At 40.7% G+C, this 288,358-nt stretch overlaps 3 protein-coding genes, 1 long non-coding RNA gene and 2 pseudogenes across 4 annotated transcripts; 4 read left to right on the top strand and 2 right to left on the bottom strand.

Annotated features, from left to right (window-relative positions):
* Nucleotides 1-47,616: 47,616 nt before the first annotated feature.
* On the bottom strand, nt 47,617-56,981 carry LOC118847940. The gene is made up of 3 exons (XR_005010230.1): nt 56,937-56,981; nt 48,593-48,727; nt 47,617-48,243 (listed from the first exon to the last, which is right to left on the bottom strand). It is a non-coding gene; the product is annotated as an uncharacterized LOC118847940 (long non-coding RNA).
* A 114-nt stretch (nt 56,982-57,095) lies between these two features.
* Nucleotides 57,096-184,264, top strand: LOC118846254 (rho guanine nucleotide exchange factor 26-like). Its single transcript, XM_036754580.1, has 15 exons — nt 57,096-57,201; nt 57,616-58,796; nt 61,796-61,835; nt 66,948-67,093; nt 79,670-79,726; nt 82,277-82,437; nt 128,393-128,545; nt 132,489-132,618; nt 137,518-137,592; nt 141,232-141,321; nt 144,754-144,908; nt 169,638-169,847; nt 179,263-179,330; nt 179,790-179,894; nt 183,972-184,264. The coding sequence occupies exons 2-15, from the start codon at nt 57,699-57,701 to the stop codon at nt 184,112-184,114; spliced, it is 2,631 nt and encodes an 876-aa protein (XP_036610475.1). The 5' UTR covers nt 57,096-57,201; nt 57,616-57,698; the 3' UTR covers nt 184,115-184,264.
* Nucleotides 184,265-187,677: 3,413 nt separating this feature from the next.
* LOC118847377 (dynein heavy chain 9, axonemal-like) lies at nt 187,678-248,961 on the top strand. The gene is given in 9 exon segments (XM_036755824.1): nt 187,678-187,739; nt 196,912-197,007; nt 197,009-197,171; nt 199,818-200,009; nt 204,388-204,632; nt 207,680-207,734; nt 218,331-218,513; nt 239,565-239,954; nt 248,100-248,961. Coding segments are annotated over 9 exon segments (1,614 nt in total). The 3' UTR covers nt 248,328-248,961.
* LOC118848386 (RNA-binding protein 42-like) lies at nt 245,448-246,741 on the top strand. Its single transcript, XM_036757250.1, is given in 2 exon segments — nt 245,448-245,712; nt 245,715-246,741. Coding segments are annotated over 2 exon segments (1,254 nt in total). The 3' UTR covers nt 246,704-246,741.
* A 132-nt stretch (nt 248,962-249,093) lies between the features above and the next one.
* On the bottom strand, nt 249,094-274,699 carry LOC118848390 (annotated as a pseudogene).
* LOC118848387 lies at nt 264,592-265,570 on the top strand (annotated as a pseudogene).
* Nucleotides 274,700-288,358: the final 13,659 nt, after the last annotated feature.

Here is a 288,358-nt window from a genome sequence, read left to right as displayed (position 1 = left end):
GAAGGAAGAGTAATAGTAAGGGGAAGGGGAAGGAAGGGGAGGTCCCAGTGCGGTTATAAGCTTGGATCCGTTTCCATTCCTTATTTTACATTGGGAATACAGCCCTTCTCTCCATGCGAAATGTTGCCTCCTTAAAGGGGAGGATTTTGCCAAAACATGGAGACCAAAGCAGAATTCTGAAATGAGGCACAAGGGAAGATCTTGCCAGAAATATTTTTCCCAAACTCCAGATGTGTAATTGTGAATGGAGCCTTTTTAGTTAAGTTACTAAATAAGTCATTCATTTAGTCTGAGCATGTTTTAGGTTGGGTAGAAAATCTAGAACTGTGTGTCCACAAGTCACATGTATGAATGTCTTACAAATCAGTCATCTTTCTGTCTGCCTGACATCCTTTTCCCAAAAGGACATACTATTTTTTGATGCACAACTTTATGAAAGACACAGATGGTTAATCTTGTATCAGTCCTTGACTTCATAACCAGGACACACACACACACACACACACACACACACACACACACGCACGCACACAAGCACACACACACACCTGCTACTTCACAAAATCATTTTCTATCCGACAATTAAAGGAGTCTCAATGGCCATGACTGCAGTAGGTTTTCTACTGAAAATTTAAAAAAGAATTATTTGAGGCAGAACACTTACTGCAAATGCAATCTTCTGAGTCCTTCAAGGGTTTTTTGTTTGTTTGTTTGCTTTAAATTCAAACAGGATTTTCTATGTGAGAAGACCTTGCATTCACACTCTTAGAAACAGGCAGTTGAATAGAGTGGCCCAAATGTGAAGAACAAATGTGTCTGTAGCCTTGAAGAAGAAAAATAGCTTTGAAAGGAGAATGGTGAGGCTTTTTTGAAAGCAGATTCAAAAGACAATAGTGAGTCCTTTGGTGGCATATATATATATATATGTATGTGTATACATATATATATATATATATATATATATATGTATGTATATATATATGTATGTATATATATACACATAGAGTTATTTAGGTATACATATATGCATATATGTATGTGTATGTATATATTTCATAATCTACTTTCGAATCTTATATATATGTGTGTGTGTCTATGCATATGTGTGTGTGTGTGTGTGTACACACTATATATATGGAGAAAAAAACAGAGGAGAGGAGACACACAGAGAAATATTCAGAGAGAGACAGATATATAGATATATATAGATATAGATATATATATATATATATATAGAGAGAGAGAGAGAGAGAGAGAGATGGAAGGAGAGACAGAGAAGGAGAATGGCCTTTGCTTTGACATAGCCTTAAAAGCTCTCCAGGCCACATTCCACATCACACTGTGAAGTTTGTCTTTGAAGTCACCAAAAGCTTCTATGAATGTAGGGAGATGTTCCTCTGCTGCTCTCTCTGTCTTTATGCCTCAGAAAAGCATCATATGATTTGAAAATCTGAGGTATTTCCATGCAGACATTTTACCCAGCTTAGAAAGAAAAAGGTTCATTTGAATTAGAGAAGGTAGTGAAAGACAGGACTAGGGGTTTTCATTTTTTAAATTCTATTAGCTTAGCTGTATTTAAAATTTTGAAAATTAGGTGTCCTTGTTCAAATCTTGTTAATTTTATGTCAATTTGAGTCAAACACTGTCCACAAAATGACTTTCTCCATATAAAAATAAATGTGAATCCATCAACACAACTTTAAATCACTGATGAAATTAAGATTAGAACTTCACCTAATCTGTCTGATGTTCGGTTAAACAATAAAAGCAATACCTATTAAGTGCCTACCATATACCCAGAGCTATACTGGGAGTTAGAGACAAAAGGACAAAGATGAAATGAGCCCTGATCTCAAATGGCTTTTATTCTACTGGGAAGACAGAACAAATAGAAAGAGAGAATAAATATAAAATATATGCAAATGGATGCTGGGGAAATTATTTTGCCTGAATAATCAGAGTGTTTTATTTTTCTTTTTTTTTCCCCAAAGGTGAGAGAAAAAATAGATTTTCATTAATAGAAACACAATCTATTTTTTTTAATTAATGCAAAGTAATTTCAAAAGGAAAAGAACTCTATGGACTGGGTGGGGTGAAGAAAGGACTCATGGAGAAGGCAGTAGATGAGCTGGGCTTCCACATAAGCTAGAGATGAGAGAACTGAAAGTCACAAAGGAATTCAGAGCAGTTCCCACCACCACTACCACGGCTGGGTCAGGGAAGTTTCTGCTTTGTGATAAATCATTGGCCATGGTATCATTTGTAAGGGAGATTTTCAGCCTAAGAGAACGGGATAAAAATCAAGCTAGGTAAGAAAAGCTTGGGTTGTTTGTTTGTTTGTTTGTTTGTTTGTTTGTTTGAAAATAGAGAGAGGGTATGTAAGCAATCCTCATCAGCAGAGACTGTGCCATCTTGACAGATACATCTGAGCCTCCTGATGACTGTCAGGGAGTAGCAGGACCATTCCACAGGTGACATGCATCATTCCTCCATGAATTAATACACAAGTCTGGGGGTTTTTTATTGACAAATTACAACAAGGCTTGTTTTTTATTATTTTTTTTATTTTAAAGACCAAAAACACAGAATCCAGCTTCTCAGAGATGCAAAGGACCACCAGGGTCATCTAGTACCAACCATGCCTGGAAAAACAATTCTCTGCAGACAATGCCCAACGAAGGGTCACAGAGTCTCTACTCAAGACCATTAGTGAGGGAGACTCTAATGCCTCTTAAGATAGCCTGTGCCATGCGGGGATGGTTCCAGTTGTTCCAAAGTTTTTTCCCTACATTGAGCCCAAATTTTCCTTCGATAGGTTAGTGTAAAACTCACTGATGTGATGCATCACCAATGTTTGTTATCTAGCAGATTCTGTATGATAATCTCAGTCATGGAAGGGGGATGGGCAGGGAAAGAGGAATGGGTTCTGCTCTTAATTCTCACTTAGTGCAAACTTTTTGAGAGAAGATTGTTGTTTTATTGTTCAGTCGTTTTAATCATGTTCTACTCTTCATGACCCCATTTGGGGTTGTCTTGGTAAAGATACTGGAGCGCTTTGCCATTTCCTTCTCCAGCCCATTTTAAGATGAGGAAATTGAGGCAACCAGGGTGAAGTGACTTGCCCAGGGTCACACAGCTAGGAAATTCAAATCTGAAACTAGATTTGAACTCAGGAAGACGAATCTTCCTCATTCCAGGCCCAGTGCTCATTCCACTATGGCACCACCTGGCTGCCCTAGGGAGCACAGTAGTCACTAAATAAATGCTTGCCAATTGTCTGATCAGCAGGGCTTTGCACCTTTGATTTCCATTGGCTCACTGGGGACATGAAGAAGACACAGTAGACATAGGGCCTCTGTGATATAAACAATTCTCAAAATTCCTCCGGAGCAAAATCACTGGCTACCATGCTATCCCAATGGATGTTGTATTGGGTCTAACTGCAAAGATTATGCAATTTCTTAAATATCTGTCAAACATCTTTTCCACAAAACAGAGATAAAAACAGCTAAGGCCTGTCGAAGAGAGCCAAGGAGAGAGTTTGTTTATTTGCATAAAGAATTCTTGTCATGACACAAATACAGAAATGAACTTGATTCCTTGTGCATCCAAATTATGTGCCTATGTACTCTCAGGCTGGATGGCACTGGGAGAAGGGGGAGCATAAATCTCTGCATCTTTTTCCCCCCATAACAGAATGTAAGATCCCTCGGCAGGGGGCAAGGGGGGGGGAGGAGATTAGCAGACAATGCTTCATTTTTATCATTTTATCCCCAGCAGCTAGCACAGTGTCTGACATACAGTAGGTGCTTAATAAATCCATGTTGCTCAATTATTCATTCTACAAATCTGGTGATATTGTTAGGCAGAGCTTCTGGCCTGTAGGTATCAAGATAATATTTCTGGGAAGAATGGGAAAGATTATGTTTGAAAAGATGGGTAGACAGAAGGAAAGAAGGTTCTTCAACAGGAAACCACAGCTGGCAAGGAAGCTAATGTTCAGAGATAAACATCTTCTGCTCCCCATAAGCAACTAGAAAATTACCCTAAGAGGGTTTAAAATAATAGAGCTGGATCTCGGGTGACTTGCTGTTACTGATCCTGAATCAGAACATACTTTCGATGTGATGCCACACTTATCCACTCCTCCAAAGATGAAATATGGGTTCTTTGCAGTGTAATGGAAAAGTCCTGGCTTTGGAGTCGAAGGCTAGAAGTGTGAAGTCGGCCTGAGTGCCTTGGGGCAAACTTTGGCTTTTCTGGGCCTCAATTTCCTCAACTCTAAAATGAATGAGTTAGATTTGAGCATTCCTCAGGTCACTAACACTCTGTGACTGTTCCTGGTTGGCTTCAAGGGGCCAGTGTGGGATGTAAAAGGAGCCATCGTGAAGCTGCTCTTCCATGACAATGCCTGAGAAGCCGGAGGAAATGTTTTTTTTTTTTCCTTAGAACTTTTGTCGGTGTTGAGTTGATGAGCAGCCAAAGAATCCTAGAAGTTGAAGAGGAAATGGGGATTAATTACCATTTGAGCTTCACCATTGGTCACCCGTGTGACCTAGGCTAAGTCACTCCTCTCTGTGAGCCTCTAAAATGAAGGGTTTGATATAAAATGCATTTAAGCTAGTGTCAATCTTCAATTCAAGTGCAAGCACCATAGCCCTACTGAGTTTTCTCTTAGCAAGTGGAGAACTGTATCCTGGCACTGGTCCTAGACGCTGTTGTTGTTGGTCATTGTTCAGTCATGTCCAACTCTTAGTGACCCCATTTGGGGTTTTCTTGGTTTGCCATTTCCTTCTCCAGTTCATTTTACAGATGGTGGAACTGAATCAAAAAGTCAAGTGACTAGCCCAGGGTCACATGGCTAGTAGGTGTCTGAGGTTGGATTTGAACCCAGGGAGAAGAGTCTTCCTGACTTCAGATCCAGCAGTCTCTCCACTGTACTACCTACCTAGCTGCCCCTTAGGTCCTGAAGTTTCTTGTAATTCTCAACATCTATGATTATGCATTATAACAGCATACATCTTTAGAGCCAGATGGGACTATTCCAACACTTTCATTTTTATAGATAAGTAAACTGAGACCCAGAAAGGTTAGGTGACTTGACTAACATACCGGTAAAAAAAAAGCGGCAAAGCTAGGACTCTTACGATCCTATCCTACAATCCTGTTCATGACATACCAGCAGGAAAAAACTGACATTGGTGATAAAATACCATCCTACTAGCCGAGTCATTCCTCTCACTGGCTTATGGCCAGAGTAAGGGCAGCTACATGGAACCCTGGATGGAGCATTGGGCTTGGAATCAGGAAGACTCATTTTCATGAGTTCAAATCCTGAATCAGACACTTAATAGTTGTGTGACCCTGGACAAGTCACTTCACCCTCTTTGCGTTGGTTTCCTCATTTATAAAATGAACTGGAGAAGGAAATAGCAAACCACCCCCCTATCTTTGTCAAGGAAACCTCAAAATAGGGTCACTAAATAGGGTTTCAGTTAGACACAACTGAAACAATTCAGTAACAAAAAAACAAAGTAAGGGAAATAAATGTGTGATATTAAATAAGGAAGTCCTTCAGTTCCAGCCCATGGCTTAGACACGGACTCTTGCTGTAACTCCTGGAGTCAAACCTTGAAAATCAGTCTGAAGGTCCAAGGCGGCCAATGAACATGAAGTAAAATCTGACCTCTTCCTCCTTTTCCCTTTAGTACTAGGCACCTACATGATCCCATATTCATTATCCAGTATGAGGTCAGAATGATAGTCTGTGGTCCCTGGGTCTCTTCCACTGAAGAAAACAAGCAAGGTAAGGCCAGGTGATAGGCAGATGTTTTTTTCAAGAATTTGTTTGATCAATGGTCAAAGGATATGAACAAGCAGTTTTCAGAGGAAGAAATTAAAGATATCTATAGTCATATGAAAAATGCTCTAAATCACTACTGATTAGAGAAATGCAAATCAAAACAACTCTAAGGTTCCACATCTCTCCTGTCAGATTGGCCAACATGACAAAGCAGGAAAATCATAAATGCTGGAGAGGATGTGGGAAAATTGCAACATTGTTACATTGTTGATGGAGTTGTGAACGGATCCAGCCATTCTGGAGAGCAATTTGGAACTATGCCCAAAGGGTTATAAAAATGTGCATACCCTTTAACCCAGCAATACTACTATTTCTAGGGCTGTATCCCAAAGAGATCATAGAAGTGGGAAAGGGACTGTATGTATGAAAATATTTATAGCAGCTCTTTTTGTGGTGGTAAAGAATTAGAAATCAAGGGGATGCCCATCGATTGGGGAATGGCTAAACAAGTTGTGGTATATGAAGGTAATGGAATGCTACTGTGCTATAAGAAATGGGGAAGACACGGACTTCATAATAACCTGGAAAGACCTATGTGATCTGATACTGAGTAAGGGGAGCAGAACCAGGAGAACATTATACATGATTACAGACACACGGTATCTGTGATGACTAACTTTGATAGACTTGGCTCTTCTCAGCAATACAAGGTTCAAAGACAGCTCGAAAAGACTCACTATGGAAAAAGCTATCCATATCCAGAGAAAGAATTATGGAGTCTCAATGCAGAGTGAGGCAAACTATTTGCTCTCTTTTTCTCTCTTCTTTTTTGGTTTTGTTTCTTCTTTCTCATGATTCATTACACTGGTTATAATTCTTCTTTAAAACTTGACTATTGTGTAAATAAGTTTAATGTGAAGGTATATGTAGAATCTATATCGGATTACACGCCATCTTGGGGGGAGGAGGAGGGGAGGAAGGGGGAGAAATTTTGGAACTCAAAAACTTGTGGAACTGAATGTTGTAAAATCAAAAATACAAAATAAATTGAAAATTGAAAAAAAAGAATTTATTTCATCTATAAGGGTTGGGTTGAGACTTGGGTTTGAGTCTCAAATTTCTCCCATGTATAAGCATGGAAAATAATTCTGACAACAGCTGATACTTTTTACATATAACATCTCCCTGGGCTTCATGCCTATCCTGAGATGTTGCTACTACAGGTATTTTACTCCTATTTTAGAAATGGAAACTGAGGCTTCAGGCAATTAGGTGACTCGCCCAGTCACACAGCATGGAAGTGTCAGAAGCTGGATAGGAACCCGGGTCTCTCCAGAATACAAGTTCTGGACATCATCCCCTGCCTGGTTCCTCTTCTCTAAAATGGGGGCAAAGAAAGTTGTTACCTACTTCAAAAGGCCATTGTAAAGAAAATGCTTAGTAAACAATAAAGTGCCAGGAACCTGTGGAAGAGAGTTTCACCCTTTTTTGCTTGGCCCCTGAGGGGCAGGGTTGGAAGTCAGGGGTGAAAGCTGAAAAGAGGCAAATACAGACAGATAACAGGAAAAGCTTTCTAACAAGGAGAGCTCAGGGGTGGGGGGAGTTGCTTTGTTGTAAGGGCTATTTGACTTCTTGACTTAGAATATCAGTTCTCCTTCACTGGAAATCTTTGACCCAAGGCTGGACAAATAATAACGGTCAGGAGGGTTATAGAAGGGATTCTTGTTCAGAGGTGGGTTAGCTTTTCAATCCATCACCAAGCATTTATTGAATGCCTTCTATGTGGCAGACACTGCATTGGAGACAGGAAGAAATGGAAAAACAAAATGGTCCTTGCCCTCAGGAAGTGGAGGAGAGAGCAACCTAGGCAGCAGGTGAGAGGGACTGAACTAAGCTGGTGACTGTGTCTGTGGAGAGAATGGAGTCGAATACTAGAGATGTTACAAAGATTAAAATGGAAAAACTTAATGACTGGTTGGTTATGAGGAGTGAGTTGAAGATTATACTAAAATTAATATCCTGGATGACTGGAAGGATGATGGCCTCCATAGAAGCAGGAAAGTGTGGAAAAGGGATGGGTTTGGGGGAAAAGATGATGAGCTCTGTTTTGGAAATGTTTAGTTTGAGATATTTATGAGACATGTGACTGAAAATATCCAATAGGCAGTTTGGGATGCAGTATTGGTGCTTAGGAGAGACACTAGGGCTAGATATGCAGATCTGCATAATGATGATACTTAAACCCATAAGAAAAGCAAGGAGAAATGTGGAGAGAAGATAAAGCCATTGGGCATGCTCATAGAGGGCACATAATGTAGATAATAATACAAGGGAAAATAATAGAGGGTTGTCAGAGAGGTAGGAGGAAAGTCAAGAGTCATGAAAACTCAAACTAGAGGAAAGATCCAGGAGAAGAGGGAGGTCAGTAGTAGCAAATGCTTCAGAGAGGTGAAGAAGAATCAAAACAGAGAAAAGGCCATTGGATTTGCCTGATAGGGCTAGAAGGCTTCTTATGTCACTTCTAGCTCTGACATTCTGTGATACTTGAAATCAACTCATTATTCTGAGTAGAAATACTTGGTCATTACTGTGAAACTATATTTTACTATATCCATAGAGGAATGGCCCATTGGATCAGTTATTGGTGTGTATTTATTGCCCTTCATATGAAACGTAACTGTGCTGCAGAAATCCAATCCATCAGGTTTTGCAGTTTTGAGAGATGACGCCCTAGATTTATAGTGTATCCCTCTTAGCCAATATCCCAGGAAGTAATTCCAGTTAATTACTGGCAGGGTCTTCAGATTTTTGACAACATTTCTATTTCAGTAAGGAAACTCAAGCTCAGAATAGACAGCACAACAGAAAAAAAAAAAAGGTATCTTAAAATAGATTAGTAAAAGAAACCATTGAGAGTCAACTGTCTACATGGGAGTTGTGTCTTTGGCATGAACCTAACTGTCTATGAATATCAAAAAGCCAGAAAATCAAACCATGTCATTTATTGGCAATAACTACTCATGGGGCAGAGCACTTCAATTATTACACCTCCATCTTCTTTGCCCCCGTAGGATTTTTATGATTGAAAGATTCCATAGAAGATAATTTAGGAGAATCTTCACAAAGGTCCCCTCTACCCCCTCCAAAAAAAGCAAAATTTCCACAAATAGTGCCGATTGTGTCTTATAAGTGTAATTCACCAACATTGCCATTGTTTTTCCCTTTGCTGTCTCTCCTTCCACATTTTCTAGAATTTGTTTTATCATCTGGCCAGTTCTTCAGACTCATTTACACATTTTTTTTTCTATTCCAGTTTTCACCTCCCTGATCCTAATCTTTGTTCTCCTTCTTTTCACTTTTCAGAAAGCCCTTCTTCCGCCCAAAGCTCATTCTCATTGGCTGCGTTTTGCTCACTACCCTCAAACCTCCCACCTCGATCTTGAGTCAAAAATCTTCCATAGATGCTTCTCTTGAAGAAATATTGTCTCTGATCCTGGAACTTTATAATGGCTTCAGTCAACGTACCACACAGCTTTGTTATGACCTAGTTTCCTTCTTTCTTGCATCTTGTTAAATGTCTTGTCAACTTTCTCATCCTCAACTCCATCGATGGATTACTTTATAGGTTCAGATTGCTTTTGGTGATAGTTTTGTTTAATGCATTCTTGGACTATATTGCACTCTATCATCTTGGAGCCCCTTCACATATTGTTTCCATTTCCATTTTTTTCTTTGACAAAGGAATAATGGTGAAAAAAATTAGTTGTGATTAAAGCTAAGGAACCAGGGCTTAGCCCTAGGGCCACTGAAATTTTGAGGGTACCAAGAAGATCATCCCAAGACATGCTTCCTCTCCCTCTTACCCCGCTGTTCCTGCATATCAGACCCTCTAAACCTTTCTGCCTCTACAGCATCAGCCATTCACTAAGAAGCATAGAAACCTCGAGGTATACCAAGGAGGACACTCTTCTCTTGGTAGCCACCTCTCAGAGGAATGAATGAATGCGTATTTATTAAGATTTGCCTTATGCCAAGCATCGTACTAAATACTAGGGATAGAAAGACAAAAGCAAATATAGGTCTTTGCCTCAAAAAGCTTCCATTCTAATAGGGGAGACAACACACATAGGGAGTCATAAGCAAGGAGGAGGACTTTGGACCTGCATATTATAGAAATGTTGACAAGAGCTATAGGTGAGTAAATTGACACACCCCATCCAGGAACAAAGAAAGAATTGATTTAATCATACTCATAATTCCATGACTGCAATAGGAGACAGAAGAAAGGGAAGTTGTCAAGTCAGTGGAGGAGATGGTCAAAGAAGAGGAAGTGACCCATAACTGGGACTTTAGCAAAGTGGTAGTCCAGGAAAATAAGTCAACAGTAAAAAGAGCTTCTCTCCCCACCCCCGCCCCCCACCCTCCTCTGCTCCATTCTACCTAGGTCAAATAAAATTTAGCTATAACTCTGAGAAAGAGTGGTGACTCTAAAGTCAGACCACTTGAAATTGAGTCTCAGCATGCTACTTACTCTCTATGTGATGTTGGGCAGATCACTTGATTTCATTGGATTTCCTTTTCCTCACATGTAAAATGAAAGGGCTGGAAGAGATCATCTCACTGATGGGAAAAGCTGCTGGATTTGGAAACAGAGAAGTTTTGGCACCACTGTGTCAACTGCTTTCTATATGCATGGCCTTGGGCAAGCCAGTTAAAGAAAGTGAAGTCCAGAAAAGTAAACTAGAATGAAAGGTTCAGACAAGATGTTCTATTACCATAGTCTCTTCCAATTCTAAATGGTATGACACCAGTGCTGAGCACAGTGCCTAGCACATAGTAGGTGTTTAACAAATCTTTATTGACTGACTGACATGAGGTACCATCTTCTTTCTCACCAGCCCTTTAACGTGTGCAGATGGAATTTGAAGCTTATTATTTTCTGCCTTCTTAATATGAAAATGCAAACACATTAAAATAAGTGGACACTGATCATATGCCATCAAGAGCAGTCTTCATGCCATGTTTGCCTTGTCTTTTCATAGGAAAATTTAAAAAAAAACCATAAAGAGGAGTTTCCCTTTAATGGGACACAGTTCCACAGTTCCCAGTGGCAGAAAATATCCACAACTAAAATGTAAAGACATCGGCAGCAGAATTTCTCAGCCTTTCCTTGTTCTCCAATAGTAACTTCCAAGTGCCCTATACTGTCACTTGCTTTTCTGTCTCCTTCACTTTCACTTCCAATTATTTTCTGAATCTTTGTCGCCTCTAAACCATAAGCCAAGAATTCTCACTAAGTCATATTTTTTTTTTTACTTTCAGTGTTCTCCAATTTCTTCTTTTCTCCCATAACTATGTCAGTGGGCTGCCAATAGATGAGACACCTTCCACTAGCAGAGATGTGTTTGCATGCATACATGTTGAAAAGAGGGAGTGGGCTTCAAAGACCGTCAAGGAGCCATATGCAGGCATAAGAATAGGAATTAGATTCTAAAAGAGACGGAAAATCCTGACAGCTTCAGACATCTGAGTCCTCACAAATCCATTACTTACTCTAGTGTCTCACCTAGCCCAAACTGGTGCTGCTTGATTCTTCCAGGGACAAGACTTGGAAGAATCACAGAACAGAGGAGTTGGAAGGAATGTAAGTAGTCATATAGTCCAACAAATATACCAAAGGACTCTTCACTACTATATGCCTGACAAATAGGCATCCAGACTTCTTGAAGACGTCTGAGGAGAGCAAATGTTCCACTTGTCCTGACCATCCATTCCGGCCAAGGCAACAGGGGAATTGAGAAAGATCAAAGCTTATCTCTCTCTACATTTACATGAAATGCCAGAGACAGTTTTTATGATTTCTGCAGCTTTGTATTATGTTCCTTTCCTGTGTTATTTTAAATCCCTGAATGTTGCCCTATAGTCATTATCAGTAAAACAATAATAATAAACCAAAAAAAAAAAAATGTTGGTTGTGGATCTCAAAAGGAGAAAGGGAAGGAAAATGATAGAACCTGCCATCTCTAGGCCAGGAAAAGATATTGATAGCAAAACTTAAAAAAAGATGCAGTGGAAGAGGGTCCATGAGCCAGCCTTTGAGGCTGCTGGTGGAATGAAATGAGGGATCAGGCATTAGAATCAGTCTCTCCTCTGGAAAAATCTCACTTTCTTTCTTTCCATTTCTTTGCAATTTAAGTTTAGTAACAGTTCACATCTTTTGTTGTGGTGTTGTTCTCAAAAAAAAAAAAAAAGCCTTTCCAAGTTGGCTATGGGTAACTTCCAACTATTTTTGTATCAGGTCAAGGAAAAACGTTTTTTCCCTTTTCCTTTAAAAAAAAAAAAAACAGCCTATGGCAGGCCTATCCAGCCAGTTGTTTGAAGTGTTCTAATCATCATACTAGTCTCTTTAATGGAGATGCATGATTATCTTCCAATAGTTACCCTCCTAAATGCCATTTTCTCCTAGCCTTTTCCCTCAGTATAACATGTGATTCTTTGAAATAATATTTATTAAAAAGTCATTTCAATTTTCTCTTAAACAACTGTTCTTAACTGAACAAAAAGGAGTCTTAGGAATTTACTCATTTTGCCTCTTATGATCCAAGTGTGCTATCTCTTGTCTTTGGCTTTCCTTCTCACTACTTATTGGAAACCCCTCCATTAAAGGTCTCCAACGAACTCCTAGTTGCTGTTCTCTTGAGGGTCACTCCTCAGTAGATAGCAAGATGGTAGATGGAGAACAGAGAATAGGTTAGCCCAGTTCCTTTTCCTCCCTAGTTTTAGTCTTACAATCTCCCAGGGTTCTGTTGCTTGATGGCCATTTCTTTCCATTTCCATTTTACATTCTGGTTCTAGAATATCAGGGCAGTTTTCCTTGTTAATGTCTTGAAAGATGGTGTCCAGGTGCTTTTTCTGATCATAGCTTTCAGGAAGTCCAATAATTTTTAAATTATCTCTCCTGGATCTATTTTCCAGGTCAGTTGTTTTTCCAATGAGATATTTCACATTGTCTTCACTTTTTTTCATTCTTTTCATTTTGTTTTATTGCTTCTTGATTTCTCATAATCATTAGCTTCCATATTTGTTCAATTCTAATTTTTAAGGAACTGTTTTCTTCAATGAACTTTGGTTTGATGACTGTTTACCAAAACTTGCTTCCCCTGACTCTCCTGGTTTACCTCCTGTCCCATCAAATGGCCTACGGGACTAAAAAGGACCAACTACTGTCCTGCTATCCCGTTAAGCTATCCTTTTTCCCTGATTATCATCTGTTTTCCTTCTATATCCACATTGGGTAAGTGTTATTTCCCTGAGGGCCAGAGCAGGGTCTGAGTCTTTCCCAAAGCAATACAGAAAATCCAACCCCAAGGATCAGTGGCTATTCCAAGAAGGACTGTACAAAAGTGGAATAGGGCACTTCAAAAAGTAGTGTCTTCTCTTTCCTGGAGGTCTTCTAGCAAAGACTGGGTGGCCACTTGCTGTGTACTGACAAGGACATTCTTTGTCCTCTCCTGGTTGGACTGGATGACCTCTGATTTCCATTCTTCAGATTTGGGGATTCTGTAAACATTAGATTTAATCCCTGTGTAAACAGAGATGACAGGCAGAACTGACAGGGAGAGAGCATGAGACAGGTGAGAAGGAAGTTAAAAAAAGATACTTCCATGAACCTACTGTGTAATTAAGAGGGCTGACCAAACAATTTGAGAGAAGACCACAGGCAATTTTAATCACTCTCTCTGGCCTTGCTATTCACACTAATTACAGGCCAGGAAATAATAGAGCAGACCAAGTAGAGACTCCTGGATTAGACAATCCACTCTCACTAGCACAAGAGTGTGACAGCTGTGTGTTCACTAGCCAAGGCCCACTGGGCTCCTTTCTCTCCTTTCCCTGCCGGCCTTCTGTAATGGCCCATTGCCTAACTTATATCACTGGTCCTTCCCTCAATGCACACCATTTTATATGTGATTAGATTTATAAGAAAGCATCATTACTCTAGTCTATCATTTGTCTTAGTGTGGGGGGATGGCAGAGACCCCAAAGATGAACTAGAACTGACCAGGTAGAACCCATCATTTAAAAAAAGTCAGAATCTGACAATGAATAGAATTTTCTCTTATGATAGTAGAGGTAGTAATGATGATGGTGGTGGTCATGGTAACCAACAGATTAAAAGAGAACAGCAGAAATGGGACACAGGATAGGGAAGGCATCAAAAAGAAATGTCCCTAATGTCACAATACCCTAAAACCTACCCCACATCTTGTACTTTTGTAAAGGGGATAAGAACATTATTGGGCACAGCTTACAACCCTCCCTTCATGTTTCTAGTACCTTCTTGAGGCTTATCAAAGCTTCAAGGCAATTGGCATGGCCAAGCCTGAATAACCAGAAGGAATGATGGGGATTGAAAGGGCAAATGAAAAGTGTTACATGTGTTTGTTTTTAAATTCAGAAAGACTCAGTAGGAGGCGGTGGATACAGCAAGGGAAAAAGAACATACATGTATCTGAAGATAGAGAAGAGGTGAAAGAAATTCATTTTCCTTAACTCAGAAGACTAGTAACCTTCCAATTACAGGTGTGAGAGAGAGTCTTTCTGTTGCCTTAGTGGGTGTTTTTGTGCTGAAGCTGGGACAGAGCTGCGAGGTTTACTATAAAAGCCAAAATGTGTTGATTAGCCCAAAAACGGGATATTCTTCATGATGGATGCAACAGAAGAGATATAGGAGCTGGGGACACAATGAAAGTGAACTGGAAGCAGCTTCATGGGTGGAGACTAGCAGGTAAGGGTGAAGAGAGCACCAGCAGATGGCAGCTACTGAGGAAGCGTCAAGCAGCAAGTGCTGGAGCCACAGGAGATGGCCCCGACATGAGCTTCAAGACACAGACAGGTTTCTGGGAGATGTTGCTTAGAGAATTCCCAGAAGCAATGCAAACAAGACAGCCTGAAAACTCAGCTCTTAGCCTAAGTGTTCTGGGTAATTGATCCCTTTTGCACAGGAATATAAGGCTGGATCCATTTCTGCATGGAGTCTAAGAGGCTCTTATTTCTCAATGTTTCCTGTTTATTTTGCTATATATTCCACTACAATTTCTTCATCTAAAAAACTAGAATAGCCACTTCACAAAGCTGTTGTGAGGGTGAAATGAGATAATCTATGTGTTTTACACTTTCCAAACCTTAAAACAGTGTTATTCTTTCTCTAATGAAATTCTTTGCTAAATGACACGCAGCTTCCACTAGCTACAGTAAGCACTGGGTGCAAGCTTGATTGAGCCATTTTTCTCCCCTTGGACAAATCCTAGTAGCATATAGATCCAGAGGTGAGGGGGATACCTGTGTAATGATCTGCCCTATGGAGACTTGCCAACTGAGACACTCAAATTAGACAGACATTAAGTGTAGAGGGAAAGACCTCTCAGACTGGGGGGGGGGGGCGGGGGGGCGTGGAGCATTCCACGTCTTAGCGAGTTCTGGCTTGAATAGATCAATTTCACATGAAGAGAGCAGCTAGAAGATAATTCAATTCTAAGGAACTGACTGCATGGTCTGGTTCCTAGCCAGTCATCTTCCCAAGACACCAAAGGCAGTCTGAGAAGTTTAACTGATTGAATCGGGACTGCACAACAAAAGCAAAGGTGTGGTCCCTCACTAAGGGAAACTGTTCCAAACCTAGAAGGATTGCCCAATATCTGAGGGTAGAACTCTCCCACCCCTTGCCTGCGGGCCACAAACCCCAGAGCTAAGGCTAAGAATAGCTAGCATTTACATAATGCTCTAAGGTTTGCAAAGTACTTTATAAATATTACCTCATTTGATCTCCACCACCACCCTGGATGGTAAGTGCTATTATCATCTCCATTTTTCAGAGGAGGAAACTGAGACAAGCAGGGGTTAAATGACTTATCCAGGCTCACCCAGCTGGTAAGTATTCGAGGTGAGATTTGAACTCAGTTTTTCCTAATTCCAGGTTCAGCAAAACTCCACCTAGGGAGAGTTGTTATGGACAAAAAATAATTTCGCTTGAAGGCAACCTGGTGATGAATCTCCTCAGACTTAGCTGGGCAGATCCTCCAACAACAGGCTATCGCTAGAGGCCCCTATGAAACCTTTCCAACCGCCTAAAACCTGCCAAACCTTGTTCTGTATTGACATAGCTTTTAAGAACCCGCGAAAACTTCATCAATGCTGCAGTAGAGTAGGACCCTGGAGTGCTGACTCTGTACAGAAGATATTCCAGCCTGAGATTCTGCCCCACCCACCCCTACCTCTGGGTGGGTTTACAAAATGAAGAGCAGCAGTCCAGGGTGCCTCAGGGTTATACTGGGTGATCTGTTCCTTTACAAAGTCCTATTCTTGTGGCATTTGCCTTAGCTGTCAGTCAAATTCAGTGACTAGCAAGCATGGGCTCTTGGATCTGAGATACAGGTAAGGGGTGGGGGGAGGGAGGTGGTGAAGGGGGAGTAGTCAAACTGGTTTGGCTGTCTTGCTTTTGCTAAGCACTCTAGTTTCAGAAGAAACTCACTTTACATCTTGACAAAGATGAAATCATTGACTGCACCTTTCTTCCCACTTCCCAAATGTGCCAGGTAAACAGCCAATCCACTCAAAATAGTCACCAGAATGATCCATTAAAGAGCCTTACTCTGCGCCATCTCCCTACCTCAGACATAAACAAGTCCAGTTTGGAAACGAGCTTCAAAATCAAGCTTGTCCCCGTTCCTCTGCTTTGGGTCTGGACTCCTCCTTGTCATATGGGACCCACTGGAAAGAAAGCTCCCAGTGAAGAATATCTGGGAAGCTCCCAGACACATGTGGTATCCAAGGCAGGGTGAGGGACAGAATTATCAGCACAAATGGTGCCTCCTGAGATAGAAATCAGTGGTTGTTTTTTCATGTCAAACGAGAGACTAAATGTTAGCTTTCCCAACAGGTTCAGATAGTTTCCCTTCCCCCACCCCCAACCATATTTAATGTTTCCTTAAAACCCTGGAAACTTTAATGGAATAACAATGAGCTTCTTTCAGACCTTCCCACCCTACTGCTGCTGTCTTCAGAGGCCTCTTGTATAGATAGGCTGTGCACACCATGCATACAAAGATTGAGGGAAAGAAAGGACAGTCCCAGGAAATGACATTTCTCAATGCCCTGACAATGCTAAAGTTCAGACTGTACCTTGTAGGCTTCTAAACTTGTCCCTGTTTCCATTGGCAACTGGAGAAAGCACCCTGGACGACCAGCAGGGTTGCTCACTTCATCTGCTTTGGCTGCTCAGTTACATAATTAAATCACAAGTGCTTTATCTCTCTTCTTGCAATCTCTAGTTCCCTCCAAATGTCAACTTAAGTACAAGGAGATTTTCCTGATTCCCACTTGTCAGGGCTCCTCTCACTAGAATTACTTGGAATAGATTTGTTTTGGGTGTCTGTGGACAAATTCCTATCCCCTAGCAGAAAAATAAGTTCCTTGAGGGCAGGACTTACTTCATTTTTGTCCTTGAATTCCCAGGACCTCATTGAGTGCCTGACTCATAATGGATGTTAATAAATTCTAGCTGAATTAAATTGAAACATATTAAAGTCAGGGACCCTCACTTTCTAAATTTTTTACACTTCAATCCTTTGTATAATTCTCTGTACTTGGTATATATTCAATTAAAATGGATTTCTTTATTAGAAATGTTATCTCTAGTTTAAATCAAGTAGTCTTGGCTGTCCAACGGCCCCATGGAAACACAGAATATTTAAAGAGACCAGGGGAGGGCAGCACCATACCAGGAATACACCATTTCCAGATTCTATCGATAAGGGCATCTGGAAAATCTGCTGGTTTAGGTATTGGCTATACTGGGGCTCTAGGGACTGTAGGGCCATCCTGTGACTCCAAGGTCAGACTCAGGGAGATTGAAGCCTGAGGAAAACCACATTGTGGGACTCCCTCACCTCCCTACTCCTCGCTGACTCATGCCAGCATTTTTAATACAGGTAAAACCAGGTTAAAAATGAAAATCAAGGGCAGCCTGGAAAGTGGAAAGATGGGGAGATGTAACAAAATGGTTTAAAGAACGTTAAGGAAGGACTGTGTGTGAACAAGAGCAGAGAAGTGGTGCTAACTACCCTAGTGACCACGGGGAAGGGAGTTCCAAGCTGTGCCTTAAAAAAAAAAATGTATCCGAGGTACACATAAAGATAAATACATTTGTATACATTTCCTTAGATTCCTCTGTCTTGGTTTGGACCTATGCTTTCACTCATTTGGAGAAATTCCAAGTTGGCAATTCAGCGTCTAACAGAGTTTAAGAGAGTCACCTAAGGAACTGAGAGATGACTTGGCCGAGGTCACATAAAGAGAATGAATCAGAGGCAGAATTTGAGCCCAGGCTTTTCTGAAGCCAAGGCTTGCTGAAAGCCTCCTCTACCACACTGTCTCTCACTTATACAAAACTATTTTACATATGCATATGCACATGCACGTACATGTGTGTATATATGCATATATAGCCTATATATAGATAATATATCAGTTAACCTACTCATATTTCATTTGGCTTCTACAGAGGAATAATTACTGAGAAAGTATGTCTCAAGCACAGAAGTATAGAAGTATCCCTCCAAACTCCCCCTCCTCTTTATCCACTCCGTTCTTGGGAGCACACTTACAAGTTTCACTAATGCATTTCTCCCGACGGGGCTCACCATCACCACTGGATGAGTCACTTCCTCACCTTTAGGACACAATGCCTCAGCTGCCAGGTTCCTCCACCACCAGGCTTCGGGGCTGGCACCTCACCGTCCTCAGCTGCCACAGCTATCAGCAGGCTGCCAGGAAATCCAGTCGCTAGATTTCTGCTGACTCTTGTCACCTCCAAAGCTTACAATCTAGTCAGTTCTATCTCTGGTACTCATTCATCTAAGATCAGAAGAAAAAAAATAGATACAACTGAGACTACAGAAACTGAAGCGGTCATGAGTTCGTGGCTGGAGAAATAAGATAGCCCCTGCTACCCCTTCGCCACCCCCAGGCTTACAGTCATTCTTGCCTCACACATCACCAGGTAAACAGAGACATTTTGTCCCTTCAGGTATTTTGTACACACACTCACTTATGGTATAGCGGCCCAATGGAAGACTTTTCATCACCACTGAATAAGCCGAAAGAATACCCGTTCATTCTCTGAACTGGAGGCAGAGCTCTCAGAAGCAGGCTCCTGAAAACATCCACATGGGGTGATAGAAGACCAAGAACACTGGGCATACTCTAAAGGCTTGACCTTCATTGCCCAGTCTCTCATTATCCACAGAGACTTACGCATTTGTGATCAAAGATCCAGAGTTGGAAGGGACCTCAGAGGCGAGCTAGGCCATCCTCTTCGTTTTCAAGGGAGGAGCCTGAGGCTCGAGAAGGTTGAAGGATTTGACCAAAGCAGGACAGGTATAGTCAATACCATGGGAAGACTTGAGATCTAAAGCCAGATTCCCTGGCCCCAGTCAGGGTTTTTAGCACTATATCTCACTGCCCCACCATCTACATACACAAACACATAATAATATGTATATACCTGTGTACACCTGTCTGGATGTACATACATACATACCTGCATATGGACACATGCCTACCTACATGTACATACACATATATGCCTAAATACCTACATGTACCTACATACATATGTCCATGCACCTGAATGCATATACATATACATGCATGCACCTGTATACATACAAACATACACACCTACAAATGGATAGACACACGCTTATATACACACGTGCATGCATGCATACCACTGCTTTATCCTCCCCTATTCCACTACCCAGCTAAGTCTTACCTAGGAATGTCTATACCAAGAACAGACATGAAAAGCATGAAAATCAACCTCGGTTGAGGTGAGGACAGGGGCAAGACCTAGAACCCATCATGCCACTTGAGGCTGCTGGGTGGGAGCTGCTTATCACCCCTTCCAAGGAAAATGACTCTTTAGTAGTTCTCGTAACCTTGGACAAGTTGCTGAAGCTACGAGAACCCCAGGCAACTCTCTGACACTCTAATGTGCAGAAGATTTATAGATCTCCATTGGTAAAGGGAGCTTCCTCACAGAATTCTTTACAATAATGAAATAGCAAGTATGTATGTATATGTATATATATATATATATATATATATATATAATGCATAAAATATAATATTACATAGTTTATCATACACATGAGTGATTACACAATAGATTTATGTATATATTGATGATACGGTATATAATATTCATATGTTACTATAATACGTATATTTCTCTCCGCTATGTACAACCAAGATATATGTGCATGGATGGATATACGTACATACACAGAGAGAGACATGCGCATGTGTGTGTTGAAAGATAGATCATACAGAGCTGTTTATATGTTGTCTCCCCCATTAGACTGTGAGCTCCTTGAAGGCACATCACACTTCCAGTAATCAAGCCTTTGCATAACAAATATAGAGAAACAACTGACCTTAGCAAATTCCTGTAGATAGATACATAAATACATAGATAGATACCTTGATGCATAGATACATACATACATGTGTGTATATACATATATACACGCATAGATACATACATGTGTGTATATACATATATACACTCATACATACATACATGTGTATACATGTAGATACATGTGTGTGTGTATACACACATTCATATATATGTATAGATGTTGATTTTTAAAACCCTAAAACATTATGTTAAAGCTGAAAAGGATATTAGAAACCACCTTTTCCAAGCCTCTTATTTTACGGAGGGGGAAACAATATCCAGAATTACTGTCAAAGCAAGGACCAGATCCCAGTTTTCTTGAATCTCACTTAAAAGCTCTGTTAGCCCAGTTGTTTAAATTTGGACTAGAGGCAGACGGAGTGATCCTTCCAGAGCACTGTTTCCTAGTTTGAGCACAGGGGAGCAACTCAACAAGGAAGAAGCCCTTTGGTCCTGCCAAGTGCACCCCAATTCCCAAGCTCACCCCATCTCTACCCCCTCTTCTTTCCCATGGTGAGCTCATTATCTCCCATGGATTTAAATATCACCTCCACAGATCTATATGTTCCTGATTTAGGTGGCCCTCTTGAACAACAGTCATGCATGGTTAACCGCCTACAGGGCATCTCTACCTAGAAGTTACATCATCTCCTGAAATGGAAACTTCACATTTCCCAAATGGAATTCATCTTCTCCCCTAAAACTATCTATCTTTCAAACTTTCTTCTTTCCCAAAACTATTGTCCTCCCATTGATCTCCTTTCAGAAGCATGGCCTCATCTTTGATTCCTGTCCCCTTCTGTAACTCTGCTTCTTCACAAGAGCTAATTGATCGCCGCCTCCTGACAGTTCTACCTCTGTGACATCTGTCCCTTTTTCTCTGTTCCAACATGGCCACAACCCTAGTTTAGGCCCTTATATCCTTTTGGCCAGACTACAGCAGCTTTCTAATTGAACATAATTTCCTTCTCCAATCCATTGTCTCCACAAGCCACCAAAACAAATTGAGCAAAGCATGGGTTTGACCACAATACTACAAGCTCATAAACCCTCTCTGGCCCTCCACTACTTCTTGGATAAAACAAATACTCCTTAGTCTGACATACAAGACTCTCTGCCTTTTCTATTTTGGCAATATCCGTATGTTCATTAGACGCATGTGCGTGACAAAAGTACTGGGGAATCCAATAAGTAGAAAATTAGTCAAAACTATCATTTGGCTTCATGTAGGCAAAAATCCCTCATAGCTTGAGTAATGAGTCAACAAACATTTATGAAGTACCTGCTATGTGCCAGACTCAGCGATCACAGTTTTTCATTGTTCCCTTAGACACAGCTATAAAAAGACTAAACTTGCCCACCCAAATGTTACATCTCAGAGTACCTTATATGGTCATTAAATGAAAATCAATTCAGTTGCCTTAGCTGCCAATGTGAAGGCACATATCCCAGATGTTGTATCTAAATAAAGGCTCTTTGAAGCTCTTTTTATTTGACTAAGGATCTTGGAAGTGCCTAATAGAAAGAGAAGTAGTGGATAAAATCATTTTATAGAGATGGATGAAGAAATGTGCAGACCTATTACATCAAAAGAGCAAACAAAGATGGATTAACTCTATTGCAAAGTATTTATCTCATTTTGTTTTTCTTCCCCAGCTTATGAGGCCAGGGAAAAAAATATTTTGCATTGTCTTAAAAAAAAAAGATGTCATCATGGCATGGCATAATCATTATAAGGATAAAGTGCATGGTACAAATAACATTTAAACCAACTTTAAGAAGGTGTCCACATGCCAAAGATGAAATGAAGCAGCCCCTGGCCCCCATACAGTTGCTCATCCCCTACTCCCTATGCACATTCACTCAAAATGCTTTGATGTCCCTAATAAACTCCTTTGTCCAGCAGCTGCCTTCCCAGGACAGACTCAGCCTCTCCAACAAATTCAACTTATAGAGTGAGCCTGCAATTTTATCAGCCGTACAAAAGTTGCATCACTTCTTTTCCTAGAATAGAGATAAAGAGACACCTTTCTCCCCAGCTCTCTAGATTCATTTCATAGAAGGCTTTGGATCATCTTGAAAACTCTTTCTTTCTATAAGCAAGGCACCAGATAGAATTTTCTGGTTCAGGTATTATTTAGTATTCACATGACTAGATTGGCAAAGAACATTAATACTCCCCAAGAAATAACATCTTCTCCCACATTTTTATGTCATGTAATCAGAACACAAAAGCAGGCTCATTTCACTTATCAGAAAACATACTGTCTATAAAGACGTCAATTCATTTTTTCCCTTTTGAAGCCACATAAAACTGAAGATTTATTTGGACTGGAATATGTTGGCCCTAACTGGAAATATAAATCATAGGACATAAAATTCAAACTAGAAGTTAGTTTAAACATCATCATATCCACTCCTTTATTTTACAGATGAGAAAACTGAGTCCCAGAAAAGTTAAATGACTTGCCCAAGGTCGCATAGGTGGTAGAGTAGAAAAAACAGGAGTCTATTTCCCTATCCTTTGACTCCTGTGGCAGGCAAAAGATGAATGATTGAGGAAACAAAGGTTTGTTTATCTGAGCCTATTGATTTATTAAGCAATGCGTGCCAGTTGCCTAACAAAGCAGAACCAGACCTCCTCAGCTTAGGCCCAGGCCCCAAACATGAAGGGAAAGACTTTTATACATTAAGAAAACAATCAAGTAAGACCAACTAATTAAAAGGAAACAGTACAACATTAAGTAATATAATTTCTAATTGAATGAAAGGTTAGGGACTTTCCAAGTTGGGAGAAGAGAAAAGAAGATGTCCTACTTCCCCCCACCTACAAGTGTTTCTGAAAATCAAAGGAATATGGACACAGTCGTTGGTTGATCAGTACAGGGCCAGTTTTCAGACAAGACATATGGGTTCCTTGAAATGTACAATTGTGAGAAAGCTATTTGTGTCAATCTTTGGATTTGATTGGGTTTCTAGTCAGCATAACCTAGGTCTTTAGTGAAGGGTCTCTAAACAGAAGGTAGGTGGTCCAGTTTCCCAGCAATGCAGGGCTAGGTTTGAACAATGCAATAAGGTTTCCTCCCATTCCCACAACTGAACAAACTTTTTCACAAGACAGTATTTGGACTAGACCCTTAATTAAATAGAAAAGAAACTGAGCTGGCTCCAGAAATGTCACAAGAAAGAATTCACTCAGTTCCTACAATTAACTGCTTGCTGCCCTAATTCCGTCAATTTTCTCATTCTTAATCCAATGTTCCTTCCAAGGTATCACATCTCTTTAGGAAGAAAGCAAATATTATAAAAAGAGAAAAGTCTGAAAAACTTCATAATACTATTCAAAGTAAATTACAAATATTTTTTTAAATGCTAATTGAGAAAACTGTCACCAAAGCAGATCTTTTAATTGAACATAAATTAGGCTTTGAGAAAGAAATGTAGTCTTGTTGCTCTCAGATGTATAAAAGTAAATTTAACTTTATGTTAGTGATGGTTAAGGGACCCACTTTGAGGAACGGATTTTTAAATGATTTGTAAATTGCTCCTTGACTCAAACAAATGCGTAATGGGGGACTGGCCAATAAGGATTCAGGCCTGGGAGCGTGTGCTTTTGGGGAACTCGGTTGGGGAAGTGCCTGCTGATGCAGAATGGAGGTCCCTAACTCTCCACTTAGAACACATGCACACATTCTTTAAATGTTTTCTATTTGCATACTAAATGGTGAAGAAAAAGTCTTTTCATTAGTTGCTAAGTTAGAATTGAGAGTGCTGACCAGTTAAACCACCTCTCTCTCTCTCTCTCTCTCTCTCTCTCTCTCTCTCTCTCTCTCTCTCTCTCTCTCTCTCTCCCTCTCTCTCTCTCTCCCAGTGATGAATATGGCTGGGTCTGGGCTTAAGTATAGTGCCTAGCACAGAGAAGGTACTTAACAAATGCTTGTTGACTGGCTGCCTGCCTACCCGAAGCCTCTGAGTGAGGATAGCCCAAGTCCCAGTGAGGGCAGCAACCTCCTGTTGCCAGCTGTCAATCTGCACATCCAAGCCACCCATTGGTTATGAGTACATAGTCATCATGATTGTTATCTCTTTGGCTTTGCTCTTGACTACTCAAGGAATATTGGACATAGAATGAGGTTAGATTTCCCAGAGTTCATAAGGAGTAACGAATGATTGCCTTGAAAACACTTGGGAATAATTTGCTTTTTTGGTCACTGAAATATTCTATTAACAATCTTATTTATACTATTAATAGGCTTAGATGTTTTTACCTCTGTTGAATGATCACAAATGATGTCCTGGTGGGAGCTAGGACTAAGGAGATTCTAATATTCTGGAAACTGGCTCTTGATGCCAGAATTATTGAAGAAGATGACCCATAGCTAGTTTCCTGGTCATTTAAATTCAATCTTTCTATCAAGATAAAATCAGCCAATTAAGAATTCCCTTTTAACATGTCAAGCTTAGAAACAAACAAATGTTATATATCGTTTTCTCATATGTTGCAAGAGTAGTCCATTAGTCCTTTAAAAGAGCTTGCTAGGTCAATGTGCCTTTATCTGTTTGGAAAACTCAGTTGTTTCCATTTCAATTAACTAAGGAACTAGACAAAATCATTCTTCTGGACCATGAGCTATCAGTTGTGGTTGTGATTTACAAGATTTTATTCCATCCCTTTCTTTCCAGACCATCACCCAATTCACTGAGGTCACTTTCCTCCCCTCTGAAGCTCGACCCAGTGGTCAGCCATTTCAAAAATGGGTTTGCTGCCATGCTAGAATCCCTGAATACTTTGCCAGCCCTGCTGTAATGATGAGGGAGCTACTTCCTTTCCCACTGTGTATAATCCACCATGTGTTGGGGCTAAGGAGTAGAATCCAAAGGACTAGAGAAAGGCCAGGCTAGATGGTGGAATCTGCAGCCTGATTATCAGCAGACTCCCACTTGTCTTGCTTTTAATTCTTTTCTCCATAGATGAATTCTGACTGATGTTCACTGCCAGAGGATCTTCCCTCTCCACTTATCAGAACCAGCCCAAGAACACAAAAAACACATACAAATGGAGAATTAGAAAGGCAGATATGTAAAACTTGGGTGAGGGAAGATTCCCCCCACATCCCTGTCTTGAAGTGAATGTAACTTGTCGGGAGCACACAACAAAGTCCTTCCTGGCATAACAGAGTGATCTTACTTCTATCCAAGGGACACCAGAGTATACCTTCCTCTGCTACCGGCTAGCAATTGAAAGTGGGAAATGAAATGCTAAAGGCTGCACCTTCCATGGTATTTCTATACACACACACACACACAAACACACACACACACACACACACAATACCATCATTGTAGCATCTAGTGCCTTGAGTAGATGCTTAATATATAGATAGATAGATAGATAGATTGAGTTATATTCAAAGAACCTCTGCAATTAAGAGTTTTCAGAATGAGTTTCCTTCTCAAATGTTTAGATTGACAGGATGGAGCACAAAACCTTGTTCCTTTCTTAAATGGGCAAGCATAATCTCATTGCTGACATGTTCACATAAAACAATTGTCTCTAAGAGATTAAATCTGCATTTTGTCAAAAAAAAGGATATAATCCTTTTTATGGGCAGAATGAAGCTGACACCATTTTCGAGGTCTGGGAAACTAATGAGGGAACACATTTTGAATTCCACTTAGTGTCTGCTGAGCTAGCATCACTGTTTCTCTCAAATAGCTTTTGCTGTCAGATATGATGGTTATCTCTTAAGGAAAACAAAATATTTCATAACTTAGCAAACGTTTCTGTGCTTCAACCTCAAATGGAAATGCATTGGATTTTTTTTCCAGAACGCAAAACTGAATAGACGTCTTGTATTTCTGTGGGGTTTGAACATGGTAGCTAATGTTTAATGCAAATATTGAACAAATACTGGCACAGGAGAGAAAGTCTGGTATAGTAGAGAGAGCATAGTACAATAGAGTCAGGAACCTAGGTTCAGATTGACACTCTGCTCCTTACCCATGTTGACAAATCGATTAGCACTGCAGAAGTTCAATTTCCTTGTTGGTAAAATGAGTGGGCTGGAACACATTAGTACACAGCTATACTCAAGCCAGCTCAATCTGGTAAAAAGAGCTGATCGCTAAGGAGATCAATTGGCACTACAAATCAGGGTCTGCCTTATTGTTTTGTTGAATGTCAAACTTGAGGAGGTGATAGAGGAAATAATAATGACGATTAAAATAGAAAGTGTGTTGTAAATACATTGTTTTCCAGATGATAGCCTTTACCACCACACCCTTGAATCTAGATAACCATGCCACCATGATGCAGGAGGAACAGGTGAGGGCAGCTGATATCAATGCAATCAGTGACTTTACTGTCATGATACTGAGCCAAAGAAAGGGCAGCTCTGAAATGAAAGACCTGAGTTCAAATCCAGCCTCAGACACTTACTAGCTATATGACTCTGGGAAAGTCGCTTTACCTCTCTTTGCCTCCATTTCCTCAACCATAAAATGGGGATAATAACAGTGCTTTACTTATAATAGTAAAAGAGTTGTGGTGGGGCTCAAATGAGACAATATTTACAAACTCCTCAGAAGCAGTGCCTGGCGCATGGCAGCCATGGTGTAAATGCTTAGTCCCTCCGCGCCCTTTCGAGCTGTAAAGGCTTATCCACATTTCTCATTTTAAAAATGAGTAAAGCAAGCTCCAGTAACTTGTTTAGGGTCAAACAGAGAAAAGTTTGTTGTCTCTCAGAGTTCAAGAAATCTTCTCTTCCTGTTGGCTCCCAGCTATCTCATTTCCGCAAGTGCTGCTTCTGTTCTTCCTGTATCCCAGGTTGGGCACCTTGCAATCATGGAATAATAGACAGTTAAGAGGTGGAAGAAACCATAAATGTCATTTCCTTCAACTTTTTCATTCTCCAAATGGAGAAACTGAGGTTCATTGAACTCTTAAGTGACAGAGCCAAAAGTCAACATTTTAAAAATCTCAAACACTCAAACACTTAAAGTTCTATATAAATGTGAGTGAATATTATTAATATTTATATTTCTTTATATAATTTAAATTTCTAAACCAAAGAAGTAAAAATGGTACTTTCTCTCCCTCTGTTACATTAAGAGTTGGTTAACTGTGAAAGATGGCATCGTCAGGGGTAGGTAAAATAGACAATGTCAACCTTAACTAGTATGCCCAGGTAGCATAATAACACATCAGCAGAAATGTTCTCAGATAATTGATATTACTTTTTGCTTCTCCTTCTAGCTTCTGTTGGAGAAAGTTGTGGAGAAGAGATGATTTCAGCCAAATAAAGAGAAGCCAACTGTGTAGGTTACTTGGAGAGGTTAGAATTCTGATAGTTCAAACGGTGTATTTGAGAGGAAGAAGTCTGGCAGAATTTGGAAGAAATTTTAAAAATTGGAAAACCATTTCTAAGGTCAGATGTGGGTCCTGACTGAGTTTCCCTGCTGAAAGAAAAGAATTTTGAAAGGATTAAAGAAAATAACTTGATTAGGCAGTAGAACCTAAAGAGATACACAAGAAAGAAAAGAAGGGAGAGGGAGAGAGAAAGAGGGAGAGAGACAGAGACAGAGAGACAGAGACAGAGAGGGAGACAGAGACAGGGAGGGAGGGGGAGAGAGAGACAGAGAGAGAGAGAGACAAAGACAGAGAGAGAGAGAGAGAGAGAGAGAGAGAGAGAGAGAGAGAGAGAGAGAGAGAGAGAGAGAGGAGAGTGAGACAGGAGAGTGAGGCAGAGACAGAATTGACAGACACATAAAGCATTTCATTAAGTGCTTTGTTGATTGTTGTCTCCCTCATTAGAATGTGAGCTCCTTGAGGGTAGGATTGCTATTTTTTGCATTCATTTGTTCAGCACAGTGCCTGGCACCTAGTAAGTGTTTAAATGTTTACTGACTGACTGACTAACTGAAACTCGTTTGCAGGATATAGTCCTGGTCCATCAGTATATATCCCAGGAAGGTAAACTATAATGAGCTGGTGTCCCAGGGCCAGAACTGACCAGGAGGCTGAATCTGGGTGGCGCAGTAGATAGATTAGTACAGCTCGAAAGAGGAAGACCTGAATTCAAATGTAGTCTCAGACATTTAATAGCTATGTGACCCTCGATATGTTAATTAGCCTATCTCTGCCTCAGTTTCCTCATCTGTAAAATGATGATAATAATAGCCCCTGTACCCTGCCCCCCTCGGGTTGTTGTGAGGGTCAAATGAGATAATATATGTAAAGTGGTTTGCATACTTTAAAGTGCTAATAAATGCTACCTATTTGTGTTATTATTAAAAGGCACAGTAGAAAAAGTAGTGGGCTTGGAGTAAACAAAGCTTGAGTTCCAATCCTGCCTTAGACACTCAGCTGTGTGATGCCGGTCTATTCACTTTTTCTCTCAGCCTCAGTTTCCTCGTCTGTAAGATGAGGGAGTTGGATCTGATGACCATTACGGTTCCTTCTATCTTTAAATTTTTGATCCTATGAATGTCTTCAATTGGCTTTGAGGATTTCTGTCCTGGTTTTAATAACCCTACCTTCTCCATGAAAAAAAAATCTTTTTGACAATACACTTCTAGTAATGCTACATGGGCGGCATGTGCTTTGGGTTATGGAATAGCATAGTCTCCAAAGCGTTAAAGTCCAAAGTGGCCCAGAGAGCAGTGGGGAGGCACATGGTATGTACGGGTATGCTGCAGCCATTACCAGTGAAGACTTACACAGGAGAAGCTACAAAAAGGAAGCTCTATGTCCAAAGAAGATAGGTTGGTCATAGAGTGAGGACAAGGGATGCCCAATGGACAGAGACCTAGAAGAAATCCTCAGCAAGTTCAGTGGCTCTTCTTCCTACAGAGTATTTATGGAAAGATATGGCCAGGAGTCACACAGGATAAAAAGGAGCATATGAGCTGTCAAATGCCATCTTGGAGGGAGCATCTATGTTGATAAGTATTGAAAGTCATAGGTTCATTCAAGTACAGAGGCAACCCTAAGGAAAACTCAGAGTTCACATTTTAGCCCCCTTGCTTATTTAGCTGTTTCTTCACTGATTTATTCATTTAAATAAAATAGTGAACATTTACATTGGCTTTAAGCACTTTGAAAATCTTATCTCATTTGATCCTCACAACACAACCATGCTACTAGTAGGTGTTACTAATATCCACATTTTAAAAACAAGAAAACCAAAGAAAACAGAGGTTAAGTGACTTACCCACAATCACACAACTAGTAAGCTCCTGATGTTGGATTTGAACTCAGGTCTTCCTGACTTTAGGTCCAGCTCTCTATTCACTCTACTGCCTAGCTGCTTTTTCAAAGACCAGGTCTCCTTATCTCACCCAGGCTGGAAATGCAGGTGCTGCTCATGGCCTGGTTCTGCCCCATGGACTTAGGAGCTTTGAACTGCTATTTTCTAGCCTGGGGCAGTTCATGACTCCAAGAGATCTGTTAGCCTCAGCCTCTCTGGTAGCTGGGATTACAGTGCCATTCATGTTTATGACTCTCCCTCCCCATTCCTTTCTTCATCGTCTTTTTTTTTCTCTATCAAGATATCTAAACTACAGAATCTGACTACTATACATCCTTGAAAATGTCTGCCCCTGTTTTCAGAAGCCCAGACAGAAAGAAAAACAAAGAAACAAACAAAAAAAACTCTAACGTAAGAGTTGTTTTTCTGAGGGTCACCTGAGCCTCTCAGTTACCTCCTGGTTTTTCCTTCACCACCATAACACTAGAATGAAGGCTTGTCTGGCAAGAATGCTTCTTTGGGAATGGGTTGCTAGACAGTTTAGAGATTATGGTGGTTCCATTCCACAGTACATGTTAATTCCATGAGAGAAGGATGAGCTCTTCTGCCAGAAGATGACTTTCTATCCTTCATTTTCATTAGAGACCCTAGCAGTTGGTGAGTCAGAGGTGATAATGTTTTTTGGTTTTTTTGTTTCATCTGTGAAATGAACAAATCAATACCAAACCAAAGTGGAGTGTGTGGGTGTATTTATGTATGTATGTATGCATACACAAAATATGATAATATGTTGCAATAGAATTATATTTTTAATTATAATTTAGGTGACACAAAATCAATTTATAAATATCTGAGTTCTATATTTAAGCATTAATTTGAAAATGTAAGGATTTATTGTGTTGCACAAGAATTCAACTGGTTAAAATAACTTATTAAATATCTCTAACATAATCCTATTACAATGTGATTATAAAGAATAAGCTACAAGTACTATTGATATCCATCCATATACTATCAATCAATCAACAAATTTTTCTGTAGTCATTTCAGTAGTGACCCTTCATGATTCCATTTGGTGTTTCTTTGGCAGAGACTTGGGAGTGGTTTGTCATTTCCTTCTCCAATGGATCCATTTTACGAGGCAATCAGAGGTTAAGTGACTTGCTCAGGGTCACACAGCTGAACTTGGATTTGAACTCAGGTCTTCCTGATTCTGACTCCAGGACCAGTATTCTATCCACTGAGCCACCAGCTGCCTCTAAAAAAAATATTCATTAAATGTTCAACATGTGCCAGGTTCTGTGCTAAGCACTAGAGATAGGAGTACAAATAACGAAACAATAGCTTCTTTTAATCACTTCACCTTTTGAAGAGGGAGAGAACAAGGTTATATAAAAACAATATAGAGAGCATAAAGATAATAAGTACAAATAATGATAGCAGCTAACTTTTATAAAGCACTTACTATGTGCCAGGCAATCATTACCTCATTTGAGCCTCACAACAGCCCTGGGAAGTAGGTGCTAGTATTAACCCCATCTGAGGCAGATAGGGGTTAAGTGAGTTGTCCAGGGCCACGTAGCTAGTAAGTGCTGGAGGCTGGATGTGAAAGCAGGTCTTTCTGACTCTAGGCCCAGTGTTCATTCTTCCAGGTGGCTTGGAATGGAGGGTACTAGCAGCTGAGCTGAGGGGGAATCGGGATAGGCTTCCTGTAGAAAATGTTGCCTGAGCTGCATTTTATGGGAAAAGAAGAATTCTACAAGATGGAAGCAAGGAGGAAGCCATGATGTGTAATTCTAAGTAATTCAGAATTTTTAAAAAATGTAAATTCAATGCTTCATTGAGCGTTTATTTCCAAAGTTTACTTCACTAAAAGTAAGCTAGTTACTTTGTTGATGGAAAGCAGTTGGAGTAAGGAGCTGATTTCCAAAACTTTCTAAATTCTAATGCTCCATGTCCTTATGGTTCTTTGTATCTCTCTAGGGGAAGAAGCATGGCGGGCATGAGCGTGCCACAGCATAGAACTAACAAAAAAATCCATGTAATCACTGCCTCACAGATACCATCAAAGAGATGTAATAGACCTCTCTCTCCTCAATTTATCAGGTTCATTCCTTTTCACCTCTGATATTCTACTTTGTATTAAATGTATTTGCATCCATGCCCACATCTCCTGCTGAGATTGTAAACTGCTTTAGGGGTTGGGATTGTCATCTTTCATTTTGTATCTCAAGCATCCAGCCCTTGGCAGGCATGTTGTAGGTCCTTAATAAGTGCTGGTTAAATCACGTTGAGTAAAAGATGAACTTAGAGACAGGGGGAATGAAAACAGTGAATGAAGGCGAGAAGCAAACAGTGTTATCAGCCAAGTTCACTTAGAAGTGAAAGTCTTTCTGTGGTGATTCGTCCAGATCAGATAACCTTTAAATTGTTCAGCCCGAGTCTGATACAATACACTGTACATAATAGGCACTTAATAAAATGATTGTTGGTTAAATAACGTTCGCTCCTTTAATGCTTTCCTTACAATTCTGTGAGGAAGATAAGCTAAGTATTATTATCCCCATTTTGCAGAGGGAATTGAGGTTTGGAGAAGCTGGGTAGCTTGCCCAAGGGCATACAGCTAAGAAGTGTTGGAAGCTGGAAGATCTTATCTTTAGAAAACGAATCACACTTATCTCAATGTAATATGATTTTGATTAGAACTCTTAATTGCATTCCATTACTCATGTAATGGTTCAGGCTTCCATTACTTAACAGCTTTTAAGTGTTTAATTTTCTTTGAAGTCAATTTTAAGTCAATAAAGTCCATGGCTAAATGGACCTATATACAGGGACTGATGATGGGAAAACAGAGGAAAAACAGACCCATTCATACAGTGGGACAGTTTCAACTGACTAATAAATTGACCTGCCCCCACCCTGCCTAATCTACACTAGAGGATTATTTTATCTCTTGAGAAAAATTGTTTCAGTAACAACGTATGAGTTACAAAATGTACTGATAAGAAAGCATTTTTAAATCAGCTAGGAAAAAAAGAAGATATGTTCCTTTTTTAATAAACAGACACTCCTCAAGCTTTCAGCTGTTGAACATGAAAACACACACACACACACACACACACACACACACACGCAAGATCAGTGCCATTTATTAGCTCAGACACTTAGTAGCCTATGAAACTAGGCAAGTCAATTAACCTCTCTCAGTTTCCAGTTCCCCATCTGCAAAATAAGGGGCTTGGACTCAGCCTCTAAGGTCCCTTCCAGCTCTCGATTTATGGTCTTATGATTCTAATTAAGGGACAGATATATGATTAGGAAAGACTTAGAAAGAGGGGAAGGGAGGAACAGTGAGAAAAAAAAATGGTGCAAAGCTAAAGAGGAATAGGGAGTAGGAGAGAAACGCAGCCAGAGGGAGATGGTCAATTCTGAGTATAGGATGCTGCAACAGAGAAAGTTAATGGGTCATACATGTAAGGTAGTGATGAAAATGACCACTTTGCAAGATGAGAGCCTGGGGCAGCAAAAAGTTACAAGATGGGGGCAGCTAGGTGGTGCAGTGAGTAGAGAACCGGCTCTGGAATCGGGAGAATCTGAGTTCAAATCTGGCCTCAGACACCTGACACCCTTACTAGCTACGCGACTTTGGGCAGGTCACTTAACCCCAATGGCCCTGCCTTCCCCCCTCCAAAAATAAAAATTTAAAAAAAAATTTAAAAAAGAAAAGTTACAAGATGCTAGGATCAGGGGAGAGGTTCAAATATAGTTAAAATTCCCTTAAGTGAGAAAGGCAGCACACACACACACACACACACACACACACACACACACACACACATATGAATTCAGAAGGAAGTGGTCACCTTAATGGCCAAGGAAGATACAGAAGTGTGGAGCAACAGGAAGGGGAATGGCTGGGGATTGTGGGGAGGAGGGGGGAGCAACAAGGGTTAGTAAAGAACACTTAACAGTATCATTACTCAAGAAACCTGAGATCAACCGAGGAATCAATATATTACCAAGGAGGTTAAAGTCAGAATCAGGGTCAAGGTGCAAATGTAAGATAAAACCTAAATCCCAGTGTGTCAGGATGAGGTCTCTAGAACAAGATCAGTTGACAAATTGTTTCTGCAAATGCTGGATGGGCTCTCTGTCCCTTTGCCTTGGAGGCAGCAATTTAGTCATTCTACTCAGCAAGCATTCAAAGCACCCTTCATCTGGACTGAATGCCACATGGGTTCCAAAAAAGCTTAAGGGAAGGAAGATTAGGAGGAATGGCTTAGGAGGTTGATGACAATCCATTTTTACCTGAAGAAATAAAATGGCATAGTTGAAGGAGCACTGGACTTGAGGTCAAGAGACCTAGGATAAGAACTCAGGAAACGTAACCTTGGGCAAAGCAATTAATCTCTCCTGAGCCACAATTTCCTCATCCATAAATTAGGTGATCATAATACTTTCATTCGCTCTCTCCCAGGGTTGTTACGGCAGAGTGCTTTGTAAATACAGAAATGTAGAGTATTGTCTCCAGCGTGATGACCACCATCATCATTGTTCTACAATTATACTAAATGGTTTGGTACATTTTATAGTTCTTTTACTGCTCTTCAATTATCTAATGGTCCATAAGAGCCATATTTTCTGGGGTAGAAGAAGGTAGAGCAATAGTCATTCATTCCACAAATATCTAGTAAATACCTATTACTTGAAACACACAGTAAGTTCAAGAGATAACTTAGTAATAAAGTAGATGGAATCAGGAAGACCCAAGTTTAAATTCAGCCTCAGGCACTCACTTGCTGTGTAACCCTGAGTAAGTCACTTCAACTCTGCTTGCCTCAGTTTCCTGAACTTTAAAGTAGGTGATAGTAACACCTACATTCCAGGGTCAGTGTAAAGATCAGATGAGATAATATTTGTAAAGCACTTCGCCAACCTTAAAGTGCTATTTAAATGCTAGTGGGGCAGCTAGGTAGTGGACAGAGTTCCAACCTCGGAATCAAAAAGACCTAAGTTCAAATCCAGCCTCAGACACTCAGTAGCTATGTGACCCTGAGCAAATCACTGTAATATTAATTAACGTGGGACCTTTTACTGTTTTCTATTTTGGAGCACTTATTTAATCAAGTGCCCTTTTTTGATTAAATTAGAAGTCTTTGATGACCTCCTTGCCTCAAGGGAAAGCCTTGTTTGCATGGGTTTGAGTGACATATTTGTGATGCCAGAGATTTTTAGGCCACGTGGGTTTGAGTTCCAGGTTTGTGAAGCTTTTAGGTCACATGAGTTTGGGTTGAACATTGTGACGCCCTTAGACCCTGAACAAGATATATAAACCCAAAGTTTGGCGTTCTCCCTCGGGGCTCTCAGTCACTGGAAAAGTGGTGTGGGACTGTGGGCAAGCCATTGTAACTGCCTCCTGGCTCTGCTAACCCAGATGTTGGTTTGTATTTGGTCTGTTTATAATATACGTTTGTAATTTGTTTGTATTTGCTCTGAAGTTCAGGGTGCTGGCTTTTCCTCCTGAACTAAGCGAATTATATTTGTATGTTGGATTGAAGTGAGATTGTTAACCCCTTAAAGCTACTTTCCTTAGTAAAGCAGATCAAAGAATCTATGCTGGCAGCTTTTGTTGCTGGTCTTGTTGGGTCTTACACCTCAACAACAGCTGCTAGCTGAATTGTTGCTACAATCACTTAACCCTATTTGCCTCAGTTTCCTCATCTGCAAAATAAGCTGGAGAAGGAAATGGCAAACCCCTCCAGTATCTCTGCAGAGAAAACCCCAAATGGGATCACTAAGAGGCAGACCCAACTGAAATGACTGAACAACAACAATAAACACCCTATAGAGGATATGAAGGTATGTTCAAGTAGCTCCTATTCTACGAGGCAAGATAAAGGACATGTATAAATATCTACATCCTTTGGTTAAGTGAAATTACTTAAGAACGGGATCCATGGCATGGAGAGATCATGCAAATTTTTTTTTTATCTTTTTATGCCATTTTCCATTAAAGTCCTCCTCCGGTGCTTCTATGTAACACAGAGGTAACGGAGGGTCTTCAATGGTTGTACCAATGGAATGCAGGATTGAGTGTGTCCTCCTAGTCTGAAAAGATTTCAGGCACAGATCTGTCATCCAAGAAATAGGCTAGCTTGGAATGGAGATACTCATCACCAGAAGACTGGCATCAGAGTGATGAAGGATTTTAGCGGTAGCAATTCATAAGACCCTCTTAAACAAATATACTTTAGGAAGTAAGCAAACCAATGAAGTCATGACTCTTTGAAATAGTGTTTGAAATAGTGTAAAAGTGTGTTCCATAGGACTTTGAAGAGATTCACACACACACACACACACACACAGCATGCACGCACACACGCACGCATCAAGTAAAGTCTATGAAGAATCTTCAAATGAAAAATTATAAACTATCACCAACTATATGAAAACATGAGCCAAATAATTATGGAAAAGAGAAATGCAAAGTAAAACAGCTTTGAGCCTTCACCTTGTACCTTATAAATGGGTGAAGGTGACAATATGAAAATGTTGACAGTCAGTGTCAGAGGGACTTTGGAAAGTCATTGTTGGTGAGGTTGTGAATTGGTTCAATCATTCTGGATGATGATTCGTAATTGTGAGGAGAAAGGGAACTAAACTATTCATAACCCTTGGCCTCATGACCCTACTGTTTACTGGGCATTTACCTCAAGTAGGTCAAAGACAGAAACAAAACACCAATAAGTACCAAAATATTCACAACAGCCATTTTTGTAGAGGCAAAGAACTGGAAATCAAGAGGGTGCCCATCAAGTGGGGAAGGATAAAACAAAGTTTAATATATGAATGAACAGGAATATGATTGTACAGTGACAAATATGAAGAAATCAGAAATATGGAATTTTATATATATATATGAACTGGTACAAAGTGAAATCAGAAGAAACAGAGTAACAATATTTGCTGCAACAATGTTAATGAAAGAGCACCAAAAAACAAGTTAAATACTGACTTAAAAAAAAAGTCCTACTAATCAGGTAGAATAGAAAATTAAACATAGTGCCCTTACTGTCTGATGTAGTTTTTGATTTTTCCTTATTTGCTTTTCTTTATAATAAAGGAAGGTTCAGTCTGAGTGTTGAAGGTAAACAGGTAGAAAAGAGGTAGACATAGAAATTATGCAATCCTATTTCTGCTATTATAAACTATTATATGACATACGTGATTGTATAACATTCCATAAACTACCATATAGCCATTTTCTGCTTGCTGCTTCTGAATCTGCACATGATGGTGGCTGATAGAAGTGTTGTGCCCCACTCCCCCAACTCAGAACATACACTGGGATCCTGAGTGTTTCTTAACAGCTTAATGTATGGTGGTGGAGACATTTTACTTGACTGCTTAGGCAGTACTGCCTGGTAGCATGAATAGATACAACCTCTTGTTCTCTAACCATTGTGAGAAATAATAAAAAAGTTTAAGCTTCCACCAATCACCATGTGGCATTGAATGCATGACATCTTGTTTCTTCTGATTTTGGTCTGTTTATTCTCTCCTGATCCTAAGCAAGTGAGTACTGGAGATGGAATAACTTTTGAACTTCAAAAGGTCAGGAGAATCATCAGAGGTTCAGCAACAGGTCAATAGTCAGTCAATAAACATTTATTAACTGCTTTCCGTATGCCAGACACAGTACTAAGCACTGGAGAAAGAAAGGGGGGGAGGGAGGGAGGAAGGAAGGAAGGAAAGAAGGAAGGAGGGAAGAGGGCGGGAGAAAGAAAGGAAGAGAGGAAGAAAGGAAGGAAGGAAGAAAGAAAGAAAGAAAGGAAGGAAGGAAGGAAGGAAGGAAGAAAAAGGAAGGAAAAAAAAAGAAAGAAAGAAGAAAAAAGAAAAAGAAAGAAAAAAGAAAGAAGAAAGAAAGAAAGAAAAAAAAAGAAAGAAAGGAGGGAGGAAGGAAAGAAGAAGGAAGGAGGGAAGGAAGGAAAGAAAGAAGGGAGGGAGGGAGGAAGGAAGGAAGGAAGAAAGGGAAGGAAGTAAGGAAGTAAGGAAGAAAGAAAGAAAGAAAAAAAATAAGAAAGAAATAAAAAAAAAAAGAAAGAAAGGAGGGAGGAAGGAAGGAAAGAAGGAAGGAGGGAAGGAAGGAAGGAAAGAAAGAAGGGAGGGAGGGAGGGAGGAAGGAAGGAAGGAAGGAAGAAAGAAAGGAAGGAAGGAAGGAAGGAAGGAAGGAAGGAAGGAAGGAAGGAAGGAAAGAAGGAAGGAAGGAAGGAAGGAAAAAGAAGAAAGTTTGGTTGGATATCAAGTAAACATTGTCTAGGTGTTCTTAGACTTTTAACTAGAATATTAGAATGAGATAATCACTAGAGGGCATAGCTGAGTTTTTCTCCGGTGTGTTTATACAAAGAGACTTTTCTGATTTTATGTCTGAAATCGATTCAGTTAAAAAATTATTTCATGCTTGAAACCATGTACTCTGTGTATTCATTCCCAAGAAGTTCAAATGTTTTATTTCTATAGACAGTATAGAGACCAGCATCTGTCAGCACTCAGACACCTTTATCATCTGGGGTTTTAAATATTAACTAAACTTTCCAGTTTCCCACACCATACAAATTAAGGCACTATATAAGGCTTGACAACTTCTTTAAAGAAAGAAAATGTGGTGTGTCTTGTCTATTTTGGAACCCTATTCATAGTAAGACCGCATCTCAGTCTGGGGAACTGTAGTTTTGTTTCTCATGACAGGCATCAATCATCAGCACAGAGATTTCCTTCCTGGTACCTTTTTCTTTCTTTCTTTGTTTCTTTTTTAATCTTCAGGTTCTTTTTCATTGGCATCAACCTTAAAGAATTGTCCCTATTCTTTGATAGGCTGTCCCCTGTCACCTGTGAAGCTGTAAAGTACTATCCAATCTTGTTTGAGAAATGATGATTCTTGAGCTTTTCCCACGTAGATTTCTGTTCTGTTCTCTCTTCTATATTAATGACCTTAGGTGGATAAGTGTCATTGGGGGAAGGGGGAGGAACAGATATCTGTCTAACAATCAACAACCATAAATATACTTACTGTATGCCTTTTAAAAGGTTTGGAAAATGTGTGTCTAAGATTCCAACCAGGAACAGTTGTCACTGGCAATATGTCTTTGACATTAGGACTTTGTCCATCCTAATCAATACATCACTAAATATCTGTTGAACACAGGAGATACCAAGCTAAGGAAGGTGCACTGCCAGCTTGAAAGGGCTTTTTTTTTTTTTGGAGAGGGGAAGGGAGGGCAATTGGGGTTAAGTGACTTGCCCAAGGTCACACAGGTAGTCTGTCAAGTGTCTGAGGCCGGATTTGAACTCAGGTCCTGCTGACTCCAGGGCCGGTGCTCTACTCACTGCGCCACCGAGCTGCCCCTTTGAAAGGGCATCTAAACTAGTGGGAAAGGTGGGCTAGAGGTTGGGCTGGGGGAAGGGAAAAAGCATTTCTTATGTGCAAGACACTGTATAGAAATCATCTCATTTGATATACTATTGTGAAAAGTCACCACATAAAAAAGGAACTTGATGTTTTCGTTAAAAGATCCAGGTCTGAATTCTGATTCTGCTGGTTGCTACTTGTGATCCTTTGGGCAAGGCACTGAGCCTTTCTGGGTCTCAGTTTCCTCATCTGCAAAATCAGGGAGTTGGACAAGCTGCGTTTTAAGGTCAATTTCCTGCTCTAAATCGATGATCAAATGATACTCTGAAGTTTCCTGCTCTATTCTCTCCCATGCTCTCCAGCCAGATGCTTCCACTTAACCATGCTTATAAACCTCAGGCTAACCAAGATTAAAGATAGGCTCCTCCCTTCCTGCAGAGCACAGACAGATTCCTGACCTTTTAAGCCTGGGGAACATAGGATCAGACACTATTAGAACCTGAACAGTAATCCCAACGGCATCGCCATCCCACAGATCGTAAATGATGAGGTTTACAAGTCCCTTACTCAGAACCGTCCTGCCAGGCAAACATTTCAAGTCTTATCTCCATTTTACAGATGACAAGACTGATGTACGGTGCGATCCACCCCATGGTCACACAGCTGGGGAGAGTCACAGATGAGATTTGATCCTAGATCACCTACTCCAGCTCACTCTTTACATCATACCTGGAGGATCATCTCATCTAATTCCCCAAGTCTACAAATGAAGAAATTGAGGTCTGATCAATTGTGTGACTTGCTCAAGGTCACATAGCTGGTAAGCAGCATACTAGCTTTACTTAAGCACAACCCTTGATTAGGGTTTTCTGACTTCAAACTCAGGTATCTTATCAGTGCGCTCCCTGCAGTTGTCGGAGCCAAGAAAATTAAGGAAGATTAAGACATCATATTCGTAGAAAGGTAATCAATATGATTATTCATGTCCCTAAGATGGATAACAATGAAAAAGACATTATGAGCCATGAGAGGGCTCCCATAAACCCTTAATAAATCTTTCTCTTTCTCTGTCTCTCTGTGTCCCTGTCTCTGTCTGTCTGTCTGTCTCTCTCCAAAAGTTGTGACTCAACAATTAGTTCAGAAGATGACAGCAACAAAGACAGAGAAAGGGTAACATCTATGAATTGCATGAATCTAAAAAAAAAAATCAAAGATCGCTGAAGGATGACGGTAGCAAGCAAAATGGTGGCCGCTGAGAATGTCAGAGAAGTAAGTCTGGGAAAACATAAGGCAAAGGACAGCCTTTTGAAAAGTTTGAAAAGATTGAAAAGTTTGAGGGGTTTGGACAGTTTGTTGGCAATAGAGTAGAAGTCTCAGAAAGCACAGTAAAATGGGACAGGGAGCAGGGACAAAGAAGTGAATGAGCACTTATTAAGCACCTACTACGTGCCAAGGTGACAGTAAGATGGTTCAGTGAATAGAGCACTGGGCCTAGAGTCAGGAAAGCCTGAGTTCAAATCTGGTCTCAGACTTTACCAGCTGTGTGATCATGACCAAGTCACTTAATTCTGTTTTCCTTAATCCACTGGAGTAGGAAATGGCAAACCACTCCTGAATCTGTTGGGAAAACCCCTAGATGGTATCACCCATGGGACCATGGGTGAGACATGACTGCACAACTGAACAACAACCATGTGCCAAATGGGTGCCAATTGAGTAGAGATTTGCAGGGGGCAGGGGGGGGAATCAAAAAAGCTATGGCATATGGATGTAATGGAATATTTTTGAATGAAAAGAAATGATGAATATGAAGAACTCAGAGAAACAAAGGATAAAGAAAACAGAATCTGGGAAAATGTTCTACTCAAGGATTTCCCTAATGCAAATGAAAAAGCACTGAAAAGCAGCTGAACTCAGATTAAAAGCAATGATGGGTATTTGTCCCAGAAAATAAATGATGAATGGCAGCTAGGTGGTGCAGTGGATAGAGTGCCAGGCCTGGAGAAAGGAAGACCTGAATTCAAATCTAGCTTCAGACACTAACTAGTAATGTGATCCTGGGCAAGTCCCTTACTCCTGTTTGCCTCAGTTTCCTCATCTGTAAAATGAGCTGGAGAAGGAAATAGCAAACCACTCTGGCATCTTTGTCAAGAAAACCCCAAATGGAGCCATAAAAGGTTGGACGAGACTGAACAGCAACAACAAAACTGATGTGAAACCACACCATCTCCTCTTAGCAGAAAGGAGGTAGACCAGCAGTTCAGAATGTTGCATGCATGCATGTATGCATGCATTCATGCATAAATACATACATGCATATGTATGTATGCTATTAGACATAGTGACTTTCAGGTTTGCTTGACCTTTTTAATTTTATTACAAGGGAGTGTTCTACCCTTGATCCTCTGGGTAAATGACTGGTATAAAGAGCAAAAGTCATCCATAACACTTTTTTTTAATGGGGGTAAGTATTTGGGAGGAGGTAATATATTCATGTCACTAATACCTAAGGTGGACAGACTGGATGATCAAGATTGAGGAGCTAGTGAAATAGGAGGCAGCCTCTCATGACAGGCTTGGCAGGCAGACATTCACCAGGAAAGAATTTGTTTAATTCATCTGGCCCAGAATTCAGAATAGAATTTGGATATTGGTATTTGGATATGTCACTTCCTTTTTCTTACTGGAAAGAGGGAATTTTCTGGTCTCAAGGAAGAATGGGAAAGCTAAGCTTGATATAGGGGGGGCCTCTCCAGGTAGGCAGTACCAAGGTATCATTTAGCCACTGCTTTGATCATTTTTTCCTTTGTCCAGTTCCAGGGCACACTGTGTGGGGACTCTGGAGTAGCATGAGTATGGGCCTCAGTCTATCATTTTACAGATACCGCTGAATTCCCCAGCCGCCATAATTAAGATGCATTAGGAAGCACAAGGCCAAATATCATGGTTGCCATACATCTCCTAATCTCAACTAGTCTCTTCCCTGAGCCCTCTTAACACATACTCTGGATACCGCCATGTCCTCTCACAATGTCAAGAATAAACATTAGGATTTTCCATATACATCAGTCCCTTTCCTGTCATCTGGTACCCCTAGAAAATCCAGCAGAAGTGCCAACGTTCTCCACTTCTAACCATTTTAATTATTTCCTGCTTCTATACCCCCATGGGATTTACATGTTGAAAAACATTATATTAGTTATACAAAAGGAAAAGCAAGTAGAACAGAAAGAAGGTTCATTTTTTTTTCCTTACAAGAAAAAAGTTCAAGAGGAGTGCTACCCCTCCCCAAAAATAAAAAAAACAATTTCGGGCACCTGAGAAAGTCCAATCTCTGACTTGTGCAGCAGCCCTAGTGTTCCTATGATCCTGGCCTAGTCAATTGAGTCCCACATTTTGTCAAGGAAATTAAGACCCAGAGAATTGAAGTAACTTTCTCAAAGCAGCAGAACCACAATGAGAATGTAATTCTTGTGAGCCCTAATCTTCTTCTAGGTATGTTCTTAGAATTCAAGAGCCCAATTCCATGGAAAGACTTCTAAGCTTGAAGGAGCAACGATACAACTTGGGCCTCGCGTCACCCGTCTGTCATGGAAGGGAAGGTTGGACCTCACTAGACAGAGTCATCCACAAGCATTCAGAAATGCTAGTCTGCAAACAGTAGTGGAGCTAGTGGCTTTGACTTGGTCCGAAGGACCTTGCCAAGCAGGTGGGAAGAAAAAAATAAAGTTAATCAATTAACAGTAATATTGATACTTTACATTATATAATATTATATAAGATAATAAAAATGAGATCTATCAAGTATAATATATTATGCATTTTATAATATAACTTGATGCAACATTAAATGCAATATTATACGTGTAATATTCTATAAGTAATTTGATAGGAGTAATGTGGCATAATGGTGAGAAAACTGACCTTAGAACCCTGGGTTTGAGTGTATCTCAACCACATTTAGGTTGTGTGACCATGGGCAAATCCTCTCAGTGCTCTAGGCGATTCTCAAAAATTATCCATTGCAGAGAAGGTATCATCTTATATTGGGAGAGGGAGTTTCCTCACCTCCAGCAATGAAATCACAGGTCTGCTCCCTATCCCTTTAATGTTTACAAAGTGCTTACTTCACAACAAACCTATAAGGTAATAATTCCAAGTATCATTACTTCCATTTCACAGTTTAGGAAACTGAGGTTTAGATAGGTGAAGTGAATTACCTATAATAATCAAAGGGCTGGCAAATTATAATGACTTAGGACTCAAATTCAGGCCAGGGACTACATGATACTCTCTGCAGCAATAGATAGACCTAAATAATTAGGGGAAAAATTGCTCCCAGGTAGATAAAGCCAATATAATAATAATAATAATAATAATAATAAAAATGTCAGTACTAGATAAATATTTATTCAGTGATATTCCAAAGTCCCAGAGGAATATTTTAGGAACTAGAAAAAAATAACTAAATTTGTACAGAGGAACAAAAGGTCAAAAATGAAAAAAAAAAGTAGGAAGAAAGGAGTTCCATCAATACCAAATCTCAAACTGTACTACAAAGCAGTAATCATTAAAATAATTGGTTGGTTGGTACCAAGGACAAGGTTCTACATGTCAGAGAGAGAGAGAGAGAGACAGACAGACAGACAGACAAAGTACACAACATTCAGGAACAAACACAGTAGCATAATGTTAAATAAACTTGAAGATCCCAGTAACTGAGCAATAGACTTATTGATTAAGAAAGACTGCTGGGAAAACTGTACAGTAGTTTGGCAGAAATTAGGTTTAGACCAACATCTCACACTACACACCAAACCACAGATGGGTACATAGCCTAGACATAAAAGGTCACATCATAAACAAATTAGAAAGCAAGGAACCTTTCAAATCTAGGAGATGGGAGAGAAGAAGGGTTCACAATTAACTATGTACTAGAGAAAACCACACAATATGAAATGAATGATTTTGATTATATCAAATTTTAAAGGTTTTGAACAAAAAAATCAAATATAGCAAAAAATAGATGGAAAAAAGGCTAAATTGGTGAAAAAAATCTTTGCTGAAAATTTCTCTGATAAAGATCTCACATTCAAGATGTATAAACTATTCAAAGTTATGAAACCAAGAGCCATTTTTCCAGTAGATAAAGGGTCAAGGGTTATGAACAGACCATTTTCAAAGCAAAACATTCAAGCTATTAACAACCATATGAAAATGCTATAAACTATGGTTGTTCTTTGTCCTTCATTTTCAGAGAGGACGAATGACATCACCAGGTGAGGCAGAGTTGCACAATCATCAGCACCACTCTCTCTTCCAGTCATTGAAGTTCAGTGGCAAGACAAAAATCAAGATGACTGGTGATGGCCTGGGATCCCGTAGATGACCTTGGCATCTTCAGTGTCTGACCCACCTCTAAGCACTCCACACTGCCTGCTTCAGCTGTCTTCATGGCCATTGGAAGAAATTGTTCTCATCTACCCATTCTATTGAGGGGAAGTCTCCACATGTTTGGGGTAGACATCCCCTTAAACTCACTGAAGGGTTTGAGACCTGTTGGCTACCCTCAACCTGGTTTAGCCCATCTGCAAGACAATTTTACCAGGGTGTGCCTGCTGAGCATGCCACAGCTTCTTGGAGCACAGGTGAGAGTTGGGTGATGGGTGGACAGCAAAGGTGGATAAGCAGCCCTGAAAATGGCCCAACAAGTCCCCACACCAGAGGTGCTAGTCTTCCCTGAATATCATTACTAATTAAAGAGATGCAAATTAAAAGTTCCTCCTCAAACCTACCTATCAGACTGGCAAACATGACAAAACAGGAAAATTACAAATATTGGAGGAGCTGAAAGGCATGAAAGTTACACTTTTTCAAAATGCACCTTTGGCGAGGTTGTGCATTGGTCTAGTCATTCTAAAAATGATTTGCAACCACATACGGAAACTTACTGAAATGTATGTACCCAGTGACCTAGCTATACCACTTTTGGGCTTATATGCCCACAGAAATCAATGAAAGAGGAAAGGACCTATAAGCACAAAAATATTTATAGAACCTCTTTTCATGGTAACTAAACATTGAAAACCAAGGTGATGTCTTCCTAATGGCAAATGGCTAAACAAAACTGTAGCATATAGATGTGATAGAATATTCTTGTACCATAAAAAATGATGAAATGGACTATTTCAGAGGGAACTGGAAGGGCCTCCATGAAGCAATATAGAGCAAATTGAATATAACTAGAGTAATTTATACAATGATAATATTAATGAGAAAAACAACTTTGAAAAATGTTAGAAGTCTTTCAATGCAATGACAAACCATGAGCACAAAAGATGGAAGACAAAACAGGTCACTCACCTCCTGGCAGAGGAAGAGATGATAAACTTAGAATACAGAGAGACAGACATTTTCACACGTTGCCAATGTGGGGATTTGTTTTGCTGGACTATGAAGCTGTGCATTGTGAATTTCATTTTTAAAATCTTTTTGGGGTTGGGGGAAAGGGTGGATGATGGAAGGAACAGATTAAGAAAATAAAAAGGAGATTTGTTTTTATGATACACACATTTATTTCAGAACAATCCATTATATGGTGGTGTTGCTCTGAATTCAAACTTCAGGCAATAACCACTCTCCCAAAAAAGAATGATAAAAGTACAGTGTATCACCTGGCTACTAAAAGAAAAAGAACATTTCAATGGGCTGCCTTAGTGAGGTGGGACTGTTACTGATGGTACAATTTTGGACAATAAAGGGAAAGTGTTTATTGGGGGCAAAATGGATTAAGTGCATAGGATTTAAAGGGGCAACATTTTTTTAAAGCACTGTAGAGTCTATATGATAAAATAAAAATTTAAAAAATTCAGGTGTCCAGACTTTAAATCCAGCACCTTTTCCTCTGCAGTATACTTACTCTTACTGCCTGAACACAATAAAAAGTTAACAATAATACAAGAATTAAACATGGAGGTACGAAAAGAAAGATCTAAAAAGCGGCATGTGCTGGCATTCGAAATGAAGATTCCAAAGTCAAAAGGCTCTTGGTTCAGAAGCAGGAGAGGTCGTCATGTACTACAGTGGACAAGAGGGTCCACAGAGGATTTGGGAGATATAGAAAGATTTGGGGGACAGAGCCAGGCAGGCAAAGTGAGATGAACTTGAAGTCCCAGGATCAGAATTAAAATCCCAACTCTGCCACTTAGTACCTGTGTGACCTTGAGAAAGTCATTTCAAGTCTTTGGAGTCTCAGTTTCCTCACCTGTAAAAAAAGGGGGTTGGACGATGCCCCTTCCAACCCCAGAGCTGGGAGCATAGACCACCAGACCTAAAATCAGGAAGGCGCCTCTTCCTGAATTCAAATCTCACCTCAGACACTTACTAGGTGTGTGACCTTGGGAAAGTCACTCGACACTATTTGTCTCAAATTTCCCAACCGTAAAATGAGCTGGAGATGGAAATGGCAAACCACTCCATTATCTCTGCCAAGAAAACACCCAACAGGGTCATGAAGAATTGGATGTGACTGAAAAAGACAATGAGCCCAGAGCTATGATCTTATCAATTGGTGCTTCGATGGATCCATCCACAAGCTTACCGATGTGAGCCTTCCCTCTAAGAATACATATCAGAAACCCTCCATCCCTCTCTTCTTATGTCACTCTCATCCATATCCTTCTGTATATCCTCCACAGGGGGTGCATGGAGCATCCTGGGGACCTAACTTTTAATCTCTTGCTGGGACTAGAGTCAAGAAGAACCTGCTTCCAATCTAGCCTCAGGCGCTTATTAGCCATGTAACCCTGAGCAAATTTTTTAACCTGCTTCATCATCTATAAAACGGGGCTAATGATAGCACCTGCCTTGCAGGGCTCTTGTGAGATTTAAAATCAAAATGATCTAATAATTTCAAAGCACTTAGCACAGTGCCTGGAGCACAGTCATCGCCTTATAAATGGGGTGGTGGTGGTTGTCATTACTAATATCATGTGGCACCAGTGAGTCGGTACACCTAGGCACTAGTCTTTTATCCTTGCTTCTTCCCATATGGCCAATGTGCTCCCTCATCTAGTCATTCATCCTGTGAATTATATCTTTTACGCTATCTTATAACGTTTTACAGTGTTTTGTGTCTTTTACTATTTGTCTTTCCATAACCTTTGGGTGACCTGCAGTTTTCATCCCTCAGAGAATGGGACATTCTGTGATTCATAGCCAACTAGCATCACTAGAAGAAAAGTGGGGTGGAAAGGCAGACACTTTTTCAGAGAGGTCTTAAGGTCACTGAAAGTATTGTACAATTCCCCAAATGTAACATGGCCTGTTTTCTTTCTTCTATTCAGTTCTGGGGTCAAACCATTTTCCCTCTGCAGTGTCTCTCCAAGATATTTGTACTGCAAGACCAGCTCTGTGGGCTGCCCAGCTAAACGGAGATCAGAATCTGGCCTCTTCTTCCATTTAGGATTCCCTATGTGGATAATTCAAAAGATTTGGGATCTCATACAGGAGTCTCTGTAGCATTCTGGGGGCTGATGCCATCAGTACAATGTCATTCACAAACAAGAACATCTGAGAACCCCTCCATTGATAGAGAATTCTTTTTTTTTTAAGATCTGAAGCCAAATGTGGGCCCTCCACAATGGTGGCAAACATGTTGAAGGGGAACAGGTTGCTAGGATTTAGGCTTTATTTGATATTCATAATCACAGAGTCACCAAACAAAGTCTTCTCTGTTGTTCCATTGTTCAAGGGAGCTCACAGAAGTATAGAAAAGGCATGGGGTTTGCCTTGTTACAGGACAGCCCTTAAGACTACACTCAACTCTTCCAAATGAAATCCTATTTAATGGTCAATAAACAAGCATGGTGAGATCTTGTGTTCCCTGTATATTTTAATCAGTTGTATTAGTCAGTCCTTAAGTATTTATTAAACACTCTGTTCCATGCACATATGCTAAATGCTTGAAATACAAAGAAACATAAATTCATTCCTTTCCCATGAGGGACTTCCAATTAAAAGGAGGAGAGAACATGCAAATAATTATGAACACGCAAGATGTATATCATGTAAATATAAGATAATCTCAGAGGGAAGGCCCTAGAGAGCGAGAGCTTGGGGGAAGTGAAAGGAGAGGGCTTTTGTGGAAGTTAAGATGTCATGAGGGAGGCCAGAAGGTGGAGGTGAGGAGAGGCACATTTCCGTGTGTTTGTCTAAAGATGTGATGTTCTCTTGTCATATTCTCAACAAGTCCATCCTAAATAAAATGGAAAACAATTGTCATCGAGATTTTGTAGAGATGAGAAAGTAGAATTACTAATTAGTAGTTATCAGTATGCACTAGATGGCTTTTCTCCTGCTTTTAGTGTTTGTGGGGAATTTTTCCTAATGCTTTGGTATCTTCCCCTCTTTCAGCTATATTGAGACTCTCCTTCAGTGCTCTCAAAATTATGGTGCTCCCAACATGGCCTTTATCTGTGAATATTGTTCTGGTCCAGTTGTTCTTCCTTGCCTTTACTTACTTTAGTTGGCATCTCTGCTTCTTCATAGACTCTATGACTAAAGTAACAGTAATTGAAATAAGGTACACCATGGAGTATTCTCACCTCTGTTATTGTGGTAGTCTTGTAAAGATGGGGCTGAAAGCACTCACTTCATTTTGTCTCTGGTGCCTTGACAAGGTGAGAACCCTTTTCAATGGAATCAAACAGAACTGAGGATGAACACAGCCTAGATACCTCCTGGAATGGAACAAAGCCATAGTGTGAGAGACTGGGTCACTCTCTAAGCAATTGGTAGGAGTTATCCTAGAACCAGAGGGAGAGACTGAGTTTCTGGATTTGGGAAGTTGGAGTAAACATTCCCAACATGCCTTTGAGAAGCAAAGGGAGAATGGAACTGTGACAGTGAAGGAGGTATCAATCACACACTCTATATTGACTGATATGAGCATCTTGGAGCACAGGACCCAGATTGAGAGAAGTTCCAAGAAAGATCATATTTTTCCCCCAATTTCTCTTCCTGATTATTGTCTATCCACAGAAACCATAATATAATATGCTATTTCACTATCCAAACATTTCTGGTAAGTGAATTTTGCTTTAATCACAAAGAAACCAGAGGTTCACTAGAGATAGATATAAATGTAAGGTTAGGCTGAGAGGCCAATTTTCCTTATTAGGGGCTAAGGGCAATTTTGACAGATCTCAGAACATTTCAGCTGAAATAAACTTCCCCAAACTGAAGAGGTGGGAACTATTATAGTGATCCCTAAGCTTAAAATGAGCTAATTATTATAACAAGGTATTACATTTCTAACTGTTCTCTTTAGCTCATCTTCCCCTCTTTAATCCACTTTAATCCACACCACTACCAGAACAATTCTCTTAATCACTGCTTTCATGTCCCTATCCTTTACACACCATCAGGCGAGTCTCCTTTTCAAAATCTCAAAGCACCTGAACATTAAAGACCTTAACAATCCCATCCCAAACTCCCCCCCACCCCCACCTTATCTTATCTCCAAGATCCCATGTGAACCCTTTACTCAAGCCAAAATAAATGACTCACTCTTTCATAAGCACACCTCAGTTGTCCTGACCTCTGTACCCTTTGATTAGGTTGTACCCTCTCCTTGGAATGCCCCCCCCTCCCCATTCCCTTTCACAGAACTGAAATCACAGAATTTCAGAATTAGAGGAAACACTAGTGGACACCTCATCCAACTCAGACACCGAAAAAGAATTCCCACTAAAACATAAAAGATCACATGGCTTCTGATTGAAGACCTCCAGTCCAGTCTAGTAGAACATTCCACCCCCCACCCTCCTACCCCATCCCCAAAACCCCAGCAGGCTATCCCAATTCGGGAAGGCACTACTTCCTAGAAAAAATAATTTTTTTCTTGACTCTGTGCCTAAATCTGTCTCTTTTCAACCTCCTAGACATTGCTTGTGATTCTTTCACCAGAACAAAACAGAACAAGTCTAGACCCTGCTCCAGAAGACAGTCCTTCCCTTCAACACTCAAGTTCTATCTCACTAGTGAAAGCTTTACTTCATCCTATGTTCCATAGTTTGTCTTGTGATATCCCTTAACTCTTCCATGCGCCTGTCCTAGCTCACCATTTGATTGCAAGCTCCTTCAGAGCCCAGACTTAGTTACCTTGTCCTTGTCTTATATTACCTGAAGGGAGGTCTACAAAAACACTCATTGAAAGAATGAATCATTGGCTCATTAAAAAAAAAAAATCTTTGAGTGATCACATGACCTCTCAGTATTGCCATCTGAAATGCTGTGACATCATACCATTCTACATCACAGGGAAGTTTAATGGATTCACTGTGGTCACATAAAATTTTTGACAATATAATTGTCTATATGTAGGTAATAAGTAGTAACATTTGTTTAGAAATGAATATAAGTTATTCTTCTTCCTCCTTCAGGAAATAAACGATTGACTTCTTTTTTCCATTTTAAAAGATCTATCTAAATCTTCAGTGTTGAGTTTTTATAGACACACGGAAGAAATTTGACCCTCTAGAACACTGAAGACCTATACTTTTGGCCAAGGGATGTTATTGATGTTAATGTAATTGACAATTTACATTTTAATCTAACGTAAATGACATTTTACATTGTAATAAACAATCATTGATTTCAGTTGAGAAGTTTTTACACAGTGAACTAAATGGTCAGTTGGCAGGCTTCTGTACAACATGGAGCAACCGCCATTCCCCAACCATTTAATGAGTTTTTGCTTAAAAATACAGTTGATTCATTATTTTAATGACTCATATTGAAACAAAGAAGCCAACATTTTAAACACACGGAGCCAGATTCTCTTGTTGATGAAGGACCCATCCAAAGAAGTTTGATCCCAATTAATTAAGTTTAAATTAACCTCCTGTGATCCATATTTCTATACAAATAATTTAAACATCAGAGATTTTTCACTGCTCCTCTCCAAGGCAGTTTGAAAACAGTTTTGTGTTTTTCTTTCTTTCTTCCCTTCTGCCCACTTTCTAGTCAAAGTTAAACAAGTCACAGACTCGCCCGGTCTTTTCCCCAAGAACAATATTCTAATCATTCATTCAGTGTCTGTAGCAGATGCCCAGTACAACAGCCTACTCGCCTTCAGACGTTCAGCTTTTTTTTTTAGCCTGTCAGTGAATCTTGGGCATGTAGAAATGGTTGCTAAGTGTCTGTTCTCAAGTTGGGAAAGCATTTTCTAAAGTGTGTTACTACCATATCGGGTGGTGTAACTTGGGAGTTAGCTTAAATTCGTGGGGGCAAAGCTGAATTCTGCTGCCCCTTTTGGGGAAAAAAATTTGTGGCAAATTTCAGCCCAAATTATAACAAGAACATTATCTTTTTAGCCAATTGCAAGACCAGCTAGATGTACACACACAAAACCAAGTGATCACTGGCTGTTCTGATGGAGGTCTGTATATTTCAAAATTAATTTGTCAGAGGCAAAGTATCAAATCAGCAGGCATGAGACATGGAGTAAGAAAGGATCAACTTCAGATCTCTCCTCTGACACATACTGGCTATGTGACCTAGGGCAATTCACTGAACATGTCCTCCCATTCCAGTCTCAGGATAATCGAGGATAATAAGAGGATAATAGTTGGATCACAAACTTCACAGGGTTGTTTTGAGGCTTAAAACAAATAATAAACAGATACTTTTTTCAAAGTTTAAAAATACATCTTGAAAAAACATTCCATATTCTTACTTGATGTTTAAATCCACCTGATCTGTACAGAAGAAAACTTTAAAGTGCAAATGAGGACCATGTACTATGGCACTAACTTCTGCTTTCTCAAAAACCTGAGAGCAAATAACAGAATTTCTTTTTATTGCTAGAGAAACATTAACTAGCTACCCAAAGGTAATGCCAGATCATTACTAAATTATTTGTTCAAATCTCTGAAACAGGAGATAGAAGTCCATAGACTTTTCCTCTTTTTTTCAATAAAGGTACGATTAAGTTTTGCCACACACTTAGAGAAAGGAGAAAGATAAAAGAAGTTGAGGTTCATGAGGTTGTGCCTACAATTCCGAGCCTGGCACCAGGAAGATCTGGGTTCAGATTTTGTCTTGATAGTTGCTAGCTCTACGACCATGGTCATGTCATTGAAACTTCCTCAGACTCAGTTTCCCCATCTGCTAAATGATAGATATAACATAAACTTCATAGGGTTTTATAAGCTTCAAATATTCAGCGCTTCCCCCCCCCCCATTGAGGGGAGGCAGTCTCAACCTGTTTTTTTCATCAGTGCACATGAGGAGCTTCCCTGCAACTAATAGTCTTAGAGTTTAGTCTCAAGGTCACATGCATCAGAGACCTAACTTGAAACTTCCTCTATCTAAGTCTTGATCTCTACTCATAACTCCCTGCTCTCTCACTTACTGATCATTTTTCAGAACAACCCAAATAAAATATCAAAGGGACACAACATCATTATGGCACTATTCCCTAAGCAGCACCTTCCATGCACATCGCCAGTCCTTATTCTGTGCTTCTCTACGTTTTCCACTTTAGGTTCTCCAACAATTTGTTCCAATAGCCATGAAGGCGGCTGAAGCAGGCACTGTGGACTGCTTAGAGCTTGGTCAGGCTTGGAAGACACCAAGGTCATCCACTACATCCTGGACTGTCACCAGTCCTCTTGACTTTTGTCCAGCCCACTGGACTTCGATGACTCTGAACAAGAGAGTGAGGCTGATAACTTTGTGCAATTCTGCCTCCCTTAAATCCAATTTACATGCAAGTCAAAGATCACCCCATGATGTCATTGGTCCTCTTTGAAAATGAAGGACAAAGTTCTCCATAGTGCTGGGATTGTTTGATCCCTAAGCCAGGATGCCTAATAGAGTCTTCCAAGGTGAGCCTTCCACCCATATGACATTTAAAGACTTAAAATTTTAGAACTTGAAAAGACCTGAGACTGTTTGGTCCATCCCCATCATTTGGCAGATGTAGACATACAGGCTATACGACACACTGGATGTAGCACTAGCTCCAAAGCAGGAACACTCAGGCTCAATTCTTGACATTGCCATTTTCTCTCATAGGCCTCAACTTCATCTCCCATAATTATAGTTGCGATCAATGCGGATGTAGTACTTTGAGGTTTGCAAAGTGCTTTGCACATATCACCTCATTTAAACCTCTCAACATCCTCATTGTATAAAAATATATCACAATATATACCTTGTAGGTATAAAAGGTAGTATCAGATTATCCCCATTTTACAGATAAAGAAACTGAGACTGAGAAAGATTAAGTTCCTTGTCCAGGGTCACAAAGCTAGTAAGTGTCTGACTCAGGTCTTCCTGACTCCAGACCTGGCATTCTATTCACTGTACCATCCAGCTGCACTGCTTCCAGCATAATAGTATTCATTATACTTTTGTGCCATAATTGATTCAGTCATTTCCCAATTGATGGGCACCCCTATAAGTCTGGTGAACATTAAGTTTTGTTTGTCTCTGATTTTTGCTGAGAACAACAACTACCCTCTATCTGTCTCTGAGGAGTTAACACCTACCTATGATCTTTTTCATTCATGTCTAACTATTGAGTCCTACTCTCCTTAACCATGCCCCTTACCCCCTTTTCAGGGAGTAAAACAATGCTAAGTGGCCAGGTTTGATATTGTGCATTTGTTCTTCCAGAAATAAAAGGAGAATCTTCTGGAAATAAGCATTCGTGTAAATCTTTGGCCAGTTTCTGCAAAGCCTGAATCTACCTCCACACATTCCACACCTTATCTGCTGGTGTCTCCCAACCATGGGGGGAGGGGGAGGGAACAGCGGGACAGGAGATGGCAAGGGAGAGTCTTGGCAATGGAAGGAACATCTGCTTTAAAGGCTAAAGGACTAGGGGCAATGCCACTTACTACCCGTGTGACCCTGGGCAAGTTATTCAGCTTCTCTTGGCTTGTTCATCCTGGTGGGAAAAACAAAACAAAACGAAGAGACCAAAAAAAAAAAAAAAAGCCTGAGTTAATTAGACCAGATGAGCTCTAAGGCCCTTCCAATTCTAGGGCTCAAAAGATGGTGTGGAAGATGTACAAATGAGGAAGCATCTAACCAGAGCAAGACACTGTCCAACGTCTTGTCTCCCCTTCCATACCTCCCCATATTATCCACTACATCTCTTTATGAGGGAAGCACAGTGTAAGCTGGAGCCAGATCATGAGAGATTAATTTCCAGTGTGAACATTTACACCTTGGAAACTGGGAAATGCTACAAATCAGGGCTTAATTTATTATTTTACTGATTCCTAGACTGAAGGAAATGAGGGAGAAAAAGTTAATAATGCAAATTAAACTTAAACATGTCATGCATGATTTTTTTTTCTTGGAGAGTCAGTTAACATTTACCAGCACACCCTTGGAAGTTTCTTTAATCTATTAGCATGTTAAGTCATTTCACTTATTTTTTTTTTTTGGAGTTCAGTGACTTGCCCAAGGTCACACAGCTAGTAAGTGTCTAAGGCCATATTTGAACTCAGGTCCTTCTGACTCCAGGGCTATTCTGACACCTAGCTGCCCCATTTCACTTACTTCTTTAGCACCCTCTTGACAACCTCCAGATGTTGGTCGTCTAGATGTGACTATCTTAGCACAGTGCCTTGGGAATGAGCACTCAATAAATACTGGTTGTAGTCAACAAGCTCTTATTAAGCACCTCTGGTGTACCAGGCTTTATTCTGGATACTGGTGATACAAAGACAAAGAACATTAAATAGGGCCTCCTTACAAGAAGCTTAGGGTCCATAAGGACAGATAACTAGAGCTGAAATGTATTAAAAAAAAAAAAAAAGGAGATGGCCAGTGGTGGGTTGAGGGAAGGATTCAGCACCTCCTGAATGATTGGAAAAGGCTTTCTGCGGGACAAAGTGTTTGAACTGAATTTTGAAGAAAATTGGGGCTTGTCTAAGGCAGAGATGAAGAGGAGGTGAATTCCAGACATGGGGGTGGTGTCTGCAAAGGGACAGAGACTGGCACCATGGATGGAGTATCTTACAAGAGGAACAGCAGGAAGACAAATTTGGTGGATGGAAGAGAGTATAAATAAATGGAGCTAATTTATAAAGACAGAAAGGTTGGTTGGTCAGGTTGTAAGAAATTTAAATACCAAAAAGAGGAGTTAGTATTTGATCCCGGAGGAAATAGTGACCCACTGGACTGTGGTGGCCAGAGGAGCTTTAGGAATAAAATTGGCACTTGTTTCGAAGATTGCCTAGAGAGGAGAGAGGCTTGAGGTAAGGATGTCAAGTAGGGCCATTGCAATGGTCCAGCTAAAAGCAATGAGAGGTCAAGCTAGGCTCACGAGATTTGTGGACAGAAGGGAGCAGATAGGTGCAAGAGACTCTGTGAGGTAGAATCAATGAGAGTAGAAGACTGATTGAACATGTGGGGACAGGAAGAGGGAGGCGTGGAGGTGAAGATTGTGAATCTTAACTGGAATTTTTCCGTGGTGCCTTCACTCGAGAGCAAGGAAAGTCTGGAAATCCTCTTCCCTCGTCGGATCTTTTTCCCCACCCCCAGTCCCAGCTCCCTTCTCTTTTAATCAGTTTTTCTCGGCGCGCGCGCGTGTGTGTGTGTGTGTGTGTGTGTGTGTGTGTGTACTGGACTCCTTTGGCAAGCTGGGGAAGCCCATGGATCTCTCCTCAGAATGTTTTAACATACATAAAATTCATACGATTATAAGGATATGGATTATAATGAAATTATAATAAATAGTTATGAAACCATAAAAACACCCAGATTAAGAGAAATAGTCTTAAAATCTGAAAACCCAAGTTCAAGATTCGTATCTAATATTGGGCGAGTCACAATTTATGGAAAGTTGGAGATGATGGATTACGAAGGCCATTTCCAATTCCAAAGCTATACAAATGGTTCATTTCGTCCCTGCGCGTTACAACGCCCGGCAAAATGCAGGCATTTATTAGATGGCTGGTAAAAAGCTTTCTTATGAATTTTGGTAAAAGCCCAGCACCACCATTGCCATGCACACACTCACACAGATGCACACACACGCCACGTGCACACACACTCACGTGCACACACAAGCATACACGTACACACACACACATACACACGCACAGACATATACTTCTTGGTCAGTAACTAAAGCCGCCCGGAAATAAGCCTTTTCTCTTCCGCGACGTCTTCTAAGTCAGGATCCTGATGGTCCCACCCGTCCACTTCCCCTAACTGGGCCTCAGTTTCCACATCTGTAAGACCAGGGGGTTGACCTAGCTGTCCCTTCTAGTTGTCAATCTGTGATTCGAAAGGGAAGTCCAGGAAGCTATTAGCCTCGAGGCCCGGGAAGGAAGATTACCCATCCCTGGGCGACTTCGCCTGCCTCGGTTTCCTCAGGCCGCCCAACCCAGGGAGCTGAGGTTTCAAAAATCTTGCTCTTTTCCGGCAGCCAAACAATCTGTGGTGAAACAAAGTTGCTTCTGTGTATCATTCGCGAAGGGTCCTTCCTGTTTGTTCGTCTCTGTCTCTATCTCTCGGAATTTCTAGGTCTCTCTGTTTCCCGCGTCTCAGTCTCGGTTTCTCTGGGTCTCTGGGTCAGTGTCTCTCCGTCCCTATCCGCCTAGGTCTCTTTCCGTCTCGTTTCTCTGCGAGTCTCCCTCTCCCTCTGCCCCTCCCTGCCTCCTCCCTCCCCCACAACCATACCACTCCCTCAAGCCAGCTCTGCACCGGACCTCTTTGGGTGATCTTGAGGCACCCCCGGGGGCACAGAATAAACCCCTCTCCCTCCCCTGGCGGCCACACCCAAACCTCCTTAGGACTGTCTGCGGGTTGTTACCCTACTTCTCCTTACTTAAGGGAGGTCTCAGACTTTTCCCCCTCGCCCTTGCCTCCGGCGGGCCGGGCCCCAGGTACACCCTCCCAGTCCCGCCCCTCCCTGCTCACTTGTTATCCCGGTGGAATGAAAGCCCCCTCCTCGGGGCAGGGCCCAGGCCGGGCTGGTCAGGGGTAGGGGCGGGGCTGGGGCGGGATCCAGCCCTCAGGGGCGGATCGCGGGCGGGTCCACTGCACGGGGGCCGGGCCGAGGCTCTGGGACGGCTCTTTGCTCCCGCCGTAGTCTCAGCCTACGCCTGGGCTGCAGTCCGGGACCCGGGCCACCCACCCGGCAGACGGTGTTGCCGGGACTCTGGGCTTTGAAGCCTCTTGGAGGGTAGGTGCTATCGCTCCTGCGAAGGTCTTCTAAAGGGGGAGGGGCGGAGAGGTAGTCTCCCCTTTAGTGGGTGAGTGGGGCTCGCGCTCGGGAGAGTTTCCCCGGAAAGTGTGAGGTCCTCTCCTGGGGTGGGTCCCTGGAGCCTCGGCGCCCCCTCCCCCTCCCAGGGCTCAAAGATGGGGGCGAGGCTGGGGGGAGGGAAGAGGGGGCCTGCGGAACTGCTTCCCTGCTTGCCCCCCCGCCCCCAGCTCCTGTGAGGCCGCTGCTCCCGTTTGGCCACCCGGGGATGGCGGTAAAGTGAAGCAGCCAGCCCTCCCCTTGCCCTCCCCCACGGATGAAGGGGGTGGGGGCGGGGGGCGCTGGTCTGCTTCCCTCATGCGATGGCTACTTCGCTGACTTCTGCCTTCTCTTTAGGAGAGGAAAGCCCGGCCCGGCTGCGGGGTCCCCTTCCCTAGCCCTGTCTCCCCGCTCTTTCGGGGCTCCCACTGGGGTCCGCGATGGACCGTGGCGGTGAGAGCGAAGTGGACTTTTCGAGTCACAACATTACCCCTTTATGGAGGAGGCGATCCACCCCGCAGCCCCAGCGGCTGGTCCGGAGCAAGCCCAGACCCCAGTCCTACCAGAGCCCCACGGGGCTGCTGATCACGGATTTCCCTGTGGAGGACAGAGGGATGTTCACTGGGAAGGAGCCTTCCCACAGTGGGAGCATTTCTTCGGCTTCACCTTCTCCATCTCCGTCGCCAGATCGCAGGATGCTCAAAAGGAGCCCCGTGCTGTGGTGCCCTAATAGAGGGTCTGTGGCCAATGGGAAGGCTCTCCCTTTGGATTTCAGAGCTGTCTCCCAGAGGCCGCCGGCCGAAAAGTCACCCGGGGGCCATAGGATGGTGGCCAGCCCTTCTGTGAGCTACCCAGGTACAATCGCATCCCCAGAGACTCAAGTAGGGCACCCCTTGAGGATTCCCAATGCTTCGATCCCAAGAAACCCGGACGAGGAACTAGTGGGATTGGATGTCAGGACAGGGTCTTCATTCAGCGCATCTGTGCCTTCTCTTAACGACAACTCTACCACTCTCCCACAATCACCACCCAGCCAGAATGCCAAGGACCCAGAGAGGGCGCCTTTGGAACTCTCACCCTGCCCACAGAGGACTCCCCCTGAACAAAAACTGTCTCCCCAGCGTCTGCCTTCCAACCCAGAAAAGCCTGTGGTCATTCTGAGTACGAACAGCCCAGCTGCCCTCAAAGTAGGGAAACAACAAATTATCCCGAAGGGCTTGGCCTCTGAGATTAAAATCAGCAAATCCAGCAGTCAAAACTCCGAGCCCCATAAGAGGGTCTTAAAGGTCCGAAGCATGGTGGATTCCATTAGTGCCCCACTGGTCCCTGCAAGTGGGGAAGGAGAAGCTGAAAGTGACTTAGACAGCCCTGGGTCCCTGAGGAGAGGCTTGAGGTCGACTTCCTACCGCAGGGCTGTTGTTAGCGGCTTTGATTTTGACAGTCCCACCAACTCCAAGAAGAAAAACAGAATGTCCCAGCCAAATCTTAAAGTGGTCATGGAAGACAAGGAGAAGATCTCTAGCTTAGGAAGGATTAAGGTGAGTAAATTATTAGGAAGTGTGCACATACCCGAAGTCAGTGAGAGTGAGTGAGTGTGTGTGTGTTGGGGGTGGGGAATCCGATTTATTTGTCTTCAGCAGATGATTATTTGGGCCCGAATTCAGAAGGCCTGCTTTTATCACATACCACCCTGGGCCCTGCCACCTCTCCCCACTCCTAACCACACACCTCTGATTTCAGCCCTGACTGGTACCACTAGAGGAGATCATACAATTTTAGATAAATTACTTCAGGCAAAATGTTTGCAGCAGAAAATGAAAAACTAATGTCTAATTCCATTTGTTAGCTCATCTGCAGAGTTGGGTTCTCCCAGCTGCCAGTGTGGGATTCCTAAAGCAAAGGCTTGCCTATATCACCCTTCCCCCAATCAATTCTAGTGGCCCCTTGCTACCTTTAGGAGCAAATACAAACTCCACTATTTGGCATTTCAAACCCTTCGAAGGCTGGCTCCAGCCTCCCTCCAAACTCCTCTTTTTAGGCCCCTTGCAGGTAACCTTCCTGTCTCTATCTTTACCTGCTGTAATTCCTGAACCACACTCTGTCCTCCCCTCTGACCTTAGAATCTCCATTTCCTTCAGAGCTCAGCTCCAACACCACATGCCACCCAAGGCTTTTCCTGATTACCTTCCCTTGTTTACCTTGTATTTATTTTTACATATTTATATGTTTATGTTTTCTTTTTCCTTCCTCTCTATTTTGATGCCCCTAGGACAGTTAGTGGGACTGCTTCATAAAAGCTTTTCAGACCTTGTGTTGGGGATCTCCAGGCACACAGGGATGCAGAAACAGACCCTCCTCCCAAAGTGCTTCCATTCTAATAGGGAAACAGAGCATGTGTGTGTACACACACACGCAAACAAAAACACATACACATATAAGCACATACATATACATGTAGGTACACATATATACATACATATATAAAGTATATGCTGTATAGATAATTATATAACTGTGTGTGTGTGTGTGTGTGTGTATACACACATGATACCTTTTAGAGGGGAAGGTACTCACCACTGGAGGGCCCAGGAAAGACCTCCTGCAGAAAAGTTGGGCTTTAGTGGAATCTTGAAGAAAGCAGAGAGAAAAGGGGGTGGGATTAATTCTGAGATGAGGTTTGGCAAGGTGTGAATGGCAATCCTCCAAGGAGAAGCAGTGTCTTGGGGGAAGGGAGGGAGAATTAAATCTGCCAGAAGAAGGAAGGAATATGAAAGAATGAAGTCTAAAATGCAAGAACATTTGTTAATTAGAGAGCAGGAATTCCCAAGGATACACTGCCTGAATCATTGTCCTCACCTTTGCCCCCTAGAATCCCCAGGCTCCCTCCAAGCTTAGTTTACTTCAAGTGCCATTTCCTACCAAAGGTATCTCTTGATCCCCCCTCCCTGCTTCCTCCACTCCCCATCCCACCAAGTTAATGTCTATTTCTTTTCTATGTGCCTATTTACATATAAGTTGTCTCTTCCTATAGAATGTTCCTTGAGGGTAGGCACTGTTTCAGTTTTCATTTTGTAGCCTCAATGCCTGGCATCTAGTAACAGCTTAATACATCCCTGCTGTTTCATGGATCAGAGCCGTTCACCCCTGGCCATTGGAGAGTTGGGTGTGTGTGCCATGTGTACAGGTACCAGTGGCCAAGTAGTATTCACTGTCCCACCCCTAGTGAAATGTTAATTCAGTGTGTGGTGACTTCCTTCTGCCTGCTTTTCAGTGTCTTTTTAATCACTGAATTGTGTAATTATCATTCAGAGATTATTCACTTCATTCCCCACAAGTAAAATGTAAAGACGAGTTGCAATCTGTCCAGGATCCCAACACTTTGACTGTGACTGCTGCCACATTTGTGGTATTTTCTTGGACTTTTCCTGGCATTTCATCTCATCTCTGACACTTATCTGTGTGACTGTAGGAAGCCATTTAAATCAGATCCTCAATTTTCCTCATCTATAAAATAGAAATAATAAACCCTGTAATGCCTTCCCGGGTTGTGATGAGAATGAAATGAGATAATGGAAGTAAAGTGTTTCACAAGACTTAAAGTCCATGTAAATGTCAGCCATTTATTTAAATGTCAGTAAATGTAGCCATGACTTCTACCTTGGTGGACAGAACAAAAAAAAAGCAGTAAAGGAAGGAAAGAGGGAAGGAAGGAAGGAAGGACTTGAAGGAGGGAGAAAGGGCCTGATGGAGGGAGGGAAGAAGGTAGGGAAGGAAGGAGGGAAGGGAGAGATGGAGGGAAGGAGCAAGGAAGGGAAGGAAGGGAAGAAGGGAGAGAAGGAGGAGAGGAAGGAAGGGAGCGAAGAGAGTGAGAGAAGGAAGGAGAAAAGGGAGGAAGAGAAGAAAAGGAAGGGAAGAAAGGGAGGGAGGGAAGGCAGAGAGAGAAAGAAAGGGAGGGAGGAGAGAAAGAAGGAGAAGAAGGAAGAAAAAGGGAAGGAAGGGAGAGAAGGAAAGTAGATGTGTTACTAAGTCCACTTTTTCCAGAACAAGACAATCTCTCCAATAAGTCAGAAACTTATTTTAGCTTGCATCCAGCTAACATTTTTTGGCAGCCACATCTTTTCTTGATTAATCGGTGAACTGTAACTCATCTATATAAATGTCATGTATTTAGTGCACATGAAAGTCTGTTTTATTTTAGAGGGTTATGGTCTTTCAGAAAGGAGCTTACATAATATTTTGTGTTTAAAAATTTTTTTTTACTCTGATAGGAGAAGAAAGTTTAGTTCCGAAGTCCTGTTGTGAGGTTGCTAGATCAGAAGTGACCTTAGGTGGAAGTTGTTGCTACGTTGTAGGGTGAGCCTTTGTCCTCACTGTTTTTAGGGCATCATCCTTACATGCATGGCCTACACTTAGCAGAGATAATATATTCAGAATTTTTAAAAACATAAGACAGTTTGTGGATTTTGAAGAATCATGCTCAGTCACACTGTCTCATATGTGGTTTGCTCTCTTTCTTTCTACTTTTCATATTTCATAGAAGAAAATGCTGAAAGGCCAAGGAACGTTTGATGGGGAAGGTAAGCATTCAGTTTTCCAGAGAGATCAATTTCTTTTCTGCTGTTTCAATATGAAAACAAAATTATAAGAATGCAAGAAAAATGACAGAATATAAGCACCTTGAGGGCAAGGATTTAAACCAAGGAAACAAACAAAATTGATTTTTTAAAAAATGCCCAAAGTATCCCCCTCTTACTGTATTATGTATTTCAAAGTTCTTAGTTAAAATATTATCTAGTAATATAAGCCACAAGTGAGGAAACAATATGATGCCATGGGATGGAACACTGGATTGGATCCAGAGGATCCAGGTTCAACAATCTAGCTCTGACACTTATTTTCTATATGACTGTGGACAAGTCATTTCTCTTACATGACCCTCTGTTTTCTCATTTGAAAAATGAGATTATTCCTAAGGGCTCTTCAACTCAGTCTAAATGACCATAAGATTTCATTACTGCTCATAGTCAAATATTTAATCTACCAAAAATGAATAGATTTTTCCATTACATCTATTGTTTCAGTATGGGGAAAAAATGTTCTTTAAAAATTTTTTTCACAGATTTTCATTGGCTTTTTCACAGACATTCTTTTTCCCCATTGCAATAGCGTTGCTCATTTTAGACTCTGTGACTTGGGAAGTGGAATCCTGTATGAGGCAAGAAGCCTTTTTCCTCCATTTGGGAATCTGACCCACTTTCTGTGACCTTCAGCCATCCTTGCCAGGTGCTCAACGGCCTAATCCAATTAGTGCATTTCATCTTTAAAAGTCTGACCAAGAATCTGGCGCCTCAGAAAAAATGACTGAAGTAGTAGCCGAGGCTGCCCAGAGGAGAGGTCAGTGTCAGCCCCAGAGTGTGTACATCAGATTTCAGAGGATGATCAGTGAGGAAACTCCTCGTGGAGATTGGTGTGTGCTCTGGGAATTATAAGCTTAGAAGTCTTTGTGGCAGCACCGAGTGATTTTCTAATTTTAAAAATATAAGAAAGTGGGAAAAGAGCTCAGAGACCCTCTCATCCTATTCCAGCCCAGGGAGCTTCTGTAGCTGACTCAGCATCTCAGAGAGCTAGAGGTGGAGGGGAATTCAAAGACCATCTAATCCCGCTTCATCATTTTACAGGTAAAGGAAATGAGGCCCCAGGTGTGTCGAGTGACTTGCCCAAGGCCACACATGGTATCAGTAATAGGTTTGAGCTGCGGGCTTTTCACTTCCAGCTGCTGTTCTTTCCATTGAACACAGAGATATCCTCATCTAAACATGGCTGGCATATGACATCTAAATTGATAAGACAGATGTAAAAGGGGTAATGATTTGTTTTACCAAAAATTTCTATCCAAGGTTACTCTAAGTGGCAGATTTTGGTGTTGCATTAAGCCCGTGTTTTAGGTTTTGAAAATTGAATTTTTGTGTTCTTAAGAAAGCACGTGCTGAGGGAAGTCCTCTGGACTTAGTGAATCATGTGTATGACCTCTATGATAATCCTGCCTTTCCATCCTCTTCTGCCACCTCTGACCTGGACTCAGAGTTCTCAGAGACTCTGCCAGTGGCACTTAGGTTCATGCAGATATTACTTAACTGGAAGGACAGGGTGATAGTTTTTTATGCCATCCCAGGAACTCTTGTACACCATCAACTAAATACACAGCTGGAGGTGCAGTGGACGCAGTTTGTTGGACCTGGAGTTGAGGAAGGCCGGAGCTCAAACCAGGCCTCGGATACTTTCTAGCTATGTGAGCCTGTGCTGGGTCCCTTACTGTCTCTTTACCTCAGTTTCCTCAACTGTAAAGAGAGGATAATTAGTACCAGAACCTGCCTCCCAGGGTTGCTACGAAGATAAAAGGAGATCCTATTTGTAAAGCACTTTGCAAACCTTAAAGCCCCATAGAAATGCTAATTGCTGTTGTTAATTATTGTTATTATCTAAGTTAAAGAAGATTTATGATGTGTGGTGGGAGAATGAGTTCTTACGGAACCATGAGTCCTTGAAGAATTGACATATTTAACATAGCTCATGTTCAGGAGACATTTTGAAGTTTACCGAGTGTATGTGTCACAGGCAGGTAGTTTTAAAAATCTCGTTTGACGGATGAAGAAACTGAGGCCCAGAGGGCCCAGTGCCTTACTCTAGGGTATATAGTCTGGGAGGACTGGAGCCTGGATTCCGAGCCTGTTTTCCTTCCTCCCAGGCTGGGGTTTTTTCCATTGCCTCATGAAGCTTTTATGAAGGAGATTTGTATCTTCAATGGATTTTACAGAACCATAGCCCTGTAAGGAAGCTGGGAAGTCAGTCGTCCAGCCCTCCCATTTTCTGGGTGATGGTAGAGGACCCAAGAGCCTCAGAGATATGGCAGAGATCTGCTTGTGTGAGAGGCAGGGACAGAATAAGAGTCTATTCTCCTGATTTCTAGGATGCTTCCCACCACCCGTCAGTTCTAGCACTCGGCAAACCTCCTAGAAACTCTTCCTCAGAGGTTGAAAAGCCTTTGGTTTTTTAAAGGAATGGAATCCTGGCCTTTGGCACAGTGTGCAGTCTAGTTTGCTTTCAAAATGCTGCTTCTGGGTGTCTGTCCATTCCCATCTCTTATCATTCCCTATAGTCCTTTGGCTTCTGTTTCATTCCCATCCTTCCAGGACATCCTGGAGACTTTATGTGGGAGGGTCAAGAGAAGAATGGGGATAAGAACTCTCACTCTAAAAACCTCACATTTGTGGGGAAACCCCATTTGCCAACTTTAATGTAATGTAGAAATATGAATTGTTACTCTGGCATGGAGTCTTGGCCTTGACCCAAACCTGGTCAATGGAAACAGAAGGATTTCTCCTTTATTTTTTTTTATTTTTTTGCTTTTTGACTGGGCAATTGGGGTTAAGTGACTTGCCCAAGGTCACATGGCTAGTACATGTGTCAAGTGTCTGAGGCCGGATTTGAACTCAGGTCCTCTTGACTCCAGGGCCGGTGCTCTACTCACTGCGCCACCTAGCTGCCCCGGATTTCTCCTTTATAAGAAGCAGAAAAGGGGATATTTCTAATGCTCAAATTTCTCCAGTTTCCAAGTATTTTAAATTCTATGATTAATCCCAATTCAAAGCTAATGAATATATTCATCATCTACTCTGTGCCCAGCACATAAATCCCTGCTTTCTGCTTAAGAGGAGATAACACCTGTATGTGAGTTTCAATGATATTCTGTACCCAATGTGAGCAACCTCCCCCCACCTATGAAAGCAGCACCTTCTCTGCCACAAATGGTCTTAAAGAGCTTCCTGAGATCCACTGAGGTTTACTTAGGGGTTAAGTGACCTGCCCAGGGTCATATAGACAGCAGCTATCTGAGCTGGGACATAAACCTTCAACCCCATGGCACCGAGGCCAGATTCCTAGTTGATATGCCTCAAACACCAGCTGCCTGTGTCATCTACTCATTCATTCTCCACCTCCTTTCTCACTCAAAAATTTTCAGTGGCTATTCAATACAAAATTTTTGGCCTGACATTTGAGTCCCTGTTCCCACCCACCCCCATCTGACTCGCCAGTCTCATTTCTTTGGATTTTCCATCCTGTGCCCTCTGTTCCAGTTGATCTTTCCCACCCATGTGGCTTTAGCCAGGTGGTGGAATGTACACCCTCCTCACCTCTGCCTTATGGAATCAAAGCATAGCTCAGGGGCCACCTCCCACAGGAAGCTCTCCCTGATTTTCTTTCCTTATCCCACCATTATTAATGCCGTGAAGTTACTTTGTATAGCTTAGATTTATTGATCTTCATACATGAATTCTTCACCGGCTATTTGCTTCCGTTGTCTTTGTATCTCTAGTTGTCCAGTATCTGCACATGAGGGATCAAATTGGGTGATAAAGATGTAAAACCTCATGGAATAAAGAGCCGGGTTGTGTGATATAAAACATTAGGCATTTAGAAGAATTCTGCCCAGGAGAAATCAATTCATAATAATAGTTGGGAAAGAGTGCAAAGAATGTGAAATCAATTCACATAAAAACAGATGTTTTCTAGAACTTACCGCCCCTCATGGGTGGCGAAAAGGAAATTAAACCATTTGTTTTAGCAGGGATACATGTACTTAATCAATGAAATCTAGTGCTGCGCTGGGTTAAAAACAAGCTCTTTTTTTCTTCTAAGTTAGATAGGAAAACATAGATTTAGGTAAAAAAGATTTTACATAACCACTCAAATCCCATGTCAGTGTTCATTTGTCTCTTCTTCATAAAGGATATATGTTCCTTCGAGACGTGGCATTGCTTAAAAGAATGACTGAAAAGAAAGTTAATGTGGCCTTGGCACAGCGGCTTCCAGGAATCAGGAGGTGATGGTCTTCCAGCCCTCCCCTGGGCAGACCACTTCCACAGGATCATGTCTAGTTCTGGTGCCACATTTTTGGCAGGATTTTGATGAACTGGAGAGTGTAATCAGAGCTGCAAGGACCCAGTTCATGACACGTGAAGAATGATTCAGGAACTGGCAATAGTTAGTGGGGAGAAGAGAAGACGTGGTAACTGCCTTCAGGTGTTCAAAGGGCTGTTGCCTGGAAGGGGAATTGGATCTAGAGGCCAGAACTTGGAGTGAGAGGTGGAAGGTGTCCAAAGTCCATTTTGAACTTCATGTAAGGAGCCGCTCCCTAACAATGAGTGGTTTCCTAAAGTGAAGTGGACTGCCTTGCAAGAGAGTCAGGTCACCCTTCTTGGGAGTGTCATGTGAAAAGTGAATGAGTTTCTGTTGGGTAGGTGAAGCATTCTTGGCCAAAGGTGAGTTGGACCACATGACCTCTGAGACCTCTCCCGCTCTCAGTCCTGCAGTTCTGTGAACCAGGAAAATGTGTCTGGAGCTCCTCTGGAAACAAATAAAGAAGGGGGACCAGCCTAGTCATTTCAATGACGTGGGGAAACTCCTTCCCTCAGTGCAGATTGACAACATTCCTTGCAATTTACAGTCTTAAAGAGTGGTCTAGAACACTGAGAGGTTAAATAACATGCCCAGGGTTACCCACCAGATGTGTCAGAGGGAAGAGCTGAACCCAGGGCCTCCTGGCTTTTATTATATCATATTGTCTTTAATTGTAAATAGCATAGTTTGGGAACAATTAATTACAAGTTCATGGCTTGTTCTTATTGCAGAAAATGCTGTGTTGTATCAGAACTACAAAGAAAAAGCTCTCGATATTGACTCTGACGAAGATTCAGAGCCTAAAGAACGAAAACCAGATGAAAAAATTGTAGTTCACTACAAGCCGCCGAGGTCTACATGGAGCCAGCTTTCTGCAGTGAGTATCGATCTGTTTTCTTTCTCTTCAGGGAAGAAAAGTAGAATGTAGGAATTGTGTATGTGTATGTGTGTGTGTGTTTTGTCAACAAGCCAATCACCTTAGGGATAAATAACCAGCTTTTCAAAGTAGGAAATTTTTCTTAAGCATCTGTGGGCAGTGAGCTGAACTTTCATTATGGGGCTTTGAAACTTTCTGATGAGAGAAATTAAGATTTGGTGGAATAAGTGCCTCCAGACGGATGGATCCATAGTACTTCTCATATGGTGAATGCATAGTGGGTGTGTAGCTGGATTTAGGATATAAATGTATACATATCCTAAATGCAGCTGTTCTGTTTAGGCTCTTTGTTTAGTGTCTAAAACATTCTCAGTTGAAAGAATATCCCCATGTAGAAAGTCAGACATACTCTGTAATGGGCGAGCACTTTTAAGAAAAGAACAGCATTGTGAGCATCTGAGAAGTGAAAGTGGGACTGAAAGCTTTCCGGCTGTGCAAGAAGACCCGATGCTCCTTAACCATCGAGAGGAGGGGATCACAAATACAAGGGGAAGTCGTTAGGATACTGAGCAATAAGAAGAAGAATAAGAATATGAGGAGGAGGGGGATAATGATAATGATGATGCCTACTGTGTGCCATGCACTGTGCTAAGCATTTCCCAAATCTTATTTGAACCTCACAAATCAGGTATTTCTCAGCCACACAGACAGAGTCTTAAGAATATATGTATATTATAGTTGTGAGGGTGGGGGGCAATTAAAAAGAATAAATCCCCACAGTTTGCTTATTATCTTTCCATTTTCATGATCAGTAGAGATCCTGAGATCGATTGACTGTGGGACCAGATAGTCTCCAGTGGTTACCTGAGGGTGATGTTCAGAGTAAGAGTTTACATAGACAAATTTTAAAAGGCAGAGATGCTGAGACTACATTTTTGCATAAAGAGCCAAGATATTAGATTTTTGAAAAAAGGGACCACCTTAATGTCCTATATAAACTATTTCTTCAGTAGCTACTGGGATTCCTTCAGAGAGAGTAAGAGAGAGAGGGAGGGAGGGAGGGAGGGAAAGAAGGAGGGAGAGAGAGAGACAGAGAGAGAGAGAGAGACAGAGAGACAGAGAGAGAGATATGCAGATATATACAGACATAAGTATGTGTCAATGAAGTATTGCAGCAGGTCATAAACGTGTGTGTGTGTGTGTGTGTATATATATATCCATGCACATATACATATATACACATGTATGTTTATACATATATACATGCACATATATCTTCTGCTGTAATACTTCATTCTTGAGTTGGTTAAGTGCAGGTGATCCTGGGCTCCAGATTGTGCCAGGATGAAAGGGCCTTGAGAGATATAGGCTGTATATTTCCCCTCTCAGAAGGGGAAGTCCTGACAGGCTTCTCACCAGTGTGACACAAAACCCAACACCTTTTTTAGGAGTTTAGGGAAGCAAAGTCTAATAATTTTAATTTCAATTCGATGTAGAAACCAAAGGTAGGAAGGAACGCTGTTCTGATGAATTGTTATTAAAGCAAATAAACCCTCTGCTTTTCTGCCTTAGTTTGTCCCTTAGTCCTTCTCCCAAAAGGCCGGAATCCTGTTTGTGAGCAGGCTCCCAAATAAAGCTTTGAGATTTGGGCCATCCAGATAGATAGGCAGTTCCAGCTTATTGGGTTTTTGATACCTGGCTGTATTAGGAGTCAAAGTAGTTTGGGTGGCTCATCATCTGGGCCAGTGTGTGCTCATGGTTTGGGAGAGCCTGTTGCTGGAGAGAAGTCAGCATAAGGAGTTTCCTAGCAATGAGGCAATACTACCTGGGTCTCCTACTAAAAGACTGTGTGTGTGTGTGTGTGTGTGTGTGTGTGTGTGTATTTATGTGTGTGAGGGAAGATACAATTCTGTGTGGTATATGTATATGACTGTGTGAGAATGTATATATGTGAGTGTATATGTGTGTGTGAATTTGTGTATGAGTGTGTGTGTGATATGTATGTATGAGTATATGTGTCAGTGTGTGTGGTATGTATGTAAGAGGTGTATGTGAGTGTATGAAGCTGTGCATGAGTGTATGTGAATGTATGATTGTGTTGTGTTTGTGAGTACATGTGTGTAGGTGTATGTATGTGTGTGTGGTATGTGTATATGAATGTGTGAGTATGTGGATGTGTGTACTATATGCTTAATTTTCATATTTCCCAAGAACGTCTTATCATTGCTTTGCTAATACCTGCCGCCTCTTAGGTTGATGGGACTTGTTTTATCAGTAGATAACAAGAAGCCAAAGGAGCTTTTGCAGAGGAGTAATTTGAAGTAATTTATAGTTATTATACAATATAACACGTTTAAATGTTCTGCACAGAGTCTCCTTTGTCCAAGCTTGTTTCCTCATTATGCACTCATTCAGTTTCCTCACGCTGGGGAAGCCAAATCTGGACTTTGGCAGAGCTGGGGGAGGGGCTGGGGTGCTTGTCTGGCATTTTGTATGTGCAGGTCTGCTTTTCACCAAAAAGCTTTGTGTTCCTTACTCAGGGAGCATCATTTAAGACTGTTTGACCCTCTCCCACAAGTGTTTAAAATGGCCCTTTATGCCCAGGGAAGCAGTTGTTCGGTGGAAATTGTGTGAGATTGGGATCCACCTGATCTCAGATCTGGATTGGAACCCTTGGTTTACCACTAACTACTTGTATAACTTTAGGACAGTCATTTACTCTCCCCGTGTCTCAGTTTACTCATCTGTAAAATGATAGGTTGGGTTAAATGACTTTGAGCACTTTCCCACTCAAAATCAATGATCCTAAGGCAAGCTATCAATTAGGAAACCAAATCCCTGAGCTTCCAGTCTCATCTGTAAAGTACAGAGGCTACCATAGCTTCAGGAGAACCTAGGAATGGGAAAGAAAGAAGATTTGGCAAAGGGGAACCTACTGTAAGCATACTTACATTTAAAAAAGAGTTTCAGTACATAATAGCAAGTCTAAACAATTGAATTTAAGATAACTAATTTTTTTATTAATATCTTATGAAAAATATTACCCATATATTCCAACGTATCCCTCCATGTTCTCCCTCCAAGAAAATTATCCCTTGTATCAAAGAATAAAAAAAGTGGGGGAAAACAAATACATCAAAATTGTTTGACATTATTTGCAGTGTTCCACACCCAGTCCCCCACCCCTGTAAAAAAGTGGAGCCAAGTCTTTGGCACTAAGCTTCCTTATTATAATCTCACTGCATTTGGTTTCATTTGTTTTGCTGTCCTTTTTATTTACCTTGGTGTAGTCATTGTGTATATTGCTTTCCTGGTTCTTCTTACTTCACTTTGAATCAGTTCCTCTAAGTCTTTCATGATGTTCATCATTTCTTACTACATAGTAATATTGCATTAGGATCATGTAGAATTTTTTGTTTAGCTATGCAATCAGTCAATCAACTAGCATTTATTAAGCACTGTGCCAGACACTGTGCAAAGATTTGGGGATACAAAGAAATCCACCCCCGCCCCCCCCAAAAGTCAAAGAACTTACAGTCTAATGGGGGGATGGTATGCAGGTGTCTTGTGCAGGGGAGTAGCAAGGCATAAGAAGACTAGAGAGATAGGAAGGGACCAGGTTCTGAAGAGCTTTAAAAGACAAGCAGAAGATTTGGTAGAAGTTAAAACTAAATGGCCCCCAAGGACCCTTCTACTGCTGAGATTCTGAGATCAGAAAAAGCTCTGGAGTTAGGTAGGCTCTCCATATGGTGAATGGAAATGGGTTGCCCAGTAGAATTTGCTTTTTGGAGAGAAGTGTAAGGATTCCTGCAGCTCTCCATTTTGGCCCCAGGGAATGGGTTATCATTATCCTCTCCTATCCTTAGACTAGACTGAGGAGCTTTCCCTCCCATTCCTTCTAGCTCCCAGGTAGTCAGAAGCCAAGGTCAGATGTGTAAAGATTTGTCAGGACTGGGAGGCCTCAGCAGAAATCAACATAATGTACTTTCTATTCTTGACCTTGGGATTTAGGAAAATAGCACTTGGCCCCTAGAATTTTATGTTCCTCTATAATTCTGAGCCTTTGGGGATTAAATGTAAATTAGTTAGGTCTGTCAGTTGGTGGGCCATGACCCAAAGGGTCTTGGATTGGAATCCAACTAGGGTAGAACTGCTGGAGTTTTGCTGCCAGAATTCTGGTTGCATTTCACCTGTGTTAAGATCTCCAGTTGTTGGAATTCCCTCCACTAATGCAAACTGTGAATTGATTCATACAGCTAAGAGGCATTGGAGATGTCAACTCAGATCTTTTAAATTTTCAGCCTAGTATTCTTTCTACTACTTTCCACCATGTTGTCATTCCTTAGATAGAAAATTATTGTATTTCTACTCCTAATTCCATATACTGTTATAGGAAAATCATTTTAATTCACCACAACCTAGAGTGAGGGAAGAGAGAATGAGGGATGATATAGAGGAGATCTGAGACATAAAATTGGAAAGAAAATGTTCATAGTGCATGGCCTAGTGAGTTGACATAAAGGGTGATTTGAGGTCCTCTTGCTCTGAGGGAAGAGATGATGGCGTCAGTGTCTGGAAGAGTATTGCATGAAAAGATTATTTCATTCTTTGTACTTGTATTCCCACTGAGCCCAGCACTGCCTAGCATGTGCTTGATACATAGTGGGTACTTAACTTGATTGATTGATGTCAAATGGAAAGGATGGGGAGTACACTAAAGAGTTGATCAGGGGAAGGGTAAAAGGAATGATGAGCAACAGTGACCCCCCAGCTAAGAACAGATAACATACATTTATTGTGGACCCAATCAGGAAGGTGATAGCTTTCCTTCAGCATTGTTCAGATGCATACAAAGGGAGTAGGGTAGGTGAATGGGGGAGGTAACCCAGGATAGAGGTTTGGAAAGGAATAAACAATAAGATAGGATAAGGGATCAAGGAATCTGAGAGTGGAAGATAGCATAGAGTTGAACTGGGTAACTACAGTGACCCTACTGCAAAGAGAGGAAGATTAGGCCAGAGCAAGGGAAATAGGCTGTTTCAGGCAAAGGGTGACCAGGTCAGTCTCCAGGTAGATCAGGTTTGGAGATTGGAATGAAATGAGACCCTCATGGTCAGTCTCATGGTTAAACAAAAGGACATCTCCTAAACCACTGCAGGGGAGGTTTTTCATGAGGAAGTGTGTCAATTCAGCAGGACCAAAGCAACTCTGACTCGGATTTGCTCATGGTGGGTGACCAGTCAGGCATCAGGGAGGAAATGGAGCTCTTCGTGGCTTTTTGTAATCAGGTAACCAGAAATCAGTCAATAGCCTGAGCCTTAGTCATCTGAGGCAATTAAATCTTGAAGATGTTTTCAGTAGCTTTTAAGGAAATGAACTAGCCTTGCCTTCATGGAGAGGGATTTGGGTAGGTAATCCTCAACTGAAATAGGAAAGCAAGGAAGATAAGAATAACTGGGGTTACAATGAGGTGAAAAAAATTGATTAAAAATATTAATTGGAGGAGGTTTTGTTTGCATGGCCTGCTTAATGGGACACTAGAATGGAAGCCAAGAGATCTGGGTTCTAATGCTGGCATCACCACTTAAGAGTTATGTAAATGATCAGGCCGTGCCACTTCTAGTCAGGAGTTTCTTCTATAAAATAGGGTTAATATTTACAGTACCTACATGATAGGGTTGCAAGGGAAGCGCTTTTTCAACTTTGCAACCCTTGGAACTTTTGGAACCCTTTGGAAGTGTGAACTGCTCTTACTGCCTGAGTTGGGCCTTGGAGGAAGTGGAGACAGGATTGGGCAGGTCAGTGTAAGAAGTAGTGATGGGGGCAGGGAGAGAGCGGAGACAGAGGCAAGAGTGAGCCGGATGGATGCAAAGAGGATTGGGAATTGACTGTATTCATAATTCCTTGTATATTTGAATGGAATGTTGACATCCATCGCTGGGATTTAAACCCAGGTCCCATAACTACACAGTTACTAGGGAAGTTTGCACATACTGCCACTGTTGCTTTCTGCTGCATGGCTGTCCTTCACCAGTGAAGAGACCATCTAGAGACCGGATTTCCCTCTGTCCCCCAGGCTGGAAGTGCTGGGGGTTAGGCTCTATCCCAATGCTGATCAGCATGGGAGTTTGACCCGCTTTATTTCTGACTGTGGCTGGTTCACCCACGGTTAGGGAGCCCAGTGGCCCTGGCTCTCAGGGCTCACCGTATTGGTGCTGAACTTCACACAGACATGCTGTTAACCCTAGTCTACTGCAGCCTCCACCTCCACAGAAGCAGGGATTACCAGCATGTCCCACCACACCTGGCGCAAGGTGCTTGATGTCTATTATTTTATTTGATCTTTTAATACCAACCTACCTATCCGCTTAGGCTTTACAGAATAAAACAAAAACAACCTGGAACATTGTTGTCGATTTTATTAACAGGTGCATTTCTCTTGGGCAACAGGAGTACCTTAAACCTGTTTCATTTTCTGATCCTTTTCTTGACTCATGCTTTTGGTTTCTGTAAATGATGTCATCATGACCCTGATTTTCTTCTTCTTTCTTATCTCTCATAAATACATATCCTCCTGTCATCACCTCCTACTTAGCAATACCTAAGGAAATTTTTGCCTACACTGAGCCTTGGCTGGAATTATCATTGCCTTCAACCCCAGCCCTTAACACAGTGCTTGGCACATAGTAGGAACTTTAAAAATGCTTCTTGTCTTGACTTTGACCTTAACTTCTCTGTCTTTTCTCAACCACCACCAAATCTGCTCTCTCAAATGTGCTTTCTTGTAGTGTAGCCATCAACCCTGTCTTTGAGCCCTCCTAATGGCCCATTTTAAAATAATGCACTTCATCTTATCTTATTAAATAATTTCATATCATTGTTCTAGGCTTTTCCATTCATTTTAATTTTTCCCCATTCTCTCGATTTTTGCATCATGTTTTTGAAAATTCTAATAGAATTGCATATTTTCTCTTAAATTCAAAAGGATGAATTAAAGATATGACTCTGACTCATCTAAAGAGAAACAGAATGGTTTTGAGCTACCAGGAACCTAGACTCCCAAACCTAGAAACATTTGGAGCAAGGGTCTCCAAATTCTTTTGATCCTAGTTGCCTATCCTCAGAGTTTTTTTTGGCATGAACTATAGACACATATAGTTAATTAATTATTAATAGTAGCAATTATTAAATACTATTGATAGTTATCTATTAATTATCTATTTGCTATTTCCTTCTCTAGCTCATTTTGCAGATGAGGAAACTGAGACAAAAAGGATTAAGTGACTTTTCTAGGGTCACACAGCTAGTATCTGAGAAAGATGCTGGAGTTGTTTGTCATTTCCTTCCCCAGTGGATTAAGGCAAACAGAAGCTAAGTGACTTCCCAGTGTCTGAGGATGAATTTGAACTTAGGTCTTCCTGACTCTGTCCACTGAGCCACCTAGCTGCCTCCAGTAGATACATACATACATACATACATCCACACATACATAAATCCATATGCATATATACACAAATGTATGTACGTATATATGTTTTCCCTATAAGGAAGTATAGGTGAGGTGAAGAGAGATAATTTTGTGTGTATATGAGGGTTTTCTTTGATTTTCTCTCTGAAAAAACTCATTGTCTCTCCCTCAAGAGGTGGGAGGTTAAGTTTTATTATCAGGATCATAGTTTTAGAGATTTTTAAGAGTTGTTTCTTCTCGTGTTGATATTATGGTCATCATATCAACTGTTCTCCTCACTTGGTTCATTTGCCTTTGCATCTGTTCGTACGACATGTCCTGTCTATAGTTTCCTATGGCTCAGATGAGGGCTGAGTATCCAGAAGCGTTGGCACTGGTCACATCCGGCTCTTGGCATCTGTGCTTCAGTTCCTTCTGTAGGACATTCTGCAGATGAAATCTGTTACCATATCATAATGTAAACATTCAGGGAGCAAGGAGGTGTCTGTGTGAGTTCAGGGCACAGAGTTACGTGGGTGGAGCAAGGTTCACTTTGGTCTTCTCTTTGCCAGAGTCAGCATACTAACCGAGTTTCCAGTGCTCAATATGCTTGCCACGTTGCTATCAAAAGGAAGTAGTAGTCCCACTTGAATTTCCTTTATTTCTAGAGAGAAAAGCAGCAAACTTAGAGGCTTATGAAGTTCATTCATTCAGAGAGGAAGGTTAGGACTACCTAGTGTAATCCATCTGCTGCATTCCTTTACAGTTCTTCCCAGGAAATATGTACACAGCAAAAATGTCCTCTCTCCCCTTGGTATAATGATGAGCATGGGAATGTGTGAGGGCTGATTGCTTGTTAATTGAGGGCTTTGGGGTGCCTTGAGGCCAAGCTGTTGTTTTGTTTAGGTTTATTGATCACTTGACTAATTTTAACTTGGAAAATCCCAAAAGCTTATAGTTCATGGGCACCATTCAAAGTTGGTGCACACTCTTGTCTGATGCCTTCTCATCCTTTCTCTTTGACTCCTTGGGTGCTGTTAATTTTGTTCTCCTTTTTGGCTCTTCATTTCATTTCTGTCTCCTGTATTTCTGCCAGTTTCTTTTTTCCTGTGGTTTTTGAGACTTTTCTTCTTTTTTACATACATTGAATTTCCCCCTCTAACCTTGAAATGATCACTTTTCTATCTCCCCCTAATCCTAGCTCATAGGATCATAGCTAGTAAGAGCTGTTAAGGACCTGAGAGGTCATCTAGTATGTTCTTTTTATTTTGCACATGGAGAAAGTAAGGCAGTCTCCCATATCCCACTCTGATTTTGCTCATTGAACTTAAATGTGACCATCTAGTTCCAGACTTTGAGAGTTGTAAGAGACCTCAGAGACCATCTGTGGCCTCAAGGCCACAGGTTCTCCACTCCTGATCTAGACTAACCCTTGGGAGCTGACCAGGAATCCTCACCACAGAATCTCCAAGACGTGGTCATCCAATCTCTACTTCAACACTCCTAGGGAGCGCCAACCCCTGCTCTTCCCAGCCAAGCCCTCCCTGCTTTTGCATTGCTCAAGTTTCCAGGGAATTCTTCCTTCACTTAAATCTATACCTGCCCCTGTGCTGTCCCTCCATCCCTCTTAGCTCTGTTCTCTGGGGCCAAGCAGAGTCAATCAAATCTTTCTTCCACATGACCATTCCACTAGTATGTAAAGATAGCTCTCATCTTCTTCTCCCACCCCCTACATGTTCGCCTCCCACCCCGCCATGTCTCCACTGCCCTAGTGCCTCTCACTGGACCAGTGTTGCTGATTCGGGTCATTCCTTCCTCCCTTGGCCAGGAGTGAAATCTTGAGAGTGAATTTTTCTCACTCCCTCAGGGTGTGGCAGAGCTGAGGTCTGAGGTATGCCCTGAAGAAGGAGAACAACCAGTGGGAGGACGAGACTGGTGGAAGGCTGGGGCTTGGCAGCCAGCCACGCTGAACTTGTTTGACTTAACTCTTAAGTCTGGACCTTTAAGATCCCCTATGTCCCATATTTTGAGTTTTTACACCAATTATCCACGTGTGCTTCCTGGAATTATTTGAAAGCCAAAAAACCCTTGTGTGTATGTGAGGGTGGGGGAGTGGGGTCAGGGGCCACGCACAGGACCTTATTTCTTATTCACGAGATTATTTTTATATTTTTAAGTGTATTGCTATTTCTTTTTTTTTTTAAATATATCACCTTAATTTCTCATGCCTTCCCCTTTTCTTATCCAGAAGGTCATTCCTGACAAGAAAGAATAAAAATGAAAGAGGGTAAAAATGCAATTTAGTGAAAATAATCAACACATCAGTTGTCAGACTGTGTTCCACATCCATAGCCCCTCCACCTCCAAAAAAAAAAAGATGGGGGGAAATTCGAGGACAAGTTTGAGGTGACATTTTTAAAGGGGCATTTATACAAATTTATGATGAACCTACTTCTTCCTGTTAATGGACTCCGTATTCATTATGGAGTTTGTTGAGGGAGGAAATCATCATGAAGATAGGGCCCACGTCTCCATCACCACCAGCAATAATTGCTGACTAAATGCCACCAATAGGCAGGTAGGCCCAAGAATCCTGGGAGTGGGAGTGCCCCCCACCCCCACCCCCAGCCCAGCTCCTACAGCCATCATCCAGGACAATAACTCCCATGAAGAAGGGACCAGCTGTCCTCACTGCCTGCCACTTACAATGTCCACTCTCAGGGCAGGAAGGCTAGACTAGCTTCAGCATCAGGTCAGCCAGAGAGAGAGAGAGAGAGACAGAAGCCAGCGTATGTCTAGCAGGGCAAATACCAACCACCCTTTCAACGCCATCCTGATGGAGATAGCTAGGTCCTGAACCCAAGAGTCTTAGGAATAGTAAGATTTCCAGTCCAGTGCCCTTGGCCATCATCCTGGGAAGCAACTGTAGCCTGGCAGCTGCCCCTGCAGGCTCTGCATGGATAACCGCCCACACCTCGGAGAAAAGGAAGCTCTTCCCCCAAAGTTCTTGGTCTTGTGGAATGGTTCAGCGTCAGAAATGTATATGATCTTGTCAGTGGAAATGCCATGGAAGAAGAGGTGTTACTCTCTACTTTGCCCCTGTATCCTAAGGACTGTCTGATTTGCAGCTGAGACCTTCCCATGTGTCAGCTTCCCTCTAGAGCGAGGACATCCGATTCTTCCATTTGTATCCCTAGGGTCTTGCACATTGTAGGTACTCAACAAATGTTTTATTCCTTTATTCATATCCAAATACCTTCTGTCCTTCCTTCCCTTCCTCCCCACTCCCTCCCAAATGATAGTAACCAATTTTGTTGAAAATTATTATTATTCATAGCAATAAGCAGGTGGTTCTTTAGTGGCAGTGGAGTGTACTGGAAAGATTCTTGGATTCGAAGTAAGGGTACTGTCTCGGGCCCTCTTCTCTGCTCTCTGTACTATCTCACTTGGTCATCTCAGCTCCCATGGATTTAATTACCAACTCTATACTGACAATTCTCAAATCTTCCTGTCTTTGCCTAAAACTCTCTGGCTGACCTCCAACTGCCTTCCAGACATCTCAAACTGGATGTCCAGTAAACATCTTAAATTCAACATGTCCAAAACTGAGCTTGTGATCTTTTCCCCAAACGCTCCCCTCCTACCTTCCCTGTTAGTATAGAGGGCACCACCATCCCCCAGTCCCCCAAGCTCAAAACCTAGAAGACATGCGGGATTCCTCACTATCTCAAACGCCCTTTAGCCAAGCTGCTGATTGCATCTTTGCAATCTCCCTTGAATTGCGCCCCCTCCTCTTCTCTGACACTGCCACCCCTCTAGGGCCGACGTCCTCACCTCATGCTTGGACTGCAACAATAGTTGATGGCGAGTCTGCCTTCCTCAAGTTTCCCCCACAATCCATTCTCCATTCAGCCACTAAAGTGATTCCCCAAAAGTTGCTGGTCTGACTGCCGCCACCCCTGCTTTTCACCAGTTATTCCCTGACCAAAAGGATGGCACTATCTAGCCCATCAGTTTACTCCATCACAAATTAATTCCAATGTATGAATGGCTCCAGCCAGGCACAACAATGTCTGTATTTGTTTAAGACAAAAACAAAAGTTTTCAATATTATTATGATCTTTATTGAAGACAGGTTTATATGGTCTCTCCTCTGTGTTAATGGTGGATTTTGTTGTGTTCTGTCTCCTCCATCTTAGGCTTTTCTTTAGAAGTTTACAATGCCCAGCCTCACCCATTTACTATCTGTGGCCTTATTACCCAAGCCAAGAATAAATATGGTCTAAGAGGAATTATTTTAAAAGGCCTCCACCCTTGGTTCAGAAATCTAATCCAGTGTAATGCAAGCTGAAGCGAATAGATAAAAATGCATTGTAAATGGAATCAAACTACAATAGTACAAATGAAAGTGCACAAAGATCAGCTCAAAGGAAAATATTCCAATTATTTTTCTGATTTAATGACTTCTCAAGGGAATTCCTGGGCACCATGTCCACATATCAACTTCTTATCCACCGAAAAGGATTCTGTTTGGGTTTGTTTGGGGGAATTGTTTTGGTCTTTATGACATTTGAAAGAAATATCTAAGGTTTTTATTGGGTATTTCTTGCAGAATCCACATTTTAATGTTCTTTTTACAGCTTTGGGATAATATGAACCTGAAAAGGAACTTAACAAAGTTATGGCCATTTCTACTTTTTTTTCTTTTTAGTCTTTTAGATGCATGCTATTTATTGTTAATGTTTTTTTGGATCTCCAACGAGAAATTAAGTTGATGTATTAATAATAATTTAAACCTAGAATGGAACAGGATATGAACCTTCCTGCCATTTCAGATCAAGTCAGCAAGAAAGTATTAAGTGCTTAGCATGGAGATTTTTGCAACAGTTGTCTATAGAGCTGGTTTCTTTTTTTTTTTTATCAGATTTGCTGTTGGGTCCACTTTCTGTTGGGATCATATCTCCTCTCGGGCCTCTGTTAGATAGGAGATACATGGAGGTCAATGTTTTTCATGATTTTCTTTCATTCATCGCTTGCTGCAAGGGCTTGCAGGCATCCATCTCTATGAATAAAGACATCGTTGCCGCAAGAATGGATGTACTGAATTTCATTTTTTATTTTTCATTTAGGTGAAAAGGAATGGATTATCCCAAACTATTAGCCAGGAGGAAAGAAAAAGGCAAGAGGTATGCTTTTGACAAAGGGAATGCTGTTTTATGACAATAAATTGTATGTATGTGTATCGCATATCTCTAATTTTTTAGTTTTGTCCCAGTTAAGTGAGATTTAACCATAGGAATCTCCAACCTTCTATCAGGCCACCGTCACATCCTGAGATTTCCGAAACAAAATTAATTTGAATCAATTAAATAATGGTAGGATGTTGTAACTCATAAAGATTAGTAATTTCTTTCTTAGCAAACCTTAGCTATTGATATTTGTTTAATAAAATCTCTCAAAGATATCAAACCAATTACCTATTATTTCATTCAGTTACCAAAAGAAATTTCCAAAATTGTTGAGATTACAGCAAAAAGTTTTCAAACAGGATAATTCCTAATGCCTTACAACTGCAGTTTCACTTAGGTATATACAGGATCTCACGTAGATATCTGTTTTTCTCTTAATAGATATGAATTTAAACAGATTACATTTCATTTGTTTCCACTGAATTGAAATTTTCAGAATTTGAAAAATTCAGAATTTGAATATATAATTCTAAAAAATAGGCCTGAATCTTCCCAAATTCTTCTGTGCCCTGTTTTTCTTCCCTTTGAAGATAATGTCTTTTTCCTTTTGCTCCTTACATATTTAGCTTTCCTAGTAAGTTTTCAAGTCTTTTATCTTGATTTTAACAATTGGGGAGGATTCCATGGATATCTGAACTTTTAATTGATTATGCTTCTTTTCATATGCTGTTTATACTGTGTCATCATGTATATGGCCAAGGTAGGGGGATACTGTACAAGCAATGTCGCAGTCAGTCAGAAGAACACTGGCTTCCAGCCCTGACTCTGACACTTCCTGGCTGTCTAACCTTAAACCTTCCCTCTCTGGGCTTCAGGTTTTTTTTTTTCTACATAAAATAAAGGGTCAGGAAATACTGTTTTTAACATCCTTTCTTGCTCTAAAGAGCCTGCCCAGCATTCATTTCAGGGATTTTGGTTGTAAAAGATGTTGGTTCTTGTCTTTTAAAGTCATTTGAAGATGCTGTGGTTGAAGGCCAAAGCCCACCAGCAATATTCAATAAGGTTTCGGGAAAAGAAGGACTTTTGTTTTTCCAAATTTAGATTTTTCTGGGTATATTTTGTGTTGGTAAAGTGTACTTCTCCTTTATTGCTGTGAAGCGTTACTTCAAAAAGCAAGTATCCGAGGTTAGGGCGTTGCTTGGATAGGTGAGACTATGTTGTCATGCTCCCACTAACAAAGGTTTTTCATCCTTATAAAAGATATTTTTAAGTACCTTTGTGTGCATGTGTGCACACATGAACATGTAGTCAGTAAATATATATATATATATATATATATATATATATATATATATATATATATAGAGAGAGAGAGAGAGAGAGAGAGAGAGAGAGAGAGAGAGAGAGAGTGCCTATATGTCTTAGGCACTATGCTAAGGGTTAGGGATGCCAAGAAAAGCAAAAGACAGTCCCTGCCCTCAAGGAGCTTCCAGTCTCACGGGGTCATGTACCCTCACATGTACACAGCATCCCTAGGAGTTGCTAGAAGATCCTCATTGTCTTTTTGAAGTCTTGAGAGGAGGAACGAGAGTTGCTAATGGCATGAGTAGTGTGACGTGCTTAGGTACAGGCTTGCCGAGAACACTTGTTTCCCCCTTTGGAATATGAGCTCCTTGAAGGCAGGGACTGTGTTCTGGCCAGTGTCTTTGCAGAATGCTTGACACAAACTAAGTGCATAAGAAACGCTCACTTGACTGACACCCCATGGAATGTGATGTGGATCTTTAAACGACTTGGCTACAGCAGAGTGTGATTAAGTCGGCACAAATTAGGAAGAGAGTTGTCGTTGCTTGTGAGGAGACAGGGGCACTGATAGGCTAGGAGGAGGGAAGGTATCTGTCATAGGTGGGGATAATGCCCTTTGAGCCCTGGAGTCACTGTGAAGATCACAGTTCGGATTCTGAAAGAATTTTGCTCTAAGGCAGAGGATGTTGCCCTGCACATAGCTTTTGACATCATCTGGGCCATCCTCCTTATCTTACAGATTAGGAGACCGGGGCCCAGAAAATGGGAAAGCGATTTGCTTCAAATCACCCAGGTGGTGAGGAGCCAGAGCCCCAGCTCCTCTGACTCCAGCTCTGGTTCTTTTCCACTAGGCTGCCTTCGTACCATCCCATCATCCCTCTAGGTGTTCTCCCAGTTGTCAAGGGCATGTTAGAATCCGTAGACATTGTTACCCTTCTCCCAAATCATTGCCATCACATTCCCATGTCCATCAACCAGTGAGCATTTATGAAGCCCCCTACGTGCCAGGCACTGGGCTAGACACTGTAGATACAAAGGCAAAGAATGAAACACTCCCTCCCCTCAGGGAGCTCACTTCCGGTTCCAGTCTTCTCACCATGATTTTTGGCAATTTCTTGGAAACCACAGCAATAAATCGTATGTGCCACATACAAGATGACACTAACTTTGTCCAAATTTCATACTGTGTATTTGGTATTTATATTATGCAAAAGGTTAACAACAAATCTTTCCTACTCCTAGGCTATGTTTGAAATAATATCCTCTGAACACTCCTACTTGCTCAGCTTGGAGATCCTGATCCGTATGTTTAAAAATTCTAAAGAACTGAGTGATACCATGACCAAAACTGAGAGCCACCATCTTTTCTCCAACATCGCTGATGTCTGTGAGGCAAGCAAAAAGTGAGTGTGTCAGGAAGTTCTAAAGCTATGTGATGGGACAGGCTGGGGTAGAGCGTGCTCATGTAATTCCTGGGAGTATGCGGCTGTTCCCTTACCTTCCCTGCCTTTCTTCAGAATTCTAAACTCTTCTGGGCAGGACCCAAGGTCATAATTGGATTAATCTACTTTTCCAACTCCTTCTTGTTATTTCTGCCTATCATCTACTCTCTTTTCTGTAGAGCAGAGGTGTCAAAATACATGCCTTTGAGCAGCATTGGCAACATCCCGAGGGCAGTCAAAACCAGATTAAAATGTAATTAGGAAATATTTAACAAAATAAATAAAACACAATAAAACATAGATAAATGTTAATACTTGGTTTGCTAAGTCAATATACTCTTTGGGAGGGATTTTCTGTATAATGTAGTCCCCTCCCCACCATTTCTATTTGAGTTTGACACCTCTAGAGTAAATGTCTTGATGAGCAAATAAGTTTTGTGTTGTTTTGTTTTAAAGACAAGACTGAATTTTTATATATGTATAGGGTAGTGTGTTACATGTGGAGTTAGAGATGCCCCTGTGGTCATTTGTAGCATCTCCAGGCTTCAGACTCTGAGTTTTCCTGGCTCTAGCTTATCTTTCCAAGTTGGTTACACTGTGTTCCCCCTCACCCATTCTGTGTTCCAGCTAAGATGACTTCCTTAATGTTCTCTGTCCATGATATTTGATTTCCCGCCTTTGACCCTTTGTCCATACCTAGAATGTTGACTTTCTCATCTACTCTTCTTAGAACTTCTCACTGGCCCAGTTCTCTGGGTGACTCAGATGATAGCATCTCTCCACCTCCACGGAGAGGACTTTTCCTAGTCCTAGTTTCCCTCAGTTGTTTGTCACCCCTCTTCAAATACCTTTTTTTTTTTTTGGCCCTTGCTTGTGGACATATCACATCTCCCCCAGTTAAATATAAGTTTCTTGAGGAAAGGGATTGGTCCATTTTTGTCTTTGCATTCCCAGGGTTTGGCACAGAGGGCCAAATGAAGGCTTTCTGGTTAAATGTTTCTCCAAGAATGAGAGAACAGCAGGTGTGAGAGAGCATGCTGAGTTTGGAGATTCTGACCCATGTCGTCTAGAAAAGGAGACTGATTGTGGGGAAGGAGCTTCTGACCTTTGGTAACGCTCATACCCATGTTATCATATAAGACTTTATGACAGGCTCACCTACAGTGATAACTCATCAACAATCCCCTGAATGGTAACATTGATGAAGTAATTCCCTGAGAGATACGTGTTTGCTGAAAGTATTTACCAGGGTCATGGAAAACTGCAGGTGTAAAGTCCAAACAAAAGGAGGATTTCCTTTGAATGGAGAGGTTTTGTTTCTGTTTGCCAATGGCATTGTCCTAATTTCATTAAACTCCAGAATTCTACAAAGTCTTCTCAATGCAATCCACTGTAATACCAACCCTCACCTAAACCTTTCCCTCTTTCAGACTTTGCTATTTCTGTCCAAGGCACAAGCACCATTCCAGGGTCCCAGGTCTGTAACCCTGACTCCCCACCCTCTCTTAGCCCACCTATCCCATCAGCTGCCAAATCGTACCATTTGTACCTTTACACCATGACTCAAATCCAAGCCCTTTTATCCACTGACACAACTCTCAGCTTAGTTCATTCTTCCATCACCTGTGACCTAGATTATTTCAGCAGCCTCCTAATTGGTCTTCCTGCCTCAAGTAGAGATACCACTCCACTCCCATTCCCAGATCCTGCCCCAGGTGCCAAAGCACAGATCTGAACATGGAGCTCCACTACTCACTTAGTGGTTTCCTAGTTCCTCAACGATAAAATATAAACTTTTATGTTGCGCTTTTAAAGCCCTTTACAACCTAGTACCAACCTATCATTCCAGCCTAACTGCACATTACTCCCCCTCAATAACTGTATGATCCTATCAAACTGGCCTCCTCTCTGTACCTGAGTCATGATACTCCATCTCCTTCTCCATTCTTTGGCATTAGCCATTTGCCATGCCTGGGAATGTGCTTTCTCTTTACTTCTACTTCTTTTTTTCCCCATATTTTATTATTTAATATTTTTAGTTTTCAACATTGATTTCCACAAGAGTTTGAGTTACAAATTTTCTCCCCATTTCAACCCTCCCCCCCACTCTGAGATGGCATATATTCTGGTTGCCCCATTCCCCAGTCATCTCTCACTTCTGTCACCCCACTCCCTGCCCCCCATCCCCTTTCCCCTTACTTTCTTGTAGGGCAAGATAGATTTCTATACCGCATTGCCTGTATATCTTATTTCCCAGTTGAATGCAAAAACATCTTTTGTTTTTTTGAGCATCCGCTTTTAGAACTTTGAGTTCCAAATTCTCCCCCCTCTTCCCCCCACCCACCCACCCTACCTAAGAAGGCAAGCAATTCAACATAGGCCATACATGTGTCATTATGCAAAACACTTCCATAAGAGTCAAGTTGTGAAAGACTAACCATATTTCCCTCCATCCTATCCTGTCCCCCTTTATTCAGTTTTCTCCCTTGACCTTGTCTCTTTTCAAAAGTATTTGCTTTTGATTACCTCCTACCCCTATCTGCCCTCCCTTCCATCATCCCACCTTTCTTATCCCCTTCCCCCTACTTTCCTGTGGGGTAAGATACCCAATTGAATGTGTATGTTATTCCCTCCTCAAGTCAAATTCGATGAGAGCAAGATTCATTCATTCCCCCTCACCTGCCCCCTCTTCCCTTCCAACAGAACTGCTTTTTCTTGCCACTTTTATGTGAGATAACTTACCCCAATCTATCTCTCCTTTTCTCCCTCCCTCAGTATATTCCTCTCTCCCCCCTTTATTTTATTTTTGAGATATCATCCTTTCGTATTCAACTTATATTCCCTTCAACTACCCTAATATTGAGAAAGGTCTCATGAATTACAAACATCTTTCCATGTAGGAATGTAAACAAAACAATTCAACTTTAGTAAGTCCCTTATGATTTCTCTTTTTTGTTTACCTTTTCATGCTTCTCTTGATTCTTGTGTTTGAAAGTCAAATTTTCTATTCAACTCTGGTCTTTTCACTGAGAAAGCTTGAAAGTTCTCTATTTTATTGAAAATCTATATTTTGCCTTGGAGCATGATACTCAGTTTTGCTGGGTAGGTGATTCTTGGTTTTAATCCTAGCTCCTTTGACCTCTGGAATATCATATTCCAAGCCCTTCAACCCCTTAATGTAGAAGCTGCTAGATCTTGTATTACCCTGATTATGTTTCCACAATTTTGAAATTGTTTCTTTCTGGCTGCTTGCAGTATTTTCTCCTTGACCTGGGAACTCTGGAATTCGGTGACAATATTCCTAGGAGTTTTCTTTTTGGGATCTTTTTCCAGAGGCTATCATTAGATTCTTTCAACTTCTGTTTTACCCTCTGGTTCTAGAATATCAGGGCAGTTTTCCTTGATAATTTCTTTAAAGATGATATCTAAGCTCTTTTTTTGATCATGGCTTTTAGGTAGTCCAATAATTTTAAAATTATCTCTCCTGGATCTATTCTCCAGGTCGGTGGTTTTCCAATGAGATATTTCACATTGTCTTCTATTTTTTCATTCCTTTGGTTCTGTTTTATAATTTCTTGATTTCTTATCAAGTCACTAGCCTCCTCTTGCTCTAATCTACTTTTTAAGGTATTATTTTCTTCAGTAGTTGTTGCAGCAATTCGGCTAGCAGCCACTGTGGGGGTGAAAGACCAACACAAGGTCAACAACAAGAACGCTGCCAGCACAGGCTCTTTTGATCTGCTTTACTAAGGAAAGCAACGTTAAGAGGTTAACAATCTTATTTCAATCCAACATACAAATATTATTCACTTAGTTCAGGGGAAAAAGCCAGCATCCTCAACTTCATAGCAAATACAAGCAAATTATAAACATACATTATAAACAGACCAAGAACAATTCATAGTTACCAAGAAAACATCAACATCTGAGTTCAGGAGCCGGGTAGCTCATAACAACATCTGGCCCAGAGTCACTCACCACTCCTCCTGTGACTCAGAGCCCAAGGGAGAACGCCAGCCTCTGGGTTTATATATCTTTTTCAGGGTCAAAGGTGAGCCACACATGCGACTTACCCACATGACCTAAAGGCATCCAAAAAATGCGACTTAGACCCATGTGGTCTAAAAGCCTCTGGTGTCACAAACATGTCACTCAAACCCATGTAAACTAGGCTTTCCCTTGAGGCAAGGAGGTCATCAAGGACTCCTAATTTAATCAAAGAAACAAAGGCCAAACTCTGCAAGGGCACTTGATTGAATAAGTGTTAAAAACCCATCTTAGTTACCAAAACAGTGGTCTTTTGGACCTTTTTCCATTTGGCTAATTCTGCCTTTCAAGGCATTCTTCTCATTGGCTTTTTGGAGCTCTTTGGCCATTTGGGTTAGTCTATTTTTTAAGGGGTTATTTTCTTCAGTATTTTTTTGGATCTCCTTTAGCAATGTGTTGACCTGTTTTTCATGATTTTCTTGCATCACTCTCATTTCTCTTCCCAATTTTTCCTCCACTTCTCTTACTTGCTTTTCCAGATCCTTTTTGAGCTCTTCCATGGCCTGAGACCAATTCATATTTTCCTTGGAGGCTTTCGTTGTAGACTCTTTGCCTTTGATGACTTCTTCTGGCTGTATGTTTTGATCTTCTTTGTCACCAAAGAAAGATTCTGTAGTCCGAGTCTGAGTCTGAGTCCTTTTGAACTGCCTGGTCATGTTCTCAGCCAACTACTTGACCCTTGAGCTCTTTGTCAGGGTATGACTGCTTGTAGAGTAGAGAGTATTTTGTACCAAGCTTTAGGGGCTGTTTTCAGAATGACTTCTACTCCACAGTCACTGCAAGCAAGCTCTGCCACAGCAGCACTCTTCCTCCCCCAAGAACCACCAACCAGGACTGCGACCCAGATCCAAGCAGGGCAAAGCAAGAGAATCTGCCTCTGCGCCAGCGAAGCACTCCCTCTACTCCTGCTCTGATCTGCTGCTTGATTCTTCCTATCACATGGGCCAGGGATTCTGGAAGCAGCTGATACTGGAGCTCTGGAAGCAGCTGCAGGAGCTTCCTGCTGCTGCCTCCGCCATTGCTGCAACACCTCCGCCACCCTCAGGGCTGGGGCCAGACCTCGTACTTCTCTCCCCCGATCCAGAAGTTTTCCAACTAACCTGCTGCATTGTCTTTGGTGTTTGTGAGTTGAGAAGTCTGGTAACTACCACAGCTCAGTGATTGATGGCCCTAAGGCCTGCTCTGCCCAACTCCCTGTCTGTTTGGTCCTTGAACAGCCTATGCTGGGCTGCACTCCACTCAAAGCAATGTGTGATAGACTCTTCCCAGCAACCATCCAGGCTGTCCTGCACTGGAGACCTGCTTCCCTCTGCTATTTCGTGGGTTCTGCAGCTCTAGAATTTGTTCAGAGCCATCTTTTACAGGTGTTTGGAGGGACCTGGGGGAGAGCTTAAGCAAGTCCCTGCTTTCCAGTCACCATCTTGGCCTGCCTCCCTTCCCCTCGGCTCTTCTTTACTTTTACTTCATGAAATCCCTGGCTTCCTCAATGCACAACTCAGATACCACTTCCTATTCTGATTCCCCTCAGTCTCTAGTACTATATCCCCTGCCCCATCTCCACCCCACTGTCATTCCTCCCTAAGCAATTACTTTGAATCTACTTTTCAAATATTTTTGTATATGATTTTCTGGGAAGGTATTATTTTTCTTCAGAAGAATATTCCTCTGGAGTAGGGGATGCTTTGTGTTTGTCATTGTATCCCCAGGCCCTAGGTCAGTACCTGCCTGTAGTAGGTGTTTAATAAATGCTGTTTGTTGTTGTTGGAAAGAGGGCCCATACATATCTATCAAAATGTAGGCCAACCTCAGCAGATAAAAAGGTCAGGCCTGTCTGAATGCCAGACTTGGATTTTTTTGTCCAACTTTTATGCAATTGCATACTTTGAGCAAGAATTCCTTAAGAGTCCTTCCTTTTTGAAGTCAATGTTTCTCTGTTGAAGGATGGAAGTAAAAGAAAAAACACACAAACAAGCAACAACAACAAAAAAACTTTCAGTCTGGGAAGGAAGAGGGAAAGTGATCAGAGATTATAAATAGTGAAGAGTGTAGATATGGCCTTGTTCACCAAATCTTGGGCTGCTTCAATTAAAAGGAGCAGTCTTATTTAAGATAAAAGGAAACTCTGTGAACTTGAGAATTGCTTCATGGTTGGAAAAAAAAATTCTTAGAAGATATAAGATGAATTCAAAGGTACAGATCAAAGCAGACTTTTTCCACTTTATTTTTCTTACTTTTCTTTTCCTTCCTTCCTTCCTTCCTTCCTTCCTTCCTTCCTTCCTTCCTTCCTTCTTTCCTTCCTTCCTGTCTTTCTTTCTTTCTTTCTTTCTTTCTTTCTTTCTTTCTTTCTTTCTTTCTCTCTTCCTTCCTTCCCTCCTTCCTTCCTTCCTCCCTCTCTCCCTCCCTCTCTTTCTTTCTTTCTCTCAATTTGGTTAGTATGGAAATGTTTTGCATGGCTTCGTAATTGATATATCACTTGCCTTCTCAGTGAATGGTGGAGGGACTAAAGGAAGGGAGAGAATTTAGAACTCAAAATTTTAAAAAATGAACACTAAAAATAAATACTGCATACATATACACATGCATATACACATACACACATACATATATGTGTCTATATACACTTATGTACACATATATACGTGCATAGGCATACATGAGTACATATGCACATATACGTACTTATACATTTACATAAATAGATGTACACATGGAGTATATATGATGAATTTATGGGTGATCAAACCAGGCTTATGCAATGGGCAGAATGCTGCCCTCTTAGCACTGAACTTGCAGCCAGGGGGTCCAGAATTAGAGTCCCAGCTCTCTATTTAACACCCTGTGTGACCTTGGACAGCTGCCTGGTCTCTCTGGGCCCTAGATCCTCCTCATCTGTAAATGGCAAAGTTGAACTGAAGGACCTCTGAGTTCCCTTTCAACCCTGGATCAATGATTCTGATCCCACAAAGAATAATGAGCAAATCCTGGCAGATGCCATTAATATGCAGTTAGAACTTCATCTAAGATCTTATTTAGAAAGTTTTCCAGTTTAATTTTTTGGGTATTTGTTCTAGAAATACTATTTCTATTTTGTTATTTCACTGTTAGATGCTAGTTTATTGTTTAAACAATAAAACAATAACTTCCCCATCCAGTTGGGAAGAGTAGAATAGTTTTCCTGGTTTTTTGTTTTTTTTTGTCTTTTATTTGCCTTTCACTGCTTCAGATTTGAATGGCTGCCCAAAGGATACTTGATTTGTTGTGTTCATCAAAGAAAGAACTTTATATTTTATACAACAATTCTGTATCTTTGTACTATATTCTAGAAGCCCCATATATGTGTCTGTACACACACACTGCTTAAGAGCATCACATGTATTCATCTCAAAAGTTTACTTACTTCAGTTCAAAATCTTTTTTTGGATCTGGTGTAAACATTGAGGTCGTATTTCACTTCTAGGTCCATTTTACTGGAAAATGCCTCCTTGTTGAATCTACACTGTTTGGCTTTCTTGAATGAAATCACAAAATGATAACAGAAGTGTTGATGTATGAGAGTTTCTCAGAGCTCAGCATTCTAAGAGGAAGCTTTGTAGTGATGCAAATTATCAGCCACAAAGTTGGACAGTGCACATTAAGAAAGAAGTCGATTTCTTAAGTAACTTAATCAGGGTTATCTTTCAGGATTTTATTTTTAGCTAATGGAAAATGGTGACCCCCGGTGAGGGGTGGTTTAGCTTTTGGCATCTGAGGCTACAGGGGGAGCAGAGTTTGTTGTTTCTGATCAGTCCTTTGTGCCCATTTTACCGATCTAGACTGGTGATTTGCCCTTGACTCCTTTAGGAACACTGCATAATTTTTGTTCAAATACGTTGCTGTGCTTACTAATACATAACAAGGGAACAATTCAGCATTGGGATGGATGGTTACTTTATGAATTAAGAGGGTGTCCCTGGCAGAGTATTTTGAAAGAGGGATAGATAACAGCAAGAGACCCTGTAACTGTAGTTAGTTATCTATAATCGTTAACATACCTTCAATTCATGCAACTGTTTAGGTTTCCTTCTTGTACAAAATCTACATTACCAGTTTGTTTCTTAGAAAGCAGGTCTATGAGTTGTATTTTTTCTGGGAGCACTGACTGCTGAACAGTGCAGGCCAGGCAGACCTTGGAAGCAGGCTCAGGGCCTTGGGCCATACCATAGATAATACGAGCTATGGAAGGATTTTAAATACCAAAAAAGTGTTTCTCAGTGTCATCATATCTATCCTCCTCCCCCTTCTCTCCTCCACAAGATGACCACCTGTCTTCTTGCCCTTAATCCTGGATCTGCTGTGTGAGACTTTTAAAAAATACCACTTTTCCCTTTCAATATCTAAATTTTTCAAGGGACTTATACACTCCAGGCTCTGCAAAACATCAGTCATTAAGCATTTCTTAAGTGCTTGCTGTGTACAAGACACTGTGCTAAGTGGTAGGGATAAAAAGAAAGACAAAACAGTCCCTGAGCTCAAGAAGCTCATAGTTTAATGGCATAGAAAGCATCCCAATAACTCTGTACAGCAGGGTATATACAGGGTAAATTGGAGATCATGTAAGGGGCAAGGCATCAGCCATGGGGATAGGGAGTGGGGAGAGGCCTTCTGAGAAAGACCTCTTCCAGAAATTGGAGCTGAGTCTTGAAGGAAGCCAGGGAAGGCAGGAGATGATGGTGAGCAAAGAGCGCAGAAGAATGCTCCAGGCATGAGGGGACAGCCAGTCAAACAGTTTGAAGTCAGGAGACGGAGGACCTTGCTGGAGGAACAGAAAGAAGGCTAGAGTCACTGGAAAGAGTATGTGGAGGGGAGTAAAGTCTGAGAGCCTGGAAAATTAAGCATGTCAGGAAGAGCCAGCTCATGAAGAGCTCCTGGAGGTTACTGGGAGCCACTGGAGTTCATTGGATAAGGGCACAATGACAGGGTTAGAGCTATAATTAGGAAGATAACTTTCACAGTTGAGTGGAAAATTGTTCACTTTGCTTAATAAATCCTAGTGGCTCCCTTTTTCCTCTAGAATAAACCTAGAGGAATTCCTGATCTTGGCCCTTTCCACCCTGGCTCCAACTTACCTTTCCCAATTTCTCATACATTACTTCCCTTCGTGCTCTCTTCCATCTAGCCACATTGGCTGTTCCTCACCAGTGACACCACATTTCCAGTCTCCATAAACTTAGCACAGACTATCTTCCATATTCACCTCTTCCTCTTAGAATCCCTAATTTCTTTCCCGGTCTTGCTCACCCTTTCTTGATCTGTGCAAACGTAGCTCCTAGTACCCCACCAAAATTAATTACCTTGTATATAATTTTATTATGTATAACATATTATTAGGTATTATGTATAATAAATATGTATATTATGTATAATTTTGCTATGTATAATATGTTTTATTTTATTATGTATAATATATGTGTTCCTTATATATTTATATATGAATCTATGTCTCCCCCCAAAGAATGTAACCTGCTTGAGGGCAGGGACTGTTTCATTTTTGTCTGTGTATCTCTCATGCCCAGCATCATACTTGTGCTTAATTGTAGGCATTTAGTAAATGCTTGTGGAATGATTGATTTGATGTTAGCACCTCATACTCCTTCACCGTTTCCTACTTGATCTGGCCCCCAAACAATACAAAGACAAAAGACATTCCGCTCAAATCAATAAATATTTATTAAACTTACCCTATGTGCTGGGTACGCAACTACATTTGGAAGAAAGCAATACTAAAACAGACCTTGCCCTCAGGGTGCTTCCATTCTATTGATGTGATCATGTACACATACAGAGAAATATAGTTCATGGCTGAGCACTAGGAGGCAAAGAGCACCAGCTGTGTTTGAGGAAGGAAAGAAACCTGATGGCTGGGGACGGGGGAGGAGAGCCAAGGAGGCTTTGTGGAGGAAGGAGATAGCCTTAGAGCTGAGCCTTGAAGAAAGGTGGACTGGTAGCAAGTAAATTTTAAGCTTGGGGTGGGGGAGGGGGTGGCACAATTTGTGGGGATTCATGCAGACAGGAAATAGCAGATTGGACGAATGGAACATAGATGTATTAAAGGGTAGTAACACTACCTGAGGATACAGAAGGAGATCGGAGCCAGGTTTGGGAGTCCTTGAATGACAAGCTAGGGCGTTTGTTTTGTCCTAGAGGCAATACAAATATTGCTGGGTTTTGAGTGAGAGGATGAGAGTGAGATCTGTGCCTTGGGGAGATGCATTTTCAGCTCTATGAGAGGTGGATTGGAGAGGGCATAGACAAGAAGCTGCCATTTGGGAGGCTTTTACAGTGGTGCTAGAGAGAGGTGGTGGTACCAGGTGGCCACAAGACAGGTGAGGGATGTTAATAATGGCAGTTGTCCCATTGATGCTCTGATGTTGAGCGTTTTGATCAACAAGCGCTAATTAATAACTTGCTCCAGACCAGGGACACTGGGGAATGCAAAACATAAGCAAAAGTAGTCCCTGTCCTCAGGGAGCTTCCATTGTAATGGATGGGACAACATACACAAAAATTGATCCGTATATACCCAATACGGAGTAGATAGAAGGTAGCATTAGCAGCTAGGAAGACTTATTCTTCTAGAAGATGGCATTCAAGCTTAACAGAAGCCGGGGAGTCTAAGACATGGGAGTGAGAAAAGAGAATCTTCTGGACCTGGGTGGTGGGGACAGCCCGTGTGCAGAGATGCGGAAATGGAGCATTGAGGGTGAAGAGCAGCCAGGGCACCATTGTGGCTGGACCTTAGAATGCGTGGAGGGGAGTGATGTGTTCACTGGAAGGAAGGAAGGAACAAATTTGGAAGCACTGTAAATGCCAAATGAAGATGATCAGAGGCAGTAGGGACCTGGTGTAGTTTGTTGAGCCAATGCATGGTAAGACCTATGACTTTGTCAGCTTTTGTGGCTGTGGTGCTCAGTGATGTATGATCATACGTGTCAATAGCTATTCCTAATGTCTTACCCGAAAGTCTCCCCCTACAAGAGTAAATGAGAGTGTTGTAGACTTAAAAAAAAATAAATAATCATTGTAGTGGTGGAAAGTGTTGCTGGACTTAGGATGAGAAGATAAACTCAGGAAACAGTGTGGTGTGGTGGGTGGTGCAGTAACGCTGGAGACAGTTCAAATCTCGCATCTAAAGCTTGCTCCCTGTGACCCTTTGGCAAACCATCCAGCATCCCAGAGCTTTGGTTTCTTTATCTTCAAAATGAGAGAGCTGGACCACATGACCTCCAAGAGCCCTTTACACTCTCAAATCTGTGATTTTATGAAGTTGTAATGTCTGGTGTTTGCTAGCTATGTGATTTGAATTGTTCTGTTTCACCTTTCTCTCTCCCTGTGCCACTCTAAAATTAGGGCTTTGGACTAGATGACCTCAAGTCCCTTTCAGGCCTAGATGTATTATTTTAGTAAGTCTTATAGTAAGGTTGACATTTGCTAGCAAATGATATTGGACAAGTTACTGATGTTTCTGGGCCTCAGTTTACTAAACTTGTTAAATGAGCTGGTTAGACTCTGCCTCTAGGAGCATTTCCAGATCAAAATCTGTGATCTAGGGATACCAGGGTTAAGGTGGTTTTGTATCTCATTGTTCAATTCCCCTTCTCCTCTCGTAATAGAATACACCGTTAACAGCCTAGGTGGGAGCATCGTTCCAATCAGAGCAGGCCCCCAGTTCCCAATCCAGTGTTCATTCTGCCAAACTACACTTACTGCTGTTAGCCTTTAATAAATCAGCCTCATAATAAAGAGAGAATCTTTAAAGAAAAACCATGTACAGAGCAAAAATATTGCCTGCTTCATCTGGGAAGCAATTTGAATCTCAAACTGTGCACGTCTTCTCTTTTTCTGGGTAGAAAAAATGTGCATCACTAAAGCATGCTTTTGTGTCCCAAGGAGCTGAACTAGTGCCCAGCATATAATGAGCAGCTAATGCCAGCTCCCCTCCTTCCTGCTTTATGGAGCACAGCAGACTATACTAATGATAAACATGCTATAGTCTGTTTATACAGCATTCCCCTTTCCAGATGAACAGATCCTATTACAATTAAAATCTTCTGGGATTAATTGTTTTTTAAAGGAAAAGTGTCTAGTTGGAAAATTACTTCACTTTTAAAAGACAGTTAGGAAGACAATAAGGAATGGATATTTATTCTTAAATACCAGCACAATTATAATAGTAGGCATTGTGAAATTTTTGTTAATGTACCTATTGGCTTATCAAACTAAACACTAACAAAATAATTAGTCAACTTTAAACCTCTGAAAGACTTAAAATACCAACACTGTTATTTTACTCTTTGTGAGAAATTTTTTAAATTACCTTTAGAAAAACCCCACAACTCACTATTTTTTTTTTTTTGCATATTTGTTTTTCCACTCAGCTGGGCAAGAGAGGACCAAAGTCTCAGAAAGCCAGAACGTGTTGAACTTTTGGCCAGAGTTGATCGTTCATGCTGATGTTTCCAGTTAGCATATTTGCTTTCTCTTACACAATATATACAGGATATAGCGTTCCATCTTCATTAGAACTTTTGGTCAATAAGCTAGGAACTATTTTTTCCCCGTAATAGAGCATAGTTTTATTTTTTCTAATGGCTGAACGCTTTCACCTAAAGCAGCAGTGCTCTGAAAATGTGGTCCAGGAATCCCTGGGAGTCTCGAAGACCTTTTCAGGAGGTCTGTAGGGACAAAACTATTTTCAAAATAGTATTAAGATTTCTTTAACTTCTAATACAATAAATATCAATAGATGTAACCCATATAAATTAAAGGTTTTTTAGCGGGGGTCCTCAATAATTTTTAAGAGTATAAAGCCATCTTGAGACCTCAGATTTAGAGGTATTGACATTTAGGAACTATTTGGATTTCTTTGTATATTTATTGGTTTGTATTGTGGTCAGATAGTGAAGCTGTGGCTTAAATATTTTGACCGCATGATGAGAAGAAGGGACTCATTGGAAAAGACCGCACTGTTGGGAAAGATTGAGGCAGAAGGAAAGGGGGATGGCAGAGGATGAAATGGATAGATGGTGTCATGGAAACAGTGAACATGAGCTTGGACAGACCTCTCTGTCCCTGTGCCTCTGTCTGTCTGTCTGTTTCTATGTCTCCGTCTGTCTCTCTCTCTGTCTCTCTGTCTCTCCCTGGTTTCTACCAAGTCTCAGCTCCAGTCTCTCCTTTTGCAGGAGGCTTTTCCTAATTCCTTCAGCTCCTAGTGCCTTCCCTCCCTCTGAGGTGACTTTTCAGCCACTCTGTATGTGTCTTGCATGCACCTCTGTCTCGATCTCTCTGTCTCTCCATCTCTCTCTGTCTCTGTCTGTCTGTCTGTCTCTCTCAGCAGCAGAGCAATTTTGTGTACAATCTCATCTGTTCTGCCTCCTGCTCTGTTCAGTTTTGTTGAATGGGAATCGCCTTTCTTGGGGGGAAGGCGGGAGAGCCTTTCCATTTCTCTTCTGCACAGTACCATTCTACTTAAGCTAGATTACTCCTAATGCAAACCTGTTACAGGTACATTGAAAGCACATGAAAATCTTGATGATCTCTTTAAATTGTAATGGTTTCTCTTAGAAATAATGAGTAAAAGTTTGAGAACTGCTCCCAAAGCTAACTCCATTGTTATTCCAGCTTGGTCTTCTGTCTTGACATCTGACCACGGTATCCACAGACTTGTTGAGTAACCACTTGCATGTCTTGGTAGACATCATGCCCATATTTCCTAGATGTGTTATTTCATTGGCTTTCTCTTCTTGCAGTGGGACACAACACCTACTGTGCCTTAATATATGGTCTTCATTAGTTACTGTGGCTAAAAATAAATCATCGCTTGGTGGCCATCTTTCTGATAATGAGCCTCTGAATCTAGCCAGGCTGACTCTCAGACAACAGATTTATTTTTTTCCCCATGGTTGACATTGTCCTTGAAGTCATGACCACCTAGCGTGACACTCCAGCACTTGTACTGTGCCAGTGTAGCTTTGGAGTACTCATCATCTTCGTGCCATGGAGAGGCATCACAGGAGGATCTCAGGATGGAGGCTCTCATCCACAAATTTGAACCCTTTGGGCATCTAACTATATTATGATGTCCACTTCAGTGGCTAAGTACCTCAAGTCAGTCTCCAAGAGTCAGACTAGTATCAGAGAAAAATATTTCCTGGAGGCTCCAATGTCTGACTTTGTCAAGCAGTGTCTCCACCTCCATGTGAACTCAGTGTGGAAGATAACTCCAGCTTTGCAGGTTTCTCCAGTGGGATAAGTACTGTGGGTCCAGATGAGAGAGGGCTTTGAATGCCAGGGTGAGTTTGCATTCTTTCTCATCCCCTCCCATCTCTTGGGGTTAAGCAAGTATTATAATTTACTTCCTGCTCAGTGGAGCATTTTCATTTATTCCAAAGTTTCTTCTCTCAAGTTTCAAAGGGTGCCTGGTATACTGAAATTAGCTGAGGAAATAAGTGTTTGCTATACTTATATTCTTTATGATTAACCATGTTGTTTTCTCAAAATTTTCCTTAGATCCAAAGTAAAAAAAAAGTGGGAAGGTATAACGACACGTTAAGCAGACAGAACAAACAGTGTTGATGTTTAAAGTCTGTAGCCAACAATTAGCCTTTACTTTAGTGGATGTAACTAGTTCCAGTTTCAGTGTATTGTGGTGGGGCAGGAATCTCATAAGGTTCCATTTTAACATTTTATAAAAAAAAAGAAATCAGTTTTAAGAGGTAGAGTTCCTTTTAAACAGTAGTCTGGGTTGCGAGTTGGCTGGATTCAAGTAATTCTATAACAACAGCATGGGAGGGGACGAGATTGACTCGATTGACAAAGGTCTGGGAGTGTCTTTTGTCCACCAACTGGGTTTGTTTTCTAGTATGATACAACTGCTATAAAAGGAAAAGCAGAGATCCCAGAAGATAAAAGGGACAACTTTGAATGTATACAGTTAAAAAAAAACACTTGTACAAATAAACCAAGGAGCATGGAAGAGAAAGAAGAGAATGCAAAAGAAAAATTTACATGAAATGTCATCACTAAAAGTCTGACAACCATAGCGCATACAGGAAATTCACACAAATATAGTACACTGAGCCATTCTTCAAAAGCTAAGTGATTAAAGGATACAAGCACAGTTGTGTTTCTTTAAATAATGTTTTATTTTTTCCCAATTATATGTAAAAACAATTTTTAACATTCTTTTTTTTAAAGTTTTGAGTTCCCAATTCTATCCCTCTCTCCTTACCCCATCCACACTCTCTGAGACAGCAAGCAATCTGCTATAGGTTATACATGGAACACTGATTTCATAAGAAATTGTAAACTACAAATGACCACATTAAAAAAAAATTCTCCAGATCATTAATAAGAAAGGATGTGCAAATGAAAATAATGGAGATTGTACCCTATGCCATGCAAGCTGGGAAAGATATCAGAAGGATGGGTATAGTCAACATTGCACGGTTTCTGTCCAGATACAGAGGGGTTAGGAGGTTAGCAGTTCCACCGTTCTTTGTGCTGATTAGTCCATGTTTAGAATATAGTGTCATATGTAGTTCTGTATACCATACTATGAAGAAAATTGAAGAAAATCAGAGGAGCTGAGTAGTCTGAAAATCACTTCCAATAAGGGACAAGTGAGGGGCAAAGAAAATGTCCATACAATTTGGTGAGATGATTTTTATTTTTAAACTACACCTATTATTTCACTGCTATATGGAACTCCTGGTATGGAAACCCGTTCTCCCATTGTAGATCTACAATTTAGAGACTTGGAGATTTGCTAGTGGCAATGAAAAATTAAGTGACTTGCCCAGAGTCATACTGTTGGAACTTGAACCTAGATCTTCCCATTTCCAAGGCTGGCCCCTCCACTACACTGGGCTGTCTCTAGATGAAATGACAGCCATGTTTAAACATGTAAAGGGTTGTCATGTTGAAAAGAGAATGTATTTATTCTGTTGATTTTTTCTTCATGTTTAATAAATATTTGTCAAAGTAAGTTGTGTTAAATAGAATCCAGAAGGTAAAACTAACACTCTTACATAGATGTTAAAGGGAGGCAGATTTTAGATTAGAAAGAACTCTAGAACAATTAGACTCGTTCAAAGTTGGAAGGGCTGCTTTGAAAAATTCTATAGTTATGAGAGATGGAAACTTGTATCTAAGATCCCACAGGTGTATGGACCATACATGGAAAAATTAAGGAAATTACCTCTTCTAGTATAAGATGGGCCCTTCTCTTCACCTTCCAGTCTTAGAGAGTTGCCCAGAGAGTACTGAGAAGTGCAGGACTGCTTACAGGCACACTGTACTACAGATCAGAAGTGGGACTGGAACCTAGGTCTTGTTGGTTCCTAAGGGCACTTCTCTAGCCTCTGTGTCAGGTTGCCTCTCAGCCTCCTACTTTTCCTTCTACTTCTTAGTTTTAACTAGGATAAAAGAATGAGAAATCAAGTCAAAATCATCAAATTTATCATACTCCAAGGTGTGAAGAATTCTTCTAGAGAGCAAAAAGGGAACAGAGGGAGCTAAGACTAACTTATTTTTAAACACCGTCTATAGAAATTAATGTAATTGATGGTCTCCTCCTTTCATGATCTTTCTCCAGTGATTGTTGAGTCAAAACATTACTCTAGGAAGTGGCCCTTTGAATCCCTGTCTTCCTTTAGGCCTCAGCTCAAACACCATCTCCCCTAAGAGGTCTTTCCTGGTCCATCCAGGTGAGAGATCTTCCCTTCAAAGGTTCTGTCTTATATGTGCTGGATTTATGGATGTACTCCTTCCCTGTTGGAACGTAAACTCCTTGAGGGCAAAGAATACTTTTTTTTTCTTTATTGTGAGTGTTTAGTTCAGTGCCTACAACACAGCAGGTGTTTAATAAACATTTCTTGACTAATCGATATTTATAGTTATTCTTACTCTGAATAAAACCAGAAAATGAACACACCTAAAACTAAAACCAAATGAAGGACAAATTGAGAGGACACCTTAGGAGTAGAGGAGGGAGAAAATAAAGAAATTGGTTTCATTGTCCATGCAAACCCAACAAGGCACATCATTTCAAGGCCTCCTTGCCCATCTTCTCCCTCTGCATGTGTGCATCCAGGCCACAATGAAGCCAATTACAGCTTATGCACAGTCTTCCAAAACAACCCAACATATACTTTGTTATGTAGTCACTTCACTGGAAAAGCGGGAATGGGAGGCAAACAGCCAAAAAAGTGATAAATATGATTCAGAATTAAGAAATGAAAGAAGCCAAAGACTTGGAGACTCCTCAGGGCCTCGTATTTGTATGTCATGAATACTTTCTTTAAGAAGACTCAGGACATTCTAAATGTGGTGTGTCAAACAGAGCTCCCCCCTCCCTCCAATAATGACTAGCTTGGCAGAGACAGCTGGCTGTGAATGTGGGTGTCATTTCAAAATCTGTTATCTGTATATAAGCCCATTGACTGGGTAAAATAAAGGCCAAGATCAATCCCAAATTGACTTCAAAATGGGATTTAGATGAAAGTAGAAGAAAAGGACACAATCGCCATTACCCAGAGAAGGTGGACCAGAGCAAGGAGGCAACAACAACCTCCTGAGCGGTCCCAGCCCACAAACGCTTGAATCTCCTTGCCAAGCAGAGTCTGACAACAGAGGTGTAGACCAATGGGGGGTACAAGCTCATGTGCAAAACCTTCTTATGAAGGAAGATGACAGAAGAAAATGAGCACTGTTGCTAAGAGCAAAAACAAAACAAAACACTTTTTTTTTTGGTGAAAATTATGAAGAATTTTGTGATTGTGAAAAGACACCTTGGGGGGAGGGAGGAAGCCTGAGACTCCTTCTGCCCCGTCATCTTAGCTGGATTTATAGATGAGATTGGAAGGGGAAGTTTAGCACAGGCCGTTTGTTGGTATTTCTACAATGATGTCTTCTCATCAGCAATGATGGCATAACTCCCACTTAAAAAGATGACCAGGAATCCATCAGTGACTACCAACATATATGAGTACTTTCTCATCTCCGTGAAGCTTTTACTTTTTAAATAAGGTTTATGGATGTCTTCTGTTTTTTTACATCATTGTAGTTTTCCCCAGTATCCCTCTCCCTGTCTCCCTGAGAGTCCCCCAGAGAGTCATCCCATGTGACAAATAATATATTTAAAAAAAGAACAACACAACAAAGAAGAAAATGAGGAGGGACAAACCAGCACAACCAATCAATACTTTGAAAAACTCTGAAAACGTGTGTAATTTGCAGCATCTGAGAACCTCCCACCTGGTGGAGGCAAGGCTTGGTGGGGCTCCTCTCATATCTCTTAGTTCAAGTCACGTTTGTTCTTTACGATTTTGCCACATGCTCTTGACGTGTGTCTGTGTGAGTGGACACATGGTTTTTCTTTCTATTTAGATCATGGTAGTCATTTTGTTTATTATTTCCTTGGCTTTGCTTATTGTAAAGATTTTATGAGGTTGATGTGTGCCCAGACCGAAAGTATTCATGGTTCACATATGAAATGGCAGAAGTAACTCTTTTAAAAATCACAATCTTTTGTTTTTATGTCTCTTCATTGTCAGATATATCCCTTCCCCTCTCCCTTACCTCGGGAGTTATTTTCTTGTAAGCAAGAGTAAGAATTAGTGAGAGGCAGTGTGGAGGAGTGAGTGAAGGCCACAACTTAGAGACAGGAAGGCATGGATCCAAATCCCATTTTAGGCACTTAACTTTGTGATCTAGGCCAGGTGACTTAATCTCTCTGTGCCTCAGCTTCCTTAACTGCAAAATGAGGGCTTGAACTCACCAACTTCTAGGGACCCTTCAAGCTTTAAGTCTACGATACTGTGAAAACTAAGAAACACATTCAGCCATTCTGAGAGTGTCAAGTAGGAACAAGAAGACTTTCACAGACTTTTTTTTTAATTTTTCTATAGCTGGTTACATCTTCACAGTTACACAACTAACTGTGAGAAACAGAAGAACAGAAGATTCCATTGTTGTTTGTTACCAAAAAAAAATGCTTTCAGTTCAATAAATGTTTATTGAAAAGAAATACATGATGGAAAAGGAGGTGGCAGGCAACAAGCTTTCTTAAGCCCTATGTGCCAGGCACCGTGCTGGAGACACAAATACACAAGCAAAAAGAAAGACCCTGCCCTCATGAAGCTGAAAACAACACAAGAAGGAAGCTGAGAAGAGGAGGTAGAAATGGTGGGGAAGCAGAGCTGGAAAGAGAGAGAAGGATGACCGGCCTGGCCCCCTCCCCAAAGTGGAGGCCCAAGACGAACTCACCAGTGGGAGAAAGGGGCCAAGTGAGAATGGAAAGACAATGAGAACGAAGTGCTGGACAGCTTGCATGGGGGTGGGATTGCTCAAATGGACCTGTGATCCCCTCGATGAGGTTGTATTGTTCGGCAGCTCAGACCCCAACCCTATCCAGTCCGTCCATCTTGTGCTACTTTTGTCTATATCTGCCCAGAAGTTTGCCCCAATGGCGCCAACCCATTCTGCAAACTTGAACTTAACTCTTGGTCCTCTAAATGCTGTAATTCTATCCAAAAAATTCTCAATCAGAAGAAACGTCAAGGAGATGCTTCCAGATCTTCTCTAGAAGATTTTCCAGAGGAACAAGATTCCTGTAAAATAAGGATACATGGATGATTTGTGATCTGCACCATAGAGGCAACACCTACCCCAAGAGAAGGGTTTCCTTGAAGCTTCTGCGTTGTTGGGAAATTCAGCTTTCTGCCATATGATGGGCCATTTCGGGGTTCCGTTGTGATAGCTGGGGTGTAAACTGAAGTATTTCCAGAATAGTGATCATGAAAAATGAGGACATGAAGAGTTTTGTTTTTAATTCTCTTGTTTTGTGATCAGTAATTTTATTTCCTGCTAAACAGTCTTTACATGTTTCTCACTTCTCTTCTCACTAAATTTTGATTTGCTGGAGACAGAAAAACAATAATGGCTCCTCTGCCTCTTCATCAATCCACTGGTACCTATTTCTAGTTTAAGCAGTTAACCTCACCCTTTCTGTAGCATTGGACTGACTGATGGTTGGCTACCTTTGCGTTCTCTCCATGCTTTTATCACTCTTGGGTTGGTCAGGGTGTGGATTCCTCTAGCACAAAGACAAGCACCAATGAATGCTTGAGAGATCAGGCCCAGACAGGTTAGATGGCTTGTTCTAATTAGTTAGAAGCAAGTGTGAGACTAGTGCCCTAGCTCCTGAATTTCGCTCTCCACTGTTGCCTCTCTGATTCTCTCTTAATGGTGTACTTGAGACTGAGTGTAAACTATGTAGGCATTCATGTGGCATGGTAGGTGGAGCAGTGGGCTCAGAATCAGGAAGACCATATTCAAATCCTGCTTGAAATGCCAACTAGATGTGTGACCCTGGGCAAGTCACTTAGCCTACCTTCAGTTTCTTCATCCATAAAATGAGGGATATGGACTTGACACAGTCTAAAGTCCCTTCCTGCTTTAATTCAAGGAACTTTTGAGCAAATGCTTCAAGATAGTATGAAGTTGGCCTTCATCCACAAACTGGACGCATTGGCTTTGTGTCTGTGATTATACATGCCGATTCCCATTTGGGTAATAACAGAGAGTCAGAAAGACCAAAGCTATACCTGGCTCAGCCATTTGCCTTTATCAGTCTCAGACTACGATGGCGTCGACAATAATAACAACTGACTGTTTCTGAGTTGTGCTTAGTCTAGACTCTTTGCTTAGTCCCCAAGATGAGCTTTGAAACTATGTCCATTATAAGCTCTTGGCCATTGTCAGCTCTGATGGCACGACCAGGACCACACTGATTCCCTAATTGAGGAAGATTTAAAATGTAAACGTCGACTTTGCCAAGCTAAATCCAGATGTAGGCAATGCTTAAGGTCAAGGAAGACTGTGGATGAAGTAAGTTGACAGCAACCATTTCATAGGTTTTATAGTTTCTGGTTTGTAGCCTCTTGTCTGTAGTTGCTTCATATTTAGCAACTCAAACTATTTCTTTTCAGATGGCCTTAACAGTATTACCACAAAAAAAGGGGAGAAGTACAGTACTGAAAAGTGCCAGCTGAATTCAAATGATCCTTTTACATTTCTTGGTCTGGAAAATCCAAAGGATAAAATGTCTGTAAGCCCTTTGCTAAGATTTAAATGAAAGAATTCTTCATTCCCATTAAGCCATAGTGAAACCTAGTTCTTTTGAAAGTACCAGCTCTTATATCAAGCCCCCAGAACATAATTTGCAGAATTAACCTTCCTGAAGTTCCATTTTTTGGTGTGCCTAGGAGGTGGTGAGGCTAGTTTTGAGTTACAAAGTTTGGCACTGCCTTGCTCCCACACCTTGGGGAAAAAGGCAGCTCTGTGAGGGCATTGATGGATATTATGTGATTCTCAGCAATTTAGAACTGCCTCCGACTACGTTTATAGCAACATAACTTGAGAAAAATGCACAGACCCAAATATATAGAATGAATGGTATTTGTCAAAGAATTTAACAGATAATTTATCCACATGATATTTTCTCTGGGTGTCAACAAGGTTTGGAGAAATATTTTGAACATTGAGAGGAAAAAGTGATGGAAAGGTTCTGAAGCAATGTCAAGATTGGGTAGGAATGACCTCGCCATTCTGTGGGGTATCCAAACAAAGCTCCTTTGTAATTGGTAGAATACAGACACAAAAAACTGACTCTGTATCGGGAGTTCATTGGAATTCCTTTTCTAGCTGAGAAGAGTGAGATGAATAACCAGAGTTGGGGACAATGTGACCGTTTGTGTTTATCTGCTGAAGTCGTTTTTATCATGCAGCTCCCACCAACTGGCCTTTCTTTGGAATTGTCTATATCTCATACACAGCTTCCGTATCAGCTGTTTAGAATAGTTTGTGAATTCAGGTGGAGGTTCCTTTGGGTGAGTACTATGTAAACTAATCCTTTGAATGTTTTAGATAATTGTCCTCAGAAATTTATACAAATTAATGCAATCAACCAATTATCTGTTAAGCATCTATCATACACTAGGCGCTGTGCTGGGCATTGGGAGGCACAGGAAACAGACCCATTTTTATTTCTGTGAAAATAATTGATCTGCCCTCCTCAAGTAACATAAACCTATAGGCAGCTAGGTAATAAAGTGGCTAGAATCCAGTGTGGTTTAGATCCAGAGCGCTACAACAGCTAGCTGAATTTTGAACACGGGGTCTCCTGCAGTCTGGTTAACATTGGGTAGAATCCATTCTCTTAAGTGCCTGGAGTTAATTACCACAGAGCTTAGAGTGGCTGCATTATAATTAATTCCTGTACCTTAGGATTTAGCAAATCAGTCAAATTCCTTATACTGTTAAAAGCTCCTAGCCATGGGGTACAACAACTGCCCACTTCTTCTCCAAGCCTTCAGATCACAAGATAAAGATCACTATTAGTATTAAACACTAGTGCCACATTGTGGAGATTTGGCTCAACTCCAGGGACCAAGGGCTTACGAGTGAGCTGTGGCCATAGAGTCTTAGCATCCTAGAGTGTTGTAGCCAGAAGGGAGGTCAGAGATCATCTGTTACCTCATCCAGCCTTCTCATTTTACAGATCATAAATACTGAACTAGGAGGGAACTTGGTGGCCACCTCGTCTCCCTCCTTTTAAAAGAAACTGAGGCCCAAGGCGATTAATTGGTTTGCCCCTGTTCACATGGAGAGTAACTGGCAGAGAGAGGATGAAGACAACGAGGCCCAAAGGGATTGGGTAATTTGCTTACACATCTACCATTTCACTGTTTAAAGAGAGAAAAATGGCATATTAGCTCATTTAATCTGTAAATCATTTCTAAATAGCAATTTAATCACTGTTAATCATTTTCATTTGGAGCATCATTTATTCTGGCCCATTTATCATTCAACAAGTGGCTTAGTAACAGTAACCACACTTGTGGAAAATGCAGGCTTTGTAAGCATTGCTTCTATCACCCACATGCCCAGGAAATAATCTTGGCCTTTGCTGCCTCGCTTTAAATTGAGGAAGGACCGCAGGAGGGAACATCAAGCATGTCACAGAAAATGACAGAAGAAGTTTCTTCATTACAGTAGCTGTGCCTGGGGATCTTGATCCATAGATAATCAATTTTCAGAATCTAGGTGGTCCAGAAGTGGCTAGCTTGCTGAACTCAAACTTGTAAAACATAGATTTTGTCAGCGACCATACAATCATAAAAGTAACCTTAAAAAAAATGAATTCATCTCAAGGCTCCTAGCGTATATAACATGATTTCATCTCATATAAATGTGAATTTTAGTAATACATCTGTTATGGCAAGCAGAACACAGCCAGCTATAGAGCCAAGCTACTGACTTCCAAGAGAAGGACTCTGCAGAGCTAGAAGTGGTTTGATTTAAAACAATTCCTACAATTTCACAGTTTAGTCTTTGTCTAAGGTAAGAGTTTTTTCAGACCACACTAGTAGGTATGAGCACAGTCTGCATGCCCTTGGGTTACATTGTCTTCAATTGAGCGCTATGCCTAGCTCTTTACTATCTCAAAATTGTCTTTGCAAAAGAGAATTCAGTAGCCAGGTTGTCATGGATACCCTTTTCCCCTCCTCTTTATCATTACTATGCCACTTTGAATTTCTGCCAGAATTCTGTTAATCATCGGACTTGAGCTCCTGAATAGGGGCTTGTATGCAGAGATTGTGAAGGCAGGTTGACAAGAATTTTTTGTTGATCTCAATCCAGCATGATTACTTAAAGGTGATGAAAACATGGCTGGGTATAGATTCCTTCCATTTATTGGGCAACATAATGTCCTGATTAATGGCAGAACTTGGGGATTTATCAATCATTGTCAACTTCAAAGTGGGCAGACTTTGCTTTGGAAGGAGAAGAGCTTGTTTACATCTGTTTACACATCTATTAAATTGTAGTAGAAATGTGGCAGTTCTTGGCTTCTTAAAATTTTAGATAAAATGATCAAAGGAAGAAAAGACTTGCATTAGTTCGTTATGTGAAATTATAGCAAATTTGCCCAAGAGACTCAGAAGTGGGGAGAGAGGGATAAGTTTCTCACATTTATTAAAATGTTGCTATTAATCAGCTTGCTGCTTTGCCTGTGAATTGAGCAAAAAATGAGATGCTCCATTTTTCTAAGACTTAATATTCTGGAGTTCATTCTGGAGTTGTGGGTAAGCAAGTTCCCAACATATGGAAGCAGAAATATTGGAATGTTTCAAGCCTCTAATTATTTAATTTGCTTCTAATACTTTGCACATTCCAGCCTGGATTCCACTAGGTTGGTTGTATAAATAAATCTGTGGCATGAAGAAAACTGGCAAACCATTTCCTAAACCTGTTTGGGTTGTATGGAAATGAACACATCTAACAACACCGAGCATTCGGAGAATGCCTTCTGTGTTGTTGCATTTTGACACTGGCATTTCTTGACTGCTGTAAAAGGTTTATAATCTGTCACCCAAAGACGGTGTCTGCACACAAACGGTTTCAGCATTTTGTCCGAGTTGACTTCTTACGATTGATTGATGGTTCTTGCAGATGTTAAGAAGTCTGCCCTCTCTGAAACCTCATATAAAGCCAGAGTCAATGAAGTTATTCTTTGCCTATTCGGACAGATCTGAAGCTATGCAGAATGATGAGAATCTAGTCAATTGAGTGGAAAGAAGATGGGGTGGAGGGCATCAATAGGTAGCAAGGAGTTATGGGACCATTAAAGAAGTATAAAACAGAGACAACGTTATCGAGCATGGTATGATAGATGGCGTGTTGGACTTGGGAAAACATGAGTTCAAACCCCAATGGTGACACGTACCAGCAGGGTAACCATGGGCAATTCAGTTTGTTCATCTGTAAAGTGGACCTGGAGTCAGGAAGACCCGACTTCAAATCTAGCTTCAGACACTTACTAGCAGTGCGACCGTAGGTGATTTACTTAACCCTGTTTGCCTCAGTTTCCTCATCTGTGTAATGATCTAGAGAAGGAAACGGTGAGCCACTGCACTGTCTTTGCCAAGAAAACCTCACATGGGATCGCAGAAAGTCAGACAGGACAGAAGTGACTGAATAACAACAACAAAGGGGGTATAATAAAACCTGTCGTACCTTCCTCACAGGGTTATGATGAGACTCAAATAATGAATGAAATATAATGAAGATATAAATATAATGAATGTAATGAAAATCTTAAGAAACCTTAGATAATGTCCGTTGTTACCAGGAGATTAAACTAGTATGTTTATCATAGCTTTGGAACTAGAGGATACCTCAGTGGTTTTCTAGTTTAATCTCATCATTGGGTAAGTGAGCTGTATAACTCACAAAGGTAGTAAAGGTCAGATTTGAACCCGGGCCCTCTGACTCCAGAGAGCGTATTCTGTTATCAGCTCTACCCTGCTGCCTCTCTCAGAGCAATCACAGAAATTTATAAGAGACTGATTACGTAAGTAAGTGCCAAATTGTAGCTATGGACCTATTAAACGTCAAAGAGATGGGCATCCAGGAGAGGTGGAATAGAAGGAAGGTTTGTGGGACTTTAGTGCTCGGGCAGGTCTTGGAGGATGGGGAGAATGGAAAAACAAGTCTCCCTATTTATAAACAATGAGAACCCGAGGACCATCTAGAGAAAGGAACAGCAATTACTTTCTGTGATGCCCATCTCTATAACAAGATGGTGTCATTTTCAAGATGCCAGTTTTTTAGCCAGTGAATATTGGGTGAAAGGAAGGAAACCAGCTGTAAAAACCATAGGGGCACCTGGAATATGAAGGTGTCTAAGGGTGATATGTTTTCTTTAGGTGCTGTATCCAAGCCAAAGCTCTGAAAGTCCCTCCCCGTAGTGAAGATAGGCTATTCGCCCCAGGACTTCTCTGCCTTGCCTTTCTGTGCTTTCTGGGCTTTAGCCTCTATATGTGAGAGCATAGACAATGCAAAACCAAACAAACCTGATAGCATTAACTATCAACTTATCTAACTACTATAAACACTATATAAAAATACTATTACGTAATAAGGCATATTATATACATATAACATTATATATAGTAACACTGTTAACTATACATTTATCTAATTAACCACAAACACAACTAACTATATATAAATATTTTTAACTATAAACTTAGCTAATTAACATCCACATACCTGCAGCTAAGCTCATGTAAGCCTTAACATGCTATGTAAACAGTCATGGAGCCACAAAGATCCAGGTTCAAATCCTGCTTCTTTCATGTGTTAGGTGGGTGACCGTGGGCAAGTGCCTTAATCTTTATGGGTTTACTCATCCCATCTGTAAAATGGGATGATGTTAGTACCAGTTCAGATGACTCACAGGTGACCTGCATGAATCCCAGTTCCAGACCTGGGATTCTTATCCATAGCCTCAGCCTCCAGCTTCAGCAGACTCTTTCCATTAGCCTACATTGCCAGCTCCAATTGCTGGTACTTAATTTACCATTATTTGGGGAAGGGAGAGGGGAACATTGGCGGTGATTTGTAGCCTGGATTTCAGATATACATTTATTTTCCATATCAGTACACCTAAGCTGTGCAAGGATTTTTGTGATCTATCTTGAAAATTGACCTTTTCAGAAAGGGTTTGTTGTTGGGAAGAGAAGTATGTGTTTTCTCAGAAACTTGGAAGCACATAAAAACCAAAATACAAAATGTCAGCGTTCTGCTTAGTGGTCCATTGGCTGGTCTCAATATCTGAGGATTGTTGGAGGTAATTTGGCCTTAAGTAGAAGCTGCAAAATTTGTTTCTGACTCAATATGCCCTCCTGGGTCATCAACTCTCATTAGACCTTGACATTATTTTAATCCTTTGTTATAATTCCCCTAATTTGTGTTACTCAACACTGAGTAATAAAGAATCCCGAAATGACATCTTTGTCTTAAAGAGGACTTTTCTTGGAACAAGTCCACTGTGGCTTGCACAAAGTAGGCATTTAATAAATATTGGCTGAATTAAATTGAAGTGTAGCTTTGTGCCCAGTTGCCAAAGAAAGCAAAACAAAGGAGTCTGTTTACCATGATACTGCTGTAATTAGGCTCTCACCCCAGGAAAAACCTGTGGGAAAGACATCACAATGACAGAATGTGAGTACTTCCCTGTGGAAGTCACTGAGGGGACGCGTTGGGCCAGGTGCAGCAGGGGCTTGTCTGTCACCTCCCCCTCCTCCCATTCTGCAGCTGCCCCAGCCTGAGCAGTAAGAGAAATTCCATGGCCAGAACTGTCCATGCAAATGACTCCATCACCTTTGCCCTCTATTAAGTATATTCACCCATTTCTTTTTTTCCTTTGGAGAATATAGTAATAGTCATACATATCAGTGTGGTTCTTTAAAAGGTCCAGGGACGGCTTACCCCAGGCACAACTGAGAAAGAAAATTGGAAGCAGGCTTCACCCTATCACCGGAGTGCCCGTGAAGGACTGTGTTAGTTCAGTGTGCATGGCCACAGTGACAGTTTGGCCCAGGACTTGGTTAGCATAGACATACAAGAAGAGCTAGGTTGGCAAAATGTTCTTGAGACTTGACAGTTCATGTTTGGCAGTTTTTGTCCATCTGGAAAAGGATGCCTAAGAAATCATATGATTATGTATTTAATAAATAATGCATGAACTATTTGACAAGAACAGACTGAACAAATCCAGAAGTCTTTTTGTTACTTCTGTAAGAGCTGAAAGATTGCTTGAGTTGGGATTGGGAAAAGAGTAACAGCTAAGGCAGAAGCATTCTTTGCAATGAGCTTTAAGCTCATGTCCAGAAACAGAAAAGCTTAGCAATGGCAAAGGACATTTCCGAAGGTTTTTAACCTTGGTCTCCTCAGTTCAAAGGATCATTGATTCAGAGCCAAAAAAGATTGCTAGGATTATCTAAACTGACACCTTCATTTTAAAGAGTAGGGCACTGAGGCACAGAAAAGTTGAGGGGGCTTGCCTGATACCACACTCACCAACTGAGCTGGAGTATGGAAAGGGTCATGGTGTGGAGGAATCTTCCAGGGGGAGAAGGCTGTATGTAGATGCACCTCAGAGAGGACAGCAGAGTCAGGATTAAGTGTCCATGAAACAGATGCTTAGAGAACAAATGAATAAAATGTTTCCAAGTTGGATGGCCCCTTAGAGGACATCCAGTCCAAGGCCCTCACAGATGAGGAGGTAAAGGGACTTGACCAGGGTCATACAATAATAAGTAGCAGAGCCTGTATTCCAGCCCGAGTCCTTGACCCCTGGAACTTTCCACCTGGGCAACTCATATAATAGGAGACTCTGGACCCCCAGGGACCAGCATAAGGACACTGGGTACTATATGAAGAGACATAGGTGGAGGAGGAAGGGGAGAGGCTTTGCAAAGGAAGATGAGGTCTTGCCTCAGGCCGGTCCCTGGCTTCCCTGGCTTTTTGCCAGTAAGGTGAGGCAAGCCTTCTTCCTTATTGCAATCAGGTTCATGAGGCCAAGAACAGCTTTGCATTTTAAAAACACCTCCATGCTCTCACTATTGGAAAGAATTGTTAAATCTGCCTTTCTGGTTGTATGGGATCCGCACTTCAGGACCTATCACTAGGCAGACCTGTAATTTTTGGCAGGTTGGGAATGTGAGTTACACTGACTAAAATCCATTTAAAAATGCAAATGCTCTTTTTATGTTGATTTTAAGAATTCTCTGTGCATTGGTGTCTTGAAACACCAGCTTTATATGACAGTGTTTGGCCTTAGGGTTACTCAGTTTCCTCCTGAGAGCTCAGAATGCTGCCATTGAACTTTGTATCATGGACTAAATAAGGAAAGAAAGCCCAGTTGTCATTGCCTGAAGGGAGGCAGCTTGGTACAGTAAGACATGTGCTGGACTTGCAGTCAGAGGACCCGGCGTCAGTTCCTCACTCTGCCTCTGTGACTTCTGACAAGTCTCCGGCTTCTCTTTGCTTCTCTGTAAAATGAGGAGACGTGGCCCGATGTAGATGGAGAACTGAATTCGGAGTCAGGAAGACCTAAGTTTGAATTCCACCTTAGGCATGCACAGGCTGTGTGACTCTAGGCAAGTGTCTTTTCGTCTCTGGGCCTCAGATCCTTGTCTATGAAATGAGGGGTTTGGACTTGTTGGCTCCTAAGGTCCCTTATAATACTAAATTTATGGGCCTATGAAAGTCATGTGAGAGAAAAGAGAGAGAAGGACGAGGAGGAGGAAGGAGAAAACCCAGCCTGAGACATTGTTACTTGCCCAGTGTGGGAAACAGCATAGGCTTAATGTGAGGGAAGCTCTAACAAGCCACTTAACCTCTGTCTGCCTCAATTTCCCCATCTATAAATTCCACTTCAGGTGGAAATGAAAGCAGGTGTACGCATAGGTCAGGAATATATTGAATGATTATTGACTGATGGAATCGGTCTTGCTTAAAGAAGGAGTGTTTAATTTCTCAGCTAGTAAATGGCTATCTCATAAAATGAGAGTGTCAGAGATTAAATACCCGTTTGTCACCCTCGACTCCCTCGCCCCACTTTTATGTGGTTATTATCCAATGAGAAAAAGGGAGGATGAGAGTACACTGCGTTCTCTAAATTAGGCTGTAAGAATTTGTAGTAAAACGTTCCAACACCAGCCTCCTTAGAATGGTGGGCACGGGCCAGGGTTAGGGGTGGGAGGAAGAGAAAGGGGAGTAAGGCAGCTAATGGTGGGTGAATAGAGAGGGCAGCGTTGGTTCAATGAGTCCCTCAGCTCTGGGCTTTGCCTCTCCACGTGAGATGGTCTCTCACCCAACAATAGCTCCAATCCAGGGAGAATTTTCTTCCAAGTTCAATGGCGATTTCCACAGCCAGGAAAAATATAAATGTTCAGGTGGGAGTGTGGACTCTGGGTTCACTGGAGTTGGAGAAAGAGGGCCTGTGTTCAAATCCCACCTTTGCTTCTTGCTAACTGTGTCTTCTTGGGTAGGTCCCTTAACTATGGGGCCGGTGTTTCCTTATTTGTAAAACTGTTCCTTTGTGCGGTGTTGTACTGGAAGAGCTCCAAGCACCATTCTAGTTTTAAATCCTTGATTTAGTGATCCTGGAACCTCAGTGCTGCACAAAGGCTATACGGGGGAACGCTGGAGCAGAGAAAGGCACAACGTTGTTGTTCATCTTGTGACCTCATGTGGGGTTCTCTTGGCAGAGATACTGGAATGGTTTGCCATTTCTCCAGCTCTGAGGACACTGAGGCAAATGGGGTGAAGTGACTTGTCCAGGGTCACACAGCTATAAGTGTCTGAATCCAGATTTGAACTCAGGAAGATAAGTCTTCCTGGCTCCAGGCGCTCTGTGCTCTATGGCCTCGCCTAGCTGCCCAAGGCACAAGGTGCAGTCTTTTTATCCTAAGTCCTTTTCTCCCTGTTCAGTGTTAGCTTGTTGCCAAAATGAGCACATGGGAAAGAATCTCTTCTGACGATATTTCAAGACCTTTTCTGTCTAAGTAACAATGCTTAAGCATCATTAATTTAATTTCTACAACTTCTCTGTTTTTCCTTAGCAAATATAAGCAAAACAAAGGCTCACAATAAAGAAGAAATGTGTCTTCTCCCAATGCAATTTCAATAAATTTCAACAAAATAACCAAGGGCTGGGATTTTAAAGGAAGCCAAAGAAGTCAGCTTCCGCAACCACAGGAACTTGAAAATGTATTTGTCTGACCTGGAGAGATTAAAAAAAAAACCCTCACCCAGACATTATTAGGGTATTTTTCAAACTCACCCCCATGTTAAGGGAATTCTTTTTGTTAACATGACCATAAAGGTGTTAAGAACAAATAGCCATTGGTTTACCTCTGCATTTTCCATTCCAAACACCACCCCACCCTACTCCCTATCAATTTTGTCACTGACTTCAGCGGTTATTTTCCCTGTCAAGCGATTTTCCATGTTATTTTTTAGCTTACACTTTTCTACATGGTCATTAACATGTGTTGGTAGACAGAGCAGCAGACTGGGAACACTGTGGTAAACCGAGTTCTCCTTGGATTTCTGCTCTGAGCTTAACGAACCTCTAGCCTAAGTTAGAGTTGAAATCTTGTATCTTCATTTGTAAAGCGTTTGCCCAGAAGAAGGAAGGCCTGGTCAAACACTGAATTCAATCTTGGAGGGCAGTCATCTTGAGGAAAAACATTCGTGATGGATTAGAAATAGGTTACCATGATATTAAAGAATGAAGGTTTTCATTCTACCCCATAATCAGCCAATGGCTGGAAGTAGGTGCATGCTGGGAGGGAAGCGGCTGTTGACTTTTTAATCAGACTCTCCCAAAATGTAGAATTGTCCCAGACATCATCGTCTTTCTCCTCAAGCCTCCTGCAACACCAGAAGGAAACATCCTTCTCTTTGCCAAGGCCAACTGTTCTAAAGCCTCGGTTTGGGTTTTTGGCTTTGGTTTTTGAACTGCTTGTTTATGTTGTCACCTCAACCTCAAACACCTGGTCAAAACTTGAGTTTCACTGCTTAAGAACATGACAACCCCATTTGCTCTCCTCCCATTAGTCTCTCCTGCAGCCAGCCCTGCCTCCCCTCACGCTCCTATCTGTTCCAGTGTTGGGTTTCCCCCGCCGATCTCTCTATTTTCTTTACTCTCTAATTGTTCAATTTCCCCTTTCTTACCTTGCCTTGTCTTTCCAACTATCTTCTCCTTCTTCTTCTCCTTCAGGCTGCCTCTACTCCCTAATCGTACTTGACTCCTTTAGATCTTTCTTAATTGATCTTGCCCCTCTTTTAACTAGACATAAGATCTGAACCAGTGTCAGAACCTTGAAATATTTTCTATTGGTCGTTTGAGTCCTATCCTATCAGGGGAAAATTAGAATATGAATGAATGCATCCAAGTGTGGTAGAAACAAAGGCTTAGGACACATATGTGTCTGTTGTGGGTGGAGGCCCTCGATTCATCCACTTTATTGTTGTGAGCAAAATTTAGAAGACTTTTTATTTGAATTCACCTTTAAACTCTTCCCATGCACATTACTCCTTCAAAGGTTCATTAGCTCCATGGCGTTTTTAACATTTTTGTAAAAATAAGAGACAATGTTGTGTGGTGGTTAGAGTGATGGACTTGGAATTATGAATCATGCCTCAGTTACTTACTAGTGGTCTGACCTTGGTTTTCAATTAACCTTTCTGATCCTCAGTTTCACCATTTTTAAAAGGAGAGGGTTGGACTCGCTGACCCCTGTAGTCCTTTGCAGCTCTGAATCTGATTATACATACACACACATATATGCATATACACACACACACACACACACACACACATATATATATATATACACACACACATTGAGAGCAGTCTATATGCATATAGGTCTAGATAGATACATGTATATATATGTATGTGTGTGTATATATATGCATATATATATATATATATATATATACACATATGTGTAAATGATCTGTTAAAAAGAGGATTGAATTAGCATGTTGCTTTTGATGGAGAAGCACTGAAGAGCTGGGGTTCTGGTCTCTTCCTTTCCCAGCACTGCCAAGCTGATAAGTCTTTCCTATATAGTGCTCTACAGTGCTTTTCACTGCTCAAAAAACAAGGGCCCCTCGTTGCATACTATCAGGGTTGAGAAAGGATTGCGGTATAATATCCATGAAATACCCTCAACTTGAACCTTTTCTCTCTGCCCGTTTTTTTGCTGTATGTCCATACATGTGTATATGCGTATGTACATAGTTATATGTATATATGAGAGGAGGCATGGTATGGTGGCTACCGGACTGACCTTGGAGCCAGAATGATGAGGATTCAACTGTTGTTGCTGACACTTACTAGGTCTGTGAACACGGCCAGATCACTTAACCTCTCCGTGTTTCTGGCAGCAGCATCTCTCTTAAACTAAGTGGTAGCCAAGCTGCTGAGCTGCCTCAGTGGAGCAAACTTCCTTGCTGGGAGTTCTCACCCTGTCAAAGTGGTCCATCTGGATGCAGAAGTCTGCTGGAAAATGGTTAACAACGAATTCTCCAGAAATACAGGACACACTTTTAAGTCTAATCTGTATTTTTAGCATTAGTAACTCCATCACTTTCTTCAGTCTAGAAAATCCAGAAAACAATAAGTCGAGTCCTGGTTTGTAGCATTGGCTAATTTCTGAAGTATAAATGCTTAGGCTGAAAATCAAACAATTGAGTCATTGCAGGCTGGCTTCAACACCCCTTGTGTGAATCCCTCTCAACCCCCTACTCCTCCGAAAGTATATGTGTGCCAACAAATTCTGACTCCAAAACATCTGAGAGGAAAATAACTTCTCATTGAAACCATCTAAACATGTTTATGGTAAGTATCAGCATAGGAGGAGAAGACCACCAAAATGGTCCTTTTTTTAAAAGTGAGTTTGCAGCTGCCATAATATTCACCCTCCCAGTTGCCTGGACATAGCTGCTTCCCAGAGGCCTCCTTGTTTCTTCTCTTTTCTTTCTAACACTCTTGACATTCTCAATAGCCACAGCATTAAAAAAAAAAAAAAATTGAAGCCAAAATGGAGAATGAAAAGGGTTGGGCTGGGGGGTTAGGGTGGGTAGGAAGCCAATAAATTTTTGTTGCGTTTTGGGTGCTGTGAATTATAGGTACGAAATAGCAATTAAATATATATACATATATATTTTTTTTGTGCAAACCTGTTTCACGTTAGCCTTCCTCCACTGGCTTGAAAGAAATGGATGCCATTCTTTAGTGCCAATGTAACTACTTAAAAAAAAATAGCATCAACCCGTGGTAGACTGGAACTCATTTTGGTAGAGTACAGAATGTCCCTTTCTTTGGTGTTCTCATAGGAAAGTATTTTCCCCCTGAGTGGCACATAGTTTTTGGGTGCTTATCTGAAATATTCCTTTGTTTATTAAAGATATAATTTATCCTATAATAGCAATGAAGCCATTTGAAACTAGCTGGCCCAGCTCAATGCTTCTTACCAAAGTGAACGTACGTGACCTGCTCTGGCAGGCATCCATAACCACTTGCATTGGCAGTTCATTTGAGTGAGGAAGAAATCCAAAAATGGTCTAGCTTTGCTTTAGACAGACCGGTATTAGTGAAGGAGAAATTCTGTGACATGGGGGAGGCGGGGCTGCTCTTGGAAAAGGTGCAGCTTGGACTGGTTCTGCCAAGTGTTGATTATAACCAGAGCTCTGATTCTCTCATTGTGGAAGCTGAGCTCTGGGCTCACAATCTGCCGTCGGGAGGGCAAGGGCAGGGCTGGCCCAACTGGTTCTGCAGACAAGGCGGCTGGCACCGCCCCTGCGTGGAACATGGCTGGCTAATGTGACAGGGGGTGCGTTCTCTCTTTCCATATCCTCAAAGCCTGGCTTAATACAGCATGGAGCATGCAGTAGGGCCTCCATCAATGCTTGGGAACCATTTGGTATGTCAGAATCGACAACTATATAACAGTTCTTAGACTGGGGTGGCAGAATAAAGTCTGGGTTCACATACTAGGATGCTTATTATGGTTGCAACCTTAGAATATAGGTAATATATAGATGGGAGAGGGGATAGAGCACGGGGCTTAGAATCAGGAATTCAAATCTAGCCTCGTGACCCTGGGCAAGTCACTTAACCCTGCTTGCCTCAGTTTCCTCATCTATACACAACTCCATCTATATACAACTCCAGTGTCTTTGCCAAGAAAACCTCGTACGGGGTCACAAAGAGTCGGACACGACTGAACGACGGAACAGCAGCGGTGTGGAAAAGTGAGTCGATTCCTGGAAAACCTGGCTTCCAATCTTGCCTTGGATGTTCCCTGGTTGTGAGGCCCTGAAAAAGTTACTAACTCCCCTGAAACCTCCCTCAGTTTACTCCTCTGTGAAGCAAAGATAACAGTAGCACCTGCCTCCTAGGGTTGTTATGAAAATTAAATAAACCATCATAATTATCACTAGCATTTCTATAGTGCCTACTGTGTGCCAGGCACTGTGCTAAGTGCTAACCAACGTGATCTCCTTTGATCATACTCACTGCGTGAGATAGCCTCAGACGTGCATGATAACCTCTCTTTGATAGCTCTCCAGTGGCCTTGACCTATCCACCAGCATGGATGCCATCTCACCTCATCCTTTGCTAGTCTTGGTCATATCCTTCCATGCTTTCTCCATAGAAGAACCTCTCCACATGCCAGAGGCCATCCTGTGGGTCTTGCAGGACTTTCTGGATATCAGAGCAGCATGTGGGCTGCCCTCCCTTATGCTTAGTAATTGTGTGAACCTGGACAAGTCATTTACCTATTCTCAGCCTCAGTTTCCCAATCTGTAAAATGGAGAAGACAATTACACCTACCTCACTTGATGAAAATATGAGAAACATTTACAAATGATTCTCTGCAGCAAACATCTTATCAATCACACAGTTCATTGAAAGACATAGACAATACTAAATACCACTGTTGAATGCATAACAAAACCTTTTATTTATTCTAACAAAACATGGTCTTAAAAGCTCTTCTCCACCAATGCATTCCTCTAAACAATGCCTACTATGCCTATGGTAGGATCATGTGATATTCCTTAAGAAATAAAACTACAGTGGTAACTTTGTTTAGTGATCTTCTGACTATCAGCAAAGTGAGGGAGACACTTGTTTTCTTTACCATCATGGACGATGATGACCTGGGCAAAGTCCCAATGGAAGATGAAGTACCCAGAGCTGGTGAGATTGTCCAGGTATCCTATATTTGGGAAAGACATTATATTGAAAGCATTATGAAATCCTAGAAAAATAAAGAGCCTCTTCAATGAAAATGATGCTTCACAGGAGACTGGCCCAATATTCCACCCAAGAAAAGCTAAATAGACACAGAATGACAAACAGTCATTTTCCAAAAACAGACCTTATCACTTAAAAATTTAATGTTACTTTTCTGCTTAAAATCAAGCCAGTTTCCCATGCTTCTTAAAGCCCAAGATCCTTCTCTAAAAACACTTTCATGGTGGGATCTTGATGATTACATGCTCCTGGTGAGCCTTGCTATTTTCTTTAACTCTTCTTCAAAAGCCCTTATTTTCTTGAGCTATTTGCTTTAAATAGGTTTAATTTACTTGCTAAAATCATCTTGGCCTTCTTCCTCTTTTCTGGTCCAAGTTTTAGTCTTTTTGTTGGCGCTCAGGCTGAGTGAGGTCAGACCTTCTGGATGGCTATCCTCTGTGAAACAGCAGTGGAGGAGGAAGCTGCCTGAGGCCAGGAAGCCCATTTTTTTGGTAAGCACACAGAACACACAGTAAACAGGGGAGCTAGGTGGTGCCCTAGTGCCTAGACAGCACAGGCATGGAGTCAGGAAGACTCATCTTCCTGAGTTCAAATGTGGCTGATGCTTACTAGCTGTGTGACCCTGGGCAAGTCACTCAACATGTTTGCCTTAGTTCTTCATCTATAAAACAAGCTGGAGAAGGAAATAGCAAACCACTGTAGTACCTTTGCTGAGAAAACCTCAAATAGGTCACAAATAGTTGGGCATGGCTGAACAAGAATATATACTCACTGGATCAGAATTTTTTCTTTTCTTCTCTCTCTCCCTCTCTCTGTCTCTCTCTCTGTCTCTCTCTCTCTCTCTCTCTCTCTCTCTCTCTCTCTCCCCCCTCCCTCCTCTCTCTCTGTGTCTCTGTCTCTGTCTCTCTCTCTCTGATTGACTAATTGAAGCTGTTTGTTCTCTTGCCAAAGTAGAATTCACTGTCCCTCCCCGCCAATCAATCAATCAGTCATTCTTTGTACACCTCATATGTGCCAGGCAATGTGTCAGGGGTAGTATTGGGTTATGACCAGACATGAAATTGTTTAGGAATTCCTTTTGGATATTGGTTGGAAAATTCATTTCTGAAATAACTGTGAATTACATAATCAGCAGATTCCCTGAGCAGGTATGATGATACTGGTACATTTGCAGATCAGCTGGAGTTGAACTTTAAAAAAAAAAAATTCTGTAAGAGAATGTCTTATCTATGCAAAGTTTATAGTTAATTGCTTAGAGAAACATGGAGACTGTTACAGCTTGGTTTTCTTTCTGTCAAAGGGGAGCAATCTAATGAAGGACAGACACTGAGTAATTTGCATATTTGATTCTAAGACTTGAATATAATAACAGATTTTTAATTTGCTAGTTTACTCCTAAGGTTTTTATATGTCTGGGCTAATTTTAAGATAATTATAGCCTTGAGTGACCATGCCTAATCAGACCTGTAGAAAGTCCAGATGCAATATGGTACTGGGAAAAGACACCAGATTCAGTCATAGGATCATAGACCCATTTAATCCATTGTGAGCATTTATTAGGCACCAATTATGAATCAGACACTAGGTTAAGCACTGGGGACAAAAGTAAAACAGACCCTGTGCTCAGGGAGTGTTCCTTCTCTCTAGACAACATATACACATAATTATATGCAAAATAAATGTTAAGTCATTTTGTCAAGGGGGAAAAATCAGGAAAGGCTTTCTGTAGGCGTTGGTGTCTCTTAAAAAGATTTGTTTCCTTTATTCAAGAGTAGGAAACAAGCTAAAAGAAAGCCCAAACCTGTCTATTCTTCAGTTGTCCTTCGCGGAAAAGGCTAAAATGCTTGGCTCAGAGTATATCCGTGTTTAAATAATCATGGATTCACGGACCTATGTATCTTGAGGTGGAATCCTAAAATCAGAGGTTGAGAGTTGGAAGGAATTTTAGAGGTCATTGAGACCAACGCCCTTATTTCACTGCTGAGGAAACTGAGACTCGGAAATGTAAGTGAGTTTCCCAGGGTCACTTTGCTACTTCTAATATGGAATTAGAAGAAGACTTGGTCTTGGGGAGTAGAATGATTTTCTAGGGCCCAAGAACAAATTTAATATCAAAGGTTCAAAGCCTGAGCAGTTAGAGAACTTGGATGTCATCTACTTCAACCTTTTCCTTTTATAGATGGGAAAAAGGCCCAGAAAGAGAAGATAGTCTTACGTGGCGTGGGTAATTTGACTTGCTTAAGGCTGTTTAGAGCCTGAGTAGTGGAGCATAGCTAATTACCTGGGATTGAATTTCTGTCTTATCGCTATTTCATGCCTGCAGGTATTGCATTCTCTTTTTATTAAATAGGTAGTTGAAAATTGACTGTAAATATGTTGTTAAGTCCATTGGTAGCCAGGTAGGTGGTGCAGTGGATAGGACGCTGGGTCTGGAGTCAGGAAGATTCTTCTTCCTGAACTCAAATCTGTCTCAGACTCTTATTGGCTATGTGACCCTGGGCAAGTCATTCAACCTTGTTTGCCTCGGCTTCCCCATCTGTAAAATGAGCTGGAGAAGGAAATGGCAAACTGCTCCAGTATCCCTGCCAAGAAAGCCCCAGACGGGGTCATGAAGAGTCGGACATGACTGAAATGACTCATCGACAAGTCTGTGTATCATTAGTACAGGATCAGATGAGACCAAAGCATTATGACTGGAAAGGCCCTGAGCAATCACTGATCTATCTCATCAAATCCCCTCATCCCCAGAGATGAGGAAACTGAGACCCAGACGAGGGATTGTCAGAATAGAATCAAAACTTAAATCCAGTTCCTCCAACTCCAAATTCAGGGCTCTTTCCACTGCAGTGGAATTATTTGGTCAAATAAACTCAAATACCAGATAACTTCATGTTAGCCTCTGAAGGCATTTTATTGGTTTAAAGTGAATTTGTCGTGATGGAAAGGTATAGATAGATAGATAGATAGATAGATAGATAGATAGATGGAAAGGCTGGGTAGATAGATTGATAGATGAATGGGTGGATAGATGGATAGATAGGTAGATAGATAGATAGATAGATAGATAGATAGATAGATAGATAGATAGATAGATGGAAAGGATGGGTGGATAGATTGATAGATGATGGGTGGATAGTTGGATTAATAGATAGATTGGTGGATGGGTAGATAGATAGTTGGATGGATAGAAAGGATGGGTGAAAAGATTGATTGATAGATGAATGGGTGTATAGATAGATACACAGACAGACACACAGATAGATGGATAGATAGATAGATAGATAGATAGATAGATAGATAGATAAAGTAGGTAGGTAAAGTAGGTAGGTAAGTAGGTAAGTAATAAAATAATAAAATGACCATTTATTAAATACTTACTATTTGCCAGGCACTGTGCTGGAGATACAAATATAAGCAAATAGCGGAGATTCAGATGCAAGCAAGAAAGTTCTTGCCTTCCATGAACTTACATTCTAAAGGGGAAGACAACACATTAAAGGGAGCGGAGAGGGAGACAGGGCTACTCGGACTGTGGTATGGCTTAGAGCTGGTGGCTAGGAAGGGAGGAGGAGGCCGTGGTGTTCTAGAACCATCTTGTCCCAGCTTGCCAGCAGAATGTTAAATTTTCATGAACATTTACACCTTGGAAATCTCTAAATGCTGCAAATCAAGGCTGATTTGTTGTTTTGTTGATTATTTAGATGTAAGAAGATGATGGAGAAAAAGTTAATAATGTGGACTGAACTTAAAAATATGCCCTGCAATGCATTTTTTTTCCCCTGGAGAGCTAGTTGTTAACATTTACCAGCACACTACTGGGCGGAGGTCTATCGATGGGCAGTATGAGGGGTTCACCTATCAGAGCTCAGGGTGGTTGGGAGGTAGGGGAGTCCAAGATTTCTGTGGGGAGGAAGTGAGGATAATTACGACTTCTAGTTTTGAGGTGGTCATCATTTTTTGAGGGAATTTCCAATAGCCCTTTTATAAAATATAATATTTATTTTAGTTTATTTTTAATTTCTGGAATAAAGCAAGCATTTCCATAACACAATACAATAAAAAAGATGATTGTACATGAAACTGCAAATTCACTATGAATAACTAGCTATTCTGTTCAAACATACAACAAAACTATCAGGTAAATTTATTTTTTTCTTCCCCCCCCCCCACCACCACCCAGAAATCGCTACCATTAGACACAAATAGGTACAGATGTAAGGTTATTCAATACATACTTCTATTTATCAGTTCTTTCTCTGGATGTAGTTTCTTCATATGTCACTTACAATTTGTTCCATAACATTATAATAAAAAAGATGATAGCACATGAAACTACAAATCTACTATGCACAACTTAATATTTTAAATATGCCACAAAATTATCATGTAAATTCTTTTTTTTCTTCCCAGATATAATATTTCTTATGGCATGGAGGTAAAGGGGCAGGGGGTGATGGTGAGAGTTAGATTGAAACAGACCTGTTGGATGCTTTGGACAGGGATATGTAGACTATGTATATATATTTCTTCTAAATAAATGTCACTAATAATGTGATTTTACAGAAAGTAAAATTTTACTTTTTACCTAGAATTTATCTTTAATCATTCTAAGGTATAAAAATTAGAGTTTTCTGATGTGCTCAATTAGGAAAATTAGTCTAGAAATTTTATTTTTAAAAATTTCCTTGGGAAGCTTGTTTTAGCGCTCTTCTAGAAAAGCAACTGTGTTTTGTTTGTTTTCAAAGAAAGATTCTTCAATGTAGCCTAAGTGGAGAGGATGTTGCATCTGAGTTGTACAAGCTCCTAATGACAAAGTAAACAAGGAATCTCTTAAACGCTCTCCAAAGCCCTATACAGGTGCCTTTTGAGGTCTCGTTAATGGGAGGAAAATGAAAATGAGGCTGCAGAGATGAAGTAGAGATGGTGGTGGTGGTGTTTTTTCTGTTTTGGTAGAGGAAGACATAAAACTGCTAACCCCTCCCCCCCGCCACAATAATATTCTGGTATTCTGATTCAAACTATTAGGCATAAATTATATATAAAGTGAGAAGTGAATTAACCAATCAATCAATGTTTATTAAGACTTTCTGAGTGTTGGGAGCTCATACATGGTGCACAAAGACAAAAAAAAAATCAAATTTCCGGCCTTCAAAAAGCTTACAGTCTATTGGAGGAGACAACAGAAGATCTATATTTGTACACCTAGAAGCATATGCCAGATAACTAGCTGCAAGAGTTCCTGATTTTATCAGTGTGGGCCCTGACCCACATTACAAATCCCCCACCCCTTTGCACTATACAGTGCTTTCCATTCAATTCAATGGTGTTTGTTAAATGTCTGCTACATGCAAGGCACAGTGTTTAGGTGCTGGGGATACTAAGACCAGAAACAAAGCAGTCCCTCCTAAACTGGTCTCATTGACCTATTATCAGAGTGTGGAGCCCTGAGGCCAATCCAGTGATGATGCTCTTGGAAGTTTGCTAGGCTGGTTCTCAGACGATAAACATGGTGTCCATTAGCACACCGGTGTCATTGTTCTCTACAGAATGGTAGGACCCATCAGAGCTTGAGCTTCTCTGGCCAAATCTTTGAGACCTGGAGGCTCCCTTCTTGCCCCATGGTATTGGAGGTTCTTGGAGATTGGACTATCAAGGGAATACAGTAAGGAATTTGTAGCCACTAGGGCAGGAAATCCAACAGGCTACCATAAGAGTGATTGTTTGTTGCTCCTACATAGATTTGTTTTATGAAGTTTTAAGGCCCTATCCTTTATGGGTGGAGAATCATCTGCTGGTTATTGGTTGGTTGTTGAGTTTGGGTTTTGGGGGGTTTTTTTTGCTTATTTGTTTTTCCAAAAAGCCAAAGGCTTTTACAAATTAACTTAGATTTTATCTGCAGGCCCCTACTTCTTCAAGTGAGTGGATAATAGACTCTGGACTAAATCTCCACCATTCCTGGTTTCCAAAATAATAATACTTCCTCTTGCCAGCAGTACTCTTTCTGTCATCATACAGAACATGTGATAATATGAATTTGTTGATGTGTCTAGAGTCTTTCAGCATCAAGATTTTTTTTTCACTGCAGTGTTTCAAATGAAGTAGAATAGGATTGGTTTGGTTTATATTTTAATTACATAAGTAGCGGAAAATATTTATTTCATTGATGCTTGATTTCTATTTCATACTCTGGCAAACTTTTTGTACTAGTAAATGAAATTTCCTTTTACAAAAAGAAAAGCCAAGTTACTGTTGTTTTTGGTGTGGTAGCTGCATTCTTTCTGGTTATTGGTAGTGAGCTAGAGACAAGTACTTAAAATTCCTTTAGCAGGAGAGCTTGGCCACTAAGATATGTATTTGTAATATTCATAACTGAAAATTTTACATATAAAAAGAGTTGATGACTAAATAATTATCTCCTATTTCATTCCTCTAAGGGTTTATCTTTAAAACCACATGAAGCTTAATAATAACGTTTATAGCTATTCTGCATATGTCTGAAAACCAAAAGAATCAAAATTAGTTTGTTCCTTGGAATCATGAAGCACTTACTATTTAAGAGATATATAAAGATATGGAATTGCCCATGGCAACAAGGAAGACAGCAGGAGGCCTGTGGTGCCTTGTTAGGAAGCAGGGGCTGGGGCTTCCATTTGGTGGCTAATGGAAAGCCAAGCCTAGGGCAATGACATCCTCACACCAGCAAAGAATATATATTTAGAAGAGAACTGTTACATCTTTTCCACTGGTACTACATGGGTCTTTTCTGGTTTACGTTCATAAAACCATATTTTCTCTTTACTGTGTAAATAAAAAGACATCAACACAGAGTAGTTCTAGGGTAATCTCTAGGAAAGGATTTTCTAGTCACCTCCAATCTTCCAATGCAACTTTCAATCTCTTGCCTCACATCACCTGTAAATATCCTCCCTAGCACCAGCGAACAGTAACTGCATATATAGTCAAGCACACTTATTGTGTGCCAGGCATTTTGCTAGGCCCTAGGGATACAAAGATGTCATTGAAACAGTCCCTGCCTTTAAGGAGCTTACATTTAGGGGGAGATATTATATTCATGTATCAATAATATGTACAAAATCTGTAAATAAATGCAAGGTAATTTGGGGGAAGAAGACACCAACAGCAGGTTCAGATAGAAGATGGCATTTGAGCTAAGCTTTGTAGGAAATTAAGTTTTCTAAGAGCTTAAGGTGAGGAAGAAATGCATTCCAGGTATGAGTGACAGCTTCTACAAAAGGAAGCAGTCAAGAGATGGAAATGTCATGCATGAGTAAAAGCAAGAAGGAACCACTGCTTCTGTCTGCCTCTGTTCTTGCTCCCATGACTATTGTTTAGCAGAGGGAGTAGGAGAGTGTTGATACATGTGGGAGTGGGAGAGAGACATGGTTTGGGAGTAGACAGAGGTGTGGAGAAAACCAGAAGCAAACAAGGGTTGACTTTGTATGGACAGCCCTGAAGTGTTAAGCATTGGGTTTGTAGTTTAGAGCAAGAAGACTAGAGTTGAAAAATAGATGACATGTTTGACTTTTTTTTAAATCAAGGGCTAAATCTTTTGTGCATTGACTGGTACCCTATGTCTGACCATGTAGACCATCAGTAGTGGAAAGGATCTTTGAAACAGGCTGGTAGAGCAAGCTGATGGGAGCTCGGGAATGACCAGATGTCTCTTTCTGACTGAAGGTCAACCTTGAGTGTGAGGAACCCTTTGATTTGATAACCTGACCTTTAAATGACTACCACCACAAACAAACTCCACCTGGCCTTCAAGCCAAAGATGGCTGGAAGGGTAAAGGCATACCATTGGGTTGAGATCAGCGTCCATCACTTTGGATGATACAATCTTGAAAATGGAGACAAATTCTAGTGTTATGCCCATTCTAAAGAGTCCTGGTAGGCTGCCATGATTATTTAGAAAAGAAGCCAGCAAACTATGGTCTATGGGCCAAAGCTAAGAAAGTTTTTTTTACAATTTAATATTTTATTTATTTTTAATACTTTGTTTAAAAATGTAAAGACCATTCTTAGCTTCTAAGCTATCCAGAAACAAGTAGCAGACTGGATTTAACCTACAGGCCATCATCTGCCAACCCCTGATAGAGTTTTGATAGGAAAAATAAAAATCACTCCAAGGATTATGGATTCACCATCAATGGCAATTATGCGTGAATCATGGCACTGTGCTAGGTCATTGGAAGTTACAAAGCTTCACATACTCCCAGTCTTCCAAAACCTCACAGTAGAAGAGAGGGAGTGATAAACATCCATAATGATAGAAGCACAGGTATTGACATTTAGTCAATCAGCAAACATTTATTAATCACATACCATATGCCATGCACTCCACTAAGTTCTGAAGATGTAAAAAGAGGCAAAAGATACCCCCTGCTCTCAAGGAAATTACACTCTAATGGGGAAGATAACATGCAAACAAATATCTACAAACTATATAGATAATAAGCAGAGAACGATTAACGGAGGGAAAGCACTGGAACTAAGAGCAGTTGGGGAAGGCTTCCTGGAGAAGGTGGGATTTTGGTTGGGACTTAAAGGAAGCCAGGGAGGAGGGAGGGCACTAGTCAGAGTGGAGAAGGGAGAGTTTTCCAGGCAGGGGGACAGCCAGAGAAAATGCCCATAGCTGAGAGATGGAGAGTCTTGTTTGTGGGACGGCCAGGATGCCAGTGTCACTGAAGAGAAGAGCACATGCTGTGTAGGAGCGTATGAGGGGCTTTGAATGCCAAGCTGAGCTTTTTGTATTTGGTCCGGGAGGCTATATGTATCATTATCATAAGGTACATAAGGGTAACTAACCCAATTGATAAATACGATTTCTTATACATAATGAAATTGGTTCTGTTCCTATGTGTATGTGCCATAATGAGAGGCAGGCTGGCCTACTGTTCAGAGATTCCCTCCATCTTCCTTCTCTGTGTCTTTGTGGTGGACTTCCTCCAAGCCTGGCATGCTCTTCTTTCTCATTTTTTACCTTTTACCTTCCCTGAGTTCCCTTCGTTTCTCCTGAAAACTCCCCTTGAAGTTTTATTCAAGACTTAGGTCGAACACCACCTACTATAGCAGGTCTGTTGCAGAACCTCCGCAGCTGCTAGTGCCTTCCCCTCTGAGATCACTTTCCATCTGCTCTATATGTGTCTTGTATGCATGAGATTTATTTCCACATTCATCTCTTTTTACATCAGAAAGTGAACTCCTTGATGACAGGGATCCTTTTTGCCTTTCTCTGTGCGATGCTCCGAATTTAGCATTGTCCTGGACACACAGTAAACACTTAGGTATTTATTGGCTGACTAGAGAATCAGCCCGGCCATCAGGTCGACCTGCATTCAAGACCTGCCCTTGATACCTCCTGGCTGTGTGATCCTAGCCTGTCCGTTTAGCTCTCAATACCCTGAGCAATTCTCTAAGCCTCAGTTTTGGGACAGATGCCCACGTTCCATTGCCAAGAAGGGAGAGAGGTAGACTTTCTCACCTCTTGTTCTGGACTAAGCTTGGCTGTTTTAATTACACAATATTCAGTTTGTTTCTTTTGTTCTTTCCATTTGCATGTCTTTGGGTATTTTATTTTGTATATAAGCTTTTGCTTTGTGTATATTATTTTCCTGGTTCTACTTCCATCACTCAGCATCAGTTTATACTAATTTTCTCATGCGTTTTTCTCTGAATTCTTCATATTCATAATTTCTTAAAACACCATAATATTCTGTTATATTCATGCACCAGAGTTAGCTTAGCCTTAGTCAAGGACACCTACATTTTTCTAATTATTTTCTACCACAGTGAACAGGGCTGCTAGGAATACTTTTGATGCATATGGTGGTGCCTCCTCTGTCCTTGACTTCCTCACAATATAGGCCTAGAATTGGTAATTCATTTTTGACATTGCCCTAAATTCTGTATTTTTTAATGCTAGTCAGAAGTCCCATATTGTCTGTTGACTCACCTTTCAGAAACTCTCCATGCTTTCCCAGTCCTATAGATTTCTTTTGTCAAATACACCCAAGATATCATAAGAAGAAACTTTCAGTTTCTATAAAAAGCATATTATCATTTCTCAAATATACCAAGTAAAACAAAGTAAAATGTAAATGCTTTTATTTTTCACAGATTCTTTAAGGAATTAGAAGAAAGACACCAAAATAATATCTTCCTAGATGATATAAGTGACATTGTAGAGAAACATACAACATCCACATTTGATCCATATATAAAATACTGTACAAATGAAGTCTACCAGCAACGGACTCTACAAAAATTAATGTAAGTAACGTTTGTTGTATTTGCAAAACAGTGATCTCGTTTTAAAAGTCTAAAGTGAGTGAGGGGAACTACACTGGTTTTAGAATTGTCTATTTTGGAATCCACCTCTTGGTGTGAAACATGAATGAATAGATGAATGGAAAATCATTGATTAAATCCTGATTATGTGCCAAAGGCTGTGCTAACTAAAGGGGATACAGTACCAAAAGCGAAAACAGTCCATGATCTAGGAGTTTATATTCTCCTGGGGGAGATAAAGCACAGTGACCGAACGAGGCACTTTTGTCTGAAAAGCCATAGGAATGGGAAGTGGGGCTTTGGGGGAGTAAAGTAGCACACCCCATCCAGGAACAATGAAGTCGATTAGGTCATGGTTCATGGTCCCAGAACTTGGGGGAACAGGGTAGAAGAAAAGGTATTCCCATGAGGACAAAGGAGGGGGAGATGGCCAGAGTCAAAAATAAGGGGAAACTTAGCTGGAACTCTTCCTTGATATCTTGGTTTGAGGTGAGCATGAATCTAGATTAGGAGTTTCTCTAGAGCAGGAAGGTAGTTGTGAGATGACAAGAGAGTAAGGAGAAGGTGTCCCAGTAGGAGATCTAGAGAGGAAGGAGCATAGCTTCTAATAATATATTATGGAATCACAGAGAGGAGGACATCCTGGAAATCATTCAGTCTGCTCCACTCATTCTGCAACTGAAAAATGAAGACCACAAGAGTGGAACAAAACAATTCTGACTAGTACTAGGCAGGATGACACCCCTGATGTTCTGACTCCTGGTCCCCCGTTCCTTCTGCTGTGGGACCTCGAGGGCCATGTAGTTTAATCCATCCTTTCTACACCTTTTGGATGAGTTGTCATGCAGTCTGCTCTGGTAAGGGGGAGCCCATTCATTACCTCTCAAGGCTTCCAGTGCATTTTTAGATGGCTCTAATTTTCACAATTCCTTATTATAGGCTAATAGATTAGAGCTGGCAGGGCTCTTAAGAGATCACTAAGGCCAACCCCCTCATTTTACAGCTAAGGAAATCCAAATCCAGATACTCTAAATGACTTGCCCAATGTCACACAAAGGCAAATGGCCAGTCAGAATTTGAATTCAGAGCTCTGACCCCCATATTTTTTTTTATTCCATCATACTGCTTCTCTCCTATACCTGTTGCTTTAGGGGCAAGAAGAATATATCAATCACCTAATAGATTATATTCAACTGCATGGGCTTAGGGGAAGTATTGTTTCAATTCAGTTGACTTGAATGGGAGGCAACGGGGGAAAATGAAACACTTCTTGATTTTCAAAAAACTCTGTTATCCCGAGGAAGTGCTGCATACGATTCAGTTGTGCATTCGTGCACGTGTAAACAGATGACTCCCCCTAGCCCAGCTAATGAGAGCTCTGGCTTTGCCCTCCCTCCTGGTCTCCCTCGTCATTCTTTAGCAAAGGTTTTTATCATGTTATTCTCAGGGGCCTGGTGATGATTGCACAAGGAAACGTTGCCACACTTTGGCTTCTGTCCCTTGACTTGAATCTCAGATGCGCATGCCTCCAGCCCCATTTTTGGGAGAGTGCTACCAGGACTAATCTGTCGGCATGCTCTCTCCCAGGATCCTGGGCATTTGATTCCCACAGCACAGGGTTCTGGCAAGCTTCCATGCAGACCAGGTGTGTGCGGTGGGTGGGTATGAGGATTATCTTGCAGGGGCCCTACATGGAGATAAAGGAGCCCCTTTTGGTAGGGAGGGCTGGCTGTGGCCCTTCGTATGCAGGAAGCTGTCCTTGGGGAGGGGGAGGGCTGGAATCAGCCCCAAACCACCACCATACTCAAAGAAGGAGATTTCTCCCAAAATCATTGCAAAGTTCTGCATGGAAAATCAATTGCTATGCTTCCTGACCTTAATTCTAATGACTTGTCTAAATGCCGCTCCCCTCTCCTAACCCTCCCCCCACCATGTCTCATTGAAGCTAGTACAAAAGAGAGAGCTTAAAATCTCATAGAAATATTGGAAATTTGAGGAAAAATTGGATATTTTTTTTATGTGTCAGAGCAAGCTTTTAAACCCAGGCCTCTGGACTACAAGTCCTTCTTTCATTATGATAACATGTCTCTTTTCCTCTGCTGAATATGGTTTATATTTTTGAATCCTTTTAAAAAAATTAAAAATAGTTGATGCTTCATCCAATAAAGTAAAAATGATTTTTTTTAATCCCATAGTTAGAGTTTTTTGTTTCTTTGTATAAATGCATTATTCCAGCTCAAAGCAGATCAAACAAAATGAAGTTTTACTTTAAAAAAAAATAATGGTACTTAAGGAAAATATCACCTTTATTTGAGAGTATATCTGCCTGTCCTCTCCCGAGAGAGCCACCCCTTGGAAGAATGAAAAATGAAAGAGAATGACGACAGGGAAGGGAAGGAAGTTTAGCAAGTGACCGAATAGGGAGAAGGGAAGGAGATGCATTTTCTCCTCTTTCCTTTGGGGCTCAGCTTCAGTATTATAGTTAGAAAGCTTCCATCTGGAAACTTTGCATTTAGTTTTGTTTAATCTACGATGCCAGAAATTTCTCACTTTAATTTTTAATAGACTTTAACAAGGAATATCATTGTTCTTTTTTGTTTTTTCAAAGAGGGAATTCCCACAATCAGCATTCCCCCCACTTCCCGACTCTCCCACCCTCCTCACCGGGTCATAAGAAGAAGACTAGGAAATCTGCTGTCTTGTGCGTTGTCAGACCCGATGTTTGGGATCATAGATTCAGAGATTGAGAATTGGAAGAAACCTTAGAGGTCATCAGATCTAACCGCCTCATTTTACAGATGAGGAAACTGAGGCCCATAAAATGTAAGTGACTTGCCCAGGGTCACATAACTTCCAAGTTCAACACTCTAGCCACTCTAAAAGGCTTCCTGTTGAGTCTTGTTTTCTCTTGGCCTCAATTTATTCATCTGTAAAGCAGAGATAGTAATATCATCTAACTCACAGAGTTTTTATGAGGATCAAAGAATGTAGTGTATGCTGAGAAATCTTAAAGCATGAGTTATTAGTACTCATTCATTCATTGAGCAAACATTTATACAAAGAGAATTAATGCATGTGTCTGTGCCTTCAAGTAGCTTGTGGTTTGTTCAATGTGATAGTAGGGTTCTCATCCTCTGCTTTTCTCCCGGTCTCTTTCACCAGTTGTAGGACAGACTGGTGAGCCAGTTAATAAGCATTTATTAGGCACCTACTATGTGTCGGGCACTGTGCTTAGCTCTGGAGATACACAGAATTAGAAGAAAGACCTCTGAGAGCATCCCAGTCTTTGAAATGTTATCATGGGGATGGTAGGGGGATCAGAAGCCTACTGGCTCCCTGAGGCTCTTCTTCCATATGTTGGGAGTCTATCAGGCCATCTTCTTTCTTCACATATGTTGGTTCTCTGGAGCAGGAGCGAAACTGTGGATTGAAATATTATATCAGTGCAAATACAAATTTGGGAGGAGTTGCTTCAAAAAAAAGTTATTCTTCCCGGTATAAATGGAATTCACCTCTAGGTAGGGACCAGTTAGGAAATGGGCCTGGCCGGTGCTAATTTAGAATAAGTGGGGGAGGGGAAGTGTTTACATTGAGCACAGTGCTAATCTCCATGGGTATCTTCAAAGGTACCACTCTGCTGACTGTTTACGTTTCGTTTCGTGGTCAGCTTTGGCGTTCCCTAGACTTATAGCCTATGAAAGCTTCCGTAAAATCATGTTCTGTGCTATTCTGTTTTGAGAGTCTTAATATTAACCACTTTGGCATTGTGGGGATTTTAGATTTTAAAATTCATCATGAATGAGAAACTGTTTCACTTTGTCACATATGTATTCCTATTTGGCTATTTATTTAAGGAGATAAAGTAAAAATGGATAGCAAATAATCTTCTAAAATGTTTTTTGTTTTTCTTTTTCTCCCTTCTCAGAACAACTAATCCATCTTTTAAGGAAGTATTATCTCGGATTGAATCCCAAGAAGAGTGTGGGAATTTACCCATGTTCTCTTTCCTCATTCTCCCCATGCAGAGGGTTACACGGTTTCCTTTGCTGATGGATGTAAGAAACTCATTTTAATTTAATTTAATTTTTTAAATTTCACTCTTTGTATTATAAAGGAAGAGATTTTACCATTTGGATTTAGGGAGTGTGCTTCCTAGACACGTTTGTGAACATGATAATAGATATTTGTCCTTATTCAGTGAGAAGCTGCCGGATGGAAGGAAAATCTTAATCTGTACTGAGCTTTCTCTGGATATCATCTTCAATGCAAACAGTATCATGGAATCATGGTCTTTGAGATTTGGAAAGGACCTTGATGACCATCTCACCTAGCCCATCCATGAAAGGAATCTTCACTCTAACATTCCCAACACATGGTCATCTATCCTCTACTTGAAGAACTCCATGGAGGGGTAACCCATCACCTTCACAGGCATCTCATTCCATTTGGGGACTACTAAAGTATGAAGAAGTTGTTCCTGACATGGAGCCTCAATCAACCTCTTTACCATTTCAGCCCCTTGTTCTTGCTTCTGCCCTCTAGTACCAAATGGAACAAGTCTATTCTTTCCTTCATATTACAACCCCTCAAATACCTGAAGACAACTATCTCTAACTAAAGCTGTAATTAACTCTACCTGCTCCTGCTAGTCTTCTCCTCTTGGAGACTCATACCGACTTATATGACAAATATGTGGAAACATAGTTCCCTCTGGGGACTTTCAGTTCCTTCCTTTTTTCCATCCTTCCTTCCTTCCTTCCTTCCTTCCTTCCTTCCTTCATTCATTCAACTACTCACATATTGATTCAATTTCTGTATCCAGGAAACACTCAAGGGTCTCTCACATACAAGGTATCATGAATTCTTTGAAGTGGAAAGGGCAGTGGCCTCGGAGTCATAACACTTGGGTTTGAGCTCTGGCTTCCGTGCAGTCAAACTGTGAAACCTCAGTTAAGTCACTTCTTTGGTCCCTAGTTTCCTCATTAGTAAAAAGAGAGGAATGCTTAGATTGTCTTCAAGGACTTGTCCAGTTCAAATATTCTTTGCTTCAAAGGTGCTAGTAGTAGGGGCTCTGGTACTAAGGAGATAATATCGAGAATAACTGATTATTCCTCAATTGTAGAAAAAATAGGCATTAAATACTAAAATGTTAAATGGTTGATAAACAAATGTGAAAAATCAGAAGCAGAGGTAAAAGAAATACCATTCCTTTTTTAGGGTGCTGTCTTGGAAAAACTGAGCATGAAACTGCCTTTCGAATGAAGAAAAGAATATAGCTTGGTGAAAGCAGGAGAATGGACCAGGGAATTTATAAGCATTGGCTTGCCTTATTGGGTCAGAGATTGTCAGAAAAAATGGGCAGAGCAAGTAAGGATAGGAAAAACTGGTCCAGACCTGATCAGAGCTGGAAGCTGGTTTTCTTCTTGTTAATTATTCTTGTTTTCCCAAGTGAAATAGTTTATTGCTCTTCGTAATTCATCTTGATGGCAAATTCCCACAGTAAGCAAACATCATTTAGGGCACATTCACTTTTTAAATTTCAAGATCTGGCACAGAGAATTTTATAGAAAATACTGAAGTAGAGATATTCCTTGCTTCGGGCAATGTATCTGTTCCACCAGAGTTGGCTCTAAAATGAACCCTATTTTCCCATGGACTGTCAGCCCTGACATAACATCCAGTGACCATTTGTTGAGTCATCATTAAGTGTGAAGCATGGTGCCAAGCACCGTGGATGGTTGTATAGGCCTGATTTTTATTGTCAGTTAAGATTTCTTCCAAAGAGAAATGAATCATAAAAGCTAAAGCTGGAGATGAAATCTTTGGAGTCTTTGAAAGGCAGTGTTGTAGGTAGGAATTGTAAAGAGGTACATCTGGGCTTAATGTAAGGAAAAAAGCTGGGAAATAGGACTCAACTTGAAACTTCCCTAGGATTAGGAATTTCTAGGTGAGGAATGATCCTTAACTAATGCTGGTTCTCATCTTATCTTAAACTTACAGTCTTGGGAGTTGCTTAGACTATTGAAGGCTTAAATGACTTACCTAGGGTAGTGTGTGTGTGTGTGTGTAAGACAGACCTTGAATCCATATCTTCAAGGGTGTGAAGCTACTATGCTAATAATTACATCTATCCAAAATGGAACGGAAATGCTTCAGGCCACATTGAGCTTCCCATAACTGAAGGCTTCCCAAACAAGGCTAGAAAAGCACTTGCCCAGAGTATCAGAGAACACTAGTCCAGTACATATTAGACTAGGTGGTCACTGAGGTCCCCACTGACTCTGAGATTCCATGAAAAGAAAACGTGTACTTTACACTGAATGAATAGATTGATTCTAAATATCGATTTTGTACTCTTACAAAATGGCTTTCTGTTGACATGTAATAGTTATATTTTCATTTTCTAGGATTCTGTTCCTAGATGACAAATTTGTATCTGTTTACCTTTTTTCTTAATGTTACACTTCTGAATAATATCATTCAAGCTATCAGTAAGCATTTATTAAGCACCTACTATGTGCCTGGTACCAGGTACTAGAGATACCAGAAAAAAGAAAACAAAAATCTTTACTTGATAGGACCTTAGTGTGCATTTTTTAAAAATCTTTCTTGTTCATCAATACTTTTTACTGAATGTATTTCCCAAGACAAAACCCAACTTTTCTTCTTTAACCCCATGTTTATTCGGAGTTTAACTATTCTGTGACTGAACCAGCATTAGAATCGTAGTCTCCTGGAGTTTGCACACTGGAGAGGACCATGAGGCCATCCATCTAGGGCAGATAAGAAAAAGGAGGGTCTTCTGACTCTTTAAACCAGGGGCTCTTGATCTTTTATTTTTGTCTCATGGGCCCCAATGGTGTTAGTCTGACAAATTCATCTAGAATAATTTTTTTAAATTCATAAAATAAAATATGTAGTGTTACAAAGAAAATGTTGACATACAGTTATCTGAAAGTTAAAAGACTGCTGCACATATGATATTTAGTCTGCATTTCTCCCCTTGCCTCAGAACAAGCCAAAGCAGTCTTCAGCGAGGATTATGCCAGTAAAGGAAAGAGGGCTGCATATTTTGGAAAGTGTTCTTCCTCCAGGATCTTCATCTTTGTACCTAGGATAGTGGGCACACAGCTGGCCTGTGCTTTCTCTAGCCCCTATCTTATCTCCTCATTACTGACCCAGGAATTATTGGAACAAACCTCAGTCTTGAGGAATGCCTTTTTTGAGAACATGTGGCATTCTGGCTCAAAAAGTGCTATTGTTACATGGAAAGGTGCCATATTTGAACAGAATTAGAAAATAGATTTTTATCCTTAATGTATATCCCTAATTCATACAATCTGGGAACCTCCCATCCAAATCCTTAGCTCAGGTAAGAGAGTCTGATGTCAGTTCATACTCCATTAGTCAGTTGTCTCTTGGCTCCCTCTCTTACTCAACAGCTCATTTCATTCCTACTCTCCCACCACCTAATTCTGAGACCTCACTTAGAAATCTGGCAATGCTAGGGAGGCAACTACATGTCTCAATGGACAGAGTACTGAGCCTGGAGTCAGGAAGACCTGAGTTCAAATCTAGCCTTGGGCACTCACTAGCTGTGTAACCCTAGGCAAGTCTTGCTTTAAATCACTGGAGAAGGAAACAGTAAACCGTCTAGTATCTTTGCCAAGAAAAACCCTATGGACAGCATGGTCCATGGAGTCAAAAACAGTTGGACGTGACTAAATAACTGAACAAACAAATAAAATGTTAGGAAAGTCACAATTTGCCCATATATTTTCACTTTGCTTTTATTTAATTTAGGAATTTAGCTAAAATTGCCAAATAAAGTACAAGGATGTATTGTAACAGTTTAATAACCTTAGTGTTTTTTGTTTGAGTTGGATTTGGAAGGGGTGCTGTCCTTACAAGATGGGAATGTACAAATAATTGAGGTCTAGTCCCCTTGACCTGAACCAGCCCCCTTTGAAACCCAAGCACGAATCATGGGGTGCAGCATAAATGTGCCAAAAACCATCTCACCTGCTTTCTTTCAAATTTTCCTGCTCATCATATATTTTATTACCTTTATCACCATCCTGTGCTTAAAGATATTCAAAATACCAAATAGAATTTTGTTTGAGTGTTATTTTCATATTTACTACAACCCTTTTTAAACCACTTGAGTCAATGGATATTTACCCTGCCCCTCCCATATACAGAGCTGAGAGAATGGGGTGGGGTAGGAGGCAAAGGGAGGGATGGAGATCAGAAAGGTGAGATGAACTACAGTCCTCGTGATGAGACCCAAATACTGATCACTGTGATAACTGTAATGGATGGTGAGCCACATGACAGGTGCATTAGTCAGGGCCTAGTCTTGACTACCCAAGACCAATGTTACCACATCACTTCTTTCTCTAAGTGTAGAGTGAAGCATAGGTTTACGGGCACGGTCGCCATATTGATTCATCATTCTTGGCTGACCTTATTTGTTACAATATTCTATCATAATATCATAAGAAAGAATCACTAGAAATGAGAATGGGAATGTTGTGCTGAAAGAGAGGGGTTGGATTCACCATTCATAACGGAACCTATTTTTCCAGCTATGACCAATAGAGAAATTTGTCTTGCTTAATGACATATATTTGCTTAAAAAAGAGTTTTTTTTTTTTTATTTTTACTGTTGGTGGGAAGAGAGAGAAAATCAGTTTCTGTTCATTTTTAAAAAAGGAAACTTTTTTTTAATAGTGATGTTGGAAAAAAAAGAAAAATATATATCAATCCAACATTTACAGAAAGGGAAAAGTGCAGCATGGTACAGGGTACTTTGCTAGAGAAGGGCAGCACAAAGCGAAGAGGGGAGATCCTTGAAGGCTCAAATTTGGCATTCAGGGCTTCCTCTGGATTGGCATTGCTGCTGTTTAATGTATTAAAACCAATTAACATTACTGACTTATGATTCATTCCAGACCATCTGTCAGAAAACACCGAAAGATTCACCAAAGTATGAAGTTTGCAAACGGGCTTTGAAAGAAGTCAGCAAGGTGGGATACCGAAAACTTTACAAAGCGGTCCATGGTTCAAGTACTTTAGTGGGAAGGGAAGGGAACAAACATTTATTCAACATCTACGAGGTGCCAGGCACTGTGCTCAGCGCTTTGTAAAGAGGATCTCATTTTTGCAGTTGTTGGTGGCTGTTGTGTTAGCTTGCTGCTTTTTGAGGGCCTGCTACTTTCTCTTTTTTAATGGAATCTCCCAGAGCTACTATCAGGCACCATCACTACACAGGCATTTAGTAAGCATTTACATTGCATCATTTCACTGAAATGAAGCAATCCTTGCTCTGAAGGAGCTCACATCCCATTGGGGAGACAAGTGTAGATACATAAAGATGTGTGTGTAATATAGGCATGCATAGATTATAACAGTGTGAGATACAAGCACAGTAGATCGATTACCGTGGGAGTAGGTGGTGAGGAGGGGGCACTGGTAGATTGCGGGATTAGGAAAGGCCTCATGCAGAAGGTGGGATTTGAACTCAGTCTTGAAGAAAACCAGGGATTCTGGAGGTGGAGGAGAAGAAGGAGGGCATTCCAGGCATGGGCGACAGCCATGAAATAATGCATGTAAATTACCCTGCAGACCTAAAATCTGTTTGTAAACATTAGCTACTGGTGTTATCAGTATTATTACTTTATTGTCAATTATTCTCAATATTACTATAATCATCATTAATATTGCCAAGTATGCTTTCCTATGGAACTTCAGGGACAGCTGCCAGAAAGCCCATCTAGGTCACTGAAATCCAATGAGTCAAGGATCTGTGCCCAGGAGCCAACTTTGATGGATTGCTAGCTGACACAACCAGATGCTGCCCTAAGCCCTTTCTGAGAGCTCATTGGAGCCTGGCTATTTGTCCTTGGGAAATGTCCTTTTTTCTCCTTCCTTCTCTCGATTCCTTCAATCGGCAGATCAACAAACATTTAATTAGCACCTACTGTATACTAAGCACTACACTAAGAGTAGCAGATACAAAGACAGAAATGAAGCTACCCCCGCCCTCAAGGGACTTACATTCTGTTGGGGGATACAGCATGTTCACATATAAGTAAACACAAATATATACACATTAAATAGAAGTTAATTCTCGGGAAGAGAAGGAAGTACTAGCAGGCAAATGCCGGTTGTCTTGACTTGAGTCCATAATGTGGTACTTATTTAAGCCAGAAGACATACTTGCTGCAGGAGAAATTAGAGAAAGCCTGAAAAAATCTTGAGCATTTGAATTGATTCTCTTCCTACCAAACATCTCAAAATAACTCTGCTTAATAAAAATTAAGATTGTTTTGGTATCTATTAGAAATCAATTTTAAAAGGTTTTATCCTGTAGATTTTTTTTTACCCATGACTTGAAGTGGGAGGGAAAAAGAGAAACTTCTGTGGAATCTTAGCATTCCCTCAGAAAATTAGGATTCCAGATTTGTGAGGCTGGGAGGGACCAGAAGAGATCAATTGATCTGGCTGACTGTCTTCTGTCAGATGAATGTCAAAACCAGTTAAGACAGATATTTGCTGTCCATGTTCTTTTAGAGGAATTCCAGAGACCTCTGGCTGCTCTATTCACCACATTCTAGTGTTTTGTCTGCCTGAGAGCAGCTTATGGGTTTGGAAGCAATCTCAGAGGACATTAGTACCAGCCTGTAGCTGCCTTAGGACCCCCTCTTCAGTATCCCTCCGCCCCAAATTGGCATCTCACCTCTGGGAAGGAGAAACCCGCTGTCTTCCAAGTAGCCCCTTTCTCTTTAGGAGAGCTATAATTATCGAGACATCTTTTCTTAAATCAAATATAAATCTGCCTCTCTGAAACTTCTATCCAGTGCTCATAATTCTGTTCTTTACAGCGAAGAGGCAGCATATTATGATGGAAGAAAAGAATGCCGGTTGTTGAATTTTAATAGGCCGATTTAGAGAAGTCATTGTGATATAGTTTTATTCTGGAGGCCAAAAAATTCCACTTGCTATCATTGTTCTTCAAAGGCTGTGAGCCCACATGTTTTAATCATGAACAAGCATTTATTAAGCACCTACTGTTAGGCACTGTGCTATACACTGGGAGATACAGAAACAGAAAGACAGTCCTTGGCCTCAAGGAGCTTCCATTCCACTTTGATAGACAACAAGTACTGGAGTGTGAATCATACTTCCTTGGAATCTCTTTAATGTCTACATGCCCCTTTTGTAAAGTATGATGCATGACACTTTAATAGGAACAAAGGAAGGAAATAAGCACTTATTAGGCTCTTACTATGTGCCAGGCATTGTGCTAAGTACCAGGAAGACAATCCCTGCCCTCCAGGAGCATACATTCTAGTGAGAGAAGATAAGATACAAAAGGAAAAGGAAAAGAGAGGTGTAATGGGGATTGTTTAAAGTCCAAGTTAAGATCCAGTACCCTCCGTGGTGACTTATCTCCCTATATATCATGAGAGCACATTTGATCTTTGGACACAGGCAAAGTTCATTTGGAGTCAGGTCTGATGGACTCATTAGGTGATGCAGTATTACAATGTTCTCTTTTGCTGAATCATCTCGAATCGATAATTGGTAAGACTTTAAAGCAAGGGAACAGGCTTTCCTTTCTGACTTAGTTTGTGAGTTTGGAATGGCTGTGAAATCAATTCTAAAGGGAAATCCTAAACATGCTTAGTGTAACACTCCATTATGGGGCCAAGCATATGCCGCCCAAGCCCCATCCGCACTCCCAAATATAGCACTCTCATAGGCAAATGAATTCTGGTATGCAGTGGTCAGATTTCTTTCTGGCCCTTGCATGTTCCTTTTAAACAGATCCCAGTATCATGTTTGATTTCCAACCTCCCCTCCCCCAGTTCTATGGCATCAAATTGCCAGGTTCTAATCAGCAAAAGTCTTCCTGAGATCCTAGCCATCTGTATACATTACTAAAAGTCTGCTTTATCCCTGAATACCACCCCCTGGCCAATCAGTCAGGCCTTCACATTTTAATTATGATCAGGCAGCTGGTCACAATTGCCCTCGTTATCTAAGATGTGAGGAGGGAGCTTTCTTACTAAAAGATGCAATATAATACTTTTGGATTTGAAGTCAGACAATCTGAATTTTGAACGTTGGTTCTGCTACTTCAAACTGTGTGACCTTGGGCAGTCCATTTCTACCTGTCTGTCTCAGTTTTCTCCTCTATAAAATAAGAATAATGAGAGATGGGCTAGCATCCTTGGGGATACAAAGGAAGACAAAATCATCCCAGAACTCCATGTGCAGTAGCAGCAGGAGGAGGAGGAGGAGGAGGAGGGAGAGGAAGAGGAACAGGAGGAACAGCAGCAGCAGAAGCAGCAGTAGTAGCAGCAGCAGCAGAAATGGCAGAGATAAGCAGTTTGAGTAATTTGTAGATGTGAGAGTTAAGGAGAAAAAGAATGGTTCTGTTGTCCAGAATAAGTCCATTTTTTTAATCTAGGAACTCTCATTTTTGTTTCATGAACAGAAACATCCCTGATAGCCCTGATAACACGTGTGTTCTTCTGTAGTGAGAAAGAGTTTCATAAAGAGAGAGCTTCCCAAAAGAAGTTTGTATATAAAAGAGAAAATGAGCCTTCTTGCTTAATACAGTTAATACTTAATGACTGATTGTTTCCTCTTTCCTCTAGTTGGTTCGTTTGTGTAACGAAGGAGCACGGAAAATGGAACGGACTGAAATGATGTACACAATTAATTCCCAGCTGGAATTCAAAATAAAGGTACCCTGATTTCTATCTGTAGTTTAATATATTGCCATGGTAAATGATGGAAAATGGGCTTCGCTTTTTCTCAGTACTGGCAATACTTAAGAATTGGTTGAAATGTATGAGGTTACCTGAAAATAACAGAAATAATGAGATTTTTATATTGATAGCATTTGAGGAACGGAAAATTTACTTTTCAGAGAAAGGGCTATAAATGATTACCCAGAAATCACCTGGAAAGTCATAACATAATAGATGCGATGACATCTGACTAGTGACACTCAGTGGCAGGATTCTTGCTCCGGAAATGGATAGAAAAGAGTATTTCCAGAAAGGTTTTTTTGTAGAGAAGATGCCAAGTTTGGGGCAAAAAATTGAGAATGATAGAATTTTAGAACTGAAAGTAACCTTTGAGATCATCTAATTCAGCCCTTCATTGGATAGATGAGAAAACAGAGGCTGAGAAAAATCAAGTGACTTGTCCAAGAGAACTCAGCTAATGAATGGCAGTGCTGGGACTAGAATCTGGAACCACCTGATCCCCCCTGCCACTTAACTTTACATTAATCACCACTGTCCTTTTTTTTTTTTTTACTGTTCTTTACCACAAATAGGAACAGGGTCATGACAAGATTTTTAGAATTCTAAATAAACATTTGCCAATAAAGCTTTTTGTCTACTTCAGATAAAAAACCAAAAACAAGCAAACCACCTTTCCTAACTTGTGCCTATACACTGTTTATCTTCTATTAGGTATATTGATTTTTTTAAAGGAAATGATTCTGAAACCTAACATTTTGCACTCTTTTCCCTTTCAGAACTGTCAGTTACAATCCTTTCACCCCTCCTTCTTCTTCCCTAAAAACAAAATCCACCTTCAGATACCACCAGCTTCTTTGACAGGACCCAGAGCTAGATCATGGGGTAATGGCAGATCAGAAAGGCTCTACTATTTTGCCTTAATTCTACATAATGAACCGCATTTGGGTCGGAGTGTCTCTTCAGGCGTTTGCATAAGGTTCTCCGTGGAGGTGTTGCAGTTGTTTGGGCTCTGTTTAAATAGCAACAGTAGAAGACTTTAAGGCTTGGGAAAACTTTGGATCTTTCTTTGCTACAGTTGAGTATCCCATGTTGCTTCACTCTCCCACAAAATGCATTATTTCTTGCCTAAATTACTTCTTTACTGTGTGAAACAAACAGGAAAGAAAATCATTTGAAGAAAGCTATTGTTATGTCTAGACCCCTTTCCTCATTCCAGAAGGAGTTATTTAATCATATTTAGTCTAATTTCAATTCACACATTTCTTTGGTCACACTTGAAAAGACTCAATGAAGCAAAAGTTCTAGGGTCCAGTTATAACTCTCCCACAAACTACTTAAGTGACCTGGAGTAAGTCGTATCATCTCCCAGTGCCTCTGTCTCAATTGCAAATTGGTGGGCTGGACTGGATAATCACTCATAAATTAAGATATTCCAAACTCTCCCTCTGTGTCTCTGCCTCTTTCTCTCATAGTAGTTTGTTACCTAAGTTGTAACTGGTCACTGTTGATCAGCTTTAGTACTAATTTTTTATCTCTATCTATCTGTCTGTCTGTCTATTGCTTAGCAAATACTAAGTATTTGATGAATGCTTTTCATTCATCATCTTTTTATACATAAAAGCTATATTTGGGCTTTTAGATAATAAAATCTTTTTCTTTTTCATTTTGAAGTTACCCTCTCATTTTCTGGGTTCGTAAATTTCATGTCTACATTAGCAAACTTTAAGGGAAGTTATTTATAATCAAGTAGAGATTCCCCCTGCCCAAGTAATAGTAGAGAAATGATGAAGCTTATTTTCCCCTTAGTTTGTACATTAAAATGCATTTTTTTGTAAATAGAGAGTCATTTCAAATTTTTTTTAAATGATGTTTTGGTTTTGTCTGTCCTCCAAACCATACTGGGGTTGCATGCTCGTATAGATAAGACAGCTATCATGGAGTCCTTCTAGTAACTTACTGCTCTGAGCTGGTCTAAACTCCACCAAGAGTTCTGCCTTAGGCTTTGGTGTACATGAGGTAGTGGAGACCTTGAGATTATCTGATTCATCTCTTTTTATCCAGTCCTTCAGGAGTGATAGAATATAACTGACTCGTTACCCTCTGGTCAAAACTTTTCATGTATTTTGTCTGTCCTATAGAACCATCCCTTAGCCTTCTCTTTTCTAAGCTAAACAGTTACAATTCTTCTAAGCTTCCCTCCTTGGCCACCATGTCTGTCAAGCAGCTCTGCAGAGTGACGTTTGCTTCTAAGATGATCCATATTTTGTTGGTCTAAGCCTTAGGCTCTAAACGTTCTTGCTTCTCTAAAGAAAATTGTTATTTTTTTTTCCTCAATTCCTTCCCATCAGTTTCTTTTGGCAGTGTACCTTTTGTATGTTTTAAGAAATAAGCTCTTGGTTGTCGGAATTTTCCTGTGGTTTGAATTTTCCAATTTTTTGAATTATCAGTATGTAATTCCCTGGCTCTGGCCTATCTTATATGAATAGAGTGGTTTATTCTAGAAGAAAAAAAAAGTTTGGCTTCTGAAGCCAGGAGAGGCCATGCTACATTAAAGAATTGAGGTCCCATGGGGAAAACTACAATTAAATTTTAAGAACAAGAGTTCCCAATAACATAACCAAATGGATATGTGACATAGGCAGAATAGAAAGGGATATATTCTTTTATATTGCTCATTAGTAAAAAGAATTGCATCTGGCTTTCCAGCATACAAAATAACAGCATACTGTCGTTATAGTGCAGTGGTTCTTACCCTGGTTTGTGCCATGAATACCTTTGGCAATCTGGTGGAGCCTATGAAACCCTTCTCAGAGTTATGTTTTTAAATGCGTAAGACAGAATATATAAAATTACAAATGTTTTCAGTAATATTGAGTTACAACATTTAAAAAAAAGTTTATGGAACTCAAGAATCCCTGTTCTAATTTTTTATGTATCAATTCTTTTATTAACTAATTTATTTCATTTTCCTCCAGTGTGCCTGATTTGAGATATTCAAATTTTTATTAGAATTTTGCTTATTATTAGAATTATTAGCATTTGATTGCTACAGTGACAACAAGGGTAGGTTAGGTGGCTTATCTTTTTTTATTTTTTTTCCCATCATTGGTTAACAGTTGGGTCATATTTTACTTGACTGACATTTCCTCAATGGCTCTTGGTTGTACTAGAAAATGCTTCATAGCTTGTGCCTTGTTTTCCTCCTTCTCCTCTCAGAAGACAGACTGTGCTGGCCACATTTTATTACAGTGTTATCATCACAATCCCCTTCCTGAAACACTCGTGTAGCTGATACTTACCAAGAACATTCTTCTTGTAATCTTAATATGCATCTCTGGCTCTCGTATTGTAGAAAGCACTAAGATGGGACCCGCATACCGATGTTCTTGTTCATTTTTGTCCTAGCCATTCCCTTTAGTATCCTCTTCTCGCTGGCTGGTCAAAAGGGGAGAATTGACTGCCTACGTAGAAGACACTGTGCTGTTCTCCAGAAGGACTTCCAAACAGCAAGTCTACTTCTTCCTCTTCAATGATGTTCTCATCATCACAAAGAAGAAGAGGTAAGGGATGATTCTTTGGGCAGAAAATTCATTTTACCAACAGGCAATTCTTAGACACTCATGGACTGATTGATTGGCTGCTCTTCAGGTAGCTAGTGGCCATGCCACTAGTTTTGTCCTTGTGGTTTTTCTATAGATTAATTTGAAAGAAAAATAAGTTTTAAAATTTTGCTTGGAATATGTGACCCATAGGCTCAATCCTAAGCATCTTTCTTTCTTTCTTTCTTCCTTTCTTTCTTTCTTTCTTTCTTCCTTTCTTTCTTCCTTTCTTTTTCCTTCTTTCTTTCTCTTCTTTTCTTTCTATTTTTTTTTATTCATGGAATAACGTAACTTCTAATACTAACTCCTGAGCTTCAACTTTTTTTCTTTTTCAAATTTAAGCCATCCTAAAATTTGAAACCAAATTATATCGAAGACCAATTCAAACCAATGGTGATATTACTTGAGCCTAATTTTCTCCTTCTGAATTTGGACCCAGTATCAGTAATTCTTGTGGTTGGAAAGAAGAGAAACCAGTAGGCTTACCATGTAGTTACATTTCTAGCTTCCTGTTTGAGTGCTGTGAATATTCAGCGTTCCAAGGGCAGGGTTGTTACCCTGAAAGACTATGTCACACTTGCCATAAAGAGCTTCACACTCACTAATTCCTGTATCCGTTCAGTATGGCCTGTTTCAGGGTCTAAGAAACAATATTGCACACCTCTGTAGAGAGATAGCTATGCCTTGTGTATCACCTTGCCTTGAAAACCCTAGAAAAAGATGCTGCCCCAAGAAAGGCACAGTTGAAATGACGCGTCATGCTTTCTTTTGTACTGGAAGCGGGAGGATTGGTATCATTATATTGGCTCTTCCATCACTTATTCCTCAAATGTGGTATTACAGAAGGATCATACAACATGTGTACAGTCTTTTTAATTTACATGTGAACAAATTTAAGGGGGGGGGGGCTAAGGGGCTGGGGAAAAGAAGTTAAAATGATAATTTGATAATTACCCTCAAGGAGTTCACATTCTGCTAGGAAGATACAAAGTAGCCTGGGGGAGGTATTAACAACTGCATCAGGATGTGGAGTTATCAGGGAAGGCTTCATAGAAGGGGGATCATCTGAGCTGACCAAAGATGAAGTCCTGGAATCTAAGATCTTGAAAGGAACATTAGGGATTATCTAGTCCAACTGCCTAATTTAATAGTCAAGGAAACAGGTCTGTAGAGCTGAGATAGCTCAATCCAAGTCCTAAAGTGCTTGACCAAAGGAAGATCACTTCTTACACGCTCCCTCCTGCTGGGTGATGATGTAACGTTCTTCTCAAATGAGACCCAGAGCATCATAGAATCATAGATGCAGAGATGTAGGACACCTCAGAGAATTGGTCCAATGTCCTTGCTTTATAGAAGAGGAAATGGGTTGGACAGTTGATTCGTGATTTGTCCGTGGTCATACGGGGGAGTAGAGATCTGAACTCAGGTCCCATAACTCTAACTTCAGTTCTCTTTCCACAGCCCCAGACTTTATGGGCCAGTATGGTATATGTTAACTCAAACGTATTTTTAATACATCACCTTGTCATTAAATTTCTCTTTAAATGGCATTTTGCATCTTCATTGTCATGACTTCCTAGATTGAAAACAAGAACAAAAATTATTTAAAATTTTTCTTTTGCCTTCTCTTTTGTGGTTATTATAGAAATTAATTTTAGGTAGTTGACTGCCCCATTGGAATTTTAAAAAAAAGCTAAATTAAATTTGATCTGCTCCAAAATACCCTAATGTGACAATGATAAACATTGAAATCACTGGTAAATTGTTTTTCTTACTTAAGAAAATGTAACTAAACTGTCTCCAAGGAGACATTATTTCTTTTATCAGGGGATTTTAAATAGCTTTAGTAGCTAAGTAAGAGTTATAAACAAAGATTAGAAAAGAATGATACATTTTATGGTTCCAAGTTATTTGTTGGTTCCCTATGAGATATTGTGATTCCCTGGCTCTGTGGAGAGGGATTTATTCAGGGGGTGGGGATGTAATTACATGTGTCTCGGCAAAAGTCAAGAGTCCACCATCCTGATGTGTTCCAGCTGTTAAACTGTTAAGACGTTGGTTGTGTACCAAAGGGGCAAGTTCGTTTTGTTCTTCAGTCATTTCAGTCATGTCCGACTCTTCGTGCCCCATTTGGGGTCTTCTTGGCAGAGAGGCTGGAGTGGTTTGCCATTTCCTCCTCCAGCCTGTTTTATAGATGAGGAAACTGAGACAAACAATGTTAAAGTGATTGTCCAAGGTCACACAGCTAGTCATTATCTGGGGTCAGATTTGAACTCAGGGAGAAGAGTCCTCCTGATCCTAGGCCAACACTCTATCCACTGAGCCAGCCACCTAACTTCCCAGGTTAGTTCAAAAATACTGTTTTAACTTAAAAAGGTTAGTTTTAGTCTAACTAAAAAAAAAATGATAAAATCTTACATAGATAGCACAAATGTAGGGTTTTAAACAACTAGTATGGACTACTTTTTTTTCCCACCAGTGTCCTACCTACGGTACAGGGATAATGCAGAGTTCTCTAAATCTGGACCTAAGGAGAACATGTTCTAGTAGGTTTTCCAAGTTACCTTGGCAAATACTGCCTGGCCCTGATGGAGACAGACCAGAACCCTGAGCCCAAGAGCCGTGGGAATAGCAAGGCTTCCAGCCTAGCGCTCCTACAGAGATGCACCCTGGGCTGGTTCCTGCAGGGGCTACAGCCACATCTATGGAAGACCCAGGAAAGGAAGCTCCTGTGTCCAATGGGTCACCATCAGAAAGGAAGGAGATTTTATTTTCAGAAACAACATCAATGAAGAGAGATTGCCATCTACTTTCCTCCTGCCCTGATGGCCATGGGGCCTTTCCATCTGGCTTGCAGCTAGAATATGTTCTCTCTCTGATTGGAATGTGAGCTCCCTGAGAACAGGAACTGTCTCACTTTCCTATTTACATCGAGTTTTCTATTCAACTAGACTCTTCTCTCTGTGGTTAGCACAGTGCTTTGTATGCCATAAGCACTTAATAAATCCTTTATTCATTTACTGACTTCAAGAAAGGTTGAGACCTTCATTGATAGATGGAGCATCCATGATGGCAAAGGGACATGTTGTCTGTTGGTCAACAAACATTTATTGAGCACTTAGCAAGCACCGTGCTAAGTAAGCACTGGAAAGCTGGGGAAACTGAGGCAAAGGCATGGTCCTTCCCCTCAAGGAGCTTACATTCAAATGCAGGAGGCAGAGGAGAGGGGGGAGAGCATTCCAGAATGAGGGACAGACAGGAAAGGGTGTGGAATGTGGAGAGAGAATGCCATGGACAAGGAGCAGCCAGAATGCCAGTGCTGGGGATCATGGAGTACATGGAAGGGAGTCAAGACCATATCAGCACCACCGCCATGATCCACCCTCACCTACTCAGTAATCTCCTGTGGCTCCCTGTCAGCTCCAGGATCAAATACAGAATCCTCTATTTGGCATTCAAAACCTTTCTTAACCTGCCCCCTTCTACCTTTCCAGTATTCTTACACCTTACTCCCCTCCATGTACTCTTGGATCCAGTGACTCCGGCCTTCTGGCTATTCCATGAACAAGACCCTTCATCTCTCAGCTCCCGGCATGTTCTCTGGCTGTGCGTCCTTCATGCTTGAATGCCCTCCTTCCTTGTCTCTACCCACTGGCTTCCCTAGATGGCTTTAAATCCCAGCCTGAATCCTACCTTTGACAGGAAGCCTAGCCAGCCCCTCCTAAGCCTAGTGCCTGCCCTCTCAGAATTAGTTTCTAGTTACCCTGTGTATAGCTTGTTTGTATGTGTTTGTTTACTTGTTTTCTTCCTCATTAGATGGTGAGCTTCTCCCTAACAGTGACTATTTTTTGGCCTCTTTTTGTACCCCCAGCACTTGGTAGAGTGCCTGGCACATAGTAGGAGCTTAATAAATGTTTATTGGCTGACTAATGAGAATATTTAAATCATCTGCAACTGTTATTCTAGAAATAATTGGACAGAAATGTCCATATTTAACCTGTTTTAAAATTGGCTTTCTGTTTAGATTTTGAGGTATCCTATTCTGTTATGCCTACCAGCATTGTTCTTTAAGTGGTGTTATATCCTTGTATCTACAGTTGTGCATTCAATTATTTTGGGCTGAGACCAGAAGGTTTAAATTTGAATTGGGAAACTTCCCACAGGGTCACAAAGACCCTTTAACTGGGTTGCTGCTGGCTTCTTTTATTTTAAGCTAGAACTGGAATTTACTTACCTTTGATGAGTAGTTTGCCATATTTCTCAGATAAGTATGTTGAGGCCGAAGTTGTTGAAGGCTTGGATGTGTGCTCCTGGCGAAAGTAGCCTGTAGATGCCAGATAAGGGGAAGAGCCTGAAAAATGTGGGACATTCATAATGGTGTTTACCTGAGCACTTAGGAAGGCATTTGCAAATGCTTTGCATGCCTTAAGCATCATTGAAAGAGATAACAGTGGTTAAGATACCCAGGGTGACTTAGCTTTGACCATGAAGGGAAGCTGAAAAGGGCAAGGTGAAATTCATTAGTCAGTGTGCTGGCATGCTTCTGTCCAGTTGTGTCCCCAGACAGTTTGAGGTCTCCTGCAAAAATGTAATGAAGGAGCCATAAGTATTTGGGAAAGGTTTTTTTTTTCCATCCCCCAAAGAATAAATATGGGGGTTATTGTAGTAATAGTCATACTAGTAATGGCCAGTGTTTATAAAGTGCCTAGTATGTGCAGGGCACTGTAGTAAATGCTTTACAAATATTGTTTCATTAGATACTCACAACCACCCAGGAAGGGAGGTCCTGTTATTATCCTAAGTTTACAGTTGAGAAAACTGAGGCAAACAGAAGTTAAGTGACTTGCCCCAGGGTCACAAAGCTCGTAAGTATCTGAGGCCAAATTTGAACTCAGCCTTTCCTGACTTTGGGCTAGTGGGGCCATCTCTAGTAGTCCTGATCTGTGTCTTGCCACTAGACCCAGATGACTCCAGGGGAGAGAGTGAGGCTGGTGACCTTGCACAGCCCTGCCTCACTTAAATCCAATTCAGTTGCAAGTCATGGCATTACCTTCCTTGTTTCACAGTCCTCTTCTAGAATGAAGTACAAACAACACCTCAGTGCCCCTTTCTGACTCATAAACCAAATAACCTCCATCACAGTCCTCCAAGGCATCCTGGAATATGAGAAGGGAGTGAATTTATCATCTTAGGAATTGGATCAAATATTGCCAAGTCCTATTAAGGCAATCTCATTGTGTAGAGGAGCAAGAAACCCAGCACCAAAATATGTTATTCAAATGCAGAAGTTGTAGCAGCTTTTATCTGGATGGTGAGAGAGAAGGGAGGTGTGTCAGATCAGGGCTTTGCTACTAGCCTGTTTACCATTCTCTTTGCCGTACTCTCCATGCAAACCAGGGCCATGTGACTAATTTTAAGCTCTTTGAGGCCAGGGACTGTCTCACTTTTGTATTTGTACATCCAATGCCTGACAGTGCCTGGCACATTTTAGGCATCTAATAAATTATTTTTGACTCATTGATTTACTGCCCTGTTAGATCTGGCTGTCTTGGGTCTGCCCCTAACTTTGTGCAACTGACTTCCCCTCGGTGGGTCTGTTTCTATAAATTTCATCTATAAAATAAGGGGAAGGGGTGTCTTGAATGATCTAAGGTCTCTTAGAGTCTATGGTTGTGAATTAAGTGACTGCCCTGTAGGAAAGAGGTAAGTTACAAGTTTAGAGGAATAATTAGTACTCAGTAAATGTTTCTAAATCGAAATTAGAACTTCTTTTGATTTGATTTTTGGGGCTCTCTTTAGCCCTGGGTCACCAGTGTCTAAAGAAGCTAGTTAGATAGATGTGCTTGCCAATATTTTGATTTACTAATATTTTGTCAGTTGAGTCTCTGCAAGTGGGACATAAGTTCATAACATGGGGGTTGTGTCATTTTTCTGACTCTGTGAACTAATCACAGTTATCAGTACCTAGTCCTGTGATACTTTCTCCTGTCCTCCTCAAATTTAATGTCCCTTTATCTGTTCCCATAATGCATAAATATTTTTGTAATTTTTTTTTTAGAAACCTGTTTTGGCTCTTTTTTTTTAAGTAAGAGAAAGAAAGGAAGGAAGTAGGGAGAGAGGGGAGAAGGAAAAAGAGAAAGACAAAAGGAAAGAAAGTAAAAAGAAAAAAGAATCAATGAAAAAACATGCTGAGAGAAAGGAGGAAGGAAGGAAAGAAAGAAGGAATGAAAGAAGAAAGACCCACAGACATTTGGAGAAAAAGGAGAAAGAAAAAGAAAGAAAGAAAGAAGGAAAGAAAAAAAAGAAAGAAGAAAGGGAAAGAAAGAAAGATGGGAGAGAAAAGAAAGAAGGAAGGGGAAAAAAGAGAAAGAGAACCCACAAACATACTTTGTGTTGCCATTCTCTGTATTTATATCCATTCCTTTTTGCTGTTCTGCTACTTTTTATGACGCTATCATATGTTTACCATTCTTTGTAACCAATCATTGGGCTATCAGACATCTTTTTATGTATTGGAAGCTTCATCAATGTTCCTGAGTGATTGGTGCTGACTGGATAGCCTTACCTATGGAAATGCCATTGAAGCCATGATCTTTTGGCCTCCCTCCCATCTCTTCTTCTCTATTATTTTTTTCCCTCTTTGCCTGCTCTGCCCCTCTCACAAGAAAGTGAACGCCAGCCCCTCCAGCTTCCGCCACCCACTGCCTGAATGTAATTCCAGGCTTTAGTTGAGCTCAGCTGCCATGTGTCTTCAATAGTTTCCAACTGTCAGGGAGATTTTTATGGCTCCTGGGAAGAGTTTCTTGGAGGAAAAATTCTTACTCTTCCAAGAAGAGTAAGCTTTATAGTGACCAAGGCCTCCCTGAAAGAGAAATAGGACTTGCATGTGGCTACCTGGGCTCTCTGGGGAAGGAACTGTCTCTAATGTTTGCCAAGTGAAAGAAATATTAAATGGTTATAGAAATGTGAACTCCAGGATCATATGAAAGAGTCTGGAGTGCAAGCTGCTTCCCTGAGTCAGAAGCAGATGATATCCTGTGGAAAGGCCTTATTTAACAGAACTTAATTGGACCCAGATTTCATAATACTATTCTAGTCCCTTAAAAATGCAGTATCAGAGGGCTTAGAGTTGGAAAAAAATGGGTTCAAATCCCAGACGTGACACTTAACTGTGATCAGGGGCAAAAGCCTCATCCACTCTGAGCTTCTGTTTTCTTTTATGCAGCATTCCACCTGATTCTGTGTCCTGGCAAGTTAGTAGGTCTTAAACCTTACAATATTTATTATGGTGGGGAGACCACTGGGTGTCTATCTTTTTCTCCATATGTGGCTTAGAAGAATTGGTTCACCCTTTATGAAATATGTGCAAAAACATAACCAGATTTTCAAAATATGTTAAGTGGATATAGTGATAAACTAGAAATAAATGGCTGTAAGTATAGATAGTTTTTAGCTGTTTTATTGTTTTTTAAAATTTCTTACTAATACCCCTATCTCCTGGGAGTTACTTTTATCCCTTCCATTCTGGTGGAAAATAGCAACCCTTGCAATAGACAAGATTTCTTTGTTAGTAAATGAGAGAATCAAGTCAAATCAAGAAGTATTTGAGTGTTTTTTTTCTTAATGTTCAGTCATGTCAGACTCTTCATGACCCCACTTGGAGTTTTCTTGGCAGAGATACTGGAGTGGTTTGCCATTTCCTTCTCCAGCTCTTTTTACAGGTGAGGAAACAGAGGCAAACTGGGTGAAGTGACTTATCAAAATGTCTTACAGCTAGTAAATGTCAGAGCTGGACTTTGAACTCGGGTCTTCCTGACCTAGCGCTCTCCAAAGTGCTACGCATTTAAGTATTTACTGTGCTAAGCTTTGGGAATACAAACCCGAGCAGAGACAGTCCCTGCCCTCAATGAACTTGCATTTTAATGGTGGAAAGATAACACAGAAAAGGAGGATGGGAAGGAACTCAGTGCATCAGGCCTCAGGGAGAAGAACAGAGTAGGAAAGGAAAGGAGTGAGCATGGGACTGCTTGAGGGATTTCCTCAAAATGGAGGCTCCAAGAGGATCTCACCAATCAGAAGACAGGACCACCGAGGCAGAGTTAGCTTCCAGAGCACATATACAAGATCTCTAACTAGCTAAAACAACTGCTTGCTTGATGGAGGACAGCCTCAGATCTTGGAGGAAAATGAATGAACCAAAGCCTCAGTGGAGAAGAGGACCATGTAATGTGAAGAGTGAGGCGTTAAGCAAACAAAACAACAACAAAACTCCTCATGAAAGAGAGTTGTGCTGGAAATGGGTGACCAGGTCCCCTAGAGCCCTAGGACTGTGAGGTGAGGCACTGGGATAGTGATTGCCAAGATGAAGAAGTGGGGAGACCAGTGGCATCCTCTCAGGCACCCACACGACATGTCTGCACCCTGAAGCAAAACCCCCTTCGCCCCATGCTCATTATGGCTCTGGGAGTACATATGACTCCAATTTCTCCAGGATCCTTTCCAGCCTCCCTTTCCAGCCTCGGACCAGCCTTAGACTATGATCATGAAATACATAATGCTCACTTTTGCAAGAAATAGGCGTACAAGTTCGGCCATTTGGCATATGAATATTCAGTAAATCATGCTAAGGTTTTGCAAGTTGTTATTATCTATAAGGGAAAATTGGAAACTGCTACTAAGCATATTTGCCAATCTATATTTGGCCTCCACTTAGGAGGGTAGGGAAGCCATTAAATTCCATTTTGCGAAGTTTCCTTCCTGCAGAAATCTAAGAAAGAAGATTTTTTCACTTCCTGACAACTGGCATGACGTAAATATTCCACAAATAGGGGGCTGACTTGAGCCCGAGGGCATGACAGGTTTCCATGTTGAAAGTATATTATTTTCTTTTTTATTGCATCTAAGACATGAGATTAGAAGTTTCGGAAACATAAGTTAAAACTTGTACTCAAAGGTAAAGAGGGTCCAAGTTGCTAGAAGGGTCTTGGTGTGGAGCACTAAAAAGGCTGGGCCTGGGCTGGAAGCCAGGACCCTGAATGTCTGTTCCTAATCCAGCCCCTCATGCCCTGTGTTCAGATCTCTGGGTCTGCGTCTCTTTGGCCATAAACTTGACCAAATAAAACTAGCCAACATGCAGAGTGGCTTGGCTTCAGACTCTCTGATTCATTGTGATTCTTCTTGTCTGGGGGCAAAGCTGTGGGAACTTTGCCAAAAGTTATATAGACACAGAAAGTCAAAAGGCTTATGCCCAGGGCTTGGCAGAAAATAAGTAATTAATAAATGGGGGTTATCAGTCTTGACCTAGTTAAGAGACTTTCAGCCATTATCTTTGTAGAATCGTAGAATTGGAGTTGACTTTGGAGGTAGTAGGACCAGAGGATTATGGTGTTAGGGTTTAGAGGCCATTAAGTCAGAGGAAACTGAGAGTAAGAAAAAGGTTAAGTCATTTGCTCAGGTCACACAGCTCCTAAGAGTCTGAGGTAGGATCTGAACTCAGGACCTCTTAAATCTGAGCCCAGCCCTCATTCAATTCTGCCACCTGGCTGGTCCAACCTGTGCCTACAGCATCAATTTCATTTACCACATCCCTAATAGGTGGTCATTCAACTCCTCCTTAAATACCTTCAGTGCTAATGAGCTCCTTCCCCTTACTCCAGGAGACAGTTCATTCATGTTTTAATGGCTCTAACCATTATGAATTTTTTTTTCTTATGGTGAGCTAAAAGGAAGCTTTAAATTATAACTCGTAAAACTCCATCAATTGCTCTTAGTCCTAACCTCAGGACCTAAGCAGAATAAATTTGTTTTTTTCTTCTGTATGTCAAGTATTTATGACAGTTACCATGTGTTTTTATTTTGTTCAGATCTATGATGTTTTTTATCAGTCAATCAATCAAACATTTATTAAGTGCCTTCTATGTGCCAGGCACACTGCTAAGCACTTGTTATGGGAATTCCCAATGAGAAGAATGGGTACCATTGGCAACTTATCGTCTTAGAAAGTTTCAGGGGGGCATTGAGAGGTTAAGTGATTGACCTATGGTCAGACAGAAATGGGACACAGACCCAGAGGTATGAGGCTATTAGCCCACACTGCCTCTTACTTTGTAATCCTTAAACCCCACTCTCTACACATGAAATGGGGTTTTTAGAATGAAGCCTGCTCTTCCCCAGTTCTTTGCAGCTGTGACTTCTCTATTAGAGCTGAATGGAGCTGTCCTTCTCAGAACAAATGACTTCCTCATGAGGGTAACTTGAAGTAATCTCTTAAGTTGATAATGTCCAAGTTCAGATTTTCTGAGAAGATTCCTCCAGCCAAAGGATTTTGAAATTCAAGGCAGTGAGATTGGACAAAATATGGGGAGAGGAAAAGGAGAAAAATAGAGCATCTAATTTCCTGATTTCCCTTCCTTTTCATGAAGTCTCTTGACCAATCTTTTTCTGATATTGATGAAAATAATGAAGACCCCACTTTATTTTTTTTTTAAATCATGTGTATGTTGAATGAACAAAAAAGACAGATTTTTATAGACTGGAGACAGCTATCACTGGCCTGGGAATCAGGAATTTTTACTGTGGCACTTAGCAGGTGTGTAACCTTGGGAAAGTCACCTAACCAGCAAGGTTTATTAGAAAGGGCTAGAAATCTAGAGGCAGAGAGCCTAGGTTCACATACTGCTTCTGACGCTTCCTACCTAGAAGACTTTGGCCTATGTTGCTTCACATTTAACCCCAGCCTCAGTTCCCAAATGTGAAATGAGGGACTTGACCAAATGATCCCCAGGTGCCTTCCAGCTCTAGAGCTGTGAAGCTGTGCTTTACTGTGAGTGTCGATCAACCCATCTAGAGTCGTTACACTATGTACCTCAGGCACTTAGTCAGCAAGTGTTTAAACAGTGCTTACTTCATGCTGGCCTCTGTGCTAAGCTCCAGGATGAGAGAGAGAGAGAGAGACAGAGACAGAGAGATACAGAGAGACAGAAGGACACAGAGAGACAGAAAGACAGAGAGAGACAGAGACACACAGAGAGAGAGAGACAGAGAGACAGAGACAGAGAGATACAGAGAGACAGAAAGACACAGAGAGACAGAGACACACAGAGAGAGAGACAGAGACAGAGAGAATCAGTCCCCGTCCTCAAAGAGCTTACATTCTAATGGAAGAGAAAACATTTGCCTATATAAGCATTATAGAGGATGGGGGCGGTGGGGGGGGGGGGGGGGGGGAGTGGGGGGTGGGAAGGAAGTCATTGGGAGGGAGAGCATGAGGCTCAGCACTAGGAGGACCATGAAAAGCTTCCTGTACAAGAAGGTGAAGCTTGAGCTGAGTTTTGAAAGAAAGTAGGAATTCCAGAAAGGGTAGGATATTCCAGCCAGCGGCGCAGCCTGCAAAGGCTGGGAGTTGGAAGATGCAGGGTCTCCTGCAGGGGACAAGAAGTAGCCAGTATGGCTTGACCGGAGAGTGTATAGGAGGAAAGAATGCGTATGAAGAAGGGAAAGGCAAGATGGAGCCCCAGGGCATGGTGTGGAAAATGATCTCTAAGCCTTGAAGCCCTTATAATGTGAGAGATTGTTAAATGGGAGCTCTTAAGAAGACTTAAAAGATATATCAAATACCTGCAGATTTGGACGTCAAAAGTAAACATCCAAAATTAATCTGACTCATTTAACGAGATGCATGATTGTTGGTAAATGGGTCTCAATGGTAAACCATTCACATCAATTAAGATAACGCCAACTGGCAAAGACTCACACTCCTCTAGTGGGTTCAAGTTTACTAAGAGCTTTCCTCACAATAGCCAGGTGAGGAAGATGCAGCCAAGTCAACATTTCCTGAGGCAGCTACTAAATGGGATGATTCGGGACCGATTGTAGAGGGAAAGAGAGGGAGATTGAAAGACTTTGTGCCACTGCTGAGCCCTCCCCAGATGCAGTAGATAGAGCTCTGGGCCTGGCATCAAGAAGACCTGAGTTCAAATTTTACTTCAGACACTTACTGGACAAGTCACCCAATTTGTGTCTGCCTCAGTTTCCTCAACTGCAAAATGTTGGATGATAATAATAGCATCTGCCTCTTAAGGCTGTTGTGAGGAGCAAGTAAGATATTTGTAAAGAGCTTAGCACAGTTCCTGGTGCATAATAGGTGTTGAATAAATGCTTTTTCCTTCTTTCCTTCCTTTCTTCCTTCCTTCCTTCCTTCCTTCCTTCCTTCCTTCCTTCCTTCCTTCTTTCCTTCCTCTGCATCATCCGGAGCATAGGTTCAGGGTTCTAGCTCCTTGTAGATGAGGACTATGGAGGTTTAGGGCCAGAAGGACAACCTTGTCATAGCTAAAGCTGACATCTAGTCACAGAAACATAAATTTAGAGGTCTGAGGAGAATTCAGAGGTGGAATTTGACTGTAACCTGGGGATTCTTGACATTTTTTTTTTGTTTCAGGGCTCCCTTTGGCAGAATGGCGATACCTATAAAACCCTTTCTGAGAATCATGTTTTTAAATATATAAAATGAAATATATGATTACTAAGAAAACCAATTATATTTAAATACACACACATGAAACAAGTTCATGGACCCAAATTAAGAACCCTTTGGTCTAAAGTTAGTGCTTTGGGGAAACAGACATACAGGTGGTAAGAGGGGTAGGGGAGGGAGGGAGAAGTTTTGAATCCCTGCCTTTTGGCTAATCTAATGTTCTTTCCACTACCCTAATCTATGACATTTTTCCCCCAATGAAGTGTTTCAGGCAGCTGCCCACTTTGTCTACAAAGCCTTGGAGAGGACTCTCTTTATTGCCATGAATGTATCTGAGAGAAAAATTCAGTGAGGTGCTACCAGCTAATATTAGATCTCTCTAGAAGCTCCCCCCCCCATAATTCCCGTTTGTCTCTTTCTTATTGAGGAGGGCATATTCTTGGGTGGTTGGCTTATAGAAGCAGCTGTAACAGTAAAAGCTTGGGTCCTGGTTGGAACAAGGCCTGGGGGCAGCACCCAGGGCCTGTTTGAACCCATGATTCAGGAGAGTTTCTGTAGAGATGTAGTTTCTTGTCAGGAATCTCTTTCCTCAAAATGGACCACAAAGAACTGCTTACCCTATGAGTGAGTCTTATTCAGTATTTGTTCCATTTCTTGCAATGCAACACCCTTGCTTTGGTAAGCTTTTATCATGGTGGTGGTTCTGAGAAGGTAAGGAAGCCTGAAATGAGATATAATTGTTTGTCTTTGCCAAACCATGGAGAGCCTCTTAAGAATGAAATGACAGTGTGTGAAATTCAAAATGAGGTCATTCATTTTATTGCTGGATTTTTTTGTTGCCTTCCTAGGGGCTGAGAGAGAGACAGACAGACAGACAATACTGGATGGATGGATGGATGGATGGATGGATGGATGGATGGATGGATGGAAGGACAGACAGAAAGCTAGCATTTAGGAAGGACTCACTCTTCCACAGCCTGTGCTAAGTCTTCACCTTAAAGGAGTTAGTAAAAGGGAGTGGGGAAATGGAAGGATGGGAGTGTGCATAGTATCAAGATGGCCAGCAAGGAAGCCTAAGTCTTGGCCAGAAGAAGTGAAAGCTCATTAGGCTCCAGTCTCCCAAGGTTAGGAGTGGAATGGAAATAAGGATGTGCCTGGTGTTGAAGAAGAGGCAAAGATGGGTGGGATAGCTCACAGATGAGAAGATGGCATCCAGTTTCCAAAACTCTCTAGATCCCAGAACACTGATAAATCTGATTCACTGATCTGACTCATTCACTCTGAATGAGCCATTGTGCTTTTAACAGAATGTTAGCCACTTTAAGGACACAGTATTCTTTCTATTGGGCTTCTGAGAAATGTCTTCCCATGCCTTCCCCGATCATCTTCACAGATTCAACATGGGAAAGACACAGCAGCGTGTCTAAAAACGACTCCCCTATTCTAACTCCAGTAGCTCCCTATCAGCTCTAGGATCAGATGTAAAGTCCTGTGTTTGGCATTGAGTCTTCCTAACCTGCCCCTCCTACTGTTCCAGTTTCTTACAGCTTACTCCCCACCCTCACCTGCCTTTCCCCCGACACATACTCCGGGAACCAGTGACATTGGACTTCTTGTTATCTTCCCTTTAAAATACACCTTTCATTTTCCTTTTTGGGGAAGTTTCACTGGCCTGTCCCCCCATGCCTGGAAAACTCTGCTTCCTTATCTCCTTATCTTGTCCTCCTGACTTCCTTCAGCTAAAAAATCCCACTTTCTACAGGAAGCCTTTCTTTAGTGCCAGTGCCTTCCTTCTGATGATTATCTTCAATTTACTCTATATGTCTTGTTTGTATATAGTTATTTTCATGTTGTTCCCCTTTAACTGTGAGCTCCATGAGAGCAAAGACTGTTTTTTTTTTTGTTGTTTTTTTTTTTACTTAATATTCCCAGCCCTTAGCACAGTAGGTGCTTAATACATGTTTATTGTCTGACTGGAGGTTTTCATAAATTGCAGGTTCAGCGTCTCAATAAGTATTTATTAAGTGCTTGCTCTGTGCCAGGCACTATACTAAAGGTTGGGGAAATGAATACAAGCAAAAAGTAAGATGGTCCCTGCCCTCAAGAAGCCCCCATTCTTATGAAGGAAGACAACATATGAGGAAAAGAAAAAAAGCATTTCTGTAGAGCCCACTATGTGCCTGGCACTGTGCTAAGTGCTTTTCTAACTATTCTCTCATTCGAGAAGGGAGGTAAGTTCTATTGTTACCCCCACTTTATAACTGTGGAATGACGGCTGAGGCAGACAAAGATGAAATGACTTTCCTGTGGTCTAGAGTCTAGACACAGCTAGGAAGCACCTGAGGCTGAATTTGAACTCTCGTCTTCCTAAGTCTAGGCCCAGCGCTGTATCCTCTGTACCACCAGCTGCCTGAAAGGGGCAGGTGAGACATGAGTTAATAGTGTGACCAGGATTAGGTAGGTTCTATAGCCACCATACTCTGTCCTAGTCAACCACATGCTTTAAAAAGGATGTTGATAAATCAAAGGGATGAGCCAAAGATGGAAATGAGGAGGGTGAAGGGTCCCAAGATCATCTTATATGAGAATCACTTGAAGGAAGTGGGAATATTTATCCTGGAGAAGGTGTAGACAAGACATATATGCCAGTATTTGAGCAGTCCCTGTCTAGTGTGGTGATTAAAAAGGTTTGGGAGACATAATTTCTGAGTAATTTAATCATTTCATTAATAGGGCCAGCATGTTATTAATCAAAGGATGGTCATTTGGTCCTCTCTCTTAGACCAAAGACAATCATGGTGGTAGGCTCATAGTCCATATACCCTCCAAAGAGTAGGTGTTCCTGAGGGGTGGCAGTCAACTCAGATTAGTTAAGATGATGGGTGGTGGGCTATGTTAAAATGATGGGCCACCAGTCATCTTTTGACAGACTATCTCTATACCCAGCCTTGGGCAGTTTATTCAAAGAATTTATACCTTATCCAAGCCTTAGCAGAGCACCATAGCTATCCTACCAAGGTGGAGTCTTAGTATAATCTCATTATCAGCAAAGTCCTTCAAGAGAAGGAACTCTTAAAATCCAGACTTTAGAAAAAATGTGGGGGAGGACTCTGGATATCCCCAAACCATTGGTTGTTAACAGTCATTTCTCTCACTAGAAAGGGGGAATAGGTTTAATCCCCTTGGCCCTAGAGGATGAAATAGATCTAGGTTCTATGTAAGGAAAGCCCTCCTAGAAACCTCACAGGTGTCAAAGTACAGTGGGCTGCCTTAGCATACAGTGGGCTGCCTCAGTGTCTAGGGGGGACCCCATAGTTGGAATTGTTCAAGCAAAAGCCTGGATGACCAGGTGGTTGTCAAGGGGATCCTTCCCCAGATCCTGCTTGGATAAGACAGAGGTATGGGGCCCTTCCCATTTGGAGGGTTGGCAAAGTTGGATAGTTGGACCAGGTGGTCTCCAAGGTTCCTTTGTACTGTCACAGGGTTCTTTGTTTGGCATTTCTGAATTCACAGAAAATCCATCCCAAGCCTTAAATTGACTGCGGTTATTTGCTTTTTCATGTCCCTTGACCCTTTGTGCTTTTTGTAAATTGTTGCCCATTTTAAGTACATGGTGTTCTGTTGGGATTCCAAGGAATGTCTGACTGCCCAGGTGATTGCTCGTGACTCAAACCCTGTGAAAAACCAAATGTTCAGAGTTCTTGGTCTTAAACTTATGAACTCGAAGAATCCACGTAGTCTCCTTTCTGAGCTCCCCGGAAGGGAAGATCACCCATATGGTCACAGGGTGACCAAGGACGGGGGTCATAGATTCAGAGGCTCATAGCTTTAGAGCTGGAAGGAAGCTGTGGGGCTATCCATTTAACAGATGAGGAAATCAATGTAGAGAGAGATTAAGTGACTTGGCCAGGGTCATCTAGGTAGTGAGTGATACAGGTAATAATGAAGACAGGACTTGCACCAAGGTCATCTTGACTCCTCTAAGTCTTGTGCTCTCTGCAGCAGAGGTCTGAGGAATCATAGCCATGGTGGCAATTTGATGACTATAACCAGAGACAGGTGGAGGGTGTGGGTAGGCAGATTTCAAGAGGACCTGGCTGGAAGGCTGGATGGTTTGAAGGTATGTGAAGGTGGAGCGTGGTCTGGTTTCTAGTTCTAGCTAGTAGAGAGAGGGGGTGGGGGGGCCGCCTAAGTGAATTAGTTTTAGTCAATTATTCCACAATTATCTGGTCTGGGATCTCAGAGTGAATTCATGTGAATCAACGTAAATGGTGAACTTGGCCTCTTTGACCACTCAAAGGTCAAGCTGATTTCTCAATAATACTGGCAAATGTTTTATCCCATCAAGTACATAAGGTAATGGCTAAAAATACCTATATGACACTTGCCATACGCCAGGCCTGGTGGTAGGCATTTTACAGATGCTTCATTTGCTCCTCACAACAATCCTGGAAGGTGCGTACTATTGTTATCCACATTTTACAGATAAGGAAACTGAGGCAAACAAAGGTTAAATGACTTACCACGATCACAGAGCTAGGAAGTGACTGAGGCTGACTCCAGGACAGCCACTGTGTTGCCACTCATTACAGAGGCTAGGTGGCTGACACCCTGATGGTCTGATTTCAGTTGCTCTTTACAGACATTTCCTTACATTATGTGGTAAGCGGCTCATTTCTGAGTTTAGGGCTGGAATTTGCATTTGCTTTGGGAAATTTACCAGCTTGGTGTGTGATACAATGGAAAAAATGATGGATTTGAAATAGATTATGGATTTGGAGTCAGAGGACCTGGGTTTTGAACCCAGGGAGAATCCAACAAACATTTAGATTCCTACTATGCATAAGCAATGATGTGAGGCACTAGAAATTGTATCTCAAAAGTTGGGCTGGAAGTTGTTTTCATCCCAGAAATTAACCATAGGTAACAAGACCAGGTTTCCTTTCATTTGAGGATGTAGTCGTGTATGTAGACACATAATCGTTTCCAACCACCACTTGTTGGTTTTATTCATGTGTTCAAAAAGAGAAAAGGAAAAATTTTTTAAAAGACCAAAGAATTTATATGTAGTATTTTGAAAAAAATTGTGCTGGGTCCAAAAGGCCAATACATGTTGGGTTACAGTTTTGTTCCCAATAAAAAGAACTTTGTAATTGTCAGAAAATTGACTGTTACAATTAATTGATCTTCCTTATTATTGTTTAGTTTTTCAGTATTGTCCAACTGTTCATGAGCCCATTTGGGTTTTGTTGGTTTTTTGTTTTTGACAAAGATACTAGAGTGGTTTGTCATTTCCTTCTCCAGCTCATTTTACAAAGGAGGAAACTGAGATAAACAGGGCTAAGTGACTTGCCAAAGATCATTCAGCTAGTAACTGTCTGAGGCAGAATTTGAACTTAGGTCTTCCTGACTCCATACCCAGTACTATCCACTGTGCCACCTAGCTGCTATTCTGGCTAATGACCCCCAAGAGTTCAGTAAATTGAATATAACTGAGATTTACTTGGAACGAATTAAGGACTTTGGAACACATTGGGGCCATCATTTTGAACACCTGGGATGGAAATGTAGAAGGTGATCATGGAGGTAGGATCAATAATCAATCAAGAGGAAGTTATTCAACAACCTCTTTGTACACCCATTACAAATGGGAGATATCAAGAAGCACGTGAATGTCTCTAATCTCAAGGAAGTTCAATTTTAGATGTGGGAGCTAATACCGCACATGGGAAATATTAATTCATAGTATGTGCATTGGTAGGTGAAGGCCTGGATTTTGTCCGTGAGTGAAAGTCATAGGTGACAGACTCAGCATGCAAGAAAATGAATGATAAGTAGCATATAAGTCACAGAAATGAAGTGCCAAGTTCTACCAATGGTGGCTAGATGGTCCAGCAAAGCCCAGTAGAGTAGTTAGGGTTTGTGGTAAGCCCAAAAGGGTGGGTAGTGGGGAAGGCATTGTCATCAGGTGAAACAGTAGTAAGCAAAGGCACAAAAGGCGTATACCTTTGGGATGGTATTGATTTAGCACTGAAGACCAAAGGCTTCATTTGGAGGAGGAGGAGTTGAGATTGGAAAGGTGGAATCCTAGATTTAGAGCATAGAGTTCAACCTTCTCGTTTTACAGATGAAGAGACTGAAACCCAGGGAGAAGAAGGGTCTATAAGCATGAAGCACAGTGCCAGGCACATGGTAGGCACTTAATAAATGTTTATTAAATTAATTAATCAATTAATTAAACATCAGAGGTGAGAATTGATTGCAGCGCCTTTGGCTCCAGCACTAGGGCTCTGTCCATTGTACCCCACTGATGAGGGGTAGGTAAATAGATAGTAAAGCAATGAGCACTCTCCAAATGTTCTCAAAATTTAGCTAAAAAAGAATCAAGAAAGAGAGACTGTAGAAGTTGGGGAGAATGGCCTGAAGGCTGTTGTTACAGCAGCAGAGCCTGGTATCAAAAAGTGATTAACAAATAATGTGGGTATTGAAGACAAGAAATAGCGATAAGGCCACTTTTGAAATTTTGGTTTAGTTTGGTTTCATCAGCTGAGAACCTTTAGGTTTTTTCTTTATTCTGAAAATAAATTCCAAATAAAACGAGTATGTTTTATATAAAACAGAAGATTGTGAATTGAAACTGAGTCTCTCTTATGTTTTTCCTTTGAAATACAAAATAAACTCAGTGTATAACTTTCAAAGCTCCTGTTTATCTCTTTCCTTCTGTTCTTGCTTTTTTCTCCTCTGTGCATTTTTCAAAAATTTCTCAATCACCCTTTTCTTTTTCTCAACCCTGTCACAATTTTCCTTTCCCTCTTACCTCTTACCCTCTTTATAAGAGTTTTCTTTTGCAATGGGAGGGTCCCTCTTACCAACCCCCCACCCCAATTGAAAAAGAAAACTCTTATGAAAAGTACACATAGCCAATCCAAACAAATATCCACATCAGCAGCGTCAAAAAAAGTTCTTGTTCTTCTGCATCCTGAGTCCATCATCTCTGTCAGCAAGTGGGCGTCATACTTCATCACGGGTCCTCTGGGATGGTCATTGAACTGATTAAAGGACTCAAGTCCTTCAAAGTTGTTTTCTTTACGGTGTTATTACTTTTGTTTAAATTGGGCTCTTGGGTCTACTCACTTCATTTTTCATCAGTTTGTACAAGACATCCCAGTTTCTCTGAAAGTCTTCTCTGCGTGATGTTTTGCAGTGCAATAAATTGATGTATCATATAATAGGGAGCTGGTCTATGTGGTATTGATGACTTCAGTGCTAATGGCTAATTACTGTAGTACTAAAAACTATTGGCTAGACTGTCACAAATAAGTGACTCCTCTGGTCCTCAGTCTCCAGTTCAAAGTCCGTGGTCCTACAATCCGCTGGGGACTGACCCACAAGAGGCTGTGTTTAGCAGGGCTGGGAAGAGAACAGTTCCAGTGCTGGTTCTTGGCTAACTGTGAGGTTGGCAAAGCTTCCAGTCAATGTCTTCCCACTTCCTCTCTGGTACTCTTTCTTTCTTCCTCTGTGGTGCCTCTGGCATCCTCCCAACTGCTGTTGCCCACCACCCCCCCACCCCGCCCTGCCATACACACAAAATAACCTGATATTTAGAGGCAACACAGTCCCAGGGAAAAGAGCATTGACTGATATCAGAAGACCTGGTTCAGATTCCACCTTACTCCTTATTACCTGTGAGATCTTATGAGGTCCCTCCCAACCCCAGCTCTCTGTGCCCATGAGTGTGCTTTGTATGTATTATGTGTGCAAGCCGTTTCCCCAGGTAGAATGTGGTCTCTGTGATGGCAGGGATAGTTTCATTTCATCTCTGACCTACCACTGTGGAGAACTATCCATCTTACTTCTCCACTGCAGTCATTCTCTATCAGGGCAGTTCTCCTGACTGAGTTCACCATTGCCAGGCACTTCTTTTGGTCTCAGTAGAGACCCCAGTGTCTGTCCAAGTGAGACAGCAGTGGGCTTATTTATTTAAATCCGATGCTGCTGCCTTCAGGGCATCCGGCTGCTTTTCTGAAGCAGCTGGTGTGGACAGACAGCTGGTGAACTTGGAGGCCATGCAAGACAATCAGAGGAAGTTACCACATAAGCTTCTCACTGAAGGGAAAAGGGACTTTTCCACTGGCCTCTTTCTTTCTGAGCAATTCCATTTCCTAATTACATGACAAATTGTTTCAGAGACTGTATGCCATCTGCTACTTCAATAAAGAGAGGTCAACAATGTAAAGATGAGGAAGTCTAATGAGCAATTTCCCCCAGAAAAGAGTTCTCTTCCCACTCAGTCTAGCTTGCTGTATTTGGACATGAACAGACTGGCTAGAGTGGAGAAAACCATCATGGCATCGGAGGGCTTGAATTCAGGAATGCCATTCAGGCGTTCTAAACCGGGCTGGAGGCCCTGCCACCCTTTGTCTTCTCTTTAGTATCAATCGCCAGGTGTAAGTATAATACAATTTCTGGATTCCAAGGTGGGAGACGTGGCAGGTGTTGGTTGGACTCACTACACCTTTTGTTAAGTGACTAAGCTGTTCTTTCTTTTACTTAGTAGCTGGGGTAGGCAGGGCATCATTTTACTGGATTATTATGGACCTAGGATTTGTGAGGGTGAATGAATGAATGGGAGGTAGGGGTGTGTGTGCGCATGTGTATGTGTGAGTGCATGTGTGGTGTGCTGGCTAAGGTTTCACACTTTTTACTTTGTGAGATTTGAATGACAACCAATAAGGATAAAGAGATAATGACTACCATTATTATGAAAGAGATCTCTTTTGTTCTACAATAAAAGTGAACTTTTCACCTGGTTTTAGTTTGACGTAATCCTAGAAGAACTGAATAATGCCTCCAATGATAAAAATCACTTCCTGGGGTCGTCAGTATAGAATCGTTAAAGAATGTTCTCTGTCACTATTTTTTAAAATTTTGAAGGTAAGACCACAGAAGCAAAATATCCTTTTGACTGACTCAGAGACATTACTTAGCCCATCCCAAAGGTAATCTGCCTTAATAAGCCTCCTATCTGCAATACATCCAACAAGGAGCATCCAGGCTGCCTGAAGAGCCCTAGAGAGGGGATCTCACTGCCTCCTTCCCCCTGACCCCAGCAGCCTTTTCTACTTTTGGACAACTCTAATCACTATGGAAATTTTCCTCTGCATAAAAGATACCTGTGCCTCTCTGATGCTTCCCACTGCTCCTGATTCTGGCCCAGGGGACCAAATAAATTAAGTCTAATCCTTCCACCTGACTGCCCTCCAAAGGCAGCTGTCATGTTCACCTTCTCAGTCTTCCTTTCATGATAAACAGGCCCAATTCCTTTAACCATCCTCTCAGGCCGTGAACTCGAGGCCCTTCACCCTCCTCGTCATGCTATGCTGGACACTTTCCAGCTCACTGATGACCTTCCTGAGATGCAGTGTCTAGAATTGAATGCAACATATGGCCTGATGAGGGAAGAGGACAGCAAGTCTCTCACCTCACTAGTCCTAGACATCACATCACTTAATGAAGGCTGTTTGCTTGGGGCAGAATGCCTTGTTGCAGAAAGTAAGTGTTTATGGAGAGTTGAACATGGGGTAGAGAAGATGTAGGTTCAGATCCAAGCTCTGAAACTCATCAACTTTGTGGGGAGAGGGGTGGGCATGGGCATGGGGATGGAAATGGAGATGGGCATGGGCATGGGGATGATGATGTGTCACTGAACTTCCCCTGCTAAAGTAGGTCAGCACCTTCTCAGCAAAGTAGAGTCTTCAGGGGTTGCCAGAGCAGTGAGTAGTTGAGAGCCAGCTTGGTGCCTGGGAGGATTCACTTCTTCTCTCTAAGATATGGTTTCCTCTTTTTTAAGTAGGGACAAGGAGTGAACCTGGAATTTTAGTAGTACAGGATTGCCTGGGTGAGAAAACTCCACCTCCCAGTGCAGATTAGCACCTTCTCTGCAATTTATAGAGTGTTGCTTAAAGACCTCCCAAGTGATGGATTTTGTCCGGCAGCCAATAAGTGTCAGAGACAGAAATTAAACCCAGGTCCTCCTGATTCCCAGGCTAGTTCTCTATCCCTGTACCATGCTCCCTTGTTCTATAAAACGGGGATAATAATACTCTCCCTCTCTCCCAGGCTGTTGTGACTGAAGCCTTCATTAAACCCTAATATATAATCAACATGAGTTGTTAACATAGACAGTGATATAACTGTCGATCAATTTAGCATTTTCCTATTAGGTGAACGGACATTTAATTTGACTTCTATATAGCCAATGACCGGATTAGAAGTACCTCACAGACATTTGAGTTATTCTTTCTGACTAAAGATAAAAATAGAAAAAAGAAAGTGAATTTCATATGTATTGTTTTTGAAGCTTTAAATGGTTATTCCTCTGGAATAACCAATCTTAGTGCATTGGCCCCTTATTTTGATGCTTTTATGAATAAAAGGTGAAGGTGAAACCACCTTATATTGGAGTCCTTGGGGGATATTTCCATGTTAGGTGAGATCCCAAATAGCCTCAAACAAAGTTCTTTTCTCTAACACGTATGTTCCAGTGACTTTTTACTTAACTGTGGTAGGTTGACCTGAGATCTCTGTTCACTCATCAGTCTACAAGGTGCAACCTGAAACTCTGGTGGAAAGTTTCATTTCCCCTGCCACATATGATTCAGCTAAACATAGCTTGACCAGCAACAGTGTCCTCATGTTATTTGACCTACAAGTTTCTTTTAAGCTAAAGGATTTTTCACAGACACTGGGAGGTGAGCAAAGAACAGGAGTCACTGAAACTAAATATAAATTTGTTTTTGTCTCCCATATCTCCCCATGTGTTATTACCATATTGGTATTTGATGTGTCAGAATAACATTATAAAAGTAATCTCGAATAGGTTTTATTCTTTTATCAACAATGTATATGGGATAAAACATATTAATTCTTCAGCTTTATCTTCCCCACCTCCCACCCCTAACCTACCTACCCTCCTGCAAACAAACCTTTTTCTGTTGAGGGCACTGCCATCTACGGACCAAAAACACCGTATTTTTTAAAAGATTGTATTAGCCTCAACACCAAAGGCAGCTGAAGATGGAGGGATGACTTGACTTTATAAGAGATTATTAGCTTGGCTTTCTTAAAAGGTCAAATATGGATAGGAAAGATACGCAAAAATTTCTACAAAAGATTATTTTCCTTTTTGGAAGAAATAAACAGATATATATAAAAAGCAGTTTTAGAAATTCTTGAGTGTTGGAAAAACCTACACGACATAATGCTGAGTGAGCGGAGCAGAGCCAGGAGAACACTGTACACAACCACAGATATATGGATTCTGTGAGAACCAACTCTAACAGACTTTGCTCATCTCAGCAACACAAGGTACAAAGACAACTCCAAAGGACTCACAATGGAGAATGGTATCTACATCCAGAGAAAGAACTATGAAGTATGAATGCAGATTGAGGCACACTTCATGCTTGCCTTTTTCTCCCCCCTTTTTTTTCTCTCTTTTGTTTTTGTTTTTGGGTTGTGGGTTTTTTTTTTTTTTTGGTTCTGTTTCTTCTTTCTCATGATTCATTCCATTGGTCATAATTCTTCTCCACTACTTGACTAGTGTGTAAATTAATTCAATGCGAAGTTATACGTGGAAGTTACATGGGATTCCATGCAGTCTTGGGGAGGGAGGGAGAGAGGGAAGAAAATCTGGAGCTCAAAATTATGTAGAACCGTGTGTTGTAAACTAAAAATAAAAAAACAAACAAACAAACAAAAAGAAATTCTTGGGTGAACTGCACTTTTTTTTAATCATTTGGTGCACTTTGTGTAAAGATGAAGTAAATACAATGTCTTTCTACTGGCTCTCCTGCATTGTCCATTTATATTTAGAGAAGGAGAAAGGGGAAAAAGGAGAAATTATTTCTGTAGTAATAATTTATGTCATTCAAGAATGACTATATGATATGGATGGCTATGTCCCATTTCATATAAAAATATTCTAAAGCCTTCTGTTCAAATGAAAAAAAAAAAGAAAATGAGATGTGTTGTAACCATGAACCTTATATCCTTATTCATATTTCTCTCACATGTTAGGAAATATTGTAAGTTACAAAAGAAACGGTAAGATAAGGTATAATCAGGACCAAGATTGAAAGTAGTGTGAAGATAAAGTAACCTATTTTTATGGGTAGAATTCAGGGTTCTGAATCTCTTTTTGTTTGTTTTTCTTATAGTGAAGAAAGTTATACAGTCAATGACTATTCTTTGAGGGATCAACTGTTGGTAGAGCCTTGGGAACATGAAGAAATGAATTCTTCTCCCCTGAAGAACAGCTCTACCATGCTGTATTCCAGACAGACCTCTGCCAGTCACCTGTTTACTCTGACGGTTCTCAGTAACCATGCAAATGAGAAAGTGGAAATGCTCCTGGGAGCTGAGACTCAGTAAGTCCTTGGGGAACAGAAGCATGTGGAAATGGGGTGGGTATTAACAGAATTCCCTTTTGGGAAGCCCTCCCCCTGCCGTCTCTGTCTCTGTCTGTGTGTCTGTCTGTCTGTCTGTCTCTCTCTCTCCCCCCTCCCCCATTCATTCAGTAATTCACATGAAGTATGAAGTAAAATGTTTGAGTTAGGTTTGGGTTTGTTGGATGTTATCAAAATCTTTTATCGATCCTTGAGGAATTTTTTTGGTGCTTTTTGGGTGGTAGTCTTGTTTTGTGGATCTTTGAGATTAGCATAGGATTAAAAGATGTAAGATCTGGAGCCAGGAAGACCCTGGTTCACACCTTTCCTCTGGTATGTGATGGCTACAGCTACTTCCCTGCACTTCCAATTGGTGACACCTCACCTTATCTAACCTGACCCAGACCCCTTACATGACTGCCTGGCCATATTCATGACATGCTGCCGTTTAGAACACCCACCTTCACACTTACCACAGGCATTTGAATACATCATTTCCACCCCTGGCTCTAGGAAGAGTAATCAAATCCACAGGACTATTCCTAGAAAACAAACAAATCTTTCCACCAGTTTCTCATTATCTCTGAGATTTTTCTGACCAAACCCTCTTCTCTGCCTGCCATTCTCCTCTAAATGTTGCATTTCCCTATCAGAATGTAAGCTTCTTGAGGGCAGGGGCTGCCTTCCTTTCTCCACATCTGTATACGGAGCACTTAATATAGGAAATAGAAAGCTCACCTCAAGAGCCACTGGAAAGACCATGGCTTTGACTATGTGGTCTTTTGTTGGGAAGGCGATGACTCTCCTCTTTAGGATGCTGTCCAGATTTGCCATACTTTCCTTCCAAGGAGCGAGTGTCTTTTAACTTCATAGCTCCAGTCATGGTCTGCAGTGGTCTTTGAGCCCAAGAATATAAAATCGGACGCTGCTTCCATTTTTTTTCTCCCTCTCTTTGCCAGGAAGTGATGGGACCAGTTGCCAAGATCTTAGGTTTTTTTTTTCCCTATGTTAAGCTTTAAACTAGCTTTTATACTCTTCTCTTTCACCCTAATCAAGAGGCTTCTTAAATCTTCCTCATTTTCTGCCATTTGAGTGGTATCATCCGCATATCTGAGATCATTGATTGGTGGATGGAAGGATGGAATTGAAATGAGTTAAAGTTACACACCTGGTCTGTGGCAGAGCTGGGAATAGAATCAAGGCTTATGCTGTACCATCCCTTGTCCCCTTCCATGATTCTTCTGCCTCACTTTGTCATGAATTTCTGTTCTGTCTCTCCCACCACATTGTATGCTCTGAAGGCAGGAACTTTGACTGCCTTTACCTTTGCATCCCCCATGGTGCTGAGCACTGTGGTGCTGAAGAAACAAATCCTAGAATTCGAGATTTGTCAAGGAACTGAGAGGTCATCAAGGCCAGCCCACATCTGACAAAGAATGTCCACTATAACATACTGGACAGGTGGTTAGCCAGCTGCTGCTTGTAGCCTTCCAGTGAGAGAGCACTTTGGATCAGTTCTCATTGGTAGAAGGTTTTCCTGAAATCCATCCTAAATTTGTCTCCTTTCACCTTCCGTCCTCTGCTCCTGGTTCTGCCTCTTGAACTCAAACGGTACAAGGTTCCCTGTTTTTCTCCGTGACAACCTTTCACTTGCTTGACACCTAGAACGTTCCTTCTTTCATCCCTGCTTCCAACCTGGTTTTCTCATGTTCAGGTTAAACGTCCTCATTTCCTTCCAATGAACCTCAGAGCTTCACCTCTTGGAAGAGCTGAGCAATCCACCAGTAGCAGCCCCCAAAGGCTCACTGTTACCGCCAGGGTCAAATAGAAAGTCCTTTGGCATTTAAAGCTCGTCACTGCCTGGCCCCTTCCTCCTTTTCCGGGCGTTGGCCTCTTTGCTGTTCCTTGAACAGGACACTCCATTTTCCGTCTTCATACCTTCCCACTATCTGTCCCTGTGTACTCACTCCTCCCCCCTCTCTCTTGGAATCTCTGGCTTCCTTCAAGACTCAGCTTAAGGCAAACTGGCCTTCTGCTCTAAGGTTACCTACCATCTATCCTGTATTCATCTTTTATGTACCTGGTTTGGGGTTTGTTGGTTTCTTTGTTTTTTAAGATAGGTTCTTATACCCATTAGACTATAAGGTTCTTGAGGGTAGGGACTTTTTTTGCCTTTCTTTGTATCCATAGTGCTTAGCACAATGCCTGGCATGTAGCAAGTACCTCATCAATGCTGGTTGATAGATAATATACCTCTGAATGATCTCCGCAACATAATCCTCCAGATGTCCAAGGTTAGGCAGTCACCTTTTTGTTTCTGAAAGCTCTCATTCTCGTAATGAATCTTCACATCATGTTCATGTTTTGGGGCTTATGAATTGATTAATATCTTATGACACTGGCTAATGATTTGAAAATTTCAGCCCGAGGACTTTGTATTTCATTTAGCAGGCAGTAGAGAGCCCTTTTTTAGCAAAGGAGTGACACGTTATCCCTCTGTAGTGGGAAGATTGATTTGGTAGCTGTGTGAAGGATGGAGTGAAGGAGAGATGACGTGGACAAAGGTTTTCCCCGCTGGAGGTAGGGAAGATGTAGTGCAAGCTGACAGAGTAACCTGTGGAAGAATCAGAGGTTTTTGCTAGAACCAAAGGGTATTAATCATTTAGTCAGTATTTGGAAATAACTTCTCAAGGTCTTGTAAAGTCTAGTGGAGATGAAACAATTTCACCGCTGGTTAGACCCAGGGGAAAGGGAAGAAAAGGGAGGAAGTACTGTCTACTATGTGCCAGGCACTGTGCTAAGCTCTTTACAAATGTCATCTCATTTGAGCCTCACGACAACCCTGTTTGGTAAGCGCTGCGATCATTCCTATTTTATAGTTAGGGAAACTGAGGCAAACAGCAGTTAGACGTGCCCAGGGTCACACAGCTGGTATTTGAGGTAGAATTTGAACTTGCATCTTCCTGACTTCAGTGTGACTCCTGTCTTCTAGTGACTCTGGAAGGATTTCTTTTGCTGTTTGGTCGTTTTCAGTTGTGTCTCACTCTTGACTGGAGTGGTTTGTCATTTCCTTCTCCATCTCAATTAACACATAGGGAAACTGAGGCAAAGAGGGTTAAGTGACTTTCCCAGGGTCACACAGCTAGTAAACATCTGAGGTCACATTTGAACTCAGGAAGATGAGTCTTTCCCACCCCAGGCCCAGCGCTCTATGCACTCTGGCGCTACCTAGTGGCCCACAGCAACAATAACAAATTGCTAAGGGGTGAGTAAGTGACTCCAGGTTTCCTGCTCTCCAAATTCTCATTTACAAAACAAAGAATTATCTTCTAAAAGAATTAAAATCCATCCCTGTAGGAGCTGATTTCTTAACATTCCAGTCTTTCCTTTTTCTTTCCCTTCCCCACTCTGGATTGGGAGTGAGGTGGCCTTCTGCTGATTTGCTTAAGTGGCCTTGATTGCCAGTCATTTAATATATATTTATTGAGTGCCTTCTTAGGGCCAGGGACTGTACCAGACCAGATGGCTGGATGGACGGATGGACGGATGGATGGATGGATGATTGGATGGATGGATGGATGGGTGGATGGATGAAAATAAAGAAAAATATTAAGTGCTTATTATGTACAAAGTATTGTGCTAAGAGTTGGTATACAAAAAGAAAACAGACCTTGCCACTCTCAGGGAATTTACTTTCTAATAGAGAGAGACAATACATATGGGATATTTCAGCTGCAAATCAGATAGAAAAGAACAGAGGTCCTTAGGTCGTTAGCTCAGCAGATGTTACTGCATCCCCTAGTATAATTACTTTGGATAAAAACCATATCTGTTTCTGACATGGAACCCTTGATGGTGCCAAAGCCTTGGATAGCTAGAAGTCCCTTCTGGGTTTCAGTAACTGTGACTGCTGAAGATGCAGAGACTGCAGCATCTGAAGAAGCACCAGGGAGGGCCTTTTGAACCATTCTCTTCCCAGCCATCTTGAACTTCCATCAGTCACACGCTGTATATTCAGGAAAGTCACCCCCACTTACCTCCCCTCCGTTTTGGCCACCATCCTCTGCACTATAACCATCCAAGTAACCTTCCTGTGTACTCGGCTTACTTTTAAATCTCTTTTGTTGCTCAACTGAAAAAAAAGTTTTAATGTCTTATCCAAATATAGCACTCTGTCTCTGTTTATTGGGTTGTTTACTCTTTGATTGTGAACCAGACAATGGTATAATCTGGTGGAAAGTGCAGAAGGGCACTGTCTTTTTAAAGTGAGAATGTTTTACTACAGTCACTTCCTCAGCCCTCGTCATCTTCCTAGAGGGCTCTGAGAGCCAGAGGTCTCCTTTGTCTGGGCTCATTGCAGGGAAGCCCAAGCAGCTGCAGCTGGCAGAAATATTGGGGCCTTTGGCGCAGAGGATCCGTCACCGGCTTCCTGAGTTTACAGTAGAATTCAGAGCGCTGTGTCCATCAGATCAGATCTTTGGGCTGATGGGACCTCTTTGAGGACACACCGGGGGCCTCCTTCTCCTGGTGCTTTTTGCAGATGGGACACCATTCCTTCTAGCCTGGGATCCAGCATGGCCCTCTCCCCAACCTCTGCCTCCCTCTCCTCTGTCTTTCCCAACAAAGACAACAAGAGGAGTGATGAAAGGGAGGCCTGTTGTAAACCATCCACAGAACCCAGTTCTGGGCCCCTCAGAGAAAGGGGCTTTGTCTGCCCGAGCTCTTCTGCTTCTTTCCTGCCGCTCTTAATGGTTTAATTAACAGGAAACAAATGATGATCTCATAAAGCTGTAAATGGTGAGATGAGCTTCAGGGGCCTAAAAAATCAACCACAAACTCAGGAAGAAAAAGTTTACGCGGGAAAATGCCTGTCAACGGCTGAACTTACTCAATATTTGGATCGCAGGATTATTGATTGATAGTATTAGAGGTGGGAGGGACCTTAGAGGCATCTGGTTTACCCTCCTTCTTATTTTGCAGATGAGAAAACAGGCTGATAGCAGTTCAGTGATATGCCTAAGGTCACACAAACATTGAGCGACAGGCAAGATTTGAACTCAAGACTTTGGATTCCAAATCCGGTCCTCTTCCCCCTGCCGCTTCTAATATAAGCACAAGGATAATGACGCCTCACCTTTATAAAATGCTTTTCTGCTTTGCAGAGTTCTTTAACATTCGTTATTTTCTTTGTGCCGCCCAAGCCCCAGTGAGGCAGGACAGGCAGGGCCCAGCCCAGGAGGTTACTTAGGGAGGAAGCAGCAGAGAGATTTGAACCCAGGCCCTTGGATGCCAAATCCAGCACTTTTGCTTCATCACCTTTGAAGGAGACGTCGAAAGGGCAGAATGGCAGCGCAGGAACAGGAAAGATGGCGGTCGTGCTAGCTGGCACTGATGCAATATTCAACAGGGGCAAAATAACCTGCATTATCCTGTCTGATACCTTCAGTGATGAAAGAAGGAAACAAACATCTGCTGAGGAGCTCCCGCAGGCTGAGCACTCGAGGAATACTTTCTGCCTTCATCCTTACAGCAGTCCTGGGATCATGAGGGATTCGGCAGCTCCTCCCACTCTCCACATAGTTCAGGTCTAAACGTCCCTTAGCCCCTCTCTCTCGCATAATTTCATGCAGACCTCCAAGGGAGATCCCACTACAGCTGAGTAGGCGCTGTCATTCTCAGCCTCCATTCTACTGGGGTCTTTCTGGCTTGGCTTTCTTTGCTCTGCATCAGCTCGTGCAAATTATTCTTGTCTCTCTGAATCCTTCCTCTTCATCATTCCATGAGGCCCCGTAGCATCCCTTTACACCCCTGGTATCACAGAATTTCATCTTGAAAGGGACCGCAGGGCCCATCCAGTCTGGCCTGTCTCCTAAAGAAGTGTCTGCTCTCCAAAGTATCCGACTATTGGTCATCGGGCCTCTGCTTGAAGATCTCCACCTAAGGGAGGCCCCCACCTCCCAGGGCAGCCCTTTGCGCATTGGGACAGAGCTACATGTCAGCATTGGTCTTGATGCCAAGTCCGTATCAGCCTCTTGGCCTCTGACTCTAGCTCTTACTTCTGGGACAAGTCAAACACAATTATTCCCCTTTTACTTTCTGGTCCTTCCATGGTTCCCCTAAATGTTCTCTCCCAAGCCAAACATCTCAGGTTCCTTCAGTGGCTCTTTACATGGCATGAATTTCCACCATCCTGGATACCTTCCACTGTATGTTCTCCAGCTTATTAATATACTTCCTAAAATGTAGCATCCAGAACTGAACCCAACACATCTAAGTGGTTCAGCAGATGGAGTGTTGGGCCTGGAGTCAGGAAGACCTGAGTTCAAATCCAGCTTCAGACACTTACGAGCTGTTTGATCCTGGGCAAGTCACTAATCTGTCTGCCTCAGTTTCCTCAACTATAAAATGGGGCTAAAAACAGCACGTACCTCCCAGGGTGGCTGTGAGGATCAAACGGGATAATGCACAATGTCTGGTGCATAGTAGGTGCTTTAAAAATGCTTTCTCCCTCCCATTCTGCATAGAATCCAGTTGGCAGCCACCTCCCTGGCTGTGCACATTCTGTCTCCGAACGCAGCCAAATAGGACCTCTGCTTCTTGGCTGCCGCAGCAGGACCACGATCCTCATCAAGTGCTTCCCCATGGCCTTGTGGTCCACTCGAACCAGCTGAGGGCTAGGGTGGGTAGACATGGCACCTCCATCTTGGATCTATACAGTGAGTCTTTGTCTTACTTGCTAATAACTCCTACAAAATGACCATGACAGATTGCTTGCCCACACGTGTGTTTGTGTGTTGTGCATGTGTTTGCAGCTGTAAGCATTTTACCCACAAGAAGTGATTCATTCACTCGTATTTCTGGTGAAATGGCACCTCCCCAGCGTTGGCTGGAGGACACATGGCTCTTCCTCTTCTGTGAGGAGGCAAAGAGGCCACTCGCCCAGGGCCAGATAAACCTAGAGCTAGACGGCTCCTCCTGCGGCACCTGGACCAAATTCTTTTACAAATGAGGACACTGAGGCTCAGAGGTCACAGGACTTTCCCAAGGTCACTGAGGTAGAGGTGGAACCAGGCCTGGAACTCTCTGAATCTACCATTCCTTCCCCTGGTTCACACAGACTCACGCTGGGAAAGTAATGAGCATTCCCCACCGGGTTGAAAGGCTTGACTTTCCTGTTCCTAGAGTTCCTTCTTAGCCTCTTTCCTATGTAGTACAAAGCTTACAAGAGGCTTGGTGGTGCTCTCCGTGGTTCTCCCCATAGTCCAGAACCTGAACTCTCCGGCAGGCTTCTCCATACCCCTGGGAGATGTTATAGAGTCTGGCAGCATCAAAGTGGGGAGGAGGAGACCTGGCTTCAGTGGAGCAATTTCCAGAGGCTTCCACCACACACAACAGCCACAAAAAACTGTCTTGTTCTGCCCTCTGCCAATCTCAGAGAAGGGGTTGTCATTTCGGGACTCTATCAGCATCTGGGCAACTCCCTCCACAAAAGTCAACGATTGTATCTGTCCTGGTGGAAACTGGAGACGCACAACAAACTGGCATTGAGGCTTGGCTCAGACACAGGCTTGGCTACAAATGTTTGCGGTTTGGGTTTTCTTCCAGAACTTGGAATAGCCCTGAAAAGAAGGGGAGATAGCTAATGGCTCATTTACAGACCTTGGCATTTGCAAGAGAGGGATGAGTCAGGCCTGTTTGGGGCATATTGTGTCATGTGGCAGTCCCAGAGCCTGCAAAAATGGAAAGAAATGGTGCTTAAAACCTGACTGCTCTGCAAGGGTATTTAGAGAGGCAATAAGTGGCCTTTTTCAGGTCCTTCTGAGTGAGTGGTCATTCTCCTTACTAAGAGATTAGAGACTTTCAAATTACTCTGAAGTTTCAAAGGGGAAAAAAACATGTGTGTGGCATGTATATGTATTTCTATATATATATGGGGCATGTATATATACACACAAACATAACATACATGTATTTATATATGTTCGAGTATGTATATATGTATATGCATGGGGTGTATATATGTACACACATACACACACAAACGAACACACACAGAGAGACATATGTGTGGGTATATGTGTGTGTATATATATATCCCCAGAAAAGGAAATCACAACAGGCATTAACAATTAAAATGTTTGTTTGAGACCTTTATTTTAAAAACAAATCTTATTTCTATCCAGACCTCTAACTTTGACCGCCTTCACTGATGCAGTGTGGTGTTACAGTGGGTGGGGGAGGCAGTCCTGAGTTCTGTTGCTGCCTTGATTTTCTCATCTGTAAGTTAAAATGAGAGCCTCTACCTCGCAGAGTCACTGTCAGGATACAATGGGGCACTATTTGTAGAATGGTTTGCTCACCTCACAGCGCTATGTAAATGAGACAGAAAATCCCTTGAAATGTAAAGGAATTAGTGTCTGGGAGACCCAGCAAGACTTTCTGAAGAAGGTGGGTTCTGAGCCGACCCTCAAAGGAAGTCAGAGATGTTAGAGGTGCGGGTGGGGGGCAGAGCCTTCCAGACAGGGGGCACAGCCAGCACAGAGGTGGGGAGATGGAACTTGTGTTGTAGAAAGAGCAGATCAGACAGTAACAGTGTCCCTGGGCTCTATGGTGCAGGGAGGAAGGCTAGAAAGGCAGACAGTGAACATCCATTGAAGCCTTCTTTATGCCCACCACTGTGCCAAGAGCTGGAGGTTCAAAGAAGGACAAAAACAAGGTCCCTGACCTCAAGGGTCTCATTCTGACTGGGGAGACGCTCCCGCGTGCAAATCCTCTCCATACAACACCTCTACAGTGTCAGCTGGAGGTGATCTCAGAGGGAAGGCTCCCACTGGAGGCTGGAGGCTGGTGGGGTGGGGAGAGGGCAGGGCTTGTGAAGGCTTCTAAGATTAGGGCTGAAAGCCCAGGCTTCTTAGAGGTGGAGGTGAGGAAGGGGAGGATGCCAAACAATATTGGCCAATAAAAAGGCAGGAAGTCAGGGGAATGACATTGTCCCTCTGTCATAGAGGATGTAGAAGGCAAAAGAGTGGACACGGGCTGGAAAGGCAGGAAGGGGTCAGGGCATGAAGACTGTGTCTGATGGTTTACACAGATTATCTCACTGACCTTCACAACACTCTTGGGAAGTAAGTGGTATTATTATCCCCATTTTCAGGTGAGGAAACGAAGGTCCCATAGGGGTTAAGTGGCCTGCCCAAGTAATGCGGCTAGTAAGTATCTAGGACAGGATTCACACTCATGTCTTCTAGGTTCCAAGTCGTGTGCTCTGCCCAGCACGCCAAGCCAGAGAGACAAAAATTTGAACTCAGGTCCCAGGACTTCACTGCAACAAGTTGGGAATCTAGAATGGAGGAGCTCTACTGAGGCTGGGAAACTGATTTTCTTCTTTTGTTCCTAGGAGCGAACGAGCCCGCTGGATAACTGCCTTGAGTCAGAGCAGCGACCGGCAGAGCTTGGACAGGACCAGTAAGTAAAAGAGATTTGGGGACTCGTTGAAAAGCGCTGCCCTCTGGTGGACATTTCTTGAATGGCCATTGAAGCATTATCTGTCCTTCCTTTCCGTCCCCAAGACAAGTTCGTGTTTCTAGGCATCCCATCGATGCACATCATCTCATATCCCAGTGTCCTCATGGTTGGTTGGTTTGTTCCCCATCAGGTGCCATGTTCAAGCCTAGCCACACTTAGACACTTAGTCTTGGAAGACGCTTGGTCTTGCTTTGCCCATCTGAAAAAAGGAGAAGGTTGGCCTGGGATAACAGGAACTTTTTAAGAAGTTAGAATGACTTTATCATTCTTCCTACACAGTTTTCTATTTTCTGGCTTAACGAGGATGGAAGAGTGGCTGTAGATCCTACTGATTTTCTTTTCATCCAAGAACTCCTGTTTCCCTCAAGGTTCACGCAGAGCATTCTCTCTTCCCCTTAGTGCTGACCCAAGTGGAAATCATCCGCACGTTCACAGCCAAGCAGCCAGACGAGCTGTCCCTCCAGGTGTCGGACGTGGTCTTGGTTTACCAGAATGTCAATGACGGTGGGTACATGTTCTTTGGAATGTGGCTGCTCCCCAGAACTCAGGTGGATTCAAGGCCAGAAAATTCCATTTTCAGTTTCTTCTCTTATGTCACAGAGTGTCAGCTTGTGCAGTCATGTTATCAGCCACAGGTCTTTTCCCAGAGACGTACAGGTCAGCAAGTCTCTTCCTCATGCCTTCTGAGAGCCTGTTGACCACCTCTGGGGGTGGGGAGGGGCTGGGACTACTGATAATTGGCTCTAACAGAAGTGTAGGATTGTTTTTTAAATATGTTGGTTAAACCCCAAAGCCAGGAAAGCATGCCTCAGAGGAGCCGATACACTGAGCCAGCCAGGTGACCTTGGGCACTGTACTTTTTAAGTGACCGCAGACTCCTCATGGATTTGTACAAGGAAGAGATTTCCTAATGAATCCACTGAACTGAATCCTTTCTTTCCTAAAACATTTAGAAAAGTCAGCAGAGCATATGGTGTAGTAACTGTGTGGCATAATCCATGCTGAATTTGGGGTTAGCTTCTGTGTTCAAGGGCTGCTTCTGCCACTTACTTCTTGTGACCTTGGGCCAGTCACTTAATCTTTTTGGGCCTCAGTTTCTGAAACTGTGAAATGAGGGGGCTGGAGAAAATGGGGATCGAATCACCACAGGTTCCAGGCATATGATCCTTGGGTTTATATCCTGGCTCTGCTCTTCCTACAGTTCTGATCCTGAGCAGTCCATTTAAACTTCTGTGCCTCAGTTTCCTCATCTGTAAAATAAAGCATTTGGACTAGATCCCTTTCAGCTCTACATCTTTGATCATCCATAAATCAAATATCCAAAATGGACAGGAATGGACACAAGCATATAACACCCCAAACCAGTCCATAACGGACAAGTAATCAAAGGGTGACAGCTAACATTTTTTCACTGAAAAACTACAGACTATAACCACAAAATGAAAATCTATTCCAAATCACAAATAGTAAGAGAAATACAAACTAAATTCATTTGCGAGCCCCTTGAGACAGGGAACGGCTCCTGTGCCTTCTTGTATTCCCCACAGCTGGCACCCAGCCCAGGTCTCAGCACATAGTTGTTGAGTTCTTTTAAGTCCTATCTGACTCTCTTTGACCCCATTTGGGGTTTTCTTGGTAAAGATACTAGAGTGGGGGCAGAGCCAAGATGGTGGCTGGAAAGCAGGGTCATGCCTAAAGCTCTCTCCCAGGACCCTCCAAACACCTGTAAAAAATGGCTCCGAACAAATTCTAGAACTGCAGAACCCACAAAATAGCAGAGGGAAGCAGGGCTCCAGCCTAGGACAGCCTGGATGGTCGCTGTATAGGTCTATCACACGGAACTGGGAGCAGAGCGGAACAGAGCCCAGCATGGGCTGCGCCTGGACCAACCAGACCAGGAGCCAGGCAGAACAGACCCTAGCACCCTGAATCAGTGAGCTGTGGCAGTTACCAGACTTCTCAACCCACAAACACCCAAGACAACAGAGAAGGTTAGTGGGGAAAAACTGCAGGGACAGAGAGAAAGGAGTTTGTGGTTTGGCCACCGCCCTGGGGGCAGCAGAGGTGGTACAGCTACAGAACTACAGCTGCAGTTGCTTCCTGCCCCAGGCCCAACTGGTGGGAAGAATTAGGTGGCGGATCCCAGCGGGAATGCAGTCTGCTCAGATCTGAGTCTTGGTCCGGGTTGGCAGTTGGCAGAGCTTGCTGTGTAGAAAAAGCTCTGAAAACAAAAGCACAGCCCCTCAAGCTTGGGACAAAGTACTCTATACTCTACAAGCAGTCATACCCCGACAAAAAACTCAAGGGTCAAGTGATTGACTGGGAACATAGCCAGGCAGCGAAAATGGACTCAGATTCAGACTCAGACCTTGGAATCGTTCTTTGGTGACAAAGAAGACCAAAACATACAGCCAGAAGAAGTCAACAAAGTCAAAGAGCCTACATCAAAAGCCTCCAAGAAAAACATGAACTGGTCTCAGGCCATGGAAGAGCTCAAAAAAGATTTGAAGCAAGTTAGAGAAATAGAGGAAAAATTGGGAAGAGAAATGAGAGTGATGCAGGGAAACCAAGATAAACAAGTCAATGACTTGCTAAAGGAGACCCCCCCCAAAAATGAAGAAAATAACACCTTAAAAAATAGACTAACTCAAATGGCAAAAGAGCTCCAAAAAACTAATGAGGAGAAGAATGCTTTGAAAGGCAGAATTAGCCAAATGGAAAAGGAGGTCCAAAAGACCACTGAAGAAAATACTACCTTAAAAATTAGATTGGAGCAAGTGGAAGCTAGTGACTTCATGAGAAATAAAGATATTATAAAACAGAACCAAAAGAAGGAAAAAATAGAAGACAATGTGAAATATCTCATTGGAAAAACCACCGTCCTGGAAAATAGAATTATTGGACTACCTGAAAGCCATGATCAAAAAAAGAGCCTAGATATTATCTTTCAAGAAATTATCAAGGAGAACTGCCCTGATATTCTAGAGCCAGAGGGTAAAATAGAAATGGAAAGAATCCACAGATCGCCTCCTCAAAAAGATGCCAAAAAGAAGACTCCTAGGAACATTGTTGCCAAATTCCAGAGCTCCCAGATCAAGGAGAAAATACTGCAAGCAGCCAGAAAGAAACAATTTGAATATTGTGGAAACACAATCAGGATAACACAAGATGTAGCAGCTTCTACTTTAAGGGATTGAAGGGCTTGGAATACAATATTCCAGAGGTCAAAGCAGCTAGGATTAAAACCAAGAACCACCTACCCAGCAAAACTGAGTATCATGCTCTAAGGCAAAATAGGGATTTTTAATAAAATAGAGGACTTTCAAGCTTTCTCAGTGAAAAAACCAGAGCTGAATAGAAAATCTGACTTTCAAACACAAGAATCAAGAGAAGCATGAAAAGGTAAACTAGAAAGAGAAATTACAAGGGACTTACTAAAGTTGAACTGTTTTGTTTACATTCCTACATGGAGAGATGATGTGTGTAATTCGTGAGACCTCAGTATTAGGGTAGCTGAAGGGAATACACACACACACACACACACACACACACACACACACATAGACAGAGGGCACAGGGTGAGTTGAATATGAAGGGATGATATCTAAAAAAATAAAATCAAATTAAGGGATGAGAGAGGAAAATATTGAGAGAAGGAGAAAGGGAGAGATAGAATGGGGTAAATTATCTTGCATAAAAGTGGCAAGAAAAAGCAGTTCCGTAGGAAGGGAAGAGGGCAAAGGTGAGGGAGAATGAGTGAATCTTGCTCTCATCAGATTTGACCTCAGGAGGGAATAACATACACACTCAATTGGGTATCTTACCCAACAGGAAAGAAGGAGGAAGAAGATAAAAAAGGGGGGGATGATAGAAGCGGGGGCAGATAGGGGTGGAGGTAATCAAAAGCAAACATGTTGGAAAAGGGACAGGGTCAAGGGAGGAAATTGAACAAAGGGGGATAGGATAGGAAGGAGCAAGATACAGTTAGTCTTTCACAACATGAGTGTTGTGGAAGGGTTTTACATAATGATACACATTTTGCCTATGTGGAATTGCTTGCCTTCTTAGGGAGAGTGGGTGGGGAGGGAAGAGGGGAGAGAATTTGGAACTCAAAGTTTTGAAAGCAGATGTTCAAAAAAAAGTTTTTACATGCAACTAGGAAATAAGATATACAGGCAATGGGGCATAGAAATTTATCTTGCCCTACAAGAAAGTAAGGGAAAAGGGGATGGGAGGAAGTGGAGTGACAGAAGGGTGGGGTGGCTGCGGAACGGGCAACCAGAGTATATGCCATCATGGAGTGGGGGGGAGGGTAGAAACGGGGAGAAAATTTGTGATTCAATCTCTTGCGAAAATCAATGCTGAAAACTAAAAATATTAAATAAATAAATAAAAAGATGCTAGAGTAGCTTGCCATTTCCTTCTTCAACTCATTTTACTGATGAGGAAACTGAGGCAAGCAGGGTGAGGGATTTCCCCAGGGTCACATAGCTAGTCTGAGGCCAGATTTGAACTCAGGGAGATGAGTCGGTGCTCTATACACACTTAGCAGGTTGACTGATTGTCAGGTTTTCCTTGCAGGGTGGTATGAAGGTGAACGGCTGCGGGACGGTGAAAGGGGCTGGTTTCCTATGGAGTGTGCCAAGGAGATAACCTGCCGGGTGACAATAGACAAGAATGTGGAGCGAATGGGACGGTTACTTGGACTTGAGACCAACGTCTAGCTCCCTCAATGGCTCCCTTTTGGGATGGCAGGATTTGCACTAAATGTTAGAGGTGGGCTGGCTGGTTTTTGCTAGTTTTATTATTTTATTATATTTTTTAACACAGCCTATTTTATTAAATGAAAATAAAAATCACTTTTCTTCAAACCTGTACAGCTCCTGGGTTCTCTTAAGAGAGAGACTGTCTCTCAAATGTTTCTAGTTCATAGAAGCAAAGATTTGGGTTCAAGCCTTTTGCTTTATTTCAGGGTGATGGGGTTTGGTGCATGGGCAGAGCACCCAGGATGGCATGTGTCCACATGGACAACCTAGGAAGCCCAGTTCTAGGTTTCCTAACTGGGTTTCCCAGGTTCTAGGAGAATTAGGATGATGCATGTTTCTGAGAGAGACTGGAGCGTGTGTGGATGTTTCAGAACTGGCTTGGTCAGCCATCCACAGGATGAAGACAAGGCTCTTTGGCTGCTCATCCTTCACAAAGGCTTGTTGGCCAACTTCAGCCTTGTCCCATTGTCCTAAGTCCAGAGCTGAGCTGTAAGCCAGCATGCATTGATACCCCGAGGCCCAGAGGGAATGGAGTCTCCCTCTTCATCCCATCCTTCCAGAATCCAGGTCTGGCATCTGTGCCTCAAGGAGCAAGGAGGGACCTTCAGGGCTCCAGTCCAACGGTAACTGAGGCAAGGACTCATCTGGCCACCTCTGAAGGGGAACGTGGTGGGGATAATAATAAGAACCAGCACTTATAAAACACCTACTATGTGCCAAGCACTTTACAGTGACCATCTCATTCAATCTTCACAACAACCCTGGGGGGGAAGGGACTATTATCATCTTCATTTTACAGATGAGGAAATGGAGGCAAATAGAGGTGAAGTGACTTACCCACGATCCTACAGCTAGCAAGTGCTTGAGGCCAGACTTATTCTCAGGTTTTCTTGGCTCCATCTACTGCACCACCTGGCTGCCCCTGCAGGGAAGGAAATAGCAAAGGGAAAGGCATTCATTAAGAAACTACTATGTTTCAGGCACTGGACTAAGCATATTATCAATATCTCATTTGATTGGTGGGATCAATACTGTGTAGGAACTGAGCTGAACGGAGCCTCCTCTCTCCAGAGACTGAGATGGAATGGGGGAGAGTGTGTCCCCAAGGTAACAGGGAGGCAGATGATGTCTGTACATTTTTTCTGTTCTATCTTCCAAGTAAATATCCCTTTTGTCAAAGCAGGTCTGTGTCCAAAGGAACTGAACCTGACACGTGGTAGAACCTAGCTGGTGGGGGCTCGAACTGAAGGCAATAGAAATAATAGATGCTCCAACCCCTAAAGCTGGAGGAGTCGGTCAGCCCCTGAGAGTGCTCCATGTGAGATCTCCAAAAACTAAAAAAATACCATAGAAAATGGTTAACATATGACTCCTGGTGGCTGAGGGATGCATTTCAAGTGCCATTTAGAAATGCTCCTTTCCTCCAATACACCCTGCTACCTAAGTGTGTTTCAGGGTCTGCCCTCTGATGGTTACCTTCCACCCTGGGCAGACCCTGCAGATTGCCCGCTTGGCTCAGCTGCTTTTGCCCTACATCTTCCCCCCATCACTCGGGCTCCCTTCTCCCACAGGTGAGGTCCTTCCAGGGCATCCCTTTGGGGGATGAGCCCAAGCTGGCTGGGCTTTGTACCCCTCCCAGCCGTGCTTCTGACTTCCCCCGATGGCCCTAATGTCGCCGTCTCTCTACCCACCTTCTTAGAGTTCCCTTTTGTGTGTTGTCTGGAAGGTGAGCTCCTTGGGGGCAAGGGCTGCCTGCTCGTTTGTGTGTCCCAGTGCTTAGCACATAGCTTGAAAGCGGACTGAGTCCGGCCCTCACTGCGCGGCCACATCTTGTCTCCTCCTTAGAGAGGGGAGAATGTGTGCGTGGGTGTGGATTTCATCTAGGAGTCACAGCAGCAGGAGAGACCAGAGGAAGGCAGACCCCCCAGCAGCCGTTGTAGTCATCCAGGAGTGAGGTGATGAGGGTCTCCACCAGGGTTGGGGCAGTATCGGGGGAGAGAAGGGGGCACGTTCATGAAATAGTAAGAAGGCAAAAATCAACAGGCCTGGACATGAGAGGGAGTGAGCAATCCAGAGGGGACGGGGAGGGTGCCAGCATCATCAGCGTTGGGAATATGCACCGGTACATTGTCACAGAACGATGCTTTGGATGCAGCGAGACGGGGCTTTGCATGGGAGAGGGGGTGCATTATTTTATTGCATTAATATCTTTGTTTTCTACATTACCTTCATGGATGCTGTACTATTCGCCAGACATTTTATACATGTTATTTTAACCTCACAATAATCATGGCAAGGAGATATGATTATCCCCATTTTACAGATGAGAAACTGAGGCACAGTGCTTAGATGACTTGTCCAGGGTCACACAGCGGAATTTGAACTCAGCTCTTCCCGACTCTTGGTCCTGGGCTCTATCCACTGTACTGCCATAAAGCAGTTGGGGGAGAGGGAGTCAGTATGCCATCTCTGGCTCAGTGATAGACTTTCTTCTTTGTTTGCCCTTTCTTTCTCCCACAATCACTCTAGATTTTATTGAACCCCGACTAAGGCCCAGGCCCTCCACTAGGCTGTGGGGTACAGAGACAGAAGCAGAATTTCTCTGTCCTCACAGAGCTTACACTCTAAGGGAGACAACATGCGTCCACCTAAGGACATGGAAAACACACACAGAATTAAGTTAACCTTGGGAAGGCAGGCTTCTCTCTTAAAACCAATTTTTATTGCCCTCTTTTGCTTTTACGTTGCCCACATTTCCTAATGTCTCCTCCTCCCAGAAGTGGAAGGGGTGTTGGGCTCCATCCTCTTTCCCTACGCCTCCTTCCCCACCCGGTCTTCCTGATTTCTTCTCCATTCCACCACTTCTGCCAACTGAGTCAGCTCACCCTTCTCTTCCTAGGGTCCCCACTTCCTTGGACCCTGGCTTTCTGTTCACACTTGTCCACTCAGCTCCAGACCATTCCGTGGTCCCCTGATCCCGCATTTGGAATAGAGCCTCCAGACAGCTTCACTGACTGCACTGTGCTTGGAATTAACCCAAAGACCAGGGGTCCTTTCACATGCACCCTCCCCCCCCACCCCATATGTACTGCTGCTATTGATGGTAATAGAGTCAGCTGCCACTGATAGTAATTTGATGTAATAGTGGGACCGGCATTCCCCAGGGACTCATTGACGGACAGTGACTAGTCAATGTGAGCACAAAACATGCCAGTTCCCCTCAGCAACTCCAGGTGGGCCGGGGCAGCTTTCGTTTTTGACTTAAACCCTTTTAGAATCTGCTTTGAGCGAGTGGCAGGCGTTCCATGGGTTTACTTTGCGTTGTGTGGGACTGATATCCTTTTCATTTTCCCCAAACTTGTCTCTCTCAAGTTGCCAGGGGTGCCCCCTTCACGAGTTTTAATATGCCCAGATATGATGACTTGGAGACTTCCCCAAGGTCACACAGGTTGTAAGCATCAGAGGCAGAATATGAACTCAGGACTCTTGGACTGAAGAGCCAGGGCTCTTTCCATTGTACCATGCACACTCTCAATATGCATCAGACACTCTTTGGGAGTCTTGGAGACTACACGTTAAAAATGTGAGTTATTATTATGCACTTTTAGTACCATTTCTTTTATGTATTTGACCAGCTTAATTTAATGCATTTCTATCTGGAACCCTGCTTTGTCATTTAACTGTAAATGGTCCCGGATCAATAGGATGAGACAGCTAGGTGGCCCAGTGGATAGGCAGGAAGACCTTCATTCAAATCTCACCTCAGACAATGACTAGCTGTGTAACCCTGGGTAAGTCACTTAACCTGTATGTGCCTCAGTTTTCACATCTGTAAAGTGGGGAGGTCAGAACAGTACTCAGCAGGATTGTTGGACAGATCAAAGAAGTTACCATATGCACCATGCTTTGCAAACCTTAAAGCACTATATAAGTGCTAGCTATCATATTTTTTTCTTTTTTAAAATTTATTTAGCATTTTATTTTTCCCAAGTTCCATGTAAAAACAATTTTTAACATTTGGTTTTAAAAGTTTGAGTTGCAAATTCTCTTCCTTCCTTCCTCCCCCCTCCCCCCTACCCCATTGAGAAGGCAAGCGATTCGGTATAGGTTATAGACGTGTTGTCATGCAAAGCATTTCCATGAGTCGTGTTGTTGCAGTTTCGTGGTGTGTTGTGCCAGCACCGTCTCAAAGATTTCAGAGTCAGACCACCTCTAATCCAAGTACAGGCATTTATTGAGGATTGACACCCCTCAGAAGAGGGCTAGGTTCCAAGAAGAACTGGGAACTTAATAAGACAACACAGGCAAATTTGTAGTGTAATAATGCTGATTACACAACAGAAATTAAGAATATTAAAAAGGCAGGAGGGAGTGGTTAAGGAATTAGATAATAGGGGAGGGGTCCCTTCTAAGGTTCAGTGGTCCTGGCCATGCTGCCCCCTCCCCAATTGGCTAGCTATTGTGGTCCCGCCTTGGGCTAAATGGATGATGCGATTGTGGTTGAGTACAAGAACATACCTGTTCAAATATGTGAATTGGGTCTGGGGGCAATGGCTAGCTAGGGGAAGTGGCTGTATTGGGTCTGGGGGCCTGTGGTGTGGTTAGAGCCAGATTGTGTGGTTAAATCAGGACATGCCTGGTGTTCAGTGGGGCCCATAAGGCAGTTAGAATACTGGGGATGGGGGCAGCTTTATTAGGATTCCATCAATGTTGTCAAAGAAAACATAGACCCCCACCCCCACCCCAAGAAAAATAAGGTAAAAAAGTATGCTTCAATCTGTATTCAGACAACATCAGTTCTTTGGGGATGGACAGCATTTTTCATCATAAGTCCATCGGTTGTCATTGTATTGCTGAGAATAGCCGATCATCTTACAATGTTGCCGATACTTTGGAAGAGCGTAACACAGGACGTTTCACTTTGCGTCAGCTCACGTAAGTCTTTTCAGGTTTTTCTGAGAGCGCCCTGCTTATCATTTCTTGTAGCACGACAGTATTCCATCATAATCACATACCGTAATTGGTTCAGCCATTCTACAACTGATGAGCATCCCCTCAATTTCCAATTCTTTGCCCACAGAAGAGAACTGCTGTAAATTTCTGTACATACAGGTCTTTTCCTTTTTTTTTTTTTTTAATCTTTTGGGATGCAGACCTAGTAGTGGTATTGCTTGATCAGGGTATACATGGTTTTATAGCCCTTGGGGCATAGTTCTAAATTGCTCTATAGAATGGTTGAATCAGTTCACAACTCCACCAACCGTGCATTAATGTCTCATTTTTCCCACATCCCCTCCAACGTTTCTCATTTTCCTTTTCTACCCTATTAGCCAGTCTAGTAGGTATGTGGTAGTACCTCAGAATTGTTTAAATTTGCATTTCTCCAATCCTTAGTGAGTTAAGAGCAATATTTTTCCCCACATGGCTATAGATAGTTTTGATTACTGCATCTGAAAACTGTTCATATCTTTTGATCATTTATCAATTAGGGATTGGCTTTTACTTTTATAAATTTGACTGAGTTCTCAATGCTTGAGAAATGAGGACTTTATCAAAGAAATTTGCTTCAAAATCTTTTTTTGCGATTACTGTTGCTAATTTTATTTCCCTCCATCCTATTCTCCCCCCACCCCATTTATTCTATTCTCTTTCACCCTGTCCCTTCTCAAAAGCATTTTGCTTCTGATTATCCCTCCCCAAATCTATCCCCAACCCCCCTACCTTCTATCCTTCTTCCTTCTCTTATGCCCTTTCCCTCCTACTTTCCTCTAGGGTAAGTTAGATTTCTATACCCAAATAAGTGTGTATTTTATTCTCTTTTTGAGCCAATTCTGATGAACAAGTTTCACTCACTCTCCCTCACCTCCCTCCTCTTCCTCTCAACTGTAAAAACATTTTCTTGCCTCTTTTGTGAGCTAATTTACCCCATTCTACCTCTCCCTTTCCCTCACAGTACATTCCTCTCTCACCCCTTAATTTTATTGTTTTTTAGATGTTATCCCTTTATATTCAATTCACACCTGTGCCTTCTGTCTATATATGCTCCTTTTAATTGCCCTAATAATGAGAAAGTTCTTATGGGTTACAAGTAACATCTTCCCATGTAGGAATGTAAGCACTTTAACCTTATTAAGGCCCCTATGATTTCCCTTTCCCATTTACCTTTTTATGTCTGAGTCTTGTATTTGAAAGTCAAATTTTCTATTCAGCTGTGGTCTTTTCAAGAATGCTTGAAAGTCCTCTATTGCATTAAATGTCAATTCTTCCCCCTGAAGGATTATGCTCAGTAGGTGATTCTTAGTTGTAATCCTAGCTCCTTTTACCTTCAGAATATACAATCCTTTGATGTAGGAGCTGCTGAATCTTGTATTATTCTATGGCTTCATAATACTTTGTTTCTTTCTGGATGTGTGCAATATTTTCTCTTTGACCTGGGAGCTCTGGAATTTGGCTATGATGTTACCAGTTTTCATTTTGGGATCTCTTTCAGGAGGTGATCAGTGGATTCTTTCAATTTCCATTTTACTACTTGGTTCTAGAATTTCAGGGCAGTTTTCCTTGATTTCTTGAAAGATGATGTCTAGGCTCTTTTTTTGATCAAGGCTTTCAGGTACTCCAATAATTTTTGAATTATCTCTCCTGTATCTGTTTTCCAGGTCAGTTATTTTTCCAGTGAGATATTTCACATTGTCTTCTATGTTTTCATTCTTTTGGTTTTTATTGTTTCTTGATTTTTCATAGTCATTAGCTTCCATTTGCTCAATTCTAATTTTTTAATTTTTTTTTTCTTTTTGGGCACGGGGGAAGGCAGGGCAATTGGGGTTAAGTGACTGCCCAAGGTCATACAGCTAGTGTGTCAAGCGTCTGAGGCTGGATTTAAACTCAGGTCCTCCTGACTCCAGGGCTGATGCTCTACTCACTGTGCCACCTAGCCACCCGTCAATTCTAATTTTTAGGGAATTATTTTCTTCAGGGAGCCTTTTATCTCCTTTTCCATTTGGCCAATTCTACTTTTTGAGGAGTTTATTCTTTAGTGAATTTTTGTGCCTCTTTTTCCATTTGATTAAGTCTGGCTTTTTAAGGCATTCTCCTCATTGGCTTTTTGTACCTCTTTTACCATTTGGCCTAGTCTGTTTTTTAAGGTGTTACTTTCTTCAGTATTTTGTGTGTCTCCTTTACCAAGCTGTTGACTCATTTTTCTTTTTCTTGCATCACTCTCATTTCTCTCCCCAATTTTTCCTGTACCTCTTTTATTTCATTTCCAAAATCCTTTTTTAGCTCCTCCATGGCCTGAGACCAATTCTTATTTTTCTTGGAGGCTTTGGATGTAGGAGCTTTGACCTTATCTTCTTCTGTGTTTCAATTTTCCTTGTCACCATAGTAACTGGTCAGAATATTTTTTTTCTGTTGTTTGCTCATTTTCCCAGCCTATTTCTTGACTTTTAACTCTGTTAAAGTAGGGCTTTACTTCCAGGATGTAGGGCACACTATCCCAAGCTTCAGGGGCTTTGTGGAGCTGTTTCCAGAGATACTTCTAGGGATCTGTAAGTTTTCAGTTCTTCCCAGGTGGTATGATCTAAGGAGGGGACTTTACTACTCTCCTGGCACTCTTTTCTGACCTGGAACTATGAGGAGGGTCCCCTGCCCCACAAGCTCTGGTGTGCTAGTGCCCCTCCTTGCCTTGGGACCGCCACCCAGGACTGCAACCTGGATCCAATTATGAGCAAAGCCAGTCTTGCCTCAGTGCTAGCAAAGACACCCCTGTAATTTCCTTCTGACCAGTTGTTCAACCCCCTTACCATCTATAGGCTGAGAGCTCTAGAAGCAGCTGCTGCTGCTGCTGCTGCTGCTGAGTGGCTCCCAAGGCCTGCTCCTGGTTCACTGGGGCCAGGGTTGTGCTGGCATGGCCTGCACTGAACTCTGCTCCACTTTCACCTAGGTGTAACAGACCTTTCCTGCTGACTTCCTAAGTTGTCTTTGGCTGGAAAATCATTTCACCATCCTTTTCTGGGTTTTGCTGCTCCAGGAATTGTTTTATGACATTATTTAAAGGTATTTGGAGGGATTTGGGGGAGAGCTCAGCTGAGTTGCTGCCTCTTCTCCACCATCTTGGCTCTTCCCCCCAATGCTAGCTATCATGACTTAATGTTTCCTTATGTGTAAAATGGGGATAATAGCTTTGCGTGGCTACCTGACTGGCTGAGCACCCTGTAGCTCGGAACTTCTGAACTCAGGAGATTCAGCAGCCTCAGCTTCACCAACTGAAGGAAATATAGATATGTGCCACCATGGCTGGCAGAAAATGTTCCTTTAAAAAATAAAATATGCTTCTTCCTTTGGGAGGGAGGATAGGGAGAGACAGATGTTAACAAAGATATTGGAAAAATGTATTTTTAAAAATGCTTCTTCTAATTGTACCCATTACTCCAAGAACTACCTGTGGGGCTCAGCAGAGGCCTAGCTCCTCTCCCACAGAGCTAGCCTAAGTCCGAATGACTATTTTATTCCTCTTTCCCTCAATGTTCTCTTCTTCAGACTCAAATCCCTAAGAGCACAGGGGCTGGACTCAGTGACCCTGTAGGTCCATGATGATGCTCTTTTAAAGTTCCTTTAGTCGATTCTAGAAGAGGCTGAAGCCCCCAACAACAGGATCACTGTCCTCCAGAAGAGCTTGGTTGTCCCTCTTCTTCCCACTATGTTGGCAGCCAGCACTCCACACCATACTCCCAAGAAGAGGCATTGTGTGAAAGGTATTAACCTCCTAAAGAAAGTGAGTTTATTTCTTTATAGTAGTAATCTATGGATAAATGGTCATGCTGATAAGCACTGAGCCAAGGAAAACCAAACCCAAATTCCTGTTTAACCCAAACCGAGACAAAGTTCTAAGTCAAATGAATCATTTGGCAGCATAGTGCTCTCTATTATTAAGGGGACAGATTTTCATGAGCCTGGGCAGGCCCCAGAGGGATGAATGTTTAACAAAAGCATTCTTCTCCCATGGTCCTTCTCTACTGGGTACACTATACATAACTTGTGAAAAAATGAATGTATAATATGGATCTCGGTAGATATTTGGTGACATTCAGCCATCATTACAGCCAGGTTTATAACCCAGGCAGAGTTCTGGAGACCAGTAGTGGCAAGGCTTTATCCCTCCAGCCTGGGAAAGCCTTCCTGCCCCAATGTGAGAATGACACACAATAGGAGATCTGCACGGTTACTGCCCTTCTAAAAATGTCAATTCACATGTTTTGCCTCTGCTAAATAGTTAATACCTGTTCATTTTAAGGTATCCTCTGCATTGAACAGTATCTAGCAAATAGTAAGCATTTAATAAATACTTTTTTCATTCATTTATTATATACATATACTCAGGTCTGAGGGCATTAGGGGACCTTTTCAGGGTTGCTGATTCCTGGTGACTGCTTAGGGTGAGTCCAACTGTGTAACAGCTAAATTGATATAATATACAAGTATGTACTCTTAAAATATTTCTTACAGCTACATAATTTGTATTAGGAACATATCAGAGCAAAACTTGAGGGGGTGCTGGTCAAAATTCAGAGAAAGAAAATACATTTGGTATGACACTATGTATGCTTATGTATATGTTTATGTGTGGCTGTGTCTGGAAGGATGTGTGTGTGCCTATGTGAGAGATAAATGGTATAATGGGATGGTAAGACAAGAGAAATAATGATGAAAATTTCCTTTTTCTTTTTTAGGGAAGAAACTTGGTTACACCTTCAACAATCAAAATTTCCATAATGCGTCCTTGGGTCAAGGACAAGAGGCAGTGGCAGAGGCTGCATTGGATCTGGCTGCCAAGAATGGTCACTGGGTTATCTTGCAGGTATGACCTACCAACCCTAATTATAAAGGCTCCCATAAACTTTACTGTCCCTTTTCCATCTGTTCTGTCCTCTTAGTAAATCAATAGCTCTGCAACACTGGGATAAAGGAGTAATGCTTTGTTTTGGTTTCAAGAAATTGATTGTCAAATTTGATTTTGAATCTCACATTCAGTTGCCTCCTTATTAATTTTAGGTTCGAGAGCTCAGAGATCTACCCCTTTTTTTGAGGGATCTCCTCCAAAAACAATAAATCTACAAGAAAAGAGGATGGTGGCTTTCTGATCCTGCTGAGTTTTCACAGTGCTGGGAAGGGAATGGCTTTTCCATAAGCCAGGTACTCTCTTGGTGATGAACTTATGATTCTGAACTCTGCTTGGCAAGGGGAACAAGAGAATTGCCTATTATTAACCACTCTTGTTCCCATGAAGAGATGATCCTCTCACCCAGCTCCAACCAGCAACACAAAAATTACAAACCTTGTGCTGACTTAGACCTTGTGTTCTGACACACTCAAATTTTTGAGCCTTCATTCACTCAGAATTCCTAGGGGGGTTTTCCTATTCTTGGTTACTTTGAAATTCTGAGGTTATGAATTTGATTACATGATGCCAAACATCTAGAGTGCCTGATTATTTAATTGAAGGAAGCACTAGAACAATTATGTCAAATTCAAAAAAGAAACTGATCTCTGCAGGCTGCATATTGACTTAAAAAACCACAAATTAACATTACCTATGTTGTATTATACTTTAATTTTGTTACACATAATTGGAAAATATTTACATTTTAATTTAGTTCAGTGCACTCAGGGGTTATTTGGCCCTGATGCCTTGGAATTTGACATTTCTGCAATGGAATATCATGCAGACACATTGCTTCCTTCCTTGCCTATGTCTGGAGACCCTGGCAGGGAACTAAAGGAAATAAATACACTCTGAAATTCTTCTGGCTTGTTGCAAAGTAACTGCTCTAAGGCTCCCTAGTCATTCTAAGGAGCTCTTCAGGGGAATTGGAACACCATAACAGACTTTCAGGGATCAGAGGGCACTTATTAATGTCTCTAGACTCTGGGGCAGTTTAATAGAGTGCCCTAAACTGCTCCAAGGTTTTAGGTCCTACCTGGCATGGCTCCAAAAAACATCTTATCTTAGATATGCTTTGGATTCAAGCTAATCAATCCCAAAAATTCAATTTCCAAATCCTCTGGATCTTCTAGAGGAACACATTGGTTCCAGAAATTCTCTAAGGTTCTGAGCTAAACTGAACTGAAATCCTTTAGAGCTGTACTCCAGAGCAGCCTGAAATCTTGAGTCTCCTTGAAGACCAGGAGAGATATACTATTAACCTTTATGAAATCTTCCAGATAAGGACTCAATCCAAAATTAGCAGAGGTTGCTCCCTTCTCCACAGATACTGAAATATTTCCCCACTTTGCTCACCTCCTTAACCCTCAGGGGAATTAGACCCTCCCAGGATTATCTTTGATTCATGCACTACAAGCACCCCCAAGTACAGACCAAAAGGTTTCTCCATCTGGAACCAGACAGCAACATGAATGTGTTCCTCAAAGAATCAGCCAAGTATTTGTTACTCTCTCATGGATCATTGGCATATGTTTAGCAAATGGAGATTTTGGCTAAAATATTCCCTTTACTCTGTAAATCACTGAACTCTAGTTCAGGAAGATAATTATACCTCTAATGATCTATAAACCAACCTGGACCCCACAAGGAGCTTATAGTCTAGTTGGTTGCATACTCAGTTTCACATACATATGCATATGACCACACACACATATTGAACTCTAAAGGACTAGTGATTGTAAGTGAAATAGAACACACAGGAAAGAGAGATCATTAGAGGCTGGGCTCATTGTAAAAGTATTTATGAAGCAGGTTGTTGATCTGGAACTTTAAATAACTGGAGAAGACATTTCAGGCTAGGAGGGAGGGGGGACATCTTAAGCAATATGAAATGTAAAACCTAGAAAAACTTTAAAGACCACTGACTCTACCCTTCCCCCACCCTGTATGGAGTAGAAAACTGAGGCCCAAACAAGTGAGGTGATTTGCCCAGGTTTGCATAGCAAAAAGTCAGAATTTGAACCCACACCTCCAGATTCCTAATTTAGAACTATTTCCACTATACCAGGCTTAAGATCATGGCAGGATGGTGGAAGAAGTTGAAAATTAGGCCTTGGGAGTTTTAATCTGCTGAGAGAAAAAGAGAGACAGACAGACAAAGAATGAGAATTAAGTGCTTACTATGTGCCAGGATACTGAATATTGAGGATACAAATATAAATAAGACAAAACCCCTGCCCCTAAGGAGCTCACATTCTAATGAGGGAAAACACGAAGGGGAAATAGAAAGAGGGGGAATGCAGAGAGAAGTATGCTTCCTGCAGCATAGTATAGAAGTGGCTAAGAAGTGGCATGGAGGCCTAGTTCCAGGCAAGTTAAGGCAAAAGCTCTCCTAGCAAAGACAATATCCCAGGGATAAAGTCTAAGTTTCCAGTGCAGGAGAGAAAGAGGTGATTGCCAGAGTGCAAACAGTGTAATGTGCAGCTGGATAGGAAATGTCATTGTTTATTAATGAGCAGGGAAGTAGCATGATGAAAATAAGGTTTAGGAAAATTAGTCTTGGGACAATAGGCAAGATGAATTGAAGAGAGTTGAACCTCAAGGTAAGGTGAACCACCTCAGTGACTGTTAGGATCATCTAGGCACAAGACAGTAAAAGCCTGGATTCTCTACTGGTGATTCCTTAGGGGAAGGCCCAGGCAACCAAAAGATTAAGGAGGTTCTCTCTGGGGAGCTGTCTAATTTAGCGGACCTCCCAGCCTTACGCTAGGTTATAAGTTCTTGGAAACCAAAACCAAGGTCAGATCTCTGTTTTCAGCTGCAAACCTGGTGGCTGCTTCAGTGCTAACAGAAAGCATAGCAAATACATCCACCTGGTAGCCAAATGGCTCAACTCCCTCGAGAAGAAGTTGGAGCAGCCATCATGAGTTCAGGGTCTTCATGAGTGCTGAGCCTGCGGCCTCTCCTGATGACCACATCATTCCCCACGGCATTCTAGAGAATTCCATCAAGATCACCAACGAACCTCCCATGGGCATGCATGCCAAACTGCACAAGGCCCTAGACAACTTTACTCAGGTACCACACTAGGAGAGGTGGGTAATTTGCTTCAACAATCCCAATGCACATTTGAGATCTAACTATAAGATGTGCTCAGAATGAGGTCTGCTTGTGCTGAAGAGAAGGGAAGTAGGACTGGTTCTTTTTAAACTAATCTTTATCCTGTGTTTGTTGTGTCCCTGATAATATTCCCTTGGCTCAAAGTGAGGGGGAACCAGAGATCTTACATGCATTTTTCTTTGGAAGTAAATGGGAATATGCCACAAAATCAATGAATCACAGAATTTTAGAAGGGACATCCACAGCCATTTAATACAACCCATATCCATCTGGACTCAGCTACAGACTTCCCAGGAAAGGGATCCCACTATCTCCTGAAGCATCCCATCCCCCTTGCGGACAGCTCTAATTATTAGGAAGATTTTCCGGACATTGAGCCTAAATTTGCCTTTTTGCAACTTCATATTGCCCTGGTTTTGTCCTTTGGGGCCAAACAAAACAAGTCTAATCCCTGTTTCCCGTGAGAGCCCCTCATGTACTTGGACATAATTATAATGATCCCCAAAGAGTTTTTTGGGGGGCCAGAGATTGGAGGCAGGCAAAATATCACTAATTCCTTCAACCTGTCAGAATATGGCACAACCTTAAGGCCATTTACCATCTTGCCCATTATTCTGTAGTCAATCTCGAGCTTATCAGTAGTGTCCTTCCTAAACTGGGGCAAACCAGAATTGAACACAGTACACCACTTGTGCTCTTACCGGGGCAAAATACAATGGGACTCACTTCCTCTTCCCTGGAAGTTGTGCTTCTCTTAATGAAGACTGAGACAGCATTAGCTTTTTTTTGGGAGGGGTGCTACCACATCATAGTGCTGCCCCATGTTAAAAAACATTTAAAAACCCCAGTTCTCTTTCAGACAGACTGCTATCTAGACTTTATCATACTTAGAAAGTTGATGTTTTTAGCTCAAGTGCAAGACTACATTTATCCCAACTGAATTTCTTCTGGTTAGATTCAGTCTAATCTTCCAACCTGTCATGATACTTTTAGGTCCTGTCATGCTATATGTTAGCTTTCCTCTCAGCTCTGTTATCTGCAGATTTGACAAGCATGCTGTCTATGCCTTTATCCAAGTCATTACTATAGAGCCCAAGCTGAACTATTTTGAGAGCAAAATTCAAGGGCCATTAAAAAAAAAAACTGCCCTCACCCAATGTACATGCAGTCATGTGATATTTCTGTGACTGACTTCATTTTCGTGATCCTACTCTTAGCTTATGGTAACATTTTAACGTAAAACATTTAACGTTTGCACTTAGAGACATTTTCTTTTTTTTTATTTTCAGTTCCAAATGCTCTTCCTCCTTTTAGCCATCCCTTACTCATTGAGAAGGCAAGAAATTTCTCATTATACGCATGAAGTCATGTAAAACATATTTCCACCTTAGTCATTTTGTCAAAAAAAAAAAAGCAAGAAAAATAAAGACGAAAAAGTATACTTCAATCTACACTCAGAGTCTATCAGTTCTCTCTCGGGAGGTAGATAGCTTTTTTCATCATGAGTCCTTTCATTGTGGATCATTGTATTGATCAGAGTAGCTAAGTCTTTCATAGTTGGTTATCATTACAATATCACCCTGTCTGTGTACATTGTTCTCCTGGTTCTGCGTACTTCACTTTGCATCCGTTCATATAAGTCTTCCCATATTTTTCTGAAACCATCCCTTTCATCATTTCTTTTAGCACATATTGTAGCCTGTTCAGTCATTCCCCAATTAACGGGCATCCCCTCAGTTTCCAATTCTTGTCACCACAAAGAGAGTTACTATAAGTATTTTTGTACATATGGGTCCTTTATCTTTTTCTTTGATCGCTTAGAGGTATTTTCAAACACGGACTCATTTTTAAAAACCAAGAAATAATATGCAAGTAAGTCCTCCAATAGGCCTCACCCAACTTGAATACCAGCCTTCAGAAAATATTGTTGAATTGGCACTGGCCTCTGTTTCATTTTCAATTCCTGGAAGACTATGGAGAGTAGTACAGGCTTAGGTTGATTATACAACAGTCATAGTTCCCTATGAGAACTCCAGAATGAGGGTGACAAATTTGAAGGATAGAGAGGGTATCATAAGCTTCACCTGCAAAAAAAGCTTTTCTCATGAGATTCTTCATCTGCCTTTCTGACTCGATGAACAAAGTGTATAGACTTGCCCCTGAGGAAACCTATAGGTGAGACTGTCCTAAAATATGTCAACAATGGAAACTGTTCTGCTACCAATGCATTTATTCTTGAATACAAAGCATCCTACTCAGGGAAGCCATTTGAAAGAAATAAAAATTCACAAGCCTTTCCAGGCTGGAGTATTTCTCCTGCTCAAAGGCCAAAGCAAATTATGATGTTCTAATGATGCCGTGGCAAGGTGTGACTATTTGATTTATGCAAAGCAGGCCAGGCAGAAGCTTTCAAAGCCAGGCTACTATGCAGCCCTTCATTTCACAGATGATGAAACTGAGGCCCAAAGAAGTGATTGTGACTGGCCCAAGTTGCTGTGTCTAAGTCTTTGACTCCAAATTTTCCTGGATTCTTCCCAACATATTAGGCTGCCTGATTTGAACTCTATTGTGCTTTGAAATCTGAAACAATTATATTTCTTTCAGGATACTCTGGAGATGTATAGCCGAGAGACAGAGTTTAAGAGTATTTTATTTGCACTTTGTTACTTCCATGCTGTAGTAGCAGAAAGGCACAAATTTGGACCTCAAGGCTGGAATCGCTATTACCCTTTTAACACAGGAGACCTCACCATCTCCGTGAATGTGCTCTATAACTTCCTTGAGGCCAATGCCAAGGTAAGAATAATGAATGGGATCCTGGATGGTTAAACCGGAATCAGTAGGGCTGTACCAGAATGTCAAGTCTGTCCTTCTATTATTTCAACTCAGATGTAAAATGTAGTGCCATTTTCTAGTGAGAGAAGAGGAGCAGTTCCAATGAAGGACTATCACCCAGAACTTGCTAACTTTCTTTTTAACAAGAGATATGGGACAATGCCCTGAATACATGCAAGGTGCATGTATTAGGTAACAACCGATCCATGTAAAACAAGGTTCGTGCTAAACTCTATGTAGTAACCTCATAGGTTATGAGGCTACCTTATGGCATAAAGTGCTAAACAACACTTCTCAGGTGGTCTTCAGGACCAAGATCCCAAGTTTCACCCTTCTCTATCTACTACTGACTCCTTCCCTTTCTAACGCTCTACCCAAGTTCTAAGGCAGTCAAAGGCTGTGTTCTGATATTTCATCACAAATTAAGAGAAATGTAGAACCTCTTTGATTAAGTGATCAATTTGCTTTGAGTCCCCAGACTAGTTTGAAAATAAGCTAGAGAAATCATTTATGTCATAAGATTTTGTTCCTGTCTCAAACTCATAGGTATTTCTGGCTATATAATTTATTGTGATAGTAATGAACAGTACAAAGATATGTTTAAATATTTCAATGAGGTATCATCTTCAGGAAAGAACAGAGCTATATGATTTGCTTAGGGAACCTCAGACAGAAACCATAGAACCATAATAGAAACCATAACTTTAATAAGATAGAATACAAAATAAAAACGCAAAAAGCACTTGCCTGCCTACACCCTCTCCATATAAATAGATAGATATACACACACATGAATATACATACAAACTTATATGTATGCATTATGTATATAATCAACAAAATCTAACAGAAAGAGACGAAAAAAAGAAATTCCATATGGAAATTATAAAACATTTGGAAATCTACTTACCAAGATATATATATATATACATATATACATACATACATATATATATATATATACATATATATATACATACATATATATGTAGGAATGATATAAATACAATCACAAAACAAACTTTAAAGAAACGAAAGAAGACAAATTATTGGAGAGGTATTAATTATTGGTGGTTGGACCATTCTAATATAATAAAAGTGGCAATGATGCCTAAATTAATTTTCAGATGCAAAGTCTTACCAATCCAACTGCCAAAGGACTACTTCGTAAAACTAGAATAACTTGTAACAGAATTCATCTGAAGGAATAAATGGTCAAGAATCTCAAGAGAAATGATGAGAGGGGAAAAGTGGGAATTAAGGGTACCTAGCAACACCAGACCTCAACTACATTTAACATGGGTTTAAAAATATAGAAAAGTTGATAAATATTACTTATTAAGAATTCTGGAAATTAAGTGAACACAGTAACATAGTATTTAATAAGCTCAAAAACATAAATTACTGGGGTGGTTTACCATTCAATAAAAACTGTTGGGAAAATTAGAAAATGGTCTGGGAGAAATTAGTCTTAGAGCAACATCTCCCAACGTGTGCCATACAATAAGCTTCAGAGAGATATATGACCTAGATATAAAAAGACACATCATATACAGATTAGAGAACTGAAGGAAATACTTTTCATAACTGTGAATTGGGAGAACGTGCTTGACCAAACAAGGGATAGAAATATTCATGGGAGATAGAATTGAAAAGATTTTGCATAAACAAAATCAGTGTAATTAGAAGGGAAATAATGAAGCGGGGGGGGGGGGGTCTTTGTAGCAAATTTCTCTAGTAAAAGTCTGATAACCAATATATATACATATAGGGATTTGATTCCAACATAAAGGAACAAGAGCCATCCTCTAACAGATAAATTTATGAGGATTATAAAAGGCAGTTCTAGAGGGAAGAAGCTATCAATAACTATATAAAAATATGTTCTAAATTAAGCAAACTTAAGAAGACAAACTCTGAATTTACCTTATATCTATTAGATGGGTGAAAAATAACAAACAAAAAAAAGGAAAATGAACATTGTTAGAGAAGCTGTAGGAGGACAGACATACTAATGTCAGGCTGTGAAGCAGTCCAGCCATTCTTGACATCAGCTTAGGTGGAACTATATGCAAAAAGTCACTAAAAGATGTGTATACCAGAAATACCATCACTCTGTAGGTATCTCTAAAGAGATCAAAGACAGAGTAAAAGGACCAATAGGTACAAAAAAAATTTATAATAGCACCTTTTATTGTGCTGGAGAACTAGAAACAAAGTGGGTGCTCATAAATTGGGTAATGGCTGAACAAATTATGGTATATTAATATAATAAAATGACCAAAAAAGGAAAAATGCAGAAAAACCTGAAGATACCTGTATGACCTGACATAGAGTGAATTAAGCAGAACAAGAAGTATTATTCAATGGCACAACTTTATAAACATTGAAATATGATCATGCAATGACCAGTGACCAATAATGAATGACTCCAAAAGACTGATGATGAAGCATGCTACCAGATTCTTGGTGGAGAGGTGATGGACTGTGAACATATTTTCATGTATTGTCTATACAACACAAATATATTTTGCGTGGTGATACTTATGGAGGAGAGTTGTGGAGCGCAGATAGTGATACAAAAGAGAAGAAAGGAAAGGAAGGAGTGTAAATGGAACATTTATAGCACAGAGAGGAAAGCAGAAGGAAGTCTAGAAGAGGACACAGATAAGAAAGGCAATGCTGGTACTGCCACATTAAATGTATGCCTATATACGTGTGGATATCTAGCTCTATGAGCTCTGTTAGAGTTTCATACACACCTCTCTTTTTCTGGTTTTCTTTGGTTAACATGTATTCAGGTGCCATTCTGTCTATAACAAGGGTGTTACATCCCCAAGTTCTCAGGTACTCTGAGAGTGTTGGGATGTCTCTTTTCTCTGCTATCTTGTACAAACTTCTACATGTAATATGCGCACTCCGGCCCCACTCTCTCAAGGCCAGGCAGGCTATATATCTCCCTTCAGAATTTCAGGGTATCTTGAGGGTTTTAAGGAATCTTTTTCTCTGCTGCCGCTGGCTCTAGCCACCATCAGTTTTGTTCCTCCTATATTAGGGGCCTAATGACCTGAATCTCAGTTCCATTTAACCACTTAACATCTGACAGTTTTTAGAAAAAAATATTTACTTCAAAGATTTGGCAAGAAAAAATATATAAATATTTTCCCCAATACCTTAGGTGCATAATCCCTCCTACACAGCCTTAGTCTTGGCAGAAAAGGTTAGGCTCGTTATTTAGTTCAGTTCCTGCATGGCATTGGTCCCATCAAGTTCACATCCAAAGGCAACATTGCTGCCAAATGAGTCCTTCCACTGGACTGGGACCCTGAAGGTCCCTTCTGAAAATTGCTCCTAGTTCCTGGCTCCTCAGGGCAATTTCAGAGCTGGCTACAAAACCTAGCCTGGATTCTGACTCCCAGATTCCTGTGTCTTGCTCTCCTAGCCTTTGAAACTTTCAAGGTTGGAAACTCCACTCCAAATACCTGGAATGAAAAAGAGCAAACAAGACCCAGGCCCTGTTTCTTAGGGGCAGTGTAACCTTAGGAGTAGAAAGCTCCACAACACTTCTGCCAGGGAATTATGTTGCTCTTCCAACTTGAATACAACAAAGAGAGAGCTGAAAATGACTCAGGCACTTTTGAAAATGCAACAATTCCAGCTACACAATCAACCTACCACACCAAGGCTACTTCCAAACATATAGTTGGCCAACTGAAATGAGTTACAAAATGTTCATGGATGCACTTCCCTCGCATGTCAGAAAAGAGCAATCTGTCGGAGGAGAAAGAGGGAATGGGATCCAAGGTTTAGTGTTGACTTTTGTGAGAATGGCCACCTCTACTAGAAAAGAACAAAAGAGAGAATGCAAAATGAATATAAGGGAGTTTGTATGTAGAATAAAGGAAAGGAGAGCACTCGTGTTGAATGGCCTCTATTTTCTCAGATGGCATCCTCCACTGAGAATGAGGAGTTAAAGAGTGTTGTGAAAGGCTTGAGGAAGAGGTTTAGAACAGCTGGCCTCGGAAATGTGAGCGTCAATTAGAGAAGAGTAAAAGAGTATTTTGTGGGAGTGAGGCACAGTTGAGATTAGAGAGCAAAAATTTGTAATAGAGTCAGCATGGTTGTGTGGTTTCCTCCAGTAACATTCAACCACGTGTTAGTAGAAGAAGAAACAGATGGTGAAGTGTGAATCATTTAGGAGGAGTCAAAGTGCTGATGTTCACCACATTTATCATTGTACCTGAAATCACACTCTTTAGGCATCAACCTATTTCATCTACACATTAATTCCTATGCTGAGTCATTTCAGTCTAGTTTCATTCTCTTCCCTGTCTCTCAGGTGCCCTATGATGACTTGCGCTACCTCTTTGGTGAGATTATGTATGGAGGCCACATCACAGATGACTGGGACAGGAGGCTATGTAGAACATACCTGGAGGAATTCATTAAACCAGAAATGTTAGAAGGAGAAATGTTTCTGGCTCCAGGGTTCCCACTTCCAGTCAATATGGACTACAACAGTTATCACCAGGTAATCTTCCCATTTATAGTCCGGATTGTGCAATGTGAACTTTACCTCCCTGGGTTTGTTTCCTCTGCTTTACAGTGAAGTGGTGAGAGGTAGGACTAGAAAGTTTCTAAGGTTCCTTCCAGACTAACATTCTCTGGAAAGCATAATGCTTTTAGGGTGTTCCAGCAGTATTTTCAGAGTCATTTTGGAATGACCATGCTGGAATGACTCTCAGAGTCCTCTTTTCCCACTTAAGAAAGTTTATTGAATTCCTAAACTCAGCTTATATTTAGTCATTAATCTCAAATTGGTTCATTTTTATCACAAGGATTTCAATTCTTATTTAATGTATATGTTTCTCATTCCCAAATACAGTATCAGAGAAATGTATTTTGTTGCTTTAATTTTAAAAATGACTAAGACATGAACAGAAGCAAATTCTCAATAAAGAATTTAACCCACTTCTCCTAAGTTCATAATTTTCATCTGCAAACTTTTCAATGGATCACTACTTTGTGGACCTTCTACCCCGCTGATGCTTGCTAACCATTGCAAAAATGATTAAGCACTGAAAAATTGTACCTATGGGCAAAAGCAAAAGGAGACTGGGTTACATAAAGGAAAAGGAAATAAATTTTAAAATCATTTAGATTAGATACACAGAAACATGATTTATTGATATTGAGATAAGAAACTTATAGAATCTCTTTCTCTTGATTTCCCTACAGTCCTCTGATAGACATAAAATTAACTGGATAGCTAGAGAAGAGGCGTCACACATATGCAGACCACATGTGACTCCTAAGTGCACCCTACACCAGATTACAATGCAGTTAACAAAATAAAAATATAATAAGACACAGATAATATTACATTTTAAAACTAAGTCACTATGAGGCCAACAGGGATCCTTATGTACAGATGAGTGGCCCTCCATTTCTATTTAGGTTTGATACCACTGAGCTAGAGGATAGGCAATGAGGAGCACCATCTTAGAGGTTTCTGAGGAACATCTGTATTCCTTAGGTACTCTAAGCCTGATTTGTCTTGAAGAGAAAACGGATGATCAAGTTAACTATGATGAGAAAATTTTCCTATTCCAACTTATTACTCAGAAATCAACAAGTATTTTATGTAAATATTTTATCTATGTTCTTTTTTCATTATCACTTTCCAATGGCATCTTCACCTCAATAGAACATTTCTTAGAAAAAGAAAACTAAGAACTAAGCAAAACAGGGCAGCTAGGTGGCACAGTGCGTAGAGCACCAGCCCTGGAGTCAGGAGGACCTGAATTCAAATCTGGCCTCAGACACTTGACACATTTACTAGCTGTGTGACCTTGGGCAAATCACTTAACCCCAATTTCCTGCCTTCCCACTGCCAAAAAAAAACAGAAACAAAAAAACAAGAACTAAGCAAAACAAATCATTGTATCGGTAATGTCAGGAAACACTTCATTCCACATCCATAATCTACACCATCTGTCCACTGAGAGGGAGGCATGAAACCCCTGACACTTCACTGAAACCACAATCAGTTACTGCACTGTCCAGAGTTCTGATTTGTTTTAATGTCAATCAACAAGTCTTTAGTGAATGCTTTACCTTTTGCCCAACACCATACTTGGTGCTATAAGGCTACAAAGATATAAGGAGATGTGTTTTGTGCCACTAAAATAATACTTGTAAGTCAGTCAGTAACTATTTATTAAATGCCTATATGCCAGGCACTGTGCCAAACACTAAGAACACAAAGAAAGACAAAAGACAAGTTTCTGCCTTAAACAAGCTCACAATCTAATGGGGGAAGATAACACATAAAAAGAAGTTAAAATGCAGGGAAAGGTAGAGGATAACTAATGTGGGGGCATGATGAAGTCCAGAGGAGTACAGTTGGGGAGGAAATAAAGAAACAACTAGCCTGGACCCCCTCCTTAAATGAAGAACCTGGGAGAAACTCCCCACTATTTAATTTCCACCCTCTCCAATCCCAGGGAGATTGAAACCCAGGCCAGAGGGTACTGTAGAGGTATGAGTTCCAGGGCTGATGTGATCCACAAAAAAAAAGTTAGAAAAAAAATTAGTATTGAACTATGAGGCTAAGATTGATTTTAAGTACAGTAGCATGAGCCCAGAACATGGGGGTATGATGTGTCTTTGAGGGAGAGTACATCCCAGGTTTTTTTTTGCAAAATGTACTCTGCATATAAATTAAATAAATTAGGTGACAATATTCAGCCTTATTGTACTACTTTTCCAATCTTAAATCTATCAGTTCCATGTTGCTTCTTGACCCGCATACAGGCCCCTCAGGAAACAAGTAAGATGATCTGGCACTCTCATCTCTTTGAGTACTTGCCATATTTCGTTGTGATCCACACAATAAAAGGCATGAGTGTAGTCAATGAAATAGAAGTAGATGTTTTGTGAATGTTAGCAATTTGGTCTCCAGTTCCTTTGCCTCTTTGAAAACCTGCCTGCTCATCTGGTAATTCTTGGTTCACATATTGCTACAGCACAACCTTGCTTAAGCCTGTGAAATGAGAGCAATGATATTGTTCAATAATTTGAACATCCCTTGGCATTGCCCCTCCTGAGGATTGGGACATAAACTGATCTTTTCCAATCCATTGGCCATTGTTGAATTTTCCAAATTAACTAGCATGTTGAGTGCAGGATTTTTTACAGCATCATCTTTTAGGATTTCAAATACCTCAGCTGGAATTCCATCACCTCCACTAGCCTTGCTGTTAGCAATGCTTCCTAGGGCCCACTTGACTTCATTTTCCAGGATGTCTGGCTCTAGATCAGTAACTACACCATTGTGGTTACTGGCGATATAAATAACTTTTTAAAATAAGTAAATATTATTTCAGTTTTACCCGAACTACATGTAAAAGACAATTTTCAATGTTCATTTTTTTAAGCTTTGAGTTCCAAATTCTATCCTTCCCTCCCTCTCCTCCTCTGTCCCTGAGATGGTAAGTAATCTGATATAGGTTATACATGTATAATCATGTAAAACATAGTTCCACATCATCAAAATTGAGCACACTCTTTCAGGCAAGGAGATGGACATTCAATGAAATAAGGGAATTCCAGACCTTTCTGAAGAAAAGGCCATCGCTGGAAAATTTGATCTTCAAATACAAGACCCAAGAGAGCCATAAAAAGGTAGGAGAAAAAAAAGAAAAAAAAACCTTGTTAATCAACAAGGACAAATTGTTTACATCCCTATATGGGAGGATGATATTTGTTAATCTTAAGAATGGTATAGTCAGTACAACATCTAAGAGGGATATACAGAGACAGAGGGTGTGGGTATAAATTAACTGATGGGATGATAAAAAACTTCATTAAGGGGTGTAAAGGGATTATAATGGGAGAAGTAAGGAGGAGGCAGAAAAGGGTAAATTACAATACATGAAGAGGCAAAAAACATTATAGTAGAGGGAAAGAAGGGAGAGAGAAGAGCACTGTTTGAGCTTTACTCTCATTGGATTTGGTTCAAGGAAGGAATAACATACTCTGTTAATTATAGAAATCAAACGTAAAAAAAAAAAAAAAGAAATCAAACGTGCCCTACAGGCAGTAGGAGGAGAAAGGGAAAAGAAAAGGGAGAGGTGATTAGAAGGGAGGGAAGAAGTAGTAAGGGAAAAGGATAAGATAAGGGGGGACTGACAGGGAGGGAATATTGAGGGAGACAGTGGTCAAAAGTAAAACTCTTTTGAGGAAGGGAAAGGAGAAGGGACAAATAAAAGCATAAATGGGGGGGGAGTAGGATGGAAAAAAAGACACAGATTGTAATCATAACTGTGAATATGAATGGGATGAACTTTCCCATAAAATAGAGATGGATAACAGAATAGATTAAAAACCAAAATCCTACAATATGTTGTTTGCAAGAAACACATTTGAAACAAGGGGATACACACGGTAAAGGTAAAAGGCTAGAGTAGAATATATTATACTTCAAATGAAGTAAAAGAAGCAGGGGTAGCAATTCTAGTCTCAGACAAAGCAAAAGCAAAGATAGATCTAATTAAAAGAGATAAGGAAAGAAACTATATCCTGATAAAAGGCACCATAGACAATGAAGTAATATCATTACTTAACATATATGCACCAAGTAGTATAGCATCAAATTCCTAGAGGAGAAGTTAAAGGAGTTACAGAAAGAAATAGACAGCAAAACCATATTAATGGGGGACCTCAACCTCCCCCTCTCTGAACTTGATTAATCTAACCTCAAAATAAACAAAAAAGAAGTTAATGAGGTGAAAAGAATTTTAGAAAAGGTAGATATGATAGACCTCTGGAGAAAACTGAATGGGGATAGAAAGGAATATACTTTTTTCTCAGCAGTACATGGCTCATACGTAAAAAGTAACCATGTACTAGGGCATAAAACCTCACAATCCAGTGCAGAAAGGCAGAAATAGTCAATGCATACTTTTCAGATCATGATGCAATAAAATTTATTTGTAATAAAGGACCATGGAAAGAAAGACTAAAGATTAGTTGGAACTAAATAATCTAATCCTGAAGAATGAGTGGGTCAAAAAACAAATCATAGAAATTATCGATAACTTCATTCAAGAGAATGAAAATAATGAGACAACACAACAAAACTTATAGGATGAAGCAAAAGCAGTTCTTAGGGGAAGTTTATATCTCTGAATGCTTACATGAATAAAATAGAGAAGAAGGAGATCAATGAATTGGGCATGCAACTGAAAAAGCTAGAAAAAGAACAAATTGAAAATCTCCAATTAAATACCAAATTAGAAATACTGAAAACCAAAGGAGAGATTAATAATATTGAAATCAAGAAAACTATTGAACTAATAAGTAAAACTAAGACCTGGTTTTATGAAAAAAACCACTAAAATTGATAAGTCTTTGGTCATTTTGATTAAAAAGAAAGAAAGAAAACCAAATAACCAGTATCAAAAATGAAAAGGGTGAATTCACCTCCAGTGAAGAGGAAATTAAAACAATAATTAGGAATTATTTTGCCCAATGGCATGCCCATAAATTTGATAATCTTAGGGAAATGGATGGATATTTACAAAAATATAAATCCCTATTTAACAGAAGAGGAAGTAAAATACCTAAATAACCCTATATCAGAAAAAGAAATTGAACAAGCCATCAGTGAACTCCCTAGGAAAAAATCTCCAGGCCAAATGGATTTACAAGTGAATTCTATCCACATTTAAAGAACCATTGATTCCCATACTTTACAGATTATTTGGGAAAATAAGCGAAGAAGGAGTCCTACCAAATTCTTTTTGTGACACAAATATGGTACTAATACCTAAATCAAGAAGAGTGAAAACAGAGAAAGAAAATTATAGACCAATTTCTCTAATGAATATAGATGCAAAAATGTTAAATAAAACATTAGCAAAAAGATTACAGCAACTCATCATGAGAATAATATACTAAAACAAGGTAGGATTTATTCCAGGAATACAAGGCTGGTTCAATATTAAGAAAACGATCAGCATAATTGATCACATCAACAACAAAACTAGCAGAAACCATATGATTATCTCAATAGATGCAGAAAAAGCTTTTGACAAAATACAACACTCAATCCTATTAAAAACACTAGAAAGCATAGGAATAAATGCAGTCTTCCTTAAAATCATAATTAGCATCTACTTAAAGCCATCAGCAAGCATTATATGTAATGGGAATAAGCTAGATGCATTCCCAATAACAGCAGGAGTGAAACAAGGATGTCCATTATCACCCCTATTATTCAAGTTGGTACTATAAATGTTAGCTTTAGCAACAAGAGAAGAAAAAGAAATGGAAGGAATTAGAATAGGCAAAGAAGAAACTAAGTTATCACTCTTTGCAGATGATATGATGATTTACTTAGAGAATCCTAGAGAATCAAATAAAAAACTGCTTGAAATAATAAACAACTTTAGCAAAGTTGCAGGATCTAAAATAAACCCACATAAATCCTTGGCATTCCTATACATTACTAACAAAGCCCAACAGCAAGAGATAGAAAGAAAAATTCCATTTAAAATTACTGTAGACAAGATGGCGGCTGGTGAGCAGGGACTAGAGTGAGCTCCATACCCGAGTCCCTCCAAAAACCTATAAAAAATGGCTCTGAACCAATTCTAGAACGGCAGAACCCACAGAACAGCAGAGGGAAGCAGGGCTCCAGCCCAGGACAGCCTGGATGGTTTCTGGGTGAGGTCGATCCCACACGGAGCTCGGAGCTGGGAGCTGGGAGCTGGGAACGGAGTGGAGCAGAGCCCAGACTGAGCGGCGTGGACCATCCAGACCAGAAGCCGGGCGGAGGGGGCCCTAGCGCCCTGAATATGTGAGCTGCGGCAGTTACCAGACCCCTCGACCCACAAACACCAAAGACTGCAGAGAAGGTTAGTGAGAGAAGCTGCGGAGTGGAAGGAGTTCGCGGTTCGGCTTCCAGCCCCGGGGGCAGCGGAGGTGGGGCAGCTCCAGCTGTTGTTACTTCCGGCTCAAGGCCCACCTGGTGGGAGGAATTAAGTGGCGGATCAGAGCAGGAGTGCAACAGCCTGCTGAAGATCTAAGCCCAGTCTGGACTGGGGGTTCTTGGGGAAGGAGGAGTGCGGGTCTGACAGAGCTGGCACCTCCCCCCCAAACGTGGAACATAGAACTCGTTAGTCTACAAGCAGTCATACCCCACTGAAAAACTCAAGGGTCAAGTTAGTTGGTTGGGAATATGGCCAGGCAGCAAAAAAGCGCCCAGATTCAGTCTCAGACTTTGGATTCTTTCTTTGGTGACAAAGAAGACCAAAACATACAGCCTAAAGAAGACAACAAAGTCATAGAGCCTACAACCAAAGCCTCCAAGAAAAACATGAACTGGCCCCAGGCCATAGAAGACTTCAAAAAGGATTTGGAAAAGCAAGTTAGAGAAGTAGAGGAAAAATTGGGAAGAGAAAAGAGAAGGATGCGAGAAAACCATGAAAAACAAGTCAATGACTTGCTAAAGGAGACCCAAAAAAATACTGAAAAATACACTGAAGAAAACGACACCTTAAAAAACAGACTAACTCATGGCAAAAGACCTCCAAAAAGCCAATGAGGAGAAGAATGCCTTGAAAGGCAGAATTAGCCAAATGGAAAAGGAGGTCCAAAAGACCACTGAAGAAAATACTACTTTAAAAATTAGATTGGAGCAAGTGGAAGCTAGTGACTTTATGAGAAACCAGGATATTATAAAACAGAACCAAAGGGATGAAAAAATGGAAGACAATGTGAAATATCTCCTTGGAAAAACCACTGACCTGGAAAATAGATCCAGGAGAGAGAATTTAAAAATTATTGGACTGCCTGAAAGCCATGAACAAAAAAAGAGCCTACATATCATCTTTCAAGAAATTATCAAGGAGAACTGCCCTGATATTCTAGAGCCACAGGGCAAAATAGAAATTGAAAGAATCCATCGATCACCTCCTCAAATAGATCCCAAAAACAAATCTTCTAGGAATATTGTCGCCAAATTCCAGGGCTCCCAGATCAAGGAGAAAATACTGCAAGCAGCCAGAAAGAAACAATTTGAGTATTGTGGAAACCCAATCAGAATAACCCAAGATCTGGCAGCTTCTACATTAAGAGATCGAAGGGCTTGGAATGCGATATTCCGGAGGTCAATGGAGCTAGGATTAAAACCTAGAATCACCTACCCAGCAAAACTGAGTATCATGTTCCAAAGCAAAATATGGATTTTCAATAAAATAGAGGACTTTCAAGCTTTCTCAGTGAAAAGACCAGAACTGAATAGAAAATTTGACTTTCAAACACAAGAATCAAGAGAAGCATGAAAAGGTAATCAAGAAACGGAAATTGCAAGGGACTTACTAAAGTTGAACTGTTATGTTTACATTCCTACATGGAAAGATGATGTGTATGATTCATGAGACCTCAGTATTAGGGTAGTTGAAGGGAATATGCATATATGTATGTATATGTTTATGTATATATACAAGTGAATGTGTATGTATGTATATATCTATGTGTATATGTATGTATGTGTATGTATGTGTATATATATATGTGTGTGTGTTTATATATTTTTATATATATATGTATATACATATATGTAAAAGAGAGAGAGCAGACACAGGGTGAGTTGAAGATGAAGGGAAGATATCTAAAAGAAATAAAATGAAATTAAGGGATGAGAGAGCATCATACTGAGAGAGGGAGATAGGGAGAGATAGAATGGGGTGGATTATCTCGCATAAAGGTGGCAAGAGGAAGCAGTTCTGTGGGAGGAGGGGAGAGGGCAGGTGAGGGGGGAATGAGTGAACCTTGCTCTCATCAGATTTGGCCTGAGGGGGAATACCATACATACTCAGTTGGGTATCTTACCCCACAGGAAAGAAGAGGGAGGAAGATAAAAAAAAAATAAAAGGGGGGGGATGATGGAGGGGAGGGCAGATGGGGGTGGAGGTAATCAAAACAAACGCTTTGGAAAGGGGACAGGGTCAAGGGAGAAAATTCAATAAAGCGGGATGGGTTGGGAAAGAGCAAAATGTAGTTAGCCTTTCACAACATGAGTATTGTGGAAGGGTTATACATAATGATACATGTGTGGCCTAGGTTGAATTGCTCAACTTCTTAGGGAGGGTGGGTGGGAAGGGAAGAGGGGAGAGAATTTGGAACTCAAAGTTTTAAAATCAGATGTTCAAAAACAAAAAAAGTTTTTGCATGCAACTAAAAAATAAGATACACAGGCAATGGGGCGTAGAAATTTATCTTGCCCTACAAGAAAGGAAGGGAAAAGGGGATGAGAGGGGAGGGGGCATGATAGAGCAGAGGGCTGACTAGGGAACAGGGCAACCAGAATATACACCATCTTGGAGTGGGGGGGAGGGTAGAAATGGGGAGAAAATTTGTAATTCAAACTATTGTGAAAATCAATGCTGAAAACCAAATATGTTAAATAAATAAATTTAAATTAAATTAAAAAAAATAAAATTACTGTAGACAGTATAAAATATTTGAGAGTCTACCTGCCAAGACAAATCCAGGAACTATATGAACACAATTACAAAACACTTTTCACACAAATAAAGTCAGATCTAAATAAATGGAAAAACATCAGTTGCTCGTGGTTAGGCTGAGGTAATATAATAAAAATGACAATTTTATCTAAATTAATTTACTTACTTAATGCCATACCAATCAAACTACCAAAAAATTATTTTATAGAGCTGGATAAAATTATAACAAAATTCATTTGGAATAACTAAAAGTCCAGAATATCAAGGGAGTTAAAGAAATGCTAGGGAAAGTAGCCTAGCCATACTAGATATTAAACTGTATTATAAAGCAGCAATCATCAAAACTACTTCGTACTGGCTAATAAAAAGAGTGGTGGATCAGTGAAATAGAATAGGTTAGGTACACAAGACACAGTAGTCAATGACTATAGCAATGTACTCTTTGATAAACCCGAAGAGTCCAGCTTCTGGGTTAAGAATTGACTATTTCCACAAAAACTGCTGGGAAAACTGGAAAATAGGACGGCAGAAACTGGTCATGGACCAATATCTGACACTATAGCAAAATAAAGTCGAAATGGGTTCATGATTTAGATATAAAGGCTGATACCATAAGCATTTTGGGAGAGCAAGGAATAGTTTACTTGTCATATTTATGGAGAAGGGAAGAATTTATGACCAAACAAGAGATAGAGAGCATTTCAAAATGCAAAATGGATAATTTTGATTATATTAAATTGACAAGTTTTGTACAAACAAAGCCAAGCAACAAAGATTAGGAGGGAAGCAGAAAACTGGGAAAGAATTTTATAACCGGTGTCTCTGATAAAGGCCTCATCTCTAAAATATACAGAGAACTGAGTCAAATTTATAGGAATACAAGTCATTCCCCAATTGATAAATGGTCAAACGATTTGAACAAGCAGTTTTCAGAGGAAGAAATTAAAGATATCTATAGTCATAGGAAAAAAATGCTCTAAATCACTATTGATTAGAGAAATGCAAATCAAATCAGCATCTCTCCTGTCCGATTGGCTAACATGACAAAACAGGAAAATGATAAATGCTGGAGAAGATGTGGGAAAACAGGAGCATTTTTACATTGTTGGTGGAGTTGTGAACTGATCCAGCCATTCTGGAGAGCAATTTGGAACTATGCCCAAAGGGCTATAAAAAGGTTCATACCCTTTGACCCATCGATACCACTTCTAGGGTTGTATCCCAAAGAGATCACACAAGTGGGAAAAGGACCCATATGTACAAAAATATTTATAGCGGCTCTTTTCGTAGTAGCAAAGAATTGGAAATAAAGGGGATGCCCATCAATTGGGGAATGGCTGGACAAGTTGTGGTATATGAATGTAATGGAATACTATTGTGCTATAAGAAATGGGGAAGATACGGACTTCATAATAACCAGGAAAAACATACATGATATAATGCTGAGTGAGTGGAGCAGAACTAGGAGAACATTATACACAACCACAGATATATGGACTCTGTGATGACTAACCTTGATAGACCTCACTTTTCTCAGCGATACAAGATTCCAAGACAATTCCAAAGGACAATTCCAAGACAATTCTCATGAGGGAGAAAGCTATCTACATCCAGAGAAAGAACTATGGTGACTGAATGCAGATTGAGGCAAACTGTCTGCTCTCCTTTTTTTTTCTTTTGTTTTTGTTTTCTTTTCTTTTTGTTTTTTGATTCTGTTTCTTCTTTCTCATGATTCATTCCATTGGTCGTAATTCTTTACAACTTGACTATTGTGTAAATAAGTTCAATGCGGAGTTATATGTAGAAGATGTATCAGATTCCATGCTGTCTTGGGGAGGGAGGAGGAAGTTGGGGGGGGGGAGAAAATCTGGAACTCAAAATCATGTGGAACTGAGTGTTGTAAACTAAAAATAAAAAATCTTAATTTAAATAAATAAATAAATAATGTGCATGCCCTTTAACCACTTCTAGGGCTGTATCCCAGAGATCACACGAGTGGGAAATGGACCCGTATGTATAAAAATATTTACAGTAGCTCTTTTTGTAGTGGCAAAGAATTAGGAATCAAGGGGATGCCCATCAATTGGGCAATGGCTAAACAAGTTGTGGTATATGAATATAATGGAATACCATTGTGCTATAAGAAATGAGGAGCAGATGGGCTTCATAACCTGGAAAGACATGACCTGATGCTAAGTAAGGGTAGCAGAATCAGGAGAACCGTTATATACGATTACAGACACACAGTATCTGTGATGATTAACTTTCATAGACTTAGCTCTTCTCAGCAATACAAGGTTCTAAGCTCCAAAAGATTCATGATGGAAAAAGCTATACACATCCAGAGAAAGAATTATGGAGTCTGAATGCATATTGAGGCAAACTATTTGCTCTCTCTTTTTTTCCCTTCTTTTTTGATTTTGTTTATTCTTTCTTATGGTTCGTTCCGTTGGTTATAATTCTTCTTTACAACATGACTATTGTGTAAATAAGTTTAATGTAAAGGTATATGCAGAACCTATATTAGATTATATGCTAACTTGGGGGGAGGGGGAGGAGAAGAAGGGGGAGAAAATTTGGAATTCAAAAACTTGTGGAACTGAGTGTTGTAAACTAAAAATAAAAAATAAATTTTAAAAAAAAGAAACTTCTAATATATGCCCCCAGTAAGACAGTCTGTAATAATGGACCAGGGATTAGGGTTCCCAGCCTGCAACCAAGAAGGAAATTTACCAATGAATATCAAAACTACCAAAATTGTTTCACTATACACTTAGACCACAGAGGGACACAAGAAAATACATATGTCTGGGTTGACTACATTTTTATAAAGCAAAAGTTGGTATAAAGTAAAACAGCTTATGAAAATCAAATGCAAGCCAAAACTTATTAATGAACAAGCAAGCGGAGGTAAGGCAGTTCAGTTTCCTCACATTCCTAACAAGTCTTCTGCCCTGACCACTCTGTGGAATTGTCAAAAATATATAGAACAGTCTTACACCTCTCCTAGTGCCCTGGGAGGGAAAATCACTGTTGAAGCTGCTCCCAGCAGGCTTCTAGCTCCACTGCTAGTAGCAGACCCCACCCTTTTCTATCTCTAGTGCCTTGTCAAGTCCTCTATCTCTCCCTGCCTCACATGGGACTTTTAGATCGACAGCACTACCCCAAGAGTTTGTCTAAACAGTTGATGCACATTAATCATACATATACACACACACTCACTTTAATATTAATTGCAAAGGTAGAAGGAGGATTAAAGAATTATATACAAGTTAATTGAATTCATGAAACTCAGTTGGTTCAATCACCATTTAACTAATCCCTGGCTTTCCTCTGGCTCTTGTTTATAAGTCCTAGTGGCTTAAAGGACTGCTTGCCTTTTTGTAGGTCTCTGCTACAGAGACCCTTTATGGTCACTGCTACAGATAAATCCATTGCTAACCTGGGTTTCTCTACATTGCTACAATCCAGAACTTGGCTCTCACTGACTATTAGTTTCTTTAAGGATAAAAGACTGCTATGCATGCATCTATGGAGTTTCTGCTTTCTATGGCCAGTTTGCTGGATTTTTTTCTTTTACAAAACAGAAGAGCACATACCTGTTTTTTTCTTTTCCTTGTCATTTCCTCTCTGTTTGATTCTATAGATATCACTTTTTTAGTCAAGAAAAGTGTATTTTTTAATCGTACACTTCCTTTTCCTTCATTATCAATACTCAGTGAACAATGAATGGCTTTTCTCCACAGCTTCTGATGTCTTAACCTGCTTTTCTGCTGACACAAAGCTTTTGCTCCTTTGTATATTTGAAAAGTCTATTTGAAGAAAATAAAAAAATGGTGATTTTTTTATAATAGTTTCATCATATCTGCATTCCTACTTTTCATGGTGGTACTCCAAGTAGTTTGTGAGGCCTGGGTTTCCAGGATTATTATCTCTAACTGCCCTGTCAGTCCCCTAACCATATCAAACAGCTTTCACTCATGGAGCTTTACTCCATTTACTCAAATTAAGCACACTTAGATAATATTCAAATGGGCACTAAGAGATTTATGATGTTTTCTCCACATTCAGCTCTAGAAACAGAAATGTGATATAATCTTGGCAATTTTCTCCAATCATCATTAACAGCTTCCAGGTGTCATTTAAACCCCATTCCTATTTTTTGCTATGACAGACTGAAAGGCCCCATTCTAACTATGAGAAGGGTTTTTGCATCAGGATTTTTCCTAGAAATAGTATTTCTGTGCTGTCAGTGACAGGAGTGAAAAGCAGGATGAAAATCTCATCTTTCTCAAATTTTAATTTGACATAAACTCATGTGAGCATTTTAATGCTTATCAGCTACCTCCCCAGATAGGCGATGTGAGGAAGTAGAAAAAGTACTAGATATGGTCACCAAATACTTTAAGTCCCAACTCTACCACTTAATTTGGGCCATGATTTTGCACCAATCACAATTTCTAAATGGAAATGTGATACTATGCATGCTGCCTGCTTGGTAGTTTTATTATAAGGGTCAAATTAGAAGAGCGAAAGTATTCTGTAACCACAAAATAATATAGATGAGAGCTATCATTACTGCCAGACCTAGGCATCACCATCCCCAAGTCAGATGTCGGGTGAAAAAAATACAAGGCAAAAAAAAAATCAGTCATCTTGATTTTTTTTTTAAATTCCTCCAATGGGGCCTATAGCCTTCTCAGACTTCTAGCTCATTATTGATTCTGTGTCTCTCTCCTTGGGGCAGGTAAAAGCCTTTCTGGCTGAAATATTAGAGAGGATAACTGAAGAGTTTAACATTACAGAGTTGATGGCTCGGGTAGAAGAACGTACCCCCTACGTTGTGGTCACCTTCCAAGAATGTGAACGAATGAACCTCCTTATCAGAGAAATTCAGCACTCATTGAAAGAACTAGATCTGGGCCTGAAGGTAAGTGAGCTCCTGGTGAGGGCTCATCAGTAGAAAGAAAAGGTAGTCCCCCACAGGAAGAAAGAAATATACATGGAAAGAAAAGACTAACAGTTCCAAAGCAAAGTAAACTTGTCCAAGACTATGGTTCACTAATGGGTGAAACTAATGATGCTTAGGATAACTGGAATATACTGGGGAAGCTAAAGTTGATTATTGGGGCTGACCCAATGATCCAGTACAACTCAGAGCAACTCCTGGAAATTCCACTGATCCCAGAAAGGTATTTTCACAAACTAACCAGAAGCAAACAAAAAAACAAATTACATCATTACCACAGTTGACCCAAAAAAAGGATTGAAAAAATTCACCTCCTTCCATTCATTGCAAAGATGGGAGAGCTATGGATGTGAAATGTTACATATACTATAAGACATGGTTGAAATGTTGGTTAGTTTTACCAAACTAATTTTTTCTCTTCCCTTTTTGACCTTTGTTATTATCATAGGATCATAGATAAGTTACCTTATCCAACCCTTCATTTTACAAATAAGGTAACTGAGACCCAGAGAGGTTAAGTGGCATATCTAAGGCTAAACTAGTAGTAAGCCTGAATGCTCACTTCTGGGGTATATTACACTGAAGAGTCCTTTCATGTATGACTTGGACAAGATGGCCCCTTTCAAAATCTCAAATTCTATGATCCCACGAAGTAACAGAGAGGGGATTCTCAGAATCCATAATTCCTGAGTTCAGCACTACATTTATGCTCTCAATATAGCTACTCGCTCAGAAGATGCAGGTCTCAACCCATCTATCCTGTCATCATGTATGACTAATGGACATATCCTCTCACAAATCTTCCATGAAGTTCACCCAACATGTCTTCTTTTAGTCCTTTTTAGGACTGTGTCAGTACCAATGGAATATTCAAGCTATCAGTTATCATTTGCTCTTACTGGGTGACCAATAAGTCTTCCACAGTTCTTCGTTTGTAATATACTGTAACCTACTCCCACCTACAATTCACCTCTTCAGATGACCACCAAATTTAAACATTCAAAAATTGTGGCATCCCATGATAGTGTGAAGGCTCACTGAGTAGGTGAGGCAGGGAGGGATATATTTGAAAGCAAATGTGATTGTAAAAGTCAAATATATAGATAAAATGCAGAAAAAATATAAAAATAAAATTGACTCAATAGACAGCATCCTGCCACAGAAGAAGAGAATCAAAGATTCTGGGGGCAACCAGCATCCAGATTAGTGGGAGAACATAAACCCAGAGAAAAAATTTCACGAGAAATAGAAAAGCAGATGATTACGGGGAAGGCAGTGGGTAGAAATAGAACAAAGAATAAGAGAATTTCTACCATAGGGCAATACTTCTATCCTCTCTACCTCCTGTAAGAATCGATACTTCTAAGAGTACTTCTGGGTACAACAGAAAAGGAGGAGAAAGACAAAAGGTCTACAATTCCACAGAAAGGATGGAAATCAAATCAGGTATTTTAGAAGCTTTAATTCCATGAAGAACATGGAATTAAATTATTTCCTAAAGAAGAGATAAATAAGTACAAAGACCATGAATCAAAGGATAAAAGTCTAGAAAAGACAGAATTGAAAGCAAATTAATGAAGAGGAAGAGAAACAAAAAAATCCTAATTCAGAAAAGTAATATTAAGGACCAATGGGGAGAATAAATTGCTGTCTCTCCCATAGTCACCTCAAAACAACCAAACAACTATAAAATAGTGTCCCAGAATAAATCATGGAATATCAGGGTCTTTTCCAGTGAGTCCTGTCTTCTCATTATGTGGCCAAAGTATTTAAGCTTCAGCTTCAGCTTTGATCTTCCAGCCTGAATTAATTTTTTAAAGTATTTACTGATTTGATCTTGCTATACAAGAGCCAATGGAAAGATGGGGTGGAGCCTGGGAAGCTTGGAGGATCAGCAAGAAAAGTCCTTTTTACTACAGTAAAAAGGGAGTGCAGTCCAGGATAGGAAGAGTCCCAGCAAGCAAGCAGCAAGCCCCACCTCAGCAAACGAGTGGGAGAGCCTGAGCCTCAGTGTGGTGGAGCAGGCAAACACCAATGCCACAACCCCTGTGTGCCTTAGCATAGCCAGGGGAACCTGCAGACTCCAGCTCTGAGAACCACCACATGATTTGTCACAGCCCTGGGCAGGTAGGCATCCTCCAATGGCAGGACCTCCACATGCTTCAGTGCAGCCCAGGGCAAACAGTCATCCTCCAGGGGCCAGACCTACCCATGCTTCAGGTAGTATTTTCGTCAGTGGTCTTTTGGACCTCCTTTTCCATTTGGCTAATTCTGCCTTTCAAGGCATTCTTCTCCTCATTGGCTTTTTGGAGCTCTTTTGCCATTTGAGTTAGTCTATTTTTTAAGGTGTTGTTTTCTTCAGTATATTTGTCAGTATTTTTTTGGGTCTCCTTTAGCAAGTCATTGACTTGTTTTTCATGGTTTTCTCGCATCCTTCTCATTTCTCTTCCAAATTTTTCCTCTACTTCTCTAACTTGCTTTTCAAAATCCTTTTTGAGCTCTTCCATGGCCGGAGACCAGTTCATGTTTTTCTTGGAGGCTTTTGTTGTAGGCTCTTTGACTTTGCTGACTTCTTCTGGCTGTATGTTTTGGTCTTCTTTGTCACCAAAGAAAGATTCCAAAGTCTGAGACTGAATCTGGGTGCATTTTCGCTGCCTGGCCATGTTCCCAGCCAACTAACTTGACCCTTGAGTTTTTCAGCAGGGTATGACTGCTTGTAGAGTAAAGGGAACTATGTTCCAAGCTTGGGGGGATGCGCCAGCTCTGCCACACCAGCACTCCTCCTTCCCCAAGAACCCCCAACCCGGACTGAACTTAGATTTTCAGCAGGCTTTTCACTCCTGCTCTGATTCGCCACTTAATTCCTCCCACCAGGTGGGCCTGGGGCCAGAAGCAACTGCAACTGTAGTTCTATAGCTGCCCCACCTCCGCTGCCCCCGGGGTGGTGGCTGAACCGTGAACTCCTTCCACTCCCGCAGCTTTTCCCACTAACCTTCTCTGTTGTCTTTGGTGTTTGTGGGTTGAGAAGTCTGGTAACTGCTGTAGCTCACTGATTCAGGGCACCAGGGCACCCTTCACCCGGCTCCTGGTCTGGTTGGTCCGCACCACCCACGCTGGGCTCTGTTCCACTCCACTCTGCTCCCAGCTCCGTGAGGGGTAGACCTTACCCAGCGACCATCCAGGCTGTCCTGGGCTAGAGCCCTGCTTCCCTCCACTATTTTGTGGGTTCTGCAGTTCTTCTCTGTTGTCTTTGGTGTTTGTGGGTTGAGAAGTCTGGCAACTGCCACCACTCACTGATTCAGGGCGCTAGGGCCCGCTCCGCCCGGCTCCCGGTCTGGTCGGTCCACGCAGCTCACACTGGGCTCTGCTCCGCTCCCAGCTTCGTGCGCGAAAGACCTCACCCAGCAACCATCCAGGCTGTCCTGGCCTGGAGCCCTGCTTCCCTCTGCTATTTTGTGGGTTCCACAGTTCTAGAATTGGTTCAGAGCCATTTTTTATAGGTTTTTGGAGGGACTTGGCAGGGAGCTCATGCTAGTCCCTGCTTTCCAGCGACCCCCTACCCATGCTTCAGTGTAGCCCCAGGGAAACACAGAAAAACTCCACTGGGCCTTAGCACACACTGAACACCACCATCAGGACCCCAGCTCAGCACCAGGTATACTGCCAGACTCTTATAGCTTCCAGCAGCACCAGTCAACCCCACCCCTGAAGTGCAGCCCCAGACATGAGGGTCCTCACTGGGCCTCAGGGCAACATCAGTACAGCAGCAGGTAAACAGCCATGGCTTGCAACCACTGGCACAAGAAGTCAGAAATAGTGCCCCTTCCACCCTGGAAGCAGAGCTCAAATTTAAAAGAAAGGAAAAAGGTGAAAAAAGGGGAGGGGGGGAATGAGCAGCAGGAAAAAAATAATCTGACCATAAAAAGTATTATGGTGAAGACCAAGACACAAACTCAGAAGAGGACAACAATGTCAAAACATCTATGGGCAAAACACCAAAGAAATATGGAAAGTCATCTCAAGCCCAGAAAGAACTAAAAAAGGAGCTTAAAAATCATGTAAGAGAGGTAGAAGAAAATGGGGGAAAGAAATGACAGCGATGCAAGAGAATTATGAAAAAAGACTCAATAGCTTGGAAAACTACTTAAAAAGTAGAATTAGCCAAATGGAAAAGGAGGTGCAAAAATCCACAGAAGAAAACAACTCCTTAAAGAGCACAGTTGAAAACAAAAAAAGTACAATTGGCCAAATGGAAAAAGAAAGTACAAGAGCTAACTGAAGAAAACATCACCTTAAAAGTTAGAATTGGGCAAGTGGAAGGGAATGACTGTGAAACATCATGAATCAAACAAATTCAAAAACATGAAAAAATGGAAGAAAATGTAAAATACATCATGGGAAAAACAACTGACCTGGAAAATAGATCCAGGAGAGGCAATATCAGAATCATTGGATTACCTGAAAGCCATAATCAAAAGGAGAACCTGGACAGCATCTTTCAAGAAATTATCAAGGAAAACTGCCCTGATGCCCTGGAACCCAAGGGCAAAATAGGCATTAAAAGAATCCACCAATGACCTCAGGAAAGAGATCCCAAAATAAAAACCCCAAGGAACACTATAGCCAAATGTCAGAACTGTCAGGTCAAGGAAAAAATACTTCAAATGGCCAGAAAGAAACAATTCAAATATTGGAGAGTGACAATCAGGATCACACAGGACTTGGCAGATGCAACACTAAAGGATCGGAAGTCATGGAACATGATATTCCAGAAGGCTAAGGAGCTAAGACTACAACCAAAAATCACTTACCCAGCAAAATTAAGCATAATACATCAAGGAGAAAAATGGTCATTCAATGAATTTCAAGCCTTCATAAGGAGAAGACCAGAAATAAACCAAAAATCTGGCCTCAGTATCAAGACCCAAGAGAATGATAAACAGGTAAAAAGAGAGAAGAAAACAGAAGGGATTCAATGAGCTAAACTGTTTACATCCCTACACAGGAAGATAATACTTGTAACTCTTATAAAGTATGTCACTAGGGGGCAGCTAGGTGGTGCAGTGAGTACAGCACCAGCCCTGGAGTCAGGAGGACCTGAGTTCAAATGCGGCCTCAGACACTTGACATGCTTACTAGCCATGTGACCTTGGGCAAGTTACTTAATCCCAATTGCCCTGCCTTCCCCCCTCCAAAAAAAGAAAAAGAAAAAAAAGTATATCACTAACAGTACAAATAGAAGGAATAAATAAACATAGACAGAGGGTACAGGTATGAGGTGTATTTGAGGGAATGACTGTTTCAACAATCCGGCTAGCAGCTGCTGTGGGGGTGAAAAACCAACAACAACCAGCTCACGGAATACTGCAAGCCCAGGTTCTTTTGATCTGCTTTACCAAGGAAAGCAACGTTAAGGGGTTGACAATCTTACTTTAATCCAGCATACAAATATCATTCACTTAGTTCAGGAGAAAAAACCAGCACCCTGAACTTCAGAGCAAATATAAACAAATTACAAACATCAACAGACAGACCTTGTCTGATTGAAATCCCAATTCATAGTTACCAGTTTAACCAAGTCCGAACATCCGGGTAAGCTGGAGGGCTCTTAACTACAGCTGCCCAGAGTCTCCACATCAGTGCACCACCAAGAGTGACAGCCCTAAGCAAATAGCTCTGTCTTCTCTTTTTATTCAGTTTCAGATGTCATCAAACGTCATCTGAGCAACCAGAACTTAGGCTCCTTTTGATTGGCTCTGGTGTTAACACCTCCCTTCATTGGCCCCACCTGGAGCCCCACCTTAGTTACCAATTCACACCTACATAGGCTTAGCACCTAATAAGACTCAGTCAAAGACACTGAATTAATCAAAGGAAACAAAGGCCAAGGTCTTCAAGGATCCCCAATACAATGACAAAAAAAAATAAGGGATGAGAAAGGGGAGTAAAATGGCACAGAAGGAAAGGAAAGGTAGAATGGGGCAAATTATCTCACATGAAGAGGTGAGAGAGACCTACTACAGTGGAGGGAAAGATGGGAGGGATGGGCATTGCTTGAACCTTACTCTCCTCAGTTTTCCCTCAAAGAGGGAATCATATACATAATCAGATGAATATAGAAACCTATCTTACCCAATAGGGAAGTAGGAGGGGAAGAGATAAAATAAAGGGGGTGGGAGGTAGGGACTGACAGAGGGGAGGGCAGTTCAGGGGAGGTGGTAGACAGAAGCAAAACATTGGTGATGTGGGAAAGGGTGAAAGAAGAGAGAGGACAAACAGGAGAAAGAATAAGATGTAGGGAAATACACAGGTAGTAATCATCATGGTGAATGTGAATGGTATGAACTCTCCCATTATATGGAAGCAGATGGCAGAGTGGATCAAAAGCCATTATCCTACAATATGTTGCTTATAAGAAACACTTTTGAAGTAGAGAGACACACACAGAGTAAAGGAAAACCTGGAAAGACTTGTGTGAACTGATGCAAAGTGAAATGAGCAGAACAAGGAAAACATATACACACTATCAGCAATATCATGTGATGATCAACTATAAATGATTCAGCTTTTCTTAGCAACACAGTGATACAAGATAAATCCAAAGGACTCACAAAGGAAAATGCCATCCATACCCAAATAAAGAAATGACGGATTCTGAAAGCAGATTGAAGCATATTTTTTTCCCACTTACTTTATTCTTTCTCATTTTTTTTTTACTTTTTATCTGTTTTTAGTTCCACAACCATGATGAGTATGGAAATATGTTTTATATGATGGCATATGTATAAACTATATCAAACTACCAACCATTTTCAGAAGAGAGGAGGGGAGGAAGGAGGGAGGGAGAAAAAATTTGGAACTCAAAATCTTGTAAAAATGAATGCCAAAAATTTTTCTTGATTTGTGATTGTGGGGGAAAATAAAATACTATTTAAAGCAAAAATTAAATTTTAATTTTAAAAAGTAATAGAAAGGACAAATGGAGGAAAATATCGATTTAACTCTCATAACTTCAGATGTAAATGGATTAAATAATCCAATAAAATGAGAGTGATTAGAAAACAAAACCCCAAAATCAGTTAATTACAAGAAATACCCACAATAAAACAAAAATACAAATGGAATAAAGATGAGGAGCTGGAACAAAATTTACTATGCATCAGGTAAATAAAAAAAAGCAGGAATTACAATCATGCTATCAGAAAACATTACATTGTGCTGACAAGAAACAAAGACAATAAACCAGTAACAGTATTAAATGTTCCAAATGCCTTAGCATCTAAATTCATTGAGGAAAAAATAACTGAATTACAAAAAGATTCCAACAGCAACAGTAGAAGAGTAGGTTTTAATTGCCTTTTTCAGTTTTGGACAAATCTGACACAAAGATAAACAAAAGGAAAACTATGAAATTTTTTTAAAATAGCTTGAAAAACTAGAGCTAACACACTTATGGCATCTTCTAAATGAGACTGCTAAAAAAAATATTTCTGAGCACCAATGAAACTTTTATAAAAATTTACCATGTATAAGGGTACAAACTACAAAGAAATGTAAAAAGGAAAAAATATCTACATATCATTTATAGACTACAACACAATAAAAATTACAATCAGTTCAGGAAGAACAAACAAAAGATACACACAAAAAAGGAGACTTATCAATGAAACCTTAAATAACGAGGAGGTCAAAAAGCAAATCATAGTAATAATTAATAATTACGAGAAATAAAATTGTAAGAATGAAGTAACATTCCAAAATTTCTGGAATGCAGCTTATGTAGTCCTCAGGGAAAAGGTTGCACATTCCATTAAAAAACCCAGTAAAATAGAAAAAGAGGATTAATGAATTGAATGTGCATTTTAAAAATTAAAAAGCAAACAAATAATCCAAAAGTAAGTTCAAAGGAGGAAATATTGAAAATTAGAGGAAAATTTGAAAACCAAAAAAGACTGTTATTTGAAAGGCCAAGAAACCTTTTGCCAACTTGATTAAACAGGAGAGGGAACAAAATTAACAAAATAGTAATTGACAGAGATGCAATCATGACAAAATCAGAAGAAATAAAAAGAATGATCAGAATCTAATATGCACAGTTATATGCTAACAAAACTGAAAACAAAAAAGAAACATGGGAATACTTTCAAAATATAAAATACCCAACTCAAATGAAGATCTTATATAATCTAATCTTAGAAAAGGAAATAGAACTACCTATAGAAGAACCTGTAGAGGAAAGAAAATAACTCCTGGTCCTGATCAATTCTGATAAACTTTAAAGCACAATGACTATCAATACTACAAAAATTATTCTCAAAAATTGAGAAACAGAGGAGCAGCTAGGTGGTGCAGTGGATAAAGTACTGACCCTGGAGTCAAGAGGACCTGAGTTCAAATCCACTCTCAGATACTTGCTAGGTATATGACCCTGGGCAAGTCACTTAATCCCATTGCCTCCAAAAAAATTTTGAGAAAGAAAGCTCTCCTTTTATGAGATAAATATAATCTTAATACCTAAACCAGGGAAGAAAAAAGCAAAACAGAATAATAGACCTCCATCATTAATGAATATTGATTCAGAAATTTTAAATAAAATTCTGTCAAACAGTATACAGCAATTCATTCAAGAAATCATTTATTATGACCAAGTTGGATTTACACGAGGGAGGTAAGTTCCACATGAGCGAAAAAATCAACATAATTAACCATATTTTAAAATATCCCAAACCACATAGTTATCTCAATAGATGTAGGAAAAATATTGACAAAGTACAACACTCATTCATGCTTCAAAAAAAAAAAAAGCAAACTATGGGATCTAGGCACTGAGAGAACCTTTTAAACATCATATAAAGTATATATCTAAAACCGTATGTAATCATCATATAAAATGTTTTCCCAATAAATAGAGAAGCAAGGATGCCTCTTCTTCTGTTATAATTTTATATAGTTTTGAAAATGCCTGCAAAATAAGAGAAGAGAAAGATATTAAAGATGTAAAGATAGGCAAAGAGGAGATAAGACCATCCCCACTTTCTAGTTGAGGACTTAAAAAATCCTAGGGAATCCACAAAGATAATAATTGAAAAAATAACTTCAGCAAAATTCCAGGGTACAAAATAACATCAGAAAAATTGACAGTATTTCTATATAATAATAACAAAATCCACAGGCAGTAATAGATATGGAAATCCCTTTTAAAATAACTACAAAATGAATAAAATATTTGTGGATCTATCAAAGAACACAAAATACTGTATAGATTCAATTACAATGTGGTCTTTGAAGAAATAAACATTCAGGGAAATATTCAATGCTCATGGCTAGACTGTGCCAATATAATAAAAATGAAAATACTATCAAAGTTAATTTATAATTTTAATGCTATGCAATCAATCTAGTAGATACTCTACAAAATCTGATAAAATAATACCAAAATTCATTTAGAGAAACAAAAGATCTAGCACATCAGGGGAAATAATGAAGAAAAGAATAATACTTACATACCTCAAGCTATATTAAAAATCAATAGTCCTAAAAACCCATTTGGGATTGGTTAAAAACAGAGAAATAGATCAATGGGAGAATCAGGAGGAAAAGTGGAGTTCAAAAACCCAGTGTTCAATAAATTGCAAAATACAAATTACTTAAGACGTAACTCCCTAATTAATAAAAACTGCTGGGAAAAGTGGAAAGCAGTCTGACAGAGAAAATAGGCTTAAACCAACTTTCTACACCATATTTACTGAGACTGGTTCACAAGAACCAATTGTCAGATCTTCAGTAGGAGCATTTACACCTCAGAAATCAGCAAATGCTGTGAATCAGGGTTCCAATTATTGTTTTGTTAATTCGTGTAGACTTAAGAATATGATGGAGAAAATGTTAGTAATGCACATGTGACTTAGAAGTGCGTTGTGCAGCCAGTTAAACATTTGCCATATTCCACAATGAATTCAAATGGATCTGTGAACTTAATATTAAAGACCATACCACAAAAAGAAGAAAATTAGAAGATAAACAAGAATATATACCTTTCATAGCTATGGGTAGGAGAAGTATTCTTAACCAAACAAAGAAACAAACATAAAATAGGTGACCTCGACTACATGAAATTGAAAAACTTCTACATAAACAAAAGTAATACATTTATGTTAAAAAGGAAAAATCGAATGGGAAATTTTTTTGTATTACATTCCTTAGATTAGGTTTGGTACCGAAGATAGATAGATACAGACATAGATAAATATAGGAAATAGCTTTTGTTGATACACAGATCTCCCTGTCCCTGGCTACTTAATACAAACTTAATAGCTCATTTCCATTTTTGGCTGTTATGTTTCACTATGGATATACTGAACTTTCTGCCCCCTAAAATTCCCAGACCTTAACTGTCATTCAAGAACAAACCACAAAACATAAACAAATTTTAGAAAGAACTTTACTGGGTCATTTGGCACAGGTGAGAGCCAGGAAAAGATGTGGTTCCCTTTCAAGTCTTTGAGGGGTTACATTATACAGAGAGAAAGCAAGGGCACACAAGGACAGAATAGCTAAGTAGTCTGCATGTAGAGAGTTAGGCAATTTCCAGAACATGACAGTTTTCAGGCAAGGTTGCTCGAGATGTATATCAGCAAGTAAGTATAGATTTTCAATGTAGCTTGGGAAACCCAAAACACAAACTTTAGGTGGATCCAAAACAAATGTTTTAGGTGGATCAAAGACCTGGGAGAACTCAAAGCATTTCTTACAGCCATCTCTAGCACTATTAGAGAATCACTGAGGTCAATGGACATTTTAGGTTTAAATAGTCTCTGGTCATATAAAGTTAGATTTAAACAATATAATAATTAATAAGGTTTTCTGGACAATATAATGAAATATTTTCCCACATTATCAAATAAATTGCTATCTGGCTGTGTCCTCACCATCTTGTACTTGGGAATGTGGGGGTAGAGTTGGGGGGGGAGGGTTGTGTGTTTCCCAGGTGTAAGACTGTATTTATCCCTGTTAAGTTTTGTCTTCTAAGATTTAGCACAATACTCTAATACTCTAACGTGGTCAGATCTTTTTGGATCCTGATATATAACATGTTAGCTCTCCCTCCTGACTTTGGCTCATTTACAAATTTGATGTGTATAGTATTTATTTCTCAAAATCATCGATAAAAATATTAAACAGCAAAAGGGCAAGTACCAATCCCTGGGGGCACTCTGTTAGATATCTCCTTTGAATTTGACACAGAACCACTAATGACTACTTATTCAACCAGGTTAGGACAGTTAGGTGGTGCGGTGGATAGACTGCCAGACCTGGGGTCAGGAAGACTCATCTTCCTGAGTTCAAATCTGGTCTCAGACATTAGCTGTGTGACCTTGACACTTAATCTTGTTTGCCTTGGTTTCCTCATCTGTAAAATGATCTGGAGAAGGAAATGACAAACCATCCTCTTCCAAGAAAACCCCAAATGTGATCACAAAGAGTTAGATACAAATGAAAAATGACTGAAATGCAACCAGGTTCAACTCTATCATACTCTTCATCTTGTTCCCAAGAATAACATGAGAAATTTTTTTTGTTTCACTAAAATCCGGGTTAATGGTCAAAAGATATGAACAGTTTCAAATGATAAATTATAAACTATTGGCAACCATAAGAAAAATTACACCAAATCACTATTAAGAGAAATCTTAATTGCATCAAATCAACAATAAGGATTTATTAGCTGCTTTTAGTTGAGAACAAAATACATAGCTGAGATAATTTAGAAAGAAGTTTATTAAGTAATCCCACAAAAGGGGAGATGTGAAAAGGGGGTGGCCAACTCCCCCAGTGTCTATAAATTATACATCATATAGGATTCAAATAAATAAGGAAACTGATTGGCAAAAAAAAAAAAAGAGGCAGTTGCCAGATAAGATACATGGTTTGTTTGAGATTTATAATGCGAGAAAAATCCTTACATTCCTTGTATCAATCTTCATATCTGACTGGTTTTCTGATCAACCTAACCTGAGTTAAGCATTAAACAAATCTGGTCTCTAAGCAATAGGTCTAGTTTCCCAGCCATGCAGAGCTAGGTTCAAATAATGGAATAGAGTTTTCTCATAACTTCCTCCTTTTGGAGTTTTAAGCCCAACATTCCTATACTAGTGGAAACACAATTACGCAAGCTTATAGGTAAGTTAAGATTTACAATAATCTGAATCATGGAGGCATCTCCTTCATTGCTTATCACTAACTTATCAAGAGCTTGATAGAATATTCCTTTAAGGAGTGATAGGGACCAAGTAGGTAGCAACTCATAATCAGAGGGATCAAATTGGGTATCTGAGGCTATAAGTCAGAGGACTTAGGCTTGTACCAGGAAACAAGTGTGCTTCACAATAAAAGGAGATTTCCCAAACATTAAAAGAACACATATGATCACAAGTATCACAAAAAGCTTTTTTTAATATAAATTCACAATCCCATGCTTCCTTCAGTGTCATAAAAGTTGAACAAACTTAGTTAAGCAAAGTCATAATCTCATATATCTCCTAAGAAAACAAACTTAGTTAAATAGCTTCTTAAGGTAAACTAAATCACCTTACAGACTGGGTCTTAGCTGTCCCATGTAACCAATCTGGTCCTTGAAAACATTTTCCCTTGGAAATCCTGGAATAGGCTCCAGTTCCTAAGGCAGTAATGGAAGAGTGTTCCTCTTAAATTGATTTTTCCAATAACTAGTTCAGGTGGTGAAAACTAGTTTAAACCTTGTGAAGATATCCTTATACTTGTCTTTTAGACATTATTCTTGATAGAAACATTTGAAAGAGTTATATATGTGTGTGTATGTATGTGTATATTTATGTATATATATGTACACAAACATATACATATATATAATATATATATTCTTAGATAAAACAATCTAATCTTGTTACTTTTCTCAAAGTGAAGTTTACAACTCTCTGAAAATTGAAAACTTTTACATCTTTATCACATCACCTTTTTGTCCTGATTGTCTTATCCCCTCTTTAAAGATACATTATCCTGAAATCACCCAGAAAGGAGATACTTTAAGAATTTAATCTTATATGTAAATTTATAACTATTAGCAACCACAAATTCAAAATAGAAAATATTAAAAACAGTAAGATCTTTTATACTTGCATCCATTATAGTAACTCATAAATGTTTAGTATTGCAACAACAGGATTCATTAAATATATAAACTTTTACAATTTACTTTCCCTTGTTATAGAAGTTTGCTATGAAAGGAAAAAGGGACATGATAATAACAATATCAAGACTGTCCCTTCAAGGGTACACACTGACTTAACATTAGTATAAAGCTTCCTTAGCTCTGCTTGATTCCAGGTAGGAGTTATAGTTAGCTTGTATTTTAGAACAGCCAGTCATGCAGCAAAGTTCCACATTATTCATAGTACCATAGCCAGGCTGAGAATTAATCAGGTGGGAAATTTTCCTGTTCAGAAGGGAATAGCACAATAAGGAAACTGAGTCAAGAAGATCCTGCAGTTGTCTATGCAGGGTTGTCCCCTCAAAACCTTCTCAGGCACAAACATCCACCTGTAGCAGTTTTCAGACTGCACTTCTTTGAGCAGCACTTGACATTTCCCTTACATGGTGGATTATTGACTCTATGACAACTCAGACAATCATACCTGAAATCAAAACTTGGAATTATATCAAATTATAGTCCCAAGAGATTTTACCTCAAACCACTAATCCCAGACAATTATTGATTTTTCTCATGTTGTGACAATAAGAGTTAACAATAAACACATGCAAGTTTTCCCTTCTGGTTTAAATCCATGCTGAAACAGATAGCAGTCATTAGAAATTAAAAAAATAATCACATTCCGTCATTGTACACATACAGTGAATACGTGATAGTTCACTCAAAACACAGAAATACACTAGCCACTGTTAACCTTGAGGCTGATAGATATCCACCTCTGAAAGTATTGCATATTATTTCCTAAGGCCAAAATAAAATCTTTAAAACTGGGATCTATGGGTACTAGGATAGCTCAATGATGTAACTTCAATTCATACAATCCAGGTGCATTTCATAATTTTCATAAGCAATGGCCAAACAATCTCTCAAAAATCACTCTGTGAGAAATTCTACTTTCTCATTAAATCACTTCATTATTTTAGAACTTCACAACATTCCTTCAACAACTTCTCTCTCACAGAATTAACAAGATTTATGACTTTGCTAAGGCTAAAGATTCATGGAACTGAAAATCTGGCAAGTCCGTAAAGAACTTTACGGATATTTACAATATTTACAGATATTTACAATCTGTGGTAATTTCTCAAACTCTAAGTTATCACATTATTATAATTTATTTTAAAACCAAATAGACCCAATTAAATACTTGACCGTTTTTTAAAAAAAAAAAAACCTATAACAATAGTTTCTATCAAAAGAGCAGTTAACTTTTTAATTATACAATTATATCACCGTCTGAGTATTGCTTTTCAAATTAACAGCATTCTTTATCAATGATTTCCCTAAAACTACAGTACAAAAAGAATTAAAAGTCTAACAGTAACATAACCAATATCATGAATTTTTAAAACATACCACAAAACTTTTTGGCAGGTCAAATAACATCAATTCAGTTGAATGTGTGTCCAAATCATCTCATATAGCAAATCACTTCATCCTTCTATCAATTTGGCATTTTATACTAATCACATTCAAAAGACCAGTATAGAGTACTTACATTTTTAATTCTTATTCATGCAGTTTCTAAGCATACCACCTTTGATGCCAAATTATCAAGTGTATTTTCTATTAAGGTCTGATATACCTACTATAGAGGTTCAAACATCACAATTACCTTAATAGAACACATCTCACTTTAAATGAGACCAAATTATAATTTAGTTTTAGGACAAACTCAAATCTGGATTTATAATGACAAAAAGTATTACCATTAGCTGCTAGCATTTCAAATTATAGAGCCCAGTGCTTTCAGTTAGCTCCACTACAAAGATTTACAGTGGCAGTTTCACATTCTCATTCTTCTATTTCAGCATTTACAAAAATCTTCAAACCATAATTTGGACAATTATAGCAAAGATATTATATTTCAATTACAAATGTCTTCTCTAATTACTTTGTTCTGCCATCCATTTCTACAAACCAGGAAAATATTTTCCTTTCTTTGCTTCTCTGTAATCCAGAGCTAAAATGACAGAGAAAAGGTATCTTACAGAGTATTTTTTCCCCTTCCTAAAACCTTATCTACTGCTAAAAGTCCAAAGTGGGAGATAGGTCCTGCTTACTGGGATAGAGAGTTTAGCACGAGACTACACAAAGCTGGGAGAACTATTTTGGGTATGAATTTAATTAACTTCCCCAGCATTCTAAACTCTCTGGTTGCAGATTTTTACAGCAGTCTTTCTGGCTGGCTGCATTTTCCCCTTAGAAATCCAAGGTAGCAGAATCTACAAATAATAATAAATATGACATAAGAAAAAGATTTTCCTAAAAAGCTCATAGGGAGGGTAGAGAGGGAAAAAAAGAGAAGAGTATGAACATTCATCCCATGAGTATTCAACCCTGAACAATAGTTTATTTTTACTAATTTACTAATACACATACTATCTTCCCTTATTACTTATACCTTATTACATCATCCTAAGTGAAAGAGTATAGTACTGATTCCCTGCTAGAAGGTCATATGGTTCAACTAATTACCCTTACATTTGCTGCTACCAGTATATAGTCATAGACCAGATATCTGGCTTATTTTCTAATAGTCACAGGAGGGCAAGAGAAGTACAGAAAGTATGTGAGGACTGGCCAAAATAAGAGATGACAGATGCACGCATACACACACACACGTACGCACATTCTTGGTAGATCAGTCCAAGAGGAATATTCATTTGTCCATAAGGGTGGCTAGGTTAGTTCTAACCCTCCCTGAGTAATTCCCTAAGTTAACATGGTACACAGCACCCTAGATTTCTGGACAGCTGGGGTCCTCAATACTAAAACCTAGTCCAGGGCCAGGGACCAAATTGACTGTGTTCCTCCTGAACCACAGAAGTACTCACCTGGTTCTCACTGTATAGAGTGATCTTGTCTAGGATGAACCTTACTTCTTGGGTTGACCATCAAAGAACCCATTTCTGACACCAATTTCTTAGCTGAGTAAAACAGTTTTCTAAACTGCAATGATTTACAAGTTTATTAAATCATCCAACAGAGGGGAGAACCAAAAAAAAAGGTTGGTCCACTTCCCCTGAGTGTCCGTAAATTACACATTATATAGGATTCAGAAAAAGGAACAAAGAAATAGTAGCTGACTTGTCAGCACAGATTCAGTTTCCAAACAAGACTCATGGGATGCTTGAGATACATAATGGGAGAAAACTCATACTCCTTTGATCATTCTTCAGATATGGCTGGGCTTGTGGTCAGCATAACCTAGGTCCTGAGTTAAGTATGAAATGAATCTTGTCTCTAAGCAACAGGTCTAGTTTCCTAGCCACGCAGGGCTAGGTTCAAACAATTCAATAAAATTTCCCCACACTGATTACTATGTGGCAGCTTGGTTACAATATAGGATATTTGTGTGATATATTGCTATAATCTCTTTGCTTCTATTTTATTTAAAAGTTTTGCAACAAAATTCATTTGGGAAATCGGTCTATAGTTTTCTTTCTCTGTTTTGAATCTCATATTGGTTTCAGTATTAAAACCACATTTGTGTCAAAGAAAGGCTGCTAATAATTGATTTCATTTCATCTTCATTGGTTGTGAATTCACTTTTTTCATTTTTTATATTGGTAATTGTTCTTCCTTTTTAAATCAAATTTGGAAATTTTTACCTATTTTTTCAATTTCATAGAATGATTTAATCCTAGGATGAAATTAGCTCCCAGATTATTTCCCCAATCTGACCACGTGGACAAAGCAAGTGAAGAAATCCAAATATTTTTAACCAATTTTAATCTCATTCTATTTCTATTTTAGCCAACCTTGCCTGAACAATAAGTGCTTTACTCTTTAAAACAGGAAACCTAGATAGATATACATACATGGATATGATTTTTTGATTCTTAATATCTAGTAAAACTATAAAGTAACATGCACAATTCAAGATATTTTTACTTACTTTCAGATCTAAACTTTTATTGTTGCCTTTTCTTTTGATACCGATAACCTAGTCATCTCCCCTTAATGCAACCACCTTGTGAACTCCATAATCTCCCCCATATTGAAGAAAATATCTAAAAATAACTGTCACAATCATTCCATCTGACAGTGTATACTGTACTCCAAATCCATGGTCTTTGCCTTTTTATTGAGAAGAGGAAAGTGTCTTTCCTCAAAATTTTTGTTACAATTGTTTAAATTATTGAAGTCATATTATATTTTTTCTTGGTTCCGTTTTCTTAGGTCAGTGTATTTTTGTGTGTGTTTATGCATTTTTGAGCAATACAGATAATGAATATTTTATATAAAGTATATAAACATGCAATTAGTCTATATTTTTAAAGGCTACTGGTATTCTCATGTTTTAATAACAAAATGATGCCTTCTGTAAAGATAGACTCAAGCTTGCATTAGAGAGGAAGCTGGTGGAGTGATCTGCAAGTAATTCATGTACCACTGTCAAACATTTAAGCCAATTATGAATCTTATACAAGCATTTCCAGTTTTTCAGAAACACTAAGAAGTTCAGTCACTTCCCTTGACCTAACCATTCATCATTCATTTTTTTAATGGTACACGGGGTTTCTGTTTCACATTTGGTCCAACTTCCATATATATATATATATATATATATATATATATTGCGTTTGACTTCCTAGTTGTTTCCTAATTTCTAGGTCAATAAACAGCCCTCCCTCACTTAAATCCAATTCACTTTCATGTCATGGCATCACCTCCCTGATGTCATGGTTGTCTTTGAGAACAAAGAACAAATAATAACAAGAAATTTTCTACCTTGTCCTCATTCAGTTCTGTCTCTTCTGTACCTCATTTGTTGCTCAAGGCTCAATAGTTTAAAGTGGTTTGTTTTGTTTTGTTTGTTTAAATCAATGTTACAGACTCCTTATGTTCCATTAACCTTTGGTTTTTGCTTTTGATTGTTGTTTAAAAGTACCAGAATTCGTAATATATCTCTGTTTCCCAGATTCTATTTGTTTCATTATTGTTGCTGCCCTTAATTGGGTGACATGGTATTCAAGTTTGCTACTGACTGTACCAGCATTAATGTAATCTTCTAATGTCTTTCCAGAACTCTTCACTAGTTTTCACAAGGCACTTCTGCCGTGGTAGTATTTTACACCTCTCCTTTGGAATATTCTTAGATAGCTCTACCTTTTCTCCTATGCTTCTCAATGTGGCGAGGGTTGTAGCACATCAATGTGCAGTGTTGACATTTGTTGTGCAATTTTTGCCTAGAGGCAAAGTCTTGGGGCAGCTTTTGATCATGCTGAACAAAGAATTTTTAATGCAAATGGTTCGTGTCTGAGGCTTTCTTGACTTTCTAACTCGCTCCCTCTCCAGTGACACAGATTGCGGCCATCCATTTCTGCCCATCTTGTGTCACTCTTGTCCGTATTCTCCAACAGGTGAGTCTACCTGGTATCGTGGGATCTTCTTTCTGACATTACAAGAACACCATTGGAGCTATGAGCTATCCGCCAGTTATCTTTCACTCTCAACATGTGACCAGACTCTCTTTTGTTGTCATCCATTTCTCCTTCATGATTCCCTGTTTCTAAGAGGCTCACATCCACCATGCACCTTTGCATTACTTTGCATTACCCCCTGGGTGATTATTTTCAATTCCTTTGGAGGATATAGTGTTCCCCATCTCACATCCATATAACAAATTGTTTCAGGGGAAAGTTTGAGGTGACTAAAAGAATTTTGCAATTTCCCAAAGATAATCCAGCCCACCTTCCTCCTTCTGTTCAATTCTGGGTACAACTATGACTTATTTATAGTAGCTAAGATGTGTGCTTGTATGTATGTTTTCTAGACTATGGTAACCAGATGACTAGACAATATAAAGAATTTATCTATTTGTCTATCAGACATATATGTGTATATATATTTGTGTATACATATATTACATATGCATAGAGTCTAATGTAGAATCTGATAACCAAAACACAAAATAAAAATTTTGATGAGAATAATCTACACACTCATTAAGGGCCTCTTTGATGAGTGTATTAGGTGGAAACAAGCAGGCTTTCTCAAGTATTCCAAAGAAGAACATGTCTTTACCATTATCATAAATGACTAAAAATGTAGAAAATACAAGATTTCCTTTGTTTATTGACTGCTATCAACCCAGGAAAAATCCAATAATGTAAAAAAGACTCTTGTCTGGATTATGATATGCAGCACTTGTTTATCATTTCTATATGGTTAGGAAAGAAACAAGCATCTTTGTGCCAGGCACTGTGCTAAGCACTTTGCCAATGTTATCTCATCCGACCCTTTTAATACACCTGGCAGGTAAGTGCTATTCTTATCCCCATTTTACACTTGAAGAAACTGAGGCAAACAGAGTTTAAGTGATTTGCCCAGGGACACAAAGCTAGTAAATGTCAGGCAAGATTTGAACTCAGGTCTTCCTAACAATTTGTGTTCTGTTAGCATATCCTTTAGGAACTCCACATCACAATGAGGAACTCCACATCACAAGACACTAGTGGAAGATTCATATGATCCCTCATTGGTTTAAATTAAGTCTAATTGATAGTTTAAATATTGAAGATATGAAATTTTAGAGTAGCCTGGCTTCCTAAAAGCACTGGATTTAGAAATAAAAGACCTACATTCTAGCCCTGGCTTTGTCACTTACTTGCACTGTATAGTCTTGGACAAATCCCTACACCACTCATCCCTAAAAGAGGAAGAGTAATATTTACAATTTAATAGTAAGCCAAATAATTCAGCCACACCCCTTGAGTAACTTGTACTTCCAGGAGTATAAGGTTCAAAGGACAAAGTAAAAAGAATTTAGGGAAGGGAGTGGGTTGCCCCTCTTAAGGAAACTGTCAGCACTTTTTAGCTAAGTCCAGTTGTAAAACTTCATGGAATTGATCAATTGGGAGAGGTAAGTTAGAGATGGACTAAGTTGACTACCTTAAAAATCCACATTTTGGAGAGCTGGATGATTAGGATTGTCAATGTGCTCCCACAGGCCCTGCTTTTTGAGGACTTTCACCATCTAAGTTGCTTGAGAACACCTACAGTAAAGAATAAGAGAGTTACTACAAAAGTTGATGGGGTATTTTGCTTCTTGTACAGAAAAAGAATGATTTGTAAGTCTGAACAGTCTTATTTGATCCTAAAGTGAGACTCCTTAAATCAATGCAGAGAGAAAGTAAACTGAGTCAGAATGTTATCAATGAACCAAATATTTTAGGCAGTGTGGTGTTGGGAAAGAGTGCTGCATCTGGAATAAAAGACCCCTGGCTCTACCCTTTCCTAGCTGTGTGAATAAGTCTTTTCACCTTTCTGAAACTGGTTCCCTTATTAATCAATCAAAAGGCATTTTTAAGTGTCTATGGGACAGACACTGTGGTAGATTATCTTTCAGATGGAAATTAAAATATTCGTGCTCATGGTTGTTGTAAGGAAAGCATTTTATAAACCTTAGAGCCTACATATTTAAGTAATTTATTTTAATGGTTTTTTTTTCTATTTTTAACAAAAAACTATATATAGATATATATACTTTAATCTCATCAATGCATGAGAAGTCTATGCACCATTTCAGGTATCACCATTCACCTGGTACCAACTACTATAGTTGCAGGCATTAGGGAATTTTAAATTAAGAGGGCATACCACAAAAATCCAAATCTACTAAGTGATGGCAAATGACACATCCTCAAGAACCAAGACAAAGGTTTCCTATAGTAGAATCACTGCATTAATCTACCTCGTTGTCCTTCTCCTGTCTATGCTTTCTCATTGTCTTTATTTTCTGGCTGTGTTATCCTTAGGGTGAGCTGACCATGACCAGCAACATGGAGAGCTTACAGAGTGCTCTGTACCTGGATACTGTACCAGAGTCATGGGCCAAGAAAGCATACCCATCAACATCAGGCCTGGCAAGTTGGTTTGTGGATCTGCTCAACTGAATAAAAGAGCTGGAGAGATGGATGGGAGACTTTGCCCTACCCTCTGCTGTCTGGCTCACAGGCTTTTTTAATCCCCAGTCATTTTTGACAGCCATAATGCAGTCTATGGCTCATAAGAACGAGTGGCCACTGGATAAGATGACCCTGCAATGTGAAGTGACCAAGAAGAGCTGGGAAGATTTCAGTAGCCCACCTCAGGAAGGGGCCTACATCCATCATCTCTTCATGGAAGGAGCCTGCTGGGATACACAGGTAATATTTAGGGACTTAATCAAAATACTATTTATGACATACATTTGAGGTTCTGATGTCTTCAAGTGCAGCAAAAGAATCAGAAATATTCACAACAGATCACTCTAATTTGCCAATCTTAACTTTCTTATCTAAGTCAGACAAGGCTTTATAGCAGTACCTTTCCAAACAAGATCCACTGATGATTGAAAGTAGATAGTTCCAGACTTTAGGACAGTCTACATTACATTTTATACTGCTCTATATATTTGAAAAAAAGTGCCAGAAGTTTCTTGGGGAAGTAATGTTTAGGAGCAGGGGAAGGGTATGGATATAAAATGAGACTTTGTCAGACATGGCCAACATGTTGATCTATTTTTAACAGTTGTGTAGGGGCAGTTTGGTGGCAAAGTGGATAGAGCACCAGCCCTGGAGTCAGTAGGACCCGAGTTCAAATCCTGAGACACTTACTAGCTGTGTGATCCTGAACAAGTCATTTAACCTCAATTTCCTCTAAAAAAAATGCAAAATTTAATAGTTGTGCAAAGGATGGTTCTATTAGAGTAGGGAGAGTCATTAGGAAATGACTACAAAGTATTAAAAAAGCATCAGAAATTGGATGAGGAGCCAGAATGCCTGGTACTAAATTCTGATTCTGCCAAATGCTAGCTGTGTGACCTTGGATGAGTTATTTCACCTAAGTCCTGTTAGTTCTGCCTTTGATGCATTTCATATATGCTTTCTCCTCTGACTGCCACCACCCTGATGCAGGTCCTCTCATCACCTCACAATTGGACTACTGAAATAACCTGTTCACTGGTTTACTTGCCTTAAGTCTCTCTCCACTCAGCTGTCAAACTGATTTTCCTTAAGCACAGATGTGACTATGTCATGCCCTTATTCAATAAACTCCAAAGGCTTCATACAATTTTGAGTATCAAACATAAATTGTTTTAAAGCTCTTCACATCCTTGCCCCTTCCAGTCTATTTACTTCTTACAAGACTTTCCAGTCTTACATCTTCCTTCCCTTTAGGCACTTATTTACCATACCTACAACTCTCTCCTTCCCCATCTCCACCTCCTGGCTTCTTTCTAGTCTTGCTAAAAAAAAAAAAAAAATCTCACCTTCCAGAAGAAGCCTTTTCCGATCCTCCTTAATCTTAGTGTTTTCTGTAATTATCCCCAATTTATCCTATACACAGAGTGACCCAAAAGTTAAAGGTTAAAACTGTAGTAATATATTTGGGACATGCTATACTCTTGTTCGTATTTAGTTGTTTTATTGTCTCCCCCATTAGTCTTTGAGTTCCTTGAGAGCAGGAGTTGGGTTTTTTGTCCTTCCTTTGTATCCTTAGCACTTCGCAGGGTGCCTGGTACATAGTAGGAACCAATAAGGCCTTGACTAAGCCTGTTTTCCCTTCTATAAAACCCCCAACTTCCTGCTACCATAATTTTATGATAAAGCTCTACAATTCTAAGATTGTATACTGGACCCTACTTGTTGAGAAGGCATTCTATCTTAGAAAACTTAACTGAGTGGAGGCCATAAGCTGCTAGAGTCACAAGGAAATTCCTAAGGAAGGAGTTACAAAGATCTGAGAAGAGTATATTACTGAATGCTATTAGGGGTTAGAGGTAGTCACTGATTGTTAAAGAAATTTCCATTTCCCAAGTCTGTTAACCAATATTATGATACTATGACACCTCTCAACAAGGTAAGCATAGGACTTGGAATAAATTAATTCTATAGACCTGCCCATAACATTTTAAAGTATGTGAATTTTTGTTAAAATGAAAATCAACAGTGGCACTGAAGGGAAGAAAGGTTGTAAACGAGCAGAAGGCACTCCGATGAAGGTATGGAGAAGGAATCCTTCTCAGAAGTCAAACTTAGTACCTTGAGCTGGTAAGGGATTTTATAGGTTAATGGTATTTCTGGAACACCTCAGGTATCCTGTTAGTGGTATCCTTTTTCCCAACTGGTTGCCTCCCTAAGTAACTGAAATTCACACAACATCTATATGTATGGCACACTGCTAGCCTTTAGAAGAGATAAAAAGGAAAATGTAAATTTGGGCAGGAGGAAGAAAAAAAGAGGTAGTTTGTTTCTTGTAGATGAGACACTGAATACAGATAGGGAATTCCAGACAGACTACAGAATAAAACTAAAGGAACCTAACTGCCCTACAATAAATAATCCTGGGAAAAATTCCTTTTGGTTTACTATAAAAATTAAACAAAACATATGTGAAATTAACCAAGTTTTTAATTTTTTGAAGTTATCTTCTTTGAAAGGCCAGCTTACAAAGAAACTGGGGTTTTTTTGAGCAAAGTTACAATGAAATCTTATAGAGGGAGCTAGGTGGCTCAGTGGATAGAGCACTGGGTCTGGAGTCAGGAAGACCTGAGTTCAAATCCAACCTCAGACACTTAATAGGTATGTGACCCTGGATAAGTCACTTAACTTTGATTTACCTTAATCCGATGGAGAAGGAAATGGCAAACCACTCCAGCCTCTTTCCGAAGAAAATCCCATAGCATTTTATAGTCCACAAGGTCATGAAGAGTCAAACACAACTCAAAAACAATAAAATCTTACCCAAAAAATTTTAACTGTGGCTGAAGTAAGCCAAATAAAAATGCATCTTTTTATTTCATAAAAAACATTATAACATGGCCCAAGAAAGAATCACTGTTATGGGGGCTACAGGTACTCAAGCAGAACACAGCAGGATTGTAGAAAGCATTAAAGCTGATCATGCCTTGCCAACTGAGTCCATAATGGAGAAAAGAGCCCATAGGAATATCAATTTAGAGACAGAGTGTTGTTTGCAATCAGATCCTGACTGAAGTGGAAGCTATATGCCCCTGAAGTTATCTGAGCCTCTTGTTTTAGGCTATAAGGAATTAGACCTAGAAGGGACCTAAAGATCATCTAGTCCAATCTGTTCACTTTGCAGCTAAAGAAATTGTGTCCCAAACTGTGATTTCCCCCTGTAATAAATGGCAGAATCAACATTGAAACACACATTCTCCATCACCAAATGTTGTGTCATTTCCCCTATACCATCTATCTTGAATAGACTGATTGAAAAGCACGGGTAAAGACGTTGTAAGTAGTTGTGGGAATCAGAAAGCAAAGGTCTAAAGCAAGGAAAGTACTCATTACCAGATGCATTAGAGACAATGAGAGAAATCATTTCCATTAGACAGGGTTTCGGGGGGCAAACTGTCAACATAAGAAGCTAGGTTTCTGTTGTGTCAAGGAGTAGAAAGGAGTGTTTAAGGAAAGGTTGGATGCTATGGAGAGCTTGATCACAACTGGAGTACAGTGGAGGGAGCAACTAGAAAGAGGTGAGAATTAAGTAGACCCTGGAAAAGAGGATGGAATCAGATATGCTATGTCAACAGGGAACTGCATCAACCAGTACAAATCACAACCCATCTGTCCTCTCATCCTGTGCAATTCTTAGTCAGAACATTCGATAAATGTTCCAGTGTCTACCCACTATGCTAAAGGCCTCCTTCTGGGTCTTAACATTGAATGGATTATCACTGTCTTGTAGGTGCTGCTGTCTTTATCACCATATATCTAACTCATCTTTTTTGATGTCTTTTATACTTTTCTTAAACACAATGTATCACTGATAAATGTAGCCTACATATAATCCAATCACCAGGCATTTTTCCACTGAAAATAGCAAATGATCTAAAGGAAACTCTTGGAAAATCCATGCTCCATGCTATGCAACCATAATGTGAGTAGGATAATATTGGTGGACTTCTTGCATCAGTGAGCAGCTTGGACTCACATGAAAGCATTTCACAATTTAATCTGGCCCATTTTTCTACCTATACTATTTTGGGTAGAGCTGGCTGTTTATTTTCAGTTCCTAAGAAATGCAGTGATGGTACTAATTTGAGAGGCTGTTCATTCAAATGTATATCACCATCTTGGCAATATAACTTTTCACTCATTTGCTTTTTCCTATGTGATCAGCTCATACTGAGTGGCCATGAATCTCACTGAAAAGGCCCTGTGACATCCCAGGACTTGGTGCAATCAAGACAATGTTGTCCACAAACAGCCACAGAGACCCTTATTTTACCATCTACAGAAAATCAATCTTCCATTTGGACTTTATGCAGAATATCCTTCATAAGAAGCAACCACCTGTGCTAAGCATGTTTTGTACCTGCTTGATACAAAAGGTTCTCTAAGAACCTTGGCATCTCTCAAGGAATCTTGCATAATTTTAACATATGCATGGAGCCTAGGCAGCCAGGTAGCTAAATAGATAAAGCACTAGGACTTACTTACTATCTGTGCGGCTGTAAGCAAGCCACTTAATCCCTTTGCCTTAAAATCCACTGGAAAAGGAAATGGTAAACTACTCCAGTATCTTTGCCAAGAAAACACCACGGATAGTGTAATCAATGAGGTCATGAAGAGTAAGACACAATTGAATGACTGAACAACATGTGGCCCACCTTGTTGAAGGGCCTTTTTGTTGTGTCATGCTTTTTTCTACTCAGGACTATCTTTTATTCTATCTCTTAAGATGCATTCTACTGTAGTCTATAAAAGCCTCATTGTTCCCTTCTATTTTATCAAAGATACCCTAGACCATTCTTAAAGATCTTATAAAGATCTTTAACATAGGAACATAGGTCAGTAGTTGATGTCTTCTTAATCAACTTTTGGAAAGGAAAACTATCTATGACTTTCCATTGAGGGAGGCAGAATCTTCCCCTTTGAGACACCTGAAAAAACCATCCAAGTGGATTTAAAATTGTATATTTCCTCAATAGGTCAGATTCAGCCACTGTTCCCAATACCTTTAAGTGACATTTTCCCTTACTCATATAGCATACTGGATACTGATGTGCTGAGACCAAATGTGGTTGTTCCATTCTCTGATGGAACTACAGAAATGCTATTAATATAGGCTTTTATTTCTAGTAACAATATGCTATTGAATGCTTTCCCACCACATGAAGTTATCCACCAGGGTTGCGGTTCTAGTCTCCCTTCCTCTAGCCTCCACCTTCATCATGATGAACTTAGGCTTTGCCTCGCTCACCCACCCATATCAGCTTCCCAGAGGATTTGCTTTGCTCAGAGGCCCCTTTCCCTTCATAACAGGAGGAAATATTTACAGGATGAAAAACAATGAGCTACAACCTAGCAAAAGAATCTTTAGTCACATTAGGGTGCTTCCTTAAAACACTGACCTAATCTGCTGCTCTGCACAAAAGGTTCTCTAAGAACCTTGGCAATATTTTTAAAACCATTCACATGTAGAAGCATGAAAAACATGCAGTTTGGTTCACCAAACTAAAAGGGATTATCTAGCCGCGTGACTTTTCTGAGCAAGGACTGAAGGAACTAGGAATGTTTAGCCTGAAGAAGAGATGGATCAAGAGAACCAACAGCTCTCACAAGTACTTTAAAAGGCTGTGTGGGGGTCATCGGTGTGCGCCCGCGGCGGAAGCGGCTGTGGAGACGACGATGGCCGGGACAGGGCCGCCCCCGGGACTCCCGGGTACGGGGGGAGCTTTGCCTTCGGGCCCACGGCCTGGCATGCCCGGGAAGAGCAGCGAGAAGCGACTGAGAGAGATGGAGGCAGAGATGGTGCTGTTTGAGCAGGAAGTCTTGGGAGCCCCAATATCTGGGATTCCAGCCCCAGTTGTGCCAGCTGTGGAACCTGCACCTGTGATCCGCCCAATCATTGCCACCAACACCTACCAGCAGGTCCAACAGAGCCTGGAGGCCCAGGCATTGCTCCCATTGTAGGTCCCCCTGGCCCCTTTGTGGGTCCTGGAGGAGATGCCATGTTCCTTCGCCAGGCGGCAGGTGGCCCACGCCCCATGGCTCTTCGGCCCCCACATCAGGCCCTGATTGGGCCTCCCCTGCCTGGTCCCCGCGGACCTCCTATGATGTTGCCACCAATGGCCTGGGCACCAGGACCCCCACTTGGCACAATGGCAACCCTGAGGCCTCCTCCAGAGGAGCCTCCAGCCCCTCGGGAACTAGGCTTGGGCCTGGGCCTGGGCCTGAAAGAGAAGGAAGAAGCTGCTGCTGTAGCTGTGGCAGCTGCTGCGGCTGCAGGGCTGGAAGAAGCGGGTGCAGCTGTGGGGGGCCCAGGAGCCGCTGCAGTCATTGGGCCCAGCCTCCCCCTGCCCTTGACCATGCCCTTGCCTGAGCCTGAGCCCCTGCCTCTACCCCTGGAAGTCGTTCAGGGCCTGCTTCCACCTCTGCGAATCCCTGAGCTCCTGTCCCTCAGGCCTCTGCCCCAGCCCCAGCCTGAGCCTCAGCCACCCCCGGGACTCATGGCCCTCGAGGTCCCAGAGCCTTTGGGTGAGGACAAGAAGAAAGGGAAGCCAGAGAAGCTAAAACGTTGCATCCGAACAGCAGCTGGGAGCAGTTGGGAAGACCCCAGACTCCTGGAGTGGGATGCAGATGACTTCCGGATCTTCTGTGGGGACCTGGGCAATGCGGTGAATGATGACATTTTGGCCAGAGCCTTCAGCCGATTTCCCTCCTTCCTCAAGGCCAAAGTTATCTGGGATAAGCGCACAGGCAAGACCAAGGGTTACGGCTTTGTCAGTTTCAAGGACCCCAGTGACTATGTGCGCGCCATGAGGGAGATGAATGGAAAGTATGTGTGCTCTTGCCCCATCAAGCTTCGAAAGAGCATGTGGAAGGACCGCAACCTGGATGTTGTTCGGAAGAAGCAGAAGGAGAAGAAACTAGGGCTTAGATAGCCCAGACCCCCAAGATTCCCCTTTATCCCCTGTGATGACCTTGCCCCTGTCTTCAATCTGAATAAATTTGAATTCTTTCCATCAGACACTCTAAAAAAAAAAAAAAAAAAAGGCTGTGTGGGAAAGGGATCAGACTTGTTCACTTTGGCCCCAGGGAGCAGAACCAGAAGTTCTGTGGAAGTTGCAAAGAAGAAAATTTAGGCTTGATGTAAGGAAAAACTTCTTAAAATGAGAATACCTCATAATGACTGGAAGCCTTTAAACAAAGATTAGTTGTTGTAAAAGGGACTCATTTTCTAATGCCGGTTGGATTAGGTTGCCTTTCAAATCTGAAACTGTAACACTGGTCTAATAAAAATGATTTTTTTCCTCATGGTATAAGCTGGATACAATTTCTGTCTTTGAAAGGCAGAGGTAAATTCACACATGATAATTCCATAATGGACCCAGAAAGAAAAGAGTAGGTAGTGTTCCCACCTTTTAAAAAAAGATTCAACAAATATCAAGCACCTAAATATGTACAGAACATTTTTCTATTCATAGAGGAAATACTAAGTTTAGATAAGACAGTATCTCTCCTTACAATCTAGCCATGGGACAAGACACAAATTATTACATAGTGAAAACATTATAAAGTGCTAGGGAGAAAAGTAACCACTGACTGGAAAGTTATGAAAAGATCTCATCGGGGAAGTTATATTTAAGATCAAAGACTTTAAAGGATAGAGGGGAGGCACAGGGCTGGGGAAGAGGAAAACATGAAATATGATCAGCTGAGACTTGGAGATAAGAACATGTAGTCTGGTTTGGTTGGTATACAGAGGCCATGGACAGTGATCATATGAAAAAAGGCTGGGAAGGTAGCATGGGTCTAGATTGTGGCAGGCACTGACTGCCAGACAACAGAGTTCCAAATTCATATGCTAATAGGGGATCTAAAGAGTTTCAGGCAAAGAACTTTGCTAGATGTATGCATAAAAACAACGTAGGATGAATTAGAAGGAATGGAAAATGGAGGCAGGAAGAGGTTATGTTATTGCAACAGTCTAGCACAGGGATCAGCAAACTATTTACACTGTATTTTAAAATGTAAAACAAAACAAAACAAACATTCTTAGTTCCCAGTCCATACTAAAACAAGTGGTGAGCCACATTTGGCCTAAAGGCCATAGATTAACAACCTCTGGTCTAGTGGAAAAGTAATGAAGGCCAGTATTTGAGTAGCAACAGTAGAAATAAAGGAATGGATAGATGTCGGTGAGATAAAATTGATAGATAGGATGACCTCGGGGCAAATATTTATACCTTCTCTCACAATCTTACCCTTGATGGCTCTGGAAGACAGATATCGGGATGGATTAGTTTCGTGACTATCCTTATGTTCTCTTCTTCCCAGGCTGGAATCATTACAGAGGCAAGGCTGAAGGATCTGACTCCTCCCATGCCTGTGATATTCATCAGAGCTGTCCTTGTGGACAAGCAAGACAACCGAAGTACCTATCCCTGTCCAGTATACAAGACACGTCAGCGGGGACCCACTTATGTCTGGACATTTGGTCTGAAAACTAAAGAAGCCCCATCCAAACGGGTATCAGCTGGTGTGGCCTTGCTTTTGCAGGCTTAGCTTCTGCCAGAAGCTCTTGAAGGCAATGAGGCTTGTGCTGGAAATTTCCTAAGGGAATAGACTATGCTGACTGTGCAGCTTGCTTTGGCCATAGGCTAAGGTGAGAAAGGGAAGCAGGTGTTTAAAATGGATCTAAGGATTGAATTTGTGGCTTCAGTTGCTAAAGTGAAAGCATTTCCTAAGGCGGTCCTAGTATCAGACCCCTAATCAGATCATTCAATAAACAGGTCAGAAGAATACAACTTCAGACCATTTATTCACCCACATGTAATACTCAAAACTTTGTCTCTGGAGCACCATTACTCTTATTTTACTCTCTGCTCCTTGACCTCCTCAGAGATTTCTGGGGTGGGTAATGAGAATAAACCTAGAAGCAAATTAACTGTCCTTCTCACTGCAAATAACAATAATTCATGCCCTTTACCTACCCTACTAGCATTCTGGAATCCCCGAGGAACTCCCCAAATTCATCAGAGAGATGGACAGAAGGGAGAACATGACTTCAACATGACACAATTTACTAACTTCTTAATTGACTATCTTCCTCAAAATTTGAGATTAGCAATGATATAAGTGAACACAGTGAGACCAAAAGAGATCAACAATGAATGTTTATTGAGTGTTATAGGGGACACAAGGGAATTAAAAAAAAATTGATACCTATGCTCCCAATTAAAAGAGAAAAACTGTCTTTTGAGAGAGAGACTAGCCTGTAAAAGAACAGTTTTCCTTATGGATTTACTATTTAAAGTAGGATGGGGAAAAAAATTTTTTTTCATTTCCTACTTCCCTACAAAAAACTGCTTAAAGAATATTTCAAATCTTCTATAAATTCTGTTGAACTGACTGTATTTACTTGCTCCCTCCCCTCCATTCATGGACAATTTTTTCCTTTTCCTGAAGGATCCACTCCCACTAGAATATGGGGAATTCCTGAGCCCTGCATCTCTTCAACTATTCCAACCTTTGTCTTGGTAAAGCAGAACACCTAGACACCCTTTAACCCTTTAAACTCCACATGAGAGGTGTGTAGGTCCACCTATGTACCTGAAGATGGCCTTCTGGGTGCCACCACCATTCCTGTCATCTCAGAGAAATGAGACAGAAAGAATGAGGGTATAAAGTGGTAGCTAAACCCATATAAAATGATCTTGGTTAATTGTGTGACTTAACAGATTCAAGTGACTGCAAGAAGCCACACAGGGAGATGAGTTGGGGGATGAGGCCCATAGTCTTTTACTCATTATGGAAAATGCAATCTAGCCAAAGCCTGTCTTGAGCCATTTTACCCATGTTTAGGCTGATAAAACAGATTCTAGCCCCTCTCCTTTAATTCAATCAGAAGAAAATGATTTCTAAGGATAAGAATATCCATTAATGGGTATAATTCCTTCTGAAGTATTTCTCTATGCTAAGGAATTTTTTTAATGGACTAGAAATGGGATTTGTCTACTGATAACCTAATATCTCTTAAGTTATTTAAAAGACTTTTCTCCTGTGTGGGATCTTTGATGTTTATCAAGACTTGAGCTCCAACTGAAGCATTTCCCACAGAAAGAGCATTTAAACGGTTTCTCTACTGTGTGAACTCGCTGATGTGTCTTAAAGTTTGACCTCTGAATAAAACTTTTCCCACAGACAGAACATTTGTATGGTTTCTCTCCAGTATGGGTTGTTCGATGATGGCGTAATCCTGAGAAATCACTAAAGCCTTTGCCACAATAATCATTTATAGGGTTTCTCCCCTGTGTGGATTCTTTGATGTTTTCTAAGGTCTGAGCTCCGACTGAAGCTTTTTCCGCAGGTGGAACACTGATAATGTCTCTCTCCAGTGTGAATTCTTTGGTGGATGACAAGATGAGATTTCCGAGCAAAGCTTTTCCCACAACCCATACATCTATCTGTAACATTATACTTCTGTCCTGCAAGGGTTCGTAGCTGGCCTTTCTGGCAGACCTCTTTCTTCTCCTCTCTCCATGAGGAGTCTTGTTCCACTGCACTAGACAAATGCTGACCTAGAGGTTTCCCTAAACTTCTTTCCAGAGGAAGGCTTTTCCCTGCTTTTACTCTATCCTGAGGGTTCTCCTGGATAATAAAATCTTTCTTACTCCAGAGCTTCTTGGAGCATCCTCAATGAATTCATTCAAGAGGACCTGTGAAGGTACCTTTTCTGAGGCTTGCCATTTCTGGCAAGAGATCTTTTGAGATTCCTGGCCCCTTGTATTTTCCAAGTGAAGATTCTCTTTGTCATTCTCCTTCCTGTCTCCTGAAAGAAGGAAGATAACAACATAGATCATTCAATAAACAAAATAAGCATGATTTTCCAAGCCGTATCAAGGCTATCATTAAGAAAGTCCTAGGTGGTTTCAGGGAAGGCAGGAAGTGAAAACATGTACATAATTATTCACCAAATATTAATTTCACTGAAGCATATGACCTTTCTCCAGTTTCTTATGGAATGACTATATATTATACTTACCATTGTGTTTACTCTGGTACCAAATATGCTATCAAGTTCAATTAGGTTCAAAAAGGCTTTTCTACATATGTAGGCACTCACAGGTGAACCAATATGTATTATTCTGAATACAAGGATAGGAATATTTAATAAAAATATGAAAATGGGCAAAAAATAAAAATAGGCAACACCCAGGTTTAATACCAGCCAGGTTTTAGAGGCCAATATCGTGTGCATGAATGTATGTGGTAGCGTCAGAGGAAGTCAGGGTAGATTATTTCCATCTGAAGCTGGATTTTGATAATTTACTATGCTAATTATTCTGTTATTATTTGATTATGATGGCATGTACTCCCTAAATTTTACCCTTTGTATTATTTTATGCTTCTATATTAAATGGGAATGGTCCCCCAAGTTTGTTTTTTAATCATTTTTCCCCTTGAAAATGCACACAGGCCCACAGAAAAATAGAATTGAAAGAATATCTAAGGAGATGACTCTAAGCCTAAAATCAATCCAAATAATGACCAATTTTCCTTAAAATTCAATTTGCTAATAAGAAGCATTTATTTAATAACAATCACAGGGCAGGCAAAATTCCATTCGATTCTTAGGATTGCTAGCAGTATTTTATAACTAATTTGTAGAAATCACATTCATAATCTGGAAGAATTATAAAAGTAATACCTCTCTGTGGTAAGAGGAATGGAAAGTGGAAAAAAAGTGTTTTGTATCCATGAAAAGAAAGACATGTCATACATACCCACACACACCCTCAACCCAGGTCTTTCAGGATCCTAAATTTGCACGTATACTTTCTTTTCCCCTATTACCTCCCAGTCACCCCAAAGCTATTGGTCACTCCTGGATGTGTTGGCAACCAAAAATGGGCTCCTTAGCACTTAGTCAACAAGTGCCCTTGACTAGTTCGGCTTTTTCCCCTGAACTGAATACTGTTTGTATGTTGGACTGGAGTAAGCTTGTCGGCCCCTTCACCTTGCTTAAGCTGATGGAAAGAACCTGTGCTTTCCCGGTCAACCCCTTCAGCTTGCTTAAGCTGATGGAAAGAACCTGTGCTTTCCTGGTCAACCCCTTCAGCTTGCTTAAGCTGATGGAAAGAACCTGTGCTTTCCTGGTCAATCCCTTCACCTTGCTTAAGCAGACTGAACGAACCTGTGCTTTCCCCGGCGTACCTTACACCCCCCGCAGAAGCTGGATGGTTAAAAGCAGCTCCCGTTGGAGCCAGAGGCTGCTACAGCCGCAGTCACAGCCGCAGCTGAAGCAGGAGCTGCCAGTGGCAGAGCTGACCTACGGGAGGAAGCTGAACAAGGACTTCAGGCCAGTGGGTAATCTTTTTACCATAGAGGGGGAAGCATGATTTTGCTTTATGCAATCATGCTTCTCTGTAGCCTCCCGGTTACTCTTTCAAGGCGTACTTATTGGGCCTGGAAGCTTTTGATCAATATATCAAAATGGGGTTGCTGGTTCATGGGTTGGTTACTGTGGAGCCTAAATATATGTTTTGATTCTTCTGCCTTCTACTTTGAGAGTTTCTTATATCCGGCGGTTCCGAACCTTTCAGACATGTTTATGATCCTCTTTGAGATTATAAACTCTGCCCTCCTAATACACTGGATCACATCCAGATCTTCCCAGTCTTTATATAAGGTCCATCTTGTCTCCCATTAAATTGCTCAGATTCAGTCTGGCCCGCTTGTCAACAGAAATGCTCAGATTCTTCAAACCTCACCCACCCCAACCAGTGTTTTAATAAACCTTGTTCCCAACACCCCTAAACGTCAATAGTTATCATGGATTGTCATGCCAGGAAAAAAACCAGTCATAATAGAAACCACTGTAATGGAATTTTACCTGTTTTTATTAGCTAAGTAAGCCCTGTGTTAGTCCTACTGGAAAAAAAAAGTAAGAACACCAGAACAGCACTGGATATAATATCAAAAAAAGTAGCTTATGCCTTCTGATGATTCAAAACATAGAAAGAATAACTGGTGTGCAAGAGCAGTTTCTGGGCCTGGAGGCAAAGATTACCCTAGGGCTAAAAGATAAAAAAAGCATATTCCCAAGGCAGACTGTTATCTATAAGCCCAAATAAGAAAAAGAAAAAAATCTAATTCTTCTCTTAATCTTAGAGCAAGTAGAGAGTAGAAAGGAGAGACAAAAATGGCTGGGGAAGGGGTGAAGTATCACTCAACCTATGCAAATGCTTCTTGGTATCTCTTCATCTGCACAAGAATGTGATTCATCAGGCCCTTCCCTTCCATCTACCAAGTTAGTTGGGTTTGATTTAGAAGTGGGAATTCCTGAGACAAGGAAGGATAGAGATGAATTTGAGTGGGGTATGGGAGAAACAATCTATGTCTTCAAATATTTGAAGGATTTTTTTTTTTAAGAGGAAAGACCTATTCTGTCTGGGACTCAGTGTGAGAAATAGGACCAATGCAAAGTTAAGCAGATTCAGACACAATCAAGAAGGTTATGCAAGGACTAATAAGTTACCTCAGTGTCTAGGATCCAGATGGCTGGGCTTCAGGTAATCTAAACAATTTCAAACTGGACCTATAATAGCTCTAAGAGGGCACAGTGTTACTTATTCTTGTCTACTTTGCTCACTTTACAGCAAGTCATATGATAGTTTTTTGACCCATTTGCCCCAAGTAGGACAATCCCACCTCCCGAATTGTACTGTCCCAAATTTTTACCTAGTGAAACCACTTTCCCATAATCTTCCAGCATGGCATTCCAGTAAAGCTCTTTCTGAGTTTGATTCAGGTACTGCCACTGCTCCTAGAAACAAACATGTATGAAGGAAAAAAAGATTGTTTTTTTAAGTAGATTCTAGCTCACATTTTTATAATGCCTTAATATTTTAAAAATGTTCTCAGCCCTGTGTGCTTTTTACTCATAGTCACATAAGTAGGGTTAGAGCCAGGATTCAAACTTAGTCCTCCTAACTCTAGGTGCACCATGATTTTCACTACACAACACAAATGAAGACCTACGAACTTTGCAAAACAATGAGGAAAACATTATATCTGTCTATGATTAGTTCCTACTAGGAAGTTTTGGGTCTACTTTTCAAATTTATTTTTTAAATTGCATCTACTTAGGACTTTATTTTCCACTGTAGACCGTGAACCCCTGGAAAACCTACTGCTTCTCTACTACATTTTTTCTGACTTCCTGATCTCTCTCCAAAAGTATATAATGCCTCCACTATTCCTGGCTTTTGAAGAGCAGGAACTCAACATTTGAGGTAGAGTTGATACTGTACTAGAAAGAGACAAATGTCTCCAGTGGAAAAGGGAAGCACCCACTCCACACTGAGTATTTCTGAATTTATTTCAAATCATTTCTGCTCCTAAATGGTGGAATGTTTGTGGGATTGCCAGAAGAATTTTTCCTAGCAATATGAGATCTGCAGATTCCAAACAACAGTCATTATCTAACTCAAAGACAATGGTAACCTAATTGAAGGTAACATGGCATAATGCAAAGTGCACTGGACCAAATTCAAGTCCCTTAACTCCAATACTTACCAGCTGTTTGACCGCCCTTTATTCAAGACTAACTCCTTAGAATCTCTAAGATAGTTAGTTAATACAAGGAATCAAACCTATCTCAAACAACTGTTTTGGAATAAATCATATGTAAGCATTATAGACATGACTTATTTTTATCCAGCTAGGGCTCATCCTCAAGCTGAAATCTCAGACTCCTCAGCAAGAAGCCAACCTCCAGAAACTACATGAGAGGGAACACAAGCAACTCAGTCATTCAGCCTCCTCCCAGGATACTCCAGGCACCCCCTCAAGCCACCTAGAGCTCCACAAACCCTGTCACCCTCCACACTACCTCCCTGCCCCCAAACATAGCTGCCTGATGCCCTGGGGCAACTCCACCCAAGGCTCTATCCCTATAAAGGACTTCAGCATATATATTGATAGTCCTGCAAACACACTAACCTTCCAATTCCTCAAATTATTCATTTCCTATGACTACTTCTTCTATCCAACCACAGCTACACATAAGTGATGGTGATCTTGCAATCACCCACAAGTCTTCTACATCCATGTACATGAACTCTGACATTCCTTTATCTTGTCATAACCTGTTATCATCCTATCTTGCCTTCTGCCTAGCAACTCCAAACTGCTCTTCACCCTCACTATGACCTTCAACCCCTCCACTCTTCAGTTCTTTCCCAGGCCATCGCCCCTGCACCAGCCATACCCTCCTCTTTTTCCCCGTTCTGACCCCTTGATGATCCAATTCAACTGTACACTATCCTTTTTTCTCGAGTTCCTTGCCTTTTTATCCTTTTGAAGACGCAGCCCTACCAAACTCCCACCGTTTACTGCCTTTGCTCCTACTAAAGTGCTGAATGAAGCTGAAAATTATGTTGACTGGGTCCATTAGAAATCTGTTACATAATCTCAACTGGGCTCTGACTGCAGCAAGGCAACCCTTTTACACATCATAATTCACTATCTCATTCGCCAGAGCTCCTTTTCTAAAACTTTTCATCCATCCTCAAACCTCCCATAGCTGCTCCCCCTTGCCCACTTTCTAAAGCTGAGAACTGTCTCATATTTCACCAGTCACTTGAATAGAACTGATATAATTCTCATTTTATGTAAATCTGCATTATGCAAACTAAACTTTACATACAGCATTCTGAAATACACCTCCTCAAAAACAATTATATTAACTTTACTGTACAGTACTGTGTTCTCTCTCCACAGCCTCCCACTCCTTTACCAAAAGAAAAACCTAAAAAAAAAAAAAACCAGATGAAAGCAAGAAGAACAGACATGAAGAGAAGCAGCCACCACCACCAGATCAGGGACTTGGCTCGAGACCTCCAGTGCAGAGAGGAGACCTTTGCCCCATTCTGCCTATCTGCCCACATGTCTGGCCCCTGCATGTCTGTCTTCAATCCATCTGTACTTGGCTACTGCCTGCCTATCCCCAGCCCCTGTATGTCACCTGTCCTCGCCTGTGTCTACACCTGGCCCCTATGTATTCTTCCTCTCAGCTCCAGCCAGCCCCCTATGTGGCTGGCTCAAACCCTACATGTTCCTCCTCTTGCTCTCACTTCTGTTCACAAACCCCACTTGTCCTTGAACAATGTGCCAGTCCTCTCCCTCCACCAGCACACAGCCACCTTTCTGACACCCTTCCTCCCTTGTTTCCACGTTTGTAAGGAAATTCACCACATAAAAATCACTCTGAGGTCTGTAGAACAGTCTACTTGCATGAACTGAGAACTGTCTGTAATTTAACACATGACCTGTGGCAACTCCAAGATTCTGTAAATCTGTCAGTGGTACAAATGAAGAGGAGTGACCTTTTCCTTTCCCCTTTAGTATTTCACAGCACCAGCTTCCCACTCACAGGGCTGAGAATAGAAGATGGCAAATTATACTGATGTCACATCACTTTTTACTTTAAGAAAACTGTATGTTATCACTTGGTCCCCTCCCTTCCACTCTACAAGTTCTTGATGAAAGAGTATACTATTCAAGTTTTATATAGTTTCTCGTCTATTGATTGCAGAGAAATTCAAGAACACAGAGTATTAGAAGGTTGGAATGCGTTGGGAAAGAGAAAAATAAGAAAGCACATAAAATGTGAAACCAAACTCCAAAAAAAGTAGCAGATAACAGAGTAGGTTTCAATCTACTCTCTTAAAGAAAATCAGAAACTAAAATGGGACAAGATTACCTCTTCTTCACCTTCAAATGAGGAAATATTCAACACCTTGTTCTGGAGGAGTCTGATTTTGAAAACAAATGTGGAAATAGCTCCATCTTGTGGGCTTTTCAGGATATAACTGAAAGTCGTTTACCACATGTTTTTCAGAATAGGCACACTTGGATGATGTATCATAGCTTTTTCCTGATCCCAAACATCTTGAAGGCTATGCCTGTGGACCCTCTTTGCAGGCCTGAACAGCCTGGGTTGATTCCTAGGAAGGTTTCAAGTGTGGTTTGGTTACAGACCATATGTGCTTCACCTCAGGAATAAATACAAAGTTTCTTCCAGATGAGCTACATGGTGAGGAAGCTTTTGGCCAAAGCATAGAGGAGTCACAACCTACACGTGTGGAGTAAGCATCCACACCAAGTATATCATATTATGTAAGGACTGAAGTATAAATGGAGTTTTTACCAGGTTCTTCTATAAATTGCCAGAATGCTTCCCCATAAGTTAATTCTATCTCTGAAAACTAAGTCTCACTATGGAATTCATCTATCTCATTATCTGATGTCCTACAGTACAAAATGATCCTAATGTGTATCAAGGTTTTACATTTCCTAAGGGAAGCTTACATTTTATCCAAACCTTGTATCTTCACCAGAGCTTGGCAGCACCATCACTGGACCATAAAATTCAGAGCAGGAAAAGGACCTTAGAGACCATTCAATGGGGAGGTTCTTAATCTAGGATCTATGAACTTTTAACAAATATGTTCATAACCATTTCAATATAATTCATTACCTCTGTAATATTTTATGTGTGCGTGAATATATTTACACACATATGTAGCACTCTAAAATTATCCTCACAATATTCCTGGGAGGTAGGTGCTATTATTATCCCATTTTACAGATGAGGAAACTTGGACAAATAGAGGTTAAGTGCCTTGCCCAAGGTCATACATCTAGTATTTGTGTGAGACCGCATTTGAACTCGTGTCTCCCCAACTCCAGGTCCAGTACTCTATCTAATGCATCACCTAGTTGGGGATACAAAGACTAAAGCAATAGAGTCTTTGCCCTCAAAGACTTTACATCGTATTGTGGGGGGGGTGTGTGGGGGGGTGTAAATTTGAGGAAAAATGGATGTACCCTCAGATATACACATAAGTAAATGAAAAATAATAAACAGCAGGAACAACTGGGGTGATCAGTAAAGATACCAAGAGTCAGACACCTCAGCTGAGCCTTGAAGGAAGTTAGAAATTATAAAAGGAAAATGTGTACTCCAAAATGGCAAACAACCTTTACAAAGGTAATGAAATGAGAGATGGTACATATGGTACACGGTACATATGGAATAAGTAATAGACCAATTTGACTAGAAAGGAGAGGGTATGAAGGAGCATAATGTAAAAAGATCAGACACATAGGTAGAAGTCAGAATGTGGATGACTTTTAAAAGGCCAGGCTGATGAATTCATAATTTATTCCAGAGGCAAAAGGAAACTACAAAAAATTCATGAGCAGGTACATGACATGGTCAGACTTGGGTTTTAAAGGAACCAATCTGGTAGCTGAAAAAAAGAGACTGGTGAGGGCAGAGAGTGGAAGGAAGGAATCCAACTGGGAGTCTGACAGAATGCTCTAGGCAAGAGGTAATAAGAGTGATAGCCACGTGAATAGAGTGGAGATGGATCCAAGAGACTTTATGGGAAACAGTATTGCCAAAATCTGGCACCTGAATCAATATGCAAGGGAAGAAATGAGGAACAGTAAATTTAAGAATGACTCCAAAGCTGTGAAGTTGGTTAATTGGAAGAATGATGGTGACTTCAACATAAAAAGGTTTGAACAAGTGACTGGTTTTGAGAGAAATAAAATGAGTACCATTTACAACATTAGTTTGTGATGTCTATGGAACAATCAAGTGGACATGTTCAACAGGCAGCTGATGATGGGACTAAATCTCACAGAAGAATGATGAATGTATAGATACGAGCATCATCTGCATGGAGGCAACTGAACCCACTCAACCCATGGGTGCTGATAAGATCACCAAGATATAATACAGTGAAACAAAAAAGAGACCAGCACAGAGATAAAGTAGATATACATACTTAGTGTTTAAAAATAGAATTTTGATCCAGTAAAGAAGACTGAGATAGAATTTTTCAGAAAGGTAGAACACGAAATGGAAGAAAAGTATCTCACAGTGCAAGGAAGGAGAGAAAATGTGGGAGAAAAGGAAAACTGTCAAACTCTAAAAAGAGATCAAGTAGAACGAGGACTAAGAAAAGGCCACTGAGACTTTTCATGTAAGATAGCTTTCTAAACCAAAGTAGACCATGTAGTTCACATATACCTACTCCAGCAAAACCCTAAAATTCATACCAGACTGAATAACGATAAACTAATTCAGTGAGAAAATAGTAAGTTACTTCTACTCCAAAACTGCAGTAAAAATCAACCAAAAGACTGCAGGAAAAAGGAAAGGGTGCTAGTTCAGGTAAAGAAACTCAGTCTCCCACTGTAACCACAAATGAGCCAAAAATACATGTAACTTAAAAGCCTCTGTATCCAGAGGCAGCAAAAATAGAGGGTCTCTCTAGAAACACCCAGAGAAGTAAGAAAGCCCCAGGGTGGGGACCTTGGAAGCCACCAAAAAAAAAAAAATTACAGACCAAAAGAGTACAGCAGAACTCAGACCAGACCAGACCAAGCCTAAGGACTCTGAAATCCAATAGACTGCTGTCCTGAGAGGCCACAGAGGTCCCTGAAAGATCCTCAAAGTTCAAGGGGGCAGGAAAATTGTGAGGGAGGCAATTTAATGCAGAGAGAAGAGAAACAGCTCAGTGCAGACACCAAGCAAGGGTAATAAGCCCCACCCAACAGTACAATATGGGGCAAAATGTGGCCCTGGCACAAAGCCTGTATCAAGAACTAAAGATGAGGCACAGCCAAGTTGACAGAGGGAACAACTCAGCTGAACTCTTCCAACATTCTCCTCCAAACAACTTTAAAATAACATGTTAAATCAAATACTGGAAAAGCACAGCCAATGAGACATTTTTACAGCCCAAGACAACTTAGGAGGTCAGAAGGAAAAATTTGTGACACTGGGGTGGGGGCCAACTTGAAGTGCATGTTGCAGCAACACTAGCAGTAGGCCTTGAAGGCAGCTACAAAAACAGGAGCAGCAACTTTAGGAAGTTTAAGCCCAGAGACAGTAAGAGAATTGGACAAGTCAGAAAGAAATTACAGGGGACCCTGAACTGGCACTGAGCACAGGACTGGGCACTCTTTAGAAACTCCAGTGCCCACATGTAGTTCCAGGTCACAATTCCAAGAGAGAAAGGAGTGGCTGCAGCTGTAGTGGAGCAGAGGCTGCAGAGCAGCCTGCAGGCCTAGCTGCTTGCAGGAAGGGCCTGTACAGGTTAAAGACCAGGGGAGCAGTAACCACAGCTCTTCCAAGACAACCTTGAAAGCACCAAAAACTTGCAGTCCCCAGAACTAGCTCTGAAAACAGCAGCACTAAAACTTGGGAAAGTGCCTGCTCAACCCTACGTGAGCAGAGCCCAACTTTAACAAAGTTCAAAATCTAGAAAACAGAATAGGAAAATGAGCAAATAATAAAAAAGAACTCGACCAAAAAAAGTTACTATGGTGACAGGGAAGATCAAGACACAAACTCAAAAAAAGACAATGTCGTGAAAGCAGAAACAAGCAAAGCATCAAAGGAAAAAAAAATACAGATTGAACAGAAGTCTAATAAGAATTCCTGGAAGAGCTGGGGGGAAAAAGAGATAGAGGAAAAATAGGGAAAAGAAATGAGGGTGACAGAAGAAAATCATGAAAAGAAAATTAACACCTTAGTAAAAGAGTTACCAAAAAAAAAAAAAAAAACCTGAATAACACCTTATAAACAGAATTGGGAAGCAGAGCCAAGATGGCAGAGAAAAGCCAGCAGTTGCCTGAGCTCCCCTGTTTCCCTCAGAAACATTAAATCAAGCCTCTAAACAGATTCTGGAGTGACAGAACCTACAAAAAGATGGAGTGAAATAATTTTCCAGCTTGAGATATCTTAGAAGGACTTGAGGAAAGGTTTGTCTTACTTGGGTAAAAGGGGAGCACACAGCCCAGTGCAGGCACTGTCCAGGCAAGCCAATGAAAGGCTCTTAGCCACAGCACAGATCAGCAGATATTTTCACTTTTTTTGTTGTTTTTTATAGACTTTCCTTTTTGTACTGTTTCTTTTTTCAGAACATCAGAACATGACTAATGCGGAAATGTTTACATGATTGCACATATATAACCTATATCAGACTGCCTGCTATCTTGGGTAGGGGGGAATAAGAGGGAGGGAAGGAGAAAAAATTTGGAACTCAAAATTTTATAAAAAAATGAAGGATGAAAACTATCTTTACATGTAATCATAAAAAATAAAATACTATTACCACCCCCCGCAAAAAAAAAAAACAAAAACAAAAACAAAAAACTGATGGACAGGATGCTCTCAGAAAAACCTAGAAAGACGTATATGAAGTGATACAAAATGAAGTGAGTAGAACCAAGAGAACACTGTACACCCACTGTACACAGTAACAACAATATTGTACAATGATCACCTGTGCGTTACTTGGCTATTCTCAGAAATATAATAATCTAAGACTTATGAAAAAAAATTATATCAACCTCCAGAGAAAGAACAGGAGTCTGAATGCAGACAGAATACTTTTTTTTTTACTTTACTTTTTTGGGGTTTATTTTTGGTTTGTTTTCTTTCACAATATGGCTAATATTTTTTTAATCCAAAAATAAACATTATATACAATGGACTAAAGCTAGAGGAACTTCCAGTAAGATCAGGTGTAAAGCAAGGATGCCCACTGTTGCTACTATTTCATATGGTGACAGAAATGCTAGCTATAGAAATAAGAAAAAAACCCAGGAACTATATAAACACAATTACAAAACACTTCTCACACAAGTAAAGTCACATCTAAATAAGTGGAAAAACATCAGTTGCTCATGATAGGCTGAGCTAATATAATAAAAATGACAATTTTACCTAAATTAATTTACTTATTTAGTGCCATACCAATCAAACTACCAAAAAATTATTTTAGAGAGCTAGATAAAATAATAACCAAATTCATCTGGAAGAACAAAAGATCCAGAATATCAAGGGAATTACTGAAAAGAAATTCTAGGGGAGGAGGCAATCATCAAAACTACTTGGTACTGGCTAATAAATTGAGTGGTGGATCAGTGGAATAGGTTAGGTACACAAGATGCAGTAGTCAATGAATATAGGAATCTACTCTTTGATAAACCCAGAGAGTCCAGCTTCTGGGATAAGAACTCACTATTTCACAAAAACTGTTGGGAAAACTGGAAAACAGTATGGCAGAAACTGGGTATGGACCAATATCTTACTCCATATACCAAAATAAAGTCAAAATGTGTTCACAATTTACATATAAAGGCTGATATTATAAGCAATTTGGGAGAGAAGGTAATAGTTTACCTGTCAGACCTATGGGAAAAGGAAGAATTCATGACCCAACAAGAGATAGAGGGCATTATGAAATGCAAAATGGATAATATTGATTACATTAAACTGAAAAGGTTTTGTACAAACAAAGTCAATGCAACCAAGATTAGGTGGGAAGCAGAAAACTGGGAAAGAATTTTTACAACCAATGTCTCTGATAAAGGCCTCATTTCTAAAATATACTGGGTCAAATTTATAAGAATACAACTCATCCCCCAACTGATAAATGGTCAAAGGATATGAATAGGCGGTTTTCAGAGGGAGAAATTAAAGCTATCTATAGTCATATGAAAAAAATGCTCTAAATCACTATTGATTAGAGAAATGCAAATCAAAACAACTCTTAGGTACCACATCTCTCCTGTCAGATTGGCTAACATGACAAAACAGGAAAATAAGAAATGCTAGAGAAGATGTGGGAAAATTAGAACACTATTGGTTTTTTGGTAGAGTTGTGAACTGATCCAACCATTCTGGAAAGCAATTTGGAACTATGCCCAAAGGGCTATAAAAATGTGCATACCCTTTGACTCAGCACTACCACTTCTAGGTCTGTATCCCAAAGAAATCACAGAAGTGGGAAATGGACCCGTATGCATAAAAACATTTATAGCAGCTCTTTTTGTGGTAGCAAAGAATTGGAAATCAATGGGATGCCCATCAACTGGGGAATGGCTAAACAAGTTGTGGTATATGAATGTAATGGAATACTATTGTACTATAAGAAATGAGAAACAGACAGACTTCGAAATAACCTGGAAAGACTTACATCATCTGATGCTGAGTGAGGGGAGCAGAACCAGGAGAACATTATACAAGATTACAGACATATGGTATTGTAAGGACTAACTTTGATAGACTTGGCTCTTCTCATCAACACAAGGTTCAAAGACAACTCCAAAAGACTCAAGATGGAAAAAGCTATGCACATCCAGGAAAGGAATTACGAAGTCTGAATGCAGATGGAGCCAAACTATTTGCTCTCTTTTTTTTCCTTCTGTTTTGGTTTTGTTTCTTCTTTCTCATGATTCATGCCATATATTCCATATAATTCTTCTCTACAACTGGACTATTATGTAAATAAGTTCAATGCAAAGGTAATGTAGAACCTACATTGGATTACATGTCATGTGGGGGGGGGGGGGAAGGGAGAGGGAGGGAGAGAAAATTTGGAACTCAAAAACTTGTGGAACTGAGTGTTGTAAACTAAAAATAAAAAAAATTTTTTTTTGAAAAAAAAAGAAATGATGAGCAGGATGCTCTCAGAAAAACCTGGCAAGACTTGCACGAGCTGATACAAAGTGAAAAGTACTATGTACAAAGTAACAGCAATATTGTAAGATGATCAGCTGTGAATGAAATAGCTTTTCCTAGCCCTACAAGGATCCGATAACTCTGGAGGACTTACGATGAAAAATGCTATCCATCACCAGAAAAAGAACTGATGATGCCTGAATACATATTGAAGCATACCTTTTTTTTTTGAGGGTTTTTCCCTTTGGTCTATGTTTTCTCTCACAATAAGACTAATATGGAAATGACTATATATGTATAGCCTATATCAAATTGCTTGCTTTCTGGATGAGGGGGAGAAGAGAGAAAATTTGGAACTCGAAGTTTTTAAGATGAATGTAAAAATGTTTTTATGTTTTATGTTTAACTAGGGGAAAATAAAATACTAAATAAATTTTTAAAAAAGAATACATCTCCTACCCCCCCCCCCAAGAAAAAAAATTGCAGTACAACTTAATGATACCATCTTAGTTTAGCTAAGTTGCTCTAAGAAATTAATCCTGTGTCTCTGGTGAGTCTAGGTTGTTAGCGAAGGCATTTCTACCACTCAATAAAGAGATACTTCTTTTAATAATAAAAAGCAAAATTCTTGTGAAATGAATACAAAAAAAAAGAAAGAAAGAACTTCCATAAAGGTTACAAGACTGATAAAAAATTCACGTAAATCATCAGCATCCAAGAAGGGCTAAAAAGAGAAATTCCATTCAAAATAACTACAAGAATCATAAAATATTTATATCTTCTGAAATTTACCTACAGCTCTATCAATTTTATTAAATACTCTTTAAATACTTTAAATTCAGTATACCAATCAACCAATCAATAAGCATTTATTAAGCACCTACTAAGCATCAGGGATACAAAAAGAGACAAAACGCAGTCTGGGACAAAGACCTTACAATCTAATGAGGGAGACAACATGCATACAAATCAATTTATATAAAAATAGGAAACAGTTAACAAAGAGAAGGCACTATAATTAAGAGGGATTTTAGTTGAGATTTAAAAGAAGCTAGAGAGGTCAGTAGTTAGAGCGGAAAAGGGAGAGCACTCCAGGAATGAGGGACAATCAGGGAACAGAGAACTCCCAGAGAACCAGAGAGAACCAAAGAGAAATCAACCAGAGAACCAGAGACATTTAGAGAACCCAAGAAATCAAACTCCCAAAACAAAATGTTATAGAGCTAGAAAAAATGATTTAAAAATCACTGGACTCAAGCCTAGGCCAGTCCCTACCATGTCTAGAGCGTCCCAGGAGGCCTCAAGTCAGACAGAATCCGACCAATAACCGGGCCTCACGGCCACAGGATCCCTCTTCAGAGCTCTGGTATCAGCCAAGTGGGTGGCTAAGTCCTTGAAGGAATCCCAGCCCCTGAAGCTGCCGAATGCCTCCTGGTACCTACCCAAGTTGAAACGAGACCCTCGGCAGGAGTTTGAAGAAGGTCACATCCCTGGAGAAGCCATCTTTGACATCGACCTCTGCAGTGACCGGACGTCCCCCTATGACCACATGCTGCCCAATGCTACAGAGTTTGCTGAGTATGTTGGCAAGATGGGGGTGGGGAACGACACCCATGTGGTGGTATATGATGCCAGTGACCAGGGCCTCTTCTCTGCCCCCCAATTGTGGTGGATGTTCAGGGCCTTTGGGCATGAGACTGTCTCACTGCTGGATGGAGGGTTAAGGAACTGGAAGCAGGAGGGCTACCCGCTTAGCTCTGGCAGGGCCCACCCAATTCAAGCAGAGTTCCAGGCCACCCTCAACCTGATGTTTGTGAAGACCTACAAAGATATCAAGGAGAACATTGAATTGTGTCAGTTCCAGGTTGTAGATGCCCGTGTTGAAGGGCACTTCAGGGGCATTGAGCCAGAACCCTGGGAAAGCATCGACCCTGGTCACACCCCTGGCACCTTGAACATTCCCTTCATTGACTTCATGACTGAGGAGGGCCTGGAGAAGAGCCCTGAGGCCATCCAAAGACTGTTCCAGGACAACAACGTGGACCTCTCAAAGCCTCCGGTGGCAACTTGTGGCTCAGGTATCACTGCCTGCCACGTAGCCCTGGGTGCGTATCTCTGTGGCAAGCCTGATGTGGCCATCTATGATGGAGACTGGGTGGAGGGGTACATGCATGCCCAGCCTGAAGATGTCATATCAGAGGGCAGAGGCAAGACTCTCTGAGGCAGGGGCCTTCCCTGCACCCAGGCCACCAGCCTTTACCGCTGCAGGATGGTGGGTAGCCCGACCTAACAGCTTTTCCTAAGTCTTTTTTTAAATACAATGGCCAAATTTCTTTTTTTTTTTTTAAATTTTCAAGGTGTGGCCTGGGTGGCACACCCCACCTCTCCCTTCTCTTTGGGAGGCCCTTTAAATATTCTATTTTGGAGATGAAAGACAAATGCCATCTGTTAAAAGGGGGAGGAGGGCATGGAGGCACCTTTGGCAATGGTAAAGGGATCTGCTGGAGTTGAGTGAAATGGAGAAGGGAGAAAAGAGAGGGGCTTGCCTAGCCCCAAATATGACCTTCTGAAATGTAGCCTGTGCTGATCATCAGACCTACCTCCTATCTTTTGCTGTCAATAAATGTAAAGTGTTTAATCTTTCCCCCCAAAAAGTCACTGGACTCTGAAAAGTAGTCTGACAGAAACTAGTCACACTAGTTTGCAATATTTTGCATGCCAAATACGATGATAAACTCCTGTTCTCTCACCCATTTCTCCATGGCTACATAATCTTCATCTTATGCATTTCTAGTATGCAAAACTGATTCCTTTCCCTTCTTCCTCCTTTCCTCCTATTTGTCTTCTCCAAAGGTCTTTAAAATAAAACCACTCCAGGGGCAGCTAGATGGCGCAGTGAGTAGAGCACCGGCCCTGGAGTCAGGAGTACCTGAGTTCAAATGTGGCCTCAGACACTTGACACATGTACTAGCTGTGTGACCTTGGGCAAGTCACTTAACCCCAATTGCCCTGCCAAAAAAGCAAAAAAAAAAAAAATAAAACCACTCCCACTTTGTCAAAAAACTGTTTTTTCTATATGACAACACTAAGCCTCTGAGAAAACATCTGTTTCTTACCCTCCTATTAACAGACAAACGGTTCATCCCCACATTTGCTGTTCATTTATTTAGTCATTTCTTACTCCTAGTGATTCCATGGACCATAGCACGCCAGGCCCTTCTATCTTCCACTATCTCCCAAAGTCTGTCCAAACCTATGTTCGTTGCTTCCATGACACTATCTATCCATCTCAGCCTCGGCCATCACCTTCTCCTTTTGTCTTCAATCTTTCCCAACATTAGGGACTTTTCTAATGAGTCCCATCTTCTCATTATGTGGCCAAAGTATTTAAGCTTCAGTTTTAGTACTGGGCCTTCCAGTGAATAGTCTAAATTAATTTCCTGAAGTGTTGACTGATTTGATCTCTTTACTGTCCAAGGGCCTCTCAAAGGTATTCTCCAGTACCACAATTCAAAAGCATCAATTTTGTAGCAACTCAGCTTTCCATATGGTCCAACTCTCACAGTCATACATTGCTACTGGAAAAACCATAGCTTTGACTACATGGGCCTTTGTTGGCAAGGTGATATCACTGCTTTTTAGTATGCTGTCCAGACATGCTTTAGCTTTCTTTCCAAGGAGCAAGCATCTTTTAATTTCATGGCAGTGGCCATCTGCAATGGTCTTTGAGCCCAAGAACATAAAATCTGACATTGCTTCCATTTCTTCTCCTTCTATTTGCCAAAAAGGGATGGGACCAGTTGTCATCATCTTAGTTTTTTTTTGATGTTAAGCTTCAAGCTAGCTTTTACACCCTCCCCTTTCACCCTCATCAAGAGGCTTTTTAATTCTGCTGCACTGTCTGCCATCAGTTGTATTATCTTCATACCTGAGATTGTTGATATTTCTCCTGGAAACTTTAATTCCAGCTTTTAATTCATCCACCCTGGCATTTCACATAATGTACTCTGCATATAAGTTAAATAAATAAGGTGACAATACACAGCCTTGTTGTACTACTTTTCCAATCTTACACCAATCAGTTGTTCCACGTTCAGTTCTAGCTGTTGCTTCCTGACCCACATACAGGTTCCTCAGGAAACAAATACGACCTGATACTCCCATCTCTTTGAGGACTTGCCACATTTTACTGTGTCATTCTCATATAATCCCTTTCAATTATACACATGTGCCATGAAATATTTCTCTTGGTGCCTGCATTTCCATTTCTAAATATCTACAAAGTCTTTTCATTAAGAATGCTTGGAAATATATATTCCTTAAAAATCCATTTCCCCTCCTATAGTATTATACTTAGCTCTTCCAAATAAGGATATCTTCAATTGTAAACCTTTTATTTCTTGCCTTTTGGCAAAAGCCATCTCACCCAAATGGCCAAAAGATACGAACAGTTTTCTAAGGAAGAAATCCAGGTTATCAATAGACAGAGGAAACAATACTCCGAATCACTAGAGAAAGGCAAATTAAAGCAATTCTAAGGGTTCTACTTCATCCTGTCAGATTGGCAATGCTGACAAAAAAGGAAAAGAGAAATGTTGTAGGGAAACACTGTTGGCATAGCTATGAACCAGTGGGGCCATTCTGGAAAACAATTTAAACTAATGCCCTCAAAGTTACTAAACTGTGCATACCCTAGCAATACCACTACTAGGCTTATGCCCCAAAGAGAACAAAGAAAGAAAAAGACCTATGTATATACTTGTGTTTAAAGTATCTCTTTTTGTGGGGACAGAAAACTAGAAAATGGGAGAGCCAATACTCAATTGGTGAACTGCTGATCAAATTCTTGAATATAATACTACTGCACTGTAAGAAATGGAAGAGTTGGCTTCAAAGAAACCTGGGTAAAATAATAGTTTAAACAATAACAACTGTAAAGACAAACAATGTTGAAAGATTTAAGAAGACCAACTGCAATTTCAGAGGACCAATCATTAGACATCTCAAGACAGAAGAGACCAACTCAGGGTACATATGTTTGGACATGGCCAATGGAATCATTGTTTTGCTTGAGGATTTTTTCTTTTTTTGTAAGAAAAAGAGAGAGGGAGGGAGAGAGAGAGGGAGAGAGAGAGAAGAATCACTGGACTCCTTAAAAATCATCATCAAAATAAGCCTGGAAATTATATTTTGAGAAATCACAAATGAAAATTGCCCAGATCTGTTAGCACCAGAAGGCAAAGTTAAGACATAAAGAACCCACAAATTACTTCCTCAAAGAAACCCCAAAAGGAAAAATCTTAGGCATGTTATGGCCAAAATGCAGAGTTTCTACATCAAATGAAAATACCATAAGTATCCCAAAAGTAGTTCAAGTATTTATTAAGAAACTATGCAAGACCTGACAGCTTCTACTAAAAACCAAAGATCTTAGAATACAATATTACCAAGGGCAAAATAGATTTATGATTAATGCCAGATTTGAACTCAGGTATTCGGGACTCCAGGTCCAATGTTCTATCCACTGTACCACCTACCAAGATAAAGCATCATTAAAACTATAAGTCAGAGGAAAATATGAAGTAAACTAATAATTCAGCAGTAATTCAGTTCAGTTAATTGAGTGCTCCCGTAGTGCAAAGAATTATGCTAGGCTTTGGGGGAGATATTAAGACAGAAAGGAAAAAATTGAAAAAAAAAAAAAGACAGGAAGGAATATTGACCCTTTTATCCTCAGACTTCAGGTAACACTAGTTTGCACCTCTCTAACATACTCATGTATCATATTTATTTGTACGATTTGTACACCATTGAATAGCATCTAGTCACAAGGGTCCCAGACAATTCTCAAAGCTGAATTTCAGAAAATGCTTTTAATAGCCTCTTCATAAAAGAGAATATGCCCCACCTTCCCCTACCCCCACCAGTGGTGATTACTTTGAAGGGAACAATACTTAACTGGATGTATAAGTTCTGATATATTTGTTCAGTAAAAAAAATTGATCATGAATTATATTATTTCAATTTACAATGAACATGACTTTTTAGGAGTACACTTAGTGCATCAACAATATATACAAGTGCCATATTTATTGGCAGTCACTCTTAAGATCTTTTAATGATTAAACAATGATGTCTGCATAGCACCTTTACCCCTATAACATTCCACCTCATATCATATTCATTTGTATTAGAAAATAATTTCCATGAGAGCAATTTAGGGAGGAGGACCAGACCAAAGATATCTTTGTCCCTCTCTAGGCTGCACTGTTGACTCATCTCCACAGAAATTTACCATGTCTCTTCCCCACTTTCTCCAACCTGCTCCCACTGTCAGCTGTCTTTTATGTGTTCTTATGTGTTGTATTCTCCCATTAGAATGTAAGCTCCTTGAGGGCAGAAACTATCTTTCTACTTCTATCTGTATTCCTACCTAGCTTAGCACAGTGCCTGGCAAATAATAAGTGCTTAATAAATGCTTGTTGATTGACTTTTTTTTTAATCTTTGTGTTCCAAATACCTAGAATAGGGCCTGGAACAAGACAAGATGATTAAATTAAGACTCAAGTTTGAATGCCTTGAGAGGCAAACCAGCACTCACCTGATACCCAGATGCATGAAGTGAAGCTGCCTCATCCTTGTCTCTGGCATGGTTTCCTTCAGGAACAGTAGTAAGCTGAGAAATTGGCAAACCTAGGGCAGGTGATAGGAGATGTTCAAAACACTGGATTTGTTCCATGCTATCCCCTTATCAGAGCTACTCTCAACCACACAAAACTATAGCACCTTGTAGCAGGACATTCTGAGAAACAATTATGAAAATAGCTCTGATGCCTGTTCCTCCATCCACAACCCTACAGACTTGGTTCTTACCTCTCCCCTAAAAAACAAATTCCCTTTATACTACATTAAATAGTGACCGTCCCTCTCTACCACTACATCTTTTCCCTGGCCTTGTTGATACAACTGAGGCAAAATGAGTTTGCCAAACTCAAGCCAGACCAGCCCACTAACAAAACATTACAAAAATCCCCCAACTAAAGTGGCTGATTGAGGCTGACCAAGATATAATACTGCTCCCTAATCCCAGAAGGACACTGAGAGCAACTCTTTCCTTGCTCGCTTCCTAGTCATCTGTTGAAATCACTTAAGTTCATTTGCAACTTATTGCCCATGGGCTCACTCTCATGGGCCCACTGTCCAAACCCCACCAGGAAAGCTCTCTCAGAATGAGCAATTGCTCCTCACCAAACTCCAGTGAGTTTTCAGTCTCCTCTTTGATGCTGTGGGTCAGCTGTTCCTTCTGTGCTGAGTGTGAATTCTGCGTGCCTTCTTCCTGAAGCATGAGGCTCCACCGGGACACCTGGTGCTTCCATTTCCTCTGAAAGAGCTTCCTGTCGGAGCACTTGGACTTTGATCTATGAATCACCCAAGCCCAATCCCCATAATTAGGTGTGCGATGAGGTGACACTGGGGTTAAGGGGTGGGGGAGAATGGGGGAGAAGAGACATCTGAAATCAGATAACAACCAGAGACTCTTTTCAAAGTACCTTGGATCTAAAAATGTGCTCAAAATTGCTATTAGAAAAAAATCAAAATTCCACGATGTCATCTTACGAAATTGGCAGACAGTAAAAAATGGTAAAAATTCAATTTTAGTAGGGTTCTGGGAAAACAAAGCAATAAAATTTAAAGTATTAAACTTAAGTTCTTGGGAGTGATAATTATATAGGTAGGTGGGAAACTAATGTAGACTTTCAAAAAACTTAACAAGGTTTCTCAGCAAAGAATGTAAAAAAAAAAACAGTTGCCATGGAAACTTGTGTTCATTATTTTGCCATAGAAGGGAAAACATATTTAACTGCTAAAACCATGAATTGGTCCAACTGTTTTGGAAAATAATCTGGAATTAAGCAAGAAAAATAATAAGTTGTTCAGCCCCTTTGACCTAAATGATCCCACTACTCAGTTTACTCTATAAGAGCCTTAATGCAAAAAAAATTCATAGAATTGCTACTTGTAATAGCAAAAAACCAGAAACAAACTAGTGTCTAACAAGTAGAGGATGGCTGAACAAATTGTGACATGTAACCATAATGGAATATTATTGTACCATGAGAATGAATATGAAAAACTCAAAGAAACATGGGAGGATTTGTAGGAACTAATAGAGAAAGAGGGCAGCTACATGGTACAATGTCTAGAGAGCACCAGACCTGGAGTCAAGGAAGACTTGACTCCAGCCTCAGACACTTATCAGCTATGTGACTTTGGGCAAATCACTTATTTGCCTCAAATTTCCTCATCTGTAAAATGAGCTGGAGAAGGAAACGTTAAACCACTCCAGTATCTCTACGAAGAAAATTCCAAGATTCCAAGAAGTCCATGAAGAGTTAGACATTGTTGTGGTTTCATGAGGTGTTGTGGCCAACCATCTCAAAGAATTCAGAGTCAAACTACCTCTAATCGAAGCATAGACATTTGTTGAGATTGATGCCTCTCATGAATTGGGCTAGGTTCCAAGAGGAATCAGAAACTTATTAAGACAAGACAGGCAATTTTATGGTGTAATGAAGCTGATTACACAACAGAAATGATAAATATTAAAAAGGCAGGAGGGGCTTATTAAGGGATTAGGCAATAGAGGAGGGGTCCCTTCTATTGTTCGGTGGTCAAACATCCTGCTCCTGGTGCTTTCTGATTCGCTAGCTATTGTGGTCCTGTCTGGTCAAGATGGATAGTTAGGTATTATAGTCCCGTCTTGGGCTAAATGGATGATGTGACTGTGGTTGAGTACAAGAACACACCTGCTCAAATATGTGAATTGGATCTGAGGGCAGTGACTAGCTAGAGGCAGTGGCTATATTGAATCTGGGGGCCTGAGGTGTAGTTAAAGCCAGATTATATGGTTAAATCAGGGCATGCCTGCTGTTCAGTGAGGTCCAAAAGCAAGTTAGAATGTTGGGGTTGGGGGCAGCTTTATTAGGATTCCATCAACATGACTGAAAAATGACTAAACATCAACAAAACGGAGAAAGAAATAACCATAACCATCAAAACAATTTACAGGATGACCACAAGACTCCAACCCAAGTCTTTCTCTCAAGTCCTAGGAATACATCTCCAATTGCCTATCAGACATTTCATACTTAATGTCCTGTAAGCATCTCAAACTCAGAATTTCCAAAACAGAACACATTCTCCTTGTCCCCCCTTCCCCAAATTTGGAACTTCTCTAATACCTTGAAAGGTACCACCACTCTTCCCATCCAACCTAACCTCACAACCTCAGTGTCATCCTTGAATCCTCACTAGTCCCATATATCCAATCAATTTGTCAAAATGTCAAATTTCTACCTCCAAAGTATCTGTCCTACAGCTCGTACTTTCCACTCATGCAGCCACCTCCCTTTTTTAGGTCCTCATATCACCTTTAACCTGGACTATTTTAATAGCCCCCTAATAGGTCTCCCTGCCTCAAGACTGTCTCACCTCTAAATCATTCTCTACATACCTGCCAAAGGATTTTTCATAAAGTGTTGGTCTGATTGTGTCATGCCCCACTGCGTAAATGCCAAATGTTCTTTATTACCTTTTGGATCAAATATTTAAAACTCATCAATACCTGGCTCCTTCCTATAGTCTACAGCCTGTACATGCTCTCTTACTAACTCTTATCTCCATTCCTTTGTAGGGTTGTCACTCATGCGAAATGCTCTCCTTGCTTTATCCTCCACCTCTTAGAATGCTTGGTTTCCATCGAGACTCAGCCTAATAAAAGTTTAATAAATGTTTGTTTATTGATTAATTGGTACTAACATTAAAATGAAAGAATAGTTCCTTCTTATCTTTTAAGAAACTAAACCACTAGAAAATAAACTATTGAAGTGTACGACTTCATGTGTGAAAATCCTATGTAAAAGGAATTCTTTAGCATTAGAATGCATTTGGCTTAAACTATTATAAAATTTGCTCAACTTTATTTAGCAACATTTTTTCCACAATTGTATCTACTTCAAAAAAGAAACTGTCAGTTTTTTGTAATAATGATATTGTAATACTTTTATAAATAAATAACAATGTAATTGTTTCTAGATTCTGAACCTAGAATAAGAAAAACAGGGCAGAGGGGCAGATAGATGGCACAGTGAGTAGAGCACTGGCCCTGGAGTCAGGAGGACCTGAGTTCAAAGCCAGCCTCAGACACTTGACACACTTACTAGCTGTGTGACCTTGGGCAAGTCACTTAACCCCAATTGCCCTGCCTTCCCCCCTCAAAAAAAAAAAAGAAAAGAAAAAAACAGGGTAGAGGTGAATTCTATACCCAACAGTTGTCCAAAAAACAAGCAATGAAAGTCGTATAATTTTTTCCATGACCATTCTAGAGTTTTTGCAAAATGGAAATATGAACACATTTTCTCAGTTCTAAATAGCAGAACAAAAACCCTGATTTTTTTGTAACTTTAAATGTCTAGGAAATACATTTGCAAGTCCTAAAAGATAAACCCAAAAAAGGTACCTTATATCCAAAGTAGACTAAGATCCTTCCTTCCCACTCCCTTCATATAGCACATAGGGTCATCACAAAGGAAAGAATTATTTCCTTTATTATCCCCAGGACAGATAATAGTTTTTATAGACGGCCTCAAAGTGCTTCAGATCAACATTATGGTACTGATTCATAAAAAATCAGTGGTCTCCATTGTTAGATCCAAGGAAAAATTATTTTAACTTATTTAATACATAATTATAATGGAGTAACATGACAATGAATATGAAGAACTCAAAGAAATACGGGAGGATATGTAGGAACTAATGGAGAAAGAAGTAAAAACAATTTGTAGGATGACCACAAGAATCCAAACCTAGTCTCTCTCAAGGCCTTTTTTAAATTTAGTTGATTTAAAAACTCATTATAGAAAGAAGAGTTCTTTCTTGACATCCTTCCCTACCACAATCCCATCATAATCCTTCAACCCTCTCACTTACCAGATTAGAATTTCCTCTACTTACCCAATGCCACAATCTCCCAGGGTCTTTTTGTAAGCCTTCTACCAGTGTCACTGCTTCTTCTACACTCTCTGGACACTGCTTTCGCACCCAGGTTTGGATCTCCCCAGGTAAGATGGTTAGGAACTGCTCCAGCATCAGCATTTCCAAGATCTGCTCCTTTGAGTGAATCTCTGGCCTAAGCCACCGAAAGCAGAGCTTCCTGAGTTGTCTCATAGGGCCCAGACATCAACTGGTAATGAAACTGCCTGAAGTGTTGTCAGGCTATCTCAGGGTTGTCCCCTCTCAGGGCAAAATCATGTCCAGAAAAAGAATCCTCCTCTAGCTTCATCGATGGAGATGTAGGGATTGAGAACCCCAAGGCTGTAGGCATCACATGACTTGAAAGGCCACTCCACCTTTGGAAATGGAAGAGGAGATTTGAGACTTTGAGCTCAAATTTTCCTCCCTCTGAACAATTTTAGAGCTTCTCAAAAGGAAGCCTGAAGGAAAAGAGACCCAAAAAACTGTCAAGAATGATAAACAAGAAATAGAACAGACAACCCCTGCCCCCTGCCCTACCCAAAAGAGCTCTGCATGGAATATGTTAATCTACAAATTTCTGAGAAGATTCAAGATCCTTTTTTGAGAGAACAATCAAATTAGCCATCAGCAAGAGGTTATAAGCCCCCATCAAAAGAAGAGCCCCAGATTTCATAGGCAAAAATCTGAAATTTAAAAATGGAAAATGAAGAGTGAATGTAAAACAGATGAGATTAACCAGTTATAGAAGTAATCCACCATAACAGAATTATAAATGAGTACTTGATGAGCCTAGGATGTATCTCAAATACAATTAAGAGACTGAGATTGTTGTTAAAATCTTATCAAGTAACTAAGGGTACCTATCTTTCCAAGGATATCAATTTAAAATTCAGTCATTTATATTTAAGGTCTACAAAGTATTTTGTTTGTTATACTTCCTACAAAGCATTTTTTTCCCTAACCCTGTAAGGTAAATAATGCAAGTACTATTGCATTTATTTTATAGATGAAGAAAATGAGGTTCTAAGACCTTAAGTGACTTGCTCTTGATGATAAAAGCTAGTATTAAGTTTCTGAGGTAGGATTCTGGGCTCCAGGCTCCAGGTTTAGTACTCTACCCTTTAGCCAGAAATGTAATTTAAAGAAGGCCATAATCTACTCAACTGTAGGAAAGGCAGCTAGGTGATACAGTCGATAAAGCATTGGACTTGGAGTCATTAAGGGCTGAGTTCAAATCCAGCCTCACACAATGTGTGACTTAACTTCTGTTTGCCTCAGTTCCCTCAACTGCAAAATGGGGTTAATTATAGCATCTACCTCCCAGGGTTGTTGTAAGCTCAAATAAAATATTTGTAAAGCACTTAAGCACAGTGCATGGTATGTATATAGGAGGGGCTCTATAAATGCTTATTCTCTTCCTCCTGTACAGTAACATGCCTCAGGTACTGTTATCATAAAGGAAAGAAGGTAGTTTATGTGAGGCCTAATGAAATGTAGAGCCTAATACAGGTTATCAACCTCTAGACTGTCCAAGGGGAGAGTATGCTGTGATTCTAAGTAATAGATACTCATTTGTTGCTTGAGTGATGAAAGGGAATTCATTTTATAATAATGAAGATAACCGCACAAAATATCATATTGATTTTCCTTTCATTTAACAGGGATTCTGCTGACTAATTTTGTCTTCTAAGCATAATTACCCATTGTGTGGATGTACCCTATACAAATGACTGGCCCTGGTTTCAGTTTTAATTCTTGTTTATTTTGAGCAAGGCAACATTGAAGTAACTAACTACTAGACATTCAAAGATAAAAAAAAATGTTTCTCCAGCCTTCAAGGGGTTTAGAAGCTAATGGTATATTCTTAGGTATGTCTTTTATTTTAAAACAATGCATTGAAATGCTTTGACTAAAACAATTTGTTTCAAAGAAAAATAAATTTTTTTAAAAACTCACATTATAACCATCTAATAATACTGGACTTTGAGGTAAGAATTTGAACAGCCTAATCATCTACTTCCCTCGATGGACCTCTCTCAAGCTCCTGAAACTGCCTGAACTCATTTCTCAATATTGTAGTTAGCACAGTCTTACCCTCTTATACTCTTGTCATTTCAGTGATCCTGAACCCCTGGCTGTCACTGTACAAATCCCATTCCCCAAACTCAAGTGTCTGTACCCTTACTCCCATCTCCCTCAACCACACCCTGCAAATGTCCCATTCCAAATCTACCTGCCCCTTCCATTAAGCACTCTGAAATGCCTTCTTCATAAACCTTTCTGACTTTCAAGTCATGTGACCAACATGAAGGAGGACTAGACCTTTTCTCTGATTCTCCAAGTCCTCTCAAACCTAGTCTGTCTCCTGAACTTCAATTCCACATCACCAAGTGTCTTGTGGACATTTCAAACTAAATACACCACAAAGAGAATTCATTATCTTTACCTCAAATTCTTCCCCAGAAAATTTGCCTATTACTGCCCCAACTTGCCTATTACTGTCAAGAGCACTGCAATCCTCCCAATCATCCAGGTTTGCAACCTCAGTATTTTCCTCAACTCCTTAATCTCATTCATTCCACTATTCAAGCCAATGCAATGGAACCCAATCCAAATCTACCTCCACAACTTCAGTCCACTAGGTCCCTTTCTCTCTAATAATAGCCACTGCGATAATTGAGGCCCTCATCATCTCTCATTTGGACTAGTGCAATAGCCTTCTAACTAGTCTCCCCATCTCAAGTCTCTCCCCCCTCCATGCATCCTCCACACAGCTGCCAAAGGGATTTTTCAAAAACTGAGCTCCAACCTTCCACCCTCCCCTAACCCCTTACTCAACTTTCAGTGGCTTCCTATTACCTACAGGATCAAAAGCAATTAAGCTTTAAATTGCACTAAGACTTCGGGGGCACTGTATAGCTGCCTCTGGCATTTCACTACCTGTCCCTTTCTATCTTCTTACACCTCCCTCCTCTGCAGGCACTTTACAATCCGACCTCACTCCCCCCAATCGCTGGCTCCCTTTAAGACGGCTCAAATCTCTTCACATCTATCGTTACCTTCCATGGACTACATCTTGTACGTACATGTCGCCTCCCCCATTAAAAGGTGAGCTTGTCCGGGGCACAGTTCGCAGTTTTGCCCTTCTCTATACGCACAACGCTCAGCACGGTGCTTGGCACAGAGTAAACGCTTAACTGTTGACCGAGTAGCAGAACTCAGACGACAATTCAGGTTGAATGTTTTTTCCACCACACCATCCAAACTCTCCTGGGGCTAGTTTCCACACCGCCAAGACGTTACATTAAACCCAGGGGCAAAGGTAATATCAGCGGCGCTTTACTCCCATTACTCCAGGTGCAAAATCATCCCCTCCTCCACCAACCACAGATCCCGGAGCCCCACACCCAAGGATGGAAAGAGGCTGGGTTCCCAGACGGTTAGCTCTCCGCACCTTCCTCACTTTCACCCCCAATATCCCAGCTGCCCATCCCGCAACACACGCCCAGCAGGGGGCAGCGGGGGAGGGCAGAAGGATGGATGGATCGCAGTTCAGTTGGGCCGCCTTAGCCCCTTAAGCGGGAGAAAATTAAAAGGCACAAAAGCTCAAGCCCCGTGTATGCGGGGCGACTGGAGATTGGTGATGCCGGGACCTTACCTGGATTCTCCGGCTTCCGCTGCGGCTCAAAATCAAGGTTCTTACAAGCCGACAGCGCTCCAAACGCTCACTTCCGGCAAGGCTTCTAGACTGCGCGCGCATCCCCAGCCTAGTGTCAGGCACCCCAAGGGGTGGAGTCGTCCTGAGTGTGGCGCAAAGTAAGTACCGCCCGGAGAGGGGCGGGGGTCATCTTGAAGGATTGACAAGTGATCTAATCGATCTCAACCCCGCCCCATCTGAGCCTAAGCATTGCCTGCTAGGGCTGGCTACATTCTCATGTAAGTTTAACAGGTCGGCTTTTGAGGTGCCTTCCAGCTCTGGGGTTCTGAACCCCACCATCAACCAACCCACAATTAAATATGGAACTAAGAACACTCAGAAAACTATATATAAAACAGGAAGTTAAAATACATTATAAATTGGAGAATGGCTCAACAAGCCACATATGAATCTGCAGGAATTCTATTGTGCTGTAAGACATGATGGAGGGGCAGGTTTCAGAGAAACTTGGAAAGACTTACACGAACTGACCCAATGTGAAGCAAGGAGAACCAAAAGAACAACCAACAGAATAAAGACAACTTCCAAAGACCTAGGAACTCCAATTGGCATTATGACCAACCACAATCCCAAGGGACTGCTGATGAAGCATTTCACCCCCCAATAGATCATTAATGGATGAGGAGCAGATTGAGACATAGCTATTGTTACCAAGATTTTACTGAGCCAGTCTCTAACCTGAAAATGACAAAACAGCAGGCCAAAGTGCCAGTAATCAAGTAGCCTTTTAACTAATTAGTTTCATTATGAGGAACAGGTTTGCGAATCAGAAATTCTCCAGATCAGAACTCCACCTTGCTGAAGTGAAGACAGATTATATACATAAATCACAGTGGGATGGCAAGGGGAAAAGATGGATTACAAACAGTCATTTCCAGGGCTTTGAGTGGTTTCCCATGACTTGCCTGCAAATGGAAGACAATACAACAATTCTGAAGTCCTGTTAGGACCCTTAGGGGTCTTTACTTGATGGGTTACAGAACCAGAGTTCTGTGATGGGAACAGGTTCTACAATCTTTGATTCACCTCACTTAAGGTACACAGCCAGTGATTGTGAGCATTGTCAAAGGTTTGATTAATCATTTTCAAGTTGCATTTTAAGTCTGACTCACATGAGAAGCAATTCTGAAAAATCTAAATTATTAGAATATTCATTATACATATCATATCTATTATGATAATCATAATTCCACACTATATACCATACATAATAAATGTATACTATGTATATGTATATATGCATATATAAATACACACATATTTTGGACATGGCCATTGTGGGAATTTGTTTTGCTTGAAAATACATGGGTGTAACAGTTTGATTTTCCTTGCTTCGAAGTGAGGGGTGGGAAGGGAGGGAAATGTAAAACGGAAAGAATGCAGACCTGAAAATAATATAGAATTGATTTTTCTTAAGTATATTTGTTGTTGTTCAGTCCTGTCTGACACTTCACGACCTGGTGAACCATACTGTCTATGGGGTTTTCTTGGCAGATACTGGAGTGGTTTGCCATTTCCTTCTCTAGCAGATTAAGGCAAACAGAGTTTAGGTAACTTGCCCAAGGTCACACAGCTAGTAAGTATCTGAGCCTGAATTGAAACTCAGGTCTTCCTGACTCCAGGCCCGGCCCTCTATCCACTGACCCATCTAGCTGCCTTAAGTACATTAGAAAGGTGCAAATGAAAGTGTTCTTCAGGGAATGCAATGACTTGAACTACAAACATACCTCCCATTATGTCATGTTTTGACTAAGATATTCCTTAAAATCGTCTTTATTCCCTCAACTCTGGGTTTTTGTTCAAAACTTTCCCATTTTAATCTTTCCAAAATAAGCTTCTCCACAGGGAAAAATTGACACTCAATGACAAATATCTTCTCCTCTCCACTTCAGCTTCTCCCACTTCTTCTCTGGGTGATCTTAGGGATTTAGTCTTCTCATCTGAAGAATAGGCATGATAAATATTTGCAGCAATAATAAATCAGCTTCAAAATTATTTATTATTGGATAAAATATAAAAGTACATCAGTTAAAAAGTTAACCTTTGCAGAAGGTCTGAAAACGGTGTGATTCTTAATAATCTCTGCCTTCCCTTACTCCAGCTTCTATAGTGGCTGCAGAAATAAATGGGACCAAATAGGTCGGAGAGCTATTTTGTATTTTTCTTTATGTTATGAGTTGCCATGGCCAAATTATTCATCACCCAGCAAGCAAGTTACCCAAGGGCACATACCACATGAGCAAGTTCCAAAGGCCAGCACAATGTCAAAGTTTTGGACAAAACTACTCCTGATCTGACAGCCAGTATCACTCTTGATGATGCGGAAATTACCTTGGGGATTGGTATTTTAGCTGGTGTTAGTGACACCTGTCTACTATATAATCAATACATTGTCTAAAATATTGCCCAGATAAATCTGAAGTATCTACTAAAGTTGAAGTTCAACTTTCAGACCTCCCTGTGGGAAACAGAAAGTTCTTGCCTGGTGCTTAGAAGGGACCAGATCTTTCCTGTTCTACTGTAGCACTAAGCTGCCTAGTACACTTATATATCAATGACCTTTTCAGAAATGTTGTCAGAACAGCTAAGTTGCAGGCAACTGTTAACTTTATTATTAAATCTTCCCCATAAGAATTTTAGGTAAGCAAATGGCCATATGTTGAAAAGATTTTTTTCCCCAAACTTTGAGTCTCTGGGTTTCTGTTTGTCTTTGGACATTTGATTTCTGCTCCCCTGCCATGGACCCCAGGGACATAGGAGATCTCCTATAACTGACAAGTGAGAAAAACTTAGAAGAAAAGTAGCTTTACACAAAATAAGCAAGGAGTGAAGGAATTTTTAGAAAGAGGGAAATTACAGTGTTATATTTACATTATTAGATTTCAAAGGAAAATAAAATACTTCTGACTCTTTCTAAATGTTCCTAAGTTTTGATTTTGTGGGGAAAGCATTAAGCACATTTATTTTAGGAAAATAAAAGCTAAATTCATACTAAAAAAATTTTAGATATGTTTGAATTCATCCTGGAAAACATCTTCCCTTCTGTTACTGATATCTTCCTTGTTCTTTTATCAATTGTGTGCTCAGGTTTTCTTGTTGTTGTTTTGGGGGTTTGTTTGTTTTTTAACATTTTTCTTCCTCCTGAGAGCTTTGGTAATTTGAAACTTTTTTTTTTAACCTTATATTCCCCTATAGCTCACTTTCTGACTCCTTTCCCTTTGATGGTAGATGATGTCTCAGCTTTCTCCCACAATGAGGAATTTACTTTTCATCAGTCTCAATCCCTGCTTCAGATGACTTTGAGGGGAATGAAACTGCTTCAATTGGATGCCAGACCCCTTTACAGATCAAGTTTCTACTTTCCTGTTTCTCTACTTTCTCCACAGAGGAGGGGGAAGGGGGCAGAGATGAGTTCTGTTGCTTATTTCATCAGAATGGTGGAGTGAGGGCTAAGGCAGGTGGGTGAGCTGGCAAAACCTAAAGCAGCAGCTAGGAAATTGATGAGTGGACCCCAGAGTACAAACCCGTGGATATGATTGGGCAACCCTACCAAAGTGTAGTTCTAAGAAGAAGGCATGATGAGTGGGTGAGTTAGAGATTAGGGATTAGCTTTCTCTGATGTTTATTCATCAAGTTGTTACCTCGTTAGAGTTCTTAGTATCTTAGTCTATAGAGATAGCTGAAATGAATTTATCTCTTGTGAATAATTCTTATTTTGGAGAGGTTTAAGAAGTTATAAGGATCAGAGAAAATGTCTAATTCCCCATTTTATTAGACATATGACCTATAAGTCTCTAGCAAAACTGTTCTATTTGGATTTCTAAGTGCAAGTCAATTTATGCATTTTTATTCTGTGTGGCTAAGGAGCCTATTACTCTGGCAGTTCACATTACCTGTAGACCTCCAGATCATATGATTACAAACATTATCAATTCATGATAAAACATGTGGTACATTTTTACTTTTCTTTTAAATGATTATCCTTCTCAATTGAAAGTAATTTTCCTTCAGTAGGAATTTTATCAAGTGTCCCTACTATATTGACTTTATGGAAGAAAATTAATTTCTTTTTCTAAGATTATTGCATATCTCACTGATGGGGTGCTTGTGCTTGAACCCTAATTCCAACAGTCTCTGCTTGGGTGCCTGTGCCAGAATCCCAATTCCAAAACACATCCAGTTCTCAAAACATATTCTCTCCCAGGAACGCTCTCGCTAGCTTAAGGGCAATATGCCCCAACTTATCTCTGCTTCTTCCTTAATAAGCAGCTATGCCTAATTATAGATTGATTTCCAGATGCTGATAATTGACTGTACACTGAGTCATAACCATATTTACTATTTACTGACCTTTCTAATATGTATCCCAGACATAGTATTTTGTCTAACAAGACACTAGAGATTCCCCCTTAGCCCCAACCCATAGTGAACTCAGCGATGTTTCACAGTGAAAACCACACCCCTAGTAACCCCGCTGTGGGCTATTTCCTAGAGAACTCTGGATAATACACCTATGCAGTAGATACTAAGTGTGCATGTTCCTTTAAGAACCAACCACTCCTTAACCATGCCTTAACCACTCCCTAATCCCAACCCAAAACACCTGACACGTTCCCCTCCTTAATCCCCTAAAAGTTTCTCTAAAAGTCCCTCCTGCACCTCTTTATGGTTGCAGGTTCCCTAAGAACTCTTGCCAGCCGTAAAGCATAATAAATCTTTGCCTCCTTGACATAAAGAATGCTTGGGTCTGCAAATTCATTCCAGGCGGCCTTGCCCTGGGAACTTTGGTTTGGGATCCCTGAATCCCTGGGTTTTTCCCCCCTCAACATTACAACTAATTGTAATGGTAATGTAAATGGGAAGATCTTTCCCATCCATTAATAGGCCCATGTGACCTGCTTAAGTCAGATGGAAGCCTAAGCCACATGAGTTTGAGTCACATGAAGCCTGTGGTGGGAGGAGTTTGCTGAATGGGTGGAACAGGAAGGGGTAGAACAGGAAGGGTGGAACAGTGGAACAGACCTGAGAGGAAGCAGTAAGAGATGGGAGAGAGACGGTGGGAGTTGCAACTTGGAGAGAGAGGAGGCAGGCAGAGAGAGAACAGCAGTTAGCGTGAGTGAAAGCCAGGGAGTGATTTTGCTTGAGGGTGTTCATTTGTGGGAAGGCTCTAGCATAGGGAAGGCTTGAGGATGGCAGTGCCCCCTGCATTGCTAATGTGTATAGATTTCTTTGTTGCTATGATGGATTTGGCTTTCTGGTGTTGAGATTTGGCTTTCTGGTGTTTGAATAAATTTCTGGTTCTGTCTTCCATGTGGAGAGTCTATTAATATTTTGTCATTCAGAATGACACTGGCATATTCATAGCCACTACACCAATTCAAAAACCAATTTCATTAAAAGAATACTTCTAGAGTTTGTTAAACAATTAAAAATATATTGAAATGGCCTTTGAGAATTAATTGGGGGACTAAAGTCTCAGGCTATCGATGTAGCTAGCTGATTTCCTGAGTATAAAAAAGTCAGGGCCTATGTAGCTCTAGCTGTCTCTTCAAGCTTTACCAGCAGATCACCATAGGCAACAAATGCAAAGGAGGAGAAGCTACACACAACTTTATTAAGGATGTATATTTGTTGAACATCCTTTTCCTGCTTTGAAATGTCTTTTCCCTGTAGTGGCTAAGTAAACTTCCTTTTGTTAATTGACATATTTTCTGTGTCTTATTTCATTCTTATTTTGAATCTCAGGTATCAGACTGTCCTAAATCAAGCCTGGTATACTACACTATTCGCTAAACTGATAACCTGTCTGGTTGGACTATTGTGCACAGACTTACCCTGATTTCCAGGTTTCTGATCTCCTGTACAGATTTGCTCCTTGGGAGCAAACACTTCCCCTTATACAGCTCAGTATCCCCCACAATCTCTAACACAGTGCTCAGAGTATAACTAATTCTCAATAAATAACAAATGAATGATTTCCATGCCTCATTCCTCTCATCGATGATGTGCTTATCTCCTTTTAATCTATTCGCATGGATTATTATTATTGTTGTTGTTGTTTTTGTTGTTGAAGTACATACACATACTAAGGGCAGCTAAGTGGTGCATCGGGGTGCAGCCCCCAGTGCTAGGTCTGGAGTCAGGAAGACTTATCATCATGAGTTCAAATCCAGTTTCAGATACTTACTAGCTGTGTGACCCTGAGCAAATCACTTAACCTCTGTTTGCCTCAATACACTGGAGAAAGAAATGGAAAACCTCAAGTGGGGTCATGAAGAGTCAGACATGACTGAAATGACTGAAAAATGACAAAATATGTGTTTATGTGTATATATGTATATATACACGTATATATTGATAAAGGATTGTGGTTTGGGAATGACTTTTGCAGAAATATTTAATATGAAATTGTTCACATGGTTTAACAAGCACAATTTAATCCAAATTTCACTTAAATGAAAGGACTAAGCTTGTGAAGAGGAAGGAATAGCAAAAAGTGGAGCCATGATGCATATGATAAAGGTAATTGGAAAAGAATAAGGATTGTCAACAGAAAGCTTGAAAGAGGAAAAATGTGAAAGAGATGAAGAGGAATATGAACATAAAAAATTAAGAGTCAAGGACATTATCTTGCCCAAGAATATATATCTTGTCTTAATTTGAATCACAGATCATAGAATTAGAGCTGGAAGTACTTCAGAAACCATTTAATCAAAGCCCCTCATTTTAAATAGTAGGAAACTGAGGGCCAAGGATATTAAGCAATTGCCCAAAATTACACAGGCAGAAAGTGTCAGAAGTGGCAGTTAATCCTAGGTTCTCTGATTTGAAAGCTGGTGCTCACTGTGAAAACTTGGATTAATTGATTTTTGCCATGGCAAAAAGGCATGAGCAATTAAAGTAATGTTAACTATAACCCTCTTTCTTCAAATTTCAGTCTGTTTTGCATCACTTTAACATTTGCAAAGTAATTTACATATTCCATAGCCCTATTTTGTGGCATTGTTGTTATTTAGTTGTAGCTGACTTTTCCGAACATTGTATAGAGTTTTCTTAGCCAAATACTAGAGTAGTTTGCCATTTTCTTCTCCAGTGGATTAAGGCAAATAGAGGTTAAATGACCTGCCCAGGGTCACACAGCTGATAAGTATCTGATGCTGGATTTAAAGTTGGGTCTTCCTGACTCCAGGCCTGGCACTTTATCCACTGAGCCACCTAGCTGCCTCTAAGTTGCGGCATAGGGAACAATAAATGTAAAGGTAAAGAAAGAATGTTGTATGTGTGAAACAGTAAGGCAATAAACACAACATCAATGATAATTGTGAATATGCCTGTGTAGTTCTGTGTCACAAAGTAGGAGAGAATCTCCATAAAGAAGGTAAAAGAAATATATTATTCAGACACCAGAAAACCATATCCCATAACCAAATGTTCAGCTCTCACAGCCAGTCAGTCCACTTTATCATAACAGCAAGGAACTTAAAATACTATATCACAGGGAGCCTGGCCATTCCAAAACCTCTTTGACGCCCTGCTGGGGTCCTCCCCAAAACAAACTCACAGTATAGCTAAGTCAGCCTGTTCAGTTCTAACAATCATGAGGGCAGCCATTAGCAGCCACCAGCAGCCATAAAATCTCTCTCTCTCAATCTCTCTCTCTCTCTCTCAGCATTTTCTGTGACATACCTTCCTTTTCCTGTCAGGAAGCTCCTCCTACCTGCAGAGAAGGTCAGTGGGAAAAGCTGCGGGAGTGGAAGGAGTTCGCAGTTCGGCTTCCAGCCCCGGGGGCAGCGGAGGTGGGGCAGCTCCAGCTGTTGTTACTTCTGGCTCCAGGCCTACCTGGTGGGAGGAATTAAGTGGCGGATCAGAGCAGGGGTGCACAGCCTGCCAAAGATCTAAGCCCAGTTCGGGTTGGGGGTTCTTGGGGAAGGAGCAGTGCGGGTCTGACAGAGCTGGCACCTCCCCCCCAAACGTGGAACATAGAACTCGTTAGTCTACAAGCAGTCATACCCCACTGAAAAACTCAAGGGTCAAGTTAGTTGGTTGGGAATATGGCCAGGCAGCGAAAACGGGCCCAGATTCAGTCTCAGACTTTGGATTCTTTCTTTGGTGACAAAGAAGACCAAAACATAAATTTAACCTGTAAATAGTACAATAGGTGTATGTGTAATTTATGATATGTAGTTGTAGTAGTCTCCTTACTAATTTATTTAAAAATTTTGCATCAATATACATTAGGGATATTGCTCTCTAGATTTTACTTTCTGTTTTGACTCATTGTGTAGTGATCAAGACTTCATTTGTTTCATAGAAAGAATTTTGTAAGACATGGTTTCCTGCATTTTAAAAAATATATTTAAGAAACTAGTTGCAATACTATCCACATTTTTGGGGGGGGCAGGGCAATTGGGGTTAAGTGACTTGCCCAAGGTCACACAGCTAGTACGTGTCAAGTGTCTGAAGCCGTATTTGAACTCAGGTCCTTCTGACTCCAGGGCCAGTGCTCTACTCGCTGCACCACCTAGCTGGCCCCCACTATCTACACTTTGAAAAAATAGGATAGATTTTGCAAATTCATCTTTTCCTGATTTTTTTCTTTGAAAATTGATTTATGACTTTAATTTTTTTCTAAGATTGAGTTATTTAAGCCTTACATTTCTTATTTTGTTAATCTGGGTATTTCATGTTTTTGTAAATATTTTTCCATTTTATTTAGATTGCCCATTTTATTGGCATAAAACTGGGCAAAATAGTTCCTGATTTCTTCTATTTCTTTATTCATTGCTTGTGATTCACCTTTTTTGTTTTTGATAGAGTAATTTGGTTTTCCTTTTTTTTTAAATCAAGTTAGCCAATGGTTTACCCTATTTTATTGTTTTCCCTCCAAAAAATCATTTCCCAGTTTCATTCACTGATTTTTTTCAATTTTGTTAATCTGTCCTTTGATTTTCAGAATTTATATTTTGGGATATAACTAGGGAGTTTTAGTGAGTTGCTTTTCCATTTTTTAAGAAAAGTGGAATGACGAGGTCGTTGACCTGATCATTATCTTAATGTTGGAGTTTTTAAAGATATAAAATTTCCCCTAAAAACTGCTTTAATTTCATCCCCAAAATTTTATGTTGTCTCCTTGTTATTATATTTAATGAAATTATTGACTATGTCTAAAATATTTATTTAACCTATCCATTCTTTAGGACTGTTTAGTCTCCATTTAATTTTTGATCATTTATTTGGCAGTCCTTTATTGAATATGAGGTTTATTATATTCTGGTATATAAAAGATGTGTTTAATATTTCTGCTCTTTTTCCTGTATTTATGAAGTTTTCATGTCATAACATATGGCTGATTTCAGAAGCTGTTATATACAGCTGAGAAATAAGTATACTCATTTTCATGCCCATTCAATAATTTCCAAAAGTCTGTCCTATCTAATGTTTCTAATATATAGGTACGCATAAACATGTTTCTAAAAAATATATTCAGGTCCTTCACCTCTTTTTATTTTTTGTTTTTTTGGTTTTTTTTTGGTTAGATTTATCTAGGTTTGAGAGGGGTAATAGATATCAAATGAGATATGTGTAAAGTGCTTAGCACAGTGCCTAGCACATAGTACAAACTTAATAAATGTGAATTGTATTCCATTCTGTTCCATTAATGGAGGTTGCTTGTTATTATACCCCCACTATTATGGGAGGATAGATGGCACAACAGATAGAGTCCTGGAAGACCTGAATCAATTCTGGCATCATACACTTATTAGCTATTTCACTCTCGGAAAACTGCATCCCCTGTATGCCTCAATTTCCCCCTCTCTACAATGGGGATAATAATAGCACTTACCTGTCAAAGTTGTAAAGTTTAAATAAAATAATATTTATAAACCTTAAAGGATCATACTAAATGCTAGCTTTTATCATTGTGATTGTTTAAATGTTTCTTCTTATTCCTCATTTAACTTTTCCTTTAAGTATTTAGGTGGTTGCCATTTAGTGTATACATGTTTAGCAATGACATTAATTTTTTTGTCCATGGTTATTTTCAGCAAAATGCATTATTAAGGCAAAGATACTGGAGTACTTTGCAATTTCTTTCTCCAGAGGATTAAGGGGAAGAGAGGTTAAGTGACTTACTCATAGTCACACAGCTAGAAAGTGTCTGAGGCTGGTTTCAAATGAAGGTCTTCTTGACTCCAGGCCCAATGCTCTATTCATTGAGCCACCTAGCTGTCTCAGCAAAACATAGTCCCTTGTTTGTTTCTTTTAATCAGATCTATTTGTGTTTTTGCT

This window comes from Trichosurus vulpecula, chromosome 4 (assembly GCF_011100635.1).
Source record: "Trichosurus vulpecula isolate mTriVul1 chromosome 4, mTriVul1.pri, whole genome shotgun sequence".
NCBI classification, from domain to species: domain Eukaryota; kingdom Metazoa; phylum Chordata; class Mammalia; order Diprotodontia; family Phalangeridae; genus Trichosurus; species Trichosurus vulpecula.
This window is presented reverse-complemented; position numbering and strand designations above follow the sequence as displayed.

Excerpts from the sequence above, each read along its gene's own strand:
- LOC118846254 (XM_036754580.1), top strand. The coding sequence starts at position 57,699 with ATGGACCGTGGCGGTGAGAGCGAAGTGGACTTTTCGAGTCACAACATT. Across the intron at positions 67,094-79,669 it reads CATGGAGCCAGCTTTCTGCA|GTGAAAAGGAATGGATTATC; the intron begins GTGAGTATCGAT and ends TTTTTCATTTAG. Across the intron at positions 179,331-179,789 it reads GCAGAGCTTGGACAGGACCA|TGCTGACCCAAGTGGAAATC; the intron begins GTAAGTAAAAGA and ends TCTTCCCCTTAG.